This window comes from Temnothorax nylanderi, unplaced genomic scaffold, assembly GCF_030848795.1.
Source record: "Temnothorax nylanderi isolate EJ_2023f unplaced genomic scaffold, tnyl_v1.0 TNYL_tig0012_pilon, whole genome shotgun sequence".
Classification (NCBI taxonomy): Eukaryota; Metazoa; Arthropoda; class Insecta; order Hymenoptera; family Formicidae; genus Temnothorax; species Temnothorax nylanderi.
Window position 1 is genome coordinate 1 of NW_027249074.1, and position 242,312 is coordinate 242,312.

Here is a 242,312-nt window from a genome sequence, read left to right on the forward strand (position 1 = left end):
CGGCACTATACTACATTCGTGCATCGTCGTCTTTCGCTGCTGAAGCTGCAAAACATCTGCATCCGGCTCCTGCAGACCCCTATCAAGTTAGCCCCCCCACCATCGCAAAAAAAAATCCGGACCTATTAAAAAATTTAGTGCTAATTATGTGCTAATTTGTTGCTCTAGTCCGGATTTTGTTGCTCAAACCGTTTAGCAGGAAATCGCGATCGAAATGGGTGGGGCCAGCTTGTCGTCAAGCTAGCCCCCCCCATAATAAAAAACCTATATAGAGTGCTCAAATCCAAAAAACTAATACACCAGAATTTGTTGCTTTTTTGTTGCTCCAAGATAGCGTGAAAACATTTTTGAAATATAACGTTTTTTTAGAAAATACGTATATCTGAATACTTAACAGACATCACCATATTGACTACATCTTAAACAACGTTATATTTCCAAAATGTTTTCACGCTATCTTAAAGCAACAAAATAGCAACAAATTCTGGTATAAACGTTTTTTCGATTTGAGAGCACTCTATATATTTTTTTTCGCTTGGGGGGGGGGGCCAGCTTGACACAAGTTCTAGCCCCACCACATACTAAAAAACACATATAGAGTGCTCAAATCCAAAAAACTAATACACCAGAATTTGTTGCTTTTTTGTTGCTTTAAGATAGCGTAAACAAATTTTCGAAATATAAGGTTCTGTAAACAATGCCATTAATAAATACTGCATCTTCGACCGTTATCTACGACTTGGATGGCTAAAAACTAAGTAAAAGAATTTGTTACTCGGGTCTTTTTGTTATTTAAATATTCTGTGGACCGTGCCCTACCAGAATATGCAACGTATGATTTTGTTGCTCGCCCCTAACTGCAATAAACAAATTATTTATCTCCGCGTCGACCGTTATCTACGACTTCCGTGGCTAAAAATTAAGTAAAAGAATTTGTTGCTCGGGTCTTTTTGTTATTTAAATATTCTGTGGACCGTGCCCTGTCAGAATATGCAACTTGCGATTTTGTTGCTCGCCCCTAACTGCACATAAACAAATTATTTATCTCCGCGTCGACCGTTATCTACGACTTCCGTGGCTAAAAATTAAGTAAAAGAATTTGTTGCTCGGGTCTTTTTGTTATTTAAATATTCTATGGACCGTGCCCTACCAGAATATGCAACGTATGATTTTGTTGCTCGCCCCTAACTGCACATAAACAAATTATTTATCTCCGCGTCGACCGTTATCTACGACTTCCGTGGCTAAAAATTAAGTAAAAGAATTTGTTGCTCGGCTCTTTTTGTTATTTAAATATTCTGTGGACCGTGCCCTGTCAGAATATGCAACTTGCGATTTTGTTGCTCGCCCCTAACTGCACATAAACAAATTATTTATCTCCGCGTCGACCGTTATCTACGACTTCCGTGGCTAAAAATTAAGTAAAAGAATTTGTTGCTCGGGTCTTTTTGTTATTTAAATATTCTATGGACCGTGCCCTACCAGAATATGCAACGTATGATTTTGTTGCTCGCCCCTAACTGCACATAAACAAATTATTTATCTCCGCGTCGACCGTTATCTACGACTTCCGTGGCTAAAAATTAAGTAAAAGAATTTGTTGCTCGGGTTTTTTTGTTATTTAAATATTCTGTGGACCGTGCCCTGTCAGAATATGCAACTTGCGATTTTGTTGCTCGCCCCTAACTGCACATAAACAAATTATTTATCTCCGCGTCGACCGTTACCTACGACTTCGATGGCTAAAAATTAAGTAAAAGAATTTGTTGCTCGGGTTTTTTTGTTATTTAAATATTCTGTGGACCGTGCCCTACCAGAATATGCAACATATGATTTTGTTGCTCGCCCCTAACTGCACATAAACAAATTATTTATCTCCGCGTCGACCGTTACCTACGACTTCGATGGCTAAAAATTAAGTAAAAGAATTTGTTGCTCGGGTTTTTTTGTTATTTAAATATTCTGTGGACCGTGCCCTACCAGAATATGCAACGTATGATTTTGTTGCTCGCCCCTAACTGCACATAAACAAATTATTTATCTCCGCGTCGACCGTTATCTACGACTTCCGTGGCTAAAAATTAAGTAAAAGAATTTGTTGCTCGGGTCTTTTTGTTATTTAAATATTCTGTGGACCGTGCCCTGTCAGAATATGCAACTTGCGATTTTGTTGCTCGCCCCTAACTGCACATAAACAAATTATTTATCTCCGCGTCGACCGTTACCTACGACTTCGATGGCTAAAAATTAAGTAAAAGAATTTGTTGCTCGGGTTTTTTTGTTATTTAAATATTCTGTGGACCGTGCCCTACCAGAATATGCAACATATGATTTTGTTGCTCGCCCCTAACTGCACATAAACAAATTATTTATCTCCGCGTCGACCGTTACCTACGACTTCGATGGCTAAAAATTAAGTAAAAGAATTTGTTGCTCGGGTTTTTTTGTTATTTAAATATTCTGTGGACCGTGCCCTACCAGAATATGCAACGTATGATTTTGTTGCTCGCCCCTAACTGCACATAAACAAATTATTTATCTCCGCGTCGACCGTTACCTACGACTTCGATGGCTAAAAATTAAGTAAAAGAATTTGTTGCTCGGGTCTTTTTGTTATTTAAATATTCTGTGGACCTTGCCCTGTCAGAATATGCAACTTGCGATTTTGTTGCTCGCCCCTAACTGCACATAAACAAATTATTTATCTCCGCGTCGACCGTTATCTACGACTTCCGTGGCTAAAAATTAAGTAAAAGAATTTGTTGCTCGGGTCTTTTTGTTATTTAAATATTCTATGGACCGTGCCCTACCAGAATATGCAACGTATGATTTTGTTGCTCGCCCCTAACTGCACATAAACAAATTATTTATCTCCGCGTCGACCGTTATCTACGACTTCCGTGGCTAAAAATTAAGTAAAAGAATTTGTTGCTCGGGTCTTTTTGTTATTTAAATATTCTGTGGACCGTGCCTTACCAGAATATGCAACATATGATTTTGTTGCGCGCCCCTAACTGGTCAACGCGGTCGACGCGGACTAACGGTCGACGCGGAGATAAATAATTTGTTTATGTGCAGTTAGGGGCGAGCAACAAAATCATATGTTGCATATTCTGGTAGGGCACGGTCCACAGAATATTTAAATAACAAAAAGAGCCGAGCAACAAATTCTTTTACTTAATTTTTAGCTACGGAAGTCGTAGATAACGGTCGACGCGGAGATAAATAATTTGTTTATGTGCAGTTAGGGGCGAGCAACAAAATCATATGTTGCATATTCTGACAGGGCACGGTCCACAGAATATTTAAATAACAAAAAGACCCGAGCAACAAATTCTTTTACTTAATTTTTAGCCACGGAAGTCGTAGATAACGGTCGACGCGGAGATAAATAATTTGTTTATGTGCAGTTAGGGGCGAGCAACAAAATCGCAAGTTGCATATTCTGACAGGGCACGGTCCACAGAATATTTAAATAACAAAAAGAGCCGAGCAACAAATTCTTTTACTTAATTTTTAGCCACGGAAGTCGTAGATAACGGTCGACGCGGAGATAAATAATTTGTTTATGTGCAGTTAGGGGCGAGCAACAAAATCATATGTTGCATATTCTGACAGGGCACGGTCCACAGAATATTTAAATAACAAAAAGAGCCGAGCAACAAATTCTTTTACTTAATTTTTAGCCACGGAAGTCGTAGATAACGGTCGACGCGGAGATAAATAATTTGTTTATGTGCAGTTAGGGGCGAGCAACAAAATCATACGTTGCATATTCTGGTAGGGCACGGTCCATAGAATATTTAAATAACAAAAAGACCCGAGCAACAAATTCTTTTACTTAATTTTTAGCCACGGAAGTCGTAGATAACGGTCGACGCGGAGATAAATAATTTGTTTATTGCAGTTAAGGGCGAGCAACAAAATCATATGTTGCATATTCTAGTAGGGCACGGTCCACAGAATATTTAAATAACAAAAAAAACCCGAGCAACAAATTCTGTTACTTAATTTTTAGCCACGGAAGTCGTAGATAACGGTCGACGCGGAGATAAATAATTTGTTTATTGCAGTTAGGGGCGAGCAACAAAATCATATATTGCATATTCTGGTAGGGCACGGTCCACAGAATATTTAAATAACAAAAAGACCCGAGCAACAAATTCTTTTACTTAATTTTTAGCCACGGAAGTCGTAGATAACGGTCGACGCGGAGATAAATAATTTGTTTATTGCAGTTAGGGGCGAGCAACAAAATCATACGTTGCATATTCTGGTAGGGCACGGTCCACAGAATATTTAAATAACAAAAAGACCCGAGTAACAAATTCTTTTACTTAGTTTTTAGCCATCCAAGTCGTAGATAACGGTCGAAGATGCAGTATTTATTAATGGCATTGTTTACAGAACCTTATATTTCGAAAATTTGTTTACGCTATCTTAAAGCAACAAAAAAGCAACAAATTCTGGTGTATTAGTTTTTTGGATTTGAGCACTCTATATGTGTTTTTTAGTATGTGGTGGGGCTAGAACTTGTGTCAAGCTGGCCCCCCCCAAGCGAAAAAAATATATAGAGTGCTCTCAAATCGAAAAAAACGTTTATACCAGAATTTGTTGCTATTTTGTTGCTTTAAGATAGCGTGAAAACATTTTGGAAATATAACGTTGTTTAAGATGTAGTCAATATGGTGATGTCTGTTAAGTATTCAGATATACGTATTTTCTAAAAAAACGTTATATTTCAAAAATGTTTTCACGCTATCTTGGAGCAACAAAAAAGCAACAAATTCTGGTGTATTAGTTTTTTGGATTTGAGCACTCTATATAGGTTTTTGATTATGGGGGGGGCTAGCTTGACGACAAGCTGGCCCCACCCATTTCGATCGCGATTTCCTGCTAAACGGTTTGAGCAACAAAATCCGGACTAGAGCAACAAATTAGCACATAATTAGCACTAAATTTTTTAATAGGTCCGGATTTTTTTTGCGATGGTGGGGGGGCTAACTTGATAGGGGTCTCCTGCAGCGTGTTTCGCCGTTGGCGCAATCCGACCGGAGTTTCCGAAATGTTTGCGTTGACCTCGTGCCGAAAGTTAACTCCGCGCGCACTCGAGAAGGTACAGATAGACAGAGAGAGAGAGAGAGAGAGGGGGGGGAGGGTAAGCTTTGATCCAAAGGCGTTGCCGAGGGGTCGTCCCATTTAGTTTTTTTCCCCTACATCCGACTCTCCTTGAACGCTCTCTCATCTCCTTTCGTGGCTCGTTTACTGCCGCTCGCAGCTCTCGCAGCTGCAGATACGATGCCCGTGTGCGATGCAGCTGCGGCTTTAACTCGACCAATGAAACGGCAACCGATTTCGACCCCCGGTCTCTCGTTGCTCCACTCCAAGCCAATTTTCCTCTCCGTTTTCTTTGCATCGCGTTTTCTTTCGCGTCATCGAAAACGCGAGAGTTTGTCTAAATAACTGGAAACGAGTTCCTTAAGGGAGCAAAATGGACGTATAATAGAACGAACGTAATGGTGGCGGAAGGAAGTTGTTGGCATTAGCGTAGTCAAATTGTTGGATTCGAGCTGGTAAATTCGACGTTTTCAAGGCGGAGAAAGCTTGTTCGACTATACGTTAATGGCTCTTTTTTCCAATCGTACATTTTTTAAATAATAAATTTGGAAAGAATATATATATTTTATATTTATCAAATACGTACCTTGTAAAGAAATCTCTGCTAAGTTCATCCGAGGGATTAGAAATTATCGCTCGACTTGACTGGCTTGATACTCTTTATATTTACCAGTTTTCCATTTACGGTCCTCTTTTCAGGCGAAAATAACGCAATAGATTTAGCCGGTGGAAACGAAATTCCATTCTTCTCAATCCGTTCGGGACGCAAACAAGGGATATCTCGGTTTATCTTTCCCCGGGACTACGAAGTGCTGCTCGGCCTGCATCTATATAGCGCGTCGTTGTTTCGCTCGGAAGCGTGCGCTTATGCGAGGCGTGAGTGTTACTCCCGGCGTTGTACCCGTAAAGTACCCGTTTGCGTCCGCGTCTCTACGAGGCAGGGTAGTACTCGGCGCAAAATCCCGATTACGGTCCGGCTTTGTGCCGTCGAGTGTTTCGTTATCGCCGGGTGTCTCGTTAATCACGGATTCCTTGGGAAAATTGGAAGCGAAAATCCTGATACCAAGGTCGGTGCCGCCGGGCTGAGAGACGGACAGACAGACACGAGCGTGTACACCTTCCGCTGGTGCGCGTTGTGCGGTCGGAGGAGCGGACGATATTTCGGTTCTGCGGTAATGGACCGGGCGAAGTTTCGAGGGAATTGAACGCGATGGTTGTGCCCGACAAACTGCACGACTTGCGTTTACGAAAAATATGTTGTCTCGCTACGGGAGAGATTTCGAAAAACGTAACCTCGCCTTTCCGCTCTCGAGCTTAAGATAACAAGTACGCGTGTAATAGATCCGCGCCGCGAATGATATTGCCAGACCACGGCAATTGAGAACTCATAAAGAGAGATATGGCGAGACTCGAGAGTATGATGTGTATGGCGAGAAATATGGGCAATATCGTTCCGTGTATCGGCTTCCATACTTCAATTTTCTTTCCCCTCATCTAAGGATCTCAGCATCTATGGACTGAACTAAGGGTACAATAACTTTTCTTATCTGTTGCCGCGCGGAACATCTATAATACCCCGAACCGTATGAGAGACATCCGACAATTGCTTGCGTAATAGCATAATATCTTCGCTTCAAAGTTCCTCTGACGACCGCGTTATTGATGATACACCCTCTACACTTACGTGAACTCCCGAAGAAGTTAACCCACTTAATAAGATGAAGCTGATCACAGCGGAAGGAAAGACTTTTTCATCATCATCATCCATTAATTTATCTCCTCGTCATCCGCCTTTCTATGCCCTTTAGCACTTCCTTTTCTTTCTTTCTGTAAATGCGCCGTCCTAAAAGCGGGCATCAGTCGAGGGTTGGGTTTTCGCGGCCTACCCTCTAATTGACCCAGTTCAGTAGATAAGTATCCTGTGGTACAGTCGATGCCGCAAGTTATCTCCCGAATCTCTCTGTCGCCACCCTTGTTTTTGACGCCCTCCCTGAGGGTAACAGCCCTCGGAAGTCTTGTCGTTGAGAAAGTGTTGACGACGATAATCTCGGAAAAAATGCGATTAAATTGCAATCACGCTCCGGAGGGACTATATTAAATTTTAAGCGTCTTACATTTTTACGTGGCTGGAATCATTCTCGCGAAGACACTCTCCAGAAGCTAAAATTTTCATGTCTATGGGCTACGCTAAAAAGTTCATGAAACGTGCCGCAAAAATATAGTTACAGAGATACACAAGTATCTCGGGGGAGATGCTCCCAGAAATCCCTTTTCTTCCTCTCTATCCGCGGATTTTTCAACCAATTTAAAGTCGACAGACTCAATAGTCATTCATGACGGTGTCTATTCTATCTTGTCGATTGTTCGGCCAATTATTTTTCGAGAACGATCCCCAGCCCATTAAATCCCGTAGTAAAAAGGGGAGGAACGGGGCAGAATATCAAATGATGCTGAATGTAAGAGGCAAATAATTCATGAAATTTCGTCGAGGTTGTTGAAATTGCCCGACCCAAAGCACAGTCGGTATAATTGAAAGCGTTTTAGAAGCGGCCAAGTGGGTCCCCGTGGAGGGACTGCGAGACCGAATAAAATAATAACCGGTTATGAAGGCACGCGGAGGAGGAAAAGAATAATCCGGTTTGCCTTTGAGTGCGCGACATAATCTTTCCGCTGGCAAAACGGACGGTTAAGTAAACTATGGTGGCCGAATAATTACTTAATGCTGATGGGATTAACGAGCACACGCGAGAAAGAATGTATACGCGTATACAGGTGGAAAATGCATCTTCGAATTTTGATGCAGCTTCTGGTAAAATAATCGAGGGGGGGGATTACGCGATGGGAATGCGGAATTAATTAGGAGTGCATTAGGTCATATGAAATTTTGATGCAATCTGCCGTGGCGTGCATTACTCCGTACTTAAATAATTTTCACGCTTTAATGCGCGCTTGTTACCAATCGATGACTCCGAATTGAGAAACGTACGCGGAAAGAACGGTTTTGCTGAAGCATCTAAAAATTTAACTACACGGAGAGAATTTTCTCTTAAAATTTACCCTGAAATCACGGTAGTTGTGGGACAACATGTACCACCAAGAATTTTATGCGAGCTATTCTGATTAATATCTACCATAATAAAAAATATTAATATCTATTATTAAAATATAAAATATGTTTGATTAATTTTACTAAAATATATCTAGGAAATTTCAATAATTTTTCAAAATTTAACAATCTGCTTGGTAATTTTTATCACGTTGTTTGTAAAATGTCTTTTGTATATTTTAAAAATTCCTTGGTGTTGCCAAGTTGTCCCAAGTTTGTAGTGAATTTAAGGGTAAAATATAACAAAAAATTCTCTCCGTGTAGATACAGATCTGAAAATAATTGTGTTACAGCATCAAAATAATTATAGTAGGTCGCTGAAGTATGATGATAATGCTGTAAAGAGTTTTGACATTTTAGCAATCAGTTTGAGTGTTCTACATAATTATTTTGATGGACCAACAAAATTATTTTCAGATCTGTATCTAGCTAAATTTTTAGATACTTCAGCAAAACCGTTCTTTCTCCGTGATACATTTGAATTTTGCATACAGATTTTACGGTACATTACGAATGGTGACTTCAAAAGTTAATAAATTGAATAATCGCATAATAAATACCGCATATTTATATCACACTGATATGTCAATTAGAAATTAAAAGCAGGGATCGCGCAAGACCATAAGTTACGAAAATAAGGGCGTCTGAAATTAGCGCGGTGTACACAACTTGAAAGATTTCTCGACTAGACGGGTACGCGAGAGACCGTAAAAATCCCCGATGCTCGAATTATTTTCTTGTCTCCCGGCGCTTCCGCCGGCTGTGTGGTTTCGTGGTTTGGGACGTTTTGCGACATACCGGGAATTTAGAACATAAAAATCGGGATATCAGCGACCGCAGGGCGGAGAGAGAAAGCAGTGCCAGTGCACGCGGAGTCCAAGGCCCCAGTGATTTCCGGGGGGGATAATCTCCGCGCTCGAAACGACGAGCCAGGGAGATCCGCGGGGAGAATCGAAACGTGGGAGACGTACATCCATGTGCGAAAATTATCACGTAGAGAAAAAGAGGAAAAAAACCAGTTATTGCGATTGATATTAAATTGAGATTATACTCGTTAAGTTGAATGGAATTCCGAACTAATTCGCGCTGCAAAATTCTCGCGCGTTCGTGCAAGGAGGGTGGGAGGTGGGAGTGCGGTGATGATTGCTGGTTCGGGGGGGAAAAAAGGAGAAGTGACGAGCGGAAAAAGAGGAAAGGATGCTGCAGCGCGAAAATGAGATCAGGGGGAGAAAACTGAGAACACCGAGCGAAAAAACTGTCGACTTCTCTCCCTTTCAAACGCGGCCCACTAACTTTGCCTTTTTTTTCCCGTGGCTTCCACGGTCCACGGACCGCGCCGACGACGACCTTTTGTCATTGCCGACGACAAATTTGACGCGTTCGCATTAATCTCGGGGCTCTATTACCGGGCCGCGTCGAGCCGGCGCGGCGGGCGTCGCGGTAATTTCTACTTCCTGAATTTTTCGCGGATACGCCGACAGAAAAACTGCCGGAACGAATTACAAGCCCCGGCGACTGAAAGAAATAGGACGCGCGAGGGATGTCAGGGTGTAATCGTACAGCTGGTATTCTCTTTTCCCTCTTTTTTTTCCCATGAACACCTGCAATATGCTAGCGAAACGTGCGCGCGACAACTCACGTCGCGATTTGTAATTGCGTGAGAGATAACGCGTATACCGACAATTTTTCGGACGCTTTGCAAAACCGTCACGTGTACGTGTCGAAAGAGGCAGAAAACCTATTCTACCTTTGTGAATAATTATGGACACGAATACAGCGCCGTTTTATTTGTTTAACAGTGAACAATGATTTTAACAGCACAGATACAGACCTCCTAACCGCTCTATCCATGTCATGATGAATAATTAAGGGTGCAAGTTTAGTAGATTTTACATTAGACACACACACACACACACACACAAAACCCAACTCTCTGTTGAATGCGGCTGCCTCGGTGATGTTTCATCATTTCTGCGTGGAAAGGCAACGAAATGTATTTTAATTAGAATTTTATTTTTGGTTTACGCACTATTATTAGGATATACGAGCTTTGATGTGAAATGCCCTGTGTAATTTGGAGAGTGCCGGGTGTGTTCGCGAACCGGTTTCCAAGGACTGTTCGTAAGTTCCTTGTTGGCATGTAAACTTTGACCAACTGCGTATCCATTAGCAAAAGTAAGCACGCCATGATTAATGTACCCGATAAATAATAAATAATTCATATTAATTATTCTCGGCATAAATGGATATCAATATTTGAGGAAAACGAAAATATGTAGGGCAAAATTTAAACAATGTACATTTAAATATAAACAATGTACGAATAATAGTATCAAAAATAACGTGCATTGCTGCAAGCAATAATAATAATAATAATGATGAATATTTTATTTAAATTCAAATTTTGCGACAATAAAAAGTAATTGTTAAAACGTTTGAAAAGAATCTTTTTAGGGAAAATAATTGCGAAGAAGTAATCGACGAGAATTTGTATGCAGAAATTTATATGAAGGTATAATTTTTTTCCCCTGATATTCCGAATCGAAGTTACACCCGCAAGAAATTTGGCTGTTTCGCATTAATCTCAGTTCCGCCATTCGTCGATAGGAGAGCTGCCGCAATTTTTGCCTCCTGAATTTCAATGGCTCGTCCGGCTGAAAAACCATCGCAGCGATTTACTCCACGTCGACCATCAAGAGAACAGGAGCGCCAACGTGTATAGGCAACGCGGAAAAAGGAACGCGAAGGAAAATTACCGTGCACGCTGCCACCGAAATAAAAGCAGCTGCTGCCACTCGTAGCGAGAATATTTGACTTCCACTTTATATTAGATATGCTAATTTTTCTGCAGTAATTTCTCTACCTCGTGCATTAGCCTTCGCTCTTAACTTTCGCGTTTCCTTTATACTTCGCGTAGCGACTTGGCGAGACAAAAGAGAGTTTTCTTTCAAAGAAGGTAGAAATTCCAGAAAATTACTTTGGTAATCATAGTAGACCGATTTATACTTATCTGCAGAAGTTTAAGTAATTTACTAAGAATGTTGGTGTTAATAATCATGAATTAGTAAGTATAAGTTAGTGGGTTAGAGTTATAATAGTATAAAATTGAAGTGCCGAGGATAATTATTTTCGCTAAAATCCCGTTTGAATAGAATTCACAGACATAAATTATTGATAGCGTGATTATTGATAGCGGGAAGACTATTCCAAAGTTCGACATTTTATAACTCAAAGAATAGCAGCAGTGTCATGAAAGAACGGGCGACGGAAAGTCGGGGAGCGTAAACGCGATGAAGAGTGATGAAGAAAAGGGCTGGCGCGGGCGGGAAGGACGAGAAATTAAACGGACGTCGTCGGGAATTGCTGGGTAATTGAAAACCCGACTGCAGGACAAGGACGATATCTCGTCGTGAACCTTTGTCGCTTCCCGACGACGCGCGGAAGCCCGGAAACCGGACTACGAAGCGGAAAGGGGCGCGACGGGACCATTCGAACATTAATTCAGATATTTCGCCTGACGAGAGCTGAATATGTCCCCCGTCACGATAGGGACAGTTTTCTCGTTTGCTCTCTCCCCCGTATTGACGTGGTGAGAAACCCGTAATACCATCTTATCACCGAATTATCACGCAAACGCGAGACTTCATGAGAATGTAACGATACTAATGATCTTCAAAGTAACACATTGCAAAACTATTATCTATAGCTTTGTCGTCTAACAATAGAATTTTCGTGCAAGTTCCCGATTACAGCTCAAAGTCGCTCTCGAAGTGTAGATATATTCATTCAAAGATTGCACGAGGCATTCTGCATCCGCGCCAGGATGCTATATCGTCAATCGGGATGTCCGTTTCGCGCGCGCTTCCAACTAACTCGACAATATAACTATGAGATTGCAATTGCTAATATCCGAGATCCGTCCTTTGTTGATCTTGCTCCGATGGCGCGCAATTAGCGCAGCTTCGTGGAACAGTATTCATCTTCCGCCGTCAATTTGTTGGCGGTTCGGTAGACCGTGTCGTGTACGAATTCTGTGTACCTAAGGCGTTCCGATTGGCCAAGTCGGCGGGCAATTATGTACAGACAGACGATGTAAATCCGCAGCGATTAAACATCCGGGTCCGCGTGGAGTTTCGACGGGTGTTTCACTGAATTATCGAGATACATCTCTTTAACGCCAAGGCATTAACAGATTTGCAAAATTGCGGCTATCGCAGTAATGAGATATTGTATCGGTGTATCGGAATTTGTATGCAATGGTCTTCCTGGGTCGTTAAAAATAGAAACATAATAATCAATTCAAATTTTTCTTATTAGATTGTAGTGAATAATTGCAAAATATTGGAAAGAAGGTAACGTTATTTTTGTTGATAATAGTAGATATATATTTCTAAAATACAAAGAAATAATAAATACAAATATGAACGTTACAAAATATCAACGTCCGACGTTAATTTTTCCCGATGCATCGTGCGCTAAATAATTACAGTTCTCACGTGCGCGGCAAGTTTGAATTGCTCAATTTTGGAGCGCTAAAATTGGTGCTTGTAATACCTATCGTGAACGCGAGGGCCCCGCAGGCTCGACCTTTGTCGAACTTCGTGGCAAACGAGCAATTAGCGCAGGCCTCGGCGGCGCGGTATTCATCTTTCATCAGCAATTTAATCGTGCTTCGCCGAGCCGTACGTGTCGCGGGGGGGGGGGTATATCCGGGAATGGTCGGCGTTCTGTGATTGAATCGCGCCGACGATACATCTAATGACGCTGCCGGTTATACGTACGTAAATCACGAGATTGGCGGGTGTGAACCCGCTAAGAGTAGAAAGCGCGCGCGCGTTACCATTTATCTCAATGGAAGTTTAAGCTTCGGCCGTCGAACGATTGATATATCAATAAAAGCCCCGCAATTGCAACACGTGATCCATTTCTAAAATTGCAATCGCGCCCGCCCGCCCGAAACGCGAAACTCACGTCCATGCGTCGTCCTTCGCATAAAACGAGTTGTATGCAGTATTATTATTATTATACAGAAACGTTATTGCGTTTCTTTACACCGCCACGGTATTCTCAGCACATCGCGCTGCCATTCGCAAGGTGGACGAAAGAAGTTACGATCGCTGCCGCGCCGGTATAGGTCCCGATGCTCGTGCGACACCGGCGGACCATTATCACTAAAGTGGTACACGATCGCGGTCTCGTGCCCGCGTCAAGGGACGCGTCAAGGGTTTTTATCGGGGACCAAAAAGCTTGCCGCTGTCTCGCGTCGAAACGCCGAAATAAATGCTAGCCCCCGACGAATAAATCACTCCGAGAGAAATAAATGCTGCTTTCGTCTCGTGTACGCCGACAGGTAGGGGGGCAGACCGGGGGGAGGGGGAGGAGGGGAGGGGAGGGGGATCGCCCCCGGGTCGAGGGTATCGATCAGGGTCAGTCTAGAATTTCCGTCGAGGACCTATATCAATCGATGGAGGTACGTGCACGTCGCGGAACCGCTCTTACGACGTCCGTTCCACCACGTTTGTTTCCGGAGAAAAGGAGAGACGGCGAGGTGCACTCTCGCTTCTCGCTTCTCTTTCTCCTTCTCACTGAATCGCATCTACCTCGAGAAGGTCTATAAATCTATCCCACGAACTCACTGCCTGTTTGCAGGCGTGACATTAGCTAATTGGTTGGTTTTGTTGCCATCGGAGATTAAGCGTCGTCTTCCAGCAAATAACAGGATTGTGTTCTTCATTTAACTTGAGGTGCGTTGGAATAATCTCGCGCGAATCGACGAAGGTTTTTTTATTTTTTTTTAAATCGTTTTATTAAAACAAATAGGATTTTTATTCGAAATTTATCTGTGTGGAAAGTTTAATATGTCAGACGTAAGATATAAAGCCCGTGACAAAAGATCTTTTTTCTGAAAGAGAATGGTATCTCGCCGTTATTATTATCACGCTGAAATCGATATATTTTACGAGACGCGAAATATATCGCCGACTTTTAATCAACGGACACTCGCGGCGTCGATGATCTATTTGTCCTTACGTCACGGAACACGCACAAGTCATAAATCTAACCGCAAATTAATGAGGAATATGTATCGTTACGTTATGCTTACCCGCGGGGTGTAAACTAATTATCGCTCGCATGCATTTACGAAGTCCGGCGAAGTTGCGCAGGAAGTCCACCCCCGTTCGAGTAATTTATCGACTGCACACACGCTCGACTATAAATCCACTCGTTCTTCATCAACGGATGTAATAATACCCCCGCAGTTCGCGTCCTGCGATATCAATCCACCCAATCGCGCGAACATTTCAGGATCCTCTCTTTTCGCTCGTATATCCCAGCTCGAGGAGCGCTTTGATTTTCATTGAATATAAAAGTCGCAGCGCTCCTTTCGGAAGGCTCTCACCGTCGACGTGATTGCTATCGCGCGCCCACGGGGTTGCTGCACTTTCGTCTCGTGCGGTCGGTCGGTCGCCGTATAAAATTAACGCGACCACGTACGCGGCCCCGGCCGCGCGGAATATAATTCACGGCGACCGCGACACCGTGTAGAGCGTAACGAGTAGTAATTAACGTTCTTTCGCGTCTCGGGCGGCGTAACGTTCCTTGCCGCCACCTCGGAAACGAATTACCTGCGGCCAGCGAAATCGAGAAAGCAATCGGTTGACACACCCTCTGGAGTGCTTCGGCTTTTTTTTTTTTTAGATTAGAAGTGGATATGTTTCTTTTATTTCTCTCCTTCGCGTTCGGTATGTAAGTTTTAATTTCTAATGTATATATTCCTTTATCGTCGATTTCCCTGCGGTACGTAACGGACGTTGCCATGAATAATTGCTCGTGCAGCGAATGGATCTTATCACGAATGTTTAGCTTGCTCGGCTAGAAAGAGTGTAATTTTAATAATGGAAACAAATAATTGATGTGATAAATTTATTATATGCGAGATATTATTCCACTCCTACGGTCTCAGATTTGGTATCTTCCTTTTCGATCTCTTCTTTTTATCTGGAAAAGAAACTTCCCCAGGCGTGCATACCGGCAAAAACTCATCCACCGCTCTCAATTAAATTCTGAGATTGCGTAATTGCGTTCCGAATGATTTACAGCGGTCGCGGAATCAACGCGGAGGTCTCGCGCTCGAAAGTTTCCCGGAGGTCAGAGTTGAAATCAGAAACAAGTGCGGAGATACGGAACACGTTCCTCGCGCAATTAGTATTATGGACGGGTGGGAGGGGGGGGGGGAGAAGAGTTTCACGGCCAGTTGTTGTTGAATGGTATTTTTCATTGGGGTACAACACAAGAGCGCGCGAAAGATAAAAATGCGCCATGCCGGTTAACTTCCGTCGGCGGCGCGGCGCATCGAGAATCGCACGGATCGATAGGTCGATGGTGCTGAGAGTTTGAAGAGACTCATTGTTGGGCTACCGCGAGGGTGGCCCGGGTTCGAAATCCGAAATAGATACAAGCGAAGTAGGGCGGATTTTTCGTATGAGGCTATTTACTATTCGTTGTACAATGGCGCATGAAATACGGCTGGCACAAGTTCAACCGCCAGTGTTTGCCAGTGTCGTCACCCAAATTGTCTTTCACTGTACGCTGTTCTACAGCCACAACTTTCTGCAAACGTGTGTACGGACACACGCGGTACTCACGTACACATCCAAGTATCGCTCGCCGAACTTCAATAGGGCTCGCGAGTTCGCTACGGGAAACGCGCGCGTCACCCGTTCGACATTGTAGAATAAAACTTAATTAAACTTGTCCAATGGTACGTGACGGAAGCGAATGATAATTTAGATTTCGACCAAAAATCGTACGAAAATTTCTTGATAAATATTAAGCAGCGTAAAAATAGAAAAATCCCTCCTTTCTCTCTCCTCTTCCTCTCTCTTCCATCATCGTAAATCATGCTTCGTAAATTCTTCAGCTTTTTCTACTTAATTTCGCATGCAAAGTTCTAAACAAATTTTTGCTTGAATAAGAATACGAATGCGTTATCACCGTGTGAACATCGTTTTCTATCGCTTTTGTATAAAGATGTTTTTGAGGGCGCGCTCTGTTCGCTGCTCTTTCTAGTATTGATGGACATTGTTCTCGAAACAAACGACGCCGTTCGCGGAAACCTATTTACAATTTACGCGAAATGTAGCGTTGGCACAACTTCAACGACCAATTGGCTATCGATTCGCAGGCGTTATGGCAACGTTCTGTTACTATACGAGTTATACGCTACCGTATACGCGGAGACAGTTATCTGCAACAGGCGCAGTCGACGACCGGCTATTGTATGCAGTATGCACGTAGTTACCCGAATTTTCATACAGAGAACAGAACGTCCGAACCGGTATCGCCCCGAAACCCCGAAGAAAGAAACTCCAACGTTAAACTTTTGCACGCCCGATAATATCAGTTTTACATGAAGGGTAGAATAACACATTTCGCTGCATAGCGCGTATCATATTATTACGTTATGCGATGCATGTATTTGTACGATACAACTGGAATATTATCTCGCTGTAGATTATCGAAATGTTACAGGTTACCAGTCACTACTTATTACCTATGCTACTCGCACTAACATTAACGCTGCTTGATGCAATTGCGTAATACAAAGTAAATTAAACGTTTTAATCTCGTTCGTAGCGAATCAAAATGTTGTGAATGCTACGCGTTCGAAAGTTAAATCCTTACGAACTCCCCGGGCTTACGTCGCACGCGCGCAGGGTTATACGGGCTTTAAGTCCTTTATGGAGTTATAAACTGGCGAGAGAGCTACACGCTCGTAGAGTTAAATCCGCGTAAGCACTAAGAGCGCAAAAAGTCCAATTAGACATATATGATACAGATTAACGCATCCAATATGTACGGGCTAATGCTGTTATTAATAGGAGCTCCTCCCCCGCGTGGATCGATGCCTTTAATACGTATTAGCATTAATAATCAACATTAGTAATTGCGGCTATATCCGCCTGCCAATATATAAATTAATCCAATTAAATATTTTCAATATAGATTTTCTATATATATATATATATATTTCTATATATATATATCAACTTGTACGATTCGCTGTATAATTAGCAATAGCCGCGAGAGTCTTGGTAAAGTCGCGGAATATGACGCGCGAGAATATCTCGTTCGAGCGATTACCGTTCTCGTCAGTCTCAACAATTAAAATCTTATGCGCCGCGATTCCATTTTATGCAATTGAAATGAAATCGCGGGCGGTGGTTCTCGCGGTTCTCGCACCTGGTTCTCTGTAATTGGTGCCGCAAGCTGCGCATCTCGTGTCTTATGATCCGAAACCGTGTCGCCGGCACAAACTATACGGATCTTCTTCGTGTATACACCGCAACATTTGCGCGCACGAACGCGGCTGCTTCGTACATATAATACTACGGGATAGATTGGAGAAGTCCATTACGGATCAATCTAGGGGCTGTCGTTTAATCATCGACTACTGGTGACGATGCCATCGCCGGGTATTGTAAGTTGGATAACGGGTGTTATCAATTTTAGCACTGTTCGCCCCGTCATTATCGGCGTCGTTTCCACGTGGCGTAACGACACCTAGGTAGCCGTTGTGTTCTCGTTGTTACGCAACAGTGAAACAATGAAGGCATCGCCCGAATCGGGCGAAGGATATATCCGCGAATAGGGCTTTTTCGACGGCATTAAATCGAGATCGTATCTCTCTCGTTCCTCCTGTCTTTCTCGCCGAATACTTACAGTGGCAATATCGCGTTGTCGCCGGGGAAAAAAACTGTGCCTTCGTTGACGCAGACACAATTCCGAATCAAATGTCGTTAGTCGACGACGAGTGCTCCCGCGCGCGCTTCTGAATGCAGTTCTTGTGGCGAACATATTTAAAGTAACAGCCATCGTTACACGCCACCCGTGCACCACCCGCATTACTTCCCGGGACACCTTTCAATGAAGACCCCGCGTGTGCAAGCTGCAGCTAACGACTTCCGTGCGCCGTTTCGACGAGTAAGGAAAAGAGTTTCTCCCTTTTGCCGTGCCCGCCATGTACGCTATGAAACCGCCCTCATTTCACGCGTTTCCTCCCTTCGCGAGACGTGACGTGAGTTTTTGCTTAAGATTCACCTTGGATCCATTGTTTATTGCAACGTGAATTTTCAAAGTAGAAAAAGTGCTGAAGAAAAGTGCACGTACTTCTTCCTTTTTTTCTTCAACTTTTTGCAACTTTTTAAAATATAGCACTCCATCCTTCGGCGATCTTAAACATATATTTGAACTCGGGCGAATTAATATAATCGTAAATCGCATATTATACTGATCACTTCGTTGATCTCTCCCCCTCCCCCTCCCTCTCTCTCTCTCGCTCTCTCTCTCTCTCTCTCTCTCTCTCTCTCTCTCTCTCTCTCTCTCTCTCTCTCTCTCTCTCTCTCTCGCTCTTTCGTTCTCTCTTCTCTCTTTTCTCTCTCGTTACTCTCGAGTGACTTATACTCTGAATTACAGCTTTAACAAGATCCAAAGTTTGGTACGTCTATAGGATAAAGCATGAGCGTCACCGACCGAAAGTTTTGTCGGGTCGATGAGAAACTCATTCTCCGTTAAAGAGGGGTAAATTCCTTTCGGCCCTAATTACGGGACCCGACGGCCTTTATGGGGCTGTAACGTGAAGATAATCGTTGTTCGTAGCGCGGCCCAGGCTCCGGACGACTCCACCGGGCTCCTTGGTTCTGTCACTTTGACAATACCTCGCCGAAAGATCGATAAGGATAATTTACGAACTATGATATCCAGGCGCGAGCGGCGCGACTTTGCAGAAAATACTTTTTTTACGAGATTTAAATTCCCCTTTGGATTTATAGCCGTTTTCACCTCCCTCCCCCCCCCCTCCTCGTAACTTTTCATAAGGTAGCTTCTCACGGTGTGATAGATCGCCATTGTGCGTTACGGTCGATGACGCGAGCTATAAGAGTTTGTGGATGATTGATGGAAATAATTTGTCGGTAATAATATATATATCTCTCTCTCAAGAAGTATTTGCCGTTCTTTATTATCGCTCGCGATCACATATGTAAAAAAGCTTTTTTCCTTTTCTCCATTTTCGTACAGAATTGATATAGAAAAATCCAACCAGAACCAGAAATTTGCGTTGCAGCTGCACACCAAGGTTTGCAAACATAAACGCACGTGATGTTTTTATCTGTAGTTAGTTAAGTTTATGCGATCCGATGAAACTTAAAAAAAAAATAGTACCTACATACATTGGCTACAAATATTTATTATTTTTTATTTAAATTTTTTTACGGTCGAACGGATGGAAATAATTTCTGTAGGCGTGCTGCATACGCCGCGGTAAAAAATAACATGAACAAAATAAATGTATTTCAAGCGTGTCGGAAAGAGCCGTATCAAGCTTTAATAAATCAATACCGCAAGGCGCAGAATAAATAGTATATCTCACTTTTAAATTGGAGTATATAATAATAACTTTCAACTATCATTTCTCGATTTAAACCTCGCGCAATCGATTTAGCCTGGAAAAAATTGGATAATGCGAAGCGCCTTACGTATCCTATACGAATAAAAATCGTTCGCTGAGTATAATAAGGAAAGAAATGTATAGTCGAGACAATAGGAGAAGATCGGTGAAAGAAGGGCGGCCCTTCTCGCAGTCCTTACATGCTGTCCCTCAAATTCCTGCGGCTGCGGTCGCGGAAGGATGCACGTGGAGAGGATACGGCGGAGAAGGGGGAAGGGGAAACGACGCGGGGAAGGAGACGGAGGAATGTCTGCGGTGCTGACTGCGGAAACGTAATTTCTCGCTACGTTGCAGTCGGTAGACCTTCTTCCTCGTGGGCACCGCCACCTCCCGACCTACGACCTCTCCCTTCGTTTCTCGTCGAGGAGAGCCGGGGCGGGGTCGTTGTCGGCGTCGTTGTCGCCAACGCGCCGCGCGAAAAGCGTCGAGCGAGGCGAACCGCCGGAATTTCCCATCCCTCACGGAGTTTTCTTTCGTTTTCCTCGCGTTTCTGTCCCCGGCGTTCTCGCTACCTCATGTTCTCACGTTCTTCCGACTCGGCCTCGAAAGTGAATCGCGAGCAGAATTTCCATCCCGGAGATCCAACGCCCCGACATCCCGCCGCAACCTCATTGGATACGATTGAGATGTGGACCTTCGAGAGCTAATCCAAAATGTGGAAACGCCATGCCGAGTTCACCACGGGGGGTACCACCACGCGTAACTTAAACATTCTGATTCCCCAACGACTCTGGTACGAACGAGGCATAACGTTATTCGTGTCTCTCACAAGTTATTCTATATATGTACCCACAAACTCTCATACCGATTGCCGAGAGTTCGGTTCTCGAGTTTCGGTCTCGTAAGAAAAATTCTATCGGCGCTCTCGTGGTCGTCGTTCGATTGCCCTGGTGCGCCCTTTACATCGGCGACGACCCACCCTCTCTCCCCGTGTCATTTCCTGCCCGACCGCGTGGGTTTTATCGGTCCCCGGCTTCGTGACTCTTTCATCCCCGGCGAGTTTTCGGACCGACCTTCGCGTTTCGAACGTGCAGCTTCCGCATCCGGTCCCGAAAGAGGACAAAAGAGGCGAACCTTATATCTTTCATGGACCATTTCGTGTCCCGGGGTAAGATGACGTGCGGGCGCGGCGTTTTACGATACGACGCCTATATACGACAGGAGACCTGTATAGGCCGCGTAATTGCGCCCGTTTATTGCGCCCGATGCTACACACGTCGGTTACTCGTTTATTTATCGAGAGCCTCGGCGGCCGCCATGCCGATCGCGACAGCTGCAAACCGCGCACGGACTTTGATTGTTGTTTATTCGGCCAGGACGTCACACGTGACGCGCTATACCCATGCCGCGAACTTTAGTGGACGAGCAATCTCACCTCTTTCGCACCAAAAGATAAATAAACAGACCGTTGTTGGTCGCTGGTATTGTAATAAAAGCAACGTATCTATTTCGCAAACGATCTGTTTTTGTGAATAATAATATAGCATTTTGTTACAATTTTACATATAATTTCTAATGATATATTTTAATTAGCTGTAATTAACGATGATTATTTTCGCTATATTCTTCGACATGTACGGCTACAATAATATAGTAGAATGTTCGCCTCTCATATAAACTGTAACGCCCACCGTGTAAACCTGACGGTATTCCTGCGAATCGATCGAGCAATCGCGCGCACTCTCTCCGGAAGCTAAATGCGTAAATGCGGTAATTTCGAGCGCAATGTTGCACGTAGGTCGGCTGCAAAACGCTGTGACGCTATCGCGGTTATACCATCGCGATGCGATATCATCGATAACAGCGCGGTTGGCAAACCGTACCGGGAGCCAGAAGCGCGGCGGAACAAACTCGCCGGAGCAATTTTTCTCGACGTCGCTCGTGCGTTCGTGACGAATGGTCCCCGCGAATTTTCGGAAAGTTCCTTCCTTTTCGCGACGGGCGGCGCGGCGCGAGCCGCTCCTGATTAATCGTGTTTCGTCGGCCGTCCGATATATCCATTACCTCGCACCTGCAGCCCACCTGTTCCGCCGCGCCTATCTGTCTATCCTCGGCGGCGGCCGAGCGCCTTGGCACCTCGCGTCCTCGCGTTCTCACGCGGCTGCGAGAACGCGGAATTAATCAACGTTTCCTCAAAACGCGGCCGGCCGGCGGCGGCGCCCCGCTTTATTCCACCGACGCCGCCCGCCCCGTCGAGAAATTGCGACCGCCGCAATTTGTCACCCGACTCGCTCATTCTCTCTCTCTCTCCCTCTCTCCCTCTATCTCACTCTCACTTTCTCTCACCGTCTTTCTCTTTTTCCCTCACGTCATCCCGTTCACGTGTTCCCGTCGTGTAACTCGCCGCCATTCGTGCCGGTTTTAAATTGCGTCAGGATATTTCTCGCGGAAATAATGCCGGGCTAACGAATTTGTCCCGACGAATAGCGATGTTATCAATTCGGCGCCGGCCGCTCGCCGAATTTAATTCGCTGCCTCGATCGCGTTTCCCGGTTCACGAGACGCGTCGCGATGCGACGCAATACAATGCGATGCTCCATCTATTTCTCCGCTGCCGAACGGCAATCCTCTTGTCACATCGGCTCCCTTTTAGCGCCCGATGGGGCTTTCGAACGTGCGTAACTAACGTGACGGGAATTCCTCCCAAGTCACGCGCGTTAAATAGAAAAAAGTGGATCAGTCGCGACGTTGACTGACTATAAAGGGAATCTTTTATTGCGAAAATAAGATTATCACGCGCGGTATTGTAAATGGTGTTATGTAAAAGTATATATAGGTATCGCTGAGAATACTCATTTCAACGTTAAAGATCCGAGAGAAATTTAACTTTATGCTTAACCGTCTTGGGTATATAATAATCCGAACTTTTTACTGAAAAAATATCGATTTTTCAAGATATTCCAAACCTCTTTCATAACCTTTATACGCAATAATGAAAACAAGCGAGATAAACGTACGTAATAAATGACAACAACGTGGCCTGTTGCTCAAATTCGCGTTTCCGTAGAAAAGTTGAAAATAAATCTATCCGCGATGTAACACATTGGGCGACTCATTTTATCCGTATTATCCACCTTCAGTCTCTCGGCGGAGAAACACCTTGGGAAAAGCTGCCGCGCCGACAACGACAATGCCGCGCGAGGGGTGGCTCGAAGGGTCGGTCACGGGGGAGGCTCGAGAAGTCGGACGGAAAGGTAGAAGGGCATTATCGGAAAAGAGCTTTGCCCGCTTTATTATGCGATGTCGAGGACGAGGGCAAACATTTGTAGCGTATGCTCAAATATTTTGCCACCAAGCCCCCATTTCTCGCTGTTTTCGGTTCCCCCTTGCCTCGCCCCCCTTGCTTCGCCAGTTTGGCATCGACCTGGCGACCGCCACCCTCGGGGGCTGAAATGGACCCCATTACGAGAGGTATAGAGCGTCGCATCTGAGAGCGTACATTGTGGCTCGTATAATCCGCCCGTAACCAGCCTGAAGAGAGATCCCCTCATTGTTGAAGACAATGTTTGTTCGCACGCTCGTTGTCCGGCTTTCCGCGAATTTCCGCATGACTCACGCGTGAAACGCGTTTCTGTTTCGATTAGACTTGAAAAATCGATATTTTTATTTCATGGTAAATGAAAGTGTACGAACAAATATCAATATTTTGCAAAAGTTTATATTTTACGTTCTACATCCGCGTACGTTTTAGTATGAATTATTGATTTCTAATCCTGAAAACTTGAATCTTGCAGCGAAGCAACGTCTTGAAAATATGACTGGTTCAAGTTCTGAAAAATAAGCAGCAAGTGTAACAAGAGCAAATGTACGTACGACATTGCAATGTATGTCCCATCGAATAACAAAGAGCTAAAGTATGTATCGTCAAACAACAAAGAGCTAAATTTAGATTGAAAATTCATATATATATATATATATATATATATATATATATATGTATATATATAATGTTTGAAGGGGTCGTGATCGCATTACAGCGGCTGGTTCAGAACTTCAAGAGGAGAATCGTGGCAAAATCGATATCGCGTGTTCTATGTACCGATATTGCTTCTCGCGACAAAAATAGGTACTCGAGTGGTTAATTGCAGTGGAAAGCGCAGGCAGTCTCTTCTCTGAAGAGATGTTTAAAAGAAATGGTTACTTGAAGTTCCGATGTTATAAATTATAAAATTAAAACAAATACCTTCTAGTGAATTTTATTAAACACTTGATTAATATCTTACAATAGCTAATATTCTAATATAATCTGAAAATATCACAGATCACAAATAATTAACAAATACCAAGAATTGTAATATTTATTTTCAATTAAGTGAAAATGACTATTATTTATTATCTCTGTTAGGACAGGTTTAAAAAAATAGTGTATACAAAACGGTGTTAATCCTACGAATAACCAAGATTATTAGCGTGTACTAACAACAATTAACCTTTTCGTTGATTTAAAAGAAAAACTACGACATAGTTTAGCTTGCGTCGCCGCAATGTTGTTTCAACGCAAAAATAAAACTTGCGCGAACTAACGAAACTCGTCAGCGGAGAGTTAATTTGAAAATTTCAAGAAAGTCAGAGTGTGTTGCGTGACAATATATCATGTACTAATTATGACGTTCCGTGTTCTTGCTCCCAAAAGAGGTCAGAGAATAATTACAAACGGTTGCAGCTAGACGGGCTTGTTTCAGAGAGGCGTCCAACAGCACAGCGCGTTGCGCTTTACATAACTTGCGCACGGCGGTTTTTCTTTACCGGTCGCTCTAATCGGCAGCTTAATTAACAAACTATTTTAATTAAAGTATCGAAACATATTGAGAAATTAACTTTTGAAAATCTGAACGGTAAACGTTGATTCTTCGGGCGATTTTTAAATTCGCCCGTTCTTAATGAAGATTTAAGTTTCGTTAAATTAAAATGTAAAACACTCGCGAAAGAAGTTCCGCGAGTACAAATTTGTTCGAGGATACGTTCTTGTCGCTGGTCAGATAACTTTTTCTAGAACTGCTCGTATACGGCTTCTGAGTAAACTGGTTTTCCGCTCGCGGTGTTAAATAATCGATTTACGCGCTCGAGGAGTCAGCGGCGGTAAATTAACTGCGCTCGTAGGAAGCTTTCTTCGAGTGTATCACGATGCAGGTTACGTCCCCCGATTTCGCGACGAGAGCGGAGGGGAAAAAAAAGTACGACAACGGGTGAATTTAACGGGTGGATGAGCAACAACACGTCGTGATTATCTCGCGTGTCCGAGTGTCCGAAGCTTCCCGGCATTTTCCGAGAATTTACGTTTTCCACCGTACCACGGGAAATTAAACGTCGATAGGAATGCCGATTTAGCTCTAGAAACGCCGGGTCCGCGTTGGTACCTATATACGAGAGAGAGCTGTCCCGCCCGTATGTGAGATAACTCCGACGTTTATTCCCGTATCCACCCTCGCGACAGGGACATTTGTTTATGATCCCATTTTGTGGAGACAAATATAGGAAAAAAATCTTGTTCTCTCTCTGCGCTCAAAGCAGTCGTTGCAAAGCTCGCGTTGCAATGCGTGACGTTTCGCTTCTTTTATTACCGTAACACAGCATGCATTTTTATAACGGACGATAGTTCATAAATGCGTTTACGGATGGGTAGTTGAAATTGCTATTTAGAAAAATGCGATATAAATTATAAAAGCGCGCAACGTGCATAATAACGGATCGAGGATTTCTCTCGGCGAGAGTCAACGCGCTGGAAAACGCATGTTCTCGCCCGATTATCGAAAATTCGCCCGCTTCGATTACGCACGGCCAGCGGGATAGCGTGCTCAGCATACATAAGCGAGGGGAGACACCTTGCATGGTCGAGCAGCAACGCGGCGCCCGCGCCCCCGACAACTGCGCAAGCGAGAGATAGCAATTTCAGGCTTGCACCTCGGCACACTCGACGACGTGTTCCTTCCGCGATCGCGACGGCGCGATAGGAGATGAATTAAAGAAGCGCTGATTTAGCGCGTCCGGCGGCGCGCCTCCATTAGCAAAAATTAGCATACAAACGCGTTATCGCGCGAAATGGTACGCGAAACCGGGAATTATTTTCTCTAATCCAATTAGGAGGGGGAAGAGGAGGAGCGGAAGGAAAGGAAGGAACGAGTGAGAAAGAGAGAGAAAGGGGGCAGAAACCAAGAGGCGATAAAAGCCCTCCTCTCGCCGCCGTCGGAGTTTGCCTCGTCCGCGGCAATCGGTCTTCATTAGCTCGGCACGAACTTTTCCTCCGGCTTAGCTAAAATTAAGCTCGCATGCTCGCGCTAATCGTGCGATAACGAATTACCGCGGACGGGCGGAGCCGTGGAATCTAGGAGAAACGATGAGTATGGTACATTACCGCGATCGTCGATTGAAACCACTGGGGTCTCGGACCCGCGGGGAGGGACGGGTGGAACGGGACGGGGTGATGGCGTTGGTGGACGAAGGAATCCGCTATCACGAGAACGACAGTTTGCGGATTGGAAAAGCGAGGCAAACTATTAATCCCCCTCGGCTGCGGATCGCGCGTTTTCCAGCTGAATCGTGAGTTGGAGAAGAATGGAAATGGCGAGGCGTGTGCTCTCCTGTTCCCGACGCGTTATCCGACGGCATCGTTTGATGGGCTCCAATATGTACTCTCGAGATCTTTCCGTATAGAACCGGGTCTTAACGAAGATCATCCGCTCTGTTTATACAGAGCTCCTCGCGCCTTTCCTTTCGTCCACGGACTCGTCTTTGAGCAATTTAGAGCGGAGTTTTCCTCGCCGGGAGTACGTGCCTGTTTGAAAAGGTGAAAATGATCGCGTTTGTTTCTTTATAACGACCTGTATAAAGTAAAGGATTGAGGAGAGTACACAGTTTTCAAGTATATATATATATATATTTGTCGGTTAAATGAGGAGACCTGCGAGTATATTTTCGTACGTTGCGATGAAAATGTAAGATGTACAGAAGCGAGAATTGTGCGAGAAATGTGACGAATACGTCGCGAAAGCAGTCAAGGGATATAGGAGAAATACCAGCAAACGAAAGACAACGGCAACTTGCAAATCGAAGCGCTGAAAATACACGATTAATCTCGTTCGTATCGCGTTTACTCGCGTTTCCATCGCGAGAAACAGACGGACCGAAAAAAAACGCTGCCGCGCATTGCGCTCCGATTCTCTCGCTATAAAGCGATCCCGATCGGGCTCGACTTTCATCCTGATTTCCGCGAATCGAGAACGCGAACGCAAGTATTGGCGCTCATAAAAGTGGCCGTCAATGAAAGAAATTTAATAGGGGATATCGCGTTTGCCTCTCGCGTACACAAAGAACAACTTCCAATTTTTATGCACAATCGCCGTCAAACAATCGCGAAAATCACTCACTGTTTGCTGCCCTGTTTGTTCGTACGCACGAACGACCCAATCTATAGTCGGGGCCAATTTTTCACGAACTTTCCACGCTAAATCATCCAGTTTATTGAAATCGGTGAGCGAAGCCAATTTTGGTTGAAATCGAACGGAAATGCGAGCTATACTTTTTTTTTTTGTATCGCGCCATATACCCGCCGATCTTCGCGAGAGAAGGAGAACTGATGAAGATCGGGAAAAGGAGAAATGGTTTCACGTCGAAGGAAAACTTTATTAAGCACGTAGAACGGATCGGTAATGACACCGAGTCAGCCTTTCTCGCGCTACAACGATTGCCTGAACATGAAGTTTCTCCAGCTACATTCCCACACTCTCAAGTTCTGAAACGTTAAGTTCCTGAAACTTTGATTTATCCCGACTGTGTGTGTGTGTATATAGGAATATTTGTCTGTAACTAGGAATATATCATTATCAATTTATCGATACGCTTTACAAGCATTGAACGTAACAGAAGTACGTGAATTCGGCGGTTTAATTAAACATTACACAGGTATCGCCGATTTGATGGGTGTACTTGTATATTTAGTCAGACGCCTGAGTTAATTTGTCTGCATACGGAAACGCAAAACGCACATTTACATTTATAAATATACATTTCCTTTATATCTTGAATATTTTTAAATGTAAATTTTAAACTGTAAATATATCTGCATTTCTCTCTCTCTCTCTCTCTCTCCCCCCTCCCCCCTCTCTCTCTCCATCAAACACAACATTTTAATAATTAAATATTAAATATCTTTTGCTTCATATATCATAAAATATCCTTTTTCGACATAATTTATTTTATAATGTAATATAATATTAGGTTTCTGTCTGCAAAAAGCGACCTTTAACTAAAATTCGAAATAACCCGGCACAAAATTATAATTATATTTTAATCGAAATAAAACCCACATAATTTTGATGACAGAGTATAACATCATATCGGTAAATAACATACGTTTCAAATCGAGGAATATAAGTTCATCAGCAATGAAAATAATCAGATAGAAGCTCAAGTTTGATCGAGTCGACCAGGATCGAATTAACAATCGATCAAAGTAGGACTTGAGAAAAGTGTTTAAGAATCACTTACTGTAATTGAACTCCATTCCGACGTCGACGATGAGCTTTTCGACCTAAAGACTTTGTTAACTGCCTCGCATTATTGCTCGCGTAAAACTCATTACTCCTCACAAAATATTTTCCCCTCACTCTCTCCTCATTTACCAACGATCATTAATCGCGGTTGGACATTCCACGTGGCTCGAAATGCGAATTCTCGGCGCTTTCGCGGTTACGAGATGACGAAAACTACACTGCAAATCCAAGTGTGTTATTTTAACTGAAGCTCTTCTTACACATTTCTTAATTGCCGTTTGAAATCACGCCATTTAACACGGTATAGTTGAACGTATTAATTTTTAATTTAATACGATTAAACGTATTAATTTAACACACAAAATGTGTCATTTTCAGACGTTTATGCGTGTAGAAATAACACACTTGGATTTGCATTGTATAAACATCAACATTTGCATTATTGGTCGCTGTATTGTAAGATAATAGCAAAGCGGAATATTCTCCTCTAATTTAATCTCTAATCGTCGGCGTGGAAATAACAGACGGTGGGAACGCGCATGAGAATGCGCCGTGGCCCGAGTTCTTAGCTCCGAGCTTTCGTTTTGCACCACGTTCGTCTCTCGGAAGGTTAACGAATCTCTCTTCATAGCGCCGGGGTTCGCTTGTCTATGCAGGATTCTCCAAATCGCTGCCGGGGTTTCTTCTTTAAGAGTCGACGATAGGCCGCAAAGGACGACGACTTTTCAAGAATTCCGGTTGCAGCGTCGCTCCGAGAAAATATCACCTTGGCGCCCTTAGACGGGCACGTGTAATTTCATAAAGTAGTTAGTCGTTGTGGCGGGGGCTGAGTATTTTCTCACTCGCGCATGATTCTTCTCTTTTTTTTACTCTTCATATTCTCCGCTTCGTTCTCCCTCTCACGGTGAAAACGTTCGGCTCGAGAGGCACATCGACGCGCTACGCACCCTCGCCCTTTTCCGATAAAACGCCAAAGTGATCCGCGAAGCAGTAAGTAAGCTACCGAGTCCACTTAAAAATGCAAATGCAATTAACCCCCGTGACAACTCCAACACCGCCACCCTCCCCTCCCACCCCGTAAACGTTCGTGGAGGGACACGCGATTTTTATTTTCTATCACTTCGCCGCACGATGAGCGATTCCGCGTAATTAGATGAAGGACGTTACTTTCCTGATTAACTTAATCCACTCCCGTGGTTGACACCAAATGGGAATACCCGTCGGAAAACTGTAGTTAGTAATTTAATAACGTGTTTAATTTAATAACGAGCGTGCGAAGGGGAAACTTTTGCATTTTGGATTAGGAAATTTTAATCCCGCCATAACTCACGCGCGATCCGCTTTATACGCGGCATTTATATACGACAATACGATACTGAATTCACGGGGAGGACTGGAGGAGAGCCTCCCTCTCGGGCTAAAGCTAGTTTCCGTTATGGCGACGTAATGGCCACAACATTACTCTTTCCAGCCGGGGCGCATGTTTTATTCGGCGACATCGATGGAGATGATCCGGCTGCGCTGCTTAACGCAAGAACACGAATGCATTTTGTAGACGATATATATGGCCGTTGTCGCGCAGCACAGTTGGATCTCGCGACGCGATTTCGCCCCCGGTGGGAGCCCCGGGGGGGAGGGAGGTGAGTGGGTGGGCGCGCGAGGAGGAGATGGCGAACAAAAGTCCGAGGGTGGGCTCCCGAGGGCTGAGCGGATGTTGGTTCGGTAGTATTGCTTTGGTTTGTTTTACAATTCAAAGAAGGTCCGCGACTCTTTTTAAGTATTCAGGATGCAGCGTCGTCGTGGGAGTGCGACAGTAAGTGATGGTTTTCGCGACCGCTTCCTCCCGTCTTCCGGGACGACGAGAGAGCTACCTAACTCCGAGTATACTGGCCGGTACGCGCTTGAGACGTTCCCGTCCAATAAAGTTACGCCCGGGGAGAGAGGCAACGCATTAATTGAAATCCATTTATGCATCCGTCCGGGAAGAGGAGAGTCGTCGCTTTTGCCGCACCAATAATTTACCAGTACTACTGAGCTCTCTGGAAAATTCGCGCATGAGGCAGCGCGCGTTGCAGAACACTATATAGGAACCAGGCGATGAAGCGTCAATAAACGACACGTTATTTCACTTGTTTTCAGTGGATTAGCAAAGGAGTAGTGCCAGCCGTGTGTGTCAACTTGAAGTAACTTCACCGACTACGAGAATGACGAACATTAAAGCGCGAGACGCTAAAAAATTTTGACAAATTCGAGACTCGACGGGCAACACAGGCGGGAATGCGAATTCTCTGAGGTCTCCAATTACAACCGAATAACATCCGGTACCGCGGAGTAATAATAAAAAGCACCGCGCTCACGCCAGCGTCGCGCCGCCGGGATCGTGTAACGTGGTCATTAACAGTGTATCTTGATTACAGAACGAAAATTGCCGGACGGAACGCAAGCCGGGTCCGCGCGGGATAAACGCGAAATTTGATCGCTCCGCTATAACTCGTTCATTTTTCCCGTGCGCCGGGAGGAATACGCGTTTAGGGAACACGTCGCCATCGCCGCCGCCACCGCCACTTGCGGCCGCAGTCGTGTCGCAGATAGCGACGGGAAAAGGGAAAAGCGCCAAGCGTGAGTTTATTTTCGATTCGTATACCGGCCGGAGAGTGACGAGTTTTCTGGTCCTGTTTCGATGCCAGGAGATATTGCGCTCGCCTTTGACGCATGATATATTGCGCCGGCGATTTATCTTCTTCCCTCTGTTTATGCTCATACGACATTCCTCCCTCTTCCCCTCTCTCTCGTGTACGCGCGCGCTCGCATCATCGGGTGTGTCTTTCTCCATCTCCGCCTCGTCAAAGAGATATAATATCGCCAGGTTGTTCGCGCACCGCTGGACAACGGATAATTTCGCGAAATTACGCGCCGGATGCTTAATTGCTTTTGCGCGCCATTCGGGAAGCGCCAATTCCCGTTGTCGGGGGCCGCGCATTTGCCGCCGTTGCTGGGTATCTGCTTAACCCGCTTTTACCTCGTTTTACGAATCCCGCTCGGACCCGCGATAAACTTCACCGACGTTCGCGGGCTCTCCGCTCGAATTTCCATTACGCGATCGCATTTGTAAATCGAATCGCTTTCGCGAAAACGCGTTTTTCCGTTACTCCCTGACAATGGGCGAATTTGCAACGGGCACCGTTACATATTTCGATCTGGGCATTATCTTTTTTCTTTCTCTCTATCTCTCTCTCTCTCTCTGTCTCTCTCGCTTTTTTTCAACAAAAATTCCAAGTTGATACATACAGCGAATGCATACGAAGCGAAACTCTGTCGCATCCGCCATTCCCCGCGAAATCCTGTTTTTGAGCGGCTCGTTTCCGGGATGCGACTGTTTAAATAATAAATGCGACGTCGCACCGCACTACACAAACGATCACCTCGAGCTTTGAAATAAAAATCAGCTCGCGAAAGTGCGAATCCAGCTCGGGAACGTCGGGGGCTCTGAAAAGTCGTGACAACACGAGACAAATTGCATCAGAAGCGCGACGCATCTTCTTTTTCTAACGACAGAGGGAACATTTTCGTACGTACCTGTCATTGCGAATATTCAATTCGCGCTTCCTCCAACGTTGATTATTTCTTGATTTTATTTATTTGATGTACAATTTTGACTATACACATACGGAGCATCAAGAAAATGGAATATTTTCAATATTTCATAAATTACTTTCCATGTACATTTTTCCATCGATTAATCATCTAGCCGCCAGTTTATTTTAAAAGATTATATTTTATTGTTAAATGTATGTGTATCTTCAACGTTGCTAAACGACTTTTCTGACACTCCGAATCTACAACTTCGACAACATTCACGTGGAGCCAGTCTCAAAGAGGGATTCAAACAGATGAAATACTGACACTTTCAGCCTTTTCCATTTTCGCCTCCCATTTTTCTTCATCACTCCGCTTCAGCTTACGAAATAGATTTCGCTGTTTTACGTGAAAAATTTGAACCGTAACTAAAAACCTTTGTTACAATACATACACTCTCTTTCTTTCTCTCCCTCCAACGGGAATATTTTATCGCGGCGAAGCAATTTTTATTTGTACCACCCCCGTTGCAAGTTGTTCGCTTTCAACTATTAATGGGCGTGGAAAATTGGACGCGCGAGCGACGACACACAGCCAGCAGCAGCGCCGCGAACTGTGCGTTGGCAGCGCGTAAGTAATTGCAGCCGCGGCGCATTGATAACGGACTTTGACATCTCGAGGATTCTTTTTCACCGCGGCGGCCGACAACGTTGCATCGCTCGCGCGACGCGAGCGTATTACGAGAGAAAGTTCCAATTTAAAGCGTGCGGCGCGGGCGCCGCGCCGTTACTAGAGATCCGGACGCGAGAGCGGTTGCGAAAGCAATTTCAATTTAACTTTTTAATTATAAGTCGACACGGCGATAGGCCATCCGCGAGCTTATGCATTCCATTGCTCCGGGGTGAATCTGTGAAAACCAGCGACGGTCGCTGCCACCGTCGCTGCCGTTACCGACGTTCTCTTCTCTAATTTACGGTAAACCAAATTTACTGCCGGTATCTGCTCGTGATTCGAACATTCCCGTTGCTTAATGTACGAATCGCTTTCCCTTTAAACACTTTGACGTCGTTTCGCTCAGTTTATCAGAAATGTTTAAATTACTCGGCACGGTCCGTTGGATTTAACGATATGCGTGCACGATTTCGTACACGTCATTAAACTGCAGCAAATTTAATTGCGCGGTATTCTAATATTCGTAAAAAAAGGTATTAAATAAAAAAATAAAATGAAATCGTAAAAATAAGTATTTAAACCGTTTCAAAAGTCTACGAAAGATATTACTTGTCCATGACGGTTAAATGACATTTACGATCGTACTTGAAAATTATCGAACGAGTATATAGGCCGCCATTTTATGGTCCTTAACAGCTTGATGACTATCGCATGACAGGCCGGGATAATCTGCGCAGTTTGCGTATGCAACGTCATTAAACGACGAATTTATAAGTCTAATATCGATGTTACCCCGGCGGTATTAAACTTATAAATCCCGGCGAGTTCGTTCACCGTTCGTAATCTGGATTTATTAATGTCGGGCTTTGCGAGTGAACTGTATCCAAATTGAAAATTGAGAGCGGCCGCGGCGATAACAAACGCAATCGCCGTTGCAATCGTGATTGCGACGCACAGCCCATAGTTGCGTTTCGTAATTTGTATACGCGATACTCTAAGCGCGTATGAATAATTTATACGCGGCCGGATATTGTTAGCTATTATTGATTCGTCCTTAATGAATATAATCGCATATTGCCATGCATGGATTGTAAAATTATTTATTCTTAGCGTTTATTCATCAAGACGCTGAGGAATTTGGAATGCGAGCGATGTCTTATAAGTAAGAAATTTACGTTTTACGTTCTCCGTAATTTAACTAAATATTATTTATCTTGTTGTCACTAGCAACCTAATTATTTTCATCGCCAGTTGATTTTGCAATCGCCTTTTAAGAACAATTGAAACAAACCGATGATTAACAAGGAAATTTTTTTCCTATGTTTATTGTCTCACTATTTGAAAAACCGGCCAATATCAGTACTCGCCGAAACTGTTTTTTAATTGCGACGGCGATGCCCAATCACCAAATGTTTTCAACGGCTTTATAATAGGATGATATTGCTCGAGAAAAAAAGAAATCGATTCGACCATTGATTGAATGGTGAATTAAAATTTTACCGGGAAAACGAACGGACGAAAAAGCAACTTGTGCCCATTGCGTATACGTGGGCCGTTGTGTACTCGCAATCGCGATCACTTCTGATGCGCGAACGAGCGGGGATTCTCTACGTAACGTATGTGCGTGTGTGCGCGCCAATTTCGCCGCGATTTGGCTGCATGGCGTAGGAGAGACGCATGAAGAGATGCATGAGAGACGGAATGGCAAGAATGCGCGCTCGTTTATACGTGTAAGCGACTTGCAAACGATCTCGTACGCACTTTTCGGGATACTGCAAATCCAAATGTGTTATTTCAGCTGAAACTCTTATTACACATTTCTCACCGTTTTAAATCACGTCATTTAACACGATTGGATGTATTCATTTTCAATTTAATACGATTAAACGTGTTAAATGACGTAATTTAACACATAAAGAAACATATAAAAAGAGCTTCAGTCTAATGTGTTATTTTTAGACATTTGTGCGTGTAAAAATAACACACTTGGATTTGCAGTGTACACTGAGAAAAAAATATTAATTTAAATAAAAATATCTAATTCTAAATAAATATGTGTATTATATTGAGTAAATAAGCTATTAGGAGCCACCTAAATAAATATTTTTTTGATTCTAAATATTTTTTTTCTCAGTGTAGCTGTGCCTCCGAAATGAGAATCGAACGGTATGATTTAGGAAATATTGAGATCATGTTAGAAGAATACATATCGCTCAAATATATGAGATGATTTTATTTTATTACGCGATACATCTCTCTATTTACACATAAAGGATTTTGCAACATTTATCTTTCAGAATTTATGAATCGGAGAGAGAGGAAACGAGATATTTATCCATTCATTCTATAGAAGCTTCGTGCATGTAATATCTATGAGAAAATTTACAAGGCACTCCAAGGTGGGTAGAGTGGCTCGAGAATCTTTCCTCGCGGAAGCCACGTCGGAGCAGAGCTCGTTGCACACATAAGTGCAATATCCTCGTTGCAAATAGCCGTGTATTACGAGTGATTGTGTGAGTCAGGAACCAGTGCGGAAGTGATTAGGTGGAGCGAGCATTTGGCACGACGATTGTCCGTCCGATTGTTGTTACGCGATTTGCCTGCCGGAACAGAAAGTCAGGATCAGTGGGAAGGGGAGGAGAGGAGGAAGAGGGAGAGAAGAGCGAAGTCTCGCGATAAGACGTCAGGCGCCGGCATCTCGAGATGCACCTGTGCGCGCCGTTACCGGAAACGAGACGCCCGTCTCGCCGCCACTCTCGCGTCGTAGCCCCAGGTCAAACATGCAAAATCCATCCGGGCACGTGAGCCGCATGCGAACGTGCCGCTGCAAACCGAGCTGCACTACGTGCTCTCGGTAATACGTACAACGAGGGTCCAAGTATATAGACCCCGGTTATGCAGGTGCGGAAGTTTCATCCTCTCTCCGCCACCTGGCCGGTTTATCCCGCACTTGCGACGTCCTTCGCCTCTCTCAGTCCGGACGTCGCTCCCGGAACTAATACGCGGATCCTGGCTGATCTCGCTTAACGGCCGCGATATCCACGGACGTCCAGATATACTCCGGTCAGGCACCCGCTATCGTGAGCGGGCGATCGCGCGAGAATAAGCGTTACGTAGGATCGCGGGGCTGATATGGAGATAAGGCCGGTTACATTAACGCTTTCCGTTCTGGCCGAAGAACCGTCGTTTCCGGGGAACGCAGTTTACGTCTGGCAGCCAGCGCTGCATACGTAACGCACCGACATTTGCTTCGTTATTATAATAAATATATATCAAGTGTGCACGTGTATAATATTATTGCATTAATACATTTCAATATATGAATCTCGATATTACTATATTGAGATCCTATATAGAGATTCATATATAGAAATTATCATGGTAGGTAACGTGAGCTTTGAAATTCTGAAGATGGCCGCGCCAAGGTTCGCTTGACATTCATATTTCAATTATGCAGCGACTCCTGTTGATTCCGCATACGGAAGTTCCATCCTTTAACGCCTGGGATTTACCCTTTCGGCAGAACTGGCCATCCCGGGGGGCTAATATACCGATCCTTGGGTCCCGGTTAATGCTCGCGATAACCGGCAGGGCGGAGATTTCATCACTTATACGCATACGTATACGCGCGCGTATACATCGGAGTGATTTTACGACGCGTGGGACGGATTTGCGATAATTCGCGCCACGGAATCGCGTAATTCCGCGAAAAAAATAGAGGAAACTAACGCTCTCGGTGAGTTTCTTTGTAATACACTTATAGGGATTACCGCGGCCTGTGAATTATTATTATTATTTTTTTTAACGACTGACGTTATCGCGTGACGGTTGTAAAGTCAGAGGAGGCGAGACTTTCTCGTTTTCCGCTCACGCGCTCGTCAACGTCACGATAATATTCGCGCGGTAATTCCCGCTATCGTCGCTCGACGGCAACGTTTACATTTTGTAATAACGTCCGGAAATGATCTATCACCTTGTACACGCCTGGCGAAATGGTCAAATATCAAGCTACGTCGCGGAATATATACATTTGTAATGTAAGTGCGAAGGGGGTCCACCTTCGCGACCGTATTGCACCGCGAATCGCGATGTAATGTCGGACCATTTTAATTATCAGCGACATCAACTCGACTACGCGTGCATAATTTCCATTATGCAAAGCCCAAGCCATTTATTTAAGCGAGCCGTGGGAAAACCGTCATCTTTCGGCAGCTAAATTTAAAGCCCCCGCTATAAATATCGCGCGCGCGATGCAAAATAGAAAATTAAATTACATTTTATTTCTTAAGTGGCAACATCCTGGAAAACGCTGGTAGATGTTCTTATCTCGCGAGAGACCGAATTCAGGTCTCGCCTTTGCGAGAGAGAACGACAAACGACGAAAGAGCGTGCTAACTCCAGATCTTAATCCAGATTTAAACGCGGCAGAGAGAGACGTAAGCTATAGTCCAAAACGTAAACCTGGTGGCTAGATGGAAACGTCGCCGTGCATCATAACCGGGAATTGCCCGAGTCTCGCTCGCAACTGCCGCGCTCTCGCGCGACTTAAGCCGGTTATAAACTAGGGAAATATAATATTTTCGATTGATGTTCCCGTGTAAATCTTAAGACACTCGGCTCTCCCGGCGCACCCGGAAGTATCCCGCCTCTCGTTCTCTTCCCTTCTTTCCCTCTCGCTTTCTCGCCCCGCGGTACCCCGGTCGAGTGTGCCCGTAAGGACGCCGGTTATATCACGCAGAAAATCCATTCTATTCCATCAGACCTGCTATGATATCGCCGGTAATCGTGCAACGGGCGCTTTTATAGCGCCCAATCATTTTTAAGAGTCCTACGCGCCCAAAGCATATCCCCGGCCATTCTTGTCGATCAGAATCGAATCCCACCCGCGCCCGCCTTAGGGTGGGAAAGGGGTGAGAAGCGCGCGAAATACTTTCTAGATCGATGCTCGAATTAAATCTACGGCCCGGGAATATATACCTATATAGGCGTGTGCAGCTGTCGAGCCCTCGAGAGCGCCATTAAAATGGAATATGGAGATTCGAGACGAGGTCGAGGTCCTTCAAAAGCGGTCGCCCGTGATTGCATCAACGTGCGGAATTTCGTGAAGCGAGGGCGGTCTCGCTGAGACTATCTCTCTTCCTCTTCCTCTCTCTTTCTCTCCCTCTATCTTTCTTTTCTCCTTTTTTCGAGATTTCTTCGAAGAGTATCAAAATTGTCGAAACAACTTGGCAGTCATGAGGAGAAACTATAAGATATTGCTTGTTACGCCGCTTATTACGCGATTTTTTTTTTAATGCACGTTACTTCACTCCCCTTTTTGACAATAATATTCAAGATTACATTGAACAAAAGTCGTAAAATAATTTTAACGTGAAATATGAATAAAGCGCACCTTCAAAATGCTAATGTAAGTAGTAATTGCGAACAACGTCGCTACGTCGTTACGTTGCATTAAAGGTATCCATTGACAAATTATTGTTATAGGGGCGGCTGCGTTGAAATGGCAGTAATTTCGCGGCAGATTCACGCGTAACGTAATACATGCGAACCATTAAAGCGTATATTGCTCTTAAAGTTCTGTTAATTGACTCGCGACTCGCTGTACCGTGATTTAAAGCCACCGGCAAAATTTACGAACATTCCTACGCGCACATAGAGACGTACCTGCAATGACACGTAGCGCGAAATTATTGCTGCCGTTTCGGCTATCCAAAATTTCCGCGGGATTATTCGTCCGTTCGGGTTATCCGAACGGTAGTTACCCCCCCGTGAAAACTTTGAATATCGGTCTCGTAACGCAAGATAGCCGACTAATCCGAGTCGTTTGCTTTTTTCCCCTCGCGCATGAATTTGCAACACGAGTATAAGAAACGCGTGGCTATTGCCCATTGTGGCTAAGTCGCGCCAAAGCGATTTGGGACCGGCAAAACAGCAGCCGTGTGGCCGAGCTGTACAGCAAACACGGGAAAAAGCTTTCGACCCGTGAACGCAATCCCCGAAGTAAACGACGAGCATAAGCCGCGTAATTAAGTTAGCGCGCATAGAAAAGAGATCTCGTCTGCAGTTTCCTCAATTGCGCGAATTAATGCGGCCCCGTCTGGAGGAGAGAAAAAAAAAGATCGAAATGCGTCGTCGGAGCGCTGCAGAAATGTCTATATCAACGCGCCGCAGGCGGCAGAAAAAGGAGATAGAGAAGAACAAGCGAGTGGGGAAGAAAAGGGAGGATTGAGGAAAGAAGTAGAGAAAGAGCCGGTACTGCCGGTAGTCCCTGTTGAGAGAGCAATACGAGCAAGTTGGAGAAGGATGACACCAAGCGACGCGGCGCGTTCTATCGTTTCACGACGTGTCTTACAAAGGATCTGGATTTTCAAGAATTAAGCCGCTTAATTCTCGATAAGCTCGAAGGCTGATCTTCGTTGCATTTAATGACACGAAAGCGAGGAAGAGAGAGAGAGAGAGTGGGCGCGAACTGTCCCTCGTATTGCTCCGCGCTTCCGTCGCGTTCTTTGACGAGTTTATCTTCATCTCTTTGTCGACTGTATCCAGCGTTTCGACTGTCAATTGGGCCGCGACAAGCTGGCGCCCTCGATATCAATTATTCGCAGACGCGATTCACGCTGCGACCTAAAGAGACTTCACGAGGGTGAGGGAATTCATGTTCTTTCTTCTCGGTAAAATAAATAGGTCGGGTTTAGTATCGTCGGTTTAATATTCGCAACGGTATCTTCACTGGGTTGATAATGGACTCCGACTTTAACCTTGAATCCTCACTCATGAAATCTTATCTTACTAAATTCTACATCAATCTTACAATCGGAACCTTAAACGTCATTCTAATAATACCGTTTTGATAAATGTGAGTAAAATCCATAGATCTCTTCATTGATGGAGCGGGTCGAGTTAATTAAAAAAATGTCTTTGACGGATGTGCGCCGCCGCGGTGCTTGTCGCTTTGACAAATGGCCGTGAATTCGAGATACCCGTTATCAGATTTTCGCGTGCGAATAGAATTGGCGCTGTTTCGCGTGCGCGACGGGACAGATCGTCGACGATAACCGCCGTGAACTTTCGCCGAGAAATGGAAAAGTTAGCTTTTGCCCCCTTCAGTCGCGTGACAGCGTCCAGGCGAGAGGCGGGAGATAAGGGCGGCGGCGACGAAGGAATAAATCTACGCACAAGAGCTCGGCATGCTCGCGAATGGAAACTTCGTTATACGGCGCGGCGCGAAACAGTGGAAAAAGGGCAAGATTGCAGGAGCGGTTTTTAGATGGCCGCCGCGTAATTGACTTCCGCGAACTGAGATCTTGTGTTCCGAAGTTTGTTCGACTACTTTTCTCTCTCGCTCTCTCTCGCCTCACGCAGGGAAAATTCTTAAACAGTTAAGCGTATTATAATGTTACGCGAGAAAAAGGATTCGGTCTCGTCGGGAGAGACATGCCCTTGGCAGCGGCGTACGTTCGACAATGTCCCCTGATCGTCCCGGAGCTCGTGAAAAGGGATGTAAAAAAATCGCGAAGCCAGTGTCCGACAATTAGCGAAAGTAAGTTGAGACCGAGGAAGCGTTGGTTCAACCCGTCGCGTTTAATACGAGTGACCGTGACGATCCCGAAACTTTGCTTCTGCGGACAGTTCGTGCTCATCAGGGAAGAGATTTTACTCAATTCCTTCGGGTACGAATTATCTTCCTTTTTTCTAATAAACGCATCGCGACTAAAATTCAATTTATTATTATTATTATTTCTAAAGGGAAGTAGGCTATAGATCTGTTATAAATGTTCCCTTTCTGATTTTTTATACTAGGTTCAGAATATTAATAAACTTTAAAATAACCCTAGGGTGCATCTCCCTTATATCGCCAGGTGTTGCATTTGCCACTCCTAAGTGTGTTAGCCTGCGTTGACAGGCTTGCGGGGCACCGACATAAAATATGCTCCGCCGTTAAATTCAACTTGTAGATTGACGGAGATAAACGAGGACGAGAAAAAAAGAAGCGCGAGGAAAGAGAAGCGCCGCACGCAGATTGGGAGTGGTTTAATTGCCGGCGCGCTGGTCCGGTTACAGCTGCCAAGTTTCTCATTACGAATCTGGCACTGCGATGCGAAAAGCCGAGATTACTACTGTGCCATTGACCACCATTTATCCCGGCAGCCCGCCGACCTCACGTATCTCCACACGCCATAGACACATACGTACGTACATACCGTGCTCGCCTCGGCTCGCCAGCGTGCACGATGCAATTCCCTTTCTCTCTCTCTCTCTCTCTCTCCCTCTCTTTCTCTTTCTCTTCTCTCCCGTCTCTCCGTCTGTGCACGTGAAAACCTCTTCAGAAACTGCATCAAAGGAACGCTCGCCCCGGGCTCTTTATCGGGTCGGTTTAGGTCGGGTCGGGTTCAGAGCGGGCTCGTAAGCGCGCCTCGCGAAATTCCCCCGTTTGCCTCCGTGTTTCGTCGGCTCTCTCTGTCGTTGCGCGCCCTGGCGAATTTTACGTTCGGATTCCGACCGTGGACCACCGCCGAGAGGCTATGCGTCGATTGTCTGAGCCTGCGTTCGCACGTGGTGTCGCGTCGGATTCGAGTCTCGCTCATCGTCGGATCTAATCTCGCGAAATTGAAGGTAACGACCTGACGCTGAGCACGACTTCCGTCGGCGCCGGTGATTTTACCATCTCCCTCTGTCCCTTTCCCTCCCTTATTCTCTTTCGCAAGCTGCCTTCCGGCACGCTAGATTTCAATCTGCGAAAGGGAACCGTCGATTGCAGCGCGGAATTTGCAACACAGTTAAGATTTCATTATCTACTCCTGACGCTCCTGACTCTGCGAAAAATCGCTTTCTTTTTATTGCTCGCAACAAAAGCAATGTTTTACACGAGAAATGAAACGATTTAAATAACGAATATTTGATATGAATTTTTTAAACAAATGTACGGAAAATAGAAGATACAAAGAGAGCGCCTGAAGGAGCTCAAGAGAAAACAGCGAAGCGATTTTTGGGCGATGTATACAATTGCGGAAAATATGCTCCCGATATGTGTTGCGAGATGATTGAGTTCCGATCCGAAATTCCGTTCACGGAACGGCACGGCAATTTACGCGAGAGTGCCAATAGACAGCTGTTGTATAATGTACGATATAATGCGGTTTATAGCTCTCTGCGAGAATGATTCCAATACGAACGCAACTGCCGCGCGCTGCGCCGCTTGAATCGGGCTAACGCCTAAAATACGAGGGTGTGCACTTACGGACCGTGCAAAGAGAATATTTCTTACTGTGCGACAGGCGCGCCGTCCACGATAAACCTCGTTAACTTTCCTCGCACATTGCCCGGGATCTTTCACTGCTCCCGTTTATTTAAAAAAAAAAAGAAAGAAAGAAAAGAAAAGAAAAGACCGCACTTTTATTCAGGCGCCCCGTCACAGTCAGCAAAGTTCCTCTCGATCATGAATATTTTCTTAGGCAAACGAGACAGCGCGTTATACTTCGACTATGTACTTTATCAGAAAGATACATAATCGCGCGCCCGGCTATATCTCTGCTTAGGTAACTGTCTTAGCAATAACGTTTCGATTTTCCGTGCGATCGATACACGCCCGTATCTCATTACACCAAAGACGTCTCTCTCTCCCGTGTGAGTATCTCTCGCGTACGCTAAAGTACGTATATTACCTCTGTAATGCCTGTACAACGGCGTAACCGTTGTCGGTGATAATGGACAACGATAAGGAGCGATATCGTTATTAACATGAAAACTATGCCTGTGAAGCAATATATACACCAATGAAACAAAGAGATATATATATAATATATAATATTTATTTGCGTTACAACAATTGTGTTATTACAGAAATGCCGCTGAGATTACAGAGGGAAAATTCGTTAATTAGTTTTGCGAATTAGCTTCCCGGTTACTTTTGCAGATTGCAAATATACAGCGATGAAACGCAGAAACGAAATAAAACAGGCGCGCGTAATTAGATGAAATTTTTGAAGCGGTGGCACTTTCTCGTAAACTCACATAAAGGAAGCGTCTTCGCTTTGAGGTAGCGAAGATCCCAAGTTACTTTTAATACGGCCTGGTATCTTGTAAATTAGTTTCGCGAAGAGAGCTTTTGCACATTAATGGAAGAATACGCGAGATAATCTTGTAAAATATAATCTTTCGTACGCGCGCTGTTATAAATTAGATGAAGGTATTACGGAGAGGACGTCTTAGTTAATGGGAGAGGAAACGGCGATAGTGACTCTCGCGAAGAATTGACGATCAGATAAAAAAAAGGGAGAGAGAGAGAGAGAGGGAGGGAGGGAGGGAGAGAGATTTTATGGATTATAACTTGTAACATCCTCTCGATTATTAATAAAACATGACGCGCTACGCTAAATTATCGTTGAGGCGGACGATTATGGATTACCGGCAAAAATGTAGGACGTATATTGACTGTCGGAAACTCCACGTCACGCGGATATCATGCGTTTGCAAGTGCACTACGCATGTTCGAGAACGTGGGAGAGGTGCTCGTATATTGGAAATGTACGAGAAACGCCATCGCGTTGACGGGCTCGCGATGAGAATTGAGCGTATGATGTTCACAATTTCGAGGCGCGGATCGGCGATATTTCGCTAAAATATTAGCGTGCTCCGTCGCGAGCCCAAACTTTTGATTAATCTACACGTATTCGAGCGGCGTAGCCGAGTTGAAAATTAATATTAGATTCCGAACGACTTTCACCAACGAGGTATATCGCGTAATATGTTACAAGTACGTAATTATATCGAGTGCGCGCGAAATATGTATGGAGAGATTACCTCTATGCCGGTGATAATTAATACGAAAAAAAGACTTTTACCTTCGTACGAATGTAGCGGGAAGCGCCACGCGATTTTTCCCCAGATCTCGTACGTCGACTCTCTCGGTGAAGCACATATACGGAGCAAATTAAAAGTTGCTTTAAAGCGTCGCCTTTTACGCACGATTCGTTACCTTTGATTAATGAATCGCGCTCTCTTTTGTCTTCGCGGGTTTCCTTTTTCGGAACATTACGCACAAATTGGTAGCTCATTATTAACAATGGCCGGCCGTGCGTCCCCGGTATAAAAGCCGCTCGGTCGGACATATTTTACGCGCTAATAAATCTCAGATATATCCAGCTATTAAAACTTTCCATGGCGAAGCTAATAAATTTCTATCAAAGCGACATTGCGTTTCGCGGCGATATTCAAAATGTTACCCTCGCTCTATCTGCGCGATCGCCACGCGTATCAACAAAAATTCCGGATTACATGTACGTATCGCCGCTGCCGATACAATGTCCGCTTGCACGGTATATTAATTGCAGCGCGGTCCGCGCAATTTTTCGTTATTCACTCTTGATGCATTCGCTGTCGCGCGGTATAATATTTCACAATCATATCCGCGTGTCGGTGCGACTGAAAATATTTGAGATTCCAGTAAATAACACCTCCGACTCCGCGAAATTAATTGCCGCGCGTAATTTTATTTAATTGAGGGATATACTCGGGACTCTTCTCCTCTCCCTCTCCCCCTCTCTCTCGCTCTTTTATCATGTAAATTTAGCGGACGTGTTCTCGCGCGACCGCCCGAGGCGCCCGTGAATGCCGCTCGGCAAATCAAGGCGGTATTCGGACGGGACCCGTTGTCGTGAAATTATTAATGGCAATAGCAATCATCACGCCGTCATTATGCAAGCGAATCAAACACCGGTGAGCATTACCGTCAGTGCGCGCGCTATAGTGTCCATAAATAGGTCTGTGTATGGAAATTTGTAAATGAAGGAAGACGGGAACATTATACTTTTAATATCTTTTTTAATATCCTCCGGTTGCGCGCCATAACGCGGCACGCTTATTACGTTTTGACAAAGACCGCCCGTCATATCTTCTCAGATCTTAAAAGGAGGCTGCCTATTTGGGTTTAATTATAATTATTTGGTATTCTTCTTCGCAGATGAGAAACAGAGGGAGAGGAAGATATTTGAAAATTAGGATCGCGACTTCACGTTATATCTCGCGTAATTTAACCCTCCGTCAGCCAACTGGGGCTTTTAAATCCATCGTATGTTATTTTTATGTTCTAGGCTTCCAAAATAACAAAAAAAAATCCTGAGTTACTTGTCAACATCTCTACAATATATCCAATAGATTTTAAAGCCAAGTATTAAAAGACTCGATAGAAATAAAATCAAGGTTCGTCGTTGCGATTACGCTTGTCCTATCCACGTGTATGATACGCGACGAGCAAGTGTGCGTTTTGACTACAGCACGCGGATCCTAATGGTCGCGCGACCGTTATATATAATGACAATTACGTCGTTATAACTGTGGGTAAATAGGGGCGTAAGTGCCAACGCTCGTACGTGAGTCGTGACAATTCGCGTTGTATGACCTCCCCCCCGCCCCCGCGGCCATTTCCGCCCCTCTTACTTCGTCGCTATTTTCTCGTCCGTTCAATGAAAACTATCCCCATATTTTTCGGATAGTTATCAACGCGTTTGCTGAACTCCGAAATTAATTACGCGACTAATTCAATTACGCGCGGAGTTAAAAGCACCCTTTGTGAAAAAGTTATGAATTTATGGGGAGTATCGGGGACGATACTCGCTCCCCCGTTAGCTCGGATATCAAAATTCCGTGATCAGTGAATGAAGCAATATTCTACTTTAATTGGTTTAAGCTTGTACGCCAATAATAATATCAATTATGGTTCGTCACGCGATATCGTGGTATTGTCGCTTCGTTTTGTTTCAAAAATGTAAAATTGTCAAAGAGAAATTATTACGACTGGCGGAAAAAATATAAACGTTATTGAGAGAATATGACAAACTGACCATATTACAAAAAAAAAATATATATTTTTTTTTTCCCAATGCCACGAATTACGAGTAATGGGTTTTACGTATCTTTGCCACGACCGCAACTTGCAGCGGCGAAAAAAAGAACATTTAAAACCACCGGGAAGCATCGCGATGTAAAACGTCGACCTACCGCAGCTGTTAGCATCGAATTAACGAGCGTTCGCGCTGTTACGTCAGCAGGAGTGGACACCGCGACACTATGCCCGCTGGATGTTAATAGCAATGTAAATATCAGCCCGCCCTATGCGACAACACGCACGCGGTTCCAGGGGAATATCGCGGCGCGATAATACGGCGCGACTTTACTATGTAAATCTCTTATTGCCGCATTTGCGCTCCGGTTTTGATGCCCGGACTTAATTCCGCGTAGCGAGAACCGCCGCCGCCGTTTGCCCGACGATTGTACCGCTATATTATACAAAGTACTGCAGGAACTCCCGGCCTTATTTCGACGATTACGTCTTAAACCTGGAGTATTAATTTATTCCTCTTTAAAGGGTTACAGGACTGATAGAAGCAAAAATTAGGAAAAATTTTGGGTATTGTAAAAAGTTGTAAATTAATAGGCGCATGAACTTTTTGTTATATATGTATGTCTAAGTACATCTAATAAGATCTTGGTATAAAAAAGTTAGATTTTATGGTGAATATTAACATCACTGTCATTCTCGAGACTAGCATTTTTTTAAACTGTAATCACGATAACTTGAGAACGGTTTATTCGATTAACTTAATATTCGACACACAAATGTTTATCATAATTGTCTGCATCGGTTCACGGAGGCTTTTCGCAAATTTTGAAACTATTGTTTATTTATTTATTTTAAAAGCACGAATTTTCCACTAAAAAGATTCGAATCACAAGATAAATTTGATTTTTCACACCTCCCATTTTGCGAAATATTATCTTTTTTCAAAATCTTTTCTATGAACCGATGACTAAATATACCCTAATAAATACTGTAATAAAATAAAAAATATGTCATACTAATTTCAAATCACTCATTCATCCTGTTGCGGTCAAAATGGTTACCGTTAAAATACGATTCTCTTGAAGAACAATTGAAATGGTCACAGTGCTGTTAATATTCACAATAAAATCTAATTTTTTTCTATCAAGTGTTAGATATATTTAATAGACATACATAACAAAAAAAATCATACTTCTATTAATTTACAATTTTTTTACCACTCTCCAAATTTTTCCTAATTTTTACTCCCGTCAGGGTTCTTAAATAGAACGTTCGACACGCGATAATAATTATCGAATTACCGAATTACCTTTCGACGGTCGTCGATCGCTCAAATTTGAGTGGCGACTATATTTTTCTCAATAGAAAAAAATATTCTCACGAACATCGTCTTGTATAGGCCAGAGTAAAATAACAATCTCGACAAATTTGTAATTCAAATTAACGTGACGTAGGATATAGGATAAATTACTGATCCGTCTAGAAGCCTCCTCTCGGCTCCTTCCAGAGAAAGGAGCGGAAGGTCCATCTATCCGGAATCCTGGTGCGCGCATAAACCATCCCGCCTGGACAATTTCGAGCTATTCCGCCGAGATAATTTCTCGATTACAGCCGAGTTATTGGCCTCGGCGTTCCCGCGCCGTTTTCGCCAAATGCGCCACAGTTTGCGATGTAATTCACGATTACAAATAATTCTCAGGATAACGAAATAATTTTCGTGCGCGGCGAATGTGAATGCATTGAATCGAAGTTAAGTTATAATAACGTGGACGGAAAATCTAGAACAGAAAATGGGTGATATTTTTGTCTTTGTACGCTTTTCAACGGTTTCCGATTTCTACTTTCAAACATTGAAGTTTCTCTCTTGTTATTCCACCGAGATTCCGTTTAACGCTCGCTCAAAATTTACTAAAATTGTAGGACCGTTAATCGACATGGTAGGTAATGTTGACATTTGCGTCTCGTAAAAAGTGGATTTCCAAATCGGGCGACGTTGAACATTAAAATAAAGTGTCATGTATTTAAGCGGCGTAGTAATTAAACATATACAACGTACCGTAACAAAATTCCCCCGCTATTCGCCGTACGGAATATTGCGCGCGGCGAAATGACGAGTAAATTGTAGGACGCGTCGTGCAAATATAACACTGCCGATTGCAACTGCACGTCGAGCAACACGTACGAAAACATTTTGACGTCCGTTACAAAATTATCCGGACGCGTTGAACGACGATTAATATCGCAAAAATTCCACGATTTTGCAAAAAAAAAAAGAAAGAAAGAAAGAAAGAAACGTACATAGTAATGACCGGCCGAATCGTCGGTGCACTCATTATGTACATTTGATGTTCGCGTAATTGCTTTCGCTTTATTATTTCGTGGAGTATCGTATTTCGATTACTCCTGGTAACACGATTTCCGACAATTATCGCTATTTCGTATGCGAAATTTTCGCAGGGGCTCCTGCTATCGTATCACTTCGCCGGATAACGAGTATCATTAATATTCATTTCGATGTTCTTTAGCTGCAGCCCTGTAACAATAAACACGGAACATTATCCAGTTAGCGCGCGTGCAATCTTTTTGGAAATTGGACGCGACGAGAGAGGGGAATTATAATAATGATAAATGACACGAAAGTAATTAACGACTCATGTTATCGTAACAGGTATTCCCTAAAGAAATTACGCGATTTTATTATTTAAAGTAGACGTTGCAGAGACTAGTAACTTCATGCATTTATGCTAAACGCTTACCAAGAGAATCGAGACGGGAGACGGTAGAGATTTGTTCCCGCGTTGTGAACAGCAAGAAACCCTTAATGCTGAAACTCACAAACAATTTTCGCGTTCGCCACGAAGAAGCGGCGGCGAATTTCGGATGGTGTATGGGGAAATCCCAAGGCAGATCGATGCTGGATAAAAACAGCAGATCACAGAAACGCGGCGAACTCGCTAACGGAAAGCTCATAAATAAAAGACATTGCCGACAGAGAGAGAGAGAGAGAGAGAGAGAGAGAGAGAAAGAGGGAGAGGGGGACGGACAATTATTCTCGCATAGAACGACGCGCTTCTTGTGTCATCGAATACATTACACCCAGTGTGCATTACACGATGTACGCTTGCACTTCGCGGGAGATTCCACTTAACCCGAAGCCGCGAGACTGCCTTTTTTCGCCGCCGACAAAAACATGCCGCGCGACTCGAGAGGGGAGACGATACTACCGAACGAGTGCATATTGCGCCAGGAATTATTCTATGCAAATCGCATTATTCCCGCCTCACCGCATTACAACCGACTGTAATGTATTCCGGAGGGGGATTTATGCGGCTTTGCCGAATAATACCTGACTTAACACATTACTACGGGGGAGTTTGGCGCGACAATAAGAGACTCGGCGAAGGGGATGAGCGTGCAATCAGTTGGTCTTAGTATTCGGAGCCACGCGTGATCTCAGGCTCCGGCGCGGATGAGACGACGCGATTGTTACACCGTTAAAAACAATCGACAAACAATCGCGCTGTAGATTAACGTCCGGCCTGGGATTATATCAGTGCCGTTTTATTTTGAACGCATCTTAACCCTTTGTAACTCCTGGTAACAATACTGTTACAAACCGGCAAAGTTTCCATCAACATTCTAAATCATGAATTTATCTGTTGTAAATCAATTTAAAATAGTTGTCATATTTTTTATTTTTGATAACATGAGTTACAAATGGTTAATATTTCAACTTCATTTATTTCAACGTTTTTCTAATCGCAAAAAGACTTTACGTACGGAGAAGTCGGGTATAAGTCCCGGTCTACAATAGGTGTTTTAAGCCCTAAGCTTTAAGAAATTGTTCAATCACAGTTGAATTTGAGGAGAATAATTGACTGTGATTGGTGAATTTCTTAGGGCTTAGGGCTTAAAACACCTATTGTAGACTGGGACTAATGGAGCGACATAAAGGCAAACGTTCATGGCAGACGACAGGCGAAACTTTGCAATACGCGCTAACTGGATTAACTGGCTGACGTATAATCTTCTTTACGGCTCGAGGAGCTTAACGATCCGCTGTGTATTCGATAATGGCCGATACCGATGCCATTAAAAGACGCTTGTCCGTCGGCGATCGGCTCTCGGAGTTGGCCGTGGGATTTGCATAAAATGATTGGAAATCTCCGACCGGGAAAGAATGCTCGTTACTCAGTCAGCGACTTATCGTGCATTGATGTCAAATTTCTTCCGTCAGCCGAACGTACGGTCCTCGTTGTGTGTCGATGGCGCGGCGGAAGGACGTCGCCCGTCGTTTTCAGAACAACGCAACGATCGGATGCGAATAAAAATTGGATACGATCTCTTTCTCCCTTTTTTTTCTCTCTCCTCCTCCTCCTCCTCCTCTCGCGTATATCCCGCGATAGGTAATTACTCCGAGTTTATACTCAATTTCTCACGAGTAAGAGCGACGCGAGATTACGTCCCAGGTTCGCGCGCGCGCTTCACGCCGATATTGTAAACACGCTGATACTTCACCGGGAGTTAACGTCGCGGACATGTACCGCCGCGCGGCAATAAATTACAACGTAGATTAGAATAGTTAATGCCAGCGCCGTTCGAACCCGACGTTACCTAGTAAATCTTGCGATACCTGGGACTAAATGCGGCTGGGGAGGCGCGGGGAGAAACATATCAGACAGAGGGGTGGGGACGTGTGTCTAACGCTATTAACAATACATCAAAATCAAACGGAGAAAGAGTACGGTCAACCTGGAACGTCCTCGCGCACAGAGAATATTTCACGTCGGGAATAACACATCTGTCACTTCGAAGCGCGAATGAGAGGATCTAAATAAAAAAAAAAGAGGAGATGGGATATTTTTTTGCAAGAGCGATCCACGGAACGCGTGAAAAATTATACGCGTGATCCGAAATGGGGAACCGCAGCGTTCCCTCGACATAAGCTATTTTTCTCGCCGTGTTTTTCTACGCCCCACCCCATTCCCCTTTTGTCGCGAACGCTTAGACGATGTAGCCTCCACTTCTGAGTGGCATCTCGAAATTTCCGGCGGACGACGAATGAGCTTGGATTTGCCCGGGACTGCTGTCGCCCACGCGCGCGAAGTCTTAACCTGAGCCTGCCGGGAAGACAGTCAATTACTGGCGGGTGCTGAAATCAGGGTAAACGCCGGGGGCCCGGGGGGGGGGGGCAAGAGAGAGAGAGGGTGGCGGAGCCGGGTGACCTCGCGCGTGAAGGACGATGGATGCTTTCCTCGACGGTGGTGGCGGTTTACCAGTTGAAGGCGCCAGGACCAGGACCGGAATTTTCGAACAAAAGAGCGGCGGTCCTGATTTAGTGGCGCGCATAATTTCGTCCTGGTCATAAATTAATATTTCACAACCCCCCTTTATCCATTCGTCGTCCTGCCGGTGGCCCGCGAAAGAAAGGGATCTCTTGATGAATGAGAAAATCCTTTTACACAAATTCCTATATACATATATATTGGGTTAACTCATAAACAAGTTCCGCTATAGGTACGTAAATACTAAATCACTTCTTCTGAGGAACCGATATTATCCACGGTATCCAATTATTTTATGTATTGCGAGTAGTTAAGAGTGTACCATTTACGAATCTACTTGTTATATTTTTCTAAATATAAAAATTCAATTTGTTAAGCAAAACGTGACTTATTTATGAATTAAACTAATATATATTTTATATATAAATTCCCATATGTGTATAATTTATGAAGAAGTGTGGAATTTGTGTAAAAGGATATATAACATAAATAGGTATGTGATATATGTGGTATAATAATATAATGTGCAAAAATTGAAATGCATAATCTTACATTTTAATTATGAAAAACACCTTTGTTGATTTATTCATAATACGCATAAAATGTTAGTAAATATCACTCGCAAAGTGCAAACAGATATACAAATTATATAGGAAGTTTATTATTTCTTCTGAGTTTTTACCATATCTAATATTCTTTTGCGTAATATATTTTATTAAACTTTGCATTATACAAATAAATCTAAATTTTTACATATAATTTAACATGAAATAGACATTTTTTTCGACGGGAACACGAATGAAACAAATATCAGGGGTTTTTGGCAGATTATTTTCTTCTCTCTCCGTTTATCTTTTTGTCAGTTTTTTGCGATATTACAATCACGTCAAAATTTTCATGAATTATGACAAGAGCATCAAAATTAAAACGAATGTCCTTTTTGCATCGATTCTGCCCTCGATGAGAGAATTTCATTTATTGTTTCAATGATTACGTTACTTTAATGATTAGCAAATGAGAATAATTTCCATAATCAACGCTAATTTATAATAATTACAACACAGAAAAGCATTCGGATTATCGAATAATTATCAATAATTTATTTAGCATATATAATAGTTAGTGCTAGTGCTTAATTTTTTTCATATTTATTAACATTTTCCATATATTTTTGTTACAGGTTTCTGGATTGGATTGCGCCGTATTAGATCTCACGATTTCTAAGGTAAGATTTTATAAAATCAAATCCGCGAAACAATTTGATTTACGCTCAACGCAGTTGTATCGAAATCAAGATACACGCGTACGCAGAAAAAAGAATTGTCGCGCGAACATTCCAAATGGGAAAAATGGGAGTCGGAAATTTAAGGACGCGCGGCGGAACTGCATCGCCGGACGATGCATGGCAATGCAAAGCTCTACGTTAAAATTAAACAATCCGCTAACAGCTTCGGAGCATTTCCATCAATTTAGGCTCAACCCTTTTTTTTCTATTCAAAATGAACGTCGTTGCGAGGCTTGGCTCCACTCGCGGAAATTTAAATGTATGTCGGTGGGATGTACGCAAATGTATATGTTTCTACGTGTACGCGAAGCTTATCTATGGATTAAGGCTTGAGCCCGAAATGGGGGGGAAAAAAATCGTATCGATCGACTATTCGGTCGACGCCATCGTTCGTGAATTAAACGACTTCGACTCGTTTTGCGAGCGCGCGGTAAAAGCGCGGGATAGTTAATCATTCGAAAATTCGCGATTTGCACTAGGCGAATGTACCACAATGATTATTGTAAAGGCATTAAAAAATAATAGTAATTAGGATTTTACGAATACTTGCGAGAATAATAAGTATTACGCGATAATCACTCGCATTCAGCAAAATACAGTTGCGTTGTAAAAATTAAATGAAAATATGAAGCCCCTATTTCGGAATTTAATAACGCGGAACATTGCAGCTGTATACACACGTAAAATGCGCCAAATTCATAATAACGATTGCTATGCACGCGGTGCAGAAATTATAGAAAAATTTTACCAGCCGGGAATCGTTTCGGCGTTACGTTATTTGTTCGACACGTTTATCGGGAAAAATGCTGAACGAGAGTAAGCGCGATTTCCTAAACTCTGATCTATATCTCCCCCCCCCCCCCCCGGAACGACAATGCATGTATGTGTGCATATGTATTTCACGCGCGACCATTGTAAATAACTGTATCGCGCGCGACGCAAAAAGTTTAGTTATATACAACTGTGGAAAATTGGTCGACATGAAATATCGGTGTCAAATAAATGGAATATTCTATATGTCGTTTGACGCGCCCGAAATTGGAGATAATAAAATGCGCTATGGGGTGGGGGAGATGATGCACCGCCTGCGAGGACGTTGCCGCGCGTAATCAACATTGATCAGCCTCCTGCCTAGCCGGGATTTATAATAACGCGAGTTCGCGTTAATCCGATCCATAATTGACGGGATAATCGGCGACGCGCGGCTGCGACAGAATTCGATTGTCAAAAGTATGCGGACAATAATTATTAATAATGGAGAGATTCCCGGTGGCGAATTCAATCGCAAAAAATGGAGGACAATTCGCGAGAGAGAGAGAGAAGTGCAATTAAAGATTAGGGGAGTATTGTCGTGTATACAATGCCGATCGATCCGGCAACTACCGCATAGATGCAGAATAGCCGGGCGCAAACGTCATTAAACCGCGATTGCACGCGATTCGTTCGCGATTCTTTCGTGCCGCGCGAAACGGGAGATCGTTACAGAATTATTTGCAGATTTTGCGGACAGCCGGTGGACGCGCGGCGGACGAGACAAACTCGTTTAGTCGATATTAATACGGCCTCCTATATGCAGGCAGCTAGTTGTGCGGTCGGCTGAATTCGCATCATGAAAATATCACGTGGCGTCTGAGCCGCATTTGCATAACGCGCCCGCCGACACGTTAGTCTCGAGGATCAACAATTATCGTATCGAGCGATCGGAAAATGCGTCGTGACCTTTCCCTGTCTGTTCATGTTGGCTGAACAGCGCATTTCGCCAAAATAGCTTATTACCGAAACAGAAAAACCACTTGTTACGACGGAAAATCTCTCGCACGGAAAAAAAAGTTTGCTGCAAAAAATGTTAGGTGTCTATTTTTGCTATATGTTTGCAACTAAATTTGCCATAGTAGCTCCTTTTTTTCCGTGTCTCCTTTCCTTTTTGTAATAACAAATGTATCGATCGAGGTTCTCGATTGTTAAAAAGTACCTTCATCACGTATGTATTATTTGCGCCGAGGAGTACCGTGAGATATTTGAAATTTCACGGAAGTGGAGTTACTCTTAAATACAAAATTTCCTCTTCCAATTTCCGTCAAAGGGGCCTCGTTTAGCGGAGTGTCTGTACTTCTTTTCTTCTATTTCTTCTCCCGTCGTGCCAGAGGCGCGTTTGGGGTGAGCCGTCACGTTCGTCGCGGTGGCAATTTGTCGGGCGACAGAACGTCAGGTCGAGCCACTGAAATTTTTAATTTCTTACGGGACGAGGGTAGAGCTAGAGGGGCCGGGTTCATTTGTTCTGGGACAATTATATCTTGAGAATAAGGCGCCGGGCGAGCCGGGTGGCACAAAAGCGAGAACGAAAGGGAAAAGAGACAGGGTCATCGTGCATCTCTCGCCCGGCGAGAACGAAGTGTCGCCAAATGTAAAGCAGCCCGTTCTAGTAGATCTTTTATCGCGAACTTTATTCCAAGTGATGCGGTGTTACGTTTTCTCCCTGGATTAACTTGTAAAGTATGTTTAATCTTAATATAGTTAAGCTTCGTGAGTTAGTCCCCTCCCCCCCCTCCTTCCAAATTAGACAAAAGTTATTCTCGCGTCCCCTCCTTCTTTCTCCACAATTTACTCCCTGTAAGTAATCCTGATTTTCTCACCGCGAGACAATTAGATTCATGCATCCCCAATTAACACGCGAACAAGCGCTCGAAACGCACGTGGAAACTTCATTAGCGTGCGTAATCAGAAGCTACTTATACGAAACGACGAAGTTGCTGCTCGTTGTTGCGCCAGCACACTTTCCCGCGGCTGTTATTTCGTTCCGCGTGTCGTCGGTTATATTCGCCGTGGGAGTGATACACGCGCGCGCAAGCCGCCCGACGCTTTCGCGATTGTCGGAGTCCATTTACATCCCAGACTCCGGATCGCGCCGAGTGTCGAAGTGCCGCAACGAACGTTGGCACCGGGAACCATCGGGTCTCGCGGTGGTAATTCGCTTTCGGCGCCCGTCAGCTTCATACACTGCACCGCCGGCTGCTTGCCTGCCCCGACGCCCGGCGCCCGTCGCTACCGCGGCTGCGGAACGCGCGTTGACTGCGTTGCATCAGCAATGCAGCCCCTGCTTCCTTTCCGTATTCAGTAGTAGAGCCATGTAAACGGTCAGACGACAGAGCCGGTCCTCTTGAGAAATACATTTTAAAGCGGTAAACATTACGAAAATATTTTTAATGATCGTCTACGCGTTGACATTTGATTTTTCCACTGATTTTTAATCTATTTTTCTTTGTGAAAAATTAGGGAAATTTGTTTAATTATGTTTGAAGAAAAATAACGAGTCTAATGTTAATTCTAAATTTGAAGGAAATTGAAAGCTTATCTTTGTTTTAGGATTAAAAAAAATTAAAAAACAGTTTATTATTATCATTTTTCTCTTTTAAATTTGTAGCTTTTAAAAAGAATAATTTCAATCGCGCGATTTCAATCAATCAAAGAAAGAGAGAATAAAATTGAACTTTATTTTCTCGACTTGATAAAAACCAGAAAAAAAATTTACGATTCGTTAAAATCATTATGTTCCTTCTCTCGAAACATAAAAATTGGGCGTGAAGTAATTAACGATAATTAGTTAAGTTGCGTAAATGCCTGTTTGACCTAGCTAAAATATATTTTCAGATAAATGTTCGATTCGGTGTGCGGTAACGGCCGGCTTTGAAATCGCTCCGAAATGCGAGGAACGGTATATTCGAGATTTTCGTTTGTGCATTTGTTTCGTAACGCGTGAAATATTCTGTAGAAACCCCACGACTTTGTTTACATACTCGTTGCTCCCTTGCTCGACGCTTGTTACATATTTCGTAACGCGCGATATTATGGCGCGTTGTGTACGCAAGATCGCCGTTGCGTTGCCGAGGTCGCCGAGTCTCGCGCCGGCCGCCGCGCGCCCTGCAGTTGCGAGAGTCTCGCTCTGTATGAATACTGTGAATAGTTCCGCTGTCGCCTCAACGTCCCTTGCGATCGTCGAACAATTAACAATTCTCGGTTCGTGCGATGAGCCACCTTTCGCAATGGATGACTTTTGAGAAATCAATAACGGCGCAACGCGCGTCGATTCGAGTACCATTTGCCGAAAGGAATATCTCGCGCGACTTAAAGCAAGAATCGAAGCGCTATACATGAAGGATGAGAATTACACGTTAGCGTTCCCGTTACAATATGCGCGAGGAATAATTATTCCTTCAACGATGCTCGATCGCATCTCTCGTATCTCGCGCTTTGTAGCTTCCGTTGAGCTTAAATGAAATTCGCCGATTCATCTTCGGAGTGAGAACGCGATGTAAAATACACGCGAATCGTCGAACGTGAATTCAAATGACGTGTATCTACATATAATAATTCTTCAATAATGTTTCGTATATTTCGAAAGATCGCGTGTATAAGCACGCGTTATCATCGGGAAAATTTTGTGTGAAATATCGTCGGATTCGAATGATCAGCGAGGTCGCGATCGTAATTAACCGTGTTTTTTCGCGTATGTTGTGTGAGTGCAACGAACCCGGCGGAAATCTGAGAGGAGGAGACCTGGGAGAAGGCATCGGGCGACGCGACGGCGCGGTGGAGCAACCTAGGGTATTTTATTATTTACTATCGCATTCGTTGCACAGAATAAATCGTTTATAATATTATTTCACGCGCGGGCAACAATTCTCTTTTTTTTTCTTAATTTTAGTTATTTCGTCGCTATAATTTTTACTTGTATCTATATTTTACAAATCGATGTAGTTACCACGTAGTTTACAACTCCGCTGTTGCGCGTCGTCTCGGTATATAAAAGTGATGCATCATGCTTTATTTTAATGTGAAATAATGGATCCATGGAACTGCTATCAAAAATATGCGAAATGTATAGAGATGTATATATGTATATATCAAGCTAAGATTTTTTAAAAAATAAAATATCATAAATAAATAGAACATCACACAGATCTATTACGTCAAAGCTGGATAAACTTAAATAAATTAGTTGTAATATTTAATCCTAGATGAGTGATATGTACGCCTCCTGTCTGTCGATTTATTGTACAAACATATACGTATAAAAGACTCGAATTTATTCGCTATATCATTCGTTGACGCATTTTGATGTAGACACGGGACGAAGATCAACAAAAAAATTTTATGTATTAAATATTAACATAAAACAAAGACAAATTAATATAAATTAATATAGAAAATATTAAGGAAAAATTGTAAATAAAAGAACGTTATTTTACTCTCCTCTCTTTTCCTTCTTTCTTCTTCCCAAATATTTTTCTGATAGAATTTGAGGTGTACGTTTAGCTTCTTTCCAGGATTAAATATTAAAACTGACGCATGAAAGTGATAAAGATTTTTTAAAATTTACAACACATATGCATCTATAAATTATACGCTTAAATAAAAAACAAATATTTTCGACAAATATTTTACATTGAGATACATACACATATGCACATATACATGGTATTTTCCAATTAATTTATCTAACAATAGAAACACGCTAATAATTACGAGAACTATATTTATTCTTATAATGTACGAATTTTAATCTAATTTTTTATAGCTTACCCATCACATATTTATATCAATAACTTGATGACGCGACTGTCAAAATTGTTTGTTTCTCTCGCCGTTGCACGCGAGTTTCCACTCCACCGAAATTTACTCCTTTCGAAAGAAAACAAACTATCTCGTATATACGGCATATACGTCAATTTTCGAAACTCCGCAGTCGTGAATGATCGCGCGGATGTTGTGCGGAAAATGAAATTTACAACGGAGGAGAGATCCTTTAGTTATCTAGTCTTTTAAGAAGTTTTCCGATATCAGGCGCTTGATCTTGGGGAAGCTCCTTTAGCTAACTCGATATGTTGTCACGTACGAACGTAATTATCGAACAAACTTAAGTCGTTGTATTAACTTGAGCCGTTCAGGGCTGGAAACTGCTAATGGGAATGTCATTAACATCGCACTCATCGACCCGTAAATTCGTAAAAACTTTTACAGACGGTAATACGATCGCGAAAGCAAGCACGATGTAATCCGTTTAAAAGCTCCGGCAAAATATATAACATGTCGTTCGCATAAAATTGTTAAATGTTAAAGCGTCGGTAAAAGCGGCCGGTATATCCTCTAATTAAAAAAATACGACGTATCTATCGATAAAAAGCATATCCGCGCGGCGTTATTTATACATTATAACAAATCGATAACGAAGTTTCCTAATGCGACGCAGACGCAGTTTTAAGTTTCTCGCGTTAAACTCGCGTTGCAGCCGACGCTTCAGAAAGAGAGAGCGGCATGATAAAGCCTCGGTCGCGAGCTGATAATAGCGCTGATAAAGCCGCCGCGCAGTTTACGCAGGTTTCACAAATAATCTCTACTCGCGACACGAAGCCAGCGGGCGCGAGGACGGGGCCGTTTATCGTCACGCGTAAAACCGCGATGCATCACGTCGAACCGACGTGTGCATCTCGCATCTGCGCACACTTGTCTTTTTGCACGGCGTCGTATGTCGCGCGAAGTTTCGAGCGCGCGCGGGTAAACACGAATGAATCATCGCGTTGCCAGCAGCGGTGTCCGATGGATCGACAGCGCGCGGGCAGGTACCTGTCCCTGTCCTTTTTTCCATGGCCCTTCCTGGAGGGTGGTTGCGTCACGAGGTCGAATCGAATTGAATCGAAACGAGCTTTTGACGGGTAAGTACTTAAAGTACGCGGAATTCGCGAACTGTTTACGAGCTACCTCGCGACGAAAGAAGGTTCCCCCGAGCGAAAGGGGAATGTTTCACGAAAGGAGAGCGTTTGACGCTTTCATTCATTTCCACGGCGACGACGGCGCGAACGTCGACGGCTTGAGAGACGGCGACGACCGATGGGCGACGACGACGACGACGACGACGACGGCCTTCGCGAGGTAGTCTGAAAGTGGCGGCGCGCTTTCTGCGGCACGTACGTGTCTTAAAATAGCGCTTTTGCGCGGCTTCTACGTAAAGAAACTTTAGATTCAACCGTCAATCCTCCCCGAAATTCCCGGTTCCTTCGCCCGGTATTTGCAGAGTACGCGCCGGAACGACGAGCGCGTTTTCCGGGTGGGATTTATGGTTACGACAAATTTGACAGGTACTTCGGTGTGAGTTTGGAATTCGCGACACGCCGAAGAACAGAAGTGCCATTAAATCCGGATAACGTTGTAGCCTAACGATAATGCGATTAAAAATCGCTCCCCGAGCGATTTTAATACGCAAGAAATATGCACTGTTTGTGAAAACGAAACTAGATGTAGTCGATATTTTTAATATTACATTAACTTTTAGACTGCCGACATTTTTTCATTAAAATAGTGTCCTTTTTCCCAAAAATTGATATATAAATAGCGCCGGTCACGAATGATAACCATGACGGTCAACGTTACTTGATAAGCGGCTTATTTGCCGATCGCTTAGGCATAAAACTCGTACACAAAACCCGCCTTAATGTTCCATTCGATTTAGCGGCCGATCCTGGCCGATACCCCGGAGAGATCGAAGTTGGTAACTTCCGCGTTATACCTACGCCCTTTGTAACATTACACGGGAAACAACGAAACGAAATTGATCGGAGTTTACTACTGTCGTAACCTCCTTACAGCTCTCTATTGAGCGTGGCCCCGCACGGAGAAGGTTCTTTCCATCGTAAATATCTGGCGCCGACGTGACGCCCAGAGCAACTCTCCCTAACTCTAAGCAAAGCGTGTAGCGTTTCTATTTCGGGGCGTACGGGCTCTATGGGGGAATTGAAGACTTGGGCCGGGGAAACGACTGCCAGAGACGCATCAACGTGCCATACTGTTAAGCAGAAATCCCCCGGCTGCCACCGCGTTCTCGTATGGTTTCGCGATAACGACTTCGGCATACGCGCCACCCGAATATACATCGTAACGTTACACATAGCGCGCGTAGGGCGGGCGCATAGATTTCTATACGGTTAAGTGAGATCGTGGCCGACCAACAGCTTCGTACAAGTGCAGAATAATGTAGCCGATAAAACGCTTTTGCGGGATTCCGCGGGAAACGTATCCGTTTTCCCCTCGCAGCGGCAGCAGCGAGATAACACACTCGACTCTCGATATACCGGTCGGATTTCAAATTAATTCTATGAAATAATTTACGCTCTCGCTCCCCGTTCAACTGTTCATAACTTGTATTTTAGCCCCGGCTCCCTTTTCCCGCCCTAGGTGCTCCGATACCGGAGAAATTTTTTAAAAATCTGGACGATTTTAAACGTTGAATATCCATTTGGAAGGTTTAAATTTTGCAACTCTGATGTACCACGTCGTTTCAATCGACGAAAACGATGTTAAAAATGTTGAAATTCGGCGGTGGCGCAACGGATTGAGCGCGGAGTGTTTGAAGAGAAAGCACATTGCGCTGTTTGATGTGAGCCGCGGACCGTGATATATTTAAAAGACGACTCGACCACAGTTTCTCTCTGACGATTAAATATTTCCGCGATACAATCCAATTTTTCCCAGGGGCGTATCCGACACGGCGCGGTGTCGGTCGGGTTTCGCCGTTGCATAACGTAGTGCAATTACTTTAAACGGTTTGGCGAGAGAGCGGAGCAAAAAGAGACGGGGAAATAAGGGAGACAGAGAGAGAGAGAGAGAGAGAGAGAGAGAGAGAGAGAGAGAGAGAGAGAGAGAGAGAGAGAGAGAGAGAGAGAGAGAGAGAGAGAGAGAGAGAGAGAGAGAGAGAGAGAGAGAGAGAGAGAGAGAGAGAGAGAGAGAGAGAGAGAGAGAGAGAGAGAGAGAGAGAGAGAGAGAGAGAGAGAAAAAGAGAGACGGAGACGGAGATCCCTGCGAGGTTGTACGTGCCGGAGAGTACCTACGAACTATTAGGCGGCACCTACGCGCTCGCGATTTAGTTCACCGTCGGATAAATTCCGACGGTAACAGCAACAGAGGAGTTGCCCCGGAGCCTCGGGAGCTTCTGAGCGTGTCCCCCGTTTACGCGATAAAATCTGAAACGGCGGAAAAAGTTACGCGCGCGCCTGGCCGTTCCAGTTCGTTCCGCAACTACTGGCTTCCTCGGCATGGCGGAACCCGTCCGAAGCCCCCCAACACGGCTTATCGTCCTCCTCGCTGGATCGTTGGTTCTTCGCACGAATTCCGGCTAATCGTGCCGGCCCGAATTATATTGTGCGATTCGAGCAGCTCGGCGAATCGGATATCTCGTGGAACAAGGAATTCGCGAGAAACGCGAGCGAATGCGCGTGTCCCCCTAAGTAGTCGCGAATCCCAATGGGGAGTGTCTGGGAATATACCGCCGCGCGGTATTGTGCCGCAACGGGGCTCGGGATTCATCGGGACTTGACGATACGACGGCGAATCCGTAGAAGGTATTCGGACCTCCTCGAGCGTGAGGTCCAATACAATGCACCGATACCGGGAGTGATCTGGCACACGGTCGAGAAGCCCTCGCGCGGAATTAGACGTTGGCGTTCCGGTATAATATCCGGTAAATTGAATCCCTAGTCGGGGGTGAAAGGAAGGCGCGCTGTATGTATTTTACCAGCTGTACAATGTGCACCGTCATGTTGAGAATTTATTTAACACGTCGCGACGAAATAAAAAACGAATGATAGTTTGCGTCCCAAATTTCACAGATCGCACCGTTAATACTTATCCGATAACACGCCGCGTTTAACGTTTCAATTCGCCCAACGCATGCAAACCACGCGATTAGAATGGTGACCGGGAGAGGATCCAGGATCGATTCCGGATTGAGTAATGCCGAATTGGATTTTCCAATATTCATGGAAACGCGACCAGCAAGGTGGGAACGGGGAGGAGAGGTGTGCGCGAACGTCATCAACGTGCCGATCGGCGGACCATACAAAATGGAAAAATCGCGAACGCGGGAAAAGCGCTTCCGCTTCTGTACCTTTTTATGTGATAGCTGTGCGTCATCTACAACCACCGGACAGGGGGGAGGGGGGTTGAATTTCGGCGGAATAGATGGGCGGTTTTGCGCGAGCGATAAACGGTTCCACAATAACACAGACTGAAACAAGACGCGCGAGGTGACTAATGGTGTTGTGTTAAAATTTCGGAGGCATCTATACTGCGCGTTATATTTTAATCATCGATACGAGAACTGCTATTTCCGTTGGAATATTGGATATTACATGATAATTTTACGATGTAAGGAATATTTTCTTGTCGCACGAGTTCTTTGGATGCCTTCAGGGAAGAAAACTAATGTGACAAATGAATAATAAAAATGGTAAAACTCCTGTTCAGGGAAGGCACTTTCAGTGTGACCTTATCCTTCACATATATATTATAAAGATCATCCTGCTGAGTAACTTTCAAAAGGTTTTGACCGTCGCTCGTTATTTATTTATTAAAAAGTTGTTAACGATAGAAGTTTGAAAAATATAACAGTTATTCTCAGTACTGAAAGACATAAATGACTGAAATGTACGTAAAAATAGTATATATATAAGCGAGGAAAGAGATCTGTCCTTTCCCTGCACCTTAAAAAAAACTACCTTTTTTTTAGCGACTTTTATAAGAAAGTTATTTCTTAACATAAAATGATTCCACATGGGGTTCCAACTTTCCACATAAACTGTACAATAATAAACCTCATTATAAAAAATTTATAAGTATATTTTTGGACGAGGTGGAAGGCGACTCCTAAGAGTAAAGATATAGCCTAACCCAACTTGTATCAATGTGATATTAATGTTGCTTGTTAAAATTTAAATTTATGCACGCACATTTTTTAATAAGCAACATTAATCACAATGATATAGCCCCCTACCCCGCCCAAAAATATACTCACAAATTTTTTGTAACAAGGATTTTTTATCATATTACGGTTTCCGTATGTATGTAAATACCTTTTTAAATGTATATGTCATAAAATTATGTTCTATTTATTAAATTTACTTTGTTAATAACTGTTTAATAAACAACGAGCGACAGCTAAAACCTTTTGAAAGTTACTCAAGAGGGTGACCTCTATAAAATATGTATAAAGGACAAGATCATGGAGGTATCTCCCCTAAACAGGAGTTTTACCATAAAAATTATATATGTTTGTGCTTGTGACTTAGAAATTATTGCTTTCCAGAGAGATTAATGCAAATTATTCCAAAAAGTCTGTTGATAAAACGGCGTCAATATTCTAACGTTGGTTATCGGTGGCCGACTGGATCATTTTCCCGGGATATCTCGGCGCGGCGAGGCGCACTCGGTCCCTCGGCATTCATAAAACAAACATGGAATAATATCGCGATACCCCTCGGAGGTCTCAGTGGATACCGACGAGCTCTCGTCGCAGCGGCGCGCGAAATTACGAGCTGCTCGAGAAGAAATACGTCCGCGGGGCTGCGCACCGCCCGCGCCGCCGGGGCGCTTAAGTGGCGACGGCACTCCGCGCGGCGGGCATCATGGGGCGCGCTTCCACACCCCCCGGGGGGCGTGCGGCGCCGTAAATAAAGCCGGCATCGCTCGCAATATCCTCGCATACAGATCACCGGCCACGACTAATGCGCCGCCTCGTTAGATATAAGCCGAGTCGTTTGCAGATTACCCCGCTTTCTTTGTTGGCACAGCCGTGAAGAAAGACGGCGCGGAAGGAGGCCGAAAGGAAGCGGAGGGGGGGGAGGGGACAAAAAGGGGAGGCGCACGTGGGAGGAGGAGGAGGAAGAAAGCGCGGTAGAGGAAAACGGGGTGGATTCCGCGGACGGAAGGCAACACTCCGTTAAGCTAAGTCCACATCCTTCACCGCGGCAATAAAGACGGCTGTCGCGAGTATAACGGCCGCGGTCTCCTACCGCGCTTGAAAATGAATGCTCCTTTATACGGGTACATTCCGGGGGGCTAATGATAATTTTTGGGAGATTTGAGGATTAGGACGTTTCGGGGACTCTCAGGACTCTCATTATCATTCAAGGAAGAAGGAAAGAAAACGAATGTCCCAAAAGAGAGAAATGCTCTTTATTATCTCACGTAGCTTTTATGTAGTTTGAAAAAATTGGCGGATATTTTTGAATCGGAGAAACAGTCATTCATCTCGCAAAGTTTGTTGACGGATTGGCGTTGGTAAAGAGAGAGTTTCCGTCGCACTCGCTTTTAGTATAAAATATATATAAATAATTGCTCTCAAGTTCCGCGTGTAATCAAGAGACTTCCGGTCATGTACCTCTCTTCTCTTTCCCTTGCTCTATCTCTCTCGCTCTTCCTCCAACACGAAACCACGTAGATCTTATGCACGATACTTGCTCACAATATCGTAATTCTCCAGGCGAGTCGACGGGTATCCTATATATTGTATCCTTGTATCCTGTATCTATCACGCAACTCGCATACACGCGGATGTGTACGCGACACAGTCGCTGTACACACTCGCGCGCGGTATAGCGTGTCTATCTGAGAAATTTACGCGGAAATTTCTAGCTGACGTTGTCTCTTTGAAGTGCCTGGACTTAAAGTTGCCTCAACTAAACGCTGTGTATGTCTGTGCGGCGAATACGCGCGACGCAGGATGGTTGAAGTTTTAACTTTTTCATCTTTCTTGGAGGAAGGAGCGCTCCGGTGCGCGGCTAGCGCTTTTACGTGAATTTAAGAGTAGAACTGGTGAATTTACTCTTTTTCCGCATCTCTCTCTCTCTCTCTCTCTCTCTCTCTCTCTCTTTCTCTCTCTTGTCATTAAAAGTGCAATATTTAGCTTATTTCTATCTTGGAAAACCGTTTTCTTTCCCTAATGCACGACAGGAAGCAAGATGACAAATTGATTAACTTCCCTGTTTGTGTATTTATTTATTTTACATTTAATTTTTTTCTCGCGATTTTTTATAATCTCGTTAATATTTAATTCGCTCAGGAAGGTGTTTTTTTTCTGCTTGTAATTATAAACAGAGATTATTCGATTTTTATATTCGAGTAATTCAGGCAACAGTATTAAATTTATCGCGTATGAATAATATTACGAGCGACCGAGGTCTTTACTTGATTAAAGCTTTGATACTCTCTTCGAGAATCTGTTGAAGTTACGGCTTCAATATAAACGTCTAGAAAGTGCAGTTCTGTGTCGTGCCGTCAAGTAACTATTAATTGACGAGTATACGTGCTGTGAATTTTCGACGGAGTTTTAACGTGACACAAATCCGATATCGGAGCTATCGGGCGCAGACAAAGCCTGAGTGACGCAATATCTTGCTCCGATGATATTACTGATCTTCAAACATTTATACAAATAAATTTCTGCGACTTATCTAATATAGTCATCCCTCTCTCGTTTATCTCGGGGTCTTAAATTAATTCGTGGTTTCTTCTATAAATTTTTCACTTATCGGATCATCCGAGGTGAAAAAGAAAGAAAGCTATCTTTTCACGCTGCTTTTATTTTCTCCACCCAACTATCTTCTCGTCGGCATCTTCCGTATGACATCCGGTCTTCCCATTCGCGGGGAACAATCTCAGTCGTCGTGATCAAAATCCTCTGACCTGCTGCGACAGACCGACTCGTCCCTTATCCCCGGTACTGTCTCACCGAATCAGCGACAAAGCCGTTACCCGCGGTTGTAGCAGCAGCAGCAGCAGCGTGCCATCGGATATCGGTCGGCGAACAAACGACGGAGGCCTCGCGAGACCGCAAGGCTGCAGGTATCTCAATATATATCCGTTGCGTATGGCCCGGGTATATATACGGGTATACGTTTGTCCGCTCGCTTCGCTCTCCCAGACTTTCCTAACAAAGCCCCGGAGCTCCTTCCGTCCCGGCTAGGCGGCCAAAGCCGGTATATTTGAGATTTCCGTTTCGTCGTACCGCTCACTTCCACGGTTCAATCCTCCGCGCTCCGCCCGTGCAACCCAAGCCCGTCCAGTTCTCCGTTGGCGCGGTTAGTTGCGGACACGTCACCGCTCCGGGCATGAATCCTGGTGGAACGAGATGAGACGGAACGGAGAAAGAGGGAAGAGTAGGAGAGAATGGACGGACCGGAGACCGGGGGAGGCCACAGACACGGAACTTCGTGTCGGTTTCGAGAAGCGAGACGGACCGTCCTCGCCGATCGCCCCGCCCGCGGGCGATATTAAGCGGGAACTTTGGCCGAATTTATGTCGGCGCGCGTGCTCGATGGGTCTCATTACATCGTATCGGCCGCCGAGCACGGATGTCGGAAACACCGGCAAACTGCGTCCCGATTACATCGCAGCGCCGGATATATGGATCGCAACGGACCTGTCCGCGAACGCGCTTCGGCGGATTTCGCGGCTGAACAGCTATCCTATCGTTGACGGCGGCGGCGCGGCGGCGGAGGGAGAAAGAGAGCAGACGGGGTCTGAACATCGGCATCGGCTACAAATGATTTGGAAATTACGACCTTCGGTGAGAGGCGTAGGGGTACGATTCCCATCCCATGCACATCCCCCGGAATTCTCCCCGCGGTCGTTACGCCGGGATTTTCGATCCCGATTACATCGTTTCGGCGTTTCCCAACCCGGAGGAGCGAGCGAGCTCCGGCAGAACTTTGTTCCCCCGCTACGTTACGACCGGTGATGAATCAAAAATGAACAGACGACGTAAGTCCCGACGCCCGCGGGCGATATCGACCGAAAACTTCACGGCGGCGAATTACGCTCGCATACTTGATGGCGCCTTTACATCATCAGCGGCACTGCCGCCGCCGCCGCCCACACGGCGACAAAGTTACGCGTCGCTGTGCCGCGACCGGCTCTACCGTTAATGATGCGCAATCACGTTCTGGACACGCGTTCGGCTAAAGCGTTCACGTGTAACGTTACACGATGTGCGCGTAATTAGAGTGATTTGCGACGCGCGGGAGTATATGCTTTGCAACTGATGTGTGTAACATTGATTTTAATGATTTACCGTGTGTCGAGAGTGCCAGTGTGTGAACGTTTTATCGATCTCGTCCCCCCTCCGGTAATTTAACCGGTCGCGTATTTATCGCGGAAAATGAAGTACGATTGTGGTAGTTCGAAACTCGTTTCGACGTATAAGTATCTTCGTTCGTATTACGTCCCTGGATTCTCCGGGAATTCGTCGCGGGTGAATGTAGAACGGATTTCGAACGCGAGGGCGCGACGGGGTAGAAATGGAAATCTGCGGGGTGCCGGTACAGTAGTACCCGCCCCTCTCCCGACGAATTGCTACCCCATAGCGCGGAATTAAGCGCGAACTTCGCCGATGAATTTACGTCTGCGCGGGGTTTGATGGCGTCATTACGTCACGGCGCGACAGTGGAGGAACGAGGTCGTAGAAACAACCTTGACAAATTACATATCCCTCTATTACATAGCCGACGGCGCAATAGCGTTACACGTACGATAGATGGAATCGTAACAGTCGGATCACGTCGCTTCGTAAAATATTTCGAGTCGTTCTTTTCGCCGAGCGACGTTGCAATAATTCGATTAGACGCGATTGGCGATCGCGAAATTATTTCGGGTTTCATTGGCGCGCAGAGATTTACTGACTCGATTATTCAACGGAATGGAATTAGGATTTAGGATTTTCCGATTGGAAACATATATCGAATAATCTTTGATTGTAACATATTGTACTTTACATTGTCGTCGAAAAAGTATGCAGAATCAAGTGACGAGTTAATTAAAATTATTACGTGTAGAATGTCACTAAATGTTAGATCAACAATATTTGGACAGTGAAAATATTTCTGGAAAGTAAATTTAGCAATAGTGTGTCCTTATCACATGTTCGCTAAGATAACACATTGCAGCACAATACGGCGCACCGTGCACACAATATTCCAAGCGAGCTCTCTCCCTCTCTCGTAAATGCGCTTTTCTCCATAAGAATAGAGTTGTAGTAGAGAATAAAAGTCGCGCCGTGTTGTCCTCCGCTGTGCCGCTTTCAAGTGTTTTACTCGTTAAACTTGTTATCTCGCGCAGTTGCCCCAAGAATTTTTGACCGCGCAATAATCTCGTTGCGCCAACATTCAGCGGAAATATGAAAGTACACGCCAAATATTGCATATTGCAGCGCGCATGATTTTCGAAAATGGTAAAAAGTGCAGATATTATACTCTAATTTATAATAACGTTATATGTGCGCTAGAAAGCATCGCGTACATTTGCAAACGTATATTCTTTTTTAATTTTAAAAGGCAGACATACAAAATATTACGTAATATAAAAAATTGCAAGGTAAATCCATCCCGGTGGAGGACACATCTGCACTTTGATAATTAAAAAAGATTTTATAAAATATCGCGATCGCTATCGGAGAGGATCATGGCTAATCCTCTTTAACGTGCTAGAAAATTGAAGCCTGCGTTTCGGTCCCGGAGCTTTGAACTAGTTTCCCCTAGTTAAAACTTTGTAATCCCGCATCGCGTAATGGAGTATATGTTTAGCCGCGTGGACGTACATGCATTAGGCGATACATGATTTCGCATTACGTATTCCGTACGCCCCGGCATACGCGAGTAATATTTATGCGTAAACCGTGCAGAAAACCCAAAGCGGTCAACTTCACCGGTAATACTCCCGATTGCGCGCGAGCGAGCCGGTTTTAATTTTAATCATCCGCGGTAATCCGCGCGTATTCGTCGATCTTTGCGTCGGCATTTCTTTTCCGGCTAATTACCCGTCGAATGAAAACGGAAACCGGAGCGGAGAAAGGGGGTGGGGAACGCCATGATTAAACACGCACGTATATCGCGTCTCTAATAGTATAAACTGCTTTCGCGCAGCCGAGATTAAGCGGGGCAGCGTGTGCGCCTACCTAGTTGATGGCATCATTATATCATGGTACAACAACGACTAGATCATAGGAGCAATCTCGACATGGCGCGGGCTCTATTACGCCGTCGTGTACGCATTTTCGGCGTAAAACGGAATTTAATAGCCGTATTATCTCCGCACGAGAGCCCGGACATTACATGCCATTTCGATAAGTCGCGCGTACAATAATCGCGACCTATTTTTTTGCCCGCGACGTGCACGTGTGTGAATCGATGAGCGAAAAAAAAAATATTTTTCTCCTAACAAGCGACATGTTCGCTGCCGCGTTATATATACCTATACCCGGCGGGCGTGATCGTGACGAAAAACCAGGCCGACGAAAGCCCGGTAAAAAAAAAATGATGGGAGAGCGAGGAAGAGAAAAAGAGGGGAAAAAAAAGAAAGATCGCTGAAAATTTCACTCTGATTGCGCCGAGCATAATAGTAATGTTATTACTTTCAAAGTACATTTCCTCACAAACAGAGAATTGCATTCGTTATCAAGTTTATTTTGTACAGCACTTTTTTTAATGCGGCCGCGGCGCGACCAAAGTTTGGCGTAACTTCCCAGGGAATCCTCCAAGTTTTAACAATCGTATTACGTATTGCCTCCGCAATGATTATGAAGGAGATTGACCTGCCCGCCGCGCGGAAAGTCAATTCTACCGAAATTGCGGCGGCGACGTAACGAAACGATGGCGCCGAGTGCGCGAGTCGCGAGAAATAACCGGGAGAGAGAGAAGTTGCGTTTTCGGTAATTTACAGAGAAAATGATTAGAAGTTTTTCTTTTCTTTTTTTTCTGCCTCGGGAATAAGCGGGCGCTGTCGCGAGAAAGAGTTTCTCGTTTTCTTTTTATCCCTGTCGATCGGAGTGACGAATTTCCACCCCCGTCCGGATGGCACCGCGGATACTTTCACTTGTAAACGAGGCCAAATGAAACGCGGAAATGGCGGGGTTTATGGCTGCCGGGCCGATTCGGCGGGGCTTTCAATTGCTACCCTGCAGATGAAATTAAGCTGAAACTTCCGGGCAAATGCATGCTCGTACGCATATGACATCGGCGCCGTATAAACCCAGCGTGAGCGCAAGCGCGCGCGAATAGCATTGCAGGAGAAACCCCGCGTTTCGACGTAAATTATTTTTGACCCCCGCTATTTGGGGGATTTGCGTTAAAAGCGTCCGATCTGCAACCACGTTTAATCTTTAACCGCGCTAGACGATCAATTTCGACGATTTAATGGTCCTTCACCATATGACGTGCGGCAACATCGGTCGACGTTGCGGCACGTAGCGCCTCCGGTTGTTATAAATAAGCATTCGCTTCGCGGTTCAATAAACGATACGATTAAACGACGAGATAACGAAGTTTTCCAACGCGCAACGCCAAGAATACACGTTAACGCCGTACTGCTAAAAACGTGCATCTCTCGCGTATATTTATTTTATATTTATATGCTTTTTGATCCCGGCGTTTAGCATCGCATATTTAATACAGGACAAAAAGCTGGCAGAAAACCCGCTCTTACAAAGCGACGTTTGCCGTTTTCAAATTAACGATTAATAACACGGGCGTTCGCGTAAAGCCGTCGGCAACGCCGCGGCGACGAGTGACGCTAAAGTTTCTTTACGCTTCGTTGGATCGCCGCCGCTGCCGCTGCTTTCGACGCGCGTTATACCTGTCCCTTGATTTTCAACGTTGCGTTTCAGAGGCACCATCCCACTTCGTCGTCGGTGCGCGGGAAAGTACGCCTTGTAAGCGACGCTAAACAGCGCGCGAATATGGGAAGCCTATGGCAACGGATAGAAGAGCGTAGGTACCTTGATGTGAAGAACGCGGTTCTCCGCTTCGCTCCGCGCTTCCGTAAACGGCTTCCACGTGGGCGATATTAAGCGCCCCGGCTTTCGTCTCTCCGCAATTTATGCCCGGCGTGCTCGACATCGCTCCGCTTAACAACGAAGATGAGATCGCGCGCATCTCCCCTTCCTCCTCCTCCCCCCCCCCCGCTGCGAGAGCCCCCGACAAATTGAAACATCAAATTCGCAAAATCTTTATTATTCCGCAACCCGTCGTCGCCCCGGCGGCGGCGACGGCGACGAATAGCGCGCACGTGTGCCATGCCCGCGCGCTCGGGAACGCAATTCCCGCTCCGTTATATAGGGGATATACTCCGAGCTATTGTGTAGAAAAATATTAATCCTTTCAGTACCCCGAGTCTTTATTTATCGAGGGAGGAAAAAATTTCGAAATGTTCTTGCGATTTAATCGAAAAATATAATTTTTTTAGCGTCGCTCTCCGATGCCTCTCGCGCGTCGGCATTGTACGTCCCGCATGGGATTCCGTCATGCACAGAACAGTTAATGTTTTTACGGGAGGCAGGAGGGATGATACAAACAATTACACAACAGAATTGTGCAAAACAAGTTTCATAGAAACAAGATAGGAAAATTATTTTTGGTCACACAAAGGGACTTTCTATATATTTTATATATAGAAAGGCTTTTGTATGAGCCGCTACAATCGCTCTGCGATTTTTTTTTCAGCCGATAGTTATCAAATTTTCATAATTGAATATCGCTGGGGGAAAAAATAACTCTTTTACCGTTCGTCGGCTCAAATACGGTTTTTGCAGGCTTTTCAAAATCGAGAGCGACCAACTTTAATGCCCGGCACGTTGCTTCTGCTTCAATTTACGCTATACCATTTTGCAATTTGTTGCGAGGAGGTAATTGAATCTTCTCGTCTCTCTCTCTCTCTCGCCACCCGGCAGGGCGGGTGGATAAACACTCTGACGTAAACTCGCGATGCCGGGGAGTACATCGATTCCATCGAGGAGGGGTTATTTTCGCGTTTAAGTGCGACCTATTTTTGAAGGGTTTTGCTACTCGAATGCTGCTCGCAACCGGTGAAGGGTGGTCAGCCCTTTTCTGGTTTTCCTCGAGTGGAAGGTCACGATGGTTTCCGATAGTTCAACAAGTGCTCTTGAACCATTACCAAGTAGCAATTTTTCCTACGTTACCCGGCATTTGCGCTATTTTTGCAATTTCCCCCCCCCCCGGTGCTTTGACAAATATTTCTGCGTCCGCATTTCGGCGACCGCGATGTTCTCTTTTATGCGCGATGATTTCAACATTTGGATTGTCGGAAAGTCGGAATTTGATTTCATTTATTGTACGTTAAAACGGAGAAATAATCGCATTTTATTTCAGCATAACCGCGCTATATTTCTGGCATTTTGATAACCGTTCTCGTCTAACTATCAAAGGGCGCGGGCTATTCCTCTCTGTCCTTCCGACAGTGTCAGGAAATTTTCCGCAGCGCCACGGCAGCCGGCACACCTCACCCATAGCGCGCGCCGCTTTTCCTTTCAATTTCCGGTTTAAAATGTATTTATAAGCGGCGCGCGCGCGCGCGCCGCTATATTTCCCGGACTCACAAAGCGGCTTTTCTGCACGACGCAACGAGGAGAGTAGCGGCTGTTAATTAAAGTCGAAGAAATATAAAATCAGTAAATTCGCATTTCCAGTTGTACGCGAATTTACGTAAGCGGCAGTTATGCCGGGAGGAAGGGGAGGGGGGGGGGACAACGATAAATAGCGTCGATATTGCTCCGCCGCCGGAAACTTAACGGGAAACATTCTTCGCGGAATTTATTCTTCGCGCCCCGGGCGTCGTGGAAGTCGCGCGCGGACGTTCGTGAGCTCTCTCAAGAAGCGATTTTCCTTTCAATTTACAACCTTGCCCGACGGTAATCCGCGCCGTTCGCGTTTTAAAGGCGCTGCACTGGTGGAATGGTCTGACCAGAGCCGGACGTAACTACTGGCTGACATAACTAACGTTAGTGACACATAACCGGGATAACTGGCAAGCTTCCACAAATTACGCTGGAAAGAAATACAAGGAAATTGCCGGTGGATTTTCTAGAGTTTATAATATCGTAGTACAAATATATATTTACTTTATATTGCAATATATATGTTATGAAATGTTCTATAAAGTGCAGCCAATATTTTTTATTACACATTATATTTATGTATTAGTTTCCAGTACTAGTAGCGTTCAGCCTGTAGATTCGTTTGATTTACGAAATTAGATGCATTCCCTTCAACATCCAACGCCTTTTGATAAAGTATCTCGTAATATCTCTCGATATCCCGTCATTCCTGCCTTACCGCGTATTCCCAACGCGTCAATATCAAGGAGTAGGGCACGAGCTGTGCGCGAGATCGAAAATACTAATTCACCCCACGTCGACGATTGATCGATCACCGTGCTTGTCGCGGTCCGTCCGTCACAGCGTCCAAACGCACGTTAAAATAAGGCGAAGGGTGCACCCCGTCGCTATCAAGATTTAATACTATTTCCCCGAGATCCACCTACCTAGGCGGCAACACGCGCGCCCGCGCGCGATATCTTCCAAGCCGATCCGGAAAAAGGAGTAAATACGGAGTAAATACAACAAAGGGGTGGGCAGGTTTAGACGGTGGTTCCCATAAACCGCTTTCCCGCGGGCGATATTAACGGCGGCGGCGAGTCCGCGTGTACCCGGGAATTTATGGTACTAAAGCTGTGCGCTCCGCTTGCGCGCGCTCGCTCGCTCTTGCAGCTCCCGAGCCTCTATACCAAAACCCGTTAATACCAAAGACAAACTCTCGGTGGCTGTGCTTGCGTCCGGGGGTGCTTAGGAGGGGGCCGCGCGAGTGCCTTCTGCCGGAGTTCTTCGTCCCGGGGTCAACTTGGGTCATATTTGCACAGCGCATCCCAGGGTCGTCGTAGGGGTCTTGGAAAGCGCGCTCGCTCGCGCGCGCGCCGCTGGATAAGGACCTAGGACTAGGGGAGAGGGGAAGGAGTGGGCTGGGTGGCTGAGGAGGCGGATTGAAATTTATCGAAGCGGCCAGTCGTTAAGGCGAAACTCCGTTAACGACTGAAGAGCCTCTGAAGTTCCTGAATGCGGGCGGCGGCGGCGGCGGCGTGCCTCCGGCTACGAGGACGCCGGTGGACGAGCATTCATTATGATCGATTAAAGTTGCCCCCAAGTTCGGCTGGTATTTTTTCTCGCCCGCGCGACTACGGTGTCTTTACCTAACCGCGTCGCGATTAACAGACGCGCGATATCAGCACAATACGAATTTCCCTTCAACGAGTTATCAAAAATTTAGCCTCGTCCGGGGGATAAATATCCTTTTCTCTATTATTCTTTGCATTATCTGGCAGCGCGCTTTTATGCAATTGCGCGATGGAGGGGTACTAGTTGTCCCGGTCCGCTATAAATCAAGCTGAGCGCTCGACTTCGATCCTCCGTGTCGCAGCTCTTACTCATTCCCCCTTATTCGCGTAGCCGCGAAAGGTAAAACTGTTACGAGTTCGAAGTTTCCAACAGCGGCGTGGCGCGGCGGCTCCCAATTGTGCCGCGGGGAAACTCCGAATATACGAACTTATATCGCCCGGCGTCGAAGTGAGATTTAAAGTGATACATAGCAGATGTACTTTCATCGTGTTCTCTTAATGCCGCAACCAGTTTAGCTTGAATTTTTTCATGGCGGATGCGTTGTTAAATAAAGAATAATTTACGATTGTCGTACGATGTTGTTTAATTGTCTATCGACGAGTGAGAAAAAAAAGTATATTTATACTTTTTCCAACCGTCCGTACGTTCCACAACTATTGTGAGTTGATTTTTGATTGATATTAATGAAGAAATATTCTCGTTATCCACTCGCATTATTCAGCGAACTATACCGCTGCGCTAATCCGCCAGCATTATGCGGCGTATAAAAGGGATTTATTCAGATTCCAGCGGCTGTGAAAGTTGGCTAAAACCATTGAGGCACTTGAACGCTCGCGAGCGGCTAATTAAAAGCAGAAGTAAAAACAATGCTGCAGGTTAGCGGGCGGTTGAAAGGGGCCGCAGCCACGCCACCGCGCCGGGGGCTAATGCGAACGAGATGCATTCCGCTGATGAGCTCTCACAATGGGCCGGGATTATCGTCGGCCGGATGATTTTACATGAATGCGATTGACAAATCCGTTAAAAAGCTTATACGTCCTGTCTCCGCGGACAGGAACGAAAATATGATCGGCCGCATAAACTCAATTGTCTCCGGGGGTGCATCGAGGAGAATAATTGGTTGTTTCATCAATGCGTCCGCGGAGTAACCCGTTTACGAATCCCGTCGATAAAAGCACGCGCGGCCGTGTGCTACCTGTCAGTTTACGGACGTTTTATATGGAACACGGCCGCGATGGATGAATTCCCAAAATTTACATCGCCACACCGACACCGCTCGTTAATCACGCGGATTCGAAATCCCCCGACGGAGTCTCGATTATCTTAATTTCATTTATCATTGCGGCGTCGTAATCACCTACAATTCCCGCCGCTCATATTTGCAATTATTTCCCGAAACGTCGTGACACGAGCGTCGTTTCACAGACACGATATGCGTTAGAATATTAAATCGTACATGTGTATAGGGTATACTATTATTACGGGTCTTAACAGAACCCACTGCTGCTTTCGATTTTCGCCTCGCGCAAGGGGCCGAGCTTTAAGGAACAGTATAAATCCACTCTCGACGGAGCGGGAATTGCTGTCCACACTCGCTAGACAAGAAGAATCGTTCCTCTTATCAATTATTGATTTCCAGTGCTCTGGACTTCCGAGTGCTTTGAGCTATTCTTTTAGTAGCTAAACCGTACAAGATGTCCGATATCCGATATAAATCGCGTGTTCGAGCTCACCAAACGTGTGCCATTCCTTTAAGGGGGCTTTATACGTCTATTGCACATATTTTCAAGAATTTTTTTTTCATAGTGAAATGTATTGAAATATCTCGAAACTTTTATATATTTTCTCACATATATTGAAGTACATAAAAAAAATTTTTTTTTTGTTTTTCTTATTTATGGCGACAAAATGGCAACTGTAAGGGTACCCCATAGAAATCTGGTTGACATGATATCTCGAGTTAGAAACGTCTGAAACAAAAAATTCAAACGGGATATTAAAATATAAGTAAGTGGCTATAGCCGGTACTAGAATTAAACGTTTTGGGTAAAAAGAAACAAAATGGCGGACTTTTGAATATCTCGACCCTTTTTTTGCAACTAAAATTGTTAAAAAAAAGGGTTAAAAATAATTAAAAATTTATGATTCTAGTACGGGCTGAAACTACATATGTGCTGAACAATCCCTGTAAATTTCAGCCCAATCGGTTAAATAGTTTCTCCAAAATCGTGTCAACCAGATCGAAAAACGTTGTTTCGAGAAAAGTGTTTGTACACTAATTCTACATATATATAGTTCACGAAAATGGTGTTTTTAGAAAATCGAATTTTTCACCAAAATAGACGTATAAAGCCCCCTTAACACGAAAGCCCCGTCGCCGCAACTGTTCGTGACCTCTTGCAAATAGCGAGGCTATTTGATTGCATACGCGAGTATCAATGAATTTTCGTTATAAATATAAAGAGGCTCAAAGATTAAAAATCAATAAATTAATTGAAGGGTTTAGAGCCACAGCTAGGTGTTAGCGTCGATATTCACGTGTATTAAATTTAATAGAGTTACAAATAGAGTTTAATAGAATTTCAGTCTGTATTCAGACCATCCTCAGTATAGATTTGAACAAATAAATAAAATGTATACATTAAATTACGTATACATTGGACAATGAATAATGCGTTTTGCGTACCATTGTAACTTAATTGCCGTTTATTTTTTATTCAGTTGTTCAAACTTACACTGAGGATGGTCTGAATGCAGACTCAAACGTTTGTAACTCTATTGAATACATGTGAATATCGACACTAACACCCAGTTGCAGCACTAAAGCCAGCCCTTTAATTTATTTTTAATTTTTATTACGTTTCTAATTGAAAAAATATAAGGCTTGCTTTGCAATGCAACGGGATAAATAATCGCGCATTCTTTTTTCCACATTGAAAGAATATATCGAGTATGTTATTGGCGAACGGAGCGTCGCGATGGGAAATCACGATTTACAGGTGATATCGGGCGAATCGGTTCCGCGAGAGATCCGTTAAAGCACGCGCGATTGGCCACATATGAAATAAACATGAACGGCTCTCCATCCACGTTATTACTTCTCCCGGTATATCGCCCGGTGTGTTCGGCCCGGCATGCGGCAGTGCGCCGGCTTACTACCCATTAGCGGCGCTCTAAGCCATTTAATCGTACGGTACACCTGCCTTTCCGCGAAGTCTCTTAACGTAAATTAATTAAGGTACCCCAGACCAGACTTTTACCGCGGGAAAGTAGCTGCCAGGTTATAATCAAAGTTTCTTCGCGTACCGGAAAGGGGCACCGCGGGAGGATGTGGAGGGAGATGGGGCAGACGGACGACGGCAGGCTTGCAAACTGCAAGCGGGTGGGGCCGGCGGCGGGGGCGGCGGGGGCGGCGAAGGACGGCGGGAGGAAAAAAAGAAAAGAACGGAGAGGGAGGAAAAAAGGCATGAAAGAGTAACGCCGCTTGTCGGTGGAAGCTCGCGGGACACAGGGCCAGGGATGGAAAAAGAAAACCTTACGCGGCATTACTCAGCCTCTATTGGATAGAAATAATGGCGCACATAAAGGGGAGTCTCGTCCCATGGAATGGACGACGAAGCGCTCGCGTGTTTTTCCGGTGTATACGTACACACCGGTCACTTTCGTCCGTCCCCTCCCCCTTCGCGCCTGTCCTATCATCTGCAGTACGTACTTGCACACTCGCGCGCGTCTTCGGTCACCTTCTTTTTTGCCGTGGGGGGAAGGGGGGTCGTCCCACGACACGCGCAAGGTTCTCCCCCGCCGCATTGTGTCTCGCGAAATTGGCCGGCTACGTGCTGGGGGGGGGGGGGGGAGGTCGCGTAAATCGCGAACAAGAAAGACCCTCGGCGCGCCCCGTTACGCTCGGGCGTGTTTGCGAAATGCCACGGTTGTTGCTTGTGGAAAATGCGATACAATGCGGCGCTCGTAGAAGCGCCGGGGAGAGGATCAAAGGGTCGCGTTTTACCGGAAAACTGCGGGGCGTCCGATCGATTCCTCCCCCTCCCCCCCTCTCCCTTCCGTAAACAGAAAACAATCGTGTCGGGGCAATATACAGACGATTTTACTTTCGCGCGCGAAACAAAGCGCCGTAAGTGCTCGCCCGCCCGGCACATTTTTCAAGCACGAAAAGGCACGCGCGCCGAACGGGCGACGTCGTCGATTGTTGCAGCCGATGTCGCAAATTGCGCCACGTAATCCCGGGAAAATGCGCGATTAGGTATTCCCGGAGTGCTTTTTGCCGTCGGTCAAAGTCGCTCCTTCTCCACCTCGAGCGACTTTATTTCGACAAATTGAGGCATTCACGGACGTTCAATCGCAGCCTCCTCGAGCTTCCTCTCCCGCCACTCGCTCGATCGACTTGGAGTGATCGTTAAACCAGTCGGCCGTTCCAATCTAATTGCAATTAATCTCGGAGCGGAGCCTTTCAAAATACTTGGACGCGACTGGACGCGACGCAAGCCGGTCGGAGAGCACCGTCTGCGTCTGCGGCACCGGCGTGGCGTTAAACTCGCTCTTTCTTTTTCGTCCATTACATTAAATTGCTCTCGTTACTGTTATTAAGCGGCACTCACGCTCCACTTTCAAAGACTGCGCGCGGCGCGACGCGGCACGTCGCGGGGGCGAATTACATTAGATTATAATTACACATTCGCTTAACAAGCGCTTGTTAGCCTGTCATCGCGTCGCGTCGCAATGCAACGAAATTTTTCGCGTAATTTTCCCTTTAACAGAACGGGCAATAAAATTTATTTTATACCGCAGAGGCCAATAAACATGCAACAAACCGGCGCGGGCGCGACGCACGCTTTGTGCGACGTAATGGAAACAAGCGTACGCGCGCGCGCGCTCGCGCGGTGTAATTTTCGTGCTGTGCGCCGTAAATTCTCGCACAACACGAGAGCCTTATTAACAATAACGCAATTCCGCCGACTGAATAAGGAATAATGATGATGTAATTTCATTTAGTACTCTTTAGGCAGAATTAAGGTAATCACTCCAAAGTTTCGCCGCGTTACGAGCGCGTTACGTGCGCAAGTTAACACGCTCGTCGTGCTCGAATTTTAAGAATGAATGCCAGGACGTTTAATGGGACTTCGTGACCCGCGAAAGTTAATTACGCCATGCCAGTCGCGGGTGGTGCGTTTAATCAAATTTCATTTGCGGGTCTGCAACGACAGAACTCGGATAGATATACAACATAATATTTACGGTTGCAGCAGTAATTATGGATTTCTTAGGGCCTAATTAGAATTCCACCTACTCGACAGACCGCACCGCGATCGACATCGTATAAATTCACTCTTACCCTTCATCTTCGAACTAAAATAAATATTGATTATATCGGGCCGAAAAATATTTCTATGTCGCGTTTTGAAGTGAGCGGCGACTCCAAAAATTCGTCGAAGCGTCATTAAATTTCCAATATATCGATAAATAGTGGTTGACCATATTATACATAAAATAGCTGATACCACTCACGAGAGAGTGGTATCATATATTCATTCACGCAATATGTCGGAAATAATCGGGATTGTTGCGCATAGTTACGAGCATTTTTTTTTCTCCGCGTCGCCGATTTTTTTCAGTCCGTTTTCCGAAATTGTGTTTTCGCGATTTGTATCGTTTTCCAACTGACAAATGCAAATATCAATCAGGTAAACAAGGCGTGCGAGTCTAGAAAAACAATAAACAGGTCGTATACGAGCGTTCAGAATGAAAAAGGTTTTCCGTTTCTCCTCTTTCCGCGTTTTCGGCCACCGCGGCACCGCACCGCACCGCACCGGTGCGGGTCAGCGTCGGTTTGCGGCATCGCGAAACGAATCGCAGGATTTTAATTGCATCCACGATGCAATCGGCGCGATCTAATTGCGACAATTATCGCATACGTAGGGGCGATTTTGAGTTTGGTTTTCCCGCGTTCGATCGTCGAAAATAACCTCGCGTTTAAATTATACCCGGTCGTTGCCTCCGCGCGCGATCAATAAACAAGTGCGCGCGCGATTTACCCCGTAATTTATTGTAACGACAACAAAAAATGGACAGCTCGCGACCGATTGCGGGTTAAACTAAAATCTTGGCCGCTGTTACCCTTAAAAGCGCTATATAACGTCGAAACCAGAAAAATCGCGAGAAAGCAATTAATCGAACTATCGTAGAGATTGTTATAGTAAAGCTCTACATTTTTTCGACGAAAAAATTGGCTTGTTCAGAGCCCAGAGCCACTTAATTACCCCATTAAGCTCCGTATGTCTGATAGTCCGCAGTATTATGTTAAACGCGATATACCTCTTCGGAACACGAGAGCAACCGGCCATCTTACCATTAATTATCCAACCTTGATCCTTTATCAGTCATCGATGAATACTGTTCGTGACAGTAACTCCACTTTGCTAGTAGCCGGCAGGCTTTACTGCGTCTCGCTGCCTCGGACGATCCGCAGCGTACAAATAAGTGTCTGGCACAACGCGCGCGCGACAAAGCGTCCGCGTCTCTGAGAGCCGATAATTACCTTCCAGACAATTTAGCGCGTCGCATATTCACAGCGAACGACGGGCCCCCGATACCCGTCACAGACTCTCCGACATTAGGAGCTAACTAGGACGCGTAATCTAGGATCCGCAGCAGCGGCGGCGGCGGCGGCAGTCGCAGTACGTAGCGTCTCTCCTCGTCGTTGTGTTCCCTTATCGGTATCCAAGGTAGAATATCAACCTCTCCGTGAATCCGAACGGCGCTCTCCCCGTTTCGGCGTCAGCGCGCGCATTTCGTCGAGCAGCGACGCGGACAACTTGTGCGCCAGCCACTTTGCAGGTCGCGTAATCGCGCGTGTATCTCATACAAACGGGTCGGGTCGGTCCTCGGGATCAGAGACGGAGCCACGACCCTGAAAATCTGCGAGAGTTTCGAGAGAGAGAGACCCCCGCGGCTTACGACCCTTACCGCAGCGGCGAGGAGGCGCGCGCGAGGAAGCGGCGGCGGCGGCGGCAGCAGCCCGCAGGGATTACACGAACCGCCACCCGGCGGTGGCCGATTGCCTGGCAAATAGGATTGTGCAGCCAAACAACTAGTCTGGTAGTTACGTGGAGATTGTATCGCGTTACAATAGCGACGAGAGCGAGCGCCGCGTATGCCCGCGCGCCCGCTTGTCGGCGGCACATCGACGACGCGATGGGGCGTTCTTCGTCCCGTCCCGTCCGCCGCGAGAGACCGGGAGCATATGTAACGAGGTCTCGAGTGAGACGCGGTGCCGGTGCGCGCCCGATTTCTGAAAGACATTTCCTGTAGGAATACATAGACTCCCTCTGTACTTCGTTTTTCTCGGAACGCGCTCGCTCGAGCGGAGCAGCTTTTCCTCGAGATTCCCGATATCATACGAAAATTTCACCCGGCACACGGGGCACTCTCTTCCTCCTTCCTCTTTTCGCCGCCCTCCTCCCTCCTCCCTCCCCGTGCCACGTCAAATCGATATATTGGCTCGCTATGTTTGCCACGCGGGTTTACGCGAGAGGCTGTTCTTTACATCCCGAAGCAGCATTTTACTTCTCGGCGGAAGTCAAACATTTATACCGCGGGCGAATTTATTTAAAATCTTCGAGCGGCGATCGATTTATCGTGCCGCGACTCGGGGAAACGCATAAATTCGCATATAATCGGAAAAGGTTCTGATTCCATACCGTTGTAACATCCTCTAGGAAAAGGTCGTCCATTTGTTTTTTCGGGGATTACAAGTCGGCATGAAAATTTGATAAATAACGAGTAACAAGGAAAAGACAAGGCTTTGAGAGTCAAACGCGGTTAACTGTGTGCGCAAGTTAACGTTATAAATCGGACGTTTCAGCTCTGCTTTGAGCTCATCTTCACTGAAATGCATCTTCGCCAAAACGATGTAATATAACTTTGCCTCGTATTAGTAATTCAAGACTATACGTTAACTGACGCATAGTTAGCCGGTGGGCTTTGACTTTCAAAGCCAACCTTCTCCTCGTTCCTCGTTAATTCCATTGTCGAGAATCTTTAGTTAATTATCCATTCATTTAAATTATTACACTTTTATTACGCCGAATAAAAGAGGCGGTTCTTCACTATTCGCTATTCTTATCTTAGAGGCGCGAGTATAGGGCGGGGAAATGCTCTATATCGTCGCCAGCACGAGCCCCGAGACGGCGGTATCAAACGTGATTTACGGGGCGAATAAATCTAACGGTGCCATTCGACGGTAAACCTAACAAAAAGCGGCGGTAATAAAAGCGACGAGATTATTGTTACAGCGCCATTATACCCCGGGCCGCGCGCGCGCGCGCGCGCGAATTCGCCGTACACGTAGCGCCTTCCACCGCGCTCGCCAATTTTCTGGCAAGCGAGATTCCGTGGTGTAATAACTAACCGTCCATAAAGAAACAGTAATGTCGCATTATTTTTGCCGTACGTATTCAATCCATCCCCTCGGCTCTCGGCGGCGGCGACGACGACGACATTACATATGTACCCCCACTGGCTCCCGTCGCGGGAAATACTCGTTAAAAATGTTATAAAAAGGGATACGCTTCGCGAACAACACGTGCCAGCGGAGGATATAACCGCGACCGGTTTCTCCAGCGAAGCAACAAAGATCGCGAGCGACTGTATACATCGACGAACTCGAATACGAAACGTCTCCTTATCCTCGCGTCCTGATGGCATTACCGTGACGCTGGTGCATGCGAAATACCGAGGAGTTTTTCCGTAATGTCGAGATGGCGTCGTACCAGTTACTACCATTTCGATAGTTCGGTGGAATCAAAAGTTGATGGGGCAATTACAATACATTTGAAAAAACTGTTTCTATTCATATAACATTTTTATTCATTTATATTATACATTACATTTCATGCATACTTAATTTCTTAGAATAAACAGATACAAGCATGATCATAATGATCGCGTGTAACAATAAATACAATAACAAATATGTCGAAGATATACATACAAGACAGAGACAACCTCGCATAAGATTAAACAGTTATTCGTTATAACCGTGCGAGCATAAATCGTAATCGAAGACGACACTGTATTAAGATACCACAATAGAGGATTCGGTTTGCAAGCGGCAAATATCAGAGGGAAGCATTCCCTCAGTGGAGGGCGACGTATGTACCCTCCGGGTCCGAGGTCCTTCCGTGACCCCGATCTCTCGTGCCTTCGAGGGGAGGTAATGCTCACAATGCATGAGATTGTTGGCGCACAGAGACAACGGGCACATCGTGACCGCTCATCTTGGTAGCTGGACCACGACGGCGGTGACTATCGATCTCTCGTGCGAGACTACCGTCTCTCTCCTCTCGTTCTCTCTCTCCGGTTTCTCTTCCCATTTCTCTTCGGCGTCCTCGGTACCCGCTCTGGGATCGTGCACCCCCACGAGCTCGCCTATATGCGAGGCCGTGAAACGCGAGCTTCACGCCGACTGGACGCGAGATTTCACGGATACGGCACTCGCCGCCCCGTCTTTTAGGGAAATGTCACCGATCCTCCTGGATTACGTCGCCGGATATCCGCTCCGCTTCCATCGACGTAGGATTATTTCGCGAGAGTGCCTCTCCTCTCGCCCGATGCTCCCGATCGCGTCCCACGTTCAGCGAAAGAGTGCCAGTATCGCGAAATATTCTCTTCCGATACAATATTTGCTCTCTAACTGGAAAATATCGAGACAATACAAATATTTTCACGATTAAAAATTCCTGTACGTCGCGACCGTCTCGTCTATGAGAGAAATTAGGTGGTATCGCTGAGAAATAGTGATATAGAAAAATGAAATTTCAACGACTACTGCAAAAGTCTTTCTCTAATACCATTTCGCGCGCGTACAATGACGTACGGTTACTTTCGATATCCATTACGCCATAACGGATCACGTTGCGGCGTATTTCTTGCGTGAAAGCAATTGTGACGCCATTCTCACGAGCTGTCCTTCTAATTTCTGTCAGGACTTGCGGCATACCGTCAGCCTAATTCCTCCTTCTCCTCCTAAAAGCTTATGCGTTTACAGCGCGGGCGCCTCGTAATGCCATATCGTCGCGAGCACTCTCCCGTCTTGGTTCGTTCCCCGTGCCGTTCCGCTCGATGGCACGAAGAGAGCTCTCGCTCTCGGAAGCTCCCGGCGTTGGCGTCTGCATCGACAAAGAGGCCTCAGAAGCAGAGGAATAGATAGACAAAGGAAAGAGAGAGAGAGGGAAGGAGAGGGTGCCTTGGGGCTTGGGGCACGAAACGCCCGGAATCGAAGCGCGCTTATAATGGGACCCCGGAAACAATGCTGTCCGGTATCGAACCGTCTGCCTCGATACCCCGACGCATACCCGAAGCCGCGGAAAATGCAGCAAGGAGGTCGCGGTCTAAGGTTAGGTCTTTGTCGGTGTTTTGGCCTGCCGGCGGGATAAGGACTCCGGGAACAATGGCGAGGCTTACGCGATACCTAACGTCCTGCGTATCGGAGGGGCTTCGAAGTTGCGTCGCGAGTCTTCCGAATTTTTCCTTCGGCATCGTAAATTAAGAAGATTCGCCGATATCAGCGCCGATATTTACGTGAGAGACTTGATAAATCCCTGAATAACTACTCGACGACTGTCGCAGTTACGCTTGTCAAAAATAGCAAACATACAATTTATATAATTTAATTAATTTTACTATTTAAATAAATCCGGAGAGATGATTAAAGTTTAATCTGTTTAAGAGCTAGCAACATTTGCTGAGAGTGGGAATTAGTGCATATACGCGCTCCGAGGACGTCGAGGAGAAAGTATCTATTTGCAAAGAACATGTGTGTGTGTGTGTGTGTGTTATATGTACATATAATTATATAAAAATATATATATATGCACATAATTAGAGTTAAGAGTATAGCGATAATATGTCGAATATTCTTGCTAAATGATTAATTAACAGATTCTCGATATTAAAATTAACGAGTATAAAATTAAGGGCAATTGGCTTTAAGAGTCAAACGTTAGTGCGTAATTTAAAGCTATGTAACACTTAATTAATAATTAATACAAATTATAAAACGTACGTTTCGGCTCCACCGCTGAAGATGGCTCAAAGTAGAGCCGAAACGTACGATTTATAATTTATATTCCAAATTATTAATTAAATGTTACATAGCGTTAATTCACGCACTACTAACCGCGACGGACTCTCAAACGTTTCCTTATTATTATTTTACATATAACATTTCACGCATATAAATTAAAAGCGTATCGCATTTTTCTCGGTCACCGAGAAATTTCCGTTTGCTGAAATGACGCTGTTCCCTTTTACGAAAATATACAGATTTCGCTGCGCGATAATTAAATGGCAGGGCAACCATGCAACACGCTGCGGGAATTCCGTTTGGCAAAGTCGGAATTATTTCTGCGTAAAATAATTATTTACAATATGTCTGTTCCATTGTGCATAAGAACAAACAACTCCGACCATTTAATATATGGCGATATGCCAGCGTTATTTATTTCGTTTTCTAGCCCTGCGCGATATTAAAGATCATATATTCAGTTTAAATTAATATTAAGCAGGTCGCGAGGCGTCACATTTATCTTTCAACGGCTGGTAGGTACACACGTATTTCACGTAACGATGACGAATCGCAAAAAAAAAAATAGTTCGCGTTATCTAATAATAGATTGATAATTTTTTTTTATCGCCGAGCGCAGCAATACGGCGGGAGCGGAATTTGATCTGGGAACGGGAAAGTTACTATCGTAAAGCGACACGAGTTTGACCCCGATCGACGTGGGAATAGCGTCACCGCGGCATGAAATTCTTCGGGGCAAGTTCCCAGTCGCTGGAGAGTACACGCTACCGCCGCGCTGCTGTCAAACTTGCGCCCCTCGGAAAAACTGTTGTAACGGCTTTAAAGGACGTAAATTGGCGGAAAAATAGAGAAGACGTGTCGGTGATCGAACGGGGGATCTCGATCGGGCGCACAATATGAGTTTGAAGCTTGCCAAAACTTCTCGAGCGGCAACAATCGGCAACTATAATCCTTCACAGTTTTTATCGAAAAGAAATCCACGAGGACTTTGCGCGAAAGAAACTATCAATTTACATGTCTCTTACGAGATGAGAAAAACAATAGCGTAATTTCAAAAGGTAGTACGTAAGTGGTGCTATGCGGAGATGCATGAGCGCAGCCTGTATATCACTCTGTCAGACGCTTGGCTTTTCGAGAAGCCGCTTGCTTTATGGAAATCGTTTAAGCGACAAGGGCTGTTACCACTTGCCAACCCCCGCCGTGTGAACACCCGAGAGCACGTTCCCTCTGAACGCGGATAGATCACGCTAATATCCATCACGGCGTAACAGCGATCGCATTAATATCAATAACACCCGACGGAGGAGCGACTTTCGCGACCGGGACGATATTTCTCCCCCTTTCGCCGGGACTTCGGGGTTCGCGCGTATAAGAACCCGCTCGCCGATTGAGAACCACGCGAAAGAGAGTCTCCCGCGGCGGGTTTAATGCATCGAGCGCAGGACTCCGCCGGGCACGTATCGCCCGCTGCACCCTCGTCTGCGAACGCCACACGTCACGCCACACACACACACACACACACACACACACACACACAACCACGTGGAGCGCAGAAGACCCCGACCAAGCAGTGCCTGCCGGAGACACCGTCGAACTTTCGGTCGGCGAACGATATCAATTTGGCTAACGACGAGGGAGTTTTCGAGAGCAGCCGGGACAGCGAGGCTCGTGGATCTACCCACGGACGGGATGAATACCGAGTGCGCGTATGGATATATATATATACAGCGACATATACGTACATATATATATATTTTCGACCGCAACGCGTCGAATTCTCACACACCCGTGGAGAGGGAGGTGGCGTGAACCGCTCTCCTCTCGCGGTTCAAGTTCACGTGTACGTGTGAGCACGCCATAACCGCGTGATTTATCGTTCTACGTGACCCGACGAGTTCCCGGGGCCCCTCTCCCGCCATCGTTTTCCTCCAATCGTTCGACCTTTGCAACGCTCCCTCCTGCTTCTCTCCTCTCCTTTCCTCTCTTCTCCGCTCGTCGCTACTTTCACCCACCTCTTCGCCGGGATGCACCTCTTCGCACCGCTGCAGCTCTTCGACGGAAGCCCTCGGCTGATTTAAAACTGACGCGCAGTATTTCCTTACGACGTGGGATAGGTAGATAGGTATAGGTATCGAGGTATACGTTGGCGAACTTGAAGGATTGCGAAATGAAAAAAATTTAGACTCGCCCGTAACGCGATAGGGAGAATCAAGGCGCGCGCGAAGTGAGCGAGGTACAGGTCATTTTCCACCCTGTCATCCACGTTAACGTATGATAAACCTGTCGGCGCCCGCGTGAATGCCGTATTGTGGAAAATTAATTAAGTTCGCCAAGTTTCGTTCCGTCCGTAGACACGCGGGCGTTCTAGAACTATCACCGGTCTCCTCCGGTCGTACTCCAGGTAGTGCAAAACGTACTAACGGAAGAAGAATGGTCTTTGTCTCCGGACGTGCGGTCATTAATGGCTTTCGAGTTCGAAAGTGATAGCGAGATGAGGACCGTCCCCTTTCGCGACGATCATTAGGCGCGATGTATTAATTGTAGTTTATTTATACATATGGAAGAAATAATTCATTTAAATACACGTATAGGTATACCCGGAGAAATATGAAATTCCACGTCGGAGAATGCACGATACGGATACACCGTATTGGGGAATGTGCGATCATACCTGGCATAGAATGATACACGGTACGGTAACTCACGTCGTCGGCGGTTTAACGGTTAACTCCGAACCCCTTCCCCCCTCCCTTGCATGCCTTTATCTCTAAGATATACGCCGGAAACGTATTCCCTGTCTTTTTATGCCGCGCCACGAGAATCATGACTTGAAGGGGACGTATAAAAATCGCGAGGGTAAAGAGATACGTACGGGGGTTCTCTTACACGTATATCCGCGACTCTCTTTGATATACAGCCGTATCAGGATTCAGATCCACGCGCCGCGTATCTACGTGGATATTCAGAACGCAGCAGGCTCAAACGAACGCCGCGAATAATTATATAGAGCCGTGTGGCTTAAAAGCGGTTTGAAGTCGCTTGTGCGTGAAATATTTATTTCCTCGAAAGTACCGATGTGTTGAGAGAGCCTTCCAGATGTTCGTAAATTAATGCTAGATACGAGGAATAATATTTGTTCTGCTTCAATTTATTATTATTATTTTTATTTCGATTATAGATATTTTTCAATTAACGCAGCGATTGGTAAGAGGCTTCTCGATAAGAGGTGTTACTTCTCTTTTCGAAATATTCGATAATAATTCGCGGTGATCTCTCAGGAGGAATGCGCACAGGGATTTTGCGTTATACGCGTGTGCGAATATCTTGGGGGGGGGGAAAAGTTGGGGAACAAACCGAGCGTTATACGCTGGATCGGTATGAAACTTAAATATCTCTCTTGTTCACGCTATGCGGCGCACGGGTATTCGATACCCCTACGTAGGATTGCGAGAAAGCCGATACGCGAAGATAGGGGTGGAATTGGAGATATCGGGCAGAGAAAAAGACTAGGGAATGCGCGCGGCAAATAAAAGTCGCGAAAGCGTAAGCGGATACATATACGCGCGTATGCCACGCGATTCCCTTTCCGCGTCGCAACGAAATACGCGCGACACAATCGCGCCGTTCGAAAAGAAATACAAACAGTCGTGCCCTACCTTCCTTCGCCTTCTCGTTTCATCCCTTCCCGCGTTTAACCCGTTCCTCATACGCAACACAGTTTCCCCGGTAGAGATGTCACGCGCCCATTCAGATCATTTCCTTTCACGACTTTTTCCCGGGGAAGGAAGAGGAGGGAGGACACACCCAGGTCTTTTAACAAGTTCCCGGAAGTGGCGCGACTGTAACTCAGCGCGCCGGAATAACGTCCGCAATTTCGAAAGATATTTTCAAACATTTTTTCCCCCCCGGTCCTCCCTTGGTTCGCGCGACGCGACGAACGACGCTCGAGCCATCCACCTTCTGCCGGAGAGATTCCTCTCGCGTTTTACTGCCTCGCTTTTACACCTTCCTTTTTGCGCTGCTCCGTACCCCGTACCCCGTACCCCGTACCTCGAGCTTGACGCTGCGCCCTTCCGGCTTACCTTTTTCTCCTTTTAGTGCCCGATCCGCTCGGCCTGAAATCCCGAAATCGCCCGGCCATCTCGCGACCGGTTTTTTTCATTCAGAATTTAATGTTTGATCTTGCGACCGGGCGAGGGGGCGGGGGGGGGGCGCGCGAAAAAGCTGCCACGTGATAAAATCTCTGGGATCTGGGAAAATACGGTATTATATAGAGCAGGAGACACGCGGCACATGCACCCGCGATAGAAGTTATTTTATTCCGGCCGAGATTCCTCTTTTTGCCGGAGTTTGTTAAATTTTAATCGACGCGTGAGGAACCGCTGGCCGCCAACGCATCGCTTCGTTCTTTCCTCTCTTCCTCGTTCTTCCTTTTTGTTCTTTTTCGTTAAACAATGGAACGTCCAGTCGCTGCCGAGACGAATTCCAACCGTCGCGAACGCGTCGCTCGTGTGACAATTTTTAAGCCGGCCCGTTTTGTAACGAACGCGACGCGGGGGTCGAGGAGAAAAATACGATTCGAGAGCGAAAAAAAAGGTGCGCGCATATATTTGTCACGCGGATTTTGACGATGCTCTGCATTGTTAACGTACGTTTATTTAATATTGCACGCGCTCAAAATTAAAGCCGAATTAAACGGAAGACGTTCTCGCCGACTAATACCAATAATAAGTACAATGACAAATATAAAAAATCAATTACTAGTTATATTACATACATTACGTAACATTAAAAATGTATAATTTCACTGTGCCTCTACAACGTAAAATTGTATTTTGTAGAACCGAACTTTTCACATTTACGAGATATGCATTTCTATGCTAAGAAAGGAAGTACAGCTTCTTTAATGTACTTGTGATAAATTAAATGACTTTGTTGACAACGAGGATATCATTAAATGTGAAGTAACGGACAGAAGAAATAAATTATTAATAATATTATATATGTATATTTACGTTACGTAAAAGGTATACGTATACATGAAAAATGTATGACATCGCCATACGCAACGTGGAATATCGGATTTTGCACGGAATCGGTTTTTTCACATTCACGCGGGATACACATTTCTGCGCGACGGGAGGAAGATTAGCTTCTTTTAATGTGCTTATGGTATAAAATAACTTTGACGATAACGAGGATATCGTTAAATCTCCGTAGGAAAAGTGAAGCCGCTTGTTTATTCATTCGTGAAAACGTAATCCTATTAAAACTCACGCTGTTTACACTGCCAGCTTATAGCGGAAAAAGTATTCATCATTCGCGTAATATTCGCGAGAGAAACTTCTAAGAAATAAATGGCTTTCGGGACTTAATGAACCCCGGGACGAAAAGTTTTCCAGCAACAAAACTGCTGATTACGTTTCGGATTGCTCCGTCGTTACCTTGGCCCTTCGTTATGTCGCTTGATTAAATCGATAAACCGATAGACTTGTGTATTATTAAATTGCGCCGCGCACGGCCATTTGTATTACTATCGAATTAGAACGCGTGGAATTATGTGCATTCGTGAATTCCCAGAGGAGGGCCGCGTTACTCCGGAAAATCGATCATCCTACAGTTTACCGGCTTTCAGCTCCGCGAGAAATTTTCCATTCTTGTAGCACTACTTACTTGTACTTTTTTAAATTAATTATCTTTTGCAGTACAATTTTAATCGGTGAATATAAAATTATTACTGCTTTAATGTCACGTGTAACAATAATTTATTAGAAGAAAACTGAAATCAAAGTGTCAAAATAATGATAAAGGCAGCGTTCGAGAGAGTACTTTATGTGTGAGGGACTATACATTTTATCCTCTGACAGATCCTGCGCTTCCTCTACGCGTAATCTCTTTGCACGTGAAAAGGGAAAAAGTTTGAAAGGGTCGGGTCAAAAGTAGCCGGAACCTGGAACGAGAGAGAAATAACATAGAAGAGACAGAGAAAGAGAGAGAGGAAAGGATCCTCGGCATTTACGAATGCGCATCTAGGCTGCTTTAATATCCTCAGGAAACGGATTACTCGTTTCCGGGCGAACTCGCGGCGCGCGAAATTACGACTGTTGAAATAGCAATTAGCGATTCGTTATTCGTCGATATGGAGGGTATAATTACGTTGTTCCGCCGACAATCTCGCAACGACAGGGAAGACCGCGAGGGAGACGCCGAGCGAGCGAGCGAGAGGGAGATAGAAATACGGTCAGATTTCGTATGGATACGATAATAATTGGCACACTCGCGTGTAATAGGATTGGCGTGTAACGGTGGCGGCTTCGGCCCGGCATACGGTATCAGGAATTTACGTATTTGGTCCCCTTAATGGCCGGCGCACACTTATGCGGTCAGGTATAACGCCGCGCGACTAATGATAATCGTGCTTAGGATACGTGCGCTACGCATTGACAAGCGACCTGCGCGATCACCCTGTTAACTATGATCGGAGCAGGTGGTTCCTACGTCGAGCAAAATTCATCGCATATATATAATTTTATTCAATACGTGAAGTACCTTTTTTCCCTCCCTCCGAGTTACTCTCTTTCTCGTTACTCTTTTCTGCGCGCTCATAAAAGAAATATCGTTCACGTATATTTTACATTCTGTCGGTGTGTCTCGAATATCGCGTGAAAAAAAATTCCCCGACGTCCAGAGATATCTGTAACGTACTACATTATTTTTGGGGCGGAAAGAGAGTATTCGTTACAAAGAATCGTGCGCTCGACGCACGGCCGTTGTTTCATCGATGCGATTAACGAGCCATTTTCACTTTGCGAACGAATACTCTCCGTGCATTTTAATTCATTTTTCAGCCAAAAATTATACGTTTTATCTCTATAATTTATTTCGTTGAGGAACTATTGGGTCGTAAACGTAAGCCTTCGAGGATACAAAGGCGGCCGGGAGAACAGAGACGAATAGCAAAACGAGACGAATTCTATGCATCTCGAGATGCATAGACTCATTTCGCAGAACAAATCGAAGCGTAAAGTCAAATGAGTTATCACCTAAGAGCGTAAAACCCAATGACGTTTGAGCTTTGAAGGTGACAAAGAAATATAAAAAATTCTAGAATATATTATAAGTAATTTGTAAAATTTAAGTTTTTAGATGAAGAAAGCTCCCCGTTTATTAATTTACAAAATCGACATTTTTAGAAGTAAGAAAATTACTTACTCCAAAATAGATATTTTATTTAGACGCTTCTAATATTCTTTCGCGCCACGAGGCGTATAAGTTATTATTGATACCGCGGCACCGGAAGTCTAAGGCATCATTGCCAAGGCGATGCGCTACCGCGATTTTATCTAAATATTTAATTCTCTCATTTACGGCTTAGAGAAACATTTTCGCTCTTGCCTTTTCCCATGTTGATTCGACACAGCGCCAGTGCAGCGCAGCGTAGGACGGCAAGGGCCGCCGCAATTGCAGCGACGAATCTGCCGTTTCGTAAATTGGTCGGCGCAAAAAGAAATAGAAGGGGTCGGGGATAGCGGAAAAGAGAGTGGCACAAGGTTGCAGAACGTGACCGGATTGTGGCAAAATGCCGTCGGCGAGCGTCAGCGGTTTTTCGATCTTTCTTTTCCTTCCCTTTCCTTCTGTTCTCTCCCTTTTCTTTTTATTTATTTTTTGTTTAAAAGCCTCCCGGATGTTTCTCCCCGATAATCGAGTAACGCGACTTATTAATCTCGGGAGCGCGCGAATACAAGCGAAATCGGCGTCCATTGCTGGTTTATCGCCAAGTCGCGGAGCAAAAAGCGTAATAAATGTGAATCACGATCGCACGGAGCGAAGAGCGAAGTTTTTTTTCCTCAGGACGTCGCTAACGCGGCACTTTATCCGTCCCATCGACGGACCCGAATGAATTAATGAAGGGGCGGGTAGAACAAATCTCACACGGTCGACCCGAGATTTAGTTTCCGTCGCCGTCGCCGAACGTTTTTTTCGGAAGTTTGGATATTGAATGGAGAGAGAGAGAGAGAGAGAGAGAGAGAGAGGAGAGAGAGAGAGATCGCTTCGATACGCCAGCGTAAAACGGAAACGCGTATGAAACCGGCGCGGAAAAACAAACTGGAAAAAAAAGAGAAATTTTGCGCAATAAAAAAATATGTTGCGTAAAAAATATGTCGCAAACGCAGGTGACGGGAGATATATATATATAGATAGACAAGCATCGGCGGTAAGTGCAAGAAAGTTCACTCGCGCAATCGCAGAAGTATGGAAAGTGTGACAGTATGAGAAATGGTCTCGGCAGCCGCATCGTTTTGCAGTCTACATTAAGCGCGACGCCATAACCGCATCGGGAAAAACGTATACATATACATACGTATATTGCATTGCGGACGTTGCAAACATATTAATTTAATCGGCCCGCGTTTTGATATTTTTCCAGTTAATCCGGTTTTTCTTCGCGCGTGATGTTTTTACGAAGCGACCATAAGCGCCGATGCGCGAGAGGCCGGGGCGTTGAAATTGCAGTTGTGTTTTACCGGTCGAAACCGGGGCGCGACGATAAATAAAAGCTGCATTTGCTAAATATAAACTTCATGCCGGGCCATTATCTTCCTTCCAGCGTCAGAAATTCCGAGATAAACATCGCGACGGCGGGCGCGCCCGTATACATCCAACGTGAATATTACAGGGACACGTTGTCCCTCGGACTTTGCGGAAACGTTCACGGGGGGGGGGGGGGGCGGCGAATTCGGGGCACGCGACCCCGTTGCGCGACGAGAGGCTGCAAAATTTACACAGACCGGCGCTCGCGCGAATTTGAATAAGGAATGGCCCGTGAATTATTGGCTACTCTCGGATATCGGCTTTCCTCGCCTCTCGGCGCCGGCGGCGCGAGAGAATCCCGAGAGGCTCGAGGACTCCGGATCCCTGGCCTAATTACGCCTCGAACACGCCGTTTTATTTTATCCCCGTTCCCTCGGGAGCGAACGGGCTCCGGAGAGACCCTCATTAATACAGCTCGCGAGCTTTCTTACAAACTTTCCGCTCGACGGACGTGTAAACGGCGTGAAAGCGACGAGAGGGTGGCTGGCGGCACTCCATCCTTCCGCGCCGCGCGCGAACGCTCCTCTCGAACGAGATGGAAATGAAATTGCCTGTTGTGTCCCGAATCGTTTTCGCATCGCCTCCGCATTAAGAGCGCGGTCGGAACGCTCTTTCATTCATTCGGTTGCGTGCTGCAATTCTCCGTCCGACGTTCCGCACCCGAGCGGCAAATTAAAAACGATGAGATATACTGATAATTTATTAAGAAAACAAGGCGCGTCTCTTTCCAAGAGGAAATTTCCTGGGGACGCGATATCGTATGCGTTAAAATATCCTTTATTTTTCGCTGTCGTTCTTCTAAATGAAGCGTTAATAGCGTGACACGATTGCGAATTCAGCGTTGATAAAATTGCGCGAAATACAGATATTTAAAAAAAAAACAACACTACGAGGGCGATTCTCAATCGGGATTTAATCTTAACGGTCACTCACCGCATTTTGCGCGTGACGGGCCGATATCTTGTCTCAATCGGATAGCTTCCATTACTTTTATTACCCAGCCGGCAGCGTTTAACTTTCGTCCTCGACTTTATTTTCCCTTCTGACGGGTGGATTTACGCTACCTCGAGCCCTCGAGCCTTTTCGTCCGGTGTTCCCGTTCCCGATATCGTAATTGAATGAAACATCGCCCCGCTAAAACACGCGATAAAATTGCAGCGACCGTGCTTAGCCGCGGGGATGGGAAATCGAGCGAGATGACGACGACGACGACGACGACGACGACGACGACGACGACGACGACGAACCCGGTTGGATCGCGCTCTCTTTCATTCGGTTGCGCTTCAAGCTAGAAAACACATCGTGCACGCACAACTTCTTTATCGCGAGTAGAACTATGGCTCGTCGAACTTGACGCTATTTACAGAACGCGCTGTGCAAACTCCACACTCAATTATTACGCGGATTGCCTTTTTCACATTTCACGGTTATTTTTTTCATTATTCGCGATATTACACTGGCCTCTGGGCAAATTAAATAAATACCATACCTACATAAAATCAATTTCATTTGTTTGCCGTAGATTGAATTACTCATTGCGATATTGCGTAACGAAAATCTGTCGGCATGCGAACGTATAAGGTCGCGCGTACTACAATGCCAATGCGCGGCGTACGTGCAATGCCCGTACGTGTGTGCTCGACAAATGTTTACCGGCGGATTTCGATCTGACGTTAATTCACTTAATATACCCGACCGAGCGCTGGTAAACGATATCTTCCAGTAACGCGGACCGCTCCGGCAAGAAGCGATCCAACTGACGACGATGTCAACGCTCGTCCTCGATCATCGCTCCCTTTTTCATCGTCGTAACCAGCCAGCCAGCCAGTCAGCCAGCCAGCTCATCGCGGCGCATCGATTCCTCGCTTTATTCTTTTACGCGCGCGTCCGCGCGGCTTAACGTGTCACTTGCTCGATACCCAATATAAGACAACGCCAGCAGCCGCGCTCGCTGTGCCGTGGAAAATGTGGCGGATGAATTTTACCTCCGTTCAACATCAACAATATTGATTAAGTACACAGCGCATCACGGCGGCCGCCGCGCCGCAATCATCCCGCCCGCCCACCGCACCGTTTCCCCCGTTATTGCGATAACCGTATATACGGCCACTTCGCAGCGATGTCAGTGGACTTATAACAAGCGCGACAAACCTCCCGTATTCTTTTTTCTCCTCTTTTTTTTTTACCGCGTAACGCGCCGGATCGAATTACCCGACTTGGGTGGAATATCTCCGTCATTGGAACGATTTTTCACGAAGGATCAGATATCATCGCAATGATTCTCTCTCCCTCCCCCTTATCTCCCGTCTCTCTCTTTCTCTCTTTTTCTCTCTCTTTCTCGCTCGCTGTGCCCTCCGATATATCAGCCAAGACTGATAAACGCATCGAGTTTATTATAACAGAGCAGAAACTCTTTCTCTCTCTCTCTCTCTCTCTTTCTCTCTCTCTCTCTCTCTCTCTCTCTCTCTCTCTCTCTCTCTCTCTCTCTCTCTCTCTCTCTCTCTCTCTCTCTCTCTCTCTCTCTCTCTCTCTCTCTCTCTCTCTCTCTCGATAGATAGATAGATAGAAACGGAGAGAGAAATTTTTTTCTGGCTGAATATATTTTCAGATTCCGCAGCTTATTTTAGACCGTTGCGAAATGTTATTTCGGTATACAGTTATTCCTCTGCAGAATAAACGGACCACGTTTTTGTAACATCGTTCTCTTCATTGATTTAATTACCGCGACTTCGTTCCGCCGGTTAAAACGGCGGATTAACGACCACGTGTATAGGCTCGTAATATGTATATGAAATAACGACACGCGCGCGAGCGCATAACGTAATGTGAAATTAAACATTTTATAGCGACAAATATTCGCGAGTCCTCTCGATTTGACGCGCAACGCGAATAAACCGTAATGTCAGATACATCGGACTCAATCGGATCTTTTCGACGTATTAATCGGATTAACTGGCGAGCATAAATACGGCAAAATCGACCCATTACCCCGTTGTGCCCCCTGCTGTGTAGATATATAAATATGTAATGATTATAAAGTGCCCGTAAATAAAATCGCGATTTTCGAAAGTGCGCTCGTCGTACAATTCTAAAAGGAAAAAAAGAAAGAATACTCCCTTGCGACGCCGCGACGGTAATAATTGCGAGGGAAGTATACAGGCAGAGAGAGAGAGAGAAAGAGAGACGAATGTTTCAGTCTACTCTTTATAATTGCGCATCTAGACTTATCGCTAAATATAAATGCCAAGCTGGATAGTTACTCCCGCCGAATGTGTGTCAAGTGCGCGACGTCCGCGTCGTCCGATACGGGCCGCGTCTCGCAGCGGATAGCTGCAGCAACGGCGGAAAATACACGCTCCCGCGATTTTCTCATTGGATTAAGTTTCCCCCGGCACAAAATCGGCGAAAGAAGATTCCAGGCGATTCCTCGCATTCCCCCGTGAAAAAAGGATGAGCGCGACCGCGGGAAGCTTTATAAATCTGAACGTCCGCAAATGGGAGCACTTATTTCTATTTTAATCGCCCTCCTTTTATTCCTCCTCTACTGCCTCCCTGCCTCCCTGTTTTCCTCCCTATATATACCTTCCTCCCAGCTTCCTTGCTATCTTGCGATAAACCGCCGTCTTCACAGCAAGCAAGTGCTCCTTTCCATCCTCGGCGAGCGAGCGAGCGAGCTCACGTCGCTCTCGGACAAGTGTCCATTTACTCCGAAAGGGCCGAAGCGCACAAGCGCGCGGCGGTAGTAAATCTCTCTCCGTCTTACCCTCTGTCTCTCGTCTCATCTCCTCTCCGCGTGGGGTATCTTCCTTTCATCTGTCCGACAGCCGAGGGTGACCGACAAGCGAGAATTTCGCGGAGAACGGGCGAAAGGAAATTACGTTCGCGGTGTCAGCTCTTAGGGCGTGTTTCCTTAAGACTCTCCTTCTTGCGCGCGCGATCGATATTACGCGTGCGTTAGTATACCCATTGTAGGATATTACATCGACGGCGACGTTATACGAAAATACAAAAATATTTCCGTTACAGTTCTGCAAGCTCTTATTGTATATGCTTATGATATACTTTTATCACCGAACCGTAATATTAGCAAACGAAAGACGATATTCTAATAGAGTTTTTAAAGGAAAATTTTTACGTAAATAAAAAAAGAGAAAAAAAAGAAAATTATAACAAATTAATATATATTCACAGATTATGAAAATATAGAGACCGCTAGTAATATATTATTTCATAATTATATAGGGAGTGGATTAACAATTTCCTCGACTTCTTCCTTCCGCTTCTCTTTTACGAATCAATCTGTCGTATTTACAGACGAGAGAAAATGTCGAAATAAAAGGAGCGAAGAAAATCTCCTCGTTTCGTTTAATCGACGCTTGTTACGAAATAGTTCAAGTTTATCGGGCTGAATTTTTCCGGCTAAGGAAGCACACGCCTTTGCGCGAGCGAACGTTCCGCAGTCTCGACCGATTTCGAGTTACGGCGATGCGCTCGAAGGAAATCGGATCCCGGCGGCGACGGCGACGGCGACGGCAATGGCGATGGCGATGGCGATTGTCGCATTACCTTATTCTAAATAAGGATTCAACCACGCGCGTCCCGACGCGTCTCGAACACGGGAACGCTATCGCGCGAGATTGCATTCGTCGCGCCCGCCGTGCCGTTACGAAAGGAAACGTACCTGCGAAAAGAACGCGAGGACACGATTTCTCCTCCGACGAACGATCGTTTTGCGTCGCGACGAACGAGGCGACGCGACTCGATCTTCCGCAAATTTGCGTCGCGTCGCAGCAATAATCGAGATACGATACGCAGCGACGAGGAGTCGTCGATGTTTCGTTAATGTCAGGAAATTTTTCGATGTATTCCACACGTATAAAAATAAATTCAATCGTTAGCTAGATTTAAAAAAAAAATGATTTAAAAACCGTTTAGAATGTACGGTATGCATCGTGGTTATCGTTTCGTAATAAATCGATACCGCTTTGTGCCGACGCACCGCGGATATCTCCGCCTTCTCCGCGGAGATGCATAGAGATTGCTTAGTATTATTATTGAAACCGCAGTCTGCATTGATTATATTGGCAAAAGCGCGCGGCGCGGGCTTTGTGCAACGCCACAACTTGGGCGAATCGATCGACGCGCGCTTTTTTGGATAAGGAACGCCTCGAAATCGCCGAAGGTAAACTTCGTCAACGACGAAGGAAGGCAATCCTGGAAGCGTATTTATCAAACAGAATGTAAAATTCTGCAAGAATAACCGGGATCGAAGCCATGAAAGAGCGGACGGGGAGGCGACCGGCGATGTTGCATGAAACTTGAAAGGGAGATAGAGCGCTTATCGGATCCCCCACATATATGCATAGATATATGTACGCATCATGTATGTATATATATGAAATGCGAAAAGGCGCGTAAACCAGCACGACAACTCGATCGTCGGCGGACCGGCGCGCGGATTCCGCCGACGCGATAAGACCGCGCAATCTCGACGTTATGATCCGCGGATAAATCGACGAGCGTGTTCGACAATCCGAATCGTTCCCGCGAGGAGACCGCGCGGAAAAAAAGGGGGGCGCGCGGGAGGGCGGATCGTTAAAATTGCCATTTCGCCCGTGCGTTTCGCCATAGATTGGTTTTTCTGGATACAGTGAAAGGCGGGTAGAGAGACCGCGCTCGAATTTTCCGAGCACGCTCGGGTATATAGGCTTTTGCAGGAGCAGTTCAGCTCTTTAACGCTCGTTTCCGCGGAGTTTTAGTTTAATCCTTTGGGGACTGTGTTCTCCAAAATGTAGTTTCATGAAACTCTCTTTTCTCAAAGTTCGTCTGTTCCGGGCAGTCCGATAACCGCGCGCGGATAAGAACTTTGGAAAAATACTTCCGGACCGCCTGGACTCCAAAAAGCAATCTCATAGATATACGCGCGGGGATATACCCCCCTTATTTATATATATATAAAGATACTTCGAAAAAATTAAATTCCACTTTCGAAGATTATATATATTCAAGAAATTAGGACGCGGAATAAAGTTTACGTTGTATCGCCTGGTCGAAAATCGATCAAACGTTCAAGCGGAGAATAATTAGCAACACGAGATTGGACGGAGTGACGTCAATGGTGCCTACAATCTCGGCAGATTACACAAAGGAAGCCCGCGGCGGAATGATATCGCGCGGAGCCATGGCCCATGGCACGTATACGGTGTTAATGATATTACGAGAAAATTGAGGGGGCGCTCCCGATTCAATCCCGAGGGAGTCCTCGAAGAAGTCTCCGGATCTATCGAAGGAAAGCGCGCGGACTTCATCGATCGCTTCGCGCTTCAACGGCGCACCGTCGAAGATCTCTCGCCGTTGTGATTTCTCGAGACTCTCGGTCCGGCACCGATCCCACCGATCGCAGAGACCGTCTCATCACGAATTCATTGATCGCGACGAAGTAGCGGCGCGCGGTAGGACGGTGAGGGAAGGGGGAGGGGGACGTAAGAGAGATAAGATCTCCTTTATATCCCCGGAGGTGCGAGCACAAAAGCGCGGTGGGAACTAAATTCGCCGGCTAACCAACGACGATTGCTTGCGCGCCCGACAATCGTCTCTCGGGCCGGGACGAAGATAAAATTGATCGACTCCGTTCCGTCCGCGCGCCGCGCGGGGAGTGGAGCGCGAACGGTAAAACGGGAAGTTAAAGACTGCGATCGGCTGGCGGATCCCAGATTGCCTTTCGTGACCATTCAGATACCGCGCGACTTCTCGCGTTATTCCCGCGAGATGATCGAGGAGCGCGAATTCGAATTCCGCGCGAGACGGCGGGCGATATTGCGCGGAATTGAACAATATTGAACTTCGAAGAGATCCGAACCTCTGAGGCTTTTATTTTGTCTTACAGATTTATGAAAATAATGTCGCAGAGAGAATAACAGAAATATAGCAAATAAAATGGTCGAACGTTGATGCGATTCCGTTGTTCGGCATTGTAGTCCAGCATGGTATTCTAGAATTCGTGCTTTTACGCGGTCGCTAGGGGAAAAGAGTCGACGTTCGGGATCGTGGAAGAGAGACCCGGTTTTTTTTTTCGAGTGCCCTTTCGATTGAGGCGTCTCGTCGTGTATTCATTGATCGTGGTGAAGTGCCGGGCGAGGATCATCCGCGTCCCGTCGGACGTCCCCACGCCGCCGTTTCTGGGACCCGAGAGCGGGCACGAGAGCTGCAGATTGTGGGTGCACCCACAAACAATGGACGTTCCGGCACGGTGCCACCGACCGGGCCAAGAAAGAGATGGAATATTTATTAGATTGGGGAAAGAGAAGCTCGTATAAGAGACAAGAAAAGAATAAAATCTGGGGTTAAGATTTCGGAGTCGTCCTTCCGAAGACCGAGAATCGATTCCGCGCGCGGAGGGGGTTGGGGTTCCGACGGTAATCGAGAAATGTCGGATTACGTCGGATCTGTTTTTTTTTTCTTGCCAATGCCATGCGACTTCCGATCGCTTCCTCACGGGCGGTATAGGATAATTTGTATTCGCGAACTTGGCATGAATTATTAAAGAGCCCAAAGCGGTAAACCATTGCCCTTCGCAAATTGAACGTAGAAAATGTAGACTCCGGGCTCGCTCCGCAAGCCCGGCTTTATCCCGGGCCGGCGCGATTGTATACGTGTTTTCCCGGCTGCCGCCGCCCCCCCCCCCCCCCGATGGATCTGATAGATACCGAGATAAGCCGCGTCAGATTTCCGGATCGGCGAGTAATCGAACCGATAGAAAAGCGGGGGCAGAAGCGGCTTTGGCATTCCGAGAACAACGTGCCTCGTGACTTCGCGAGATTGCTAAAACGCGGTAATGGCACTTTTCCACCCCCCTGGCGTATGTGCGCGAATATACATATCTCCCCATCGGGATCGCGGGAACGCATCGAGGGTACTTCTCCGAACGGAATATTTAGCCGGGAACGCGAAACTTCACGATGATAACTCGCGCGTAGAAGGAAGCGGGGACCTCTCTCTAAAGGAATAGACGCGGAGCGCAGGGGGAGGAGGATTATCGAATAGAAAGTAGTAAGAGAGGTGAAGGCGAGTTCGATACCCCGGCGTACATTGAATACGTGCAAGTAGGTATGTTTACCTATGTGTGCACCAGTATATATATATATATATATATATATATATATATATATAATACATACATTTGAGCAGCAGCGATTGTAAAGCTCGCCGGTATCCCGAGTAAAATCTCGTGTCCAAAATTTTTTTTTCTACGCGTCTTTTTAGTCTAGAAAAATTTATACTTATCGCGGAAAATTAGATAAATAGAAATCAGGAACGATCCTTCTTACATAAATCTATGCAGTAGGGGAGACCGGGGCTAGACCGTTAGTTTTTTTTCGGTGCCGATTTTTAACAACAAAATAAATAATTGTAGTTAAATGTGGTATACCACTGTAAAGAGTGAACCTTTAGCTACAAAATTTATACAGGAAATTTTTATCTACGTCGCTTTGTTTAACCGGTATAGAGCAAAAACGACAACGGTGCAAAAATTGAAATCTCAAAAATGCCGGGGTTTAACCGTTACACTGCATTTTCAATACATATACGTACATCTAATCCTGAAAAATGATAGAATACATCTTAATAATTGTTTTTTAAGAGAAAAATATAAAAATTTATTTAAAATTTTTATGCAAAACGTTATTAAAAAATAGTTACGAGGGTTCCTCTTTCCGCAGAAGTCACTCGCCCGACTTGTTTCACTCCTCGACGTCCGATGACTCTATTCGGTGTCTGAATGGTTGTAATTCCCGTCTCATCCATATTCCATATGCAGTGAGCCTGGAAATGCCCGGAAATGCCTTGGAAATGCACCCGGACTGCTTACTAACGGATTAACCCCAAACTTAAGTTTCAGGTTTGATCGCCCACGAAATATTAGACATCAACGATAATGAAAAAACTACACTGGATTCGTGTTCAGCATGCATTACTCTTTATAATCACGTACCTCGAGATTTGGAGAGCAAATATTATAGCAGATATTACAAAATTTCCACGCGCAGAAAATGTAACTTTCACCTTCCGAAAACACGTTTGCCCTCGTAAAAATCATAACACGGCAGGTAACCTGCCGAAACTCCGTTGGTCACATGGGTACCATAAGCAGCGTTTACAATGTTAATAGCGAGTTCGCACAATATACAGGTTCCGAGATATTTGATTTGGCGGATTTACCCCGTTAGCGGTCTAGCCCCGGTCTCCCCTATCTATTCATTCAAAAAAATCTCTGATGTATAAATAAAAAAAATTAAATAGGGTTGAGCAGAAAAATCTATGCTTGTTCGAATGGAAATCAAGTCAACGCGATCCTTTTTACATAAATTTTATGCGGTATCTATTTGTTCGAAAGAAATCTTTGACGTATAAATTAAAGAAAAAAGATTAAATAGAATTGAGCAGAAAAATTTCATGTATCTGGTATGTGATTTATTGCAAGCGGGCGACACACGATTTGTCTCGTCTCTTTATTTTTCGATACCTCGACCGGCCATCCGTTACGATCGCCCCTAAAGCCGGTGCGCAGTATTCACGTCAGCGTGTGTATATATGTACGCGAGCGTGTACATAATCGAGCTGTAATACCTGTACGTACGGAATATAAATACGGGACGGGGCGCGGAAAAGCGATCCCGAAGAAGGAAGGTAACATTGTGGCGGGTGCGTGCGTATGCATATGCATTCTTTCTTCTTACAAGCCGGCCAGGACGGCGGGAACGGGCTCAAAAACGGGTTCCACACGTGAATAATTTATACGGCGTGTCCTACGAGACGGCAAAATAGGATTGGAGAGGGGTTGGGAGGCGTTAAATATGTATTACGTTGGAATTGAATAACGCGAGAATAATTCATATCGGTCGGAATGAAAGTGCGAGGGTGGAGGGCCCTCGCGTTACGTATCGGATGAGAACGAAGGGAGGGGGAAGAGGTGGGAAAAATCCCAGCTCGATCAGCTTTCTTGACGAGCCGCGATTAGATGTAATCTACACGCGATAACGCACGGCGAATCACCGCGCTTTATACCAACCCTCTACGCGCGCGAAATCATTTCGCGCCCCAGAAATATTTGATACGCGTCTGCGGATGATGGAAAACCAGCTTTCCATCTTCCAATGGAATATAAAATACCGTGCGTTAAACGCTAAATATTTTTTAACCGGCATTTCGACGCAATGCACGCGCCGCGCCCGAAAACTCGCGAAGAGATCAACCGGGGGGGGGGGGGGGGGGAGGGGTGGAAAACCAGGGCACCAAGTGATTGACCTTTCACGGCTGTTTTCGAAAACAATGAAAAAAATTCGCTTCCGCGATTTTAGTCAATCTGTCTTGCTAAATATTCAATATTTACCCTGAAAACACTTCCCTCGCGACCGGCAATCGCCAACGATCGCAAATATTGTCGCGCATTCACCGGGTACAGGTATTTCGGCCAGAAAAACCGGTGTTTCTGTGTCCCAGAATTCTCACGATCAATCTTACGTTTTCTCTCTCTCTCTCTCTCTCTCTCTCTGTTTCTTCCTCCGATCCTCCCCCCGACCTTTGTTTTCCTGTCTCCCTGACTCGCCAGCGAGTTCCTCCTTTAAAAGCTTCCTCGTCTTTTCTCATTCTCGCGCGCGCGGGGCCAAGGTACGAAAGCTCGAAAAGTTCGCGACTGGACAATGAATGTCGGTCGGCGAAACGACGAGCGAGAAAGTAAAAAAGGAATAAATAGCGGGACAGATGTGCCGGGGAAAGCTCGGGGGGCTTAAGGTGGTCAGGCAAGCGGGAGGAAAATAAAGAGTAAAGCTCCAAGGAGCCCCGCTCCTCCGATCCCACTTCGCCCCGCGTCGCCCCGTCGACGACGATGATTCTTTCCGAGGGTCTCGCAACTTTTCCGTCGCTCCGTCAAACGAGCCAATGTTTACCATCCTCAACGCCGAAGGGGGCGACAATGAATGCCGGGGAGTTTCGGAGCATTAGCATCCGTTTACACGCCAGACATCGGGCTGTCACGTTGGCTGCGATCGACACTTCATCCACGATCTCTTTTTTGTTTCACCGACTCTCCATCGCTATGGAAACCCAAAGCTGCGAAGAAAGTCCAGTTAAGATCCACAAAATTGCGAAAACAACGGCGAGAAAGGGAGAGAAAACCGTCCAGTAACAATTCAACTCGCGTGTATCGCGTTTTATCACGCTCTTATCTTACTCGCCGATGTTTTTCTTCTGCAGAGCTATCACACAAATTGCAGGTAACATTAATAGACGCCGTTAACGAAGATCACGAAGATAAGTCGCGGTGTACCTTGCCCCGCTTTAAACCATGCTCGAAAGGCTCGAAGAACGTTCCCGTTTCGGATAAACTCGTTCTCGCGGCGATAATAAACGAGCTTAATTAATGGGAAGGGTGAATAATCTGGAGTTAACCAATCTAACTTGACAAACCTACTTCAACCCGCACCTATGTGCCCTAAAGGAAGAGCTCCCCTTCCCTCCCCCCGCGTGTCGGGGGTAGATCCATTTATACGGCGTTTAAACTCCGCCGATGACATTTGCCAAACGGGAGATGGCGAATCTTCCGGATTCGCCTCGGCGCGTCGCGTCGGCTTACCGGGACACGAGATTTCTTTTTAGCGTGACGGAGTTAATTCCTTCCGCGCCCGCTCGCCGCACTTCTGTTTCTCTCCCTTAAAGCCTGTCTTTTCACTCGGAAGGTCGTAAAACGCGTCCACGCGCGCGTGCGCGCGCGCCGGATGGTGAGCAGCGCGATTTTAATGAGATTCATTTCGTTCCGCCAGCGTCAAAGCTGGCCGCAGTAACTTCTCTCCGCGTGCGGCGAGACGTTACTTTCGAAAAAGTGCCGGGCCTCTCTTCCGGAAGTTCCTGCCTGCCGCGGCGATGGTGCCCCGCGTCTCAGCCTCTCTCTCTCTCTCTCTCTCTCTCTCTCTCTCTCTCTCTCTCTCTCTCTCTCTCTCTCTCTCTCTCTCTCTCTCTCTCTCTCGCTGTCGCAATTATGCGCCTCGAGCGGGGGAAAATAGGCGCGCGGACGAGAGGTTTTCTGACGTAACCCGTCTACATTAAAGCGGCGAGATGAGGGGATTACGCGAGAGCTCCTGAGAGGAAAGGCTCTTTCGCGGACTGTTGCCCAAAATCGATTACGATTACGAGATGAGGGAATCGCGTTTTCGGTAGATATATTACGCTTCGCGCGGGGAAGCACATGAAAGAAATATACAAATAATAACGTGCAAATGATTAATTAACAGAAAAATCGATCTTTGCGCGGTCCGTTTCCTTTTTTTCATTTTCTCTCGTCCCCGAGCGAAGCAGGAACGACCGTTCGCATAGTTTGCACGAGTTATTTCATCTCGAATCGCGAGGTACCTCGTCGAATATTTTTCGAGAGTTCGACGCTGAGTAACGGACTTACGGGTAGGACAGGAGAAATGTTGGCGATAAAATGCTATTGCGCGCGACACAAAAGCTCGTTGGCTACGTCTTCTCGTATCCGATTCATTAATATCTTCGTGGTTTCGTCGCGTAAATGTACTCCTTGTAACGCGGGATTATTTGCGGGGTAAAACAATGCCACGGTGCACCGTGCATTCTTTTTATCCGTCGCGAGACAATGGCGCATTGTTCGCGGCGGAGAAAGCTTCCCTCCCCGTCTCCCCCTCTTCCCCCCCCCCCGTGATTGATTGATCGCGGGATCATCGATCGTGCATACGGGCGACGCACACACATCTCGCCGTTGCACTCCGTGGTTTTTCCGTGTACAGCAATGATCCGTAACTAAATGCAAATGCGTGTGGACTGCAGTAAATGCAAATGCAAAGAGACGTCGTCGCCGTCGTCGTCGTCATCCCAACTTTAAGTCCGCCTAATGCATTCGAGTGCGACGAAAGCAACCCAAGTTCGACGAACTCCGGGCGACGTGTAAGCTGCCGCCTCTATGCAAAATTGCGACAACATCGTTTGACTTCATTATTGCCGGCCCGATTTAACGATAACGGCGCGCGCGCGCGCGCTCGGCTCGATCTCGCTCGCTGGGACAACAGATGGAACGGTAGCGGAGGCGTCGCGTCGAACGGAAACCGAAACGGTCAACGGCAACGCGTCGCGATATACCGTGCGGTAATGTAATGTAATATATAATAATACAAACACAATGTCCGAACGCGCGCGCGCGGCGCGAGTAATAATGCAAGCTCGCATTGTTGAGCTCCGAAAGTCTAAATAAACATTCACTATTGTACAAAGGTTCTTTTGTTCTCGAACGCTTCCATTATACTGTTCCGCAGGTAAGGGGGAGAGACACGCTGAAATATGAATGATAATTGGCAACGCCTCGCGAGAGAGCGTGAGCGTAGAGGCTGCCAATGTGTCCCGCGCGCATAATACGATATAATAACGCATTAAAGACGTTACTGTTATAAACGTCAAGTGGGAATAATTACCGGCGCGGCATAAGCGACGACGTGTATATCGGGTGCACGCGCGGAATTGATGAGGTCTGAATCGATCCGCGCGCGCGCGTGTTTCTAAATCAAATCAGGCTTCCGTCAAAGACAATTCGATAAATTTCCTCCTCCTCTCCCCCCCCCCTCCCTCCGACTGAAGTACTCCTCTGCGAGGCAATTATGCAAACCGCGTTCATTAACGAATGCAAAGTACACCGGAGAGAGATTTCGCGGGGCGGAAATCCCGTGTACAAGCTGGATCGACACATTACTCTCGCTCGCAGGTAATTTATCTACGTTTACAGGCATGCAAATATATGCGGCACGCATACCTAACCCGGGACTCGAATCGCGCGCGCGGCTCCGTTTATGGAGAGAGCAGCCCCCGACCTATCTGACAGCGTAATATCTAATTCCCGGTTAAAGCTCCTGCGAATCCATCATAATAATCATGAACGGAATAAATGACTTTAGCCGCGTGAATTAAACGACTGCAGTTTATATCGTGTCAGACATCCCAGCCGGAGCTACATGACGTGTTTCTATTATCTATTTCATATATACGTAAAATTAAGAGTAAGTATTACGGTTAAGGTATCCTCATTTTCTCTTAATCTTTATCCGTCTCTCTTTCGAATATTTCAGACATCAATTTTTTTATATCAGTTTGTCTATATATGTTTATTTATATGTGTATCAATTATATGTATTGGTGGTCGCGATAAAGACGTCGTGCGACTTTTCCGGCAACGCGAAACTTCTAATATGGCTCGCGCTATGTTTAGTAAAGCTCCCGTAAGCTCTGGATGACGGTTACGTAAATTCAGAGGTAGGAGCGCGGCGGCCGACATGCATAATATTACATATATGCACAGTGTTAAAGTTTCGTAGGTTGAAATAATAAGAGCTGACTCTCGAACTTGGTTGTGAAACATCGAGCGGAGTTTAGACGGAGTACCTTTATGTTTAATTGGCTGACTGTGGGGGTTAATTTCATCCCGTAAACTCCAGTTAGACCAATCGGTTGTTAAATGAACAAATATTCGCGTTAACTTTGATCGTAGTTGTTAACACAATGATCCAATTTATTTGTAGCGTATAGATTTTTTGAAATGGGACTTTACGTTGTCGTGAGAAAAGAAAATAAAGAAAATGTTTTCTAACCGCAAGTTTATTATAATGAGTGAATTATGATGATAAACTGTCATAAATCGAATGATTATCTCAGCGCTGAATTACGCTGAGATGAGCAAGAGCGAACGGAACGAAATTGATTTATACTTCTAAGATCCGCGGAATAGCGTATAAAAGTAAACATCGAGGTTGAATTAAATAAACGATACAACGTTGAATGTAAACAGCAAGATAAAATGTAAATTTAATGCGCGCGTGTCTGTGTGTTCGTAAGCGCGCGCTGAATCTTTTATCAAAGAAATTTTTTTTAAAAATTGCTAATCGGATATTCTGTATGCAGTTTAAAAGCGCCAAGAGAGAGAGAGGGAAAGAGAGAGAAAGAGAAGCGTAACAAATTTCCGTAAAAATTTTTGTACGCTTTTACCCCGTGCGTTGTTTATTTTACCGACTTTTCACAATAAAAATCCTTCGATACCGTCCCATGCTCGCAACAAAGGCACGTAAATATAGATATAAACGCGACGAAAGTTTCGAAAAGGACGAGTAAGATCCGGAGAAACGTCGCCGTGCACTCGCGCATCCCTCTCTGTCCCTTCCCTTGGCTTTCGCCCGGCGGGCGGAGAGGAACAAACAACGGGCACATCGGTAAATGCAAATACGGAGCGAGAGTCTGGAGACGTCGGGCGTGTGTCCCTTCGGCTGAGAGACCCCCGGGGGGTTAATGCATTCGAGTGCAGCAGCGCGCGCGCGCGCGCGCGCGCGCACACAGCGGTGTTGTTTGCCGGCGTGTATGCTTGTATGCAAATGCGCGGTGAAGGGGACATCGCGCTACATCGCGCGCGGGGACCACCCGTAATGTCGATCTCTCGATTGTCGACGTTTCGACGGTGCGTTATGTAAATAAACCGGCCCGGTTGACGTAACTCCCGCAAGCGTCGGCCGCGGCGGCGACGATTCCCGCGCTTCGCCGCCTCGCCTCTCTTCGACCAATTTGGCGGACGCGAAAATAATTCCGCGCGGGACGCGGAATAACAAGCGCGCGAGCGAGGTTGCGAAACCACAATTTTCGCGATATATTTCCATATTTCTCTCCCCTCCCTTCCTCCCCCCGCTCTATTTCTTCTCGCCTTCCTTTCTTCTCTTGTTCTCCGATTACGTAGGTACTTCTCGACGATAACGTCGCGAGACTCGCGACGCGACGTGCATTCGCGAAGAGCTATTTACGCGTTTGCGCGGAGTATTAGATTTGCCTGCGAATGAAATGCCTGATTGTTTTGAAGGCTCGAGTCGCGGGGAAAACGTCGAGCGCGCGGAACGTCAAGTCTCCGGAGACGCCGAGGAGATTGCCTCTGGTGAGGAGGAAGGCGTTATCGATACGGTGCGTAAGAGACAATGCGCGCGCGGATCCTTATCGCCGGCTCGAGTGCCATAGTTGCATAGTTGTGAGTCTCGCAGATGTAACACGTTGCATACACTTAACATAAATGGAGACTCGGGGATCAGGCAGCCCCCGCGTTCGGCTGCTTAAATGCGTGGCGATAGCGCGCAGGGCCTGCGTTCGATAAAGTTTAAAGCTGAACTACTGATGTCGGTAGACGCGAGGTGTAATAACGTAAATTACAATGGGGTGCAACATTCAACTGGTACGTCGAACCGAATCGCGAGGTAAAGTAACCTTAAGGTACAGATAAATGATATTTATTCCGTTTCTCCATATATTCCATTTCTTTACTACACGGATGTATCTTGTACAAGAAATACTAGATCTTGTGGAGATTGTGGAGGGAACTGAAAAAACCGGAGAGCTTTGCCGGACAAGGGTTAAGTACCGTCCCGTGCCTTGAAAATCGTCGGATCGAGTCGTGGCACTTTAATGCGCCATGACAAACAGCTCGGCGTCGGGAAGGGATGCGGCGACGGATCAGGTTTGAGCCCTGCGAAAATCACCGGCGATCCCGGTAAGATCGCCGCGTCGCGCGCGACGGGACGGCGCGGCGGCGCGGGCGGTTCGAGGAACGGAGGGGTGCAATTTGCAATCAGACGTCGAAGTCGCGCAGGACGAAAACAAGGAAGTGCGCCCCTCGCGCCCGATTGGCTCGCAGCCAAGTGACGGATCGCCGCGGTCTTGTCCGGCGGGGTGGCGTTTTGTCACTCCCTGCGACCCTTCGCAAACGCGAAGCGAGCGAGCCCACCCCTTCGGTGAGCTTAACACTCACCTTCTCTCGGCTCTCCGGGGCCACACCGAGGGTTTCCCTCGACAAGCAAGCCCGGCCTCTCCCGGATTCCCTTGCCTTCCCTTCCCTTCCACCGCGCGCGCGACCTCAAACCCGTCTTTTTCGGTCGGTGATAAATCAATGCGGAGCACTATTTGCGAAAGCGCGCCCCAGCCGCCCGCCGTTGGCTTGCCTTCTCCTAAACGACCGCGGTAAATGCTGCTTTTTCGCGCACGTCCTATAACTCACAATTTCGCTTTCGAGACTGTTGGCCGGAATCTCCCCGTCCTGCGTGCACGCAGCTCGCCCGGAGGTTTGTTTGCTCGCTCATCTACGAAATAGACGATCTGCAAACTGAGGGGGCACAAGTACTCGGCTTTCACGTCGCAGTCTGGATTTTCAAACGACAAAATTGTGTGTGCACTGCATTAAGATCTTTACTACGTTCGAAACCTCTTCGTACAATAATTTATTCTATATCGCGCACACTGGATCTTCTCTTGATTTCGCGAAGGATATGTATCTCGTGTAATTGTGGAAGCATAGGATCTCTCTGATACTGGGACCGATAATTTATTCCGGCCGAGCAAGAGAAAGAGTTCGACCAGACCAATATCTCGGAGGTATATGCGTTTAACAAGCGAGCATTCGGGCATAAATAAGACACGGCGTGTTAATTTCGTAAATAAGTAAGTCGACTGGCTTTCGAGGCCACGGGACGAAGGTTCAAGACGCACGCGTTTTCGGCGCGTAAACGTTTTACGCACGTTGTCTTAACGCGCGCGGAAAAACGAGGCGCGACGAGGAGCCGTATGTATATTTTAGCCGAGAGAAGGATAGCTTTAGGACTCATAACGGCGTATTTTCGTGCATCGTAACTTCGCTGCGAGTGCACTTTGCACACAAGGAACATAAACTCGAATTGAGTTTGCCAATGCCAAACTCCCCTAAAAACACACCGCGTACCACCGCGTGCGAGCGAGCGAGCGAGCGCACCGCGCCGCGCACCGCGCACGTCTCGCGGAAGTTCGCGTGGCTTTCACGGGACTTATATAATATAACGGCATTTTGTGGTAAACACCGGCGGTTAGAGTATTACACCGCGGGAAGTTGCAGTCGCGACGAAGTGCCTCGCTTTCGAGCGCACCGAGAAATAGCGTAGCGTCTCATCCGAGGCCGCGCGCGCGCGCGCGCGATGTCCTTTTTACTACTGGCGGAATAAAAAGTGTCGCAAAAGTGTCGCTGTTAACGCGATTTGTCGATAAATCGCCGCAAGAGAGTGCACCCTCCGGCGCGTTTTCCAATTTGATTCACCTCTAGGAGAATCTATGAAATATCGTAATTGATCGACATCACGCGGAGAGAGAAACGGCTGACGGTTTGTCACCGCACGTGATTTTCGACATGGGGGGGGGGGGGGTGCAGGGGCCCCGAAATTAATGACGCGCGAATGTAAATGAATGCGGAAATGTGCGCAAGAGTAACGCTTGTACGTTCAAAGCGCGCAATTAGTAACAAACGTGGCTATTTGGCGCGCGGGGGGTTTCATCAGGACGGATTGTAAACGGGACATCGGAATTCACCGTCTCGAATAATTCGATTCGGCGATCGCGCCGAATTTGCCGAAAACCGTGTGTTTCACAATCTGTATTTTAACGCCGAACGAACAAACGCGTGTTTCCCCCCACCCCACTCCCCCCCGCGCGCGTTTCCCGTGTGTATATATGTATGCAAATAGTGAAAAAAATCATTGTTGCTGACTAATATGTTTCAACATGTACGATGAATATGCGAGGGCGCAACGCATACAAAGCGCGGAGGCTATGTTTTATTCATTATCGCCGAAACGTGCTTTCGTGTTTTTGGCGGAAATAAATCCTCATATTTTCAAAGTCGCCTCCCGCCGATGAGACGTCGAAAGATCTCTCGCAATTTAACAGCGCGGGATACGCGACCGGGGATGCACGATAACTATTTAAAGTACCTAGCCTTCCGAATGCCGCGACAACGATGTAATATTTCATCGCTTCGGAGCTGTTTACTTAAACGTTTTAAAGGGAGGTTTTCATTACGACATTCCCCTCAAGGAATCTTCCGCGACGCTACATTGCGTAACACCGCGCGCGCACGCTCGAGTAATTATATATATATATATATATATATATATATATATATATATATATCAAAGACGGGAGGAGGCGGCGGCAGCGGCGAGTGACATCGCGGCACAATTGGTGATTAATATTATCAACAAATAATTGATTTCAAAGCAGCTCGATATTTCCATTTTGCGCATGTCATTATGTAGATAGGACAGAAGCGTCCCGCGCGTAATTAGCCGGGGAATATATCCGCAACGAAATTATTTTAATATCATTTCCTCTCCCCGGGATATGCCGGTCGTGTTTAATAACGCACGTATATTTAATGCGGGCGTACCGGTAATACACGATATGAATTGCAACGCGCGGATAAAAAGCCGCGCCGCGAGCTTTTTCAACTTTTCAGCAAAGCGCGGACATACGGAATACGATTTCCTCGATTTTAAATATACATCCCGAATAGAGATCGCGCGCACGCGTGCAATGAATGAGTCGCGGCGAATCCGACGGACTTTCGCCTTCGACCGTCATTATGACTATTATGAGCGTCGTAAGAGCCCCCCCGGCTGTACCGTTTAGCATTTAATTTGGCGAACACTTGACCGACGTGTACACTCGGAGTTTCGGACGGATACTCGCATTTAGCGCTAAATTCCGGTCCCGGGCTCGCAGTCAACGAAGTTTCGCGAATTTTCGCGACGGAAGGAGGAGGGGGACGCAGGTACATACTCTCCAGCTTAAGCGGACTAAATTACTCGGTTCTTGCGCGGCACCCGCCACCGCCGCGCACGGCACAATCAATATCGATCCGCGTGTTTTTCGAGTGACTCGTTAACGCAAGTCGTCCTCTCGAAAACTTTCCCGTCTTTCCCCATCACATACACGTGTATATATGTATGTGCGCGCGTACATACTTCCCGGATAAGTTATAATATCCGCGGGAAGGAGAGCTGGCTCTCGAGACGACGACGGAGACGAGATTTCGCGAGTACCACCCTGGGTACAACTTTAAATCGTCCCTACCAGAATTTCCTGCACGACCACATGGCCCGATGGACAGAGAAGTCCATTCTCAGAAGCTCTTCTCCATCTCGTCACTTCGCCGGGCATCTCGCGATCGGATCGGATTTCCTTAGCGCCATCGGTAAATTTGCTTTTCCTACTAGCGACTCTATACAATACAGCGGGAGAAAAAAAAAAGAGAAAGAGCTAAGAGATAAATTCTTCAGAATTACTCGACCCGAATTCCATCGTATGCGGGGGTCGTACTCGAGTCGGGAACGGTTTCTTTTTTCCCATCGTCTTCCTCTTCTCTTCCTTTCGCAGGATCCTCCGTTAAGAGAGCGAAGGGGGCGCGGCGCGGCGCTAAAAACCCTCTCGTTTCGCCCTCGTATTTAATTAAACGGATCGGACGAGTTAATTACGATACCGGCGACCCTAACTGCTAATATTTACGCCAGGCGAGGCTACCCGAACGATTGTTATCGTTGGTCGCCCGCGTCCCCCTTGAGTAGAGCGTATCGTACGCGGTGCGCCGCCCTTCATCGATTTTTTTCCCCCCCTCGCGACAAGATACTGATCCCGGGAGAAATGTAACGCGGTAGTAAACGTAATAGAAATATCAGGAAATTGTGTAGCCAGGTGGAAAAGTGACACGGGTAATAACCGATCGGCGTGGAAAACGATATTGTTGTACATTTAGGTCGCGGCCGAAAAAGAAAGGGAGAAATTACTTCTAGGACAATAAATAAGTAGAATACGAGCGCAGGACTGGATCTTGATTGCCTAATAATATTTCTTTGCGTGAACTTATGCGCAATTTATGTATTGCACTTTTCTAATATATGCTAATGTACTAGCGTAATTAAATTGATTATCAATTTTATTGACGCCGGTACTGTTCTAGCTTTAGTCGAGATTACGTTTCAAATCCGAGAATAACGGCGCGTGGTTTGCCAGGGCGATGTGAATTGTACATAAATTCACGCGAAAAATATTATATTAGGCAACAAAGATCCTGTCCTGACCGCTTAGCGGCTTTTCCTTAATTTACTCGTAGGACGTTCCATATTCTCCTCGGCATCGTCTCCACCGAAAATTTCCCATATCGAATCCCGTATTCGCATCCCGCTCTCCAAGTATTTCGAACACGTTGCACGCGTTTCGCGGATCCGCTAATTCACTCGTAACAACCTCCCATTATACCCGTTTCCAGGCTGATTATCCATCTGTGCAGCAACCGAACATTATACCGCCGCTATCTGCGACCGTTGCATTCCGGCGCGTCGTTACGCGGAGCGTAACGACCGGGGGGGCCGGGCCGGGGATGAAAGAAAGGATGAAAGGACCAGAAAAAAAAATCCGTCCGGCACCGCCTGATGAATACGGGATAAGCACGCGGACATCGTTTCTTCTCTCGATACTCGACATCAGGTACCTGGACCGGAAGGCGTCACCTGCCGCGGTATAAAGAGAGAGGGAGAGGAAGCTTTTTTTTCCTCCCGCCACGTTTTTCGATTCGCGTCGCGTCGGCCGCGCGCGAAACTCTGCGCGAGCGAGAGTACTTGGCGGGACTACAGATTTCCATAAAATTATTACACGCTCGTGTGCTCATGCCAAAAAAATTTGCATACCGCGCGCGCGACAGAGAAAGGGGGGACCGAAATAAAAAGATTTTAGGGGCTTCCGCCGTTTCCATTCCGCTCTAATCGCGTTTTCGTGTCCTCCTCGCTGCGCGAACGGCGACACGAGTTCTTTCGCGAGAGATACTTGCCGTTTTTTTTCTCTCCTCCCTCGCGTCGATGCGGCGCGAGCGCTTATGGTCGTCCCGGATACAGTTCGATTTTCCGTGCGTTGGGAAAATTCTTAAGGGAACAGGGAGCGACGTGCTATAGCGATGGAAGAGATGGAAGTGATAGGAGCGATCGTCGAACAAGTTCTCTGCGTTATTCCTTTTAAAAATTTAATATATCTCCATGCTATCTTACATTAATACAGTAATATTGCGATTAAACATGATGTTGGTATACAGTTAATCTTCATCAATATAATACTATTCAGTTTAAATCAATACCGAGCTTCCGCCCGTTCGTAAATTCGCCTTGTCGAAGGAAAATGTTATAAAATAAATTGTCGATATATTTACATGATTCTATTGCGAGATTGTATGCTATTAGACACTGTCCCTATATCGTCATGTTTAAAAAATAAATTGAGACACGTATGAAGATCGCGACACCGAAATGGAATCTCATTTGAATTAAGTACTCTTAAGACAGTGTGTCTCAAATGCAAAGTGTTCTTAAAGGATCTTTCGACACGTTAGCCCGTTCTAGAGGAATATTAAAACACTATAAATCGTGCAGAATGTGAATCTCTTCCCGAAAAGGCGGAATCAGTGCTCAAAAACCCGATATTCATATTTTTACAATCGCGTTCTACGCATCTTTTTTCTCACTGGCCATAACTTCGAATTCAAGATGGATAAACGATTACCGATTCCGACCCCCTCGAGAGTATGCTATACGCGACTATTCTCTAGTCGTCGTATCCGGGCATGACAAAGACACCCGAGATCCTGAGATACTCGTCGGCTCCTTTGACGAACAGCTAATTCGTCCGCAGCTGATAATCCCCGTTCTGCGTGATGTAACGCACCCACGGCAGCGCCTGGTAGCCGCTCTTCTCGATGATCTTCAGGTATCGCACCTGAATGCCGGACGTGGTGAAATACGGTATCTCGAACTTGACCTGTATGGGCGGTTTGCCCTCGACGTCCTCGCCGACTACCGACGGTAGCCCGAAGTGCGCCCGCATCAGGTACTCCTTGCCGCCCGGGAAGGACTTGATGATCCAAGTGATGGCGCTCTGCTCCGGCGAGTACTTGACGCTGCCGATCGTGGTCTTGAACCTGGGCGAGTCCGCGTCGTTCGGCACCGGGATCACGATCTCCACGTTGTTCGCCGTGGAACGGCGCTTGAACTGCGATCTCGCCTTTATCATGTACTCCACGCGGCTGTGGGCGTGCCGCTCGATCACAGATTCGATCCATATCAGCGGTTTCACGTGCGTGTTCAATCTATACGACATGAGCTCGAACTCGCCGTCCGGCGGGATGAACGAGATCGTCCGGTCGTTCTCGAACCGGGAAAGTCTCACGCACTGGTGAAACTTGACGTCCTCCAGTTCCACGGATTTCGATTTACCGCGGCCTGTCGACTCGAACAGGACCTTGTCGTTCAGGCCTAATCTCAATTCCGGCATCCCCGACAGGTAGACTCTCATCTTTATGGCACCAACGATCTCCGAGCTCAAGACATTGCCGTTGGCGTTCGCCAGAAGGTTCACAGATTCTATCACGTCGAGAAAGACCTCGTTCTTGCGATACTTGATGCCCTCCGAGCGCCACGAGACAGCATTGGTCACCGCCATAGGGATCCTGGGTTGAATCTCCAGCTTGTGACCCTCCTGAGTTATATATTCCTGCAGAATCTTGCTGTCGGTGGTCTGAGGATAGCCAAAGTCCAGTAACTCGTCCAGGAGCTCGTAAATAACGACAAAGTTGTCCCTTATACTCTCCTCCTCCAACTCCTTGAAATACTCTTGCATGACGTGCACCACTTTGTGCAGAAATACAAATACTAGGGATATGTTCGCGTTCTTTTTGGTAGTCGACACGATATACAAATTGTTATATTTTATATAAGCGTATGTACATTCCGGGGTCTGAATGATGGGCGTAAGATTGCCCTCCTCCTCGCGCTCCATCACCAGCGGCATGAACTTCTCTATGACACCGGTCTCGATGTCGCCGCGGTAGTTCCGCGAGATCAGCACCTTGCCCTTCACGTCCAAAATATATATTGCTGACGTTGACATCTTGTCCCGGGCTGCAAGCAAAGAGGAGGAAGAGAGGTTAACTTTATTACTCACATTAAAAATCCTTTTAAAAAATACAAAAAAAAACTACACGTGACACGTGACGTTCGACACGTCCAAGTAAATTTATTAAAAGTATAGTCGTTACTGTCTAACTATCGGTACTATCGAACGCAGCCGACGCCACTCGAGCGTTTAGGTTAGGATCGCCAAAGTGAGAATTTCAAGAAGAGATTCACGAGATCGTTCGCGGAAATGATGATCTCGCATTCTGTTGAGGAGAAATAGCGGAAAACGAGGCGATAATAGATCATACAAGTTAACTTGACATTCGGCTGTGCGTCAATTTCTCGATGTACGAGTAAACTCTTGGAGGTTCTATCGATACTCACTCTGAGATGTACGACGCTGCGAATGAATCCCCTAAGTGCGCCTTACGTATCGTTTACATTTAGATACTTGACTTTTTCACGCGAATTGACGCGAGAAAATTGAGCGACGAAATAGCAAACCCAACACCTCGCGCTTCCGGGCTGCCACTGTGGACCGTCGCGAAGTTGTCCGTGGTCCGCGGTTGCGTCGCCGCGCGCATGCGTCGGCAGCCAACTTCACGCGGTATATCGACCGCGACGGGCGCGACGCTGCGCGCCGTTCGAACGTCGTGAAAAGAGATGCTCGTGTATAAAAACTTGAGACGATCTTAAATATAAACTAAGCTCTGACTATGAATACCGGCCTTTGTTATTAAGGTATGATGAATCCATTTAAGACCGCAGAAACTTGTACAGCAATGTATTCCAATTAAATATTAATATGTAACAAGTATATGAAATAATAGAGAAAGGTTCGAGTCCCTGAGCGAATGGAACAAGTAGGTTAGTAATGGAAGGTTAAGTGAAAAATACTGCATATGCAATCAGATAAATATGGATGTTATCTATTATATGAGTCGAATTTATCTCGCATTAAGGTTCCTGTTCATTCACCACTACTATCTCAGATTGTGATGTTAGAAGTGAGAAAATATACAACAAAAATTCTTGATAAATATATTAAAATGGAAATAAATAAGCAACACTTACAATTGATAGAACCAACTTGTAAAATATATTGAAAACTATCTTCTTGTTTCGGGGAGGAATTAAATCATATTTATTTCTGTATATTATCAATTTGACAGTTGTCACTAGCAGTGAACATATAGTTTATTTCGTTTCTAATTATGCATAATTCATTTCCACAGATATACGGTTTGTCATTAATTAATGAAACAAAAAGAGAGTTTTTGGTATATTTTAAAGTCAGTTCTATATATCGATTGTTATAAGTGTTGTTTTATTAAAATATATTTCTATTTTAATATTGTATATTTAGCAAGAATTTTTATTGTATATTTTCTCGCTTCTGACGTCACAATCTGAGATAGTAGTGAGTAAATAGGAGCCTTTAAGCACGAAAGAGGGACACTTTAAAAATATACAGATGATCCTCGAATAACACGGTACTTGAATTGCACAGAGTCTCGAATAGCACGGTAAAAAATTGTGACAACACTACTTTTAAAAGTTTTAAAGTTTCTTTTTTAATAATCTCTTGGAACCAAATGTCCAATTTTATATGGATCTAAAGTCTTGAATTGCACGATTTTCAATTATACATGTCCAAAATTGTATGAATCCTAAGTCTCGAATAACATGGTTTTCAATAACATGAACTAATTAATTGTGTTATTCGAGGCTTACCTATATAATATAAGTAATATATATATATATATATATACACACTTTAAACCTCGTTTTCTCCGAATTCATAATAATAGAGATATGATTCTTTATCTCTAAGGTACAGATATATTTATATATATATTATTTACACATTAATTTTTTTATCATGTATATGTATGTGTGTACATAATATCTACAATAATATATACATTAAAGTAATTACGTTATCTTTAGAATATTTTACGCGGAATAGCGTACCTTTATCCCATCTCTTTTTAATTCGTCTACATGTAATTCGTGGAGAGGAAAGGGATTTAAGGAGATCGAGGAAGGAGGAATACCGATAAAACTACACTACGTTCTTTGTCCGTTAATCCAGACTCATTCGGGCGGATACAAATATTTCTAAAATCGCGCTTAATACAGCAACGGAGATAAATCCGGTCTAAGGCATTTTAATCTGTACTCCGTGTTTCACGAAACATTAAATCCTGCTTGAAGCCGTTTCGCAGAAAGCGCGCGCAGTATCTCCAGCAAAGTAGCGCCTTCCGACATTAAGATTCTATACAACTGGAAGTCATTTAATCTCGGCGGAAGATTTCAACGTCGGCTACTTCGCGAGGAAAGGAGTGATAGCGCACTGTATAGGATATCCCGTTTAGAGTTTGAAAACAGAAAATAAAAGCGAGACTGTTGCAAGGCAAATTCGACAAACGAGAATCGCGCACCGTTCTCATCAGAGAAGGCAGGGCTCTTCACAGATCGCGTTTATTATAAAGATCGTTTGCGGAATTTAAGTAATATAACGAACGGATATAAAAATAGATTATTTCAAATAGCTTTCGATATACCAAATGCGAGCTAATTAAATTAAAATTCTCTCTCTTTGCCTCTCTTTGCCACTCTTTCTCAACGAGATAAGATAAACTCTCGCGAGTCCGATGAATTAAATATCGCGGAACGTTATAGCAACGCGAAATCCGCCGCTCGAGCTTCTCGCGGATTCAAATTTTATCGCGATGCGCGAAGTCTTGAGTTTCGCAAATATTTCCCAAGTCGTAAACAACTCGCGTGTTCACCGCGCTAACGCATCAGAGTGCCATCGATTTTCTAGCGTTCCCGCCGCATATGCCGATAGACGCGACGGTATATATCGGCTGCATTAAACCGGCTGCAAATATACGTCGATAGTGATTGCCGGCTTACAGATTCCGCTAAAATAAAATGTCCTCGCGCGCGCGCGCGCTTTTCCGAAAAACTTCGACACGCGTGACACGTAGCATCGCGTTGCGCAACATAAAAGCGCATCGACGGAACGTAAGCCACTGCAATTTCACGAAATGTTGGTAAATACCCTTGCTATCTCGCGTTTCCCTCTGTTACTCATCGCATAGCGTTATAACGCGACGTCGAGGAAACGAAAAACGAGAAACGTTATCTTTTCGCGACCAGCTAGTTTTCGATGGAATTCCGAATTTTTGTCGAATTTTGTTTCGCGTGCCGCGCGCTCGAAACGCGATTTGCGTTTCGGCGCGTAAAAGCTCGGCCCCCCCCGTCTAATCGATTTAACGTTTATAACGGGCATCAAAAGGCGCACTTCCGGCCGTCCGAAAATCACCGCTATTCGGTGATATTCGTTCAACTGTTCACAGGCGGTCGGGTCCAACCGTGTTATCTGCGGTCAGCGTGACGTACCCCCCATTACGTGCTTCGATCGCGCTTATTTTCGCTTGCAGAGGCGCGATACCAGCGAGGCAGCCCCCTCCGCGGTTTTGCAGCCCGGTTTTAGAATAACCGAAAGGGCCATTGCGTCGAGCGGCTTTTTAACGCTCTAGCCACATCAATCGTACGCAAATTACACCTGCGTTTTTTTTTTTAAGGACCGGCTTTCGGCTGAGGCTCTCTAATTCGTGGCTAACGAACGCGAATCGAACACGAAATGAGGACGAAAAATAAGATTGTCATTTTATAATTATATCTCTTTTTATTCTGAAATATATTCTGTCATTTTATTTAAATATGTGATATAAGCGTCGTGAACGCGCGATTTATAATAGCGACTCTAAGAGCGGACGATTATTTTTTCGTTCCCTTAATTTTTTTTAGATCTTTTTTTTTTACAAAAGATAATGAAATTATACCAGGGTAATTTTTCTACCGCGGACGATATTTTAATTGCGGCGATTGACACGCGCGTCATAATTTATGTCGCGTAAAAAAAAAAGGAAAAAAGGCAGACAATATTTCTGGATTAAACGACCGTGGCTGACGAGATATATACAGGACATCCCCTCTAATGAATACATTAACGAGCGATGAACGGTGGTGGTCCTACGCGTTCGCGCGTGTGATCAAGTTCCCCGGTTGTTTTAGCATAAAATATTGAACAGATACTGATCGAACGGCGGCGCCGATCGTATGCATCCCAGATGTGTTTGCTCAATAAACATTTCCCAGTATTTAGGAAAACAGGCTTGGTCCGGGACGAGTGTTCTCTCGTCGCGAATCCCGATTTCCTATTTTCCATTGAATTTCACCTCGCCGCGAAGCGCTGCGCCCTGATAAATGTTTCATACCGATCTCTCTCTCTCTCTCTCTCTCTCTCTCTCTCTCTCTCTCTCTCTCTCTCTCTCTCTCTCTCTCTCTCTCTCTCTCTCTCTCTCTCTCTCTCTCTCTCTCTCTCTCCTCTCTCTCTCTCTCTCTCTCTCTCTCTCTCTCTCTCTCTCTCTCTCTCTCTCTCTCTCTCTCTCTCTCTCTCTCACCCTTTCTTTCTCTCTTCTTCTCTCTGACCGGACGCAGCAGCATCGTGAATATTATTACGTAGGTGTATGAAATTCGCGTGATTTCTATGGCTGCATGTTTGTTGAAAATAATGGAATGCGTCAACAACGGATAAATGATCCCGAGTAAGCACGTATCGACGTAATGTTACATCCAATTCTGCGACATTAATGCGATATCAATGTTGCTTACGCAGCGGTGATAATAATATCGCGCGGATCCTACTCGAGTATCGCGAAACCGTATATTTTTCGCTCGTGACACCGACGGTTAGTTAAGCAACATTCCCCCCCCCCCTCCCCGTTTCGAGGAACTAACGGCGCTTGCCGTCCGTGAATTAATCATGAGCTTGAAAATCATTCGTCGCGCACGGTTTATGCATCCGGCGCGGGAGTGCCGACCGGGCGAATATTTACCGGGGTGCACGATCGGGCCGCGGCACTGAATCGCGTACTGTTTGCGGCAAATTCCACGAGAAATTCCATTGTAATTGAACGAGGCTGACTCGATTATAAAGTCAAATCATCGGCAGGTGGAGTGGAGAGATGACAGGGACGAACGAACGAATGCGTTTCTCTTCCTCCGTCAACTTTCGTAACTCCATCCTCCTCTTCCGCCTTTTTCGCTCGTCGCTCTCAAACGCCCGGCGTCGAGTCGTGGTACAGACAATGACGGCGTCTTGGGACTTCCTCCTCCCCTCCCCCCGCGCCCACGGTCCTCGGAACGTTTCAAAAGAGACTACTTTGAGAAATTTAGGAAATCCCCAAGCTCGCGCGAATTACCGGCGCTGTTAAAGAGCAGGAAACTTGACAGGAATCTCGAAAAATGAAATTGCCTTTAAGGTCCTTAGAACAGTAAACGTTGTCGTTGCTTTAATTTAACGCAAGACCTGTAATAATACGCCGACGGAGGAGACGGCGCAATAACGCGGTATCCCATATAACTCAATAACGAAAAAAAGGTAGTTAAAAACTTTTGTCGCCCACCCTCATTCCGAGATTAATCTGTTTCGCGAACGTTTCGTAACACGCAGAATGTTACGTGAGAATTTCAAGGATATTAGTTCAATTCACACTGTTATCTATAATGAATCTACACTGTTAAATTCGTAGTGTCAAATTTTACTGAATTTGAGTTATTTTTAACCATTTTTATAGTTCGCCACTCCTACTCAATATCGTTAATATAACTAAACCAGTGGAGTTAAAATAATGCTGTCACACATGGTAGTTAAAAATAACAAAATATAACTTAAGGTGTTGGTTTAAATTTTATCCTTTAATATTTAACAGTGTACGATTTAAACGATTGATATTTTTTTAAATTCGTAATCAGATAATAGGTGATAAATAATATTCGATGTAAAAAATAGCCAGATTGGCTGGCTTGAAAAATAAGACTGGACGAACCTTAGACGAAGACTGGAGCGCGAAAGCCGCAGCTTCGTCGCGATATCGATATTTTTTCCCCGGTCGATTCTCACGGATGAAACGTCAGACCGAAGATAAAGCGATATAACACAAGGCTGGAGGATCGCGCAGTTATATTACACGCCCTATTCCTAGAGCCGTCTCCTCTGGGGAAACGACGAACGCCACATCGAGGGGCGAAAGTTAGTGCCGCCTGGGGGATCGGTACGACCGATAATTGAGGCTTGAATTAAATTAGCCTTCGGTGTTCCATTCCAGAACGACTGAAAGTCTCGGGCGCGCGTTGCTCGCGCGATAACCGAATTGACCCACGTTCCGCCGATCTAATCGCGATTATCGATCACCGCCTCTTACGGCCGAGGTTTCATTAGGATCGATATCGCTCCGCAGTTAAATCGGTTAGGCAAGATGCATAATGGATTAAGCAAACGCACGTGAGTTTGATAGCGATCGATTTCTCTTAACCCTTTGACTCGCGTCTCTCTCTCTCTCTTCTTCGCGGGAGTGCCTCTTACAAATTTCGCGATAATTCTTTACGACAGATTAAAATAGATGTTCGTCCGCGCGAACGCGATAGTTGGAGCACGAGAGGTAAAAAGAAAGAGCGACGTAAATTGCGGTATCATAATGAAGCGGAGACCCGAGCCGCGCGCGCGGTGCATCGATTTGCGAAAAATAAACCGGAACAAGGAACTTTATCTCGTATTTCTCCGCGACTTGGAAAGTTCTGAATATCAAAGTTGTAATTTATCGTAAGTACTTAAACTCCCCTGCCGAGGGGGGGGGGGTTCCCCACCGTATCTATTATCGTCGCCAATTTTTCGTCCCGAAAAATTGAGAAAAACGCGTTGTCGATGTACACCGTCGGTGAATGCGATATGACGCAACCTGCCAAAAGACATATCCAGCCGTATATTTCTCGTCCGAATCGTCGCCATCCATTTGCGTTAAATAAATCATATTACGTAATAACGTACGGAGTTATAATGTACGGCGACACGGAAATGCATTCGCGTTGAGTAAATGGATTTACTTAAAAGTTTAATAATACAAGCAATAATTTATGCGCGCTTTAGGAGAAGCTACAGCGGAAACTCATTAAAACGCCGCGATGATGAGTTCCGATATGAAATGATTAAATCGTATAATGATTTCTATTCTTGCCCGAGAAACTTATATACATTTCGAGGATATGTAAATGAAATACGATAAAAGGGCGCGGCCAGTTTTGAAGCAAAGCCTATATATATTTGCATTTGCAATTTAGTCGAAGAAAGAAAATGAGCTAAAGAAGTTTGGTTCGGCGCGAATTCCGCGATTCGCCCTTTCTAATTAATTTGTTTCCCGTCAGCTCCGAATCCGCAACAATCGCGCGAGCGAAATGGAAATTCTCGTTCGTGATGAGAGAGAAAGATCCGAACGGATGGCGCCAATCAATCGCCGCGCCATCGGGAACGATGTAGCCGCGATTAAAAATTTAAATCAGCCATTGGCGCGGTGATATCGTTAGCGAAACGGGAAAGTTCGCGGAACGATCCAACAGCGGCATCGTCTAGTTAACCCTTAGTAAGTGGAAACACGGGGCAGTGAGAGAAAAGTGGCGAGAGGATCGGGGGGAGAGCTCAGAAATGCGAGGGATTGAAACCAGAAGGAAGGAGCGGGGGGGAGGGGGATTGATCAGCGAGATGTCCTGCGGGGAGATAAGTTTCTCGGTGCAATCAGTGCCTCGCTGTCTCCTCCACCCTCCCGCGCAACCCTTCCTCTAAGTCGTCCTCACGCCTCTCGCGTCAGCCACCTCGTCGGTATCTGTACCGCGACACTCACTTCCCTTCTTCACATTTTTGAGACTTAAGGTAATGCGGTGCTCGGCTGCGACGTTTTGGAAGGCGTTTTCTGCGCTCGCTTTCGAATTCGCATCGAGATTTAAGGAAAGTGGTATTTGCGAAACCGGTACAATTCTGACAAATAGATTTTTCACCGCGGAAAAATTGCACTACATGAATTACGATTGATATATCTATTCAGAATCTCCTTTATGCGTTTACTCATTTTCTATCTTAATCCTCCAATGAGCGCGTGGCGTGTATTTTACACCCCGCAACAGCTTGTAAAAAATAAGTATTCTAGACTCATTTCAATACAAAACCGATTATTATCGAAAAAGTATTAAAATTAAAATTTTAACATATTTTAAAATATGTGCAACATGAATAATATTTTTGAATAATTGCAATTTACACCCAATGCGCTCTTTTAAATCTCAAATTTTCACGCGTCCTGGAGGATTAAACAATTATCAAAGTTTTACAAATACTTCTGTATCTCTGACGAAAGATATGGATGGACTGAAACGCAGACTGGCGGAATTCGCGTCAAATTAATAATGAATTAATACGAGTGTTTAATCTGAGGTTTAAGGACAAATCCAGATTCGATTGTGGTCACGGGCTTGACAATGCGGCGGAATCCAGTTTATTTAATGGCCGATCGTGGAGCGTTGCGCCGATCGTATACGGTAGTATTAATTAATAAAGTGATTGATTCGGTTAAACGCATTAATCGCACTGCACGCCGTAGGTTTCGCGCGACCGGACCGGCGAATTCCATAAATTCGGGGGACTGCCGATCGATCAGATCGCGTCCGTTCATCAGTGCGTCACGTCCGACCGGGCGGGGATTCACCGCAAAACCGGGCAGCGGTATCGAAATGGATCAACAACTTTAAAAAAAATGATGAATGGCGAGTCCTATCGGCGTTAGCGCGCGATCTGTTTGCATTGATAGGCTGATTGTAATTACAAACGTGGACAAAAGACTCTTTATTTTTTACAAACAATGGCCTTATGTAAAAGACTAGATTCTATCGCGAAAAATATTTCCCAAATTTATGATAACGCGGGATTGCGATTTTAAGCTAGCGCCTATGCACGATTCGTGATTCGAAATTTGCAGCTCGTATCAAATCCGCGAATAATGTGAATGGCATATTTGTTCGAGTTTGCATTCGTTGTTTACCATTTATGCCAAATCGCCAGTGAAGCATTTTTTTAAATGAAATCAAAAGAGCGCGAATTACTATACGAATCGTGCATAATCTGGCGCTAGCTAATCTAAAAATCTCAGTGTGCGTAATAACGTAGGTAATTGTACTATAATTGTGTGTATCCCGTGCCTCTTTAGCGAATGTGTGCCTGAACTGCTGTTAAAAATAAATAAAACGATGAATATTGCGGGGGCGTTCCATTACATCGTATTTCTCGCTTGCTTACAGACCGGAGCCTGCCTTTCAACGTCCAAAGCCGCTCGATCTGCACGTCGGCGGCGGTGCGCGGAGGTCGGCTGTCTCTCAACTTTCTTATTCAAGATGTTTTGAGAGCAATTTAACTTGGACTCCGGTCGAAAGGCGCCGCCGGTAGGAAAGGAGTTAAGAGCGGAATAAGACGCGCGGAAGGGAAGTGATTGCCGGAGCCGTAATGCGGGAATACGGAGGAGCGGCTTGTGGGACGTAGTCGGCGCGGGAAGGGGACGCGAATTAGAGAGGTCTCCCGGAAACCGTCGGCGTCGGAGGGTGCCGCCGCTCTCGGGGAGAGTCACGAGAATACAGCCGGCTGGCCCGAGATACCGCGGTTCGGCTGTCCAGCGACGACCCAAGGTCGCCGTACGGTTATGCTGGTGGCGTCGCTGCAGGTGGCCGCCAGCAAATGCTGTCATGCCGTTGCCATGCCAGCCGGCGGCCCGGAGCCGGCCGCTGGTGGTCATCACGACGTGGTGCCTGATCAGGCCCGGCCGTTGCCCCCGGCCCCCGCGCAACGTAGGACTCGCGCTGCTGCTGCTACCACTGATCGTCGTCCTGCTAGTCTTGGCCGGCTGCGGTCGCGCGGCTTCCTCGCAGGGGACCCGCTACGCCTCGCGCATCGTCGAGACCAAGAGCGGACAAATACGTGGAATACTTCAGGTATGTATCGATTCTTCTTGCTAGGGACCCGGAGGTCGGCGGAGGGGATGGAGGAGAAGATGGAGGAAGTAGAGAGAGAGAGAGAGAGAGAGAGAGAGAAAGAGAGGAGGAAGAGGAGAATGACAGGGTGTGGGGTATCGAGCGACGAACCGCATCCCCGGTGCAGGATTTGGATATCCTGCAGGCAGGCAGGTGGAAGCGGGCGCGTGGTCGGAGCCCGCGCTCGGACATCGAGTTCGACCCGATGTAAATGGCGGATCGTGATTCGCGGATCGGTGCCTGTTCCCCGGCAGTATTACGCGTTACGTCGCTGTTTCCGCGATGTACACCGGCGAAAAGCGAGATTTATCGCCGGATTGACCCTGCGGAAGCGGAATTTTTCTGTCCGTCGGGGTAGCTCGTTCGAGAATACCAATTATTCGTGACAACGCGTATCATTCTTTTTTTTAAATTCTAATATACTGGGGTATCTTTAAAAATGGAGATATATCTCTTGTAAGGAAAAATTCCCTCGCATCGAGTTTCCACGATGCAGAAGAGAAGCCGCTGTATAAAACAGAACGCGGTATTCAGCTGGCAATCGATTGCGGAATCTCTCGCGCAAGTCTATTCTTCCTGTTTATACGGGGGACGGGCGGTGGTTACAGCGCGGCGATAGTGGATATGCGATGACATGAATATTTGGATATTATGTGTACCAGGATGGGATAATATCTTGGACACGAATTAATCTTCTGCTACGGTTCATGCGCGAAATGTGAATCAATTTTGGTCAAGAGCGGCATAAACGGGCGCCCAGTTAAATGTCTTGTTAACTAACATCGAAATAATAATTATAGCTACGCCGCGCGCGCGTCGAGTACTCTCTATTGAGTTCGGGAGTAATTTACATTACTGGTAATTAATATCTATTTTCATTTTCAACAATACGCTGTCTATGCCCGCTAATGTCGCAGTACAATGGTGACATTAATAATACCAAATAACGCTTTTAACGCGCGAGTCGCGCGACGTTGAAGTTTGGCGTGCACGAAACGACTCTCTCTCTCTCTCTCTTTCTCTCTCACGCGAGATTTTTAATCTTCGCGCGTCGGAGAGACTCGCGAGGTGCGCGTCTTCGGCAAAAACGAAGATAAGAACTATATCTAATGTTCTCTCATTAACATCCCGTGGAACGTCGGTGTTCCCCGGCGCATTAATCTCGCGATTTCAATTACTTCCACACTACTGTCCTCCTACATCTCTTAAATTTGACCGCGTCGCGTCGCCCGCGTGTCCTTCCTTTTCCCTGCGCTTTACTCTTTCGCCCCCCTTTCTTCCGCTTCTTTTTCCCCGGCGCTTGTTCCGTCCAATCTAACTCGTCGTTCTCAGTGAGACCAACACCTTTTCCCTTTTTTCTCTCCCTCCTCCCTCTCCCTCTCACGTTGCCCGACCTACTCTTTCATTAAATGCGTTACTGTCCTCCTATCACTCTCGCAAACTTTGCAGACCTTCCCCCTCCCCACCCCCCGGGCTTTCCTTTCCCGGCGTCAGTTTCTCCTCTCTTACCATCCCTTGAACTTATTACCGCACCTAAATCTTGCTGTCGACCCGACGTTAAAACTTCCCTTTTGCCTGCTAAGTATCTTTACCAACCGATAGCTCTTATATCTTTCCTCCGTTTTTCTTTCTTTTTTTTCCGTGCTATAACACTCTAATTAAGAACACACGTGCCGCGCTCGTTAGCTTTCTCGTCGTATCTTCGCAGTTAGACACACATTTTCTCTCACTTAAGCACACGCATGTAAAAAAAAATGCAGCAAGAGACCGCTCTCGTCAAACGGTATACCGCAAACGAATTCGTAATAGCGAGAGCTTGGCTTTTATCGCGCGATTCGAAATTTCGCGAGTGAAATTGAAATAATAAAATACAAAATGCGTACAGCAGAAAAATCTGTCTTTTAAGCTCCGCCCTATTTTCAATGCGCTCCGCATAAACTGTGTGCGCCGGAGCGGAAACTAAAAGCGGGCTCGATATCACGGTGTCCCGAACGACAGCGAAATTTTTCCAGGAGACAATTTGCTGGCAGCTCGTCTATATCGGAGACCGAAGCGTTTTCACAACACCGATCAGTCAGAGTGGGCGAGGCCGATTTGACATTTACCGCGGCATTCGCTACGCCGGATGGTAGACATCAATTACGTCTAATAGATATTCATATCGACAAGAGGCGGATCGATGGACGTCCGATTCAATCCCGCCGCGCCGCGCCGCGCCGCGCCGCGCCGCGCCGCGCCGCGCCGGCCGCCCGACGCCACCTCGTCGCTCGCAATACGAGCCGGCAAATTTCGCGTTTCGCGTTAAAGTATCCCGCGGGCGGGATATCGGCCGACCACCCTCGCCACCGCCGCTGCCGCGGTTTTACATCGGCAAAAATAAATTCCGTCGCGGCCGCAGACCGCGGGGGAATTGCGGGGGAAATCGGCCAATTTGATCGCTCCGTGATCAATCCGGTCCTCTGCCGTCCGACTGTCCGACAATAACGCAACCGATCCGCGACCGGCGCGAAAGTAAAGCTCCCGCGCGTCTCTCCCCTCGTGTTATTTAACTTTCTGACGCTTGACTATTTGCGCGTCGTCGTTGTTACACGGGCGAAATTACGAATCGCGCGATTGCGTCGAAATTGCCGCGCCCGCGTCGAAAAACGGGATCGTCGAGCAACGTTAAAATATATCCCCCCCCCCCTCCCCCCCGCTCGGATACCGGAATTTCATCTCCGCGCTCCTATCAAGCCCGCGTAAGACGCGTATACAAATTATACGGGATATTGCAATTTAGAACTTCGATACTTCGGGCGAACAATGTGGACTTATTAACTGCTGTACGAGAGAGCGAGGAGCGAAATAATTGAGGCGTTTACAACGTTGGAGTAAGGCGAACTCTCGCGATTTGTAGGAGGGGGAATCATTTTAAATAGGTAGTCGCGTCTAAAAGCGGATTTTACGCATGGGTATATATGTATATTACGTGGACCACACACATCACCGTCGATTCCGTCCCTTTCAGCGCCTCATTTTGCCGGTATACACCCGGCAAGTCTCCGCGGGGATCGTCGTGAAAGAGAACGAACGGCAGCCCCGCGGATTATTTTGTACGCGCGCGCGCGCGCATTCGTAACGTCGTATCTCGCGCGATTGAAACATCCGCCGCGCGGATCAGAGACGCGGGGGCCACAGTCGCTTTGGCGGGAATTGCGGGATCCGCAATTTACCGGCCTTTTTTCGCCCGGCGCGGCGGTCCCCGGGCGGATGGATGGATAACGAGAAAACTTTTTCGCTCAGGACGCCTCGTGGCCCTTTACATTACGTCGTAACGTGCGCCCCACGCGCGCAACTCACCGTTGTCGTTTTTTGTTCGTCGCGCGTCCGCGTTCGCCGTTCACCGGTCCATTTCGCACCGATCGAGCGGCCGTACGTTTCCGCCCGGAGGAGAAAACATTGCTCTGTCAAACGCGCGCCGACTACGACGCGGACGCCTCTCTCGCGCTCGCTTCTCCGCCCGCGCCGCGTGATGTATAAGCAGCATTGTTTTGCATATTGCCGCCCGCAGGCACGTTCCCGCCGCGCGCCGGTTCGCCCGGTGAATCTTGAGCGATGCGAATCTCAGAACGATTGATTATCGTTACGCGATCGCGGATGCCACGCCGTACGTGTGCTCGAGACACACGTTTACCTATTCTTGGACGTACTGATAAGGATATATCGACGTTCGGAGTATTTATTAAGTCCCCCCCCCCCTCTGTGAGGCAGACCTCGCCGGAATATTGAATTTTGTACGCATGCTGAATTCGTAATGGAATCTGGGTCAATTCGGGACTCTCGGACGTTGTCCTTATCAAAGGCACGCCGCCGTGTCTTCCCTCGGCATCCGGCTGGAGCATAATCCGAGTGTTAAACGCGTCCGGATTACACCGGCGCAGAACGGAAATATACAGTTTCCCTCCGCTTATTTATTATGCGCGAGTCGCCGACGAGAGGAGAATCGCGTTAACCGCGTCCTTGTTTCGTCCACCGAAGGGGAGACGCGCGCAAAAAAAAAATATATATTTATAGGTGCCGCGTCTTTTTAATACAGTCATCGCGCGCGCACGGTTTACGAGAGCCATCCCGTATATTTCGAAGCCGAGGCGCATACGCGTTTTGAAGCGCTTTACAAATTTTCCCTCACGGCGCATAATAATTCCCCCGCGAAACTACATCTGCGCGCTGATATTCTATCGCGGAATTCCTTTTTTAAAATTTTTTTTTATTTTTATCTACGCCCGTCGTCCGAACGGCGTATTCGTCGTCGGCTCGATTGGCATTGCAAATGCATTAATGTATGCTCTTACCGCGCTCGTCAATTTGCCTTTGTACCCGGAAATTTTTCTTCGTCATCTCTCTCTCGCCGGAATTTCAATCTTGGAAATATTTTCCTCCGGCCGGAGAAGTGCCGATCCATATTTTTTCTTTGTTCTTTTTTGTCTTTTATCACAACGCTGTCCTTTGTAAACGCCCACGGCGGGAGAAAAAAAACATCGCTCTTTTCTCTCTCTCTCTCTCTCTCCTCGATCTTCACGATAAATCTTTCCCGGGCAATTTTAATCGGCGATCCGCTTGACTGAAATGCAACTTCACGGTCGTTTGCGGCCGCATCTTCATTCGTCTTTACATTCGCGGACGCGACAAATCTTCTCGTCTGTTTTCCAACAGCTGCGTTTCCACGGGGGGAGATTTGCCCGGCGAAACACACAGCCGTTTCGCGACTTTGAAGCTTAATAAATTTCTTTTACATTTATGTGCGCCCTATAACTCATTGAAACGCACCCTCCCGCCACCGCAGCAAAAGCTTCCATACGACCGTTATTGGACCGTGTGTGCAGAGGGCTGACGTAAATCCTCCGTATCTTCGCCATTTTTCCGCTCGACTTCCTTTGTCGCGCACATAATTTATTACGCCTCTAAATTTACGTAATTTATCGTTCCGCGTTTAAATCATCCCTCTGGAATTTTTGCAACAACAAACTGCATAATTGTTGCACCGCATCTACAGCCCGTGGCGTTCAGCTCGATAAGGATTGTATAATTATTTTTTCCGACGCACCCCCGGCTCGACTGGGTGGAACACGGCCCAATTCAGAAAATGCAATTCGAGTTCCTTTTTTTTTACGTCCTTTATATTTTGCCGCGATACATTATCTCGACCATATAAAATTCGAGCCGTAATTTCCGTCGCTAATTAATGCGAAACTAATTCCTATCCGCTGTCACAATTAAACGTATACATTGCACGTGCGAAATACGCAGAAACGCGGTATTAATTCGCCTCGCTTTGGCCGATGTTGCGCCTGTCCTTCGTTCACCGCCGCGCATCCGCATAATTTATGACGTAACCAAATTTATTTCGCTTGTTATCATCTCCATGCGCGGGACCTAATGAATATCACGCTCGCGAGAAATGTAAACAATCCCTTTAGGGTAACAATTGTCACGGAATAAATAAACGTATGCAAATTGTCGAGCGACGCGTTGCGCGCAAAACGTATACGTACAAATGATAAATCAGCAAAGCTCCCGCGAAATTATGCTGTCTTCGGATAAACAGGGCGCCTTTCTCGCTCCGCTTCTCGTATATCCCTTTCGCTTCGCGTCGCACGTCGGTTTAGTATCGGCTTACCTCGACGCACAACCGCGCGCATTATATCGAATATATCTAACAGATATATTTTTTTTACCTAGCGCCATTTCGTTTGGGATGCATCGCAGATGGGATCGACAGCGCATCACTGTCTGGTAACATCTCCCTCCTCTCTCTCTCTCTCTCTCTCCCTCTCTCTCCCTCCCACGTGTTTCCGTCTACACGCGCGCCGGTAAATGCAGGCCATCAATTTCACTTTGTATCCAGAAGAGAGATTTCGGGATAGCTTGCCGGTCCCGTTTATCCCGTCACTCGCTTCCCTCCGTCCCATTGAAGGAGGGGGGTGGGGGAGAGGGGGCAAAAAAGAAAACGGACGATTTCACCTTTGCCCTCCAAACTCTTCAGCTTGTCCCGGAGATACTCCACGAACTCCCGGGCTCATCGTTCTTGTTACTCTTACAAGGGAGGAAGATATTTTAGAGGAAACGCGCGAGGAATAATAGCAACATCAGTCGTCGTTGAGATCAAGAATGTACACGTCGTTTCCTCCGAGCTTAATTTTAACGACGAATTTTTTCGATCAGCTTTAAGCGAAAGTTCGCGAAAAAGAAAGAAAAACGACGGGAAAAAACCCGTCGAAATGCTAATGTCTCCTAAAGTCTATTACTTCTGGCGAATCCATAGTCCCGACCGGGCGTGCAAATCCCCAACTTTTCGCAGTTGAGTACGAAAGGAAAAAAGAAAGCAGTTTTCCCCGCGTCCCGCAAATAATGAGAATTACGATCACGTCTGCGGGCGACTGATTTCGAAATAAAATTCGCTCTATTCGCCGAGAGATTATAATAATTCACCGGGCACACCGTTACGCAGTCCGCCCACGAACCGTTCCGCGTTCCTGCCATCCTCTCTCTTTCCTCCCTCGCCTTCCCTCGGCATCCTCGTCCCCGAAAGGAGCAGACAGAGGCAATAATCCGGCCATAAGTCTCATCCCATCGTGCAGATAAGATTATTGCGCGACTATTACTCGAACTGAAAGGCGCTCGATTGAAACGGGGGGGGGGGGGGGGCGGGAGAATCTAACAATAGGCGGTGGAAACGCGACGCGCATCGATCCTCGCGATGGGCGAACCCTTAATTGCCGGGACATTTATAATTAATTCCTTATCACTGCGAGTGTCGAGCGAAAATTTTAAATACGCGCGCGCGGTAACGAGATAGAATTTCCGCGGCTATTTTTGCTCGCTGAACTTACACACGCGTATATATATATATACAGTCGAAGTTACGCCATAAACGTAATTGCCTAATTTTCTAAAATGTCGAGCTAGCTCTTATGCGATTGCACGACATTTCATTATCCCAAATTAGCGCGATTAATGGACGCGCTAATGCCATTGAAATAACAAACTGTAACACGCGCGTTTCAAAGGTCGGCGATGCGTAATTATTCTCGCGGGCGGAATATCGTAAAATGTAAAGGCTCCAAAACGGCGCGTGTTCAAATCGGACTCCAATTTCATATTTAAATTTTATCGAATTCGACACATGCCGGCGTCAAACTGCATCAATCGCGACACACGCGCGGGTGTTCGTGCCCGCGCGTCAAAAGCTTAGCCCGCGCAAATTTCGGCGATCGTCGGGAGGGGGTTTAATGGCGGATTCGTTGGCGGAGTAAACCGTACCTCCGCTTGAATCGGGGATTGGTATCTCGGATTTTTTTCTCACCTCGACCTACTTACCCCGTGTCCGCGCTTTAATTCGCAAGCAGCTGTGATGCATCCGTGCGTCATCAAATGTATCTACATTCGCTGGCGCGTGTATATATACACGCGGCCACGTCAAAAGTACTCAAATGTGAGAGAGATTTTAGCAAATCTTTCTCTCTCACACCCCTTCCCCCCCCCCTCACACAGACAGAACTGATTTCATGAGGAACGACGTACGACGCCGCGACGGTGAAAGCGGCAGGGTCGAAGAGAAACTGCTCGTACTTGTAACGCCGTTTTCGCACGCGAATCTTTTCACGAACGGCGACCCTTTCGTCGAACACACGCGCCCGTGTGTTTCCATTTTCTTGCGAAACTGCTCGTACTTGTAACGCCGTTTTCGCACGCGAATCTTTTCACGAACGGCGACCCTTTCGTCGAACACACGCGCCCGTGTGTTTCCATTTTCTTGCGATTTCGCACTAAGCCCCCTCTCCTCCCCCCCCTGCACCGTTCCTCCGGTAATGGGAATTTATTTCCAACTACGTGATAGCTCGCCCGGGGAATACGAAAATGAATGCCATGATCGTAAAATAACAAGCTGCGCCATGAACCGGGACGAACGTGCTCGTACATACGAAATTTCGGAATTTTCTCTCTCCCTCCCTCTCTCTTTCTTTCTCTCTTTCTCTCTCTCTCTCTCTCTCTCTCTCTCTCTCTCTCTCTCTCTCTCTCTCTCTCTCTCTCTCTCTCTCGCTCTCCTCTGCTTATTCGAATTTACTCGTTATTTTTTCAAGTTCCATCTTTCTACCCATGCGTGTCGATATATCTTCTTCTTTTTTTAATGTTTTAACTGTCGGACGAGAGTCAATTACGAGATCGTCAGCCGGAACAAAATTCGCAAACTCATGGAGCGAAATTAATATTTCATCCCACGTCATCGCCACTATCCCCCGGGATTTTATGGGAGCCTCGATAAGCGCCGATTGTTATCGGCAGTCGCATGACGCACATTTAATTTTTAATGCAATTGGAAATGTCGAATCGAATAACTCTCATTTTCGCCCCTCCCCTTCTTTTGTCTCTCCGTCTCTCTTTTCACGTTTCCCCCTTTTTTCCTTTAATTTTTTTTCATCGATCCTGCGACGAAAACGCGCCGCCGATACGTTAAGGGAACTTTGTAATTTCCAGCGCGAATCGTAGAACGACCATTTCGACGGGACAGACCTTTCCCAATTGCGCTCGGTGATGCAATTAAAGTCGAGCCGCAGCAAACGAGATCTATCGGTCCCCTCCGATATAATTGTTTCCATGATGCGACCGGAGCAGCAATTTTTCCCGCTCCGGTTACGTCACGAGAAATAGTACTTTACGAGACCGGATCCGTCTTCGCGAATCTTTTCGAGATAACGGTGCGTATCGAAAAGAAGCAAATTATTATATTGCTAAATCTTTTAATTCGATGATTAATGTCTAAACGATAGCCAAAGGTTCTCTTTTCGTAGCACGGATCGCTTCTTCTTACCTATTTCTTTTTCCTTCAGTCGCGTTTTTCAATCGTCGCGACTTTTTCATCAAACGCGAGAGAGAGTCAAGGCTTTTCGCGCAGCGTTTTTAATCACCGGCTCGTTTAAGGGAGGCTGGGTCGTATCTTCTTCTCACGCGAGCCCGAGTATCTTTCGAATCACTCGCCCGATGCGCTTCCGAGGCGCGTATAGAGGATGAAATGGATATTGGGTGCAAGGGTGAAGAGAGAGGGAGGGAGGGAGGGAGGGAGGGAGGGAGGAGCTTTTCCAGCTTTCCCTCTCGGGCTGTCGGTTTCCGTTTTTCCCTCCCGGAGATCTCCGTATGCCCCGAACAGGGAGGGCGATGTATCTCCGCGGAGAAGCATCCGAGCGTATTTTAGAAGCTACTTGCGCGAACGGACGGTCGAAGAACAAGGGGGAAGGAGAGTTCATGTTTATCAATTTCAGAGCTATCCCAAGACGCCCGGATAGAATCGATAAAGCCGCGATAAAACCTGATAAAACCTGGGGGATAAAACTGATATATGTAGACATTGTTGTAACTCGATAAAACTGCCGGATATAGAGGTTGGTGGCCGAGGACAGTTTTAAAATGGACAGTAAACGAAATCGGAAGGAACTTGGCCTGCGCCGCGCGGATATTAGGAGAGAGAGTTGTCGAAATTTATATTATTAATATAAGCAACATTTAGTAACAAAAATATGAAATAAATGCGAAATGAGAAGTATAGACAAAAATTCAACAGGTTACATCCTGTTTTTTGTGCGTGCCAACAACATTTTAAAAATTCAGGTTCACCTGATATTAATTTTTTTGATCATTTATACAGCCGATAATCATGCAATCATGCAATTTTATTACAAATTTTTACATTGTTCATAAAAGGAGATTTATTGTAGAATATTTTACATTCTTCGCGTATACATATTTGCAATTTGCAATTATTATAAAGATTAAATCGACATTCGTATCGTTCTCTCGTTGCAGGAATTAAACAGTCGGCACTTAGATCCCGTGGAGGTGTTTCGCGGGATACCGTACGCCGCGCCTCCGGTGGGAGATTTAAGGTTTCGACCCCCCATCTCGCCGATACCTTGGAACGGCGTCAAGCTGGCGGAGACTTTCGGCGCGGTGTGCCCGCAGAATTATCCGGACCTCGCCAATAGCACCGCCGCGCTCTTGCAGATGCCGCAAGGCAGGTATCAGCAGCTCAAGAAGATGGTCGTCTTTCTGGCGAACCAGAGCGAGGACTGCCTCTTCCTCAATCTGTACATACCCGGAAGCGGTAAGAAACGGCATATCTCGAATTTATTTAATAATATTCAATCGTGTTAACTGGTCGAACGGAGCGTTGTTGAAATTATTTTGGACAAGTGACTCTTCATCGCGCGTGCGATCCACTTTCTCGTAATACTTCCGTTCCTTTAGGAATTAAATTACGTGGTGTGTCTCGAAAAAGTAGATTTCTTTTTCACGAAAGGAGGGCAAGGTCGCGCGATAAATAACGTCCCAAAAGGAGCTATGCAGAATTACGTTTCTATTGTCGCCTAAAGTACCTCGGCAGTAATGTAAAGTTCCTCAGTTCTGACAGAGTAAAAGGGATAATAAGTTTTAATGAAGGTCCTTTATTCTTCGGGAAGGTAGTAAAGCTACTCCACATTGAGTTAATGAAAGTTCAACTCCTGCTACTTGAATAAATAATGTAGCTTTTGTATCTTATTATTATTTATTCAAGACGCGTAGATTATTAGGATTGCAACTCGATTATCAATTCTCGATCGGTCTTTATTTCAAGAGGAACGTACACACGTATATACGTAAATCTTCGCTTCGAATAAATTCTTAAAACGTTCTGTTGTAAGAGATTAATAACATTTAAGCGATTGAAAGCACTCGTGCGTTGTGAGCACGAGAGCGGGGAGGAGAAAGAGCTGAAATTGATTTCACGCTTAAAATTATGTATCGGCGGCAACGTCCACAGAAGAACGCAATCGACCGCGGTTAATTTTCTACGACTAAAAAAAAAAAGATTTTATGCGGCGGAAAATAACACACGTTACATCGAGGGGCCGTTGTAAAGTTTCAGGGTGGTTGGCGGCCATAATTCGGCGCTCCTGAAATTCTCAACTATATTATCTATCGGAGCCGACAATTTATGCGTCCGTATAGTATTACAAGGCGCAAGTTGCTTCCTAAAGTAATTAGTCCTAAAGTAATTAGTACCTTTATACCGGGGTAGTATCAACCTGGGAGCAGCCGCCGCATGCGCTACGTCGCACGTTGGCTCGGCGCGCGCGATGAAAGATAGAGGTGAATTTGCAACGTAAAGCGGGGTCGGTCTGCGCCGTAACCTCGGTAGGGAGCTAAAAAGGAGCGCGGGAAGAAGGATTGAAAATTGCGCGAGCTACGCGAGTAACACGAGGGAGACACGGATAAGCAGGGCGCGGTGCAGAGTAAGCCACTGTAAGAAAAGGATGACTCTCAGTTGAACCCAAGAATTTCCGCTTTAAAGAACTCCAATTTTCGTGGCAAACCGACGAGAGCGGTGTATGTCGTCGCCCTGATGCTTTCGCAGGTCCGATTTCAGGCCCGCGGATTTCGCGCGGCGATTAGAGCGCGATTAACGATCGCCGCGAGCGGCTGCTCTATATGCAATCGCGCCGATAAGACGGCGTACGGCTATCGATCGGCATTCGCTAATCGACAAAGACGGCGCTTCGCAACGTTGCGAAGCGAGTATTCCCGCCCGGATTGATCGATACTAATTGGGCTAGTTTTACGGAGTTAACGGATAATCAAAGTAAGATCGCGGCGCGCGATTGAATTAGTAACTACGATGATTGCGAACTCAACGTAACTTGGCAGCGCGCGCGAAGCCGCCTCTCTCGCGGTGGTGGTTTATTGGATGATGTCTCCCTAGACAGGTAATCCGATGTAGTATAAATCGTGTGACAGACAGACGTTAATTAGTTGCGACGCGGCGGACGGATAAACGCGCGCGCTCCTGGTTTATTAGTTACTAAGACGATTATCAATTAAACGGGGACTTTTAATCTCGAAACCCAGGTTCTCTGACGGAGACGTCGTGTACATTGAGGACCTCCGTCGCAGGAGGTGAGGAGATTCGCTAAACCCGAAGTACTTACAAATACGAAAACTCGAGGATTCGAGACGCGCGCGGAGATCTATAAAAAGGCCGTCGTGTAATCCTAAAGCCTTATTAAGACAAGCTTTTGCGCTTTAATTTACCTCCGCGGTGCCGGCTTTACGCGACGCTCTCGACGTAAAATTTTACGTCCGCCGTAAAAGGCGAGCGAGCGTTTGAAAAAAGGAAGGTGTCCGTTTTATCGGAGCGATTTTCCAAACCGTACCGTATCGGTTTACGACGATCAGCGTGTAACGCGCGCGGCGCGGGCGGATCCGCGCGGGATGCGCCCCGAACGAATCCCGCGATCGCGTAAACCGCCCCCGCCGATCGTGAGAGACGCGCTTATTTTACGCGCGCGAGAAGTCGTCGCCGCCGCGACTTCGCTGGGTAAATAAATTCGCGGAGGCGGCGGCGCGGGCGATCGATCGGCGCGCGAAGTTGCTCAAAGAGAAGCCACATCCTTCGCTCTTCCTCTTCGCCCTCCTTTCGGTAAATGAACAGCTTTGACGCGCGCCACGGCGGTTTTTCCGCCGGAGTCGTTCTACGTGCGACGAATCGCGATATACCGTGGATGCGCCTTTCCGATCTCGAGAGACCGTGAAAACGTGACGAGTACTCGCGCGTAGAAGGCGAGCGGTCGGATCCTTAGCGCGGATCACGCGATGCAATTAGTCGTCTTAATTGGGCAGATGGCAAACGGCGAAAACGGACTGTTTGGCTGGCGGGGACGATTTCATTTTATACGTTTGTCGGGCGAACAGAGTGGAAACACATTCCGCGAGACTCGGGAGTAAATTTTAATCGGAGTGAAACAATATATCGCGTAACGAAGTTACAGGCGCGTGTGCAAAGAAACGAGACTCTTAAAGCGATGAAAGCTCGCCAGGCGCAATCCTCCGCTTTACATTTTGCGGCTCGCTCGCGACGGGGAGGCGAAGGGTGGGATAAAGCGGGTAAGCATAATGCTGCGTCAGCGATAATGTCGCGCGGTATTACGGGAAAGCTGGATCTGTCAATGGGAGGTTTACACGGATGAAAGGGGAGTTTATTCGCGGAAGAAAATGGAAGAGCGACCGCGCGGACGGACACAACTCCAACGGCTTGCCTGCTGCTTTCAGGATCTCGAGGACTGGAGGCGCCGTACGCGGTGATGGTGTACGTACACGGCGAAAGTTTCGAATGGGGATCGGGTAACTTGTACGATGGATCGGTTTTGGCGAGCGCCGGCCACGTCATAGTGATCACGCTCAACTATCGTCTCGGCATCTTAGGTACGTGCCACCCTTTAATCAACCCCGTCCCCGTATATCCCCGAAAGCATTTTCATTAAGCGAACCTCCTGACGCAACATTCCACGCTCGCGGATAAAGCAATTCCAAATGGCATCCACCTTTCCGCCAAGATACTTCAATTTGTAGTCTGTAATCTCCGATATCTTTATTTATTAATTAATTTGTTTATTTAGAATTTTCTTCACTTCTGAATGTGCGCTAACTTGTAGGTACCTTTGTTTACTGAATAATATTTAAATAGACAGTTAATAAGTTTTAAATTAATTTTCTTATCATTAATATTGGAAAAAGTTGCAGTGTGTATCTGGAAAACGGAAAAGTCGCGTCTATTACTCGCACTTCCTCGAAAGTAAGTTCGTATAATTAACTGCCTAGCTATACTCCCCCGAAATAGAGAGATAGCTTCGTAGAAACCATTTACATTCTTAAGTCAATATTGGCACTTCGAAGACTCACAAAATGTATCTCTGTCGTAGCGCGGCTGGGAATACGCGAAAGTCTGAAAATGTCAGTTCTATCTATTTACTTTGCCAAACTGCCTTGGTTTATGACTTAATAGCGTAACGAATATTTGCACGCTTTCGTTTAATTATCGCTATATAGTCGGGGAAACGTTAAATCGAATCTTCACGCGTATATCGCCCTTTTATTTCTCCGTAAACTTTTCTTTTATGAAATTCTCCAGTCGTAATCGTCAGAAATCTTCGTCTCTTAAATCGAGAATCCGCTTTCACGGCGAAACTTGCGAAATTTTATCGAACAAACGCTACCGCATCGCAAATGTTGCGTGAGAACGAGAGGAATAAAGAAAAAAAAAGGAAGGAAATGCAATAAGGGAAGGATATCGATGCGATCCACGTGAACGGTTGAATCGCGAACGGTTTGGCGTTCTTCCAGGATTCTTGAGGACTCGTCCGTTCGCCGACCGAACGACCGGATCCGGCGGGAATCTTGCTTTAAAGGACATCGCGATGGGGCTGCGCTGGGTGCGCGAGAACATCGGCGCCTTCGGCGGCGATCCGACGCGGGTGACTCTGATGGGCCACGACACCGGAGCGGCGCTGGTGAATCTGCTGCTGCTCGCGCCTTACAGCAAAGGTAGGAGAGGAGAATCCCGAAACGCAATTAGCAATTAATCCCTCGGACTTTTGTCCGAACGCTCGCGCGCACGTACGAGACGTTGAATTCCGCGGCGTCCGGTTTTAACGGTACGCTCTTACGATTTAAGTGCCTCCCGCGGTAATTAGAGGGAGGAGAGACGTGGGAGACGCAGCGCGGGAGAAACTTACGTTTGCGAACGCGCGATTTGCGTATCCACTCTCTAAAAGTCGGAAAATGAAGTATCACTTGAAACGAGTGAATTCCAAGTGTTAGCTATAATTTAGCTATATAATTTAGCAACAGTAGCGAAACCTTTTGCTCTCGCTGCAAAAAAAAATGTTAGCTGTCCCTATTTTACAACTAAATTTGTTATAGAAAAGTATATGTTTGTTCCGCCAATAAGTGATTAACAAGAAAAACTCTATTTTTAATCGACAACATTTGGCAATGTCGTGACAATTCGACCATTAGTTTTGGTCGGATTAATCGTCACGTTTTCAACCATAGGTTTTGGTCTTTTAATTTGTTATAGTATTATAGCCAATCTTTTTTCCGTGTTTACTCAAATTAGACTGACAACCCTCTCTTTTGGAGTGACTATCGTAATCACTCTAATACATTAGTGGCGAAACGACTCTATGAGATTTAGAGAGTAGACGACATTCGAATAAGGGTACTCACGTCTTTCGCGTCTCACTCAATTTCGACTCAATCGACGCGTATATATACTTTGCGAAGGCATATCGCGCTTGTTCCTTTCAGCGCGGCGTCAAATCCCCATTGACAGCTTAATGCCGTCATCGCGCGCCGTCAGGCTTAACAGTTCATCGGTCACTCTCGCCGCCGACGTACTGTTGCGATAGAAAATAAATCAATTCGATCGCGGGGCGCGGTACGAACGCCCGGTGTGCTGAGGGCCGGTGGAAATATTTGCTTGTCGAGTAACTTGATCCAATATTTACGTAACGCCGCTAACGTATTAATAACGTTGTTGTTTACGACAAGGGAAACACAATGAAAAATGATACCGCGATACCGCCGTTTCACCCCCGGCGGAAAATGCATGCGTGAAATTCGACGTAACCGAGCGATGAGGAGAGGGTTGCGCGGATCGGAGGTACGATCGATTCCGCGTATCGGCGAAAATGATCTCGCCGAAAACCTATACCCGGGCGAAATAACCCGGGCGGGCAGGTTAGAAGCGAGGAGGAGACGAGGAGACGCTATTCGCAGGACCTTCGGTAGATTAATCGTCCGGGGATTAGTCGGCGAGGGTCTCGTGGAGGAGACAACCGAAGGGTTGGTCCGTCCTCTCAAAAAAACATCACCGCGCGGACCGGGGTGACAAATTGCAGGACTCCATTTTATTCGATGAGGGGGGGGGGAAAGCGAGACGGGAGGACTTTTTCTTTTTTTTTTCTCTCCTTTTTCTCCCCCTTTTTTTTATCGTCGCCGGACAACACCGGCCGAAATTGAACGATCCTCCCGGCTTTTGTCCTTTCAGGTGCTAGGTGGCGCGGGATCCCGCGCGCGGTATGGCTACTCGGACGGCGCGAGGAAATTGCGCAATAATAAAAATGCATGGTCCTCGGGACGCGCGTCGGAGGCCGCGCGCGGAAACAAAAGCGGTGACGCTAAAAGGGTCGTAAATACATCGCCGCGCGATAAATCCACGCAAACGCGATTACGGCGCGTGATATAGTTGGACGCTAATTCCGCGCCAATCAGGCAAATTATGACTAACGCCCGTTCTGCCTACCCATACGCCTCGCATAATCGACGGTCCAGATTCGTTCGATTTGGCACGCTTAAATTATCGTGCGCCCCCAGCCGCAATAGTTTATCTTCGAAAAATAGATATTTTTGCACAAAATTATCCATTGCGATTTAAATCTTGACATTTTTATTTGCAAAATTGAACCCTTTACTTAGATGGAATTAAATCCTGAATGTATATTAATGAAAAATTAATCTCGGCGTAGGACACGGCCGTGAAAGGCAACATTGTCGCCTTCGCGGCAAACCCATCTCTCGGTCCTCGAAATTGTCATCGTCGATAGGAAAAGCCGAAAGTGTAAATAGCCACTCAGACAGGCGGAACGTGCAGAAGGAACACGAAGGATAAGCGGCATGGGATGGGGATAAAGAAGGTTTCTCTCGCTGTGGCGGTCGGCCGGAACCGCTCTCCCGTCTGGCCATTTCCCGGATCTCCGGTTGTGCCGGAAACAGCGCGCAAACAGTTTACATCTCGAGAAGGGAGCATCGCTCTTGCTTGTGCATTCCTTCCGCGCGCCGCGTCCTTCCTCTCGAGACTCGACTGCGGTCTTAGAGCGAGCGAGTAAGAGAAAGAGAGAGAGTCATAGGGAGAGAGACGGACAAACCCTCAGGGAAACCGCGCTTATCTTGGGCATCCCGGACGCAGAGGTCAGTCGGGTTTTTTCGGCACCTTACCGCACTTTCCGCTCCTTCGATTTCGACGTCTCGGCCACCGCCGTTGGTTTCCGCGAAGACCAGGTGCGGTTCCGTACTTCTTACCGCCGTTGGTCAGAGATTGCAGAAGCGGAAGGCAGAATGCTCTTCTCTCGGAGGAGAAAATGCGCGCGGCGGTCAACGAGCGAAACGGCAACGAAGATGCATCGATCTTCAATCCGGCGCCGAGCGAAAAGTCTTAATTTTTTTTTCTCTCGTGTAATTTTCTTCTCACGCCGCGCCGTTGCGAGTATTCTGGAAATATTTTTCGAGATTCTTCTCGGAGACCGCGCGCGGGGCTCTGAGATGTGATTGCCAAAGAATTAAAGATTAACTCTCTTACTTTACTCGCGACAAACGACATTGGCCTCTCCGGCAGACGAATGCAGACGTCTGCAGTCTCGCTTAATATTGCAGTTCGGGCGGTCGGTTGGTCGGGTCTGGGACGTATGGCTATGCAAAGTTAACGGACGACTGAGTGGAAATGAATGGGCAAGTGTCGATGAGAGTTTTGCCGCTTGACCGCGCGGCGGGCGCTGCGAAAATATTAATAGATTTTTACCGCAACACGCGGTCGCGAGGAAACTCGCGAGAATTGCGATAAACGCGTTGCCTCGTGATAACCGACGCCGGTTAAAGCCGTGACAAACGCCGTAACAAGGATTCCGGATTAAGTTGTACCGAAACTGGTGTAAAATCGATTGGGGGGCGGGAAAGGGGGGAGTGTTACCTACGTTGATTTCCAACGATTTTTCGCGGTACCCACACCGTGCAATCCGCAAAAGCGTGCAATCCGCTTTTTGCCGGCGCATTTTGTTGTACTCGATACGATTACACGGAGAACGGCTAATGGCTTTGCCCGACGTTGCGTAAAAAGTTGCAAAACGATCGGTTTGGGTTTCAACGTCGATAACTAGCCCCACGTCGAAGGGTACGATTGCTTTTCCCGCCGTTAGCTGCTGTCTGCCTTCGGCGGATTTCGATGTCCGATGATAAATGAAGACCGCGCGCGCTCTCTGCCTCCGACCGGCTCGGCCACCACCGCGAGCCGAAGACATAAACGTTTCGTATTACATCGATCTCTCGTGTAATTCAGAAAGCCACTTCTTCTGGCCGTCCCAGGGGTGTTTGGGGCGCGGTTTCCCCATGCCTCCCTTTCCCAATCCCGGAGAAGACCGTCGACGTTACGTATCATCACTCGGGCAAGAGACAAGAGAAATAAGCTTCTCGTGTGGCGCGGGGAGACAGTCTCGATTTATCGTTTCCTCCCGTTGTAATTTTTTATGAGCGAAGACCCCGAGCGTGTGTAGCACGCCTTGAAATGTCTTCTCTCTCTCTCTCTCTCTCTCTCTCTCTCTCTCTCTCTCTCTCTCTCTCTCTCTCTCTCTCTCTCTCTCTCTCTCTCTCCCTCTCTCGCGCACATATGTGTGTGTTTGCGTGTATGGATTCTTCAATCCTTGGACCAAGGCAACACCATTTCTTCTGAGAGAAAGAGAGAGAGAACTACTGCTTCTCTCTACTTTCCCATCTGTTCCTCCAGCAGTTTCACGGCTTTCACGGACCAGAGATACGAGCGATTGGCTTCGTGAGTAATCAAGGGGGCAACCGAGTGTGATTCCTGGCAATTGTCTGATTCGCTGTACCCCGAGACATAAACGCTCGCCACGGTTATATCATGATATCTCGAGCGTCTTCAACGTTTCGGATTATATGTTTGTGCGAACGCGAGAAAGAGAGAGAGAGATGGGATTTTATTGTCCGAAAATATATATCGCATGAAAACGGATCGGTCAAGCTCAGTAGTTCAACACAGAGATCAATATATGAAGTAAAAAGAAGTAATCTAATAAGTTATTATAATTTTCTAAATCTTCATGCAAAATAATCTTAGTTTTTTACTTTAAATTTATTAAATGTATGTACATCGGTGTTTCAATAATTAGATATGAAATTTGTTATTAAAATTTATTGCGATTAGAAATGTAGCGGGCTCTCTCGTGTTCCGAGAAAAGGGTATACGGCGAGAAAAGCCAAGCGCCATGCAATACCACGCATAACAATAAGTCATAAAAATAGCTTCCAAACAGTGTTTCTACCTTCGCGTCTTCCGTTTCGCGCGGCGCACCCCCTTCGTTCTATTTTGCAGTTCGTTACCGACAAAAATAACCGGCGAGAGAAACGTTCCGGTGACGTTACAAAAAAAAAGAACGGGGAGAAAAAGAGAGAAAGAGAGAGACCATTCCCGGATTTTCGAGATCCGCGTCGTTATTGGTCCACGTACAATTCCGCCGGATGCGGAATTGATTTCGGCGTGTTACTCTATCATCTCCACGATCGCTAAAATTGTTTTTTGATAGGCCGCTAACGCACGAAATTTCGATACAACGCTATTAAATTTATTTTCAAACTGTTGAATTATTAACCGACACAATATCTACCGTCATTTTACTCTGAACTTGCAGGTACGTCAGCAATGTGCACCCAGCGATAAATTGTTAAGTCTAAACTTTATTTATTCCCCGCATATTTTTAGAATTATCGTTTTCCTCAGTAGTGAATACAGTATTTCAATAGAATTAATGGACGTTAGAATTTAATTAAGAGCAGAATTAAGTGTGTCGCGCAATCCGCTCGTAAGCATGCCGGCGCAGTTTTCGCTCTTACGTGTTCAAACTTAATTCAATCAGTATAGCTGCTCCCGGAGGTCCGTACGTGTTCATAGAATTTTCACGAGACGCGCGAAGTAATTTACATGCGGAATGTCGCGGCTGAACCGTCACGGGAAGTGAAGAGGATCGTGAGAATATGCTCCGATATATGGAAGTCGCGCGGTCGCGAAAGTAAGTAGACGGACATTCCGTTCCGCCGAGAAGAAAATAAATTTGAGCCGCCGTATATTTTGCGCCTGCTTCCTTTCAAAGCATAATTTGCGCGCCATCTAAATAGGATTTTTCCTGAATTGGATGAAAATTCACGCGTCTCTTCGGACGCGACGGACGGACAATATTTTCCTTGTCTTCCTTTTACGTAAAAGAATATTAAGCGCTTTTATCTCTTCTCTAAAGAGAATAATGTTTTCACGACAGAATATTATGACATTTGATAAATTAACGTCTGCGGATGAACATCCTCCGCGATAACGTTTCCCTCTGTAAAAGGCATCGACATCGTCGATGCGTGAATATCGCATAACCCGCGCGCATGATGAACGTCCCGATTTTTTTCCCCCAAACCCCAGCGAAATTCCCGGGGAAAAATCCCTCGGCCAGGAACAAATACGTCTTTTTAGTCCATTATTTTTTATCCCATTTAACGAACGCTGGAAAATCAAGCCCTTTAAAAAAAAAATGACCCCGCGCTTATATCTTTGAACTCTGTCCGCATAGTGGTATTTTGTGCGCGCAAAACCCTCTCCCATCACGCGAGTCGAACGAAATCTATTTTTTGATAAAAATTAGTGACGCGTACTCGTCTCTTGCGGGTCCGTCAGAAATTTGTCTAACTGAGATTTAGTGCTTCTTGCGATAGAATTCCGAATCCCGGAGAGAGAAAGACCTCCGGCATTCGGCCGAGTGAAATCCGACAAAAATCCGAACGGGAATATCACGGATATAACCATGCGAGCGAACGTGCAGGCCATTGAGAAGTCCCGATTGGTCACTACCGCGGCGTGTGGTGTACCGCCTTCCTGAGCGACGATCAGAGCCAGCCTGCAGCCGCTCCACGCCCGGCGCGTTCGCCCCGGGAAAATCCATCCCCGGCGACGTAAGCCGGCCTGATTACCACCGTCACGCGCCGTTGTTTCTTGTTTGCCTTTAATCTTTCGCTTACCGCTTCGCTAACGAAAAGTATACAATTTCCGCCGACCGCGCGCGCGCGCCTCATCATCCCTCTTTCCCCCCCCCCCCCCGCGGTCTGTTTCGTCGCGCTCGCTGAGTGAAACCCATTATTCTCGTTATTAAGAAGCGCGAGGGGGGGGGGGGGGACACCGTCAATTTGCCAGGTTTGTTCCCTGTTCCCTCCAACCGGTCGGCGCGGCGTGGCGCGGCGCCACGACGCCGGGAGTCGCCGAGCTGATAGGCGAGGCCGTGGTCTCGATGATCGCGCCATGATGAGGGACCGTGAAGGAGATCGAATGACTGCCGGACTGGGCCGGCAACCCCCCCGATGTATCCCCGTCGAAATTTCATCGACGCGACGCGACGCGACACGACGCGACACTCTCGTATCGTGGACATGACATTGTGGAGGAATTATGGTAGCTGGCCAGCGGAACGAGGCTAGTCGCGAACCGACCGGGGGCGGGAGTAAGCGCGGGGACGGGGGGGGAACGGGGAACCGGGTGAAATATCGCGGTTTAACGTGACAGTTTAAGGGCGTTAACCCTGGCGACGCTAATGTCGTCTGCGCGATGGAAGGCGCGGTAGCCGCCGCTGACCGGCTCCTCGCCCTCCGCCGTAGAAACCGGCGATCCCGTATTTCTTCCGCAACATTTATTAATACGCCTTTCAAAAGTACAAGCCTGCAATAGTCGCGCTGGATCGGGTGAAAAATGGAGTAATTGTGGGCCGGGAGGGAGTTGAGATCCGCGCGGTCGTTTATTTCGACAGGCAGTAGACGCCGGTCGGGGGGTTTTTTTTTTAGGTCGACGATAAATAACGTAGATAGAGTATCTGGATGCAATTATGCAATAAGGAACCAAGCGCCATTTCCGTAATTTTTAGCTCTGTAGTGTAAAGTGATCATGAGAGGCTACGGCCGAGTTGGGAAATAACGCGTTACTTGCAACGCCGTTACCATTACCGTTTTTTCTGTCTGTAACGATAACGTCGTCACATTTTTACAGTAACGGTAACGAATTCAACCGTTATTTGTATTCTTACTTTAGTTATCTTTATTTAATAGATCGTGCGCACTGTTAACGTAAGATAGAGAGAGACCAGTTTAGAGTTTGAATATTGATTATTAAATAATTTAATTTTAAAGTCAAATATTATTTTAGTATCGCAAAATAGTAACAAAAAAGTAACGATAACGATAGCTTTTATGAAGTAACGTTTCCATCTCTGATGGTCTACAGCATATTACGCAGAAACGCATAATACATAAATTGTATTCAAGGAGGATTATAGTTTCATTACATTTTAGATAACGTTGGCGCGGAATTTTATTTCTAATCTTTTCCACGAAATTTGCTTTAGCGGAAAATTACAAGTTTTGAAGTTAGTTTCCGCATCGCACAGAATTGCGTTCGTCTGAGATTAAGAGCGGAGAGAGAGACACACAATATTCGAGATACTTAATAAAAGATTTCTCGTGGGAGAAAAGGGTTCGTCGGCGACGCTGCTAGAGTCGCGGAGATAGGGGACATTTTGATCGAAGCGATCTCCCTCTGTCACGAATATCGGCGCGCATGTTGAATCGACGGGGGCAATAGTCAATCTGCGATGCGGGGAACGGCGCGATGCTATCGAAGCGAGTAAATCGAATTCTTCGTGGCCTGCGTGAGAACGTGTCTCGCAGAAATAAGGGAAGAAATACAGCCGACGTCCTATTATCAGCGGCACGATACGCGGTCGACCGAAAACGACGTCGAGATGCACGTTCCGCGTCGTATCTGGTACGAGGGGGAAGGAAATTCAAGGAAACCACAGCCGGGGTAATTGGTCCCCAGCACTCCCAGCACCACACTGAGAAAAAAAATTGTTAACTAAATATTCTCAACCGATTATTATTTTTTAATTAACATTAGATGTTTATTTCATCGACTAAAATTGGCAAATAATCATTGTGACGATTCGACCATTGCATTAGTTTTGGTCCGATTGATCGTCAAGACGTTAATAATCTTTGATACTTATATGTATAAGCATCTCATTTTTAAATAATTTAAATTAAATTAAATTATTAAATTTATTTTTTAAATTATTTTTTAAATTGAAATATTTAAATATTTGAGTCAAAATACGTCATGTTAGATTTAATACATGCCGTATTTGATTTAAATACATAAATATTTCAATTAAAAAAATAATCAGTCAGTTGAAAATATTTAGTCAAGTTAACAACTTTTTTTTCTCAGTGTGCAGTCATTTCGCACGAAGTGATCGGAAAGTTATAAGTGCGGACACCCGTCGATGAATTGTGGAAACAATTTCGAGCAAGACCGACGAATAACTACCGAGAATCGCATCCGCGATGGGGTACGCTTCGCGCTTGAGATTAGCTGCGGGATCCACCGACGATGGATTATCCGTATTTTCCTTCTGGCTCATCCGCGCGTCATTGGCAACGCGCCAGGGGGATGGATGGCGCGCATCGGGCGGCACTTCTTAATAATAATAGCGATAAAGCAGCCAAAAGGAGCACTCTCGGGTCATCGCGTACGCGCGCACTCGCTTCCTCCTTCCCTTCCCTTCCCTTCCCCCCCCTCACATTCTGAATGCGTCGCCTCGCGGAAATGAAATCGTGGCCGTATGACGGAAGACGAGGAAGATCCTCGCTCCACTGTGTCTTCCCGCGTCGTCGCTCTCTTCCTTCGCGACTTCTTTCCGCGATTTTACGGCTCGTTGACAGCAGAGACTCCGCGTTAAACGCATCCGCGACTCTCGCCGTTTTGGAATAGCGCCGCGACTGGCGAACAGATTTAACATAATGAGTCGCGACGTTTCTCAAGTAGTTGGCGAGAGAATATCGCGCATTTCACGAATGCCAATGGAGCGATAACAATATTTCGCCGTTATATAGTATGTTTATGATATATTTACGGGGAGAGAGAGAGAGAGAGAGAAAGAAAAAATATATCGGGCGATTTAATAATCAACTCCGCTTTTGTTTGATCGAAAACTTTTGCCCGTCCTCTATAACAACGGAGAAAACCGCGGATAATAAACGCCAGCCGAAAATTATCCAACAGCGATTGCTTGGCGATTTATATCAGACGAATATCACTTGCGAGAAATTAAACGTGCGCGCACGAGTGTTGAGCATGTAAAGTCATAAAATACAAATATTTGTGCCGCGCATCAACGATACGCGAATGTTTATGTTGGACACATATTGCCTAATATTTCTCCTCACTATACGGGAGGACGAGCGCGTTGTACGCGCGAGCGCGATGTTTGCATTCGAAACAGCGATTTTCATAAAGAAATCAGTGACGTTCGATAAACGACTTTAGCGTCAGCATAAATGTTTGCCGGCGAATATGATTTTCCGGTTCGTAACCGGAATACGGCGCGCGCTGTGGAGATACCTATCGAACGCGGCGTTATTAACGCGCCGCGCTTGAAAACGTTCCGCGGCGTTACGTCACAAAATTCAGCTTATTAAAAGCGAGATTAATTAGGTACGGCAATATCCTTTTCAATTAGCATGAATTTTCCATGGCGGCATGATTTTCCACGTTTTAAACGTTGCCGCAGGCCGTCGAAATGACGTGACGATATTAATCGCGCTGCCTAGAAAATTTCCTCCTGCACGCCGCGCCGCGCCGCGATCGGATATTGAAAATTGCTCAACGTGTGTTTTCCGCCTCTGGTAACGACTAATTCAACCTGGCAACTGTGCGTTGCGTAAAGCCGGTTCTACAATACGTCACAAACGATGGCAACTGCTAGTTGAAAAGTGTTATTTCCACGTTGCGCTTGATGTCAATTGCGGTTGTCAAAAGAGAGTTGGCGAACTTTTAACTTTTTTGGCGACAGTAACTGGGCAATCAGCAATCAGAAATAACACTTTTCAACTGGCAGTTGTCATCGTTTGCGACGTATTGTAGTACCGGCTTATCAGTTTTTAATCGTCCCGATAATCGAGTGTTCGGTTAATTCGTCGGATTTCGCGCGATGCCCCCCGCGCGGAAAACAATATCGCCGGTGTTGTACGCGGCGGACGGCGGACAGGACGGCGCGCGCGATCATATTTACGTCCGCCTCTAATTATCCATGCGAGGATAATAACCATTTGGGGTAACTCCCGTCGGGCTCATCGCTTCCGCTCGATCGTTCGGAAGCTGACGATATCCTGCCGCTATTCGCTGTACATTCGATATATACGAGTTTACGACGAGCTTAGCGCCGAGCAAAGGGATGCCTCCCGTGCCTACGTGAGCCTATATCGCTCCTGTATACGCCAACCGTCTGTGTTCTTCCGCAGGATTATTTCATCGTGTGGTATTATCCAGCGGTTCGGCACTAAGTCCCTGGGCCTCGGTGCACGATCCGAACGACCTCAGGGCGAAGATCGGCGAGCAGATGGGCTGCTCGACCGAGGGCGAGGAGGACATAGCCGACTGCCTGCGTGGAGTACCGCTCAAGACCCTCATGGACGTGCAATTACCGGAAATCAGGTGAGCGCCGATGGTTCGGGGAAAACATTTACCCTTCTTGCCTTCAGATACGGATAGCTCCACATTCGGGGAGAATTAAAATAATGAAATATGTATCGTGAAATTGGGACAGATGGAATGTATCGGTACCCTCTTTTCCATCTTTTTATTTATGATAGCACGTCGATGTAATAAATAATATTACCTTGCGATCGCCCCGTTTGTGCCACATATACATATATTGTATATATATAAATCCTACAATATATATATGTACATATATATTCGTCGTCTGAATATTGGAGCTACGCGTTTCGATGAAAAGTGGAAAATGCCGGACGGTAAAAAATTCAAGAGGTATGATTGATACGTTAAAAAATGACGTCTGGCCAGCGCAGCAATTACCGCGCTACAAATTTATAACGATTTCATGAGTCCACGGCCCGCGGTGAATTATGATGAACTGTCGAAACTGCGTGTATAGCGACATTTAAAAATCTTGCAGCGCTATAAATCGTCACGTCGGACGCGTTCGCGCTTCCGCGGAGAGAACGCGGAAATCTAGAAAGTCTTAAATTGAATTCCGTCAACACTTATTCGCATCATCGTTCACAGGATTAACCGTTGGGCCACGCGGGCGCGTTTGCGAGTATATGTATATTTACCGCGAGGTCGAAATGAATCTGCGATACTACTAATTGCAAGGATAATCACGGGAGCGCGCGCGCACGCTGAATTATTATCGGATTACCGTCGGATCGTGGCGGGTTAATAGCTCTCGCATTATTGATTTAATACCCTTGTTATATCAATTTAGTATCGCCGGTCGTTCGCACGAGCGAGAGGCGGCATGCGGCACTGACTTTCCCCCGTTCCCGTTTTGTGTCCCCCTCCAGATTCGTGCCCCGCATCGGGCCCGGCCTGCCGGTGGACCAAAACAATCCCGACCCGGGCATGGACATGGAGCGCGCGAGCGACGCGTTCATCAAGGTGCCGCTGATCCTGGGCGTCTCCACGACCGAGTCGAATCTCGACTTCAACAACAACGACATACAGTTCGGCTTCGAGGAGGACCACCGGAATCGCATCCTGCGCACCTTCATCCGCAACGCCTACGTCTACCATCTGAACGAGATCTTCTCGGCGGTGAGGAACGAGTACACGGACTGGGATAAGCCGGTGCTGCACCCCATCATAATACGGGACTCGACCATGGAGGCGTTGAGCGATGGCCACACGGTCGCGCCGCTCATGAGAATCGCCTTCTACCACGCCAGGCGGGGCGCCAAGACGTACTTTTATCACTTCAATCATCAGTCCAAGGACAGCGGCTACGTGCAGGTAAGGCACGTCGTTGTCGCTCGCCAAGGAAGCTCGCGGAAGCTTCACGACGCTTCCTCGACGCGAAGAAATTTTATCATGAATATTTTCTCGTCATCATTATGTGCTTAACTCATTAACTAGCCACACTTATATTTTCGAGTCCTTAATTCGCCACACCTCCGGTCCGTGAGACTTTGTCGCATTGTCATTTTCATTCTAATTAATATATTTTTAAGCTTATAATGTTATAATTGGAAATACAGAGACTCTGAATAAGGTGGTTATGATAATATCTAGTGAAGAAAATGATTTCAGTTTACACTGAACTTATTATAAGAAAAAGATTGCAACTAGAAAACCGAAACGTTCAGCGGTCCACTGGACCGGAATGTGGCGAGCTAAATACCGAATTTTACAACACAGGTGTTTTTAAGTAATAGCCAACGATAAGAGATTTCCGCGGGAAATTTGCGCGGCGATAGCAAGAAATCGCGTAATTTAGCGTTGTCGATCGACGGGGATATCCGCAGTATCTCGAGGCGTCGATTTTTCTCTATCGTGAAACGATATCGTCCCGCCGCGCTAGCACACAGCTATCGCGCGCCATACCGACACAGACGGAAGGCAGGCGGGTGTGCGGGTGAGCAGAAGAGAGGTGGAGACGCTGCTTAAGTCTGTGAGTTAACTCCATTAACTTGACGTCCCGAAGAGAGACTAACGTTTCGCCCTCGACACCTAGTAGTCCGCCGGCACTTCCAGTTAAGGAAGCAACCCGTTCAAACCCTCCACCCCCTCCCTCGATCCTATAGGTACCGTCCTCGTAAGCTCATCCGTCTCACTCTGCGTCCCGCTCGATCTATACCCCGGGCTGGCAACCGCTGGCCATGACTTCACGATGAAGACACTGATTTAATAAAACGCCCCGGGCGACCCGCGCGCGCACCGTGTTCGCATTTTGTCCCGGGAATGACGGGGATTTGTCACGCTTGACATAATAATATCGGGAGGACAAGAAAGAAATTGTTATATCGGCCAATTTGTAAAGTCGCGCTGCCAAGCGGCGGCGCGTTAAAGTCGCGACGGGGAAACAGATTGACGTTTTCAATTTAGTGGGAAGAGGAGAGGACGCTCGTCGGGGGCTGAAAAAAATATCTCGTACCTCGTGTTTGTAGGATATTTAAGGAAACGGATTATCTCCTCCGTTTGGCAAGTGCCGGAGGTATATATTACCTTTCGCGTTATTATCTTCCTGGCGTTTGGAAACGCGCGTAGAAACAACGAAAGTTAGCATTAGCCGCGCGCGCGTCACGTCGCCGTCGGTCCCCGAAAGTTGTTTAATCCCGCTCGGGGAAGGGACGATGGAAGCGAGGATGCAAGTGGTCGTATAGTTAACAGCGCGATTTGGAGCATCAACGTTACCTTCTCCCTCCTCCCCGTCCACGTGTGCGAAACGAGATTTAATTAAGCGCCGGGCGAAAGATTCGCTCTTTAATAAGTTCGCGTAATCGCGACTAATGAACTCCGCGTCGCTTTAAATATCACCGGCAACACAAACGAGACGTCGTCGTACGTCGTCGCCGTCGCTGGGTTTACCGGACGCGCGATAAAAGAAAAAAAGAGAGGCGAATTAGGCGAGACAAAGGCGGGAAAAAGCCGCGCGAAGAGAGGATAAGAAAGCGATATCAACACCGCTGAAGGCAAATGCGATGAATTTATTTGAGTTGTTAATCGCGGCGTTTTCCGCCTGCCACGGTCCCCTCCTCGTGCATTCTTTCCTGCGAGGCGCGTTTCACGCGTGCTAATGGGGATCAGTGGTATAATGCGCGGGTAGCATTTCACGACGGAGAATTTCGCTGTCGGATATTACGGTCGTTGTACATACAACGGGCTGGAAGCTGGAAGTGGCATCCGCCGGCCCGCACACAATTCCTGGGCAATCGCGCACCGTCACGTGCGGGGTTCTATTAATTAACTAAAATTCTAGTAATTGGCTATCAATAATTACCTAATATCCTGTTTCGGTTAATTAAATAAAACAATCGTCAATAGCCGATAATGATTTAACTATATCATGAATTACGAATTACGCGAATTGCGGGCATAGCAAATATTATAATAGGCTCGCGCGCCTACCTACGTGAGAATGGCACGTACATAGAGAAGAGGCCGGCGGCCGCGCGGTATAATTATCGATCACGGAGAGAGCGCTCGACGATTCTCTCTCTTTCTCTGAGAGTGGGAAAATCTCGTTGCAGCGCCTGGGGAGCGTACGTGGGGAAGACATACCGTATATTTTCGGGCTGCCGCTGGTGGCAGGCGGGGCTTTCTTCCCGCGGAATTATTCCCGACAAGACCAGGGCGTTGCGGAGGCCGTGCTCACCTTCTTCACCAATTTCGCCAAGACCGGCAACCCGAACGAGCCGCACAAGATCGAGTCGGTCGACTACGGCACGCCGAAGGAGAAGACGCGATTCCGCGGTCTCACATGGGAACAATATGAGACAGGAACTCAGCAGTATCTCACGATAGGTACGTCGCGGCACTTGAGAGAGAGAGAGAAGAGAAGAGACGAGAGGAGTTTTCTCCCTCCCCCCTTCGTTATTTTTCGATAAATTTAATTTTCCACAAAGCGCGCCTTCCTCTCGTCCTCTCAGTTTCTCGTGGAACGTTGCCGCGATCTTTTTAAATTCCCTCTCAAAAAGTTCCTGCAGAAATTTGATTGTGTACAGTGGACTTTGCTCGCCGTTCTCCCTGACGTTCTCTTTGAAATTTCCTTGAAAAGTTTAATTGCGCGCGAGGGTGAAACCCTTTTGAATATAATGCGAAATTATTCTTTGATAATAATTATGTAGTCTTTGATAATAATTATGTACTCTTTAATGCGTTTCGATAATTACAATTGATTTACTATTAATAATTATTCGTGACAATACGTCGCTCATAATATCTCGCACATTTACGATTGATTAATAGGTATAATAACTATCCTTTAGTGAACGGATATACAGATAATTGCCGAAGGAGAGCAGGCGCTTTTTACCATCAAAATTTTATTCTAGCATTGAAACCGAAGATGAAGAGCCATTATCGCGGCCATAAAATGGCTGTGTGGCTTAACTTGATACCGCAGCTCCATCGTCCCGGCGACGACGACGTTTCCATGCGACATCATCACTTCCGAGAACGAGGCGATCATTATTACGCAGGTAAGATCGTAGCTCCTTCGCGGGAGAGATGACGTGAATACCACCCTCAATTATCCCCCATTTTTCTTTTTCGTTGTATTATTACAGGACCGGTTCGGGACGAATGGTACACGCCGCTGCCGCTGACAGGCACGACTCGGACGAGCTCGTCCTCGACCACCGCCTGCAGCACGTCCACGGGGGGCGAGGACAGCCTCATCGAGGACATCACTCCGATTCTGGACGATTCCGAGGACGACGCCGAGCTGCTGCAGCGACTGGCGTCCCGTCATTACTACAGCACGACCACTGCCCTGGGGATCACCGTGGGCGTCGGCTGCATCCTCCTGGTCCTGAACATGCTGATCTTCGCCGGCATCTATTATCAGCGGGATCGCGACAAGAAACGCGCCGCAATGGACTGCAGGCCGAACGGGCAGGAGTCCCTGCCGATGACCACCAGGACGTCCATGAAACCCTCCGAGAATCCGCGACCCGCTCAAGAGCCGCCCCCGTCGTACACGACCCTCGCGAGAAGCCCCTCCGTCCAGGACCAGCAGCAGCAGCTCGCGCAGTCCCAGGACGGCCAGGACTGCGAGCAGAATAGGAAAGACCCGAGATCCGGCCACGGGACCAGCGGCAACGGCCACAAGGACGCGATCCCACCGAAACCGCCCGCCAGGACCACCAGTTCGCTCACCACTGCCGGCAGCACCAACACCATCAAGAAACGCGTGCAGATACAAGAGATATCCGTATAGCATTAGGGGTTGCCCCCGGAGGGCAACGCGCGGACGAAAAGGGTGACCTTCGTGGACGCGGAGAGGGCCACCACGGAGTCCAGATTTTGAACGATGTTCCCCCTTAATCGAATCGTTGGACAGTGCCGATTAAGCGTAACTCGAATTCAGCAGGCGAAAAAGGGCTTTGTAATAGATGTTTTACAAGTGTTCATTGCGCGTGAATTGTGGCGTCGAATAATCAATGTACGGTCGGCACGGCGTGTCCGATTATAGTTGAACGTTACTAAAAACGGCCGATTATCGCCGACTGTTACTACTTGCGGCGCGGCGCCGTGGCTGACTATAACGCGGTCGCGCTACTGAACTGTTATTACTGCCGGATTGCGCCTGACTGTTACCACTTTAGGAAAACTTTGCGACCGGTTCTTTCTACCGGTAGAACTGTAAGATTGCACGTGGTCGTTATTTCTAATAGAGTACGTGGATTGTACGTAGTTGCTACTTATAAAGAGACGAGATATTCTCTTGATGGTTTTAAAGAAAGTGATTACTAAAGTACTTATCATAACTCGTGGCTATGTTACGTAATATATCGGGTGCTCAAAAAGTATTTTATTCAAAGGACATTATTCGCAATTGAAGATATCGATACGATGCGTCCTAGCCATTTAATTCATCGGAATAAACCCTGATTCTCTCGGAGACCGTGGCAAATAGGTGGCCTTAATTAAGTATCACTACAGAACATAAAGGAAACGTGTCGATGTCTTCGATGTCACAGAAAAAGGGCGCCTGACGAGGAATTATTGTGACGAAACGTATAATGAAATTCTCACTCTAAAAAGCTCCAAATCGAATTCTCTGTTAAAAAGCAATTATACGTATAAAAATTATCGTGTGGCGGATCGATACACGGTAATCGACAGCGACGACGACGGATCTAAGAGATCTCGAAACGGAATGGAATCGGAATACCAAAGCCAACGATCGCATACCATCGTCTCGACGATTGCTTTGTAAAGCATCGATTGGGAGGAAGGAAGAGGCCACTCTACGCGAAGCGCGGATCAAACGGATCGGGCGCGTCCGTTATTCGCAAATGAAACGAATACGGTGTATACGAAAGCCGTCGGTACCTATCAGGTGAAGGTGCGCACTCGTCGTTTCCGCCCTTGCGACACACAGAGTTAGCCACGTCCTTCGAAACGTGTAATTCCGATCCTGCCGAGGAGAACGGCTTAATAGCGCTCGCGAAGTTTATTCGGGCGGAAAGCGTAATTCTCCAACTGCGTTACCTGTCGCACAAGTGCACAATCACGAGTGCATTCGACGGTCGAAAGCCGTAAGGGCTACGACCGAGCAGCGCGACGACTTTCGAGAGGGCGGACTCGACCTTCCGCTGAGTGTTCTTCTCGTAGAGAATATAGTCCGACAGTCATAAGTATTGTACCGCCACGAAATCGCGGCTAAAACTTCCCGTCTGATAATATACACACACTTCCTCTCCCGTTTCTCGCCCGCGAGCCTCGAGACCTCGCAATTGGCAACGCATCTTGTATATTCTTCTCCACTTGCAAAACAATGTACGAGTACTAGACAGTATTAACATCAAGGAAAAAATTAAGCATTAAGTGTATCTATATTTTTATTTAAAATATTTGAATGTTATACTACAAGAATTAAGTCTTTTCACCTTCATGGATAGCGGCGTAATTTTTAGTAATTTCAAATTAAAGTTATTTATGTGTAACGAAGAGATGAAAATGTTGAGATGAACCTGCTTGATGACACTTCGATTCTATTGAGCCAAAATTTATGGAACAATATTGATAATTCCTTCCTACTGCCTTTTTTAAATTGAGATCATTGCCAAGGTTTTAATATCTGCTCAAAAAAACGTAACGATTAAAGAAAAAGGAGTAATTTCTCTTAAAGTAGGACTAAAGCTATCGACTTGTATAGAACTCTCTTTCTCTCTTCCACGACCAAGTATCCTAAGACGTGATCGCGCCCGTGTTTGCAGAGATACATTTTGTCTTTGTAGAGAGTTCTTAATCCCGAATTAATATTCATGACCTGAGATCGCTGAGACCACTAGACTCTACACAGATACCAAGTTTCGAAAGTCATCCTCGTCATTGTGTGCAACTAAATCGGTCCGCGCGAGAAAATGAGATGCGCTTCTCAGGATACAATGGAATGCGATAATTGATGATGAAATCAGGCACAGCAACATGAAAAGCGGGAAACATTTGTAGACACGACCACTGATAGATTTTTACATGCTAAATAAACGTTTCTATCACGTTTATATCTTGATTCTACAGATTGTAAGAAGATCATTCTTACGTAACAATTGACAGGTAACACTTGCGAGAACTGAATTTTCTAACAATTTAACTGTTATCCTAGAAGAAGAAAAAGACCTCGAAAACTTTTTCCACCTATAGAATGAGTTTCAAAATCATTAAATATTGAGACTGTCTAAAAAAATAAGATTCATCTAACTGATTACGTACGACTCCTTGGCACATGAAACTATACATATGTATCAATATGATTAAGAACGTAAATCTGTAATTAAATACCATGTAGCGTAATAATGCACAGACACGGTGTCGCCGTAAAATCGTATTGCCGACTACGATAGTTTTTAAGTACGTACATACGTCATTACGTGTAATTTTTCAAAGTAACTGTTCGCGGACGATACGATCTTTAAAGGTCTTTAACACGTTGTGATACTTGCGTGAAGGTAGAATTGACGCACGTAAAACGACAGTGAAATTTAAATACGTGTTATAGTCTAGAGAAACCAATTTGTAAATTTCACTGTACAACAAATAAATGCCAATTTATAAAAATACACGGCGATTTTTTTTAATCATCCGTTAAACGGCAGAATTGTCATCTTTAAATCACGTCATGACGAAATGAAAAGTTTAACGGTAAAGTGAAATGGTAAATAATTGAAAACGCATTTAACCAAATATAGACGAGGCTATATTTTCAAGGTATCTAAAACAATATACATCAAAAGGAAAAGTAACAAAAAGTTTAAACCAAATGAGTTTCTCGTGTAATAAATTATGCCAGGCATAATTTAGTGTTCCTTTTCTATATATAACTAGCCAATACATTGAAAATACAGTGTAATATACATATGTAACTTTGAAGTTTTCAGAATGAATCGATCTTACTCGATAGCTTTCTTCTTAGCCGGAACTGTGTCACGCGAAGGACTGTTACCTCTCTTCTTCGCACCTCGCGCACGTCCTTTGAACATATTCAACAAATTTCATTAGTTCTTGCTCCTTTAGCGCAAAATTCTTTTACGCTGCAATAAAGAATTCAGTTGTTTGAAGAGTTTAACTCAGCGAAATCCATAATATGTTTATGATTTCTCAGTATTAGCATGGCAAAAATCATCATTATAATATATTTGATAATCAACAATTGTAATATTTCGGAAATGATCTTTTACCTTTCTTACCGGCTCGCTTGGCTTTGTTATATTTGTTCTTCGAAGCTACCATCTCTTCCATTACTTTAGCAAGGTATTTATCTTCTTCCTCACCCTCGAGGATTTTGCAGGTAACTTTAATGTCCTGGATTACTACCTTGGAACACGATTAAAATGTTTTACTTCATTATTATAATTTCAAAACCATCAAAGTTATTAAAAAAATTTTAAAAATTTTGTGGATATTTCTCTCACCTTGCCTTTGTCTGTCTTGTCTAACACGGGTTTCGCAGCATTTTCTCCCTGCAGACGTACCCAGCCTTCTGTGTGCCCCCTTTGGAAATCGATGTATGCAATATCAGCATCAAATTTGTCTAAACATTCTTTAATATCTTCTCTTGTACACGTCTTAGAAACGCCAGAAAAGAAAATAATTGAACCTTTTGGCAATTTATTATCTGTCGCTGCAGGTTGTTCTTCATCACCCTCAGTCTCTTTTTGCTCTGTCTAAAAAAACAAACTTGTAAAGCACAAGAGAAAGAATTTGGATTAAGAACGATAGATTACAATCATATTCATCTTTGATTTGCTTTGCTTACTTACAGTTTTCTTCGTCTTATCTGCTTTCTTTTTTCTACGTTCCTCTTTTTCTTGTGCCTTTCCTGCATTATAATCCGCACTATAAATATAATATCAGGTATAAATATATATATATATATATATATATATATATATATATATTACAAATATATAATATATGTCAATTCTTTCTCTCCAGATATAATTTTTACTTACGCCCATTTCCTTAGCAATTCAGTATCTTCATATTTTACCGATTCTGCTTTCATAAATGCATCGGCGACATCAACAGTCTCAAATTGTACAAAAACAGACCCTTTGAACTTAAAAACCTTATCTTTATCTTGATATTTTCTCATCTGCAAAACATAATCATCTGAGATATCAAGTATACTAAAAATAATTTTTGATATCTATATTCTGATACTCATATCAATATCTAATGTTAAGTTTTCTAAATAATCATAAATATAACCAAATAACCAAATAAGAAATAGACATTAATAAAATTAGACATTGATTATTATTTATTATTTAAATTTAATCTCGAGTTTGTAGTCTTTATTTTGTCCGAGTCAAGTATAAGTAGGTGTTTACAGCTAAGAAGTTCATATTTGAGAGGACGATTTACTGTTTACAGCTAACACGTTAACATTAGAAGGACGATTTACTCGATGCCCAAAAACATTATATTTACTTATTTCTGTGTCGGACAAATATATTTACCACAATCGTTTCAAATGGCTTATACGGTTCGAAAAAGGCTTTCAGCTTGTCAATAGTTGTGTCAGTCAACGGAAAGCCTTTGACATAAACCGTTCGAGCCTCCTGAGCCTTCCTATATCCTTCATTATATTCCGGAAGAGGATGCTTCGGCGAGCGACGTATCTTCTTCTTGTCCTCAGATATCTCCATGAGATCGCTAGTTTCCAAAGCCTTCAGAATTACGTCGACGTCTTTGGTGAGAGAAGCCAGCATTTTGAAGTTTAACATGACAGTCATTGGAATCCAGCCTTCGTCCAGTTTTGTTTGCTCAATGAGAAATTTGTCCCTCTGCATATTTACATTGCCGAAGTAGTACTGCAAAAAGAAATTTAAAAAATATATATAACCAGTAACCACACAGAGCGACGCCTGGAATTGTATGAGAATGGTTGACTCAGACTTAACGTGGATCAACACACAAAAAACGTATCGGTTAGAGCCTCCGCACAAAAACTTTCGTATGGTAACGTAACGTAGATCAACGCACAAGAAACGTATTGACGTATAAGGCCGTAACCGATACGTTTCTTGTGCGTTGACCCACGTTTCGTTACGCTACGTTACCATACGAAAGTCTTGTGCGGAGGCTCTCAGGCTGCAGTCCATTTGATGCTGCAAATGCTTTGAAGTATTCTTCTCCTTCTTTCTCCACTGAAAGAAAGGAGAAGAGAAATGGTTCAAAGCATTTGTAATGTAAAGTGGACCGTAGCTTCAGAGTAATGCGTTCCAGGTTTGATCCTAATCCTCACGCAGTTCTATTTCGTCAATAAGAGATTTATCCATCTACATATTTACATTGCTAACGTAGTACTGCAAAAAGAAATTACAAAATAGAAGAAACAACGAACGGGGGAAACACGTAATTCTGTGTGAGAACGGTCGACTCGTGATCAGCGAGTCCCAGGTTTGATCCCGACTCTCGCCCCACGTATGTCCTTGATTTTTAAACGAAACAGTATATGTTGACATCTTTGAATATCGTTACAATTCAGATTATTCAGAACCACCGAGGCGTGATGCTGCACAGTGACGTAAAAAAAAGAAGACTACTAAATTATTCGTTTATGAAAATATAAAGTGCAAAGTATACCTCTACTTGTGCCTTAATCTTCGTCAAAAGATCCTCTGAAGGCTCCTCTTCTTCCGTATCTTTTCCGTTTGCTTTTGTCTGTTGTTCCGTTTTTTCATCCGTGGCGTCAACGGTCGGCGCGTCGTCATTAACCTCGGTAGCGGTGTCGCCGTTCAACTGATCGTCGCCGACACTCGTCTCCTCTTGTTCGTTTTCCATGTTCAAGTATTCTATCCGCGACAATTACAGAAACGAATACGTGCGGCGCAATTTAAGAAGCGACAGCTACTGATATACTATATACGTCTTTAAATTCTGAGAGCGAAAAGAAAAAGAATTACCCTAGACGTCCACACACGTGCTTCCTCGTTTAAGCCAAAAACGGAAATGACGGCCATGAGCCCATGAGCCATGACGCTGACATAATTTAGAAGAGTATTGGGATCTGACATTCGTCGCCATGACATCTGGTGGTCGAAAGTGAAAGCACTGGGTGTGTTTAGGTAAGACATGGTAGCGCTACCATGAACAGCCAATGGCTGGTACGCATTCGTGTAGCGCTACAGTAGCGGTGTCTTAAGGTGCGATTTCACGATGACGCTCGACGCTAGATTCGAGCGTCAAATCTGGTCACGTGATAGATTCAGAGGGACGCGAAATATAGGGAGCTTTCCAGCAAGCAACACAAGTCGACACAGGTATCGTTTTGTCTTTGTTACTCATTGCCAAAAAAGAAAGATAGAACGACGTTTGTGTCGGCTTGTGTCACTTGCTGGAAAGCTCCCATAATCTAACCACTGGATTGGCTGAAATGAGCGTCGAGTGTCAAAGCTAAACACAGTTTAGCTTTTTGACGCTCGAATCCAGCGTTGAGCGTCATCGTGAAATCGCACCTTTAAGGTGCCATTTCACGTTGACGCTCGACGCTCATTTTCAGCGAGCAAAAACCTTCAAATATAATATATTTTATTTATATACATACATAAATTTACTTATATAATATAAATAAGTAAAAAATATTATTTCTAGGGTCACGTGGTTTCGCTTTGACGCTAGCGTCAAGAAATAAAGCTGAATTTATTCAACATCCAGCGTTGACGCTGAATCGTCGTTGATCGTCTCAGTACAATCAAAAATAGGCTTCGAAATACGTAAAATATTAATTATTTTCAAGTAATATCTTCAAGTAATAATATTTTACAAATATATATATAAATAAAAAATATTATTTCTAAAGATTTTTGCTCACTGAAGATGAGCGTCGAGCCGATCGAGCGTCAACGTGAAAAGGCACCTTTACCTAAACACACCCAATACCACCCATTGAGCTGTTTTTTTTTCCGCTGAACGCAGCATTGTGCATGAGCCCTAATGAGACGCAGTGGGTGCATCCCAGGTGCACAACCAGCACAACCGCCAACCCACGGTCGCGCCAACCGCTCACTGAGCTGCTCAGTAGCAATAGAACGTGATTGGTTCTTACTTTTGGATCCAACCAATCACACTTAATTGCTATTTAGCCGCTCATGAACGGTCGTGCTCCTGCGTGCTCCTCTAGACGCACTCAGTGTATTGTATATACATACTACTACTACTCCAATCTGTAATTGTAAAGATTTCTATGTAAAGAAGCTGGTAAGAAGTATCCAAATAGAAGAGCCCAATTAAAGTTTTTTGACCGATAGAATAAATTCGAACACGCATTCCAAAGAGGTAACAATATTAATATTGAATATTTTATCGGTTATGATGTGTGCATTATATTTTTATCATTGAATAACTCTAGGTGTCTGGTGTAATAATCTTTATTCTGCACAAGTGCAGAGTAATGCAGGTGATCGAATTCGCTATATTCGTCACACATGGTAAACAAGAAACAAATTGGCGTGCGTTGGATCTCGAGTGTTGCTGTAATAAGATGTAATATTTCTGGCAAGATCGACGATTTGTAAATTAATATGGATGACGATCCACGACTGTCACATTATGTGTACATTTATATGGCCAGCAGGGATAAGCCGTTGAAATTTGCATTTACTGTTGGTGAAACCATCGAATACCTGTGTATAAAGGTGCGGGCAATTCTCTTTCTTTCAGTTAAATAAAGCAGAATGGAATGTTATCGTATATATTCTTATAGCAAACACAAATGCTTCTCATTTGACGATTTTCATATCAAAGTTTCGTCACGTTATTTGTTAATTATACGAAACTATTATCTTTACACTAGAACAACCAACCGTCAAAATGATGGATCTCTTGTTTTAAATTACAGAAATTGTTAAGGTACTTTTGTTGGAATTTATGTTCATTTTTGTCGAGCTAAAAAAATTATTATATATGCCAATTTATTTTCCATCGACCATTCAATTTCGAAGTTTTGTACATACAATACCTAATCCATCAAAATAACAGGCTTAATAATTTCATAGTTTGTTGCAATTTTGTTTATAAAAAATATACAACAATGTAAAATTCTCTTATATTAAGATTTTTGATAAATACTTCTTTGAAAAATTCCATCCTGCCTAGTACATAAAAATAATTAAAATATTAAACAAAAGATCCAGGTCTAATTGTATATTGTAACATTTTCTATTTACTTATCGTAACAGTCTCACTTAATGACTCACTTAACATATGATTTTATACGCATTTGCCTTAAAAAATGTTCTCCTTAATATTTATAGATTGTTGCGATTAATACCATCACATGCTTCAGTGGTTGAATTGGTAAAGACATCTTCCCAGATAGTAGAGAGATCTAGGTTTGAACCCTGGAGTAATATTTTGTGCAACATATTCTTGCAGTGGTTCTAAAGATGCATATTAATATCGGTGTTAAATTGATTTGTCAATTTAATTATCTGATTGTACTATTCTAGCTTCAGCTTCAGACGTTTCGAGACCGACAGTAAGGGCAGTGTAGTTTGTGAAGCAAAAAATGTACATAAATTCACGCGAAAAATATTATTAGCCACAAAAATCCAGCCTGACCGTATATTGGCACATTTTCTATTTACTTGATAAAAATAATTTTTGTCTTTACACTTATTATTCATGCTTTAGCTTAACAAGAAAAGAATAAGTGTGAAATAGTAAAAATCTTTGTAACTGAGAGGTATGTTTGTTAATTATTTAAATATTAAAGAATTACAATTAATAACAAATAAAACGTATTTCAAATACCTATCAAATTGTCGGATATGTAAAATTAAGTATATGTTTGACGCTGGTTGTTCTAGTGTTAAGTAATATACGCAAGAGTATGATAAATCGATTTGTATAGCGATTTGTCTTGGTATAAAATAAATATTTTATACTATAAATATAGAAAATATGTAGAATTTAAATATAGAAAAGAGATTCGCTCTGTATTTAACATAGGTAGTAGGATTAAAAATTTATTCATTGAGCTTTGTAGAATAATTAACTCTTGTTATAAATCTATAAAGCATCTATGTATTTAATCATTTAATCTATGAAATATTTGATTTACATCTCTTTCGTTGTTTCTTCAAAATGCTATTAAAATTTATTTTTGCATTGTTTATCCGGTTTATCGTATTTGTCATATTTGAATAAATTTTCATTATCCTTCCGTGAAAAGCATCTGAATATTTCTCGAAAAATCAAAATTTTATTCAACTTCTAGATATGCAATGCTTTCAATATAAGTCCTTTAGCAAGACACCTGTTCGCATTGCAAAGTTATTCTACGAAACTATGGTTCCCATGTGGTCACATATTGGAAGAGGACTCGGAGAAGTACAGATTCAACTTTCGCTTGAGATTCAAGCCATCCAGTATGGACAGACTGAGAGAAATAGATTTAAATGCATATAATTATTACTTTGAACAAGTCCGCAGGGACGTGTTGGATAATAAAGTACCTGACATAGTTTATGAGAAACATAAACATGAATTGATTGGCCTAGGAGTTAGCGATATGTACAGGTAAGGTACACAAGTCATCTTCTGATAAAAGAATAAACGATTATATTTTATCTTATAAATAATTTCTTACAGCAAACAAATTTGCCGTAGACTTTGTTTAATGTAATTTCTGAGCATTATATGAGGTAACTTTATGGCATTTTATTCGTTGCAGGGTAATGCTCGAAGAAGAACTCCCACGAGAAATTGTAGAATCGGAATATAAGAAATATATACCTAAGGAATGCATAAAGAGGCACGCCTTTTTTATTAGGAAACCTATTCACAATGCACTTACGAAGTTATCTGGGTACGACGCTGCATACGTCAAGGAGCAGTATTTGAAGCAATTTGAACGCATGGCTCCAAATTATCCATACGAAGAATATACAACGTTAATGGATAAAGATGTTCCTAATCTAAGAGCTAAAGTCTTACTTAGAGTTACCATAGAGCAAGTGAAATACTGTGAGATTGACATGGGTATATGGAAAACGATTTGCAGGATAGAGGACATTTCCACCCTTTCCATAGGGTAATAACAAACATATAATAATATATTTCAACACATTAGCTTCCTTTCCTGATGCACAGTCTTACGACAAATATTAAAATAATTTTCATGGCTCATATAAATTAAATGTATTTAGAAGTAATGGATATCTATATTTATATCTATCACATTTTCAATCCTTTAGAAAGAACAATACTGTGTTGATTGGGAGGAGGACGGGCATACCATTGTGCGTACAATTTGACACAAAAACGATTCTGTTGTCTTTTGTATCCGCACTGGACGGATATTATCGCTTATCTGTCAAGTGGAATTTTAATCTTTGCAGTGGTGACAGTAGCATTTTTACGCCTTCTTTAGAAAGATTACAAAAGTTAAGGTGCCATGGACCGGTTGGGTAAGATAATTTCCGCAAGACGACACAAGATTATATTCTGCTTGTTTTATTTACAAAGAGTCTGTAAAAAACATTTCAGGAAAGACTTCTCGTACACGAAACTCAAGGAAAAATGTGCCAACGAGCCAGGAAGTTACATACTGCGCGAGAGTGAAACCGAGTACTGCGTGTACTATATTGACGTTTATAACAAAGACGGAACTATATCTTCGCAAAGAGTGGTGGAGACTAAACCTGACAAATTTGCAATGACAAACAGCGCTCGGGTGTACGAATCTCTGAGGCATTTAATTTCTTCATTCCAAAATCCCAATGAATCAATATACTTGGGAAAATGCTTAGGATTTTCGGAATACGGTACATATATTAATAGTTACATATGAATTGATATATGTAATGTTTTAGAGAGAGGAAAACAAAAGAAAATGTCTATATTTTAGTTTTCCATTTATATATAGAGATTGTTTATTTTCTAGACAAATCGAAATTATTACTTTGCGCTTCGGAAAACGTCGTGAACGAAGTAGCGGCAGACGAAGAAATAATCACCACTTTATTACAAGGTGGACCGCGATGCGTACCATGGAATGAGTTGCAGGTATACAAAGCGATCGCAAAGAGCGACGAGGATTTGACTCGTACAACAACAATGACGAGTTTGCATCGAGCTATATGGCGAGTTGCTAAGGGCAAGAAGCTCGAAGTTATAATGAAGATACTCAAGACGGAGGAGAATAATTATACCAAAGAATTTTTGGAGTTGGTCGGCAAGTGGAGCCAATTACGATCGGGAGCTCTAGTTAGGTGAATATCAGAAATCTTAGAAAGATGTAGCGTGGAAATATATTACGTTCCACTTTTCGCTTTCAGATTGTACGGCATAACTGTGGCTCCGACGATCGGAATGCTCCTCGAACTGGTAAACTTGGGCCCATTGGACAAGTACCTGTGCAGCAATAGCAAATCTGTGCTAACGGTCGATATGGTGGAAGCCACTGTCTGTCTGGCAACAGCCCTATGGCATCTGGTAAATTTCTCCAAATATCTGCGTTATATTTTAGTGTTACATAATATTTTTAACATGTAAAAATGTATAGGAGGAGAATGGTGTAATTCATGGAAATATAAGATGCCGAAACGTTCTCGTACATTTGCATACGGATAACAGCTTCATTGTCAAGTTGGGAGATCCTGGTCTATTCACTTATACTGAGGACGAGTAAGTAAAGAAATAACGTTTCGTTTAATTATATTCATTGTTTTCTTTTCATGCGTAATACAAGGATTCTTTCTTTTGCACAGCATATATTGGATACCGCCAGAATGTTACACGGATTTAACATCCGCAAAATACAGTCTCCAAGCAGATATATGGGCGCTGGCGACAACCATTTGGGAGATATTTTCCAGAGGAGCTTCCCCACCCAAATATCATAAAACTCATACTGTTAAAATGGTACATTTATTACAATTATGTGATTTCTTTACTTTAATAGATTTGATCTTTTTATTAAACTCTGACTAACATGATTAAATGGTGTTGTATTACAGTTTTATAAATGTGGAAACCGATTGCCTCCTCCTAAGGATTGTCCAAACGAAATCTATAAATTAATGTTGGAATGTTGGGGCAAAAATAATTCCATATCAAGGAAACAGCCTCAGGCTATCATGCGAGATATTAATCAGATTCTATATGAAGTATATAATGCTCGTAGAACTCATACTTACGCTACTATATGCCCTAAGCTGTTCAAAGAAGCCGATGGAAACAATGATGAAAATGGCAGTATTTTTACAGAAGAGAGCAAATCAAATAGTGAATCACAAACGAGTTTGGTCACTGATTACACCAGTATTCCTTTCGACGATAACGGTAAGTCGATTTAAACCTTTTTAATTACAAAAATAATTTGTATTATTTTTGATCAATTTTGATGCTATTTATATAGACGTGTGTAATCGAGTTGTCGCATCTTTAGACATTAAAAAAACCATGAATTATCTCAATTTCTTCATTATAACACAGTATATGTTGAGTTTACAAATAACAAAACCTAATTGTAACAACTGATACAAGAGACATGGATTAACTTTAATTTCTTTAAAAGCTACAGAACAGCTGATCAGCTATCAGAATCAAGACAGCAGCAGGGACGAACTATCGTTTTATCTACGTTGGTTAAACAACGAATTGTACAAGATGCCGGTTGCGGGTAACGGTAGCGATTGTGGTCCGAGCCGCGAAGATAGCTCGAGCAAAACCAACAAAAGCAAAACCAACGACAAGACTTTCAACAGCAAAGATAACTCCCAATGGCAGCGCACCTATGAGATAAATGAAAATTTGGATGTGATCCTGCAAGGACGGATAGGTGAAGGCTTTTACGGCGAAGTGTATAAGGGTACGCTCAGGAGGCGTAACGGTAAGGAAGTTGACTCGGAACAGGATGTAGCCGTCAAGAAGCTCAAGACGCAGGAGGACTCGGAAAATGTGCTTGACTTCGAGAGGGAAATTAAAATCATGGAGGTGAATTATTGTTTTAAGAATCAATTGTTGTTTCTTTAAAAATTGTTGTACAAAACTTTTGTATCAGGAATTTTTTAAATCTTATCTGTTGCCATTGCAATATTTAAGTAGCATAACTTTAATATATGGTATATGCTTAACATATTTAGCTAGTATATTTCTTGTTAATGACATTGTTATACGTATTAATATATATTAATACGTATAACGTGAAAAGATTTAATAACAATAAGAAACAAAATGTTTCTATTTCTTACTGTGCTTAAAATTAACATACTAATTAATTGCATGATAGCTAAATGCAGTAGTAAGTTGACTACATTAACTCTTTTCTTCCTTGTTTATCTTTAGAGACTCAAACATCCAAATATCGTGAAGATTTTGTGCTCAGTGGACCGAATCCTGGTGATGGAGTTTATTCAATTTGGCTCGTTGCTGAGTTATCTAAGCTCGCATCGATTTAGTCTCGCATACAAAACACTGTTAGGCTTCGCCCTAGACATAGTCGCGGGGATGGAGTATCTCGGTAGTATGAACATTGTTCATCGAGATCTAGCAGCGAGAAATATTCTAGTAACGAACGAAGATCGAGTGAAAATCAGTGATTTTGGCCTCGCGCAAGTAATAGCGGCGAGTGATTATTATGTTTTCAAAACCCTTCGTAATATTCCAATTAAATGGTAAATATTACAAAAATATATATATTAATCTCCATTTTTTAAATATTTATATAGACAATAAAATCAAGTAATTTTTTACATTTGAAAATGTAACATTTTTCATTTTCTTCTCGTAAACTTTTATTAAGCCTTAAGATTGGATTACTTTTTCACGTTGCTATATAATATACGCATCAAAAGAAATAAATAATTTTTCTCAGGTACGCACCGGAGAGCTTAAGGCATAACAAATTCTCAACACGTTCGGACGTGTGGTCGTTCGGCGTGACGATGTACGAGGTTTTCAGTTACGGCGTCGACCCACAGTTGTCAATCAGAGTGGGTGAGAAAGAAATCTCAATGACGACTATAACCGACCTACTGAACGCACTGGAACGTGGCCACCGTCTTCCATGCCCAGACAACTGTCCACAAGAAATTCATAGAAAACTGATGTTATCATGCTGGCAGCTGAACAGCCATGAGAGACCAATTTTCGCTACTCTACGCGAAGACATCGAGCAACTACTCTGTAATTATTAGAATACTTCGTGATTCCACACAAATCTGTCTGTTGTTATTTTAAAAATATATGACATATCACAATCATGATTTCTCATGATCAATGGAAGATTCTTTGAAGAGTCTACAATTAGCTTATTTTTCGCAAGAAAAGCCATTTTTATTCCTTTATAAGGTTTCTGTAGTATATAAAATTATACATAGGTCAATTCTATTTTTATATTTTTAGATGGATAAATTTTAGAAAAAAATACTGTTCTATAATAATTTTAGAAAAAAAATAGGAAATCAAAGAATCTGTCATTGGAGAATTCACAATCTTTCTGATCTTCGTATCTTGTATAGAAAAGATCTATCTAGTCGAAGATATTTTCGCCATTTTATCATGTATATGTGTGAAATATACCGCTTAAGTATTAGTATTATATCAGTTTGTCCCCAAATAAGTTTATAATTCTATTCGCACATTAATTTTATATATAATTTTCAACTTTCTAATCCACATCCTATACTTAAATCGAGGAATATACACAGGATGAAAGTCAGGACCGAATCCCGAACCCGCTGACCACGAGTCGATTGCACTCATGTGGAATCACACGTCACCCTTTTACACCGCTTGGATATTTTTTTCACAATCACGCAATGCAATCTTATTTCAAAAATATAACAAAGTACTGAATCAATGTTACTCCAATAAAAGGTTTGAAGAGTAAACTTTATTTTCATATTCTTAGATGACTAAAGTTTAAGAAAACGAAACTATTATCTAAGAGTTTTATTTTGAAAAGTAGAAAATCAAGGAATCTGCTAGTGAAGGATTAACAACGTATCTTTCCAATGCATCTCTTGTAATAGTATCTATGCATATCTTTTTAGCTTTCTTTGGTGTTACAGAGTTTAACATCCACCTTTAACATTTCACATATAAACTTACTTACAAAACTTATCCTGCTTCTGATGACGCATCTGTTACAGAAAAGACGTATCTAGTCGACAATATTCTGTTACTTAATACCGCGCGAGTATTTTTTTACGTTGAATTTATTCCCCTTGGCATTTCCGTTTCGCCTATTTCCGAAATAATAAAAAAAAATACTATAAAGCGGAAAAAATTGCTTGTAAACTGTAGCGAAATAATCGCGAGGAAAACCGTTCGTAAGAAAAAACTAAACTAAAGATAATTTCCGTTTGTAGATCCCACAAATGGTTTCTTTCCCATGTTTACGTGAACATTGTATGCGACCTGTCGATCAATATTCTCACACTTCTAAGAAATTTTCGCTGCCGCGTTAAGAGCGCGCACTTTCTCTCGATATAATTTGCCCTACAATGTCGCGATAAATAAAAAAAGAGAAATAATCAAATGGATCTTTTAAAAAAGAGGAAAAATTACTTTAATAATCGGCAAGCAGCAATCGACTCGCTTCTAGCCAGTTCTCTTGAAGCCCTCGAAGCAAATGGAACATCCCGAAGAGCATTACTACAAGTTGAACCGATTTCTTCTGTCGGTTATCGGACTATGTCCTTATCAAAGCAAATGGAGAGCTCATTTAATAAGAGCTGTCTTAACGGTCATCCTACTAATAAGTATATGTTTTATGGTACTTACGGTTTAAGAAAATAGTTTTCTTTTCAATTTAATGTTAGATATTTTTCGAACTAGAGGGTTGGAAATAACATTTTCGCGGTATCAGAATAAAAATAGAATATAAACTCAGAAACCGAATATCACTGTTTTATCGAAATTATAATGAAGACTCTTCACGAGAAATTTAATCGAACGTGTCTCGGATAATTATTTCTCGATGAAATTATTTCTTCGTTCTTATTAAGAGTTAATAACATTTTACTAGATTAATAGCATATTTATTACATCTGACATCACTATGGATTATATGGTGGATTGGATACCGGCGTTTCTAATTGTAACTGGTGGCCTGATCAACTTGTACACGCGTGTCACACACGTAGACAAAGTAAGCTCCGTTGGATTCTCTAACGATTTGTGTTTCTCATTACTTAAATTTAATAGAATGTATCATTTGTCTCTAATACATAAAAACCTAAGCTGTCACTCATTTTTAGATAGATAGATAACTCATTTTTATAAATAGACAAAATTACCATCGCATACACAAATTTCATTCTGTTTTACTCTCTGGAACGTTATTCAGCCAAATTAAGACACTGATTTACAATTACCTTCCTTATAACACATCGCCATAGATAATTTATGATGAGTAATAAGAGATAAAAGTAAAACGAAGTGAACGTGACAAAAGAAAAATTATATCACAGTCAAAATATGTAACATTACTTTCGTAAATCTTTTAGAATTAGAATTACCTATTACAATTATGTTAACGTATCAATGAAACTTAATGTATAAATGTCTATGGATTCTTTTGCTATTTTGAAATACATGATCATTTATTTATCACTCTCACTCTACTTTCTCTTAGTTTAGAGAATTATTCGAGCGTATGTCGAAAGACTGGGCGTTGCAAAAGACACACGATGAGGCCAAGATTATGCACGAGCATGCCGAGACCTCAAGATTAGTCACACTCTGTTATCTAAGTAAGAGAAACATTAAACCTGACTTTGTTCACAGAAGAAAAGGACAGGCGTTTTTGCCTGCGAGATCAAGATTATATTTCTGTGTATAAGACCCCAAGCAGCAGACAATGTTTTTTAAATGTTTTTTAAATATTTATTTTTCATTAATTATACATTGTACAATTCATTGTAAAAATAATATTTTTTTAATGTTTATTAAATATTTATTTTACATTGATTATTTATTTGAAATAGTGATTTAGAGAAAATATTTATTTAACGTTTATTTAACGTTTATTTAATATTTCTTTTACATTAATAATTTATTTGCAATAATGATTTAAAAAAACATTTATTTAACATTTATTCGACATTAATTTAATATTTATTTTACATTAATTATTTATTTGCAATAACAATATGAAAAAAATATTTATTTAATATTTATTTAATATTTATATTTAATATTTACTTCAAATATTATTTTATATTAATTATTTAATTGTAAGAGATGTTTCAATCAAATTTTTCTGTTGTCGTTTTGCTTTATAAATTATGTGCCGTTCCGTAAAAAATTTCCGCGTCATAGGACCCATAAGATTTTTTAACACTTTAAAGATATGTTGTAGACAATTACAGGTAAGAAGGAAGCGTCAGAGTCAGAGGATCGTCACTTGTCCATTCGATCATCAAAGTCAAGCAACGTGGGCGCGGTACCATACTCGGATGGGTGGTGACCGGTTTGAGAGAGCAGTTTTTTCAGATGGGCGCGCGGTTGTACGCACACCCAATATATAAGAAAACAGTTAGGAAAGCGGTTTTTAGATAAAGAAAAAGAACGTTCTTTAAACGTTTCTTTGTCGAAAAAGTTGTTAAAATAAGCGTTCTTAATAAAAAAATGTTTAATGTTAATAGAATATTTATTTAATGTTGAAAAAACATTTTTTAAGGTTAACAAACGTTTATTTAATATTAAAAACACATTTTTTTAATGTTAAAAAAACGTTTTGTACAATATTAAAATAAAAATTTTTTTAATAAGAAAAAAAGGATCTATCCCATTAATTTAAATGTTTTTAACATTTTTTTTTTCATTACTAAAAATGTTTTTAAAAAAACGTTTAAAAAATATTTTTTTGCTACTTGGGACTGAGACACAACACAATAGTGATTTGTATTATAAGCATCCAACATATTTATCGTACACATAACTTTCAATGAGCAACATGCAATATTTCTTTTAGATATTCATAATTATAATTTCATCTTCACCAAACATTTATTATAATTACATTGATTTTTCCGATATGTTTTAAGACATTAATGTCCAATTGTACCACTGTAGATTAACTTCAACAATCTCGGATTAACTTACTTTTTATCTTTTTCTAGGTCTAAATATTAGGATAGGAAGAGATAAAAAGTAAGTTAAACCGAGATTAAAGTTACTCTACTTTAACCCTTAGCTAGCACACTTCACCAGAATCATATAGCTGGCACACTGGGGCCGTTTCAGATCCCACCACTAAAATGCTTGCTGCGAGGAAGCTATTGATTTTTTTTACTTAAAAAAATTCCAAGATAGTTTTCGAATGTTGTTTTAACAAATGTCATAGGTTATTTTGATAAAATGTAATATTAAGTATGAAAAAAATTAGAGAACGTAAAAGAAAACGAAAAAATGACTGTTTTTACTCAAAAATTTATAACTCTTATATCTTAACCCGTTGTGGTCACTAGGGGTCCATAGGACCCCACGCTAAGTTTGCGATTACATATCTCTAAACGTAAAATTCAGAACTGAATTTGTGGCTCCATCTGTAGTTACTTGAAGGTATATACTAGTATACATTTATAACGATACAAAAGGTCGGCTAAGCGTCAGACAGCTTGCAGACATCGACTTGTACAAACGTGTTTTTTCGTTAAATACATTTTTTTCGAAACCCACTATGAAACTAATTTTTATTTCAAAGTATACTGTCTTGAGAATACAACGTTAACATGATTGTGTAAAATATCGAAAATAACAAATTTTATGAATATTTTTGCAAAAAAGCCCATTTCTTCAGAAATTTTTTTGCTTATTTTTTTTATGTTAAAATAAATTAAAAAAAAAGATTATTGAATCATAAACAGAAGACTCTCAGATATGTGTAATTAAATGTTTGAGACGAAACTTCGAATAGCTGGCAAATGGCGACTGGTTTTCTACGTGGGGGTCGATTGGCCCCCGTGTGACCGTTATGAAATTATTTGGAGGTGTGACCACAACGGGTTAAAATATGTCATTAGACTCGTGAAAATGTCAACAAATTAGTAGACGGCGATACGAGTCAGGCGCGGTACGTGGTGCGCAAGTAAAGAAATTAATAGTTACAGAAGTAACGAATTAAAATGTATATAATATACATATAAATATTCCAACTTAATAAACTGCGCGCAGATTCACGAGTCTAATGACATATTTTAATTTACATATTTATTTACATATCTATTGACATATTTTAATTTACGCAGGCTCCCAAGCAGCATTTTGACGTCCGCCCGACGTTAAGATAAACACACTTAAGGTGATGCTGGAGCCGTCTGTTTTACCGGCATTTTTTGTCGGAACGTAGCGTCGTATTAATTTGACAGAATTAAAAATCCTTCTCCAGAATTGCAGTACATACATTAATGATTCAGGGGAACTCCGATTTTATATGGAAAACGAGAAAAAATTACGAAAGTACAGATTTCCTTATCCTACTTTTATCCCAATATGGCGTCTCGAGTTGCGGCGAGCGGTCAGCTTGTCACAAGATGTATTTCATATAAGAGATATACCGCCGTTAGTACGAACGCGAAAACAAGTTCCCCTGAATTGCACAACAAGAAAAACATCGATAAACCCCCCAAATCAAGATTTGGAAGCGTAATATAAAAGTATGATATCGATGTGTATCGTGCGTATGTGTGCGTGCAATGTAGCGTGCTATCCTTGTCTATATCTTTGTCTATACAAGGACATATATAGTCGATAACATAGAAAATGGTAATTTTGTCGGTTATACAGACGGCTCCAGCATCCCCTTAACGTTGGTATCCAACACGTTTTCGCTACGTCGTTTCAACCCTCTTTTGCACTAATTTGGGGAATCAAATTTAGGTTGTACCAACGTTGGGACGTATCGACTTATATAAGTTAAATTGAGGTTACATTTTTTCCACCAGTTTTAACGTTGGTGTAAGTAATTTTTGTAAACTTTGATTTTGTACACTCTGCTAGACCTGAGGTTATTTTTTCACAACGTAATATTTTAGGTGTAGTTTTCGTGCTTCTATTCAAACCTATTCAAACCATATGACGGCATTGGTGTAATAAATGTATCATAATACGTACTTATCAATTTGGCACAAATAAAATGGCTTTAAAGGAAAAATATAGTTTGCGCAGTCTTTGATACTATTGTAATTTTGCCATAAATACACAAACCCAGCACTGAAAATTTATAACGAAACCCACTTTATTGATAAATGTGGAAATGATAGGTCGAAATTAGACGAATCCCTTCTAAAATATTCCAATTTACTAAATATTCTATTAAATAACTAAAATTTTCAAAATGTAGATTTTTATTTTTTTTATCAAAATTACTTTTAAAATAAACATGTCGTCAAAACTTTAACAATAGATATTATATAAATGCTTTAAATTGTTAATAAAGTGCGTTAAAAAATATAAATCTAAATATACTGGAAAATGGCGGATTATTTGCCTTCCTCTTTGAGGAATGAAAATGGCGAAGTCAGCGTTCCACACTATATCAAACTTTACGTAGTAAAAGGTGCGATAAATTCTACTAACTATTTAGTAAGAATTACGTATTGAAGTCGCTCGAAAAGTGTGGTGCAGAGTATAACGTCAGGCAAACGTTAAATATCTTAACGTCGGGTAATAGGACTTAAACTGTTTCAAATTTGATGTTGGGAAAGTGATAAAAAAAGCACGTCGTAATTTTAACGTTAAGACAACGTCCAAAAAACGTTAGTATTATCTTTTAATTATAAGTTTCATTTTATAACTTTCTTGGACCGCTTACGTTGTGATTAGTAGAAAAGTAGTCCTTAGTCGGAAAGTTAACCGAAAAATGCTGCTTGGGCTGAAACATGCGTTTGTTAACTATTATTAACCGGTTATTGCGATAAATATTACCATATGCCTCGGTAGTCGAATTGGTACGACACCCTTCACGGAATGAGAGAGGTTCCAGCTTCGAATCCTGGCTGAGGTAATATTTTTCGCAATAAATTCTTTACAGTTTTTTAAATAATTAAATCGCGTCCGGGGAGGGAAGCTTAATTTAAATATGCTTAAAGATCAAAATTCCTTTACAGGTATATGAATTTTCAAATATTTCCAATGCTTTGTTTGTTACAAATAAATTCATATACAAATGTTCTCATTTTCAATAAAAAATATGTATTATTACCTTGCGTATTCCAAAAAATCTTAAACGGGTTTTTAATATTCAATGTTATGTGTATTAAATTTCATATCAGTGATTGAAATTCATGTTCGTGTATGAATTTAGCTATACAAGTGCAAGAATTTTTATTTCAGATACCCAGTTTATAAATTTTATTTACCGTGGTATCATAAATGTGTTGTAAATTTCATATCTCTTTTAACAATGTATTAATGTTCCAACGATAGCTGCATGTGTTTCAAGTCCGACAAATAATCGGCGCGCAGTTTATTAAGTTGGAATATTTATATGTATATTATATACATTTTAATTCGTTACTTCTATAACTATTAATTTCTTTACTTGCGCACCACGTACCGCGCCTGACTCGTATCGCCGTCTTATATCTTAACTCTTCCATTTTTTAGTACTATTTACGTACTATAGGGGGGCTTAAATTAGAGTTGAACGAGGCGTTTAATACCCCACAGTGCCAGCTAAAGGTTAATAGAAATGGATGTGTATATTTTTAACATACACATTCCCCACTCCTTAATGTTATTTTTGCAAAAATATGACAATGAAAAAATGTAAATACACGATTGCAGAGATCACCATATACCGTAACCTTCTTGTCTAAAACATTTTTTCATATACCTCACGGTCTCAGAGATATTCACTCGTAATCAAATACATAGAACTTCTTTCGAGGGGTTGTTTCAATCCCTAAACACACCTCGAAGTCGATAAAAAAAAATACGTGTCTGTTATTTTTCGTTACTCTACAAAATATATATCCAAAGCCCATAAAAATCGGTGAGGCACAGTTCCAAACGTTTCCTTGTTAGTAGAATACAATTTTTATATCACATATTGAGACAATCTTAAATTAAATCGAGTCTTCAGACCATCAGAGCTTGAATTTAATAAGAGAAATAATGTTTATATATAGTGAAAATTAAGTTCTACTTTGGACATATTTTCGGTATTTCTGTTTGTTTTAATCTTGCAGCTTTTACAAATATACTGTTTCTTGAAAAATTCGGTGCAGAGAGTTAATCAAATGATCATATGATATTTTTGCGAAATCAAGACATTAACATGTCTAATATGTCATTGCAATTCAAATTTAATTTCTTTTACACACACACTCGCTCTGTTGCTAAAAATTATATTATAATATATTTACAATTATCGAATTTTTCAGGCCTGGCGTATATAACCATGGCGTTATACTGCATGTGGATTATCACACCGGAAGTCCTCGACATTATATCGCCTATGAACGAATCTCGCCCGCGGAGGCAACCTATTGATATTCAACTTGTTGCTAATGAAGAGAGATATTTTTACGTCGTTCGGTACCACACGTATCTTATACTTATCATCATACCTTTAATTTATGTCGGCTGTTCCACTCTATTTGTGACTCTCGCGCAACACGTTTGCGGAATGTGCAAGTTGATGGGGTAAGAAATTTATTCCTCGCGTAATTTACTACTATTTGCGAAAGAGCAAATGACTCTAAGATTACGTGAAAGCGAAGCGTCGGTATTACCTCTAAATCTAAACTGGTCTATCAATTCTCGAGTTCATGCGACAGATACATCTCTTTTTTTTCAATTAGAAAAAATAGTTTTCTTCTCATGTTTTTAAAATTTATTATTATTATTATTATTGTTATCATTATTTTTCGATATCTTTCGCGCAAATGCTAAACAATGCTAAACCCGAGCTCATCTCTTCTTCCGCACATTGTACGACAAATATAATTCGACTGAACGTCAATCGTAGATAAGAATAACGTTGGCAATAATTTCGGCAGGTATCGCGCGGAACGCATATTTTGCGTTGCCGAAAACGAGACGGCGTATGATTTAATTCAAGAGTCGCAAAGTTACGGAAACTTGGCCGTTTTTGTACGGCAGCATTACAACGTTATACAGTTTGTATTTTTATTTTATATAATACACGATATCTAACGCATCAGTATTAACTTTATTTTCACGAGTAATATGTGTAACGAAGCAGATTAACATAATGCTTTGCAAGAAAATTTGAAAAGTAACAATGATGGTAACTACATAGTGCCTATTTCACGCATCACACCTGATAACTATCTGAAACTATCATTGATATCATTGATAGATAGATTTCAATCAAGAAGAATAAATTATTATAGCATTAAATCAGATAATACAAATATACACAGAAACGAATCTGAATATTGTACAGGCTTCGATATATATTTCTCCTATTTCGTCTCTAAGAATAAATCGACAGATTTATATTTAGATTTTATTATTTCTCTATCGATAAAAATAATCTTATAATTACAAAACTGAACACCGCCGCATATATTCCCAATTATAAATGTACGTTAACATACATATTAATTATTTTACATGCAAAAAATATTCATCGCCTTATACTTTAACACGTATGAATTTTTTCACCTTACAAGATTCGTTGATATAATCGAGACTTGTCACACAGTACCGTTTCTAATGGATCTCACAGGAATAGTGATTTTGATGAGTCTTACGTTAATCCAAGTATGTTGATTGCGGAAATGTGTCGGACGTCTCCAAGTATTATCGAAGTGTTAAAACGAAATCTTTCAGATACTAACAATCTCCAGTAACAATTCCGAACGAACTATTAGATCCATCAATGTCGCCATTACAGGACAGAGCTATATATTCATGTCTTGTTATATGGGACAAAGAGTCACGGATGTGAGTTCGAGTATATGTGAAAAAATGTGAGTATATATACTCCGTCCAACGAGAGATCATGGTTGATCAAACATAAATAACGATAGGCCACAGAGCCGCGCAACAAGGTGTCGCGTTAAATTATTTTTATTTTTAATAGATATTGTCCAACATTATTAAAAATAAAAATAATTTAGCGCGAAAACCTTGTTGCGGCTCTGTGCCCTATCGTTATTTATGTTTGATCAACCATGATCTCTCGTTGGACGGAGTATAGGTCTCTTTAATAATACATTTAAGAGTATATCTTGCACTGCAATATTCGAAATAATAATATTCGAAATGACAATGCTTTTGTCTACTCAAGCTGACGAGAGAAAAATTGAAATAAAATTTACTGGAAGAATGAGAAAATTTCTCTAAACTTATTCGCGCGGCGTTTTTTTCCTCAAAAATATATGTACGATAATAGTACTACTTAAATATTAGATATTTACGCATTATGTAAATTTGCGAGACATACGAAATATCATAGTCAAGAGACACGGTAGTGTCTCACGCCAAGTATACGCGAAGCGAGACAGCACTGCGTGTATCTTTACGCGACACGACGAGTTGCGATTACCCGAGATTTTAAGATGTCGATAGAATATTACAATGAAAAGAAACATGATATAACCTTCATGATTTTAAAAGAGAAATATGTTAATACATTAACTTCCTATATTAATAATGATTATTTATTATTAGAGGGAGAGAGAGAGAGAGATAAAGAGAGAGACAGATATTACATATGTCATTTACTTTACTTTATAATTCCTGAACTTGATTGTTTTCAAAATAATGAAAAAATTTGCTTCTGCAGATTCAACTCGACATGGTACAACGCAGTTGTTTTAGAGCAGAAGGCATTGTTAATGATAATGATGCGACGCTATCATCCGCTTATCTTGACCGCATGTAAACTTTATGTGATGTCTTTGCAGAATTTCGGAATGGTAAGAAAAAAGTACGCCGTATTCGGCACGAATCATAACAAACAACGAATAAAGAATGTATGTATTTTTCGAAGACACTTCAAACAGCAATCTCCTATTGCATGTTCATCAGACAAATCTGAAAATTTATCTGTCAAGTTGTAAGCGTAGAAGTAGCGTAGAAAACATTCGTGGGAATATTAAACACGTACCACTTTTTCTTACGATCATATCGAAAATTCTTCTTTGAAAACACAGGAATCTGTCGGTGTAAATTACAGGTAAGTAAATACGCAGAATAAATGTGATACAATCAATAAAGTAAAGCACAACATGTGTAAAAATTTTTATAATAACAGAATATTTCGTGGAGTATTCAAGACAGTGTTACAATTTTTTTAAATGACTCTTATTTCAGTGAGAGATTCGCTGATGATTTTATAGTTGATTTGTCTTACGTAAGAAATTCAATTTTTTATATTTTATCTAAAAATAAATATCTGTATGATAATAATAAGTATTTACTTCTCTATATATATATCTATCTATAGCGTTGCACAGAAATACTTTCTTTCAAATACTTGTAATAAAATATTTGAAAGGTTCCTGCGCCATTAAAATTAAAAAATATTTCTCATATATGTTCTATAAGAAAAATATGTATCTCAACGATTTGGTCGTCATTTGTTATGCACTGTATAAGAGTGACGCGAATATTGTATTTTACCTTAGACTTGCTTTACTCATCGTTCGCTCCCTTTGCATGTGAATAATCGACGAATATTCGTGATGTCGGAACCGTCGGAACATATATAGGTAATAATCGCGCATGTGAGAAAAGTCAACACGGTGGACGGAAAGTTGCCTGAAAACAATTTTTGTTGGCGAACCACCGGATGTTTCCCACGTTATTATCCGAACGCTATATGCGCCCTATCGATCGATCCCCTCGACGTCGCTGAAAAATTCGCGCCTCCACGCTAAACGCGTGCATCTTTCTTTTGCAATTTTCAATGAATTCAACCTATAATAAAGATAATAGATGAAGAAATAATAAATAAAAAAAGATCCGAGTGGACCTAACGGAAAAAATTCAAGATTATATAATAGCAGTGAAATAATGATCGATGAACTCTTGCTTCTGCGATCAGTCTGTTGGCAACTTTCGAGGCAAATGGAACATCCCGAGGAGCATTACTACAAATTGAATCGATTTCTTCTGTCGGTTACCGGACTATGTCCTTATCAAAGCAAACGGAGAGCTCGTTTAATAAGAGCTGTTTTAACGGTCACCATGTTATTAAGTATAGTTTTGCTGGTACTTGCAGTTTTAGAAAATAGTTTTTTTTTTTTCAATTTAATGTTAGATGTTTTTCGAACGAGGATTGGAAATAACGTCCTCACGGTATTAGAAAAAAAATAGAATATAAACTCAGAAATCAAATATTACAGTTTTATCGAAATTATAACGAAGGCTCCTCACGCGAGAAATTTAGTCGAACGTGTCTCGGATAACTGTTTCTCGATGAAATTATTTCTTCGTTCTTATTAAGAGTTAATAACATCTTACTAGATTAATAGCATATTTATTACATCTGACATCACTATGGACTATATGGTGGATTGGATACCGGCGTTTCTAATTGTATTTGGTGGCCTGAGCAACTTGTACACGCGTATCATACACGTGGACAAAGTAAGCTGCATAGATTCTCTACCAATTTGTGTTTCTCATTACTTAAATTTAATAGAATGTATCATTTGTCTCTAATACATAAAAACCTAAACTGTCCCTCATTTTTTACATAGATATTAACCCATTTTTCGAAATAGACAAAATTACAATGGTATATACTTATATTTCACTCTGTTTTACTCTCTGGAACGTTTTTTAGCCTAATCCCTCGCTAATTAAGACACTGACTTGCAATTACCTTATTACTCATCGCCATAGATAATTTGGTGAGCAATAAGAGATAAAAGTAAAACGAAGTAAACGTGACAAGAGAAAAATTATATCACAGCCAAAATATGTAACATTACTTTCGTAAATCTTGTGAAATTAGAATTACCTATTACAATTATGTTAACGGATCAATGAGACTTAATGTATAGATGTCTATCGAGTCTTTTACTATTTTGAAATACATGATCATTTATTTATCGCTCTACTTTCTTTTAGTTTAGAGAATTATTCGAGCGTATGTCGAAAGACTGGGCGTTGCAAAAGACACACGATGAGACCAGGATTATGCACGAGCATGCCGAGGCCTCAAGATTATTCACACTCTGTTACCTAAGTAAGAGAAACCTTAAACTTGTCTTTCTTTACAAAAGAAAAAGACAGGCGTTTTTGCTTGCGAGATCAAGATTATATTTCTGTGTATAAGACTGATTGTGAGACACAACACAATAGTGCTATTGCATTATAAGCATTCAACATATTTATCATGTGTAACCTATTACTAGAGTTTATTTAGAATTCAATTTTTATATCACATTAAGATAGTCTTATATGAAATCAAGCCTTCAGACCATCAGAGCTTGGATTTAAGTTCACATAAACATTATTAATAGCAGAAATAATGTTTATGTGAAAATTAAGTCCTATTTTGGACATATTTTCGGTATTTATGTTTGCTTTAATCTTGCAGCTTTTACAAATATCCTTGCCGTCTCTTGAAAAATTCGGTGCAAAGCCAATCATACGATATTTTTGCGAAACCAAAAGATTAATATGTCTAATATATCATTGCAATTCAAACTTAATTTCTTTTACACACACGCATATGTATCGCTCTGATGCTAAAAGTTATATTAATAAATTTACAATTACCGAATTTTTCAGGCATGACATATATATGCATAGGGATATACAGCATGTGGATGTTGACACCGGAAGTCCTCGACATTATGTCGCCTATGAACGAATCTCGCCCGCGGAGGCAACCTATTGATATTCAATTTTTTGTCAATGAGGAGAGATATTTTTACGTCGTTCGGTACCAAACCTGTCTTGTACTTATCATCCTGCCTTTAATTTATGTCGGCTGTTCCACTCTATTTGTGACTCTCACGCAACACGTTTGCGGAATGTGCAAATTGATGGGGTAAGAAATTTATTCCTCGCGCAATTTACTATTTGCGAAAGAGCAGATGACTCTAATGTGATTACTTGAAAACGGAGCGTCGGTATTATCTCTAAATCTAAACTGGTCTATCAGTTTTCGTGTTTGTGCGACACATATATCTATCTTTTCCAATTAGAAAAAATAGTTTTCTTCTCATATTTTTAAAATTTTTTATTATTTTGTTTCCTTTTCTCGATATCTTTCACGCAAATGCTAAACAGTAGTCGTCTTATCTCTACCTCCGCTCATTGCACGACAAATATCAGTCGACTGAACGTCAACTATATGATAAGAATAACGTTGGCAATAATTTCGGCAGGAATCGCGCGGAACGCTTATTTTGCGTTGTTGAAAACAAGGCGCCGTATGATTTAATTCAAAAGTCACAAAGTTACGGGAACATAGCTGTTTTTATCCGGCAGCATTACAACATTATACAGTTTGTATTTTTATTATATATAATACACGATATCTAATGCATCAGCATGTTAATATATTTTTCACAAGTAATATGTGTATAACGAAGCAGATTAACACTGTGCTTTGCAAGAAGATTTGAAAAGTAACAATGATGGGTAATTACGTTATAGTGCCTCTTTCACGCGTCACTCTAATTACGATAGATTTGGTTGAAATATTTCAACCAAGAAGAATCAATTATTAGCATTAAATCAGATAATATAAATATACACAGAGACGAATCTGAATATTGTATTGGCTTCGACAGATATTTCTCCTATTTCGTCTCTGAGAATAAATCCACAGATTTATATTTAGATTTCATTAATCCTTTATCGACAAAAATAATTTTATAATTACAAAACTGACCACCGTCATATTCCCAATTATATATGTACGTTAACGTAACTTATTAATTATTTTACATGCAAAAAATAATCTTCGCCTTATTACTTTAATACGTATGACTTTTTTCACCTTACAAGATTCGTTGATATAATCGAGACTTGTCACACAGTACAGTTTCTAATGGATCTCACAGGAATAGTGATTTTGATGAGTCTTACGTTAATCGAGGTATGTTGATTGCGGAAATGTGTCGGACGTCTCCAAGTATTATCGAAGTGTTAAAACGAAATCTTTCAGATACTAACAATCTCCAGTAACAGTTTCGAACGAGCCTTTAGATCTACCAGTGTCGCCGTTGCAGGACTGTGTTATACATTCATGTCCTGTTATATGGGACAAAGAGTCACGGATATGAGTTCGAGTATATGTGAGAAAATGTGAGTATATAGGTCTCTTTAATAATATATTTACGAGTATGTCTTGCACTGCAATATTCGAAATAATAATAAAACCTGACAATGCAAATCTTTTGTCTACTCAAGACGAAGAAAGAAAAATTGAAATAAAATTTATTGAAAGAATGAGAAAATTTCTTTAGACTTATTCGCGCAGCGTTTTTTTTTCTCAAAAATATGTGCGATAAATGTATTATTATACATATATTTACGTATTATGTAAATTTACGAGACATACAAAATATCAGATGGGATATAGATTTCGTTGCAGTAGATAGGATATTACAATGAAAAAAGACCTGATTTTAAAAGAGGAAAACATTAATACGCTAACCTGCTATATTAATAATAAATATTAATAAATATAATAATAAATATTAATAATAAATATTTTTTATATTCATAATGTTTATTTATTATTAGAGAAAAAGAGAAAGAGAGAGAGAAAGAGAAATATTACATATTTCATTTATTTTATTTTATAATTCCCGAACTTGAATGTTTCCAAAATAATAATAAAAAAATGCTCCTGCAGATTCAATTCTACATGGTACAACGCAGTTGTTTCAGAGCAGAAGGCATTGTTAATGATAATGATGCGACGCTATCATCCGCTTATCTTTACCGCCTGCAAACTTTATGTGATGTCTTTACAGAATTTCGGAATGGTAAGAAAAAAGTACGCCAAATGCGGCGCGAATAATAACAAACAACGAATAAAGAATGTATGTATCTTTCGAAGACACTTCAAACAGCAATCTCCTATTGCATGTTCATCAGACAAATCTGAAAATGTATCTCTCAAGTTGTATAAAGCGTAGAAGTAGCGTAGAAAACATTCGTGGGAATATCAAACAACCAGATTGTACCAATCATTTTCTTACGATCATATCGAAAATTCTTCTTTGTAAAAACAGGAATCTGTCGGTGTGGATTACAGGTCAGTAAATACGCAGAATAAATGTGATATACCAAATAAAGTGAAGCAACTCACAAAGCATGTGTAAAAACTTTTATAATAACAGAATGTTTCTTGGAGTATTCAAGAAAGTGTTACACTTTTTTTAAAATAATTCTTATTTCAGTGAAAGATTCGCTGATGATTTTAAAGTTGATTTGTCTTACGAAAAAAATTCAGTTTTTTATATATTATCTAGAAGTAAATATCTGTATAATAATAATAATAATAATAATAATAAATACTTATTGCTGTATATTTACCCATAGTGTTACACAGAAATAACTCGTTTGAAATACTTGTAATAAAATATTTGAAACGTTGCCGTTAAAATATTAAAAAATATTTCTCATATATTTTCTATAAGAAAAATATATCTCAACGATTTGGTCGTCGTTTGTTATGCACTGTATAAGAGGGACGCAAATATTGTATTTTACCTTAGACTTGCTTTACTCATCGTTCGCTCCCTTTGCCTGTGAATAATCGAAAAATATTCGCGATGTCGCAGCGTAATAATCGAGCATGTGAGAAAAATTAACACGGTGGATAGAAAACTGCCTGACGATAATTTTTGTTGGTGAACCACCGGATGTTTCCCACGCTATTATCCGAACATTGTACGCGCGCTGCCGATCGATCCCCTCGACGCTGTTGAAAAATTCGCACCTCTACACTAAACGCACGCAATTTTCTTCAATGTTTCGATGAATTTAACCTATAATAAAGATAATAGATGAAGAAATAATAAATAAAAAAAAGATGCGAGTGGACCTAACGGAAAAAATTTGAGATTATAGCAGTGTAAATAATAATCGATTAATTCTTGCTTCTACGGTCAGTCTGTTGGCAACTTTCGAAGCAAATGGGACATCCCGAGGAGCATTACTACAAATTGAATCGATTTCTTCTATCAGTTACCGGACTATGTCCTTATCAAAGCAAATGGAGAGCTCGTTTAATAAGAGCTGTTTTAACGGTCATCATGCTAATAAGTATAGTTTTACTGGTACTTGCAGTTTTAGAAAATAGTTTTTTTTTTCAATTTAATGTTAGATGTTTTTCGAACGAGGATTGGAAATAACGTCCTCACGGTATTAGAAAAAAAAATAGAATATAAACTCAGAAATCAAATATTACAGTTTTATCGAAATTATAACGAAGGCTCCTCACGCGAGAAATTTAGTCGAACGTGTCTCGGATAACTGTTTCTCGATGAAATTATTTCTTCGTTCTTATTAAGAGTTAATAACATCTTGCCAGATCAATAGCATATCTATTACATCTGACATCACTATGGACTATATGGTGGATTGGATACCGACGTTTCTAATTGTATTGGGTGGCCTGGGCAACTTGTACACGCGTATCATACACGTAGACAAAGTAAGCTCCGTTGAATTCTCTGAAGATTTGTGTTTCTCATAACTTACAATTAAATTTAATAAATGTATCCTTTGTCTTTAATACATAAAAACCTAAGCTGTCATTTTTAAATTACCTATTTTTAGAAATAGATAAAACTACTATTGTATATACAATTCTCTGTTTATTCTCTGACACGTTATTTAGCCTAATCCCTCGCTAATTAAGACACTGACTTGCAATTACCGTTCTTATTACGCATCGCGATAGATAATTTTTATGAGCAACGAGTAAACGTGCGAAGAGAAAAGTTATATCACAACCAAAATATGCAACAATAGTGTTGTAAACTTAGAATTAGAATTACATGTTACAACTATACTAACGTATCAATATGGCTTGATGTAAATGTCTATCTTTTTTACTATTTTAAAATGTGTACATGATAATTTATTTATCACTCTACTTTCTTCTAGTTTAGAGAATTATTCGAGCGTATATCAAAAGACTGGGCGTTGCAAAAGACACACGATGAAGCCAAGATTATGCACGAGCATGCTGAGACTGCAAGATTGTTCACACTCTGTTGCCTGAGTAAGAGAAACGCTAAACATAGCTTTGTTTATAGAAGAAAAAGACAGGTGTTTCTGCCTGCGAGATCGAAATTGTATTTCTGTGTATAAGACTGACACACACACACACACACACACACACACACACACACACACACACACACACACACACACACACACACACACACACACACACACACACACACACACACACACACACACACACACACACACACACACAAAACACGCGTGCGCGCGAGCGTATAGCTCTGCTAAAAATTATATCAGTAATTTTACAATTACTGAATTTTTCAGGTGCGGCGTACATATTTGTAGGGATATACATTATATGGATGTTCTCATCGGAAGTTCTCGACATTATATCGCCTATGAACGAATCTCGCCCGCAGAGGCGACCTATTAATATTCAATACTTTATCGATGATGAGCGGTACTCTTACCTTGTTCGGACCCAGATGAGCCTCATACTTCTCGTCCTACCTATAATTTATATCGGTTGTACCGGTCTTTTTCACACTCACGCGCAACACGTTTGTGGAATGTGCAAGTTGTTGGGGTAAGAAATTTACTCCTCGCGCAATTGACCACTACTTACGAAAGAGAAGACTCTTAGATTATTTGAAAGCGGAACTTCTATTAAGGGGGTATTCTACTGTAAAATGCGCTTTTTTCGGGATTTTTTTACAAGAAACCAGTGAAAATTGTTAATATCAGCTTTTTATGTATATATTTTATTATCTTTAGAGAACATAAAAAATATTTTTTTAAGCTGAATTAATGAATATAAATATTAATTACACCGTATCGAATACATGACAAAAAAAATGGTGCCCATGATTGCACCCATTCTGGTTGTCTGAAACAAAAAATTCAAAAAGATTCTTAATTAGTATGAGTTTGGCTATAGCAGGAACTAAAATGGAAAAAAAAATTAAAAATTTAAAAAATGGCGGCACTTTGAAAATTTAGTATGAATTTTCTTAATCTTTCGAAGGTTGCCAAAATCGTAAAAAAATTTTTTTTGACTTAATTCTAGTTCCGGCTATAGCCAAACTCATACTAATTAAGAATCTTTTTGAATTTTTTGTTTCAGACAACCAGAATGGGCGCAATCATGGGCACCGTTTTTTTTGCCATGTATTCGATAGGGGGTTTAATTAATATTTATATTCATTAATTCAGCTTCAAAAAATATTTTTTATGTTCTCTAAAGATAATAAAATATATACATAAAAAGCTGATATTAACAATTTTCACTAGTTTCTTGTAAAAAAATCCCGAAAAAAGCGCATTTTACAGTAGAATATCCTCTTAACTCTCAACTGGTCTCTCAATTTTCGAATTTGCGCGACAGACGCATCTCGTTTTTTATTTAGAAAAAATAATTCTTTTTTCTTATGTCATTGACATTTTTTATTATCTTGTTATTTTATTTCGATATCTTTCACGCGAATGATAAAGAGTCGTTTCGTCTTCTCTTTCGCTTATTACAAGATGAATATCATTCGATTGGAAGTCAATTGTATGATAAGAGTAACGTTGGCAATAATTTCGGCAGGTATCGCGCGGAACGCTTATTTTACGTTGTCAAAAACGAGGCGGCATGTGATTTAATTCAAAAGTCACAAATAAGTTACGGAAATATAGCCATTTTTGTACGACAGCATTACAACATTATAAGGTTCGTATTTTTATTTACTATATATTTTCATTTAATACGATATATGTAACGCGTCAGTATTAACTTTATTTTCACGAGTAATATGTGTAACGAAGCAGTTTAACATAGCGCTTTGCAAGAAAATTTGAAAAGTAACAATGATGGTAACTACATAGTGGCTCTTTCACGCATCACACTGATACGATTGATAGATAGATTTCAATCAAGAAGAATTAGCATTAAATCAGATAATACAAATATACACAGAGATGAATCTGAATATTGTACAGGCTTCGATAGATATTTCTCCTATTTCGTCTCTAAGAATAAATCGACAGATTTATATTTAGATTTCATTATTTTTCTATCGACAAATATAATCTCTACTATTATATAAAGGGGAAAAGTTTGTACTGTTGTTTGGGGTAATCTTAGAAACTATTGGACCGATTTTGAAAGTATTGTACATGAAGTAGGGGTAGAATTTCCCGGGGAGTGCTATAGGGTGTATAGTTTTTCGTTACCGATCTTCTGGAAACCGGTTTTTCTAATTTTTTCAATTTTTCGGGAAATAATTGACGGAATCTCAAAGAATTATATATGAAACAGGGGTAGAATTTTCCGGGGAGTGATATGAAGCGTATAATTTTTCGTTACCGATCTTTTTTGGAACCGGTATCCGAAATTTTTCCAATTTTTCGGGAAATAATTGACCGAAAAGAATTGTATATAAAACAGGGGTAGAATTTCCCGGGGAGTGCTATAAATTGTATAGTTTTTCGTTACCGATCTTTATTGGAACCGGTATCCGAAATTTTTCCAATTTTTCGGGAAATAATTGACCAAATCTTAAAGAATTGTATATAAAACAGGGGTAGAATTTCCTAATAAAGGGGTTACCGATTTCTGTCTTAAAAAAATCTACGTAATTCTGATTTCTGCAAATTTTGAGATATAGAGCTAATTTTTTTTTATGGATAGAATATTATTATATTGAATTTGGCGAGAATCGGTGAAAGGGTTGCCGATTTTTGCTTAAAAAGTGTGTAAGTTATACATGTCATATTTGTCATCTTATATAGAGTATCATTAAAGGAAGGTTGTTTCGAATTTGGCGAGGATCGGTGGAGGGGTTACCGATTTCTGCTTAAAAAATGTACAAGTTATTTGATGGATACAGTATTATTTAAGGAAGATTGTTATTGAATTTGGCGAGGATCGGTGAAGGGGTTACCGATTTCTGCTTGAAAAGTGTATAAGTTATACATGTAATTTTATATAGAGTATCATTAAAGGAAGGTTGGTATTGAATTTGGCGATGATCGGTAAAAGGGTTCTTTCTTTATAAAAATCAAAATGACATATAATATGTGAAACCAGCAGCTTATAATGACAAGAGAGTGAATTGATAGCAGGTCAGCTTAGTAATTTCACAAACAGTTTTTATGGAAAATCAATACATCAAACTTCGTACTGATTGTATTGATTTTCTTAGTACATGAGAAACGTCATTTGTCGGCGACACGTTTTATATGAATGCTTTGCATTTCGAGACATTTCGTGTTTTCGTAAGACAATTTAGAAATTATTATGAATATTTGTCGGCTATACGAACAGTATAGAAAGAAATAAAGTGAATAATAAGTTCAAGTATTTCTATTCGAACTGAGTAAAGTGTTGTGGTAAAGCTCTTTCGACATGTGATGTTCCTGAGAAGGCGAAATTGTGACAAGCAGATTGGTGAATTTTGAATCTTTTTAGTTAAAAAATTATAGCAGCCACTCATTTTGGTATTAGGATTTTTGTCTACAAAAGATCTCAGGAACCTGTCATTAATAGGAGATACGGTAAGTCAGGGATATAATAATGTAGCCGTGATCTGTTGAAGTCTTCAGTATTCTTGGAACCGTTGTTCATAAAGGTAGATAAGCAAAATTAATATTTCAGTCTCCCTCTTATTAGATTATTATTTCGTACAAATTAAATTATTAATTTTTATAATTACTTGAAATTATTCTTTAAAATTCGAAATGCATAAATGTCTACAAAAGATCTCAGGAATCTGCCATTAATAGATGATACGGTAAGTCAGGGATACAATAATGTATCCGTGATCTGTTGAAGTTTTCAGTATTCTTGGAACCGTTGTTCATAAAGGTAGATAAGCAAAATTAAAATTTCAGTCTCTCTCTTAGATTATTATTTCGTATAATTTAAATTATTAATTTTTATAATTACTTGAAATCATTCTTTAAAATTCGAAATGCCTAAAAAAAATCACAGCTGTCTAGAAAAAATTCCGATGCCAGACGTATACATTTAAATAGGCTTAATGAAACAGAAGAAGCACGAGAAGCTCGGTTGTCTCAAAAGAGATTAGTATATTCTTCTCAACAAGCTGTGGAAAGGGTGCAGCGACTTAATGAACAACGTGAACGTGCCGCTAAGTACAGAAAACGAAATTGCATTAATTTAAGCAAATCAAGATCCGCGTTTTTATATGATCCGAACATTGTTTATGCAAAAGAAACGGATATACAAATAGGTAATAAAGTATGTGCAAACTGCCATGCGAAAAAATGGCTTGAAGAACGAAACGGTCTTTGTTGTGACGGTGGGAAGATAATGCTTCCAGAAATTTCAGAACCACCTCAACCGATTAAAGACCTTTTATTAGGGTTACACCCATTATCAAAAGACTTTTTAAATAACATTAGACAATATAACATGGTATTCCAGATGACGTTTTTCGGCGCAAAACAAGTATGTGAGATGTATAAAACTTGAAACTTTATAAAATGTACGACACGAAAATGATTGATCCTGAGAAAAAAAGTATAGAACGTTTTTTGTATAGAATTTTATAAGTTACAAATTTTAACGCAGATTTATATACTATACACTAGGCGAAGTATATAAATATATATAAAAACAATAATATATCTAACTAGCTGGTTACCCGGGCTTCGCCCGGTTTTTCTTGAAACGACTTCATTTGTGTTTCAATATCCTTATTGTGGACAAACATAAGGAGTGTGTCGGGTGGTTGATTTAAAGACGGTAGTTTAACTTTTCTGCATGAATAACACATTCTAAGGTGCTTAAGTTTTAAACTTTTTTACTTGACAATGATCACATATTGCATCCATTTTCCCAATTATTACACTCGGATGAAATTGATATTTGTAATTTGAATTATAACTAAATGCCCCTAATTTCAAATCGGACCGCATAAATGTTTTCGTGGATTAAACATGTCGTAACCGGTCTTTTTCTACTCGAGTTTCACACTATTGAGTCATTTCCGCTTTTCCGATATTTCACTTACCGATCAGCGACATCATCCCTTGGTTTACTCGGGCGTTGTTTCGGGAATTTTGAGATTGCTCGCTCGCGATGTACACAGAACTTCGATATTTCACTTACCGATTACCGATTTTATTCCTTGGTTTTTTAATTGAAAAATCGAGGTTCTGTGTACATCGCGAGCGAGCAATCTCAAAATTCCCGAAAAAACGCCTGTGTAAACCAAGGCATGATGTCGCTGATCGGTAAGTAAAATATCGGAAAAGAGGAAATGACTCAATAGTGTGAAACTCGAGTAGAAAAAGACCGGTTACGACATGTTTAATCCACGAAAACATTTATGCGGTCCGATTTGAAATTAGGGGCATTTAGTTATAATTCAAATTACAAATATCAATTTCATCCGAGTGTAATAATTGGGAAAATGGATGCAATATGTGATCATTATCAAGTAAAAAAGTTTAAAACTTAAGCACCTAAATGTGTTATTCATGCAGAAAAGTTAAACTACCGTCTTTAAATCAACCACCCGACACACTCCTTATGTTTGTCCACAATAAGGATATTGAAACACAAATGAAGTCGTTTCAAGAAAAACGACTCCCGGGCGAAGCCCGGGTAACCAGCTGGTCTTATATAATAACAATTATTACAAAACTGACCACCACCATATTCCCAATTATAAATGTATGTTAACATACATATTAATTATTTTATATGCAAAAAATATCGCCTTATTACTTTAACACATTTGACTTTTTTCACCTTACAAGATTCGTTGATATAATCGAGACTTGTCACACAGTACCGTTTCTAATGGATCTCACAGGAGTAGTGATTTTGATGAGTCTTACGTTAATCCAGGTATGTTGATTGCGGAAATGTGTCGGACGTCTCCAAATATTATCAAAGCGTTAAAACGAAGTCTTTCAGATACTAACAATCTCCAGTAACAATTTCGAACGAACTTTTAGATCCATCACTGTCGCCATTTTAGGACAGAGTTATATATTCATGTCTTGTTATATGGGACAAAGAGTCACGGATGTGAATTCGAGTATATGTGAGAAAATGTGAGTATATAGGTCTCTTTAATAATATATTTACGAGTACATCTTGCACTGCAATATTCGAAATAATAATATTAATAATATTCGAAATGACAATGCTTTTGTCTACGCAAGCTGACAAGAGAAAAATTGAAATAAAATTTACTGGAAGAATGAGAAAATTTCTCTAAACTTATTCGCGCGGCGTTTTTTCTTCAAAAATATATGTGCAATAAAAGTACTACTTAAATATTAGATATTTACGCATTATGTAAATTTGCGAGACATACAAAATATCATAGTCAAGAGACACGGTAGTGTCTCACGCCAAGTATACGCGAAGCGAGACAGCACTGTGTATCTTTACGCGAAGCGACGAGTTGCGATTACCCGATATTTTAAGATGTCGATAGAATACAATATTACAATGAGAATATTACAATGAAAAGAAACATGATAACTTTCATGATTTTAAAAGAGAAACACATTAATACATTAACCTACTATATTAATAATGATTATTTATTATTAGAGGGAGAGAGAGAGATAAAGAGAGAGACAGATATGTCATTTACTTTACTTTATAATTCCTGAACTTGATTGTTTTCAAAATAATAAAAAAATTTGCTTCTGCAGATTCAACTCGACATGGTACAACGCAGTTGTTTCAGAGCAGAAGGCATTGTTAATGATAATGATCCGACGCTATCATCCGCTTATCTTGACTGCCTGTAAACTTTATGTGATGTCTTTGCAGAATTTCGGAATGGTAAGAAAAAAGTACGCCGTATTCGGCACGAATCATAACAACCAACGAATAAAGAATGTATGTATCTTTCGAAGACACTTCAAACAGCAATCTCCTATTGCATGTTCATCAGACAAATCTGAAAATGTATCTGTCAAGTTGTAAGCGTAGAAGTAGCGTAGAAAACATTCGTGGGAATATCAAACATGTACCAATCTTTTTCTTACGATCATATCGAAAATTCTTCTTTGTAAAAACAGGAATCTGTCGGTGTGGATTACAGGTAAGTAAATACGCAGAATAAATGTGATATACCAAATAAAGTGAAGCAACTCACAAAGCATGTGTAAAAACTTTTATAATAACAGAATGTTTCTTGGAGTATTCAAGAAAGTGTTACAATTCTTTTAAAATGACTCTTATTTCAGTGAAAGATTCGCTGATGATTTTAAAGTTGATTTGTCTTACGAAAAAAATTCAGTTTTTTATATATTATCTAGAAGTAAATATCTGTATTATAATAATAATAATAATAAATACTTATTGCTGTATATTTACCCATAGTGTTACACAGAAATAACTCGTTTGAAATACTTGTAATAAAATATTTGAAACGTTGCCGTTAAAATATTAAAAAATATTTCTCATATATTTTCTATAAGAAAAATATATCTCAACGATTTGGTCGTCGTTTGTTATGCACTGTATAAGAGGAACGCAAATATTGTATTTTACCTTAGACTTGCTTTACTCATCGTTCGCTCCCTTTGCCTGCAGTGAATAATCGAAAAATATTCGCGATGTCGCAGCGTAATAATCGAGCATGTGAGAAATATTAACACGGTGGATAGAAAACTGCCTGACGATAATTTTTGTTGGTGAACCACCGGATGTTTCCCACGCTATTATCCGAACATTGTACGCGCGCTGCCGGTCGATCCCCTCGACGCTGTTGAAAAATTCGCACCTCTACGCTAAACGCACGCAATTTTCTTCAATGTTTCGATGAATTTAACCTATAGTAAAGATAATAGATGAAGAAATAATAAATAAAAAAAAGATGCGAGTAGACCTAACGGAAAAAATTTGAGATTATAGCAGTGTAAATAATAATCGATGAACTCTTGCTTCTACGGTCAGTCTGTTGGCAACTTTCGAAGCAAATGGAACATCCCGAGGAGCATTACTACAAATTGAATCGATTTCTTCTGTCGGTTACCGGACTGTGCCCTTATCAAAGCAAGTGGAACGTTCGCTTAATAAGAACTACTTTAACGGTCATCTTGCTATCAAGCATATTTTTGCTGGTACTACCGGTTTTAGAAAATATTGTTTTTCAATTTAATATTACACATTTTTCGAACTAGAGGATTGGAAATAACATTTTCACGGTATTAAGAAGAAAAATAGAATATAAACTCAGAAATCAAATATTACAGCTTTATCGAAATTATAACGAAGGCTCCTCACGCGAGAAATTTAGTCGAACGTGTCTCGGATAACTGTTTCTCGATGAAATTATTTCTTCGTTCTTATTAAGAGTTATAATAACATCTTACTAGATTAATAGCATATTTATTACATCTGACATCACTATGGACTATATGGTGGATTGGATACCGACGTTTCTAATTGTAACTGGTGGCCTGACCAACTTGTACACGCGTGTCACACACGTAGACAAAGTAAGCTCCGTTGGATTCTCTAACGATTTGTGTTTCTCATTACTTAAATTTAATAGAATGTATTATTTGTCTCTATATAATAATATATAAAAACATAAGCTGTCACTCATTTTAGATAGATAGATAACCCATTTTTATAAATAGACAAAATTACCATTGTATATATATATACAAATTTCATTCAGTTTTACTCTCTGGAACGTTATTCAGCCAAATTAAGACACTGATTTGCAATTACCTTCCTTAAAACACATCGCCATAGATAATTTATGAGCAATAAGAGATAAAATTAAAACGAAGTGAACGTGACAAAAGAAAAATTATATCACAGTCAAAATATGCAACATTACTTTCGTAAATCTTTTAGAATTAGAATTACGTATTATAATTATGTTAACGTATCAATGAGACTTAATGTATGAGATATAATGTCTATCGATTCTTTTGCTATTTTGAAATACATGATCATTTATTTATCACTCTACTTTCTTTTAGTTTAGAGAATTATTCGAGCGTATATCGAAAGACTGGGCGTTGCAAAAGACACACGATGAAGCCAAGATTATGCACGAGCATGCTGAAACTGCAAGATTGTTCACACTCTGTTGCCTGAGTAAGAGAAACGCTAAACATAGCTTTGTTTATAGAAGAAAAAGACAGGTGTTTCTGCCTGCGAGATCGAGACTGTATTTCTGTGTATAAGACACACACACACACACACACACACACACACACAACACGCGCGCGCGCGTATAGCTCTTGCTAAAAATTATATCAGTAATTTTACAATTACTGAATTTTTCAGGTGCGGCGTACATATTTGTAGGGATATACATTATATGGATGTTCTCATCGGAAGTTCTCGACATTATATCGCCTATGAACGAATCTCGTCCGCAGAGGCGACCTATTAATATTCAATTCTTTATCGATGATGAGCGGTACTCTTACCTCGTTCGGATCCAGATAAGCGTCATGTTTCTCGTCACAACTACAATTTATATCGGTTGTACCAGTCTTTTTCAGACTCACGCGCAACACGTTTGTGGAATGTGCGAGTTGTTGGGGTAAGAAATTTACTCCTCGCGCAATTTACCACTACTTACGAAAGAGAAGACTCTTAGATCACTTGAAAGCGGAGTGTCTATTAACTCTCAAATGGTCTCTCAATTTTCGAGTTTGCGCGACAGATGCATCTTGTTTTTTATTTAGAAAAAATAATTTTTCTTTCTTATGTCATTGAAATTTTTTATTATCTTGTTATTTCTTTTCGACATGTTTCACGCGAATGATAAAGAGTCGTTTCGTCTTCTCTTTCGCTCATTGCAAGATGAATATCATTCGAGTGGAAGTCAATTGTATGATAAGAGTAACGTTGGCAATAATTTCGGCAGGTATCGCGCGGAACGCTTATTTTACGTTGTCAAACACGAGGCGGCATGTGATTTAATTCAAAAGTCACAAATAAGTTACGGAAATATAGCCATTTTTGTACGACAGCATTACAACATTATAAGGTTCGTATTTTTATTTACTATATATTTTCATTTAATACGATATATGTAACGCGTCAGCATTAATTTTATTTTTCACGAGTAATATGGGTAATGAAGCAGATTAACGTTGTGCTTTGCAAGGAAAATTGAAAAGTAACAATGATGGTAACTAAACAGTGTCTCTTTCACGCGTCACTCTGATACAATTTCAAAATGAATGGATTATAATAATTAAACTAAAAAATATTAATACAATATAAAATAAGGATAAATTGTTAGCATTAAATCAAATAATATAATTAAATATACACACAGATCAATCTAAATACATATCAATCTAAATAATATATATAAATATTTGATAAATAAATTTTATTATTTCTCTATCGGCAAAAATAATCTTATTATTACAAAACTGACCACCGCCATATTCCCAATTATAAATGTATGTACGTTAACACACATATTAATTACTTTACATGCAAAAAATATTCTTCGCCTTATTACTTTAATACATATGACTTTTTTTATCTTACAAGATTCGTTGATATTATCGAGACTTGTAACACAATACAGTTTCTACTAGATCTCATAGGACACATAATTATGATGAGTCTGACACTAATCCAGGTATGCTCATTGTGGAAATGTCGAACGTCGCCAAGTATTGTCGAAGCGTTAAAACAAAGTCTTTCAGATGTTAACTTTCTCCAATTTCGAACGAGCTTTTAGATCTATCAGTGTTTCCATTGTAGGTCTATGTTATATGTTCATGTCTTGTTATATGGGACAAAGAATCAGGGATTCGAGTTCAAGTGTATGTGAGAAGATGTGAGTATATAATATTCCTTTAATAATATATTTGAAAAATATATGTGCGAGAGAGAGAGAGAGAGAGAGAGAGAGAGAGAGAGAGAGAGAGAGAGAGAGAGAGAGAGAGAGAGAGAGAGAGAGAGAGAGAGAGAGAGAAATATTACACATGTCATTTACTTTACTTTATAATTCCCGAACTTGATTGTTTCCAAATTTAAAAAAAAGCTTTACCTCTGCAGATTCAATTGTGCATGGAACAATGCAATTGTTCCAAAGCAGAAGGCATTGTTAATAATAATGATGCGACGCTATCGTCCGCTCATCTTGACCGGCTGTAAATTTTACGTGATGTCTTTGCAGAATTTCGGAATGGTAAGAAAGAAGTACGCGTATTCAGCGCGAATCATAACAAACGACGAATAAAGAATACATGTATCTTTCAAAGATACTTCAAACAACGATCTCCTATTGCATGTTCATCAGACAATTCTGAAAGTGTTTCTGTCAAATTGTAATTGTAGAAGTAGCGCAGAAAACATTCGCGGGAATGTTAGACATGCACTAATCTTCTTCTTACGATCATATCGAAAATTCTTTGTAAACACAGGAATCTTTTGGTGTTATAGGTAAGTAAATTCGCAGAATAAATGCGTAATGTAATAAAAAAAGTAAAACAACTCACAAAGCATATGTGCATACTTTAAAAATAACAGAATATACTTTGGAATATTTAGGACAGTGTTACAATTTTTTTTAATGACTTTTATTTTAGTGAGAGATTAGCTGACTGATGATTTTAAAGTTGATTTGAATTACGCACAAAATGTCAATTTATTATATTTTATCTAGAAATAAATATCTGTATATCAATACTAAATATCTACTTCTGTATATCTACATACCTATAGCGTGCCCAGAAATTCTTCTTTTAAAATACTTGTAATGAAATATTTGAAAGGTCGTACCTGCCGTTAAAATTAAAAAATATTTCTCAAATATTTTCTATAAAAGAAATGTATCTCAACGATTTGGCCGTCGTCTGTTATACATTGTGCAAGAGGGACGGCTCGAATATTGTATTTTACCTTAGACTTCCTTTACTCATCGTTCGCTCCCTTTGCCTCTGAATAATCGAAAAATATTCGCGATATCGCAGCGTAATAATCGCGCGTGCGAGAAAAATTAACACAATAGATGGAAAACTGCCTGAAGACAATTTTTGTTGGCGAACCACCGGATGTTTCCCACGCAATTATCCGAACATTGTACGCGCGCTGCCGATCGATCCTCTCGACGCTGTTGAAAAATTCGCACCTCTATGCTAAACGCATGCAATTTTCTTCAATGTTTCGATAAATTTGACCTATAATAAAGATAATAGATGAAGAAATAATAAATAAAAAAGAGATGCGAGTGGACCTAACGGAAAAAATTCGAGATTATAGCAGTAAGAAATAATAATCGATGAACTATTGCTTCTACGGTCAGTCTGTTGGCAACTTTCGAAGCAAATGGAACATCCCGAGGAGCATTACTACAAAGTGAATCGATTTCTTCTCTCGGTTACCGGACTATGTCCTTATCAAAGCAAATGGAGAGCTCGTTTAATAAGAGCTGTTTTAACGGTCATCATGCTAATAACTATAGTTTTGCTGGTACTTGCAGTTTCAGAAAATAGTATTTTTTTCAATTTAATGTTAGATATTTTTCGAACTAGAGGATTGGAAATAACGTTCTCACGGTATTAGAAAAAAAAATAGAATATAAACTCAGAAATCAAATATTACAGTTTTATCGAAATTATAACGAAGGCTCTTCACGAGAGAAATTTAGTCGAACGTGTCTCGGATAACTGTTTCTCGATGAAATTATTTCTTCGTTCTTATTAAGAGTTAATAACATCTTACTAGATTAATAGCATATTTATTACATCTGACATCACTATGGACTATATGGTGGATTGGATACCGGCGTTTCTAATTGTATTGATTGCCCTGAGCAACTTGTACACGCGTATCATACACGTGGACAAAGTAAGCTGCATAGATTCTCTAACAATTTGTGTTTCTCATAACTTAAATTTAATAGAATGTATCATTTGTCTCTATATAATATATAAAAACCTAAGCTGTCACTCATTTTAGATAGATAGATAACCCATTTTTATAAATAGACAAAATTACCATTGTATATATATATACAAATTTCATTCAGTTTTACTCTCTGGAACGTTATTCAGCTTAATTAAGACACTGATTTGCAATTACCTTCCTTATTACACATCACCATTGATAATTTATGAGCAATAAGAGATAAAAGTAAAACGAAGTGAACGTGACAAAAGAAAAATTATATCACAGTCAAAATATGCAACATTACTTTCGTAAATCTTTTAAAATTAGAATTACGTATTATAATTATGTTAACGTATCAATGAGACTTAATGTATAATGTCTATCGATTCTTTTGCTATTTTGAAATACATGATCATTTATTTATCATTCTACTTTCTTTTAGTTTAGAGAATTATTCGAGCGTATATCGAAAGACTGGGTGTTGCAAAAGACACACGATGAAGCCAAGATTATGCATGAGCATGCTGAAACTGCAAGATTGTTCACACTCTGTTGCCTGAGTAAGAGAAACGCTAAACATAGCTTTGTTTATAGAAGAAAAAGACAGGTGTTTCTGCCTGCGAGATCGAGACTGTATTTCTGTGTATAAGACACACACACACACACACACACACACACACACACACACACACACACACAACACGCGCGCGCGCGTATAGCTCTTGCTAAAAATTATATCAGTAATTTTACAATTACTGAATTTTTCAGGTGCGGCGTACATATTTGTAGGGATATACATTATATGGATGTTCTCATCGGAAGTTCTCGACATTATATCGCCTATGAACGAATCTCGCCCGCAGAGACGACCTATTAATATTCAATTCTTTATCGATGATGAGCGGTACTCTTACCTCGTTCGGACCCAGATAAGCGTCGTGCTTTTCGTCACTACTACAGTTTATATCGGTTGTACCGGTCTTTTTCAGATTCACGCGCAACACGTTTGTGGAATGTGCGAGTTGTTGGGGTAAGAAATTTACTCCTCGCGCAATTTACCACTACTTACGAAAGAGAAGACTCTTAGATCACTTGAAAGCGGAGCGTCTATTGACTCTCAAATAGTCTCTCAATTTTCGAGTTTGCGCGACAGATGCATCTTGTTTTTTATTTAGAAAAAATAATTTTTCTTTCCTATGTCATTGAAATTTTTTATTATCTTGTTATTTCTTTTCGACATCTTTCACGCGAATGATGAAGAGTCGTTTTGTCTTCTCTTTCGCTCATTGCAAGATGAATATCATTCGAGTGGAAGTCAATTGTATGATAAGAGTAACGTTGGCAATAATTTCGGCAGGTATCGCGCGGAACGCTTATTTTGCGTTGTCAAAAACGGGGTGGCATGTGATTTAATTCAAAAGTCACAAATAAGTTACGGAAATATAGCCATTTTTGTACGGCAGCATTGCAACATTATAAGGTTCGTATTTTTATTTACTATATTTTCATTTAATACGATATATGTAACGAGTCAGCATTAATTTTATTTTTCACGAGTAATATGGGTAATGAAGCAGATTAACGTTGTGCTTTGCAAGGAAAATTGAAAAGTAACAATGATGGTAACTAAACAGTGTCTCTTTCACGCGTCACTCTGATACAATTTCAAAATGAATGGATTATAATAATTAAACTAAAAAATATTAATACAATATAAAATAAGGATAAATTGTTAGCATTAAATCAAATAATATAATTAAATATACACACAGATCAATCTAAATAATACATATATATAAATATTTGATAAATAAATTTTATTATTTCTCTATCGGCAAAAATAATCTTATTATTACAAAACTGACCACCGCCATATTCCCAATTATAAATGTACGTTAGTACACATATTAATTACTTTACATGCAAAAAATATTCTTCGCCTTATTACTTTAATACATATGACTTTTTTTATCTTACAAGATTCGTTGATATTATCGAGACTTGTAACACAATACAGTTTTTAATAGATCTCATAGGACACATAATTATGATGAGTCTGACACTAATCCAGGTATGCTCATTGTGGAAATGTCGAACGTCGCCAAGTATTGTCGAAGCGTTAAAACAAAGTCTTTCAGATGTTAACTTTCTCCAATTTCGAACGAGCTTTTAGATCTATCAGTGTTTCCATTGTAGGTCTATGTTATATGTTCATGTCTTGTTATATGGGACAAAGAATCAGGGATTCGAGTTCAAGTGTATGTGAGAAGATGTGAGTATAATATTCCTTTAATAATATATTTGAAAAATATATGTGCGAGAGAGAGAGAGAGAGAGAGAGAGAGAGAGAGAGAGAGAGAGAGAGAGAGAGAGAGAGAGAGAGAGAGAGAGAGAGAGAGAGAGAGAGAGAGAGAGAGAAATATTACACATGTCTCATTTACTTTACTTTATAATTCCCGAACTTGATTGTTTCCAAATTTAAAAAAAAACTTTACCTCTGCAGATTCAATTGTGCATGGAACAATGCAGTTGTTCCAAAGCAGAAGGCATTGTTAATAATAATGATGCGACGCTATCGTCCGCTCATCTTGACCGGCTGTAAATTTTACGTGATGTCTTTGCAGAATTTCGGAATGGTAAGAAAGAAGTACGCGTATTCAGCGCGAATCATAACAAACGACGAATAAAGAATACATGTATCTTTCAAAGATACTTCAGACAACGATCTCCTATTGCATGTTCATCAGACAAATCTGAAAGTGTTTCTGTCAAATTGTAATTGTAGAAGTAGCGCAGAAAGCATTCGCGGGAATGTTAAACATGCACTAATCTTCTTCTTACGATCATATCGAAAATTCTTTGTAAACACAGGAATCTTTTGGTGTTATAGGTAAGTAAATTCGCAGAATAAATGCGTAATGTAATAAAAAAAGTAAAACAACTCACAAAGCATATGTGCATACTTTAAAAATAACAGAATATACTTTGGAATATTTAGGACAGTGTTACAATTTTTTTTAATGACTTTTATTTTAGTGAGAGATTAGCTGATGGATGATTTTAAAGTTGATTTGACTTACGCACAAAATGTCAATTTATTATATTTTATCTGGAAATAAATATCTGTATATCAATACTAAATATCTACTTCTATATATCTACATACCTATAGCGTGCCCAGAAATTCTTCTTTTAAAATACCTGTAATGAAATATTTGAAAAGTACCTGCCGTTAAAATTAAAAAATATTTCTCAAATATTTTCTATAAGAGAAATGTATCTCCCTTTGCCTCTGAATAATCGAAAAATATTCACGATGTCGCAGCGTAATAATCGCGCATGCGAGAGAAATTAACACGATAGATGGAAAACTGCCTGAAGACAATTTTTGTTGGCGAACCACCGGATGTTTTCCACGCAATTATCCGAACATTGTACGCGCGCTGCCGATCGATCCCCTCGACGCCTCTGAAAAATTCGCACTTCCACGCTAAACGCGTGCATTTTTCTGCGAAGTAATTCAACTCATAATAAAGATAAAGAAATAATAAATGAAAAAAGATCTAGTGGACCTTAAGAAAAAAAAAATGGAGATATTTATGAAATGAAATAATCGAGGAGCTTTTGCCTCTACGGTCAGTCTGCTCGAGACTTTCAAAGCAAATGGAACAACCCGGAGAACATTACTACAAATTGAACCGACTTCTTCTATCGATTAGCGGACTATGTCCTTATCAAAGCAAGCGGAACGCTCTCTTAATAAGAGCTGCTTACACGGTCGTCATGCTATCATCTATATTTTTTCAGGTACTACCGGTTTTAGAAAATAGTTTTCTTTTTAATTCATATTTTTCGAACTAGAGGATTGGAAATAACATTCTCGCGCTATTAGAAAAATAAAAATAGAATATAAACTCAGAAATCTAATATATCACTGTTTTATCGAAACTATAATGAAGGCATGCGTAAAATTTAATCGATCTTTAGTATCTCGGATAATAAATTTTTCGATGAAGTTATTTCTTCGCTTTTATTAAGAGTTAACAACATCTTTCCAGATTTCGAGCATGTTTACATCTGAAGTCACTGTGGACTTTATAGTGGATGGGATACCGTCGCTTCTACTTATAATGGGCAGCCTGACCAACTTGTATATGCGTATCAATCACATAGACAAAGTAAGCTCCGTAGATTTTCTAAGGATTTGTATTTCTCATAACCGAAATTTAGTGTATCTTTTGTCTCTAATATATAAAAACCTTGGCTGCCACTCATTTTTAGTAATCGACACATAAATTTACTACATTACATACAAATTTCATTCTGTCTAACTGGGACGTTATTTAACCTAATTAAGATTCCTCGTTAATTAAGATACTAATTGTCATAATCTTTCTTTATCATGCATCACCATGGATAATTATTATGAGTAGTAAGAGATAAAAGTAAAGCAAAGTCAACGTGACAAGAGAAAGTTATATCATTATAGCTAAAATATACAACAATAGTTTCGTAAATTTTTTAGAATTAGAATTACATGTTACAATTGTTATTAATGCGGCTAACGTATCAATGCGGCTTAATATATAAATGTTTTACAATTCTTTTTTACTATTTTGAAATACATGATTATTAATCATTCTACTTTCTTTTAGTTCAGAGAATTACTCGAGCGTATGTCGAAAGACTGGGCGTTGCAAAAGTCACACGATGAGATCAAGATTATGCACGAGCATGCCGAGACCTCAAGATTATTCACACTCTATTACCTGAGTAAGAGAAACATTAAACCTCGCTTGGTCTACAGAAGAAAAAGACAGGCGTTTCTGCCTGCGAGATCGAGGCTGTATTTCTGTGTATAAGATTGCGACAATTATGTTTTTCATTATAAGCATCAAACATATAACTTATCACACATAATTTATCGTACACATGACTTTCAATGTGCAACATGCGATTTTTCTTCTAGCTATTCATATCACAATTTCACCTTCAAAAGCATTTATTATAATTGCTGTTATTAAATTAAATGTGAAATTTTCTAAGCATAATTCATTTGATTCGGTGCTAAATTATTTTATGCCCTATTTTCTCTGAATCATTATTTCACTCTCAATAATATATTAATTTTTCATGTTTTAGGACATTAATATCCATTTTTACCTAAATCCAACCTATGTAATTTTAATGTCGGTTTAACTTACATTTTATCTTTTTCTAGTTTTAAGGAAAGTTGTAAAATGAGATTGAAGTTGATCTACATTGAATGGACATCAGAGAAAAAGAAAGAGACTTCTAGAGTTTACTTACTAGAATTCAATTTTTATATTAAGACAGTCTAATTAAATCGAGCCTTTAAAACCATCAGAGTTTAAATATAATAGCAAAAATAATGTTTATATATACATAGTGAAAATTAAATCTTACTTTGAACATATTTTCATTATTTTTCATTGCTTTAATCATGCAGCTTTTGTAAATATGTCTTCTGAAAAATTCGAAGCAACGTCAACCATACGATACTTTTGCTGACCAAAAGATTAATATGCCTGTCATGTGCTTGCATTCAAACTTTATTTCTTTTATACACATGCACACATATACTTCTGTTGCTAAAAATAAATTTTTGATTATTATCGAATTTTTCAGTCCTGACATATATGAACATAGGGGGATACAACATATGGATGTTTATACCTGATATTCTTGACACTGTGTCGCCTATGAACGATTCTCGCCCTCGGGTGCGACCCTTTAATGCTGAATTTTTTATCGATGAGGAGCGATACTTTCACCTTATTCGGATTCACATAAGTCTTGTGCTTTTAATGTTACCTGTAATTTATCTCGCCTCTTCCACTTATTTTATGACTCTCACGCAACACGTTTGCGGAATGTGCGAGTTGCTGGGGTAAGAAATTACTCCTCGTGCAATTTACTACTATTTGCGAAAAAGCAGATGACTCCTAGACAGGGTTGGGAAAGTTATTTTTTTGAAGTAACTAGTTACCGTTACTCGTTACCGATTCAAAAAAATTACTCGTTCCCGTTATCGTTACCGTTAGTAAAAAAAGTAACAAAACGTTATTGTTTTTGTCACTTCATTTAATTTAAACAAAAGACTGAATTTAAGTCCAACGGTACGTCTATTTGTTAAAGATAAGTTAAAGATAAAAGTTGCGATTTTAATGATTTTTTGTTAAATATAAACAAACTCGCGCGCGCGAATACGATCCAAAATTTTATACTCTAAATCGATGTAAAAACATCTGACTATTTGCGGTTACAAGCCGAAAACTTTTGGATAGTTCTGTCCCTCACAAACAAAACAAAAGACTATTCTTTCATTTTTCTCCTTCAGTCGCTTCTTTACGTCAAATAATTGCGAAAATCGGGGTTTATTTATTATTGTATTTCTAAATCTAAACGGTCAATAATTTCGTTCTTTTTTTTACTAGTATTCCTAAAGTGTCTTACTATATATATCCGTTTTCATCACTTTCTTAAGATTCGTTCTAATTATTAAAATTCAAAATATGAAATTTTCGTATGCTTTGTGCATGCAATCCCTTTCTAAATACATGTAAAAAATGCAATTTTTGATAGCGATTATCTCGCGTTCGGGACGGTCAATTACTTTTAATTTGTACAGACGCAGACGTGCAGATTTTATTAACATATACCCTGGGTTCCGTAAAGCTCATATGCGCGCATTTATCTATAGCATACGTAACGTTTACTATAGAAAATGCGCGCATATGCGCTTTACTGAATCTATAGGGATAGTAAAATTTTCAAATTTTTCTAATAAACTGCGATTTACGGACTAACTTATACCTTAACAAATAGACGTACCGTAGGACTTTTTAAATTCAGTCTTTTGTTTAAATTAAATGAAGTAACAAAAACAGTAACGTTTCGTTACTTTCTTACTAACGGTAACGATAACGAGTTATTTTCCAAAATTAGTATTAATACGGAACTTCCAACGCTGAATAAGCGCTCTACTGAAGAACAACTTGGAAATTATAGTGTATTTAATAAAGAGTTTTTTAATATTTGGTCATTTAACATTTCGACATTACAAAATTAAGATTTTAAAAATTGTTGTAATTCCTCCATTTCGAATTGTAATGCGCTTTGTTTCTCGGTGAAAAGCAAAAAATTTATTTTTAATATCGGTATATACTTTATCGCTCTCTCTCTCTCTCCCCCTCTCCCTCTCCCTCTCCCTCTCTCTCTCTCTCTCTCTCTCTCTCTCTCTCTTTCTCTCTCTCTCTCTCATTGGGGGACTTTCTTCCTATCTGATGTTTAATAGATCTTGTAGATCCGGCCTAAAGTAACGATTAAAGTAACTGTTCGATTCGTTATATCATTACCTAAAAAATGTAACTGCGTTACCGTCACAGTTACTACCGAAAAAACTAACACCGTTAGTAAATTATTACTGGAAAAAAGTAACTATATAGTAACGGTAACGCGTTACTTCCCAACCCTGATTCCTAGATTACTTGAAAATGGAGCGTCTATTAACTCTCAACTGGTCTATCAATTCTCGAGTGTGTGCGACAGATACATCTCTTCTTTTATTTAGAATTTAAATTTTCTTTCTTATGTCATTGAAATTTTTTATTATTTTGTTATTTCTTTTCTATATCTTTCACGCCAACAAACAGTCGTTTTATCTTTTCTTCCGCTCATTGCAAGACGAATATCATTCGACTGAAAGTCAATTATGATAAGAGTAACGTTGGCAATAATTTCGGCAGGTATCGCGCGGAACGCTTATTTTGCGTTGTCAGAGACGAGGCGACATGTGGTTTAATTGAAAAGTCACAAATAAGTTACGGGAACATGGCCGTTTTTGTACGGCAGCATTACAACATTATACAGTTCGTATTTTTATTTAATACATTTTTATTTAATGCAATATTTAATTTGTCAGCATTAATTTTATTTTTCACGAGTAATATGTGAAACAAAGCAGATTAACGTTGTGCTTTGCAAGGAAAATTGAAAAGTAACAATAATGGACTAAACAGTGCCTCTTTCACGCGTCACTCTCATGCGATTTCGACCAACAAGAGATCTATTATTAACATTAAATCAGATAAAATAAAGAGATAAATTTGAATATATATATAGGCTTTCATAGATATTTATCTTATCGCGTCTTTATAAGTATAAATCCACAGATTTATATTTAGATTGTTTTTAATACATAGAAATATCAATTTTATTATTTCTGTATTAAGAAAAATAATCTTATAATTTCAAACTTGAGCATTGTCGTATTCGCAATTATAAATGTACATTAACATACATATTAGTTTTTTTACATGCAAAAAATATTCTTTGCCTCGTTACCTTAACACGTATGACTTTTTTCACCTTACAAGATTCGTTGATATAGTCGAAGCTTGTCACACAGTACCGTTTCTAATAGATCTCACGGCAATAATAGTTTTGCTGAGTCTTACGTTAATCCAGGTATGTTGATTGCGCGGAAATGTTTCGAGCGTTTCCAAGTGTTGTCGAAGCGTTAAAACGAAGTCTTTCAGGTATCAACTATTTCCAATTTCGAACTAGCTATCAGATCTGTTGGTGTCTCCATTACAGCACTATGTTATTTATTCATGGTTTGTTATATGGGGCAAAGAATCACGGATGTGAGCTCAAGTATATGTGAGAAAATGTGAGTATATAGGTTTTTTTCAATAGATAATATATTTAAGAGTACATCTTGCACTATGTAATATTCGAAATGATAAGAAAACCTAACAATGCAAACCTCTTGTCTACTTAAGACAAGAAGAGAGAAAAATTGAAATAAAATTTATTGAAAGAATGAGACAATTTCTCTAAACTTATTCGAGCAGCGTTCTTTTACTAAAAAATATATGTACGATAAAAGTAGGGGAGACCGGGGCTAAAACGTCTACGGGGTAAATACGTCTAATCAAATATCTCGGAACCTGTATATTGTGCGAACTCGCTATTAACATTGTAAACGCTGCTTATAGTACCTATGTGACCAACGGAGTTTCGGCAGGTTACCTGCCGTGTTATGATTTTTACGAGGGCAAACGTGTTTTCGGAAGGTGAAAGTTACATTTTCTGCGCGTGGAAATTTTGTAATATCTGCAATAATATTTGCTCTCCAAATCTCGAGGTACGTGATTATAAAGAGTAATGCATGCTGAACACGAATCCAGTGTAGTTTTTTCATTATCGTTGATGTCTAATATTTCGTGGGCCATCAAACCTGAAACTTGTGTTTGGGGCTAATCGGTCAGTAAGCAGTCCGGGTGCATTTCCAAGACATTTTCGGGCTCACTGCATATGGAATATGGATGAGACGGGAATTACAACCGTTCAGACACCGAATAGAGTCATCGGACGTCGAGGAGTGAAACAAGTCGGGCGAGTGATTTCTGCGGAAAGAGAAACCCTCGTAACTATTTTTTAATAATGTTTCGCATAAAAATTTTAAATAAATTTTTATATTTTTCTCTTAAAAAACAATTATTAAAATGTATCCTATTATTTTTTAGGATTAGATGTATGTATATGTATCAAAAATGCAGTGCAGACTGTTATACCCCGGCATTTTTGAGATTTCAATTTTTCCACCGTTGTCGTTTTTGCTCTATACCGGTTAAACAAAGCGACATAGACAAAAATTTCCTATATAAATTTTGTAGCTAAAGGTTCACTCTTTACAGTGGTATACCACATTTAACTACAATTATTTATTTTGTTGTTAAAAATCGGCACCAAAAAAAACGGACTGTTTAGCCCCGGTCTCCCCTACTACTTAGATATTAGATGTTTACGCATTATATATATGTAAATTTGCGAGACATACGAGATATTATAGATAGAATATTATAATGAAAAAAAAACATGATATAACTCTCTCATGATTTTAAAAGAGAAAAAAACGGGGATAATGTTATTTCCGAGGCCCCTCAATTTGATAGGTGTATTTGATAGATCTTTCGCTGAGAAATAGAATGCCGCAAACCACAATGCGCTACGATGCATAGTTTTTGAGATATCGATTTTTAAATGTAATAATAGCAATATTGTTGTATGGTATTACATGGGTTTGCAATTTACCACGTGTGGAAAGTTCACGCATGTACTTTGCAAGGCACACTATGTGTCTAGTTTAACCCTTGTCAGTCACACTGGGTAAAATACACCCCAGCGTTTTTTTGACTTCGAAAACGACCCAGTAAACCAATGGAAATGGGCCTTGTGCCGCCATCTACAAGTAGTTGGGACCTTCAAGTATCGATCCCCGTCGGTGGTATATTTTTCGGCCCGTTAGTTCTCTCTCGGCAGCCGTTCAAAGTGGGCGTCTCGGAGTTGTGGGGTGTATTTCACCCAGTGTGACTCATACGTAATAATTTAAGTTTTTGGAGTATTTTTTTTTCGTTTCTCGTTGTTCCAAAGTGAAGAGGCAAGTACACAGTTGTGTTTTTCGTTGCTTAGAATTTTTAAAAAAATTTTACTGTGTAATTATTCATGAAAAGTAGATGGCTTATAACTTGCGCTCCCGTACAATCCGCGAGGAATTGCTTGAGAAGTCCGAAGAACAGCCAATTCTTGGCGGCGATGACACTGATCGAGCCGAAGACCACGTGTCCGAGCAATCGGAGGAATCTTCGAGTGATGGCGAAGAAAGCAGTGATGAACTGAATATTTTTCGGCATACTAGACCAAGCCGCAGTCAATGCACGAATTTTGCTTAAATGCAAAAATAGCGTGCGAGGAGACACGAGTAAAGTGACGGCAGAGTCGTGCCTTAATCAAATATATTTACATTTGGTCAAGGCACACCTGCAAAAACGATACACAATACCAACAATTCGCAAGGACATCAAATGCGGTATTGCGAATATCCTGCACCTCCAGGACAGGCCTGCATTTGGAGAGGACCGCCCAAAATTGGATAGGCAAAAAAGATGTCAAATTTGCCCGAGAGGAACTGATAAAAAGACGGGCTCCATGTGTCCCACTTGCCTTCGACCGATGTGCGACAAGCATCGCGTATATTTATGCGTTGAATGTGCCTATGGCATCGAATAAAAAATTGTAACCTTTTCATTTACTTAAAGTATGTAATTTGCAACGTAAATATATTTTTTTAATATTTTTTAAACCATTTTTCATAAATATATTGCTATTTCTTCCATAAAAATGTCTTTTTCATTTTTCCGCAAAAAATCGCATCTTCATACCTCAAAATAAATGTACTTTTTGGAACGGCCGCATAAACTGCAATAATCAGTGAAAAGTGCATCATCTGAGGATAAAAAAACCGTTTGAAAAATTAAAATATCTTAAAAATTGAAAAAGTTACATTAGTTTTTGTGAAAAAAGTCACTTTTCCGACTTTTTTTTTCAACAATTTTTTTACATATGTTAAATTAATTTTTTGCAAATCAAACCTATACAGTCTTTTTAAGGAAGACTTAAACTACAACAGGATATTTTTTTTTTAAGGTCACCTACAATTTTTTATACACGTGCAAACACGCTGGGGTGTATTTCACCCAGTGTGACCGGTACGGGATTCTCGGGAAGTGTGACTGACAAGGGTTAACGGTAGTGGAGCCCCCCGCAGGGTGGCGGAATTTACTGTCTTCACTTTCCACGCGAGACAAGTTGTCACATGGATTCGTGGCGTGCTTTACGACCTCGTTTATATATAATATACATAGTGAAACATTATATATTCTCTATTAATTTCCTGAATACACATATTTTCGGTCATCTAGTAATACATTTCGAGATATCGATTTTTCGAATACGTGGATGTTTCGGTAGCGACATTTTGATACTAAATTCTACACTGCCTAGTGTACACTAGACTTGTATACTACACGTTTGAATAATAATAATACGTCAAACAAAGAGAGTAGTATGAAAAGAAATGTTGTGAGTGAAAGGTAGGGGGGGGGGAGGCAGGTGTTAGAGTTGCGTAGAGGTCTCTCTCTCACTGCTAATTCTGTGTATATTATTATACTATGTGATAGATTATATAAATTGATATCTCGAAAACTATGCATCGTAGCGCATTGTGGTTTACGGCATTCTTTTTCTCAGCGAAAGATCTATCAAATACACCTATCAAATTGAGGGGCCCCGGAAATAACATTCTTGCCGATTTTCTTTATATATTTAGAATTTCTGAACTGATTGTTTACAAAATAAAAAGAAAATATTGACTTTGCAGATTCAAATCTACATGGTACGACGCAGTTGTTTCAGAACAGAAGGCATTGTTAATGATAATGATGCGACGCTATCATCCGCTCATCTTAACCGCCTATAAATTTTACGTGATGTCTTTGCAGAATTTCGGAATGGTGAGAAAGAAGTACGCGTATTCGGCGCGAGTCATAACAAACGACGAATAAAAATATATATATCTTTCGAAGATACTTCAAACAGTGATCTCCTATTGCATGTGCATCAGACAATTCTAAAATTGTTTCTGTCAAGTTGTAAGCGTAGAAGTAGGATAGAAAAGTCTTCTTTGTAGAAACAGGAATCTCTTGATGCGGTTTACAAGTAAGTAAATACGTAGAATTGATGTAATATAATAAATAAAGCAATTCACAAAGTATGTGTAAATACTTTAAAAATAACAGAATGTTCTTTGGAGATTTAGGTATTTAAATCAGTGTTACAATTCTTTTAATGACTCTTATTTCAGTGCGAGATTTACTGATAATTTTAAAGTTGATTTTTCTTGTGCGAGAAAATTCAATTTTTCTTATATCTTATCTAGAGATAAATATATGTATAATAATAATAATAATAATAATAATAATAATAATAATAATAATAATAATAATAATAATAATAATAATAATAATAATAATAATAATAATAATAGTAAATATCTGTCTACTTCTGTATATTTACCTATAGTGTGCCCAAAAATTCCTTCTCTGAAGTACTTGCAATAAAATATTTAAAAAGTGTGCTTGCCATTAAAGTTAAAAATTTCTTCTTATATAGATATGTTCTACAAGTACAAGATAAATGTATCTTAACGATTTGGTCGTCGTTATGTACTGTGCACAATGCGGTTCGAATATTGTGTTTTACCTTGGACTTCCTTCACTCATCGGTCTCTCCCTCCGCTTCTGAATAATCGCAAAATAATCGCGATGTCGCAGCGGAATAGTCGCGCGTGTGAGAAAAACTAACACGGTTGGTGGAAAAAACTGCCTGAAAACAATTTCTGTTCGCAAACCACCGGATGTTTCCCACGTTATTAACCGAACATTGTACGCGCGGTGTCAATCGATCCCCTCGATGCCTCTGAAAAATTCGCGCCTCCGCACTAAACGCATGCATTTTTCTTCGATGTAATTCAACCGGTAATAAAGATAAAAGAATAATAGGTAAAAAAAGACCGAGTGGACCTTAAGAAGAAAAGATGAGATGATTATAGCAATAAAATAATAATCGATGAATTCTTGCCTTTACGGTCAGTCTGTTCGAGACTTTCGAAGCAAATGGAACATCCCGCAGAGTATTACAAATTAAATCGATTTATCCTGAAGCTTATCGGACTATGGCCCTATCAAAGCAAATGGAGCGCTCGTTTAGTGAGGGCTGTTATCACTATCGTATTGCTGTCGTCTACATTTTTTCAGGTAATCACGGCATTAGAAATAATTTTCCTTTTAATATTAAGTAATATAGAAATTTTTTTTAAATTAAATGTTAGAATTTTACGAATTAGATGATTGGAAGCCATTGTAATATTTCATTAAATATATGTACTAGTTTTATCGAAGTTATGACGTTTTCTATATGAGAAATTCATGGCCCGATAATTATTTTTCGATAATAGTTCTAGATATCTAAAAAATGTCCCAAAAACATTATGTTCTTAAAATCATTTTTAAGATTTCACCGAAATATGTTCACGAGACTTTCCGAAAGGAAAAAAACATCTGAAAGTTTATATATATGTATTTTATATATATGTACTACTTAAACTGTCTTAATTAAAATTATATACTTTTAAAAGAGAGATCCTAAATAAAATATCTCGAAGATATCTTAAAACAAATATATCTCAAAAGTGTCATGCAGATATCTTTTTGATATCTCTATATAAAACATCTTCAAAATTTTAAAACGTCTCTTGATGACTTCATAATATCTCCTAGAGAATGTTTATATCTTTTTACTCTTATCAAGGGTCAATAATATGTTTCCAGCTATCGAGTATTTTTACGTCTGACATCACCGTAGACTTCATAGTCGATGTGATACCAGCACTTATACCTACATTTGGTAGCTTGAGCCACGTATATGCACGTGTCAGACATGTAGACAAAGTAAGCTCGGTCGATAATTACATTTTTAATAAAACTTTATACAAATTTTTAAAAAATGTGTTATTTACATAAAAAATCGCTTTTACAAATTTTATTATTTTTACAATATGTATCATATTCAGAATTGTAATTAGCCTAATCCTAATTATGCCTAATTCTCATCAGTCATTATTTTTAAAGCTCAAAGCTAATTTTTACAAACAACGAAATATTTGCGACAAAGTGAAAATAAACGATATATCGTTCGTAAATCTTGTGGAACTTAAATCCGATTATTACATGATCATGTTAAAACACACTGATTGATAGTCTAATAAATAAATATAATCACTCAATCATTATCTCAAGGGTCTTGCTATTGTTATTTTATAAGTTGTGATTTATTGATTATTAATAGCTCGTTATTTTATTTATTTTTAGCTTAGGGATCTATTTGAACATATGTGGAACGACTGGAGATTGCAAAAGACACGTTATGAGATCAAAATCATGCGCGAGCATGCCGAAACTACGAGATTATTGACGTTTTATTACTTGCGTAAGAAAAACATTAAACTTCGTTTTATCCAAGGAAAAAGATGCGCATTTCTATCTGTAACATCGACATTGTATTTCTGTGTGTGAGATCAATCGTGCTGTCTCTTCATTATCAGCAACGGATATATTATTCATCGTACGCATTATTTCCGACGAGTTAGAGCTTCCGCACAAAACTTTCGTATGGTAACGTAACGTAGATCAACGCACAAGAAACGTATTGACGTATAACGCCGTAACCGATACGTTTCTTGTGCGTTGACCCACGTTTCGTTACACTACGTTACCATACGAAAGTCTTGTGCGGAGGCTCTTACATACGCAATATCTCGCTTTAAGGATGTATAGGTCGTACAGTCCTTGCTAAAAGTTAAACTTTCAATAAAAGAAGACTTTGCATATATGTCAAACAACTCAAAATTTTTTATATGTTAGAAGGGATTACCGTTAACAGTTTGAGTATGATTTTTTGTTATTTAAATAATTAGTATTGTTTAAACAATTAAAAAAATTGTTTTGTTGCAAAAAATTTTGAAACTTAAAATACAATATCAATGTTGTATGTTTTACACATAAAAAAAGTTTAAGAAATATCTTAATGGTTTATTTATATTTTATTTATATTTACACACAGCAAAAATGTCGATTCTCTATAAAGGATAATGTTAATTTTATCAACTTTAAACAGCTTAAATAACTCTTAAGGGGATGCTGGAGCCGTCTGTATAACCGACAAAATTACCAGTTTCTATGTTATCGACTATATCTGTCCTTGTATAGACAAAGATATAGACAAGGATAGCATGCTACATTGCACGCACACATACGCACGATACACATCGATATCATACTTTTATATTACGCTTCCAAATCTTGATTTGGGGGGTTTATCGATGTTTTTCTTGTTGTGCAATTCAGGGGAACTTGTTTTCGCGTTCGTACCAATGGTATATCTCTTATATGAAATACATCTTGTGACGAGCTGACAGCTCGCCGCAACTCGAGACGCCATATTGGGATAAGAGTAGGATAAGGAAATCTGTACTTTCGTAATTTTTTCTCGTTTTCTATATAAAATCGGAGTTCCCCTGAATCATTAATGTATGTACTGCAATTCTGGAGAAGGATTTTTAATTCTGTCAAATTAATACGACGCTACGTTTCGACAAAAAATGCCGGTAATACAGACGGCTCCAGCATCACCTTAAATAACTTCAAAATTTTACAGAGTATTTTTAATTTAATTTAGAAACAATTTACAGCACTTTCTGAATATATTTGAAATACCTCCAATACATCCTTAATTACAGTAACTTTTAAACCAGTAAGAGAATTGTGCTAAAATTTTACACAGATACTTAGACGTAATAATAGAACAATCTATGAAATTTTTTTGATTTTTGGTAATGCTTTGAGATGTCACCCATACATCCTTAAGGATGTTCTAGAGGGTTTGTCAAAATGCTACAAAGTTGATGAAAATTTAATATTCTGTATGCTCTTTTAAAGTTCGTGGTCAAATTTCACAATCGATTCACAATTCAGATAAAAAGTTATCAATTTTTGAATATCCGAGACTTTAACACGTAACCTTATGGCGTTACAGAGAAAAGTGTAAACATTAAAAAATGCTACCAATATAACGATATTTTATACACAAGTAGATCATCAACAAACGAAAGTATGACAATAAAATTTGAAACGATTTACAAACATTTTTTTTCAAGATTTTCTTAAAAAAAAAAATAGTAGTAACAGTTATTTACAGTCACTAAATCTACGTCTTTTATTTTACATTCTATTAGATCTGAATAACTATTTATATTCATTTTTTTGTCTTTGGATCCTTGGAGAATTAATATCGGTGTTTTAAATATTTCCTGCATGACTTTTGGTTAGACCGGTACTTCCAGAACATCCTTAACGATTCATATCATAATTTTATTTTTAAAATGCGTTTGTTATAATCGCTGTCATCGAATTAAATGAATGTGGACTTTTCTAAGAATAATTGGAGTCATTGCTGAATTTCCCCACACTTTTTCCCTAAACTCCCCAATTTTTTCCTCGTATCACGTATTAATATATTTTTATGAAATAAAATTTTTTGAGAGCTTGCAGTAGAATATAATAATAGAAACAGTATTTAAAAAAACTGAATGATTTTTTCATTGGAATTATTTATGCACGATATTTATTTATAATCTTATATTGAGCATATATTGTTACTTAAAAATATAGTCTTATTGTTAGAGAAGCAAAATATTACAGTGGCCTCGCCATCACTGATGATAATTGTATTAGGAAATTTATCGATTGTCGAATTTTTCAGTTCTGCAGTACATATGTGTAATTATGTACATCATAGGGATGTTCATGCCGGAGATCCTCGATGTTATAACGCCCATGAATGAATCCCGCCCGCGAATGCAGCCTTTTAAAGCTGAGTTCTTTGTCGATGAGGAACAATATTTTTACCTCATTCGGTCCCATACATGCCTCGTGATTTTGATAATGCCACTAATTTTTCTTAACACTTCCACTCTATTTGTGGCTCTTACACAACATGCTTGCGGAATGTGCAAGTTACTGGGGTAAGAAATTGTTCCTCGCAATTATTTGCGAAGAAGCAAACGACTCATCGCTAGAAAGTAGAGCGCGCAGGCGGTCCATTAACTTTTAAGTCTGGGTGTATATTCGCACGTGATAATTGTAACTCTTTTTTTATAAAAACAAAAAGATATTGACAATATTTTTCTTCTCACGTTTTTAAAGATTTTTAAATTTAATTTGTCATTTTCTCTATTTTTCTTAATAATAATTGATTATTTTTGTTCGCTTATTGCAAGACGAGCATCATTCACTTGTACGGTAAGAATAATTGATAATAATTTTGACAGGTACCGTGCAGAACGCTTATTTTGCGTTGTCAAAGGTGCGACGGGATGCGATTTAACACGGTCAAAATTAAGTTGCGGAAACATGGTCGTTTTTATACGGCTGCATTACAACATTATACAGTTTGTACTTTTATACAAGGCATGCGATATCTGTTAAATCAGTTTAGTCCAACTTACCGAGCATTCTGTGAAGAAATGTTATGGCTAGCATGCAAAGTCGAAAAGTAATGACGAGTTAAATAACGCTAAGTTTTAACTTGGTCTTGTCTTTTTTTTTACAATATATAATACAATTTTTGCTAACAAAAAATTTATTATCGATATTAAATTAAATAATGTATTTTAATAGATAATAGATATATTTTTAGTCGCTTCTTAATATGCGTAGAAATTATCGTATATTTATAAATTATAATTGAGTATACGGTTGTGTAAAGATACAAAGGAACTTGGTTATTATTCCCTTATCGATTAAAACGATTTTGTAAAATTAAACATTGGCAAATATATATTATAAAAATCTATTTGTAAAAATGTACGTTAACATAAACTTATTTTTATGTTCATTGAACATCTTTTTTCTTTCATCTCACAGTTTCGATTAACATATATGACCTTCTTTTATATTGCAAGATTCATTGGTATGATCGAAATTTATCACACAATACCGTTTTTAATGGACTTGCTGGGATTAGTGGTTGCGGTGAGCCTCGCGTTAACGCAGGTATATTGAAGTGATATGTTGAAGCAGAAATACGTTGAGCGTATCAAAATGCAAAAACGGGCTCTTTCAGATGCTAACCATTGGCGGTGATATTGAGCGAGCCTTTAGATCTATCGGTGTCGCTATTGTAGCACTGATGTATCTATTCGTATCTAATTATATGGGACAAAAAGTCACAGACCTAAGTTCGAGCGTATGCGAGAAGGTGTGAGTAATTTACTTTCTTTTTTAACAGTAAATATATCTGAACTGTTGGCAACGGTGTAGATTTAGAGCAGGAAGAGAAGATCAAAGTAGATAAAAGAGAGAGGGACAATTTTTCGATCTCTCTATTTCTCTTTGCGCAACGTTTTACATTTGTAATGCAAATGAAAATATGCGCTGGATAATTATAAACGCGCTACCAAATATGTTTGCAAAGACAAGAATATCGTAAATGTTATAATATAATTCTAAAGCTATTATATGCAATAGCATATGCAATAATATATTATACATGCTAATTTCCTTTAAATAACATTCGTTATCTAAAAAAATCGTATTTAAGACAATGTTAACGGTCTTTCATAAACTTTAGTTAAATTTGATTTCTCCCTTACTTCATCACTATGTTACTTACTGCATTACATTAATCACTTAAGTCTATTTAATTAAATCAATTTTTAAAAGCTAAGACAAGATATTCGATTTCGTACAGGTACAACTCTGAGTGGTACAATGCAGATGTTTCAGAGCAGAAATCGTTGTTGTTAATAATGAAGCGACGCTTCAACCCGCTCGTCCTAACCGCCTGTAGGTTTTACGTAATGTCTTTGCAGAAGTTTGGAATGGTGAGAAAAAAATACGCCGTAATGTGTATCGATACGCGGAAGTCGCATCGACGAAAAGTACAAAAACTGTTCATGTCCTTAAGATACTTCAAACGGTGATCTCCTACTGCATGTTCATGAGACAACTCTGAGGATACTTCCATCAGCTGTAAACGCAGAAATAAGAATAGAAGATGTAGCCTTTTTAGCACGTAATCCACGTCAGCCTACGTAGATCTACGTAGAATGTAGAAAACAGTTAGTGATCTTGTTCTTAACGCCACGTTGAAAGCTGTTCTTCATGTAAAGCAGAAAATTTATTAGCGCGTCTAGCAGGTAAGCGTCTGCAGATAGATACAATAGAACAAACGAAAAATGTAAATTTGTAACATACATTAACGAAATTGGTAAATTTTTTTTTTTTTTAGAAAAAGTGGTAGATCAAGATTCGAAGATAGCGTTGAGAAAATGTTAACTTTTGAAGACGTAAAGATGAGTTAACTGAGGTGTTATGCTATTAGTATATTCTAGTAATAAAAAAATAAAATTATCCACAAATTTAATGATCCTTGAGCGACGTTTAGATGGTCGAAAGTGACGTAAGTCAAATTGCGTATTCTGATCCAATTAGTGAAACCTATGAATTCATTCGCGCGTGCAGCATTCTTTACGATTCGTGTATAGACTACGAAAGCCCTGCGAGGTCCTCCGCGATGCACCGGATCCGGCGAAAAGTCGGCCGTAAGTCGCGAAGTGGAGTCACGACCGGGGCGAGGACGGCGTCCATGGAAGCCGGTTTAATAACATTAATGAAGGAACAGCTCGCGCGCTCGCGCGCGTACGCAAGAACGAGAAAGCAGAGGCGAGAGTTGCTCTCGTTCCCCTCGACATTTTCTTCGCCGCCCCTCCGCCATTCTTTATCCTTAGAGGAAATAAAACCAGAGTTGTAAGAGCCGTATGATTAATATCCAGCCGACAGTTTGTGAAGCGGGCAGCCAATAAACGGGATAAAAATACTCGTGAAAAATAGCGCGCTCATTAGGGGTACAGTGACATCTGCGACTGCCTGCCTCGAGTGTTCACGCGCTCTCGAGAGGAGCCCGGCGAGAAGGCGGGTCGAGGAGGGCCGATGGGGTGAGCGGGTAAAGGAGAAGAGGGACGGAGGGGGTGGGCGAGGGGAGGCAGCTCCGAGGAAGCCGCCGGAGCGCCGGAAAACGGAGGGACAGATTTATTAAAGTAATGGCAGATTATTTTAATATTCCGATGGGAGTGTGCGCTCCCATTCGTTGTCTCGTGCCAATTCAATAATCCGCGCCCGGGCGATCCTTTTCTCGCCCGGAGAGCGTCATTATTTCGGGACCGGATGCTCGCTCCGTTCCTCGTTCGACGCCCGACACGTAGGAGACGAATGGATTTGCCGATCTACGGCAAGAAATCGTCGGATGTGCGATCGGCAGGGGTCCCTTGCCGCTTCGCGTCGCGAAATTCGACTCTCGCCTTAGCGCGGATCCGCGCCCACATCTCGAGCGTATGTAGCGCTAAGTGCGCGATATGGACCGACGTTATGTAATATCGACGAGCTCCGCGCCGGAGAAACCGAGAAGGAGTGCTCTGTTTATTCGAGCTTGAAGTGGCTCGATAGCTAAATTTTTGCCGAGAACGCAACGGGTATCGCGCAGCTGTTGGCTTATGGAAGCTGTAAGCGTTGCCGCCAAAGCAGTGATATCCGAGTAATCGATTCGACCGATACGACCGCTGTATTTTTTTATTCGTCCTTATTAACATGCTGCGTCGCTAACATTTATATGGTTTTTTTTTTAGGCCCCTCTCTCCGTGCCACGCGAGAAATAAAAAATGGGATACGAAAATACGTTTCGATAAGTATCGACGATGGACGGCTGGATAATGAAAGTTACATTAGAGGAGAGTGCATAAGATGAATGGGGACAATTATGACAGCGGGGTGAATGAGACACCGCGGTGTCTTCTAATGATAAAATCGATGGTCATCACGAGGTCGTTAAGCAATCACGGTTATTAATCAAGCGCTCATCGTAGAATTGTTAAAAAAGAATGACTGTAGAATTTATCATTGAGAGAAGTGACGGTACCTCATCTCGCTACGCAACTCCATCGATTTGTCTTGAGTGCACAATTAATCAATATAAAATCCAATTGCAATCCTGGTAATGGTGAAAAACATGGCGGAAAAGAAGTGCATTGTTACCGTATAGCGTTTAAACAAAAGGCGTACACCGAGTTATACTCAATTTGAGTCATTTCTAACCATTCCTATAGGTCGCCACTGCTCCTACTCAATTTGTCATTAATTTAACTAAAACAATGTTAATTTGACTAAACCAATAAAGTTAAATTAATATTATTTTGTATTAAAATGCAATTTTGGTAATGGTAAAAAATATGCAGGCAAAAAAGTGCATTTTCGTTGCCGTGATGTAGCATTTAAGCAAGAGGCGTACACTGTTGAGTTTGGAGTGTTAAATTATACTTAATTTGAGTCATTTTTAACCATTCCTATATAGGTCGTTCTTCGATATGTCGTTAAGTTAACTAAAACTAAAACAATGTTAATTTAACTAAACCAATTAAATTAAATTAATATTATTTTGTATTGAAATAATAAATTTCGACACGCATGGTTGCTAAAAATAACAAGATGTTATCTTACTCAAGGTTTAAATTTCATCCCTTGATATTTAACAATAAATAATATGGTGTTCTTTAGAAAAGGGCGGGTCGAGAGAAACGCGCAGATATTTTTCATTTTGGAGCCTCATTATATACGCGAGTCGAAGAGAAAGGAGCTCGTCTATTCGTTCTTAATCCCTAATAGAATTCCTGTAGTCCACTCGGCACCGAAAAATCTCCGAAAGGCACCATTGCGCCGTTGGGACAGCAATGTACCTTCCGAAAAAGCTACATATTAATTGCGGGACGTCGATCACGTAAATCGCGCATGTTGCAAATCAACTTTCGCGCCGTTCCTAAGGGTTTATGTGAAACGGTTAAGCAATTACCCCTCCCTCAGTTCATACTCTACAACGTGATCGCAACCGATCGCCATTATGCGCATCGAAATCTCCGATCGCAACCATCAGAGCACTGATATACGCCCGCCATCAAAATCACTCGCCACAAAGTGGCGCGATTGTATTTTTCTTGCTTACTATTTTTTTGTTAATCTTTTTTTTTGTATTCTCAATCACGATGCGGCCCGATCGGCCGTTCGATCGCGACATTGTACTCGAATCGGCATAATCTTGACGTATATTTTACCGGACAGCGCGAGGGGGGGGCGAGCGAGCGAGCGCGGCGAACCGGTGGCCGGCGCGGGCGCGGCGATATTCGTTAGGGGCCATTTTTAAAAATTAAACGTCCCACTTTATCGTTACACGCGGCGATTAATAATAACGGGCGCGATCGGGCGCGGGCGCGTATCTTCCATGGCCTCTCCCGGGTATAAATCTGGGAAATTCTGGAATTATCAGGCGGCGGGGCATGAAAGGCTATTTCCGTCGCGCGGAATCGCGGGCAATATTTTACCGCCCGGGATTGGGGTTGAACGCGGGACACATCGACGTTTGATATTTTTATGCAGTGGCGCCACCGCGGCGAGATTTACGAGGCAGATATGCGATCACAAAATGTCCGACACTAAATCAAACATGTTGCATCGGAAAACATCCGAAATTATTATTGGGACTTTTATTGGATCGACGGGAATGAAATAAACGTGTGACGTAACTTTATATTCCGCCTCTTCCCCCCGCGGTGCCCGCCGACCAACTGCTCGCCCGTCGCGCACTCCCCCGTTCCGCGAGCGCGCCGTTTTATCCGCTCTCTTGCGGAATAAAAGGCTAACTTTATGATTGATTCGCCTTTTTTTACGAGCCTTTTTTCATCGTACGTCAGTTGCCGAAGGCGATGGATGGATCCTCCGTTCTCCGTCGATATCGCGTCCTCTCGTTCCTCGAAGCGAAACGCGCGGTATCGCGGGAGGAATTTCCTGTAATCGTTAGCTCGCGAGCGTTAAATGCGTCGCGATCATTACTTAAAATTAAAATAACTGATATCTCACATATAATTGTCGAACTAAAAGCGCAATTAATTTGTTCCGAAAGAATAATTTGTATCTGGTAAAAACTCTAGAGAGAGAAATTTTATGTCGTTCGCCTCCCATGCGGGACAAACAATCCGTTTATTTAAAAGAGCTAATTGAGTATTGAGTTCCACTTGTACTTTGATTAGCTAGATTTTCTAATATGCGCAATGTACACTGTGAAATATTAAAGGATGAAATTTAAACCAATACCTTGAGTTAAATAACATTTTCTTATTTTTAACAGGCATGTGTGTCGAAATTTATTATTTTAACACAAAAGAGTATTATTTTAACTTCATTAGTTTAGTTAAATTAACGACATATTGAGTAAAAGCAATGGTGACTTATAGGAATAGTTAAAAATGACTCAATATGATAATTAAGTAATTGTAAGATAATTTGACCCTACGAATTTAATAGTATACTTTCCTGAGATTCGTCATTTTTCACGGACAATCCAATATATCCATATCTTTATTTAATGTCTTATTTATATATTTTATATACCTATTATATTTTTATATACATTTCATATTTTTCATATGTATATATACAATGTACCTTTCCAAATCAGTTAATTTAATCGCCTTTTCAGTGTTCCCTCCCCCCACGTTTTCATCGAGTTACGCGAGAAATATGAACGCGAGCGAGAAAACGATGACGATCTCGAGGAAACAGATCACCCTAGGAATCACGTCGCGTTGCAAGGGGGTTTAATGAAAGAGAACGGGGCGCTCGCTTCCCTCCCCCCAAGATCGCCGCAGTTTGCTGTTATTAATCGCGCTAATCGATTTGACGCGCGCTGCTAATGCAGCCTCCGGCGAGAGATGCGGTCTCGTGTGCCGTGTCTATCTTTTATTGATGCGGCCGGCGCTGGCGCCGGCGTCCGACGCCCCCGTAATTGAAGGGACGCCCTTTAACTGAATTTCAAACGATCGCATTGTCAGCGTTGCGTTTGCGATTGCGCGTGAACGTCGCGACGTCTTCCGCTCCCGACGTTCGTGAAGCGCAGCGCGCGACCGATTCCGCACCGATTTTGTTTTATGCCGAGATAAAATCCGCAAAATGAAACTTCCACATTAATGACCTTCATATCTTCGTGTAAAAAGTATACTTGATAAAAAAAAAAGTTTATGAAAAATGTAACAAAAGTATTGTACTATTAAACAAAAATATTTCGTAATAAACTTTAAAATTGAGCAGACTAAGGATTCGACATTATATTATATTCTAAACAACTTGATAAGGTAAAGTTAAAATGATAAAATAAATAAGAAGCAATTAAGGGGAAAAAAAAGAAAAATATCTTTTTAATTTCTATTAAATTAAATTTAATTAAATTAAATTTAATAGAAATTAAAACTTCGTATAACCTTGCAGAACGAACTTTCATGAATTTCTCTTAATCCGCCGATTCCTTTCATGGCGGTGCGTCCATCATATCTCACGATAACGCAATTCTGTCGAGCGACGACGCCGAAGTGGTGCATAACGTATAACTGCGCGAGAGCCAAGCGCATTCATAGTTGCGTTTAAAGTCGCGATATAGTAACGGAAGTAGTCATTCAGTTGCCGGGGAGAGGATCCTCCGGGATGAGGCGATATATCGCGGTTATTGTCCATTAGGAGAGCCCCGAGGTGGCCATCCACGCCACGAACTTACTTTACGATCTCCTGCCATCGTTCTCTTGCCTTTTTACGCCCGCCGACTCGCTCTCTCTCTCTCTCTCTCTCTCTCTCTCTCTCTCTCTCTCTCTCTCTCTCTCTCTCTCTCTCTCTCTCTCTCTCTCTCTCTCTCTCTCTCTCTCTCTCTCTCTCTCTCTCTCTCTCTCTTTCTTCTCCTTTCTCTTCCCGTTCGCTCTTGGCACTCACTCTTATCCCCCTTCGCTCCTTTATCTTTGCTATCATGGCTTCCTGTATCTTTTTTTCCTGCGTCATCGGGGTGCGAGAGTGTGCTTTATCCCGCGCCTTATGGCGGCTACGACGAGATTGCTGATTCTTGAGCGATTAATCCGTCATTCTACACCCTCGATATTGTTCTTGGTGGTGTTGCATTTTTCCTGGGTATCGCAGTATGATACTTAAAGGCTATATCCACGCATGAGAAGATTCACTCGGAGAACATTTATTCGTTATTACGAGACGGCCCGCGACGTCAATTTTTAGGCGTCCCTTCTAAGTAATAATTAATAAGATCTAATGATAGATCAGATAGCGAAACAATGTCTATCTACAAAGGTTTTTAAAAGTTGAAAAAATTGCGCGTTCCGAGGAATACGCGATTTAACACACTTACGGCCAAACTGTATGTCTCGCATTTCCATTTTAATGCAAAAGGCATCTCTTAACCGTATTTCTCACTCGCAAGTTTTGCACCATTTTGAACGGATCTCGACGACTAATGCCCCTCATTAAAAGTTTCTCCCGCTGCACCTTGAGATGCGCCCCGTACTCGCGGAATATTACATAATCCATTGACCTGAGAAGTATCGTAATCGTGAAAAATATATTGCTCTGAAGGGTCGCATAAATCCCGGCCGATAGCTTCTCCCGAAGAGAAAGAGAGAGAGAGAGGGAAAGAGAGCGGCCCGTAAGAGACGACGGCTGGAGAGAGGGCTGGTTAATTGGCATGACAGATAGAGGGTGCGAGAGAAGTTGTCGCTTAGTAACATTACGTCGCGATGAAAGTGATTTCCAACCCTCCTCTCGTGCCGCTGCTGCTGCTACTGCTGTCGCTACTTCTGCGCCACCCGCTGTTCCGCGTATTGGCGAAACGTTTCAGAGTGGATTGCACGAGCGCTCGATTCCTTGTATTATTAGAGAAGAAGAGCTCCGGGGGTTTTTCATTGCGTACTATCGTCTCGTATCCTGTCTGCCTCGATAAAGACAGTTTTTGTCCTCATAAAAAGACAAAAGTATTAACCCGTGCTTTGCGTTGTGTGTGATGTATGGCGGATAAGCGCAAATTATATAAATATCTATAAGATCAACCAACGTCGTTTGAAAGTAAAAAAGAAAGAGAGATTTTACATGAATAATATTAATAAATAATCAACTATTCTACAATGAGTAAAACAATGTCTTGCGAGCAGACTTTTCGAATCGGCGAAGTATCAGAAATTCTTTTGACAGATTTGAGATATTCTGTATGTATATACAGGCCACTTATCCTTTCATTTCCGAATTACAGGAAAACACTGTTAGCAGAATCTTGAAATCTCTCTTTGTCGCTAATAGATAACTCATAACTCTACCAATGTACTTTAAATGTGTTCATATTAAAATAACATATTCGATTAACTTTAGATTCCGTATTATGACACTAAATCACAAATCCTGAATAGAATGTCAAAAATCTCATTGCAGATCCGGAGGGGAAGGGCGTAGAATCTCGCCATATGAGCACCCGCGTTTCCCTCCCGCCCACCCGCCTCTCCTCTCTCGCTCTCTCTCTCTCTTTCTCTTCTCCATCATGTTTACAGAGTATCAAGCAACACCATAAGTGGGCGGTACAAAGAACACATCGTGGGTCCATATATCCCCTGTCCCCTCTCGAAACAAGTCTCTTCCATCCCCCCCTTCTATACATCATCCGACGACTCATCCGCTGACTTGTTATTAAATTAATCCTTCGTTTAGTCAAATTGATGCATCGATATCACAGAGCGCTCATAATTCACGGCACCCTCTCTCTCGCCTGGGAGGGGGGGGGGGGTGCACTCATACGAGCATACGCACGCGCGCGAGCGCGCGTGGTTCCGCCGCCCCCGGATTCGTGACTGCGAAGGGTTGCGCCCCCGCGGCCCCCAATTGCGCCGCGCGCGTTGCACACGCATGGACTCCACTATTTATTAATATCGTTACTTAACATTTCAACCGCTCGTACATCACGCCGTGACGTCATTAAGATAAATGCGGCCCGCCAGCCGCGGCCTGGCGTCACTCGATTGTTGTTCATTATAATTAATAATTCGGGGATCGCCCGACGTGCTTTTATATTAAGCGCCACTTCGCGTATCGTGTACATCGATAGTGTCAAAACGAAAGGGGATAGGGGAGAGAACAATTTCGCATATCGAGAGGGAAGAATAATTGAAGGCTTGAAATAGAATAATGGTTGCAAGAGACATATTTCTGAAAAATTATTCTCCTTCCTATGAAAAATTGATAAAATCTTTTTCTGTTTATAATACTTTACATCTTAATCTTTCTATAAAAATCAAACGTCCAGCGTTAGATAATATCCCAAACGATAATAACTAAACTAATAAAAATAATAAACAAATCGTATTTCTCAGACATTATGCAATTATTTACTTATAAGAATCAGTACGAAAATAATTTCTCCTAATTTTTTTCTGAGACAATTTTATTTCTGGCAATATGATTTTTACATGAAGTAATGTTCAGTCTTGTTTTGTACGCACTGTTATTTTTCTGCATAATCTCCATCTTTTTCTATACACTTTTACCATCTGTGAGTCAGACGTTGCATATTAATGCGATAAAAGTCTTTGCTTTGATTCTTGAGAGTTTGATTAACACTTTTCTTTGTCGTCATCTGGAAAATAATATCCACGAAGTGTATCTTTCAGTAGGCCGAAGAGATGGTAATCAGAGCTGAAGAAAAGTGTTGATCAAGGCTCAAACCAAAGACTTTTACCGCACTGATATACATTTGACTCATAGATGAAGACAATAGTGCATAGAAAAAGATGGAGATTATGTGAAAAAACAACAGTGTGCACAATAAAAACTGAACATTGTAAAAACCATGGTTCCAAAAATAAAATTTTCTGAGAAAAAATAAAAGGCATTACTTTCGTACCAATCCTCGTATAATATTATTAATTAGGATTATCTAATTAAGCAATTCCTTTTCCTTTGCAAAAATTATTCTCATTCTCGTGGAATTCGATTGTCGTAGCATAACGAGAACAGGTTGCCGGGTGTGATACTTTCGGATTCAAATGATATTCCTACTCAAAGTAAGCCGGGATCTGAAACCGAATTTGATTCCACGACGAAATCTGAATCTTAAACGACCCAAGGGGGAGTGGAGGGGTCCGTGACCAAACCAGGATCAAACGATTTGATCCGAGGACACAGGATTAAGGAGAGCATAAGCCAGCGTCCGGATGGGTGCGTTTAGGGGATAGAGCGAGTGACCGTGTCGGCCATCATGGGACGGTGAATTAACACGTGCGTACATCAGTAGGTATCAGTATGTATCAGTATGTATCAGAGTATGTACTCTCGCGACAGAGACTGTCGAGAGTAAAACTGCTCGAACGCGACGATTTAATGATTATTAGAAAAGAATAAAATAAGATAACAATAGAATAACGCTTCTTGATGCAATCTAACTCTATCTGAAAGTTATTATAATCATAATAAATTATTTAAAAAATGATGTCATTACTTGTCATTATCTTCAATGAAATAAAGAATATTATTACGTTATGATGTGAAAATTATATTAATAATTTATTTCTATGTATGTTTATTTAATATGCATAATAATACATTATTAATACAGAATATAAAAAAAATATTAAAGAGAATCAATAAAGAAATATAACATTGCAAAAGTCGATATCTAAATAAAAAGAAATAGTTGAAAATCATTATCTAAATCGTAACATGAGATTCATAAACTTGTGAATAGTTCTGCGGAGTAAAACATTAGCAATTTCATTCTTGCTGACCAATTTTGTAGGCCAATGACTCTTAATTTTATGATACAATCCATTCTAATGTATACTCAAAGTTCCTGTTCGCTCCCCGGAAATCCACGTTCAGTTTAAACTTGAAAGAGAAGCGGCCGGGGCGCGTTTCCGCTATAAAGTGCAAAACTAGTGCATCGCGGTGGCGGGTGGCTTAAAAAAAAAGAATATGAGAGGAGAGAAGGAGATGAAGGAGCAGAAAGAGAGAGAGAGAGAGCAGCTTTAGACAATAGGACGACCGAACAGAATCGAGTGCGGAGAGCGAAGAGAGCGGAGAGGCAGGGCGGGCCATAAACAAGTGCTTACCGCAATCTAATGCGTCTGTAATTGCTCGAGCACCGGTATCTCCCCCAACGGTCCCACTTGCTCCCGCGATTTAATTACTATGTAAATGTCGCATTCCCTAACCTGTCCGTTTTCCTGCCTGCCTGCCCTCCCCCTGTCCCAGGATCCTCGTCGTCCTCTGCTGTCGTCCTCCGCCGCCTCCGCCGCCGTTGCCGCCCGATGTCCTTAATTACTTTATACGTTATTATAGCCCACCAACTACTGCGCCGACCGTACTCACTCCATCCGGCACCCGGGCAGGCATTCCACTCCATTTCGTTCAGCCATATTGCCGCGCCGGGTTAAAGCGGACTGGCTGGGATACATTCTGCTCGCTGATTATCTCGAGCGAATCGCCCATGGCATTTACGGCCTTGTTAAGTTATTTTACAATTGTCTTAACTATATTTGTATGGCCATTTGCGTCAATTGTTCAAACGATGCGTGAGAAGCGCGGTTTCGTTGATACGCGATGTCAACGATATTTGTACTACGAACAACGTAGGTCACTGGTGATATTTTTGAATCGCGTCTTTCAAATCAGTAACTTTTCTTCATTATGTTTCCCGTATCACGAAACTGACCTTATCCTTCGTGGCTTCACGCCGATATCCTGCTATATTGCAAGCGCGATGCTATCAAATAACTTTACATGCTAACATATGTAAAGCGCGCGTTGAAGCAAATAAGAAATTTTCTTGTGGAAAGTAAAATAAAAGAAATAAGGGAAGAGAAGATGCTATTGCGAGGGAGTTTTAATGCGCGCGGGGAGCCCGTTTAAGTTGCTTTTGTAAGTTTGCAAAGGGTTAAAATAAATATCGCTGAAGCACACGATGGATAATATTGCTACTGGTGATTTGGAAGCCGGCCATTGCGCGGGCGCGCGATAAACTGCACTCGTATTGCCTCCAAATGGAGAACGATTTCATCCCGATTCGGCCCCTCTTTTGTCTCCCGGTCTCTCGATTCCTCGCCCTCCCTCCGCCCCGTGCTCTCGACGGACTTTTAACAGTATAAATGGTCCCGCTGTCCACAGGCTTCCGATAATGTGGCGGCCGAGAGGGTCGTGGGAGGATGGCTTTGGTCAGTTTGTCAGCCACCGATGTACCTAAGAGGGTCCTTTTCCTCCTGCGTCGATTTGTCTTCCACCGCAATGGATAAACTTCACGCAATCTGCCACCGGTATTTCTCAGAGGCGGGCGCAGATCTGACGCGAGCACGTGCGCCCCGCACGGATTTCACTCGTCCCCCATTTGACAATACAATTGATTTCGGAAATTAGCGGATATCCTCGTTGATAATTGCATGTTTACAATGTTACGCGAGCGAGCGAGATTTCGGAGATTTTGTCATAGAAATACATGATTTTATATGTAAAGGTAAGTCTGCTTGTGATTCATGCGAACGCTTTCAATGAAATTTATTTAGAGAAATCAATTTAAAAATGTCACTTTAAACGAGGTAAAGCGTTGTTTTTTGACAAAATTTATCGCAACAGTAATGTGATTTTAAAAAACATTATTAAAAGGAAAATTGATAATGACATACTGTGTTATCCTTGATTATATAGAAATTACGACAGTATAATAAAGTACTTTTTTAATAGAAGAAACTTTAAATTGCAGTTTAATCAAACGGATATCACGTTTAAAGCCCGCATCGCAAGTTAGATAAAACGGAAGAGCGCGATTCTACAATCAAATCATGGTCTTGCTTATAAACTTTATAATTAAAGAAAAGAGACGAGAGAGAGAGAGAGAGAGAGAGAATCTAGATATAATTGCAATATCAGATAAAAGGGGTAAATATCGTATTTCTATTAGTAACCTATAAAATTTTATGTAAATTGCAATAAAATTAAAAAAATCTGATTAAGAAGCTAATTTATAATTGCTTTTCACAGAATCTTATACTAAATTAAATTGAGAAGACTGTTAGCTTTATCAATTTTAGGTCGCAGATTAGTTACAAGAGATGCAAGATTGACGATACAAGAATAACTCGCATTATTCTCTGTAAGTCCGCGGCAAACACATGCGTGTAAGAAATTCAGGATAGGGGAGTCGCGCCCTCGTCTCTCGGAAAATCGTATGCGTAAATCGGGGTGGCGGCGTGCGGTTTTCACCCGTGGCGCGTTCCCTTTTATGAAACAAATATGACTTTTAAACGGAACGAACATCCAGACACTCGTAGAGCACTACTAACAGCGGGGAAAGATTAAAGTTGCGGGTCGTCCCGATGTTTTCGAGTGGCCTCCAGTGCTTTTAGTAGACATTTCTTGGTGATTAAAAGGGGCGTCGCGTTAGGGCAATCGGCCAAATGAATCGGATTTCTTTCCAGCTTTATCAAAAATTCTACGATCGTATTCCAACTTCGTTCGCTGTAAGTCTCCATTTTTATGCATCTAAATTCTTATAAATTAACGCTCGATGGCACAGCAATCAGAATTTTGTATCGTCTCATATCTTTATTATCTAACAGTTAGAGATATTATCTGAGTTTACTTAATTACAATCCACATAAATGTATAAATATATACTGTGTGACAAGAAAACCACACTTGTTCTGCTACCAACAAGTAAATGAAACTTTATTATGTATAATACCGTGTGATAGCGTCCTTGTCCCCTTGCACCCTTCTACATACCTATACCTACGTCGAATAAGCGTGTATTATTTCTTTATTTGTCTTAATTATCCGGTCGATCAAACATCTGTAATAATCGTAACATCCCCCGCAACATCAGAATTACGATCTCAACAACGACTGACGACGCCACCCCGAGGCGCCCGGGGCGTCCAGCGGATCACCCCTGAAAGGACGCGATGAATTCAACCGCGAGAATCATCCACGCTGCCGTAGTTATCATCGTCGCGACGAGACTCGATCGCTCGCTATAAACTTCGATAAGCGAGCGTGACGAATGCGCGCCGGGGAGATTCCCCGGCCCCTCTCAGCTCGATACGCGGAAAAGTAAAAGCGCGCATCGGTCGACCAATTCCCGTTTGCCTCCATGCCTCCTTCCTTCCTCCGGATCCCCACGCGAGATCGAGCGATCGCGCTTCTAACTGCCAATAATTCCTACCTCCCTCTCCCCCTCCCTATCCGCCAGTTTGCTCATGCCGGCCGACACGAAATCCCGGGTTTTACTTTGAATACCGCATTGATTAACTTATCTAATCTAATTTAAATGCGAACGAGGGGACGACGACGACGACGACGACGACGCCTTCGCTTGCGTTCCCACTTGAAGGGAAGAGAAGAGGGGCAGGGGAATGAAAAACGTAGGTCGGATCCAAGTAGCGTCGCTGAAGAAGGGGATGGGAGAGCGACGTCGGTGGTGGTGACGACGCCGTTTGCGTCGGTGGCGGCAGGGAGCGGAAGGGGGGCGACGGACAGTGGAAACATCAGGAGCGTCGGCAAGTGTTCCCTCTCGGGACAGCGCGAGAGGGATGGGAGGAGGGCTCGAAGCGGGGGTGGTTGCTCTTGGGGATAGAGAGGGCGACTAAGGGGAAAAGAGAAAGACGGAGAAATAGAGACGCTGACGTAGGATAAGGAGAGAAAAAGGGAGAGGAAGAGAGATGGAGAGGACAGCGAGGAGAGAATCGAGAGAACGGAGGATGGGAAGAGCGAAAGAGAAAGAGAGGGGGAACAGAAAGGACGGAGTAAAAGAGAGTAAGCGGCGTACAGTGGTCTCTCCGTTCGCGAGAGAAAGAGAATGAGCGGGGTGGAAACAAGAGACGAGGCGATCCGGGATATGGGCGGGTTACCGTGTATGTGTGCGGAGGGTAGGTAATACGTGCGAGAGGGTGGCGGAGAAAGAGAGAAGAGGATGAGAGAAGGGTGTGTGTAGCGGATGTAGCGGGTAAGGCGAGCCGGGGCATACAAACCGCCGTGTAACGCACCAAATTGAGTGCTGAATCCCGGATTAAATCGGCGAGAGCGAAACAAGGGTATCAGGGGGTTGAGTGGCGAGAGGGAGGGCTCCCGGCGGGGGAGGCGAGGGGAGCGTCCGTGAAACCGGGGCGAAGATGGGGGAAAATCCGCACTCGGAGCCCGGTAGTCTAAGTCCGCCCCCACGTACATTTTCTCTCTCTCTCTCTCTCTCTCTCTCTCTCTCTCTCTCTCTCTCTCTCTCTCTCTCTCTCTCTCTCTCTCTCTCTCTCTCTCTCTCTCTCTCTCTCTCTCTCTCTTTATCTATCTATCTATCTCACTCGCGGGGGTGCAACTTGTAGATCTCACTAATTCTCCGATAGATCTCTGCCTACCCCGTCTCTATCCCTGTCTGTCACGACAAAGGGATGGGAAAGGGGTGCGTCTCTTACGTAAGTAGATGCATTTTGCGCCGCGAGGCTAATGTATCGCGGAAATTGGAGGTTTTGCGCCATGAAATGCGTGATGAAAGATCGTCAGCGAAAATGTCTTATCCTATATTTCTAGAAAATAAACGCAATCGTGTATTTTTAAGAAATACACGATTAACTTACCAATTATTATTAATTTAACCAATTAGCATTAATTTAGTACATATTTAGTTTATACCACATAATAAAAATAATATTTGATCGAATGCTCAGTTATTCTCAAAACATATTTTGTTTCTCATTAGCGCATAATGTGATTTTCGATTTAAGGCTCAAGAGATATTCATGAAGAAGAAGAAAGGATAAAAATAAAAGTAATAGTAACGCGCCTATTAAAATTTTCACTGAAAAAAGTCAGGTTTAAATTTATAGAAAAATTTGCAAAAGAAAAGAAATGTGCGATATCTAGAACACCCTGTACAAGCTATTACGCAAAAAGTGAGACCCAAGTTAACGCCATGTCACGCGTGTACTTGAGGATATTAGAGGGAGAGCGTATCGAAATACGGGGAGTTTTAAATAAGTTTCCGCCGGCATTACCGTGTCGAGCAGCCGCAGCTTGTAAAGTTTCTCGTTAAAAAAAAGGCGAAAAGGTAGATTCCATTATAAACTTTAAGGCATGAATTTTCATTTAATTTCATCCGCGCGAGCGAAGGGAGCGAAGAACTAAACAGCCACGAGCTTCGATTTCCGATCCGTAAACTTCGTAGCACGCTAATTACCGCCAACAACCGCGACACTCTGTAGACATTGTCGCGTTCTCCCGAATGAACGGTTGCAAGACTAGCGATTGCTACTACCACCAGGATGATGTCAGCTTGCAAAAACGACTTAAAATTAACGAGATAATATTGTTATCCATAGTTTTTCAGGACTTTGCAATTTTTAACATCGGATTACGTGGTTGGACCAATAATTCTGTACATTAATTAAAACCTAACAATAGCCTAAGAAGATATTGCTTAGTAAAAATCTCTAGACAAATTATCTGTGTGCAATATAAGTATTCCGAGTGTTAGGATATGTGTTAGGATGTGGTGAGGTGAAGGGAAAGCTAATAATCTGTCGATGATATCTAATCTCATAGAAATCTCTCGGATCGCTATTACAAAGAACAACGTGAGAACCGGGATGTTGAAGAAACAACCGGGGGCCTTTAAACATGTCGCAGTCCTGCTCGCGATCCTCTCGAGCAGGAACATCAATGCGAAACCACCGACGATGATCCGAAAGCGCAGCGAAGGGACTCTGCAGGCTGTTCACACAAAGAGAATTCCTTGTGTGTGTGTGTGTGTGTGTGCGTAGCGCTCGTTTATGTGTATATATCGGGTGTTCCACTTATCTCATATTGAATTTAAAGAACAGAAACAGATTCCTTGGCCATATTGTATCTAGATTTTCTTCAGGATGTCGAGATGGCAATAACTTTTAAATTAAATTAACATAAATAAATTTTAAATTAAATAGATATTCAACGACTGATTGTGAGCTTTAAAAAGACAAGTGATTGATGAAGACATAGAATTAATTACAATTACAACAAGAGTAGACGTAAGAATCAATTACATGTACACAAACTTTCGATATAAATTTGAGATTAAGATTTACAAAGATACCGTCATCGGAAAATTTCAACAAATATGATTTCTTCAAATCTTTTCGGCAAAGAAAGGTCTACGAAATACATCAAAGAGAAATACCATCAAGTATAATGTATCAGAAGAATATACAAGCCACCCTGTATATCTATATACATTTACGTGAGGGATGAAAAGAGTCAGGGAACGACTGCCACCACTGCACGCCGTAGTAGTGTAGCTTCGCTGCGAGTGACTTTGCAGCGCGATTCAGGAGAGGCATGGGGGTCCGCAGGAGGAGAAGGAGGCGGAGGAGAAGGGGACGAACGCAGAAAGGCAGAACGCATAATGGCCGGAGATCAAGAACTATAATAGACCGACGCGGCAATACGTGGCCGGGGCGCATAGCAGCGACTGACTCCGACTGACTGACTGCTTATTTGTATTATGGCATTATAAGGGCAACCCTATATCCGGACGGGGGTAGGACCCCTTGGCTTTCGGGACCCGCGCCGAGCGAGATGGAGAGCCGCCGCCGAGAGTCGTCGTCGTTTCGGGCCGCCCCGAGTTCGGCCGAAAGTCACGAACCGACGAAGGGACCGGGACGCCCATGCAGTTGACCTGCGCCGCCTAATTTGACGCTTTTCAACCATTGTGCGTTGGATTTCATTCGCGTGAGACGCGTTTCTATGCCGCGCGCCGTGACCGAAAAAGTGGCAACGCACTTTCCGGTGCACCGTTTGTCCGGGGGCTCCGAGAAAAGGCGCGCACAGGCAGGATGTGGCGAAAGAGAGAGAGAGAGAGAGAGAGAGCGGGCCCTCCTCTCTCTCTTTCTCTTTCTCTCTCCCTTCGTCCGCAGGGAGTCAATGCGCGGGAGTCGTTTTCCTCTTCTGTCTCTTCACGGTCGTGGCGCTCGGTCTCGATCCGCCGCGGAGCAGATTATTCGACACTCCGTTCTTCTTGGCGGAGAACGCGTTATAAATCATACCCCGGAATTCCCGGGCTCCCGGCATATATACACGATTTGTCGAGATCGTAATGAACCTGCGGCCGACTATTTTGCCCCGGGGTCCCGCCCAGAAGGCCCCGTCGTTAGATTTCTCGAGTGTACATCATATTTTGTAGTAGTCTGCGGAGAGGGGTTGCTTCCGACGCGTACGGGTTCGTTGGTTTAGGGTTAATAAAAATATGGTGCGTATAGATATATATACGTGTAAACAGGTGTTCTATAATTTATCCTGACTTTGGAGAACCACGTTGCAAAAATGCAAAGATTATTTCTCTCGTTTGTAATAATCTCATTAGAGATATTAAGTCAATGAATTAAAAGAGGAATAACGTTAAGTAAAGATTAACCGTCTTTTTTTAATCTATGCAACGACAATAAATATATGCTAAAATATCTTCGACTCGGGAAATATACTTTCGCACGTAGCGTACAGAGATATCGCTTGTATAACTTAAGTTATTGGCATCTCGACCTTCTCTTTAGTGGGAAACGCGATTCCAGGTTGATCAAATCGTAGCTAATAGGTGAAAGATGGTTCGCTAGGTCTAGGACACCCTGTACAGGAGCAGATTACCAATCAGAGGCGTGTCCTGCGGGCTACCAGAAGGACAAGCGCGACCGGCAGGCGAGATCGACGTGATCGAGCTTTCGCTAATACGGAGAGATTAGCTGCATCTGTTCGCCGTGCAACGCATTGTGCGCCCGCTCGCGAGGAATCCGCCGTGGAAACTTCACGTGGTTGGGCCCTTCATCCCTCCCCCCCTCTCCCCCGATCACAATAATGATGTCGGTTTTCTACGCGACCACCGCGCCGCACCGCACCGCACCGCACCGCACCGCGGCCATCCATCCATCACCGACTGGTTATTATTTAAGCCGCAAAGTGACGTCATAAATACGTCGTTAGGCGCGCGAGTCGTTGCGCCGGGAACAATGTTGCTCGCGATGACATTGATGCATTAGGGCCCCCGTCTTTATTCCACAGAGCGCGTCCGCCGCCGCGTCCGCCGGGATGGCCGCGCCGCGCTAAGGAATTAAGGAATTAATAAACTGGATAAATAATAATAACAGACGGCGGCGTCGTGGCAAATCCACGTCTCGGTTAGGGAGGGTGCCGATGAATGATTGCCCACCCGTAATAATTGAATTCCCATGTAAAAAGGTATATTATTATACACTTTCCGTGTGTAAGTTTTTAAATAAAGTAAGAGACCATATTTATTCTGCTGACATTAATACTTCAAAGGTAGTACGGTAAAAATCATATTTGACGAAATCAAATTCATTTTCTAAAATGTTTCCGACAGAGAAAGAGAAAAAGCGAGAGCAAAAACGCGTGAAGTGATATTTCCTATCATACAAAATAATATCTAGAAATGAGTTCAAAGTTTACTTTCAACAGACTGGAAGCCGTACAGTTGGCGGGAAATATTTCACAATTAAATTGTATGATATTTATGTAATAATTAATAACAATTTTTATTGTCATTAATAAAGAGAGCGTGTCCTAATCTTCTATCAATCTCTTATATATCTTATATCTTCCATCAGTCTCAAACGCACCGACACGCGCGCGAATTAAATTTGCGCGTAACAGAGGCAACGGCGAATTTGTTTAGGATAATTTGCTCGAGAGACGGGTGTCCTGGCACCCTTGTCAGAAATCCGCGATATAAACAGCGGCGTGAGACGGAAAGAGAAAGAGACAGAGGCAGAGAGGAGAATTCAAATGTTCTCCCCGCCATGTCGGAAGGGATGTTGCGGCGGGTGCGAGATTTGCTGTTGGATGGGTAGATAGCGATCGTACAGCTCGATTTAACGGCGTGAATTTTGTTTTTAAGTGTCGCGGAGGCCTATTGTGTCCGTTCCCTCCCCTCCCGATACGTAGACAATGCTAGGTAATAACAGTAAAACGTGGCGATACGATAGCGTCAGGACCATCAGATAACTCCAATTACTCCTTCCATTTAAATATACTATCGCGAATTTGCTATGCTATATGATTCTAGTATTTAGTATTATAATGCTACGTTTGAAAAGAGCGACTTCTATACCGCGCGAGTTTTGTTTCGATAGTAATTTTCAGTTAATTAATTTTAAATTTAGAATTTTCTTCGTTTTTTCAGCCGGTGCTATTATTTTGCACATAACTATATATCCCACCCATGGCAGATCAAGGATGAAATATATAAAATTACGATAAAATTACAATTAAATATCCTAAATTAATTTTTTTACTTTTATAGTATTATAGCTAGCTGATTATTTTGATAAGATAAATTTGACGTGCGCGCTTTAATTAGCACGCACGTCAAAATCTCATCAGCTAGCGTCACTAATTCAATGAGTATCACAGTTACTCGTTTGGGCTTTTATCGAAGCTGTTCAAAAATCTCTTACTTCTGTAACCGATGCGATATTATGGCTGAGAAAAAGTGGCTAATTGAAATAACCGAATACAGCGATGAGGAACGAGCTCTTAATTAGCCGGAGGCGAAGCGTGCATTATGCTTCTCGTATGAGCCGTTTATTCTTATGCTTATAGCGAGCCGGAAGTGTACGGTTGCATGCATGATTAATAGCTTACTTTCACCGATCTCGCTGACGGAGTCATCGTTGCACTTACGCTTCACAGTAATGGACGACGGCATACTAATTGTAAGATCCTTTTCTTTTAAAAAGACACAATTGCTACGAATTTTTCTTCGTGTTAACGTAGTTAAATGTAACGTTATATAATTAAATTCAATCGTACTTTATATAGGGTTAAAAGAGTTACCATCGAACTTTACTTTTTTGCTTCGCAGTAATAGACAACAGAGTAGATCCTCTTCTTTTACCAGACAAGTGCTACGAATTTTTTTCTGTGTTGACGTTAAATATAACGTTATATAATTAAATTCAATCGCATATTACATAAAACTAAAGTCACCATCATGCTTCGTTTTTTACTTCGCAGTAATAAATAACGGCATAGGTCCTTTTCCTTCACAAGAACACCATTTTTCTTCGTGTTAACGTAGTCAAATATAACGTTA

General features: G+C 42.5%; 9 protein-coding genes, 1 long non-coding RNA gene and 1 other non-coding gene across 16 annotated transcripts; 7 read left to right on the forward strand and 4 right to left on the reverse strand.

The window, feature by feature from the left end:
* The first annotated feature begins 51,772 nt into the window (after positions 1 to 51,772).
* Positions 51,773 to 160,389, forward strand: Nlg-5 (neuroligin 5). Of its 2 annotated transcripts, none has more exons than XM_071697372.1 (10): positions 51,773 to 51,818; positions 126,364 to 127,047; positions 136,924 to 137,221; positions 140,203 to 140,355; positions 141,274 to 141,474; positions 152,101 to 152,293; positions 153,169 to 153,613; positions 155,851 to 156,124; positions 156,655 to 156,801; positions 156,889 to 160,389. In XM_071697372.1, the coding sequence occupies exons 2-10, from the start codon at positions 126,802 to 126,804 to the stop codon at positions 157,539 to 157,541; spliced, it is 2,610 nt and encodes an 869-aa protein (XP_071553473.1). In that variant the 5' UTR covers positions 51,773 to 51,818; positions 126,364 to 126,801; the 3' UTR covers positions 157,542 to 160,389. The 2 variants fall into 2 exon arrangements, with proteins under 2 accessions (XP_071553473.1, XP_071553474.1); XM_071697373.1 differs by lacking the exon at positions 51,773 to 51,818 and adding an exon at positions 58,310 to 58,588.
* On the reverse strand, positions 101,697 to 102,679 carry LOC139767760 (uncharacterized). Of its 2 annotated transcripts, XR_011717219.1 has the most exons (3): positions 102,342 to 102,616; positions 102,050 to 102,217; positions 101,697 to 101,949 (listed from the first exon to the last, which is right to left on the reverse strand). It is a non-coding gene; the product is annotated as an uncharacterized lncRNA (long non-coding RNA). The 2 variants fall into 2 exon arrangements; XR_011717218.1 differs by lacking the exon at positions 101,697 to 101,949 and having other exon boundaries at positions 102,070 to 102,217; positions 102,342 to 102,679.
* On the reverse strand, positions 115,225 to 117,714 carry Ap-1mu (adaptor protein complex 1, mu subunit). Its single transcript, XM_071697371.1, has 2 exons — positions 117,550 to 117,714; positions 115,225 to 117,168 (listed from the first exon to the last, which is right to left on the reverse strand). The coding sequence occupies exon 2, from the start codon at positions 117,155 to 117,157 to the stop codon at positions 115,889 to 115,891; it is 1,269 nt and encodes a 422-aa protein (XP_071553472.1). The 5' UTR covers positions 117,158 to 117,168; positions 117,550 to 117,714; the 3' UTR covers positions 115,225 to 115,888.
* Positions 159,151 to 163,796, reverse strand: La (La autoantigen-like). Of its 2 annotated transcripts, none has more exons than XM_071697374.1 (7): positions 163,421 to 163,796; positions 162,292 to 162,645; positions 161,782 to 161,924; positions 161,590 to 161,665; positions 161,242 to 161,493; positions 161,008 to 161,143; positions 159,151 to 160,799 (listed from the first exon to the last, which is right to left on the reverse strand). In XM_071697374.1, exons 1-7 carry the CDS (start codon positions 163,616 to 163,618, stop codon positions 160,720 to 160,722), a joined length of 1,239 nt encoding a protein of 412 aa, XP_071553475.1. In that variant the 5' UTR covers positions 163,619 to 163,796; the 3' UTR covers positions 159,151 to 160,719. The 2 variants fall into 2 exon arrangements, with proteins under 2 accessions (XP_071553475.1, XP_071553477.1); XM_071697376.1 differs by having other exon boundaries at positions 160,623 to 160,860.
* LOC139767878 (small nucleolar RNA U6-53/MBII-28) lies at positions 160,870 to 160,960 on the reverse strand. The gene has a single exon (XR_011717235.1). It is a non-coding gene; the product is annotated as a small nucleolar RNA U6-53/MBII-28 (small nucleolar RNA).
* A 1,161-nt stretch (positions 163,797 to 164,957) lies between the features above and the next one.
* Positions 164,958 to 180,988, forward strand: Hop (tyrosine-protein kinase hopscotch). 2 transcript variants are annotated; one of them, XM_071697377.1, is made up of 16 exons: positions 164,958 to 165,112; positions 165,186 to 165,471; positions 167,055 to 167,356; positions 167,511 to 167,870; positions 168,034 to 168,246; positions 168,326 to 168,603; positions 168,723 to 169,050; positions 169,117 to 169,273; positions 169,344 to 169,465; positions 169,549 to 169,702; positions 169,798 to 170,122; positions 170,358 to 170,776; positions 171,128 to 171,456; positions 171,657 to 171,967; positions 180,178 to 180,439; positions 180,796 to 180,988. In XM_071697377.1, the coding sequence occupies exons 2-16, from the start codon at positions 165,358 to 165,360 to the stop codon at positions 180,950 to 180,952; spliced, it is 3,831 nt and encodes a 1,276-aa protein (XP_071553478.1). In that variant the 5' UTR covers positions 164,958 to 165,112; positions 165,186 to 165,357; the 3' UTR covers positions 180,953 to 180,988. The 2 variants fall into 2 exon arrangements, with proteins under 2 accessions (XP_071553478.1, XP_071553479.1); XM_071697378.1 differs by lacking the exons at positions 180,178 to 180,439; positions 180,796 to 180,988 and adding an exon at positions 172,492 to 172,674.
* A 3,795-nt stretch (positions 180,989 to 184,783) lies between these two features.
* Positions 184,784 to 188,259, forward strand: LOC139767772 (odorant receptor 4-like). 2 transcript variants are annotated; one of them, XM_071697379.1, is made up of 6 exons: positions 184,784 to 184,964; positions 185,513 to 185,774; positions 186,115 to 186,234; positions 186,740 to 186,830; positions 186,900 to 187,039; positions 187,593 to 188,259. In XM_071697379.1, the coding sequence occupies exons 1-6, from the start codon at positions 184,868 to 184,870 to the stop codon at positions 187,876 to 187,878; spliced, it is 996 nt and encodes a 331-aa protein (XP_071553480.1). In that variant the 5' UTR covers positions 184,784 to 184,867; the 3' UTR covers positions 187,879 to 188,259. The 2 variants fall into 2 exon arrangements, with proteins under 2 accessions (XP_071553480.1, XP_071553481.1); XM_071697380.1 differs by lacking the exon at positions 187,593 to 188,259 and having other exon boundaries at positions 186,900 to 187,112.
* Positions 188,260 to 188,803: 544 nt separating this feature from the next.
* LOC139767773 (uncharacterized) lies at positions 188,804 to 197,203 on the forward strand. Its single transcript, XM_071697381.1, has 9 exons — positions 188,804 to 189,015; positions 189,279 to 189,401; positions 189,857 to 189,974; positions 190,268 to 190,529; positions 191,532 to 191,654; positions 195,713 to 195,803; positions 195,873 to 196,012; positions 196,625 to 196,757; positions 196,832 to 197,203. Exons 1-9 carry the CDS (start codon positions 188,881 to 188,883, stop codon positions 196,877 to 196,879), a joined length of 1,173 nt encoding a protein of 390 aa, XP_071553482.1. The 5' UTR covers positions 188,804 to 188,880; the 3' UTR covers positions 196,880 to 197,203.
* Positions 197,198 to 201,607, forward strand: LOC139767754 (uncharacterized). The gene is made up of 7 exons (XM_071697360.1): positions 197,198 to 198,421; positions 198,917 to 199,034; positions 199,227 to 199,488; positions 199,816 to 199,984; positions 200,494 to 200,547; positions 200,615 to 200,748; positions 200,970 to 201,607. The coding sequence occupies exons 1-7, from the start codon at positions 198,332 to 198,334 to the stop codon at positions 201,151 to 201,153; spliced, it is 1,011 nt and encodes a 336-aa protein (XP_071553461.1). The 5' UTR covers positions 197,198 to 198,331; the 3' UTR covers positions 201,154 to 201,607.
* Positions 201,608 to 202,471: 864 nt separating this feature from the next.
* LOC139767774 (uncharacterized) lies at positions 202,472 to 215,364 on the forward strand. Its single transcript, XM_071697382.1, has 13 exons — positions 202,472 to 202,763; positions 203,248 to 203,365; positions 203,574 to 203,835; positions 204,163 to 205,077; positions 205,309 to 206,612; positions 206,864 to 206,983; positions 207,461 to 207,578; positions 208,455 to 208,716; positions 210,575 to 210,697; positions 211,205 to 211,295; positions 211,367 to 211,500; positions 215,053 to 215,185; positions 215,258 to 215,364. Exons 5-13 carry the CDS (start codon positions 206,469 to 206,471, stop codon positions 215,303 to 215,305), a joined length of 1,173 nt encoding a protein of 390 aa, XP_071553483.1. The 5' UTR covers positions 202,472 to 202,763; positions 203,248 to 203,365; positions 203,574 to 203,835; positions 204,163 to 205,077; positions 205,309 to 206,468; the 3' UTR covers positions 215,306 to 215,364.
* Positions 215,365 to 216,338: 974 nt separating this feature from the next.
* LOC139767761 (uncharacterized) lies at positions 216,339 to 222,302 on the forward strand. Its single transcript, XM_071697365.1, has 9 exons — positions 216,339 to 216,487; positions 217,061 to 217,180; positions 217,601 to 217,718; positions 220,050 to 220,311; positions 220,618 to 220,737; positions 221,251 to 221,341; positions 221,412 to 221,548; positions 222,039 to 222,171; positions 222,255 to 222,302. Exons 1-9 carry the CDS (start codon positions 216,347 to 216,349, stop codon positions 222,300 to 222,302), a joined length of 1,170 nt encoding a protein of 389 aa, XP_071553466.1. The 5' UTR covers positions 216,339 to 216,346.
* The last annotated feature ends 20,010 nt before the right edge of the window (positions 222,303 to 242,312 follow it).

Excerpts from the sequence above, each read along its gene's own strand:
- Ap-1mu (XM_071697371.1), bottom strand. The coding sequence starts at position 117,157 with ATGTCAACGTCAGCAATATATATTTTGGACGTGAAGGGCAAGGTGCTG.
- Nlg-5 (XM_071697372.1), top strand. The coding sequence starts at position 126,802 with ATGCCGTTGCCATGCCAGCCGGCGGCCCGGAGCCGGCCGCTGGTGGTC. Across the intron at positions 141,475-152,100 it reads GCTCGCGCCTTACAGCAAAG|GATTATTTCATCGTGTGGTA; the intron begins GTAGGAGAGGAG and ends GTTCTTCCGCAG. Across the intron at positions 156,125-156,654 it reads TCAGCAGTATCTCACGATAG|CATTGAAACCGAAGATGAAG; the intron begins GTACGTCGCGGC and ends ATTTTATTCTAG.
- La (XM_071697374.1), bottom strand. The coding sequence starts at position 163,618 with ATGGAAAACGAACAAGAGGAGACGAGTGTCGGCGACGATCAGTTGAAC. Across the intron at positions 161,494-161,589 it reads CAGATAAGACGAAGAAAACT|ACAGAGCAAAAAGAGACTGA; the intron begins GTAAGTAAGCAA and ends TTGTTTTTTTAG. Across the intron at positions 161,144-161,241 it reads ACAAGACAGACAAAGGCAAG|GTAGTAATCCAGGACATTAA; the intron begins GTGAGAGAAATA and ends TCGTGTTCCAAG.
- Hop (XM_071697377.1), top strand. The coding sequence starts at position 165,358 with ATGGATGACGATCCACGACTGTCACATTATGTGTACATTTATATGGCC. Across the intron at positions 165,472-167,054 it reads TCGAATACCTGTGTATAAAG|ATATGCAATGCTTTCAATAT; the intron begins GTGCGGGCAATT and ends TTCAACTTCTAG. Across the intron at positions 169,274-169,343 it reads CAACAGCCCTATGGCATCTG|GAGGAGAATGGTGTAATTCA; the intron begins GTAAATTTCTCC and ends AAAAATGTATAG.
- LOC139767772 (XM_071697379.1), top strand. The coding sequence starts at position 184,868 with ATGTCGAAAGACTGGGCGTTGCAAAAGACACACGATGAGACCAGGATT. Across the intron at positions 184,965-185,512 it reads ATTCACACTCTGTTACCTAA|GCATGACATATATATGCATA; the intron begins GTAAGAGAAACC and ends CGAATTTTTCAG. Across the intron at positions 186,831-186,899 it reads TGAGTCTTACGTTAATCGAG|ATACTAACAATCTCCAGTAA; the intron begins GTATGTTGATTG and ends GAAATCTTTCAG.
- LOC139767773 (XM_071697381.1), top strand. The coding sequence starts at position 188,881 with ATGGGACATCCCGAGGAGCATTACTACAAATTGAATCGATTTCTTCTA. Across the intron at positions 189,402-189,856 it reads GTATCATACACGTAGACAAA|TTTAGAGAATTATTCGAGCG; the intron begins GTAAGCTCCGTT and ends ACTTTCTTCTAG. Across the intron at positions 191,655-195,712 it reads CAGCATTACAACATTATAAG|ATTCGTTGATATAATCGAGA; the intron begins GTTCGTATTTTT and ends TCACCTTACAAG.
- LOC139767754 (XM_071697360.1), top strand. The coding sequence starts at position 198,332 with ATGGACTATATGGTGGATTGGATACCGACGTTTCTAATTGTAACTGGT. Across the intron at positions 199,035-199,226 it reads GTTCACACTCTGTTGCCTGA|GTGCGGCGTACATATTTGTA; the intron begins GTAAGAGAAACG and ends TGAATTTTTCAG. Across the intron at positions 199,985-200,493 it reads TTCATTTAATACGATATATG|TTTCTACTAGATCTCATAGG; the intron begins TAACGCGTCAGC and ends AACACAATACAG.
- LOC139767774 (XM_071697382.1), top strand. The coding sequence starts at position 206,469 with ATGGAACAACCCGGAGAACATTACTACAAATTGAACCGACTTCTTCTA. Across the intron at positions 208,717-210,574 it reads GGAATGTGCGAGTTGCTGGG|GTATCGCGCGGAACGCTTAT; the intron begins GTAAGAAATTAC and ends TAATTTCGGCAG. Across the intron at positions 211,296-211,366 it reads TGAGTCTTACGTTAATCCAG|GTATCAACTATTTCCAATTT; the intron begins GTATGTTGATTG and ends GAAGTCTTTCAG.
- LOC139767761 (XM_071697365.1), top strand. The coding sequence starts at position 216,347 with ATGGAACATCCCGCAGAGTATTACAAATTAAATCGATTTATCCTGAAG. Across the intron at positions 220,312-220,617 it reads GGAATGTGCAAGTTACTGGG|GTACCGTGCAGAACGCTTAT; the intron begins GTAAGAAATTGT and ends TAATTTTGACAG. Across the intron at positions 221,342-221,411 it reads TGAGCCTCGCGTTAACGCAG|ATGCTAACCATTGGCGGTGA; the intron begins GTATATTGAAGT and ends GGGCTCTTTCAG.